Below are 276417 nucleotides of genomic sequence, written 5' to 3'. Positions count from 1 at the left end.
TTCATCATCTCCTCAGCACTGCTCCAGCAGGCAGAGCTCCTGGTGCATGGGCTGTTTGCCTTTACTTTGTCCTTCACAGATGGAGCTTCCACTGTGCTGGCTTCTCTGGATGGATGGTTGTCAAAAGAGCTGCCCAGGGAAAAGCAGAATTAGAGCCAGCAGCCTGCAGAGCCCTAGAGAGAGACATCACTGCTGATCCTTCAGGGGCCTTGGAGAGGTTGGGACTGGAACAGTGCAGCTCCAGGTGCTCGAGGACATGGTGCAGCAGTGGCCCTGGCAGAGCTCAGTTATGGTTGGCCACCACAGAACTGTAGAATCACCATGGCTGGAAAAGACCTCAGAGATCATCAAGTCCAACCATTGGCTAACTCTGCCAGGGCCACTACTGCACCTTTCCTTCAGCACCATATCCAGATGGCCTTTCCAATACATCCAGGGGTGGATGTATTCCCTGGGCAGCCTGTTCCAGTCTTTGAGAGCCCTTTGGGTGTAGACTTTTTTCCATCCCAAGTCCATGATCTTAGAGGTCTTTCCCAACCATGGTGATTCTGTGATAAAAATAAGACCAGCAAGCCACCCAAAACTCCTTCTGGGCTAACACCACTTGAGAGAAAAAGCTCATGGCTGCCACTCAGCCTCCAGCTCAGCCCAGCTTCAACCCCCTGCAGTTACAGTTGGTGCTTGGTTCAGCACCTTGCACTCTCTCTGCAGCACTGCCAACTTGCCAGCAGCCCTTCCCTGGCCAAAGACAGCCATGCCAGCAATCTCTGCTAGGGTGGTTGGCTCTGGGCTCGACCACTTTACAAACACAGTTACAGCTACTTTAGGTCTGAAGAGGAAGTAATGGAGATGAGATGCTTTGTGCAGTCTCCCACACCCCTGCCCAGTGCCTGCCTGTCCCCCATCTTTAACTCAGCTCCAGACATTGATAACCTCCCAGCTGTGCTGATCTGTGCCAGATTCTGTCACGAGACACCCAGCTGCTGGATGGCAGGGATGAAGCAAGGCACACCTTGACTGTGCAGCTCCTCCACTGCCTTCATTGCACATCCTACATTCAGAGAGTCACAGAATGCTTTGAGTTGGAAGGGACCTTCAAGATCATCCAGTTCCAACCCCCCCACCCTGCCATGGGCAGGGACACCTCCCACCAGCCCAGCTTGCTCAAGGCTTCATCCAACCTGGCCTTGAACATCTCCAGGGAGGGGACATCCACAACCTCCCTGGGCAACCTGTTCCAGTGTCTCCCCACCCTCCCTGGAAGGGATCATCTGGACAGAGTTGCCAGAAGTGTCCCCAGGCACACTGGAGCAGCCTGACAAACTGGTGCAGCACTGGAGAGAGACAATCCTACCAGCACCCCATCCTCAGGGCTGCTTCCTGCCTGGGCACCCCTCCAAAACCAGGGAGATGTTGGCTAAGGTGGCTTGCAGCCATCTGAGAGCCCCCAGAGTCCTGCTGGATGTGCTGTGGAGGGCTTTTGTCACTTAAGCCCAGGTAGCTCTAGCAGTGATGTGTCCATCAGGTAATTCATAGATTCAGAGGATGGTTTGGGTTGGAAGGGACTTTGACGGTCATCTGGTTAATGCTGGTCTGTAATGGCAGGGAACTGAGAGGTTGAGTTGCTGCTGAGAGGTTGAGTTGCTGCTGAGAGGCTGAGTTGCTGCTGAGAGGCTGAGTTGCTGCCAGAGAGCATTTTTGGTATGGTCCAGTGTGAAAAGAATGTGGCTTGTCACAGGCCAGCTGAGCCAGCACCTCAAAGGATCTGGGCTCTTCCCAGTGGGTTTACAAGCCAAGAGGACACCTCACGTTGTGAGGGTGCTCCCATGTAGCTTTTCATTCGGATTCTAGACACTGATTAGTGTAGCATTCTGATTGCCAGACTCAGAAGTAGCCTTTAGGGAAGGCTTGTTACAAAAGGTCCACCCTCTGGAGCAGCTGTGAGGGTCCCAGTGGAGGTGGCAGCCTGGTTAGGTGGCATGGGAGCTCCGTCTAGTGGCCTAAGCATGGAACCCAAACAGTGGCCTCAAAGTCGATAGCTCAGGAGGGGAATGGTGACTTTTGAAGTGCCCATGGTCCCCTGTGCACTGGGACCCTTCTCTCTAGCTGCATCTCACAGCAGGGCTGAACACCAGCACCCCTGGATGTAGGAACCCACCATCCAGAGGGGGCTAGCTTTGGGTCTGGTTTAGTGTTTGAAGTTTCTGTAAGATTTTAGGTTGTGGACTCAACTACACACGAGAGGAAGAAGCCAACCCACCACCCAAGCAAACCATCCTGGTGGCCAATGGGATGGCCACGAGCCAGCAATCTGCTCTTGGGGCCAGGAAGGCCAATGGCATCCTGGGGTGCAGCAAGAAGAGAGTGGCCAGCAGGCTAGGGAGGTTCTCCTTCCCCTCTACTCTGCCCTGCTGAGGTCACAGCCAGACTACTGGGTCCAGTTCTGGCCTCCCCAGTGCAAGAAGGGCAGGGACTTGGTGGAGAGGGTGCAGCAAAGAGCTACAAAGATGCTGAGGGGACTGGAACAGCTCTGATGGGGAAAGGCTGAGAGAACTGAGGCTGTTTAGCAGCCTGAAGGGAGATTTTCTCAGTCAGTGCTGATCACTACTTGAAGGCTGGGTGCCAGGAGGATGGGGCCAGGCTTTGTTCAGTGGTGCCCAGAGACAGGACAAGGGCTAAGGGGCTCAAACTTCAATATCAGAAGTTCCATCTGAACATGAGGAGCAACTTCTGTAATGTAAGGGTGCCACAGCCCTGGATCAGGCTGCCCAGGGAGGTGACAGAGTCTCCTCCGGAGACATTCCAAACCCACCTGGATGTGTTCCTGTGTGACCTGCCCTGGGTGACCCTGCCTTGGCAGGGGGTTGGGCTGGATGAGCTCCAGAGGGCCCTTCCAACCCCTACCACTGTGTGATTCTGTCATCTGGTGGGCTTCATTGTCACTGGTTTTTGTCCCTCCTCCCTGGTGCATCTGCACTTGGGCATGGTTTTCAACTCAGTAACAACATCCAAACCTGGGACCTTAATGTAACAGACTGCAGGAAGCTTCACGTCCCTGGGCCCTGCCAGCTCCCTTTGAGGCAAACTGCAAGGTGCTAAAGAAATTACCCAACTGGTGCACGCTGCTGGGACAGAGAAGCAGCTGAAGGAATGAAAAAGGATCTCAATGAACATTGAAGCCAAGCTCTGCCCCCACACTTCAGCAGAAACAAACCAGCCACCTCTCAGGAGCTTAGGTTTGAAAGGAACCTGGCCAAGTCAGGTTATTGATTTTTATTGCACTCAAACTCCTCACTGTCAGCTCCTTCTGCACTCCACCCAGCAGGGCTTTCCAAACAGCTCTGACCAATGCAGCACTGTTAGGCTTTTCCAGTCACAAAGTCCCACCACAATCACCACTGCTTGGAATTCTGCTTGAAGCTGCCTTCCTGATCCAGGTGCCTGCACATCTTGGGATGTGGTTAAAGCTCAGCCTGTGGGTTAGGCTTTGGTTTTAGTACAATGTTTAGGCAGAGGCAATAAAATCTGCTCCCTCCACTGACTCCAGTGCTGATGCCAGTTCACAGCTTGAAGCTTGTTTCACCTCTTCCCATTAGGATCTTCCCTGCTATTTGCTTTAAGCAGCAACATCAGCTCAGGCATGAGTTTTTATGGTCTTTTAAGCAATAATAAGGGTCAGACTCAGCTACAAACCAGACTGGAAATGAGTTGGCTTTTTCAACCCCAGGAGCAGGAATGTTTTACACTGTTTGTGCAGAACTGATGCCACTGGAGGGGGCAGTTTCAGGTGGCAGGAACAGATCACTGTGTACAGACTTATGATCAGACTTATTGTGGGGCACAAACCTCAGAGGTACCTTGCCTGGTGACAGTCCTGCACAGCCACTTCAGCCTGATCCACATCTCTGCTTCTCTCCACATGAGCACTGGCTGCTTGATCTATTATCCAGTTGCTGGAGGCTGCAGAGTCTTTCAGAATCCATGGGTTTGGGCACAAGCAATATAAACTGTGCTGCAGTGTCAGTGTTCTTGTGACAGATCATTCATTTCTAAGCATTTAACCTGGCAGGCTGATAAAAAAGATGGGGGAGGGTTTGGGGGTTTAAGCTGCAGAAACAATCAAAGAAAAGTCAAACTCCTCACAGAGCTCTCAGGATCTCAGCACAGATCAACAGCCAGGTGACAGCTCCACAGGGCAGCTGCAGTGTCACCTCTCCCCCCAGGGTGCACCCTCCACCTGAACAGGAGGTGTGAGGGTGCTGGAGGCCTGGAGCAGGCTGCCCAGAGAGGTTGTGGAGTCTCCTCCTGTGGAGAGATTCAACTCCCCTGGCCACTGTGCTGCTGGGCAAGCTGCTGGGGGTGCCCTGCTGGAGCAGAGGGCTTGGACTGGGTGATCTCCAGAGGTCCCTTCCCACCCCCACCACGCTGGGATTCTCTGTAATAATGTCTCTTTAGTGATTTTAGTTTAACAAAGCAATCTCTTTTTGCCAATCTTTGCCCTTCTTCATCCCCCCCCTTAGCACACCAACATCTGGAACACCTGGAGAACATTCTCCCCACGGCCTCATTGTTATATCCAAGCATCCCAAACCCATGTGCAGCTGCAGGAAACACAGCAAAAACCCAGCAGTGACCATAACCACGAGGTGAGAAACAAAGAAACCTGGGGAAACCTCAACCATGGTACTTAGAGGTTTCTGCACCTCTTCTAATTTGTCTCTAAGAGACTATCTGCAAGACAGCCAAATGTAAATATGCCACCACATCTTAGCTGTAGCACAGGTAAGGTGGCAGTGCTCTGCCATGCTCCATGTACAGGATGTAACCCTTCTCTCTTCACTGTGTAGTGGGTGTGTCAAGAATAACTCTGTTAATGCAGTTGCAAACCCTGTGTTGTTGTCTGTTAGAAGTGTAAACTGCTGAAAACTTGGCCTTGCTGACATGAATAAAGTGATTCAAATCCCTGTCTTTACAGAGGGAGCAGAGTTTGTTGTCTTTAAGGAGTCCAAGAGCTCAGAATTTCTGCCTTGTCTCATGTGAACGTTTGAAGGAAGGAAACAGTTTCAGGAATAAAGTCATGATATAAATGGATCCTTTTGAATCTTCTCAGTTCAAGAGAGACAGGGAACTGCTGGAGAGAGCCCAGGGGGGGCTGCAAAGCTGCTGAGGGGCCTGGAGCAGCTCTGGGAGGAGCAAAGGCTGAGAGCCCTGGGGCTGAGAGCCTGCAGAAGAGCAGCCCCAGAGGGCAGCTGAGCAATGCTCAGCAAGAGACAAAGGAGCTGTGGGGGGCAAGAGGCTGGGGCCAGGCTCTGCTCAGTGGTGCCCAGGGACAGGCCAAGGGGCAGAGGGCACAAAGTGGAGCCCAGGAGGTTCCATGTGAAGAGGAGGAGAAAGCTGTTTGGTGTGAGGCTGCTGGAGGCCTGGAGCAGGCTGCCCAGAGAGGTTGTGGAGTCTCCTGGTGTGGAGAGCTTCCAACCCCCCCTGGGCATTGTGCTGCTGGGCAAGCTGCTGGGGGTGCCCTGCTGGAGCAGGGGGGTTGGACTGGATGATCTGCAGAGGTCCCTTCCAGCCCTCACCATGCTGGGATGCTGTGATTCCCTGCTTGGTCCCAGAGCTTTGGAGACTCTTCAGTATGCACAGGCATGTGTGTACATGCCTGGGTTTTGATTATCCTGATGTGTAAGAGATGTCTCATGACTGAACTGCACTGATGTATCCCTCTGGCAGTCTGTGAACATGAGTGTGAGCAAAGCCACCCCAGCAATTCTGGTTTATGTTATGTATGTTATGTTATGTCAATATAAACATGTACACACACACACAGAGAAATTGCATCACTCATTCAGAACTTCCCACAGCTTCTGCTCTCCCTCCAAGAGCCACAGGTTTGTAGCACTCAGGAGTGCTGATGGAGGTGATGAGTTTACATAAGAAGGTGTAACAGGCTCAGAGGTGAACCTGATAGAAAAGTCATTGGGATGGTTATGCCAGGCACAGAACAAATACTTGAGCGTGGCCAAGGACGATGCAGTTGTAAAGAAACAATCAAAAACCCAATCCAGGTGGGAATGTGGGAAGCATCAACATAATTCCTCACTGACAGGCAGAAGATCCAGGTGGAAGTCCTGTGGTTCCACCAGACCACATGGACAAGTGTCAGAGAAGCCAGGCCAGTGCATTTCCAAGTATCCTGCATGTGTAGGGTACAGACATGGAAAAATGCTGTGTGATTTCCTGGGGTTCTTATCTAAGGACATCAGAACATCCCAGAGACATGCTGTGGTGGCAGTTCTGCCCCAGCAGCACAGCCCTCCTTCAGCTGAAGGAGCTCTGGTTCTTTTGTTTGTAGCAGTTTGGGCCGGGTGCCCCCTGCTATGTGGGAAGCTTCCTGTGTCCCTAAGGAGTCCAGCCCAGTGGGTGGGCACAGGAAGCCAGGTATTTCATCCCATAATGCCCTGCTCCCCTATCAGATCTCAGTGGGGGTCCTGGCACTTGCTCTATTCTTCCCTCACAGCCACCTGGTAACTGGGGGGAGGTGTCTCCCTGCCTTGGGCCTGGCTAGGCCTGGTGGAAGGGCAACCTCAGACCTGGCCAGTTGAGATTAGCCTAACTGTGGAGGAGGGGTGGAGGGAAGAAAGAGCCCTGGGGGGGTTGGGTGTACCCTCAGGTGGGGATGGGATGTTTCTGGGTGTGCCTTGGGACCTCTTTTGTCAGTGCTTCTGGCTCTCTGTAAACATCCACTGCTCTCCATTTAAACCTTCCACCACTTTGGCAATCCGTTTGTCTGAGTCTCATTTTGGCCCGTGGTGGGGAGGGGGTCGGCCTCAGCCCATCACATTTGTGTTGCCCTGGACTTTAAACATTTTTACCCCAATCAGGCTGAAGCTTCTACATAAAGACAGAGTCAAAGGCAGGCGACTGCAGCCTGCGAGGACAAACCGTGCCAGAAGCGGATCATTTCCCTGGCCGTAACGCCGTGCACTGCGATCAGCTGCCTGTACCTGCAGGTATCAAACCTGATCCCATGAAGAAAGAACTGGCTCTCTCCTGGAACACTGACATTCACCTTCAGCAGATTTAAGCAGATTCCAACATCCTCATCCTCAAATTTAATGGGCTTGACGTGACTCATCAGCTCGTAAGCCCTGAGAGCCAGCCTGCCCTCCAGGATGTAACCCATGCCGCTGCAGTAGGGAGGGTACAGCCTGAAGGGGTACTCACGGTAGGAGATGTGTCTCCTCCTGTAAAAGCCTCTGTAGGCCAAGTTGTCGAGGAGAGGATAGCCAGTAAAAACATCCTCTGAGGAGTTCAGCCTCAGGAGGAACTTCACCAGGTTGGGGGTGTTGATGGAGACGTCGTCGTCGGTCTTCACGAGGAAGCTGGCGCCGGAGCAGAACTCGGTGAGCCACTGGAAGGCCAAGGTGAGGTTGTCGCAGGTGTCCACGAAGTCCTGGCGGATGATGTCGCCGTACAGGATGCTCTCATCTTCCACCGACAGCGCCGCCGCCCCCTCAGCGTCCTCCCCTAGTAAGAAGAGGGTTAGAATCCGCTGCCCCCAGCAGAAGCGCTGAGACCCCCAGGTTATCCTGATGGCCTGCCTCGACTCCACGGCCCGAGGCCTGGAAGCCACCAGGATGACGAGGAAGGGATGGATGTCTTTGCGCTGGGGGCGCTCCCGCGGCGTGAAGAGGTAGCGCTGCCTGTGAAGCGGCTCGTAGTCGTAGAAGTACAGCAGGTTGAGCTGCTCACTCCCAGCATCAGAAGGGCAGATGACATACCAGAGAGCCAGCACAGAGAAGGCAAGGAGAAACAGAAAAATCCACTGCAGCCTTCTCACATGCATGACATTCACTGCTGCAGGGCAGTAACTCCTCCGCAGAAGTGTGTCGGGGACCTTCAACATCAGTAAATTTGCAGATGGCACCAAGCTGGGGGCAGGAGTTGATCTGCTGGAGGGCAGAGAGGCTCTGCAGAGGAACCTGGACAGGCTGGGCAGATGGGCAGAGGCCAAGGGCAGGAGATTGAACACATCCAAGTGCCAGGTTCTGCACATTGGCCACAGCAACCCCAGGCAGTGCTACAGGCTGGGGACAGAGCGGCTGGAGAGCGGCCAGGTAGAAAGGGACCTGGGGGTACTGGTCGATGGTAGGCTGAACATGAGCCTGCAGTGTGCCCAGGCAGCCAGGAGGGCCAATGGCATCCTGGCCTGCATCAGGAACAGTGTGGCCAGCAGGAGCAGGGAGGTCATTCTGCCCCTGGACACTGCACTGGTTAGGCCACACCTCGAGTACTGTGTCCAGTTCTGGGCCCCTCAGTTTAGGAAGGAGGTTGAGCTGCTGGAAGGTGTCCAGAGAAGGGCAACAAAGTTGGTGACAGGTTTGGAACACAGCCCTGTGAGGAGAGACCAAGGGAGCTGTGGTTGCTTAGCCTGGAGAGGAGGAGGCTCAGGGGAGACCTTGCTCTCTACAACTACCTGAAGGGAGGTTGTAGACAGGCAGAGGTTGGTCTCTTCTCCCAGGCAGCCAGCACCAGAACAAGAGGACACAGTCTCAGGCTGCACCAGGGGAAGGTTTAGGCTGGATGTTAGGAGGAAGTTCTACACAGAGAGAGCGATTGCCCATTGGGATGTGCTGCCTGGGGAGGTGGTGGAGTCACCATCCCTGGAGGTGTTCAGGAGGAGACTTGATGGGGTGCTTGGTGCCGTGGGTTAGTTGTTTAGGTGGTGTTGGATTGGTTGATGGGTTGGATGCGATGATCCTGAAGGTCTCTTCCAACCTGGTTTATTCTATTCTAACATCCATAGCACAGACCCTGAAGCATGTTCCTTGCTGAAAAAGAAGTGAAAAAGTCATTTCCAGCATGCTGTTACTCAAACATCTGCCTGTCTTCTGTTGTCACCTGCAAGCGTGCCGCCACAGAACAAAGACAAACCCGCAGTCACCGTTCCAGCTGTTACGCACACAGCCAATCAGCTGCGTCCCAGACAGGAGCACTGAGGAACTCTCACACCTTTCACCTGGGAGATTTCCCCTCCACAAACCTCACCCCTGCAAAAAGAAATAGAAGAAAATAAAGCCCCCAAGATCTTCAGCCAGACATCTTTGACACCATTAAATCTTGAGGAATCATCTAATGGGTGCCAGGTTGGACCTGATGATCTCTGAGGTCTCTTCCAACCTTATTGATTCTATGACTCCTCACCCACTGCTACAGGTTGGGAATTCCTGAGTGCAGACAGGATAAGAGGTGGCCAATTCCCCTGTTCATCCAAGCAACTACAATAACCAATGGATAGTCCCATTTAAAATCCAAAGAGGTTTATAATGTCAGAAATGGAAACTTTCACAGAAAACCAGAAAAATGAATCCCCTTTTTTAACCTGCCAGTAGAAATAATTTGGCAATAGATCTGTTACTGTGCCTGGCTGCTCCTTTTCTTCAGACAGACTCACAGAACCCTAGAATTGTTTTAAGTTGGGAAAGATCTTCAAGACCTTAAGGTTTAAACCTGAAGGCCACGGTGGTGTTGGGTTGATGGTTGGACTCAGTGAGCTTAGAAGGCTTTTCCAACCCGAACAGTTCTGGGGAAGACCTTGAGTCCTGTGGCTTACAACCAGGAGGAACCAAAGGAGTTTTTGCAAGCTCCTGAGCTAAGCTGATCTAATGGAACACCACTTTAAAAGTCATTTAAAATAACCCTTAACAACGACTTGCTCTCGCTTCAGATTGCCCTAGCAACCCTAATGCTCCCTTGTAGGCAACTTTTCGCAGCGCCGGGGTGCAGAGAGAGGTGACAGCTGGGAGGTGAGAATTGGGAGGCAACTTTTCGCAGCGCCTGGATGACTGAAAGGTGACAGCTCAGAGGTAAGGGCTCGTTAGGAGGAAATGTGCCGCCCTCTGCTGAAACAGCGGCAAACGCGAAGCCATTTCCCTGGCTTCGATGCAAAGGCAGGCTGCCAGCAGCGCGTCCCGCACCGGGCTCTCCCCTCAAGCAGCCTCCAGCGCTCTCCCTCACCCGCCCACCCGCAACCGCTGCCCGCTTCCTCCGGCCCCACCGCCTCAGCGCAGCCGCTGGGCGGGGGCCACGGTGTCCAATGCCGGCCCCGTGGCGCCGCGATGTGCCCCCCTCCAGCCACCCTTCCCTTCCGTTACCGTTGCCGGGCAGGGCAGGGCAGAGCGTCCCGCCCCGTCCCGTTCCGCTTCCCACGCGTAGCGGTCGGTGCCCCACGGGGCTCGGGAAGGGAAGCGGGCTCCGGCTGGCCGCGGCGGGCACCGGGAGATGCCCGCCTCCTGCCCGGGCGGCTGGCCGCGGCGGGCACCGGGAAATGCCCGCCTCCTGCCCGGGCGGCTGGCCGCGGCGGGCACCGGGAGATGCCCGCCTCCTGCCCGGGCGGCCGGCCGCGGCGGGCACCGGGAAATGCCCGCCTCCTGCCCGGGCGGCTGGCTGCGGCGGGCACCGGGAGATGCCCGCCTCCTGCCCGGGCGGCTGGCCGCGGCGGGCACCGGGAGATGCCCGCCTCCTGCCCGGGCGGCTGGCTGCGGCGGGCACCGGGAGATGCCCGCCTCCTGCCCGGGCGGCCGGCCGCGGCGGGCACCGGGAGATGCCCGCCTCCTGCCCGGGCGGCTGGCCGCGGCGGGCACCGGGAAATGCCCGCCTCCTGCCCGGGCGGCTGGCTGCGGCGGGCACCGGGAGATGCCCGCCTCCTGCCCGGGCGGCTGGCCGCGGCGGGCACCGGGAGATGCCCGCCTCCTGCCCGGGCGGCTGGCTGCGGCGGGCACCGGGAAATGCCCGCCTCCTGCCCGGGCGGCTGTCCGCGGCGGGCACCGGGAGATGCCCGCCTCCTGCCCGGGCAACTGGCCGCGGCGGGCACCGGGAGATGCCCGCCTCCTGCCCGGGCGGCTGGCTGCGGCGGGCACCGGGAGATGCCCGCCTCCTGCCCGGGCGGCCGGCCGCGGCGGGCACCGGGAGATGCCCGCCTCCTGCCCGGGCGGCCGGCCGCGGCGGGCACCGGGAGATGCCCGCCTCCTGCCCGGGCGGCTGGCCGCGGCGGGCACCGGGAGATGCCCGCCTCCTGCCCGGGCGGCTGGCCGCGGCGGGCACCGGCAAGGCCTCAGGCGGGGCCTGGCACAGGCCCTGCAGCGCCAGCCAGTGGCGGCGGCGGGCCGCGGGCCTTCCGCTGCAGCACGGCTCCGGGCCTGCCGCTCCCCTGACCGCTCCAGCTGGTCCCCGCTTCAGAAATCGTGGTTTGGTGTGGGGTTGTAGGTTATGGATTCCAGGGAAGGGAATCACAGAATGCCAGGGGCTGGAAGGGACCGAGAGAAGCCCCCCCGCCAAAGCAGCATCGCCTATACCAGCTCACACAGGAACTCAGCCAGGCAGGTCTTGAATATCTCCAGGGATGGAGACTCCACAGCCCCTCTGAGCAGACTGTTCCAGCGTTCTGTCACCCTCACAGTGAAATAATTCTTCCTAAGGCAGGAAGTAAAGGCAGGAAGTAAAGGCAGGGGCTTTCAAACTGTGTAGCTACTGCAGCTGATGGTGGTGAGGACTTGAAAGCCTGTGGTGGAATATCCATCTCTGACATCTTAGGAACCTGCATAGTTTAGGTAAACCTACACAGGTGATGAAAGGTTTGTTGTGCAAAGTTTGAGTTGGGGTTAACTGATGGTAAATCAGCTGCCAATCAGCACAGGTTTATTACTCCCGAGGCTTTAAAATTGACCATATAGGTGAACCCTACACAAGTAAGATAGCCTCACCCCAGCAAAGCAAACACACCTTTGGACGACCAAAAGGTAGATTTCTCGCTCCTTCAAACACTCATCTCTCAGGGCAAATGGAGCTTTAGAACCCGCAAGCAGGAGGCTGCATCACATCGTGTCCTGTGCCACAGACTCCAGCTCGGTTTTGGTCTCACGTGGGAACATAAACGCCAAAGTAATGTGGAGAAATCATCTCTGGAAGTGGCCCTGCAAAAGAAAACCTTATGCTGAACCAAACTCATATTTGGTCTGGGTGTAATTAAACACCGCAAAGCCATGGGGACTTCAGAAGCTGGCTGGAAATGAATGGAATTAGCTTGTAAAAAGCCAGACATTGCTTAATCCCTTCTTTAAACTGATAAGTCTGATGTAATAAAACAACAGTGGAGATCATAAACATCAAATAGGGTCGGAGCAAGCACACAGAGCAGAGAACTGTGAGTAATGTTGACATCACAGCACTGCCCAGTACCCAGAGCATCCAGCCAGCCATCCGTCCGTCCGTCCTGTCGTGGCTCGCACGGAGGGCAGGTTTTGCCCTTGGATCCAGAGAACCATATTTCAAGGGATGGCAGGCTGTGTTGCAGGGAATTATGATTCATTGGACTGGGCTTTGCACAGTTTCCTGCCTCCCCATCTTCCAGTTTGTTTCCCTGCATTACTTGGAAAGAAATGCAAGCAATCTGACTTAATACATCGTGACCTGCTGCTGAAAAACCCCCAACCCTGAACTTAATCTGTGTTATTAAGTATGAAAAGCCTACAACAGTGAGTATGTCACTGCCACCTTGTGTTGCCCCCAATTAATTCTGCTACAACCCTTTTAGCTCTGAGGGAAACCAGATTAGGACCTGTCTGTCAAGGCTGAGGTTTGTTTTATGCCATGTGTGTAATATCTGAGCAGCTAGTGCCATAATTATCAGACTGATTAACCTATCAGTCAGCAGCTCACTGCCCAGGGGACCTTTATGTGCTTTTGCTGATGAGGGACTTTCTGAAGCAAAGACAAGTGGAGATAAGTAATCCTCGAGCATGGGGGTGCAAGGGCGAGTGAGTGTTGTGATGCTGGGTATGAGCGGGGTCTGCTCATCAACCCAGTCAGCATAAGTCTGCTAACTGACCACAGAATGGAGCCTCAATATGCATTAAATCACATGAGAATACATTTTCTACCCTCCCTTCCCCCCTCTCTCCTCCCCCCCCCAAAAAAAGACTCAGTTGCTTTACCTCTTTTCATTCCTTTCCTGAAGGAAATCTTGACCGTACATCAGCTGGCATCAGGAGTACGGAGTCTGGAGAAGGCTCCGTGGAGACCTTAGAGCTGCATTTCAATATCTGAAGGGGTCCTACAGGAAGGCTGGGCAGGGACAGTTTAGAAGGGCTTGTGGGGATAGGACAAGGGGCAATGGTTTAGAACTGGAGCAGGGGAGATTTAGGTTGGACATCAGGAGGAAGTTCTGCACAATGAGGGTAGTAAAATACTGGAACCGGCTGCCCAGAGGTGTGGTTGAGACCCATCCCTGGAGACATTCAAGATCAGACTTGCTGTGGCCCTGGCCAGCCTGATCTAGTTGGAGGTGTCCTTGCTGACTGCAGGGGTTGGACCAGATGACCTTTGAGGGTCCCTTCCAACCTGATGCATCCTGTGAGTAATGACGCTAGCAGGAATTGTCACTGTCAGGTGGCTGAATCCCAGCAATAACCTTATTTAGTCTCCACTAGGCAGAGTGCATTAAACTTGTTCATACACTCACTAAATTTATAACCCAAACCAGCCAAGTCCATGTGTGAGCAGGCAGGAGGAGTCCCTGAGGGAGTCTGCTTAGAGCAGGGCACGTTTTAACGTGGACCTCTGTGAGCTGGTGGAGTCCAGGTGCCCATGTAGACTCACATTAGAAACCCCTCGAGGTCAGCTCATGGCTGGAAGATGAGCTGCACCAACAAATCAGGTACCTTGTCATTTTCTGGACAAACCTCATAGCTTCCTCTCCCCCCTGGCTGTGTTTGTGTCTCATTCCTTTTCCAAAGGGAGGTGGTGGTGAAGGGATTCACCTCTGGAGCAGGGCAGGCAGCTAGTGGTTCCCAGGACCAGGGGATTAGGGAGAATAACCCTGCTGCTGGTTTGGTACACACCATTTACTACAGAAAGGGTTCTGGAAGTGAGATTCACCGTTGAGACACGTTGGAGGACTGTAACCTTTGTGCCTGTGACCAATTGGCAGGTTACTCACAGCTGTTCCACCCACGGGCTTGGCACTCAGCACTGCACCTTCATTCTGTTTGCGTGTTATCACGTTGATAAAAGGCAGCGTGTGTTTGGACAGAGCTGTTACTTACTTTCCATAGCACCAAGCTGCTTCTTCCCCTTCCTTTTCTTTGCTCTCTGTGCTTCACTTCAAGTGGGAAGCCAAGAATTGGCTTCAGGGGAGACAGAGAATTCCAGCTGTCCTCGGGAACACCACGGCATCGATGGGCCTCCAGAACACCAAGCACTCCAAAGTCAAGCAAGCCAATATAGTGATGTTAGGACTGGATTCTGCAGGGAAATCAACGCTGTTGTACAAGTTCAGGTACAACGACCTTTTCCTGACGAGTCCAACGATTGGCTTTAACGTGGATATGATTGAAACCCAGAAGGATTTCACCCTGACCTTCTGGGACGTTGGAGGACAACAGAAAATGAGGCAGTCGTGGTGCAGCTTCCTGGAGACGGCCGACGGACTGCTCTACGTGGTGGACAGCGCTGATAAGCAACGCCTGGAGGAATCAAAGAAAGAGTTTGAAGGCATTTTAAAGACCGAATCGCTCAAAGGCATCCCCGTGGTGGTGCTGGCGAACAAGCAGGACTTGCCAGGGGCTTGGAACGCCGAGGAGGTAACGAGGAGGCTCAACATGAAGAAGTACTGCAGCGACAGGAACTGGTACGTGCAGCCCTGCTGCGCTATCACAGGAGAAGGCTTGTCGGAAGCTCTCCGAATCCTGACTGCTTTCACAAGGCAGTACAGCAGATCAAAGGAGACTTCCACCATCTTTAAGGAGATCAAGACACTTTAGGCGTTGCCGCCGTTGAGCTCTGGTGAACGTTAATCGGCTCGTTTTGTCGGGCAGCCCTACGCCTGCCAGTGCTGGATGCTGGAGAACCCTTATCAATATTTATAAAGGACTTGCAGGCTGTGAAGTTGTGCCTGCAGGTGCTTGTGAGACACTGCTCTGCAAGGTTTCATTAGTGATAGTGCACTTGGGGATGTTCGGCTCAGCAGCTGGAAAAGTGGAGCTGAGCCGCTGAGTTTGAGCAGGTGGAGATGGAAATAGGTGAGAGGCGCTTAAAATACTTAAGTCACTGTGGTGAGATGTAAATGAGAGGAGTTGTTTGTGCAGCAAGGAAAGGGGGGAGAGAAACTGTTGGTTAGCAATAAATGCCCCCTGGGTGTATTTATTGTGAAATTATGGTCACTTTAGAGCCTAACCTCTTAGTTCTCTAGCAGAGAACCTATGAACCTGAAATACCTGTTGGGTATTTCTGCATTCTAGAAATGATTGCTCCATACAGATTCTAACAGAGGGGATCTGCTCCTCACCCAGCCACAGGCAGAGTGGAGATGCAGTGCTGTGTGTGAGGTGGAGGGCTGGTGTCTCCTCATTACAGTTCATGTACTGGTTTTGTGGTTTCTGCACTCTTGGATTGCAGAGGAAGCCAGCAGGGGATCAGTCCTACCAAGTGCTGAGCCCTGTTGGTTTGGGGATGGGGGATAAAGGGGGAGGAAGGAGGGGATCTGCTCCTTGGTCAGCCTTTTATAGATCTTGGTGGATCCTTTCCTGCTTGTACTGAAGCCACACCTGAAATTTTGTTACTGATCAGTTTAGATATGATTAAATTTTACAGAAAAGGCACAAAATTGCTCATCCCATTACTACAGTTTCACAGGATCCCACAATCCCAGCATGGTGGGGGCTGGAAGGGACCTCTGGAAATCACCCAGTCCAACCCCTTCCTAAAGCAGGGCACCCACAGCAGCTTGCCCAGCAGCACAATGCCCAGGGGGGGGTTGGAAGCTCTCCACACCAGGAGACTCCACAACCTCTCTGGGCAGCCTGCTCCAGGCCTCCAGCACCCTCACACCAAACAACTTTCTCTTCCTGTTCAGATATAACCTGGGTTCCAGTTTGTGCCCATTGCCCCTTGTCCTGTCCCTGGGCAGTCTGGCCCCATCCTCTTGCCCTCTTGCCACAGGTCCTTTATATCTTGCTGAGCATTGCTCAGCTCCCCTCTGGGGCTGCCCTTCTCCAGGCTCAACAGCCCCAGGGCTCTCAGCCTTTGCTCCTCACAGAGCTGCTCCAGGCCCTTCAGCATCTTTGCAGCTTCCACTGGACTCTCCCCAGTGGTTCTGTGTCTCTCTTGAGCTGGGGAGCCCTGAACTGGACCCAGTCCTCCAGCTGTGACCTCACTAGGGCAGAGCAGGGGGGCAATCTGTAGGAAAAAAATGCCAAGTGACTTTTCTGTTCCCATTCTCTGGGTGATAAAGGAATGAATCAGGATTCTGAATGCCACTGAAGCAATGAGGGGGTGATAAGCAGCAACTGATTCAGCCATGAAAGCACTGAGGCTGAGAAGCTTCCCAGGGCCTGTGCCCTGCAAAAGAGACCAATAACTTTTGGTTATACACTCAGAGCAAATCCAGCCCAATTATTGCTGCCTTCTTGAGCAGTGTCTGCAGAGGAGGATGCTGCAGTGGGGAGGATGCTTGCTTGGATAGCTTGATTTGTATTTTTTTTCTCTGTGTCTATGACAGCCTCTGACCATGGGCAAGACATCCAAGCACCCAGTGCCTCAGCAAACCCTTGGCAAAAGGAATTTGCTCAGACAAAGTCATGCTGAGTCCTCCTGTGACAAAAGAACGACACCAAGTAGTTCACATGAGAAATAGCCAGAGAGTTCTTGCTAATAAACAGGCAGGAAATTCAAGTTATAAAAGGGTGAAGGAGCAAGAAAAGCTCCCAGACTGTTGTCTCATGCATAGATTATTCAAACACATACATACACACACACACAAAGATCATCATCATCATCATCAGGTGAATTTGCTGAAACAGTAAAGGGATGTTTCTCAAGAGCAGCTGTTGTTAATACTGACAGCAGCTCCTGTGGGTGAAATTCTGACTCATGTTGAGACTACATTGCTGAAAGGAGGCTATTTAGACTTGCTAGGGCCTGGGCTAGGGATTTAAGCTCATGAGAAAACATCTTCTCCCCCCTCCCTCCCCCCCAAACCAAAACAAAAGATTGTGAAGTCTGCAACATGAATTTTCTAAACCAAACGACTGGCTGTTTTCCAATGGCCTATTTCAGATCAATACATTCAGCAGCAGGGACGTGTGGAGGTTCATACTGAATTCTTCCACTAGCTTCAGCTACTACAAACCTGAAGCTGCTTCACTGGCCTCAGGACTTCCTCAGAGAGACCTAGTGAGAGTGGACCAGGGTCTGTAATCAGGCAAGAAGGAAGTTCTGAAGGGAGAAACAGTGGAAGAGAGCAGCTCATAAAGCTACAAAGGTTATTAGGCTTTCAGGCACATGGGCCCTTCCTCCCACATTCCTCCCACTGGCCCAAGTTGTTCAGGGCCTCATCTAAACTGGCCTTAAACACCTCCAGGGAGGGGGTATCCACAACTGCCCTGGGCAGCCTGTTCCAGTGTCTCACCACCCTCACTGCAAAGAATTTCTTCCTCATCTCCAGTCTCAGTCTCCCCTCTTCCAGCTCAAAGCCATTGTGCCTCATCCTGGCACTCCCAGCCCTTGTCAAATATCCCTTCCCCCTTCAGGTACTGGAAGGCTGCTCTAAGGGCTCCCTGGAGCTGCCTTTTCTCCAGGCTGAACAGCCCCAACTCTCCCAGCCTGTCCCCACAGGGGAGGTTCTCCAGCTCTCTGGTCCTCTTGGTGGCCTCCTTTGGACCCTCTCCAGCAGCTTCAGGTCTTTCCTGGAGGCAGATGGGCCCTTCTCCAAGTTACCCTCATCATAAAATCACAGAGTGCTTTGGGTTGGAAGGGACCTTAAAGATCACCCAGTTCCAATGCCCCTGCCATGGACAGGGTCACCTCCTACCAGATCAGCTTGTTCAAGGCCTCATCCGGCCTGGCTTGGAACATTTCCAGCCTTGAAGCCTCCACAGCTTCTCTGGGCAACCTGTTCCAGTGCCTCACCACCCTGATGGGGAAGAATTTCTTCTTAAGGACCAATTTAAATCCAGCTTCTTCCAGTTTGAAGCCATCACCCCATCCCTTTGTCAAAAGTCCCACCCCAGCTCTCCTGTAGCCCACTTCAGACCCTGGCAGGCTGTTCCAAGGTCTCCCTGGAGCCTTCTCTTCTGCAGGTGGTTTCTGAGCAGAGCAGAATCCCCTCCCTGTGCTTCTGCTCTCCCTGCTTTGGCTGCAGCCCAGCACACAGCTTCAGTGGGAGGTGTCCTTGCCTACAGCAGGGGGATTTGAGCTGGATGATCCTTAAGGTCCCTTCCAACTCACACCATTCTATGAATCTATGATCACTCAGCATGGCATCTACACCTTCTGCCCTCAGGCAGGGGACTATCTGGTCCCTGCTAGGAATTGCCTTGTATCCCATCCCATCCCATCAGGTGCTGTGTGGTGAAATCAAGAGCAAGGAAGTTGCAGAGGCATTTTTACAGCTTCATCCTGCTGTAAACAGAGATCTTGTGACCGCTTGGCTGAGCGATGCAATGAGCAGAAATTGTGTTTCAGAGCACAGCAGAGCGGAATTCTGCCTGGGCTAAAAAATACAACCCAGAGAATTGTGAGCAGAAGTTCTTCCTGCACAAGTTTTGTTTTATTATTGAGAATTCATGTAGCTTACACACTACAAAGAGGGTAATGGGTTTTGAAGGGTCCGGAGTGCTGTGAGAAGGCTTGCTGTGCCTGTTCGAGGCTGCAGATGGTTCCATCCAACCATGAAGGACTAAAGGCTGCACATCTGAGATGGTGAAACACAAAGGGGAGTGATTGTGTTCAGTTCTGGGTTCCCCATTTCCAGAGAGACAGGGAACTGCTGGGGAGAGTCCAGGGGAGGCTGCAAAGCTGCTGAGGGGCCTGGAGCAGCTCTGTGAGGAGCAAAGGCTGAGAGCCCTGGGGCTGAGAGCCTGCAGAAGAGCAGCCCCAGAGGGCAGCTGAGCAATGCTCAGCAAGAGACAAAGGAGCTGTGGGGGGCAAGAGGCTGGGGCCAGGCTCTGCTCAGTGGTGCCCAGGGACAGGCCAAGGGGACCCTAGGAGGTTCCATGTGAAGTGGAGGAGAAAGTTATTTGGTGTGAGGGTGCTGGAGGCCTGGAGCAGGCTGCCCAGAGAGGTTGTGGAGTCTCCTTGTGTGGAGAGCTTCCAGACCTCCTTGGCTATTGTGCTGCTGGGCAAGCTGCTGTGGGTGCCCTGCTTTGGCAGGGGGTTGGACTGGGTGAGCTCCAGAGGTCCCTTCCAGCCCCTACCATGCTGGGACTCTGAAATAACTGATTAGTAGGTAAGCATTCACAGAGTCACAGATTGCACTGGGCTGGAAGGGACCCTCCAAGGTCACCTTGTCCAACCTCCCTGCTGATGGCAGGGACACCTCCAACTAGATCAGGCTGCACAGGGCTACAGCAAGTCTGATCTTGAATGTCTCCAGGAACTTGGCTTCAACCACCTCCCTGGGCAGCCTGTTCCAGTATTTTACTACTCTCATCGTGCAGAACTTCTCCTGATATCCAACCTAAATCTCCCCTGCTCCAGTTTTAAACCATTGCCCCTTGTCCTATCCCCACAAGCCCTTCTAAACTGTCCCTGCCCAGCCTTCCTGTAGGTCCCCTTCAGATACTGAAATGCAGCTCTAAGGTCTCCCCAGAGCCTTCTCTACTCCATTCATCTTGTGAACATAGATACACATTCTAGATACATTGAACCTTAAACATAAATCCTCAGCAAAGGCAAAGCCACAGGAATCTAGTCCAAAGTCATCTCTGGGGGTGGGGGGGGGAGATACATGAAATGGCAGCACCTCCAGCACTGGAGGCCTGGCAGAGACCCAGCCAGGGAGGAGATTGTTGATCATTTATCAGCTTGTAATTAAGCTGTTCCCAGAACACCTTTCCATTCTGTTCTGCATCCTAATGATAGGAGAGATTTTCTCCTGTATCTGTGACAGTTCTAAAATAACTCAGAACTTTTTGGATCTAAGAATCAGTTGAGGGAGGGCTGAGAGACCAGAATTCTTCAGTGATTAATGTGCACACTCTAGATAAAGCCACTGAAAATTATTGATTAGAGCACGGTTATCCTTTAACAGCCAAGGACAGTTGTAAGGGAGATTAGCCTTGGGATCAATGAGGTTGTTCCTGCAGTTCTCAGCTCTGTGTGCTGAAAAGGAAGAATAGAACAGGCATGGCTCAGGTTTCAGAGCTTTGCTTTAGTTAAACTCCCCAAGTCACTTCTTTGAGCAGGTATTCCACCAAATTCTGCCTATGGCTAGCAGTAGTATAAGGTCCAGAAACTCTTCTCATCAACCAGGCAGTACAAAGACAGGAGAAACAGACAATGTTTGCACCAGGGAAAGCACATGCTAAGGCTAAAAGGGAAGAGAGGAGCAAATATGGGGAGAACAAGGAAACAGTAAAAGAAAACTCACCAAGAGATGTGGGCTGGGGCCTGGTTGTAAAACCTGAACGACACCCAGTCGGGATTTGCGTGCTTGAGGGAAAGGAAAGCCTGAAGGAAGGATCTGGAAGCCAACACTTCCAGGGCTCTGCAAGTGTGTGTTTAGGTAATTCCAAGTGTAAGGAGCAGTGTGGGAGCAAGCACAAACCACTCAGGGAAGAGAGAACCAAAAGTGGCTTCACCATTTTGGTAAGTGGTGAAGGACAGGGAGAGAAAACTCTGCTGTGCAAACACCTCTAAGCATGTGGCTGAGGAGGGGGTACAGAGGGGGAAGAGGCCGAGGGGAGCTGTCTCTGGGTGTCTTCTGCTGGGCAGAGAGACCTCTAATGAAATTCAACAAGGACAAGTGTGAAGTCCTGCATCTGGGGAAGAACAACCCCGTGGATTGCTACAGCTTGGGGGCTGATCTGTTGGAGAGGAGCTCTGGGGAAAAGGACCTGGGAGTGCTGGTGGGCAACGGGATGGCCATGAGCCAGCAATGTGCCCTTGTGGCCAAGAAGGCCAATGGCATCCTGGGGTGCAGCGAGAAGAGGGTGGCTAGCAGGAGGAGGGGGGTTCTTTTCTCCCTCTACTCTGCCCTGCTGAGGCTGTATCTGGAGTACAGGGTTCAGTTGTGAGCTCCCCAGTTCAAGAAGGGCAGGGACTTGGTGGAGAGGGTGCAGCAAAGAGCAAAGAGATGCTGAGGGGACTGGAACAGCTCTGATGGGGAAAGGCTGAGAGAACTGAGGCTGTTTAGCCTGGAGAAGAGCAGCCTGAAGGGAGATTTTCTCAGTCAGTGCTGATCAATACTTGAAGGGTGGGTGCCAGGAGGATGGGGCCAGGCTTTGTTCAGTGGTGCCCAGAGACAGGACAAGGGGTAAGGGGCTCAAACTTCAACATCAGAAGTTCCATCTGAACACCAGGAGCAACTTCTGTAATGTAAGGGTGTGTAGCAGTTTGGGCTGGATGCCCTCTGCTATGTCCACATGAGGGACGCTTCCTGTGTCCCAAAGGAGTCCAGCCCAGTGGGTGGGCACAGGAAGCCAGGTATTTCATCCCATAATGCCCTGCTCCCCTATCAGATCTCAGTTGGGGTCCTGGCACTTGCTCTTTTCTTCCCTCTCTGCCACCCAGTAACTGGGGGGAGGTTTCCCCCAGCCTTTTGGGCCTGCTTAGGCCCAAGGCCAGGGGGATGGGCAGTCTCAGATCTGGCCAGCTGAGACTAGCCTAGCAGTGGAGGGGGGGGGAAGAAAGAGCCCTGGGGGGGTTGGGTGTACCCTCGGGTGGGTATGTTTCTGGGTGTGCCTTGGGACCTCTTTTGTCACTGCTTCTGGCTCTCTGTAAACATCCACTGCTTTCCATTTAAACTTTCCACCACTTTGGCAATCCGTTCGTCTGAGTCTCATTTTTGCCCGTGGTGGGGAGGGGGTCTGCCTCAGCCCATCACAGGGTGCCACAGCTCTGAAGCAGGCTGCCCAGGGAGGTGGTGGAGTCATCTTCCCTGGAGACATGCCAGGCCCACCTGGATGTGTTCCTGGGTGACCTGCCCTGGGTGACCCTGCCTTGGCAGGGAGGTTGGGCTGGATGATCTCCAGAGGTCCCTGCCAAGCTCTAACATTCCGCCTTGCTGTGACCGCGTCACCCAGCGTGGTGCTGGATGTGGGTGAATGGGAAAGGCACAAGAGCACTGATCACAGCTCAAGGACCAGACTATTGTGGAAGCTCAAGCAGAAGCTGAGGCACAATTGGTTCACATCACACACCTCTGAAGGGGTGTGTTGGGCCCTGTTGCTGCTTCATTCATGAACATTTGCAAATTGTCCCTGCAGGATGGTGTGAGCTTCGGGAGTGGGGCCTCCACCCAACAGAGTTTACATCCTAAATTAGAGACCTGTGTGATCTGATACAACCAGAACCCTTCTGCCTCTGCTGAGGAGGAATACTTGAGCTAATTATAAATGGAAGAAGGCTAATTGGAGCAGCACAGAACTCAGCTTGGGTCATTTGCTTTGGGAAGAAAGCCTGCTTTAAGCAGTTTAATGTGCAGCCAGCACTTCAAAGTATTGTCTCCCTTTGGAGCAGGCTTAGAGCTTGTTTGATATATGAAAGCCTCTCCTTTGGTTGTTTCAGTTGACTCCTCAGAAATGAGGAGGAGGTGGCCACTGAGACACTCTGAGTGCCTCACCCAGCCCTGCATTAACTGATCCTGGAAGAGCCTTGTCCTGCCTCCCCCAGACCCTGCCCTGCCCTCCGACTCTGCAGAGGATTCATTTGTATCCCAGGCAAAGGAGGGAGTGCTACTGTCCAAACCTGCAAGGGTTCCTCCTGCTGCCCCACACCTTCCCTTCCCAAGCATTTCATCCCTCAGGAGCTGTGTTCAATGAGCACCATGATGGCTGCTGCAGAACTCAGAAGTTCATCCTGAATTTACTGCCCAGTCACTGCCCAGTGGATGGCCAGAAGGACAGCTCCCCGGGCCCAGGCTTTGTCAGCTTACAAACTGTCACATCCAGACCTCCTGGTGGAGAATCTCTTTGAGGGGAAACAGGATACAGCATGCCTCAGGTTTGCCAGATCAGAGAGGCTCAGAATCCCAGCATGATGAGGGTTAGAAGGAACCTCAGCAGATCATCCAGTCCAAGCCCCTGCTCCAGCAGGGCACCCCCAGCAGCTTGCCCAGCAGCACAGTGCCCAGGGGGGGTTGGAAGCTCTCCACATAAGGAGACTCCACAACCTCTCTGGGCAGCCTGCTCCAGGCCTCCAGCAGCCTCACACCAAACAACTTTCTCCTCCTCTTCAGATGGAACCTCCTAGGCTCCAGTTTGTGCCCACTGCCCCTTGTCCTGTCACTCCTTGAACTTTTCTCATACACTTCTAAACCCCTCCTATTGAAGGAGTTCAGGAAAACCCAAGCCAAATAGTAGGAAATCTTCACTGAAATTGTTTAATAGTCTAAAAGAACTGGTTCGAAGCTTAGCATTTCCTCACTGGGACATCTTGTGGTGTAGAGGACACACTGCAGGGCACAGGAAAGGGAACTACCTGCTGAAACACCAGCTGGAGAACTCCCTGTTCTGAGAGGTTTAACCCACACAGCTGAAAATCAAACCCTGGCTAATTACAACATTGATGGGACTCAGTTTCAAACAGTAAGTATTTATAAACCTGATTTGTGTGTTAAATGAAAACTTCTGTACTTGAGGGAATGTTGTTCCATAGTAAGGTGGGAATTGTGTCCAGTTCTGGGATTTCCAGTTCCAGAGAGTCAGGGAACTGCTGGAGAGAGTCCAGGGGAGGCTGCAAAGCTGCTGAGGGGCCTGGAGCAGCTCTGGGAGGAGCAAAGGCTGAGAGCCCTGGGGCTGAGAGCCTGCAGAAGAGCAGCCCCAGAGGGCAGCTGAGCAAGAGCTAAAAAGGGAAAAGAGGCTGGGGCCAGGCTCAGCTCAGTGGTGCCCAAGGGGCAGTGGGCACAAAGTGGAGCCCAGGAGGTTCCATGTGAAGAGAAGGAGAAAGTTGTTTGGTGTGAGGGTGCTGGAGGCCTGGAGCAGGCTGCCCAGAGAGGTTGTGGAGTCTCCTGGTGTGGAGAGCTTCCAACCCCCCCCGGGCATTGTGCTGCTGGGCAAGCTGCTGTGGGTGCCCTGCTGGAGCAGGGGGCTGGACTGGATGATCCCCAGATGTGCCTTCCAGCCCCCACCACGCTGGGATTCTGTGGGAATAATGCTGCAGGTGTGAAGAAGTGAGCAGGGCAGGGATGGACCTGGAAGGCAGGTGAATGTTGCAGTCCCTACCATAGCCTCCACTGGGCTCTCTCCAGTAGTTCCCCCTCTCTTGAACTGGGCAGCCCAGAACCAGACCAAATAGTCCAGATGTGGCCTCACCAGGGCAGCATGGATGATGAGGAGAACCTCCTTTGACCTGCTGGCCACACTCTTCCTGCTGCATGTGCAGGGACACCACAAAATCCCATTGCATCTGCCTCCCAGGCCCAGCCCATCACAACGGGCAAAGGACAAAAGCTCTTCTGGGGTTTATATACATTATAATGATGTGTTCCTAAACTGGATTTGCCATTAATGGCATTTATTTTTGCACCTGAATTTGTAGAGATTTCTAAGAGCCCTGAGTACTGGTGAACTGAAAGGAGATTTTGAATACCAAAAGAAGCAATGACCCTCACAAGATAGGCTTGGTGTAGGTGAGCTGGCAGAGGCAGAGGCAGAGGCTTCCTGAAGCTACTATACCACCAGGGTAAATGTGGTGGGTTGAAATTTCCCCTCCCAACATTAACTTTGCCAGACCATAGAATCAATAAGGCTGGAAAAGACCTCAGAGGTCATCAAGTCCAACCTGTCACCCAACACCTCATGACTAACTAAACCATGGCACCAAGTTCCACATGCAATCCCCTCTTGAACACCTCCAGGGATGGGGACTCCACCACCTCCCTGGGCAGCACATCCCAATGACGAACGACTCTCTCAGTGAAGAACCTTCTTCTCACCTTGAGTCTAAACCTCTCCTGGCACAGCTTGAGACTGTGTCCCCTTGTTCTGGTGCTGGCTGCCTGGGAGAAGAGACCAACCCCCACCTGGCTACAACCTCCTTTCAGGTAGTTGTAGAGAGCAATGAGGTCACCCCTGAGCCTCCTCTTCTCCAGGCTAAGCAACCCCAGCTCCCTCAGCCTCTCCTCACAGGGCTGTGCTCCAGACCCCTCCCCAGCTTTCTTGCCCTTCTCTGGACACATTCAAGTGTCTCAATGTCCTTCCTAAACTGAGGGCCCCAGAACTGGACACAGGACTCAAGGTGTGGCCTCAGCAGTGCTGAGCACAAGGCACAATGACTTCCCTGCTCCTGCTGGCCACACTCTTCCTGATGCAGACCAGGATGCTGTTGGCCCTCTTGACCCCCTGGGCACACTGCTGGCTCATGTTCAGCCAGCTGTCAATCAGCACCCCCAGGTCCCTCTCTGTTTGGCAGCTCTCAGCCACTCTGACCCCAGCCTGCAGCTCTGCATGGGGTACCCTCGAGCTCTGAGGGGCGCGCAGCTCCTGCACACCCGTGAGCGATGAACGGTACCGTCTCTATCGGGGAAGGTCGTCCTCCTGGGCCGAGCGCGCAGCTTCGGGAGGCACGCAGATGGAGCGGTGAGGGAGGAAGGGGACACCTGCCTAGCCAGCCAGATCAGCCCAATCAACCCTGGTGATCAATGGGGGGACAGATGTCGCAGCCAGATCGCCCTCACATTGGCACAGGCAGTCTTATGGCAGATCTCTCTCCCATGGAGTTGTTCGGAGTCATCTTTATTTCCCTTTGCACACCCAACAGTGATTTATTTACACTTTCCTACTCTTTTGCTCGAAACCTGAAACAAAATTTTGAAGGCCTGGCCTAAAAGCACCACAGCCAGGTATTACAGGAAAATTACATGGCCCTGCTTCCTGCTGGAAAGAAAAGCTGGAAGAGAACTATTGCCCTTTATCAGCCATCCCAAAACGCAGGCGTGCTCAATCAGAAGCGGGGAGGAGAATGGGCCTGGTTAGTGCCGCTGCTCAGAGGCACTCATCTCCTTCACCGCAGCCTGACAAAGAGATCTGCACACTTAGGGTATTTTCACTTCTCAATATCCAGCCTCCAGCCTTTGGCAATTCTTTATTCCATCTTGTATTCTAGTCTCCTTGCAAAGCCAGCCCTGACAATAGCAATCTGCAGCTGGACATTTACATTTCTTTTGTGGTGGAAAAGCTGCGTCTTGGATTTGATGCCATTTTATGGACTAAACTCTGCTCCCTGGCAGCCTCAACAGCCAGAAAGAAGAGAGCTTCGATTTTAGGGGCTCCCTGAGTGTCTCTGCCTTTGTGACCCTGTCAGTGTTTCTGTGCACAGTGGCAAACACCTATTACCTGACTCTCCATACTGGAGTTCAGTTATCTAAGCACATTGAAATTCTCCCCCAGGAAGGTGGACAGGGACTGGCACAGATTGCCCAAAGAGGTTGTGGAGGCTCCAAGGCTGGAATTGTTCTAAGCCAGGTTGCATGAGGCCTTGAGCAGCTGAGAGGTCTCCCTGCCCTTGGCAGGGGGAGGCTGGAACTAGATGATCTTTAAGGTCCTTTCCAAACCATTTATGGTTCTTGATTGTATATATTCACCTTTAAAATCATAGAATCATAGAATCAATAAGGTTGGAAAAGACCTCAGAGATCATCAAGTCCTACCTGTCACCCAACACCTCATGACTACTAAACCATGGCACCTAATGCCACGTCCCATCCCCTCTTGAACGCCTCCAGAGATGGTGACTCCACCACCTCCCCGGGCAGCACATCCCAATGGCCAACAACTCTCTCTGGGAAGAACTTTCTCCTCACCTCCAACCTAAACCTCCCCTGGCACAGCTTGAGACTGTGCCCTCTTATTCTGGTGCTGAGTGCCTGGGAGAAGAAACCAACTCCCTCCTGGCTACAACCTCCCTTCAGGGAGCTGGAGAGAGCAAGAAGGTCTCCCCTGAGCCTCCTCTTCTGCAGGCTAAGCAACCCCAGCTCCCTCAGCCTCTCCTCACAGGGCTGTGCTCCAGACCCTCCCCAGCTTTGTTGCCCTTCTCTGGACACCTTCCAGCAGCTCAACCTCTTTCCTAACCTGAGGAGCCCAGAACTGGACACAGGACTCAAGGTGTCTAGGTCCCTCTGCAGAGCCCTTCTTCCCTCTAACTGACCAACATCTGCTCCCAGCTTGGTGTCATCTGCACATTTGCTGATGATCACTCCAAGGATGACATGGAAGTGCTGGAGATGATCCAGACAAGGGTAATGAAGCTGGTGAAGGGGCTGGAGAACAGAGCTGGTGAGGAGCAGATGGGGCTGTTTAATCTGGAGAACAGGAGGCTGAGGGGAGACCTTCTGGCTCTCTACAAGTCCCTGAAAGGAGGTTGGAGCCAGGTGGGGGTTGGTCTCTTGTCCCAAGGAACAAGTGACAGGACAAGAGGAAATGGCCTCAAGTTACACCAGGAGAAGTTTAGGTTGTATATTAAAAACAACTTCTTCCCTGAAAGTATTCTCAAACACTGGCCTAGCTTGCCCAAGGAGGTGGTTGAATGCCAATCCCTAGAGACGTTTCAAAGAGGCAGAGATGCAGTGCTGAGGGCCATGGCTTAGCACCAGGCTTGGCAGAGTTAAGAGAATGGTTGGACTGGATGAGCTTCAAGGGCTTTCCCAACAAAAACAACTCTATGAGTCTGTGCTGGAGTTTGTGATCAAACCCAGCTGCAGCCCCAAGAAACAGTTTTGGCAGTGGTCATTTCATGACGTACCAATGTGTCTGTAAGAGGCCTGATCCAATCTGATTTTCGATGCCCAAATCAAAGGTTATATCACATTAAAAAGTGACATTAAAGCAGAATGGGTGAGAGGAGCAGTAGGCTGCTGTACTATTTCAGAGACAGCTTTGAAGCTCTGATCATGAATGTGCAGAGGACTGCCTCCTGCTTAGTGTCTGCAGGCATGTGGGAGCCCTCAGTTCATGTTCCAATGCAGCAGCAGATGTTCAGCCAACGTGAATCAGCAAAGGGCCACTGAAGCCAGAGGAACTACCTTTAATTTGCACCATCTGGGGATCTGGTTTGCAGCCTCTCCTTTGGCAGAAAGGGAATATAGTGCATTATCTCCTAGCTAATCACATGGTAGCCTCCAACAAATGGAAAGAGAAAAGGATCTGCAGCTCTTTAACCAGAAAGCAGGGAAGAAAAAGGGCTCATTATGTGGTGTTTCAGATGGAGACAGGCCATGTGGGAGGACATCTTCAAGGCATCTGTGATACTGAGGCTGTAAATAAGGGCAGGAAGACAAAGCTGGTGCTAAATGAGTGAGAGCACTGAAACTAAATTGGCCTGGTGACATCACCAGGCCTTTGGCTTCATTAACATCTGACAGGGGCACTGACACCAAGAGGCAGAAGATCTCTCAGTAATTTTAGTGGCTTGTACAACATGATGGATGTGCTACAAATGGAAAGGCATTGACTCCTACCAGGTTTGGTACATTTTAGGCTCTTTCAGGCTGATTTGCTTTTCCAGTTCTGGGCAGTTCACTGCTCTAAGAAACTGTGATGCTAGACAAGGAGTTTCCAAATGCCACTGCAGCCCAAGGCTTCCCCCCTGCCCCGAGGGTAAATACATAATTTGTTTTCTACATGCACAGCATAAATAAGTCAAAACACAGGGCAACCAATGGCTGCAAATGGGCACAGGAAAACAAAAGGCAGACAGGCACACAACTCTGCAGGTTTTGAGTGCAACAGAAGCATCCTGCTGCAAAGAAAATGACCCCTGAGTGAGAGTGAACAAAGCCAAAAGATAGCAACGCTCTGCAAGCATTTCTGAGGCAAACCTCTTTTTTTTTTCCCCCTGCTGGCATCCAAAGGCCTTCAGCCAATTTCCATCAGAAAACAACTTTAAGCCAGTCAGTTAGGATAACAGTCTGGAAAACAAGTTGAAAAATTAGCTGAACTGAGTAAAAAGCTGTTTTGTTTTGTTTTTTTTCCCCCTTTTATATATATATTTTTTTTCCAAGTGAGGAGGGAAGCAGGGCAGAAAGCTGGCTGTAACTGAAGAGTTCAGAATGCATCCAAGCACAGAGCAGCGTGAACAGGTCCAGTTCTGGGACCCTCAATTTAAGAAGGACATTGAGATGCTGGAAGGTGTCCAGAGAAGGGCAACAAGGCTGGGGAGGGGTCTGGAGCACAGCCCTGTGAGGAGAGGCTGAGGGAGCTGGGGTTGCTTAGCCTGCAGAAGAGGAGGCTCAGGGGAGACCTTCTTGCTCTCTCCAACTCCCTGAAGGGAGGTTGTAGCCAGGTGGGGGTTGGTCTCTTCTCCCAGGCACCCAGCACCAGAACAAGAGGACACAGTCTCAAGCTGTGCCAGGGGAGGTTTGGGCTGGAGGTGAGGAGAAAGTTCTTCCCAGAAAGAGTAATTTGCCATTGGAATGTGCTGCCCAGGGAGGTGGTGGAGTCCCCATCCCTGGAGGTGTTCAAGAGGAGATTGGATGTGGCACTTGGTGTCATGGTTTAGTCATGAGGTCTGTGGTGACAGGTTGGACTTGATGATCTTTGAGGTCTCTTCCAACCTTTTTGATTCTATGATTCCTAACTCATAAGAGATTCATAGAAGGGTTTAGGTTGGAAAGGACCTTCAAGATCATCCAGTTCCAACCCCCCTGCCATGAGCAGGGACCCCTCTCAGTAGAGCAGGTTGCTCAAGGCCTGCTGATGTGCATCCATGTCAGGTGTATCATCAGGGCATGGTCCATCATGCTGCTGTTTGCAGATGCCTCTAGACAACAGAGTAAAGGATATGTCAGCAGACAGTCGGCGTCCAGCCTCTAATACAAAGTGGCATATTGCTGGGGCAAAGCATATCTCAGGCAGTAATTAAGGCTCAGGTAGGAAAGCCTTTGTTCAGGAAGGAATTTCAACTTTGGATGATCATTTTCTGAGGCAGAAGAGAAATACCAAGGCTCGAGGAGCTCACATGGGCAAAACAAGCAAGCAACAGAAGCAAATACAGAGGCTGAAGGAAAATCAAGCACTGCACTAAAAGGCAACCTCCTGGAGGTTGCAGCTCCTTCATGGTTTTGTCTGGTTTGGGTTTGGTTACTTTTTGGTTGGGTTTTTTTGTTGGTTTGGTTTGGGCTTTGTGGTTGGTTGGTTTGTGCTTTTTTGGGGTTTGCTTTCACTTGTGTGTATTTAGACACCAGCAACAGATGAGGCTGGCAATCTTCAAAACAAATAACCTGCACCCCCACCCCCCCAAACCCTGCCTCCATCCCCCTGTTTACTCCTAGAAAAGGGTTGGGCCTTAAATGTGTCTTTCAAATACTTTTGGATTTGCAGTATTAAATCACTGCACACCCAGAGAACTTGGGGTGTCCCAGGTGCTCTTCTGCAACAGGGTGTCTTTGAGCTCCCTCCCTCCACACAGCCTCTGCTGACTGTTCCTTCAGTGGGCAGGTCTGAGAGTCAGAGGATGGTTTGGGTTGGAAAAGGATCTTAAATATCATTCAGTTCCAACCCCCTGCCATGGGCAGGGACACCTCCCACCAGCCCAGGTTGCTCAAGGCCTCAACCAGCCTAGCCTTGAACACCTCCAGGGAGGGGGCAGCCACGACCTCTTTGGGCAGCCTGTTCCAGTGTCTCACCACCCTCACTGAGGCAAGTGTGGCACCTGCTGCTCATGACCTGTTGCATCATGGTGGGGTTTGCAATAGCTCCTGCTCAGGGGTCTGCACTGCTTTGTCTCTGGGATCATTTTGCCTCCACCTGCCTGCCCCCTCTCCCAGCATCTCCAGCTCGAGAAGGCTGTTCATGGGCAGGAGCTACAGCAGAGCACTGCAGGGGGAAGTAAAAAGGGATCCAAAAGAACTTGAGTTGCTTAATGGAGCCCAAGAACACCCTGGTGCTTTACTTGGATTGGTCTTGTTCAGTCTTCTGGAGGTTACTTTTGGCAATAACATCTCTTTGAAGATCAAGTCCCTGTTCTGTGAAGCTCAGTTTTGTATCTTTACTATTTGTGTGTGACTTCTTCATGTCCTTTTCACCTGGTGCAGTATTCAGAGCAGACCCCAGTCCAACTTTAAGTATTACTGGTTGTCCAGCAAATGCAGTTGGATTCCTGTCCTGGTTTTGCTGGGACAGAATCCCAGGCCAGCCATGGGCTGCAGGCCATGAGCAGTTTGGAGTCAGCCAGGACAGCTGACTGGAGTTGGCTACAGGTGTATCCTAGAGCAGAAATATTATCCTCAGTATAAAAGGGAAGGTTGCCGAGGAGAACAGAGCTTCCTGCTGCCTCTGCTTCTGCCTGGGTTCCTGCTGACCCCACTCCTCTTCCCTTTCCTGCTCTGCTCTTGCCTGGGTTCCTCCTGACCCTGCTCCTCTTCCTTCTCCTGACCCTGCTCCTCTTCCTTCTCCTGACCCTGCTCCTCTTCCTTCTCCTGACCCTGCTCCTCTTCCTTCTGCTCTTCAGGGCTGCCTTCCTGTTTAGTGGCTGCTGTCCCTTGGCTGGGTTGAATTTTACCTCATTTACCTCCCACTGGCATTGGTGTCAGTTTTGTTGTTTTCTCCTTTCCCCAATCCCCTTCTCTGCTGGAGAAGGGCCATCAGGTGATAAGAGCAGCTGCTGGAGTTGAGCCCTAACATGGAGACAATTCCAGACTTGGAGATGCTCTAAGATGGACATGAGAGCTGTGTCTGCACACAAAATACCCTGCCAGCAGTCCAGCAGCCTGCTGCTTGTTGTTGTTGTTGGGTTTTTTTGTTAATACCAGCTATTCCATTTTGATAAAGCCCAGGATTAATGAGAGTTTTGCTATGTGCAACACAAATCTTCTCAGCTTTACATCATGTTTTGTGTCTTACAGAATTTCAGCACTGGGGGGAGAGGTTTGCTGGCTCTGAAAAGCCACTTCCAGTAACTCATTTTGCCTAAATGTGTGTTTAGCTGAGTGAAAAAATCTCAGCTCAATCTACATTACTCCTTCAAGGGGATTTTTGAGCTAACTTGATCATGACAACATTTTCTAATTTCATAATTGAGTGGAAAGTTGCCTAATATAAGCAAGTCCCATGGCTGTAAATGAACTGTAACCCTGGAGCAGGCTGCCCAGAGAGGTTGTGGAGTCTTACACCCCACCCTGGCCACTGCGCTGCTGGGCAAGCTGCTGTGGGTGCCCTGCTTTAGCAGGGGGGGTTGGAATGGATGATCTCCAGAGGTCCCTTCCACCCCCCACCATGCTGGGGTGCTGTGGATGGTGGCTAACAGCCATTTCAAACACACACCTTCTGCCTTTTTTCCCCCCAAGATCCAAATGATCTCTGAGGCCAGAATGGCCTCTGTGGCACAGCTGCATGGCAAGCTGAAGTTTTTGTGAGCCTGAGCACGATGCCCATGCAGCAGAACCCTTGAAAAGTGACAAAATCTGCCCTTTACATCCACTGGAAGCTTGTCATCTGGAGGAAGAAAATCCTTCTTGCCAAATAACATCTCCTGTCTACCATCTGCACGCCACCAGGCAGCTCTCATCCTACCCAAGGTGTAACCACCTCAAGCTACTCCAATTTATATTCAGGTGCCAGGAGCAAGCAGTTTAGAGCCACTTGTTAATGAGAGGTTAAGGCAGCTGTTGGTATCTTTCCTGTTGTTGCTTGAAGGATTGGATGGTGAGTAGGACCTAATCCACATCCTTATATTTGTTTTACTATTATTTTCCACTCTGATAAGTATGCAAAGGTATAAAAGGCTTTGTACTGTGATAGCTTGAACACTGTCTGCCAAGAGAGTCTGTATGAGGTGTGTAATTTCTTGTGTTGTAAGCACCTACATTGAGCCAAAATATGCCCTCCTAGGAGAGACTACCTTAGACAAACCTGGTGGCCTTCTCTGAGCAGGTGACAACATCAATAGCTGAGGGGAGAGCAGCTGCTGTCATTTGCCTGGCCCTGAGCAAAGCCTTCAACGCTGCCCCACACCACATCCTGGGCTCCAGGCTGGTGCCACATGGGTGTGATGGGTGACCACTAGATGGATACAGAACTGGCTTGATGGCTGCACCCACAGAGTGGCTGTCCATGAGTCCATGGCCCAGGGGAGGCCAGGAACAAGCAGAGTCCCTCAGGGATCAGTCCTGGGCCCAGGCTTGTTCAACATCTCTGTGGGTGCCAGGGACAGTGGCACTGAGTGCACCCTCAGCAGGGTTGCTGATGACACCAAGCTGTGTGGGGCAGCAGACAGCTGGAGGGAAGGATCCATCCAGAGGGACCTGGACAGGCTGCAGAGCTGGGCACAAGCCAACCTCAGGAGGTTCAACAGGACCAAAGGCAGGGTCCCGCAGCTGGGTGGAGGCAATCCCAGGCACAAATGCAGGCTGGGCAGGGACTGGCTGGAAAGCAGCCCTGAGGAGAGAGCCTTGGGGGTGCTGGGGGAGGAGAAGCTCAGCAGGAGCTCTCAGTGTGCACTTGCAGCCCAGAGAGCCAAGCAGAGCCTGGGCTGCAGCAAGAGAAGTGTGGCCAGCAGGGCCAGGGAGGGGATTCTCCCCCTCTGCTCAGCTCTGCGGAGACCCCACCTGGAGCACTGCCTCCAGCTCTGGAGCCCCTATTGCAAGAGGGATCTGGAGGTGCTGGGAGGTGTCCAGAGCAGGGCCAGGAGGATGAGCAGAGGGCTGGAGCTGCTCTGCTGTGAGGACAGACTGAAGGAGTTGGGGCTGTTCAGTCTGGAGAAGAGAAGGCTCTGAGGTGACCTCATTGTGGCCTTCCAGGATCTGCAGGGGGCTCCAAGAAGGCTGGGGAGGGACTGCTCAGGATCTCAGGGAGTGATAGGACTGGGGGGAATGGAATGAAGCTGGAGGTGGGGAGATTCAGGCTGGAGGGGAGGAGGAAGTTCTTCCCCATGAGAGTGGTGAAGCCCTGGAATGGGTTGTGCAGGGAGGGAGTTGGGGCCCCATCCCTGGAGGTGTTTAAGCCCAGGCTGGATGAGGCTCTGGGCAGCCTGATCTAGTGTGGGGTGTCCCTGCCCATGGCAGGGGGGTTGGAACTGGATGATCCTTGTGGTCCCTTCCAGCCCTCACTGATTCTATGATAGACTCAAGTGATCTGCTTGGGTTTTCTCTAAGACAGCCCAGTGCCACAAGGTCAGCAGTTCAGAGGGGAACTGGTCTATTGGTCTTCCAAACCTTGGGGGATTTGCACTGCAGATCTGAGCTGAAATCAAGCCAGGCTGAAGGCAACCTGCTAATGGTTCCTCTGAGAGCTAACCAGATGAATCAGACCACAGTAAAACAAAATGCACTTAATTAATCTCTGGTTATGTCTTGACTGAAGTCACACTATGAATTATTCTTCAGATGATACCAGATCAGAACTACTGATCAAAGACTCTTGCAGGACAGTCTTCCTCCAAGCATACATAATTTAGTCACAGTGAAGACGTTCTGACGTTTCATGTGGCGGTACACAGTAGGGAAATGATGCACACCAGAAGGGTCTGATAGATCTGGTGAATCAGAGAATCACAATCATAGCATCTTAGAATGGCTCAGCTTGGAAGGGACCTCAGAGATCATCTGCTCCAACCTCCCTGCCATGGGCAGGGACACCTCTCGACTGGATTTGGCTGCTCAAGGCCTCATCCAACCTGGCCTTGAACACCTCCAGGGAGGAGGCGGCCACAGCCACCCTGGGCAACCTGTTCCACTTCTTCCTCAGCTCCACACTAACCCTGCTCTGCCTCAGCTTCAAACCATTCCCCCTTGTCCTGTCTCCAGACACCCTCAGGAAAAGTCCCTCTGCAACCTTTCTGGAGGATCCCTTCATCTACTGGAAAGCAGCTCTAAGGTCCCCCCAGAGTCTTCTCTTCTCCAGGCTCAACACCCCAGCTCCCTCAGCCTGTGCCCACAGCAGAGGTGCTCCAGCAATGAGCTTTGAAGACAGCTCCAAAGTGATTCTCAGCTATTTTCAAGTGATTACTCATAAAAGGACACAATTATTGCTCAGTCCCTTGGCTCTGTCAATCTTTTTCCAAGACAGGGGGAAGGTCATGAAAATGTCATTGTTACTAGTTAAGGGGTTGAGTCACTTGTGGTTGCTGGAGAATGTGCTGTCCTTCCCAGAGCACATGGGATGTGATCAGTCAGAGCTCTGTGTGGTGACAGAAGCAGGTGGTGGAGGTGGGATGAGCATGTGTGTGTTGGCTTAGCAAGGCATGGAAAAGATACCTATGGAAGGAACAGGGATGGAGCAGAATGGGCTCTCATTCCTGTCATAAACTTCTGGGTTGGATCTTGGACACTGTGTGCTTTTTACTTTCATAAAGGCTGATTAAAATCTCACCATTAAAATATCAAGATTTAAGGTATCAAGACTTGGAACTGATTAAAAGCTAAAGGGCATAGTGAGGAATGCAACAACCTCAAGTCCAGTTAGAATAGAATAGAATTAACCAGGTTGGAAAAGAGACCTTTGAGATCATCAACTCCAACCTATCATCCAACACCATCTGATCAACTAAACCATAGCACCAAGCACTCCATCAAGTCTCCTCCTAATCATTTCCAGGGATGGGGACTCCACCACCTCCCTGGGCAGCACATCCCAAGGGCCAATCTCTCTTTCTGGGAAGAATTTCTTCCTAACATCCAGCCTAAACCTCCCCTGGCACAGCCTGAGACTGTGTCCTCTTGTTCTGCTGCTGGTTGCCTGGGAGAAGAGACCAACCCCCACCTGACTACAACCTCCCTTCAGGGAGTTGCAGAGAGCAAGAAGGTCTCCCCTGAGCCTCCTCTTCTGCAGGCTAAGCAACCCCAGCTCCCTCAGCCTCTCCTCACAGGGCTGTGCTCCAGACCCCTCCCCAGCTTTGTTGCCCTTCTCTGGACACCTTCCAGCAGCTCAACCTCTTTCCTGACCTGAGGAGCCCAGAACTGGACACAGGACTCCAGGTGTGGCCTCACAGTGCTGAGCACAGGGCACAAGGACTTCCCTGCTCCTGCTGGCCACACTCTTCCTGATGCAGGCCAGGATGCCCTTGGCCTTCTTGGCCCCTGGGCACACTGCTGGCTCATGTTCAGCTGCTGTCCACCACTACCCCCAGGTCCCTCTCTGCCTGGCTGCTCTCAGCCACTCTGACCCCACCCTGTAGCACTGCCTGGGGTTGCTGTGGCCAATGTGCAGCACCTGGCACTTGGATGTGTTCAATCTCCTGCCCTTGGGCTCTGTCCATCTGTCCAGCCTGGCAAGGTCCCTCTGCAGAGCTCTCCTGCCCTCTAACAGATCAACTCCTGCCCTCAGCTTGGTGTCATCTGCAAACTCACTGATGGTGGATTCAATCCCCTCCTCCAGATCATCAGTCAAGATATTGAACAGGCTGGGGCCCAGCACTGATCCCTGGGGCACACCACTGGTGCCTGGCTGCCAGCTGGCTGTGGCACCATTCACCACCACTCCCTGGGCTCAGCCTCCAGCCAGTTCCTAACCCAGCTCAGAGTGCTGCTGTGCAAGTTGTCCTTCATGAGGCTGATTCACAAAGAAACCTTCTTGGGGTCACGAAATCTTAAAGCATTCTGCAAAAATGTTTCTCAAAGATACAAAAATCCTTCCTCTTCTCCAGGCTGAATAGCCCAAACTCTTTCATTTGCCTTCATAGGAGAGGTGCTCCAGGCCTCTGATCCTTTTTGTGGCCCTCCTCTGGACCTACTCCATCTCTTGTGTTGGGGGCCCCAGAGCTGGACACAGCACACCAGGTGATGTCTCCCCAGAGCAGAGCAGAGGGGCAGGATCCCCTCTCTCCATCTCTGGCAATGGGAACTGGCAGCCCAGAAGGCCAATGGCAGCCTGGGGCTGCCATTGGCCTTCTGGGCTGCCAGTGCCCATTGCTGGCTCCTGTCCCAGCTTCTCCCCCACCAGCACCCCCAAGTCCTTCTCTGCAAGGCTGCTCTCAATCTCCTCAGCCCCCAGCCTGCACTGGTATTGAGGATGGCCCCTCAGTATCATAGCCTTGATACATACTGGTACACAAGCAGCTATGTCTATAGGGAAAGCCATCAGGACTAATTGACTCTGACTAATTTACCCTGCCTGACACCACTGTAACATTGACAGAGATCACTGTGGTTACTCAAACTTCTGCCACTTTCACTCCTGATGTGGACTCATTCAATCTAGAATGGAGCCTCACTCTCTGAGAAATCTCCTGGAGATAAAACACATCAACAGGTACATCATTACCCATCCTACTACATGCAGCTCTGCAACAAGCCCTCAGGTACTGCCAGGCCACTGTTAGGTTCTTTACCATGAGGGTGGTGGAACCCTGCAACAGGTTGCCCAGGGAGGTGGTTGGGGCCTCATCCCTGGAGATATCCAAAGGAAGGCTCAACAGGGCTGTGGGCAACCTGATCTAGCTGGGGATGTCCCTGCTGACTGCAGAGGGGATTGGACTGGATGAGCTTTGGAGGTCCCTTCCAAGTCAAACCATTCTCTGATTCATTCTCAGCCAGAGGCTCAGCTGTGAGTGCTTGTTTGTAGTTTGTCTCCAAAGCATTTTCCCTTTTAATCTGTAGATTTGGAACATTTGGTTGTAACTGGGTAAGAATGGGAGTCGTGGAGTGTCCTAAGGTGAGACTGTCCTGTGTTACCTGCAGGAATTTCAGCTCTGTGTGCTCCAACTGGTTTACTACTTGATGGTATTTAAGCTGGACTAGTGTATGAAAGATCATCACCCTCCTATTTTCACAAAGACCTAAATCAACTTCTCCCTTTCCATAAGTCTCTTGAGTAGTCACTGGCTTGGTTTACACACTTGGGAGGCCGTGTCTCTCAGTACAGCTTTGACTTCTCTCAAGGAGTGCCATGGAACATCACACTGCTGCTGCTGCAAACAGCTCTATCAACATGCAGGACTCAACAGAGGGGAATCCCCACAACCTCTGCCTTGGTTTTCCAGTCATTAAGAGGCCAAATGACATGCAAGATCAGGGCAGTGTGTATTCCAGTGTGTGCTCTGAGTTATGTGCAGAGGCACTATTTTGTGGATCAAATGATAGAAGCAGGAATAAATGTCACAACCCTTCTGCTCTGCCTGGCTGTTTCTGTCCATAGCCTTTATCTCATTTCAGTCAAAATTAACCAAGTTGTTTGGAACAGTTTGGATAACAAATTTCCCCCCCCAATAATATTCTGGCAGACTGGGAGGAGCAGGTACTACTCTGAGCATCTTTTCCTCACAAATTAAGTTCCAAATGTCACAGTGAGCTTTGAGAAGAAAAAGAAAACAGCCAACCAACCAACCTAAATATTTGGTAAACAAACTACTTTGTTTTCCTGGCAATGTTTGACCTCTCCACCTTCTCTGCTCTGATTACCTGCAGCCCAGAAAAGCTGTAGAAGTGGGAGATTTCTTTTGCATTCCTGAAAAACCACCTGCAAGAGGCAATGATTTAGCTATCAGGGGGTGAGTTCCTGATAAAGAACGTTTTAGAGTTAGGACTTACCTGAATGTAGGCAGTGAGATGTTGTCCTGCTGAGGACGTGTGCCCAGCGTGTGATCCTCTAGCCAGTGAATCAGACAGGGTGAGGAACAAAACAACAACATCCCTAAGGAAAACATTCCTGCAGGAGCCAGCTTTCTTACATCCTGGCTCATTTCATTGAGGAATGCATTTAGTTTATGTATCTGGCAGAGTTTTATTTCTCCTTACATGCTGGCACCCTTTGATTGGAACATGCTTTAGTTTATACACCCAGTTAGACTCTGTTGGTTAATTGATGGATAAGAAAGAGAATGTAAGCAGCTACTTGAGGCAATACTGGAGATTGGGGGGTTAAGGATATACTGCTAGGGCTTCTGTAGGGACTTTTGTTAGCCACTTTGTCACACACAGGATGTTAGGGGTTGGAAGGGACCTCCAGAGGTCTTCCAGTCCAACCCCCCTGCCAGAGCAGGAGCAGAGAATCCAGCACAGGTCACACAGGAACACATCCAGACAGGGCTGCAAAGGCTCCAGAGAAGGAGACTCCACAACTTCTCTGGGCAGCCTGCTCCAGGCCTCTGGGACCCTCACAGGGAAGAAGTTCCTCCTTGTGTTGAGGTAGAACCTCCTGTGCTGGAGTTTCCATCCATTGCTCCTTGTCCTATCCCAGGGTGCAACTGAGCAGAGCCCTGTCCCTGTCCCCTCCCTCCTGACCCCCAGCCCACAGCTATTGATAGCCATTGATCAGATCCCTCTCAGTCTTCTCCTCTCCAGACTGAACAGCCCCAGGGCTCTCAGCCTCTCTTCCCCAGGCAGGGCTGCAGTCCCTTCAGCATCCTTGCAGCCCTCCCTTGGACTCTCTCCAGCAGATCCCTGTCCCTCCTGACCTGGGCAGCCCAGAGCTGGATGCAGTATTGCAGGTGAGGTCTCAGCAGGGCAGAGTAGAGGGGGAGGAGAACCTCTCTCAATCTGCTGGACATGGTCCTCTGAACGCACCTTGGCCTTCTTGGCCCCCATTGCTGTCCCATGCAGAACTTGTTGTCCACCAGCACTCCCAGGTGCTTCTCCTTGGGGCTGCTCTCCAGCAGATCACCTCCCAGCCTGTGCTGCTGCAGTTTATTATTATTCATCTGTTAAGGGCTTCCAGGACTACTTCTGTTAAGGACACTCTGAGACTCTGTAATGCAGGGAATTCTACAACGTGGTAATAAAGGACTTCTGAGAGGACTTCTGAGATTGTCTGCCCTCTGCATTTCTGGCATTCCCTTGCTGGAGCAGTAGTGGAGTTCGTCCATTCCTCGCCCGATGGCACCTCGTTATCAGGGTTACTACTCCTACAGCAGCACCCCGAGCCCTGGAGCCGCAGGGACACACTCTGCTAGGCACAGCAGTTGGGCTGAGCAAGATGCCCCAGTTTATGCTCAAAGAAAGCCCACCTCTGGGATCCTCATGGCATCACTCCCTTTGCTGGCGAGTTCAATGCAAATTCAGGAATGGCTTTGTGCAGCTCCACACAGTTTGCATAACACACAGGCGATGCTGCTCGTTATATAGCAGCCTGGAAGCAAGTTGTTAAGTCCCAGCAGGGAGTTTACAGACATTAACACTGATGACTATACTCAGACATGAGAAGCCTATGTGGTGAAAGCTGGTAATTAGTTTGGCAACAGCGTCCACCTGCATCACCTGACAATGAATTACAGCAGTTATTGCTGGCCAGAATCCACCCTCATCATCAAACTGGGAAAAAGTTCTGCGATAGCAGAGTCCCAGAGGGGACAGCAACCTATTTGAGCTCTTCGAGGAGGGCTGAGCCACGTCCGCCGAGAGGCTGCCCAGCAACACCTGCCGCCGCGCCCTATGCCCTGCTCCACGTGCTCCCCCAATTCACTGCTATCTAGGGCCAAAGTCAGGTAAAGGAAAGCGCCTTGGATTGAAGCCTGGGCCGTGCCAAACGCGGCAGCTGCGGTGGCTCCTTTTGCTCAGCCTTTACCGCGCACTTCAGTGAAACTTGGCAGCCGTGACACCGCTGCCCCTCTCCTCTCCTCTCCCCTCAGGCGTCTCGGCCAGCGGGGAACGGCCGACCCGCGCTGCCCTGCGCCAGCCCGGGGACCCGCTTCTGGACGTGCCGAGGACAACACTGGACAGATTTTAGAGGGGGAGGGAGGGGAAAAGTTAATTAAACTGCCATTAAAGCGGCGTCATTATAGGGCGAAGCAAGGTCTCCAGCGTCCTGAGGGGAGCGAACGCAAAGGCGAGCGGGACAAGGCACAGGCGGTTGGGGACTTTCGGCTGGGAAATACGTGTGTCGGCGAAAACGGCGCGTTTTGGGCTGGGAAAACAGCGGACCCAGGCGAGCACGGACGTCGAGGAGGGCGGGGAGGACACGGCGGCTCCCTGCTCCTCCTCTCCGCCCGGCAAAACCCACCACCCAAAATGGCGGCGGCGGCTGAGGGGAAGCGGCCCAAAGAACCCGAAGCCGCCGCTCCCCTCCCCTGCCCGCGCTACGTCACAATGCGCGTCACGGACCCGCGCAGCCTCTCCCCTCCCCCCCTCTTCCTCCCCTATCTTCTATTGGCCGCCGGACTTGGGCTGCGCAGCCAATCGGCGGGCGCGGCCGGCCGGCCCAGAGCGAGGCTGCCCCTCTTTCCCCCTCCCATCCCCCGCTCGCGCCGTCCCTCGCTACCGGCACGTTCGGGCGCCGGCAGCCGGGGCCCAGCGGGCACCGACCGCTCCTCTCAGCGGCTTTTCGGCTCGGCGACGTGGGCCGCAGCCCGAGGGCCTTAAGGCGGCGGCGGGTTCGGCGGCCGGCAGCAGAGCCGGGAAGGGGGAGGGGGGGGGGGGATCCCGGCGGGCTCGGGCAGGGGCACGGGCCTGGGAGGAGGCGGAGGAGCCGCGCTCTCTTCCACCTTTCCCTCCCGTCTCCCCCTCCCACCATGGCCGACAACGAGAAACTGGACAACCAGCGGCTGAAGAACTTCAAGAACAAAGGCCGCGACCTGGAGGTAAGCGGCGCGGCGCCTGGCGGGAGGGGCCGGCCGGCCATGGCGGCGGGAGGGGGGCCGCCGCCACCGCCGTGTGGCGTCTTTCCTAATCCGCCGGCGAGGGGCCCGCGGCGGGGCCGCGGCCTGCACTGCCCGCCCCGCCGAGAGGCGGGAGAGCCGCTCCCCGCCGCCCAGCGAGGCAAGGGAAGCCAGGAAGGAGAAGAAGAAGGGGGAGGCCGCGCTGTGGGGCCGGGCGCGGCCGGGCCGGGCCGTTGGGCGCCGCGCGGAGGCGGGAGCGCCGCCGCTGAAGGGGGGCGAGGGCCTCCGCTGCTCGCCCGGCCCCCCAGCGCCGCCCCGGGGGTTCCCCAGGCCCTCTCCGCCGGGCAAGGAGCGGCCCGTGGCGGCTTCCCCGCGGGGCAGGCCGGCACCGGCCTCGCGTTCCGGGTGCAGCACCGGCGGGCTTCGGTGCAGTCGCTCGCTGGTGGAGGTGTTGCCCCGGTGCCTTACCGGCTAGGCCGGCAGTCGCGGTTTTGTGCGGCGCTGCCTTCATTTCTTGCACTTTAATGATCACCCTGAGTAGCCCCTAAAAGCCTGAGTCAAGGATTAGGGCCCAGCTGCGTGTGCTGCCTTGTGTCTCTCCAAAGATGCTCAAGTGAATAAAGGAATTACTGCTTGCGCTTTATAGCAGACGTAATTATGTTAAAGCCAAACGCTTTTCTTTAATGTTGCTATTTCAGTGCCCGGTGTGGTGGGTGTTGAAACAATTGCCGCTTGAAGTCTAGAGCCTTTAAACTTTCTGGTGGCCGCATTGCTTGCATGCATTTATTTGCGCCGCGAAGGTGCCGAAAACGCAGCAGAGAGGATAATTAGCTTAGTAAATATTCGAACTGCAGGATGAGGTATCAGTCTTCAGCAGTACCAGTCGGCAGTGCTGCCCGGGGAATCCCGTGCATCATAATGCTGTCAGTGCAGGATTCTCATCCAGAATTGAGCTCTGGCCTTCTCATTTCCCTTTTGCACCAGCCTCAATACATACCCCTGCGTTTAGCATAATATTCCAAGCGTTGACGTTAAGACAGTTGTGCAGTATTTCTTCCCTTTAAAGTAAAAGATGTCTTCTGCTGGCACTCATTAACACATCTGCCAAGTTTCCCATTTGGGTAATTCAGAAGTCATTAACACCTCGATTTTTTTTTCAAGTCTTTATGGTTGTTTTTTTCCAACATGCCTAAATATCTCGATAAAACAATTCATTACTTGCTTATCCACGGAGTCTGATGATGCCAAACACGTTGGAAGTGGGAATAATTACTGCAGGGATGGCTCTGTTTGCTAACAGGGCTGTTAGCTTTGTTAGTAGCTGCTTGCCTTAAATGTTAAGTTGGGTTTGTGCAGCTTTATTGTCACTGAAGAGAGAGAGCTGCACAAGCCAGGCATCTTTAGGAAAGTTCACAATAAAGGGTGTGGTATTGTAGCAAAAAAATAAATAGGACAATCCAGCTTGGAATTCTTTTGTTTCCTCTCTCCTTTGGTGCCTCCATACTGAGTTTTAAGGTAAGTCAGCTGAAGTAGGGAAGGTTCAAGATGAACACGTGTGTGTGTGTGTGGCTGGAAGCAGGTAATCTCTTCAGTGTGTGTCTGCTGAATTTGCTGCTGCACTTAAATGGCCTCCTGCATGGTGAAAACCCATGGCTGGGCCCTGTTAAACTGGCAGATACTGACATTTATCCAGCAAATCCTGGGGCATATGCTTGGTACCTAAAATAACTCCAGTGGATGGCAACTTTTCATACATCAGCTCAGGCTTATGGCCATAATCCTGCTTATTAACATTTTTCCTTGGGGTGAGAGGTGTTGGTCATGTCCACTTCTAGCCAAGGGTCCTGTGGGAGCAACAGTTGCTAGTCTTTGGGTTAGTTCATAACTGCTACTTCGCAGAGGAAGCCAACTTCTGATCTTTATCTCCTTTCCTCCTCCCCCTTTTTATCTGGGCTGAAACTACGCATTTAACTGTTGGGTCCTTCGACAAAACCGTGCTCTTTCGCTCTTCCCCAGGACACTTTACCTCCAGACAAACAAGAAATCACTCCAGTGTGGGTGAAGCCCAAATTAACAGCTGCTTCAGAGGCTGTGGAGGGTTGTTAACCTGCATGATTTTCCCCGTTGCTTCGATCAGTCCATTGACAGTTACCCTGCTGGCAGGTGCTGTCACCTTACACTTCCCATCCTCACTGAAGGTTGTTATGTGTCTTTAAAAAGACAATTGCAGTTTCTCTTCAGTGCTGAGCAGGTGTTTAGCTTTTTGGATACTTAATGGGTTCTAGGTAGAACTTTTTAATTGCCCAGCTTCTAGCAACCTGCCTCTAAAAATGCAAATTCTGGCCTTGAAACAGAGGTGGGGGTGGGAAAAAGGATCAAAAAAAAAAGGGGGGGAGGGGAAAAAACCAACCCAAAACCAACTGCACACACAGAGCTGTTTTACATAAGATGCTTAGTAGAATTCCTTCATATGCTTAACTCTTGGCTAAAGATACATGCATGGACATGTTGTGATGTAAACAGCTACAGCCATGTGTTTCAAGATGACAGATTGGTGACGATGCTGGGAACAGAGGGAGTCACTGTGACTAAAAAGACAAAACACTTTCTTGGCCTTTTCTTTTTTGTTCTCATGCAGCACTGCTCAAAGAAATGCTCAGTATAATAAACTTAATATCAGCAGAGCTTGTGCTGGGAGAGCAGTGATCTGGAGCTGATACTGCTCAGAATGCTGCTTTTGGTAGCGCTGAAGATTCTTAGTCCAGGCTGCACAGCGCATTCTCTTAAGGTCTTCCAAGGTTTAAGAGCTGTTAGAGCTGTGAGGGGAGAAGAGACAGCATTGGTAGAGCACAAAAAGGAGCTAAGCTTACAGAGCTGCAGAAATCACATCATTTTAACATCCAACCCCAGAATCTGCCTCAAAAAATTGCTTACCTGGAGTGTTACACAGAATTAGGCAAGTGTTAACCTGGCTTTCCTAGTGGATAACTTCTATCATCTTGTGTGTTCAGCGAGGAACAGGTTTCATTTGGGCTTTTATCTTCCTGAAGTAGAAGGGATGAGCTGGGTTGGGGTTTTTTTCCACCCCTCTCTTTATTGTGAATATGCCAGTGATGAGCCCTGATTTTTCTTTCTGTTTTACACCACACAGAATATGGAATTTCCCCCCAGACTGAGCAAATAACCAAGCTTGCTCAGGATTTGGAAGCTAAATGAAAACAATGCTTACAAAAGTAGATTAAATACAAAAGTAAATGAAATATTAATGGTAATCAGCATATGCATATACATACATAGAACCCAGCAAAGCCCAGACCCTCCTGGACAAAGCCCAGAGGGCTGTGCCAGCTAACAAGTTCTCTCTCATCCCCACTGCTGGTCTTACCATAACCCAAACAGGAGTGAGCAAGCCAAGCAAGGCCAGAAGGAGAGAAAGGAGTGAGGGTGTGGGGGAAAGGAGCAAGAAGAAGAAAGAACAAGCTGTGCTTCAGATTGTGTGGAAATATTGCAGACCAATGGAATGGGATGAAGAGATCTCTTCTGTTCTGCTCAGCCCCTTGGGGATCATCCATCCTTGTGGGCTCTCTTGAATTCTCTGGAAAACTTCTATTTGCAGCTAGGACACTGGGGCACTAGCCTTCAAACCTGTGACACCTTCCAACAGTTATTTTACATTGCAGCACCTTGCAGACCTTGGAACCAAAAACTAGATCTTTACTGTAAAAAGGCCAAGACAAGTGTAAATTGCTCACAGTGCCATCAGTAGATGCTTTCATGAGCTGTTTGGTTTTGAGTGAAGCCTTGCTGCAGGGAAGGTTTGAGGTGGGGATTGCTGTTTCCCTCACTTTGTTTTACCAAGTGGTGGAATGCTTTACTTTCTGTTGGTGATTGTTGGCCTGCTGCACCACTCAAATTTGACTGGTTTTAGGGGTTTTGACTTGAAATGAAATTCCATGCATGTTAGCTTTCCAGCTCTGACCAACTGATGAATTTCTGTTGGCCTTTTCTTCTCTGACTTGCCTGTTTTGCTGGGTGAGAGATAAAGAACTGCTTTAGTAGTGCCAGCAGAGGAGAATTTTCAGAGAGGTATTCCTGCTGTCTAATTGAGACACACATGATGGGGAATGATGATCATACTGTCATGCAGAGTACTTCAAAACTGATTTTGGAGTAGCTATTGAACCTGGATGTTTTAGACTCAGGGATATCAGAGTTGCCAGCAGCATTCAGAATACAGAATTAATCAGGTTGGAGAAGACCTTTGAGATCAAGTCCAACTTCTTCCCTTCATCTCTGATGCTGACAGTGTGCCTGTGAGCACCAAAGAAGCTCCAGGAGGTTGAAGGCGTGCTCTCAGACATTCTGGATAATATCCCAGGTAGTTAGAAGCTTTCCAGCTTTTTCTGTATCCCCCACAAAACAGTTTGTGTGGGGTTTGAGTATGGAGGGACAGGGAGAGAGCAGGAATTTCCCTCACTGACTTCAGTTAAAACTAGGTACCTGTGAGCTCACTTGTAGTTCCATGGTGAAACAGACATTTTGTCATGCTGAGATATTAGTTTGTAAAAGGGATTTTATTTGGCAGGCACAGCTTCTCCAGGAGAAACTACCCTGACAGCATGGGCAGTGTCATATTGATTTGTATGTATTTGTTTGTAACTCAGAGGCCCCTTGTAATTCTGAAGGAGGAATAGTGGCTGAGATCTGTTTTCTGGTGCTATCTTGTTGACATTGTGTTGGCTTTGAAAACCCTTTAGTGTGTTTATCACAGTGGTCTTGAGAGTGGGCTTCAATGCTCTGGGTTGTGAGTGAGTTAGGATTAGCATAGAGGGGAAATAATGCATAGGGAAGGGCCTAAATCATGTAGAATCATTAAGGTTGGAAAAGGCTTCAAGGTGGAATGCATCTATTAACCCCACAGTGCCAGCTCACCACTAAACCATGTCCTTCACCATCACATCTCCAGGGATGGGGACTCCACCACTGCCCTGGGCAGCCTGGGCCAGGCCTTGACAACCCTTTTGGGGAGGAAATTGTTCCTCATGTCTAACCTAAGCCTCCACTGGTGCAACTTGAGGCTGTTTCTTCTTGTCCTGTCACTCGTTCCTTGGGAGAAGAGACCAACTCCAACCTCCTTTCAAGGGGTTGTAGAGAACCAGAACATCTCCCCTCAGCCTCCAGGCTGAACACCCCCAGCTCCCTCAGCTGCTCCTCCTCATCCCTGTTCTCCAGACCCTTCCCCAGCTTTGTTGCCCTTCTCTGGGCATGCTGATTAAGCTGGAGGTGAAGCACATGGATTTGTACTACATCCAAGTATGATTTTGCATGTGTCTCTGCAGGCTCTTCCCCTGTTTTGTAGTTCAGTGCCTTCTACACCTGTGAGGGATGAGTCAAAATTTCTTTGCTGTTGCTGTGGGCACTGCACTGGATGCTCTGGGTCATAGGCCAGTCTTCTCCAGCTGTGGTCTGCAGCTGGAGAAGTGAGTAAGCAGCTGTGTGCAGGGCCATAGTATGTGGTGTTCTAACAAGAAGAGAGTTTCAAAGGTTTGGAGCTAAATAGTCTGTCTCTCACTCACCCTTGCTACCTTTTGGTTTCTATTTGGAGTTACAGACCCAGGGTTGGTGTGAAGTCGCAAGGAAGGAAGGAAAGGTGGTTCAAGCAGCTCAGCTATAAAGTAACCATTGCATTTCCACCACAGAAGCAAGGTGCCTTCAGAAACCAAGCTCCACTGTTGGTTGCCAGACCTTCCCTTTGCAGGTGCACATACAGGGCTGCTTGAGTGGAGTGTTTGATCCCCCACAGAGCAGCAAGGACAGGCCATGTGCTCCTGAGTTTGAGGAGCAATGTTCAGAGGAAGGAATGGAAGAGGGCTGAGGCTGCATCAGCTGAGCACAGCCTCCAGGTATTATGTGAGTGTGCTCAGAAAGGGTGACTGGGTCTGAGCTGTTCTGAGTGCTGAGCTTAGAACGTGGCTTTTGTTTCTGGCCTGCTGAGGAAGCCTAGAGTATATCAGGATCCTGCAGGCATCAGCTAACACAAGATTTTCATGATAAGCTGAAGGGCTCAGTAATGACTAATGGTCAGAAAATAGCCCTTCTGCTAAAACTTAAGCTAAATATAATTGGGAAAAGGGGGATGGAGGGGTAGCAATCACAGGCTGACAGAAATAGACTTAATCATTTGATTTTCAGTGTAGCAAAGGGAGAGGAAGATCCAGTGACTGCAAGCCATGTGAGTTCATACTGAAGCACTGCATGCTTTAGAACTGCAGCACTTCCCAAGGACCTGAGTTCTGGTTCTAGAAACTTGCCTTGAGATGGCTCTCCTGCTCACAGTTGTGTTGGGGCAAGCTGAGAAGTCAAACAGTCCAGTCAGATCTTACACAGAACAGAAGGGAAGCTCCAGCTTCACAGCCTCAGCTTCTGCCCTTTGAGCTGTTCTCCAAAAGGCAACACAAGCTGATCTTGAGGCTGCTTTCATGTGAGTTTCTCCAGGCTGCTCTCTTTCTAGGCTGAGGTGAATCTGCTGTGAAGCTCCTTGGCAGAGCTAACTCCAGTTCTTGTTTGTTGTGCTTTTTTCTCTTCCTAGGAGGAAAAGCAGTGACAGGTTAGCCAGTAATGAGTAGTTTGTTCAACCAACTACTTGTTTACACAGAGAATTAGTCTAGTGGAGCCCTATTTTGGTGAATTTGCCTTCAGAGTGGCTTCATGGGTTGCTTGTCAATCATGTGAAGGCTTTTGTGAGCCCAGAGTATGCAGGCCCCATTCAGAAGCCAAACTGAAGGGCTGTCACTTTATGTCTGGAGGGAGAACATTAATCTTGTTCTGGCAGAGAGGTGATGTGCTGGCAGGTTGGTTTTTTTGCCCCCAAGTCTGCTCAACTGCAGAGAAGATTCTGTTGTTTGAGAAACTTCTTGACATGTTAGAGGCTGCTTTTTTCCCCTGGCTGATTTGTTTTGGTCCCACCCCCTCCCTGGATCTGTCAAACACATGCAGATGTGCTTGTCCTGGAGGGGTGTGTTAGCACCTGAGCTGGAATACATTTCCTTTTGGGCTCACTGGTGACTGGAACTATTGCTTCTTAATATCCTTTACATCTTGATGTCTTCTTCTGGTTAGTGGTAAGGTGTAAAGGGTATTTTATAGTTGGTGTTGTAGCAGTCCAGCCTTCTGCTCCATGAACATGCACGTTGGGTCTTGCCCTTGGTTAGCAACAGCTTTTCTGTGACCAGCAGAGTCATCACTGAAGTCTGGTGAGAAGAATGCCCCTTGCAGTGCACCTTCTCCACAGGTGTGCTTATTTCCTTAGCTTGCAGTAACAGTTGATTAAGGCTAGTGAGACCATCAGGGGCTTGGTACAGTTCTGCAGTCTTCTTACCAGGCATTTGCCTCTCTTTCTGGATTTTTCAGCCAGGTATTATATTAGTTCAGGGAATACCTAATGGGCCAGAGAAGGACTAATACAAATTTACTGCATCCAGGTCTGGAGCCTCTGTGCCAGGAAGGATCTGGAGGGGCTGGAGTGTGTCTAGAGAAAGGCCATGAGGAGGAGCAGAGGGCTGGAGCTGCTCTGCTCTGGAGACAGCCTGAGAGAGTTGGGGCTGTGCAGGCTGGAGAGGAGAAGGCTCCCAGGAGACCTTCTGGTGGCCTTCCAGGATCTGCAGGGGGCTGCAAGAAAGCTGGGGAGGGACTTTTGAGGGTGTCAGGGAGGGATAGGACAGGGGGGGATGGAGCAAAACTAGAAATGGGGAGATTCAGCTTGGCTGTGAGGAAGAAGTTGTTGCCCATGAGGGTGGTGAGAGCCTGGCACAGGTTGCCCAGGGAGGTGGTGGAAGCCTCCTGCCTGGAGGTGTTTGCAGCCAGGCTGGAGGTGGCTGTGAGCAACCTGCTGTAGTGTGAGGTGTCCCTGCCCATGGCAGGGGGTTGGAACTGGCTGAGCCTTGAGGTCCCTTCCAAGCCTGGCAATTCTGTGATCTATTGTTAGGATATTGATTTCCTCACTTCCCCCACCCCCCTGCCTTAAGAGACAACAACCTTTGGTATCAGAGAATCAGTTTGGTTGGAAGAGACCTTTAAGGCCATCAAGTCCAACCATTAACCCAACACTGCCAGGTCACCACTAAACCATGTCCCTCAGCACCACCTCTCCATGGCTTTTAAACAGATTCCCATTATCATTTAGGGACTTCTGAATGTGTTTGGAAAGCTCACCTAGCTTTAGAGAGCAAATCCCTAGCCCTGGAATGAAGCTTATCTGCAATACTGTGGGAACTGTTGAAGTCACATAGCAGACATGACTTGTCCTAGCTTTAAAAGTGAAAAAGCTCAGAATTTAAGCTGTGGTAGTCTCAGCTATTTCAGTTTTGATTGACCAATTAAATGGATATTCTTGAAAGGTTCAGGTACTTCCTGAAAACTCTGATGCTTTACATGGGCCCCAGTTTGTACTTAGGATGGCTCTTACCTGGCCATTCCAGGTGCTGCATCTGCATTAGGCATCCATAGCATTAGTGCAGCCAGCAGGGCCAGGGAGGGGATTTTCCCCCTCTGCTCCACTCTGCTGAGACCACAGCTGGAGCTCTGGGTCCAGCTCTGGAGCCTCTGTGCCAGGAAGGCTCTGGAGGGGCTGGAAGGTGTCCAGAGAAGGGCCATGAGGAGGAGCAGAGGGCTGGAGCTGCTCTGCTCGGGAGACAGCCTGAGAGAGTTGGGGTTGTGCAGGCTGGAGAGGAGAAGGCTCCCAGGAGACCTTCTGGTGGCCTTCCAGGATCTGCAGGGGGCTCCAAGAAAGCTGGGGAGGGACTTTGGAGGGTGTCAGGGAGGGATAGGACTGGGGGGGATGGAGCAAAACTAGAAGTGGAGAGGTTCAGTTTGGATGTGAGGAAGAAGTTGTTGCCCATGAGGGTGGTGGCTCTCAGGCTGCCCAGGGAGGTGGTGGAAGCCTCCTGCCTGGAGGTGTTTGCAGCCAGGCTGGAGGTGGCTGTGAGCAACCTGCTGTGGTGTGAGGTGTCCCTGCCCATGGCAGGGGGCTTGGAGCTGGCTGAGCCTTGAGGTCCCTTCCAACCCTGACACTACTATGATTCTGTGCTAGGCCAGCTATTGTGTGGGTGTGTTGGGTTTTTCCCTCCTCTGTGTTCCTCATGATGAGCTTCCTTTCGGTGCTCAAGCAGTGGAAAGTTCTGCCTTGCAGAGCAGTGGGGAAGCCTTTCTTTTCCTCTCTCAGCCTTTTCTGTCCTTTTTTTTTCTATGCTTTTCCTTGTACCTCCTCCTGAGAATTTCACTGTCTCACTCAGAGCTGGGAATGTGATGCTGAGGAAATGCACATTTCCTTTTGATAAAAATAATTATGCTCCTGACAGTCAAGCTTTTAATCCTTCTCTTCAGAGCTGCTTCTTACTGCTTCTCAGAAGCTCTTGGAGCTGTTCATTTTCCTTGTATTCTCTGCTGGGCCATTATGCTGCAGGATTTTGCTGGGCTTGTGAGTGGTTCAATCCCAAGGAAAAGGCAATTCCTTTTCACTTTGCTCTTCTCACTCCCTGCAAAGTCCAGCTGGCCTGTAGTGATTTTTATTCCAGGCATTGATTTCTCCTTTTCTCCTGCGCTCCCTTTGCACTGTAATGCCACAAGCAGTAGTAAACCTATTTCTGTGTATTTCCAAGTGGTTTCTTTTCCATGAATCGTTTCAATGCAGAGAAAAGGAAACCCCCACCCCAAAAAAAAACCCCCACCCCTCCCCTGTTATGGAAGTGCCAAGAGGTTCCTGTGGCTTTCACGTGGAAATTACATTTTGGTAGCAGCTTTGGCTCACCAGGTCTCTTGCATTTGAGCTTTATAAGGTCATTCAACAGGGCACAGAGCTGGTGCTGTTTCATGAAGGAGCAGGAATGTGTGAAGTATGGGAGTTCACTTTAGTGCCTGGGAGAGGCAGGCAGAAGGTTGGAGGTTTGGGTGAGGGAGAGCTCCTGCAGCACTTCCCCACCTTTTCTGTCGGCAGGGGCACGCTGTTGGTGCTGCACTTGGCCGAGGAACCTGGCAGGAACAGTATAACTAACTAAGTATAACTAAGGTTGGAAGAGACCCCAAGGATCATTGAGTCCAGCCTGTCCCAACAGACCTCACGACTAGACCATGGCACCAAGTGCCACATCCAATCTCCTCTTGAACACCTCCAGGGATGGGGACTCCACCACCTCCCTGGGCAGCACATCCCAATGACAAACGACTCGCTCGGTGAAGAACTTTCTCCTCACTTCAAGTCTAAACCTCCCCTGGCACAGCTTGAGACTGTGTCCTCTTGTTCTGCTGCTGGTTGCCTGGGAGAAGAGACCAACCCCTTCCTGGCTACAACCACCTTTCAGGTAGTTGTAGAGGGCAATGAGGTCTGCCCTGATCCTTCTCTTCTCCAGGCTAAACAACCCCAGCTCCCTCAGCCTCTCCTCACAGGGCTGTGCTCAAGGCCTCTCCCCAGCCTTGTTGCCCTTCTCTGGACACCTTCAAGTGTTTCAATGACCTTAAACTGAGGGGCCCAGAACTGGACACAGGACTCAAGGTGTGGCCTAACCAATGCAGAGCACAGGGGCACAATGCCCTCCCTGCCCCTGCTGGCCACACTATTCCTAATACAGGCCAGGATGCCATTGGCCCTCTTGGCCCCCTGGGCACACTGTTGGCTCATGTTTAGGTGGCTGTCAATCAGCACCCCCAGGTCCCTCTCTGCCTGGCAGCTCTCAGCCACTCTGACCCCAGCCTGCAGCTCTGCATGGGGTTGCTGTGGCCAAAGTGCAGCCCCTGGCACTTGGACTTGTTAAATGCCATCCCATTGGCCTCTGCCCATCTGGTCCAGTCAGAACCATTCAGCTCAGGGCCTGGTGGTGTTCAGATCTGTTTATTCTGAAAAGAAGTCAGCATTGCAAGGCTTTGTGCTGTAGCAGTTGTGCTCTGCAGCCTCTGTTTCTCACCATAGCTGCGTGGTGATGGTTACCTCTTAGCGACGTGGCTGGCAGCCCAGTGTCTGTGCCTGGGGAGTCACCTCCTTCCCCCCCCTGCTCTGGGCAAGGAAGAGGTGCAAGTTGCTAATGAAAGTCCTTGAATCAAGACAAGGTTGGGAGTGTTGGGGCAAACTTAGTATGCTGCTGGCTTGCTGTGGTGCTTACAAAGCTCTTGGTGCTGCTTTATGCACAGCTCCTTTCGGCCTCGTTAGAAAAGGTTTCTTCATTGCTGGAGTGCTGTGTCAGCTCTGGAGCCCTCAGCATAACAAGGGCAGGAGCAGCTCCAGAGGTGCTCACAAAAGCCATTCAAGGGCTGTGAGGCCAGGCTGAGAGAGTTGGGGTTGTTCAGCCTGGAGAGGAGAAGGCTCCAGGGAGACCTTCTGGTGGCCTTGCATTGATTTAAAGGAGCTGATCAGAAAGCTGGGGACAGGCTTCTGAGCAGGGCCTGTTGTGACAGGGCAATGGGTGATGATTTGAACTGAAAGAGGGAGACTCAGACTGGAGAGAAGGAAGAAATTTATGACACTGAGGGTGGTGAGCCACTGTCTGAGGTTGCCCAGAGAGGTGGTAGAAGCTCCATCTCTGGAACCATTCCAGGTCAGGCTGTCTGGGGCTCTTGAGTAACCTGCTCTAGTTGCTGCTGTCCCTGCTGACTGCAGGGGGGTTGGTCTGGCTGAGCTTTAGAGATTTCTTCACCCCCCACCATGCTCTGATTCCATATAGCCATTTTCTCTTCAACATGAAGCCCTAGGAAACTCTTAGTGCAACAATCCAGGCAGAAGCAATCCAGTTATCTCCATTTCCTATTGGATTCCTACTTTTATAATGAAAATGAAATCCTGTTTGTGCAAAGTGCTGTTTAAAGTGCAGGAACTTCAAATTAGTCATGCAAGAACTTCTTGAAGGACTTGGTCTTGATTCAGAACCTAATGTGCTTTGATCTGGCTTCTTTTCAGACTATGAGAAGACAGAGAAATGAAGTTGTTGTGGAGCTGAGAAAGGTGAGAGAACCTCAGCACTGTTCTTACCAAACAGGATTTGACTGTGTTGGTATGTCAGTAAAATGGAAGAAGGTTTGCTGAAGGGAGTAAAGAAATACTGCAGCAGTGTTGTGTAGTCCACCAAGATCATCACTGTTGGAACTATTTGTTATCAAGTCCATCAGGAGACTCTGGTTCAGAAGGAAGTTCTAAAGGTACCATACTTGGTGCTAAAAAACTGCCCTGATTTTTGTCTTGGAGAACCAGCATTTTCCTTGCAGCTGAAGGGACTCAGTCTTGCTCCTGCAGCTGGGTTTGGAACTGCAAGAGCTTCCAAAAAGCATGGGATTGGCTTGGAAAAACCAGGTGTTCTTGCTGAGCTGTAGAGCAAAAGCTCTTTCCTTCCTGAAAGCAGCCCTTCAGCACCCAAGCAAGAGTGTGCTTGAGGAGAACACTGTTTAGAGCTGCTGGAAAAGTAGCTCTTGAGAGCTAGGAGAGTAATCACACCTTGAGTTATGTTCCTTCTGGGATGGAGAGTAAAGGGGCCTCTGGGAGTCGCCTTGTCTCCTTCTAAACGATGACAGATGGGTTGTGGCATCAGTGGTGATGGATGTGTGCACATGAAACCAGCAGCAACGTCAGCTGCTGCTGTGGAGAAGTGCTTCTGGGAAGGGGTGGTTTCCAGAACGTGCTGCTCTGAGCAGCCATTCCCAGCTTCTTCCAGGCTGGAAATGTGAACAGCAGCAACGAGAGCAAAGAAAGCTTCAAACACGAGCTCCTGCTCCTTGCTTAACACCCCCCACCCCTGCAAAACCAGGGCTTTCAAAGTGTGAAATCCTCCTCTTGCAGAACAAGAGAGATGAGCATCTTCTAAAGAGGAGAAATGTTCCCCATGAAGATATCTGTGAAGATTCTGACATCGATGGGGACTTCAGAGTGGTAAGAGCTAACTCTCTCCAGCAGATCCTTTTCACCTCCCTTTTGCTTCTGATTTCTGACTGCTTTTGTCTTCTTTTTTTTTTTTCCCCTCTAGCAAAACACTTCTTTGGAGGCAATAGTACAGGTAAAAGAAAAAAAACCCAAAGGAATCATTGAATTGCTTGAACAGTCTTTGTTGTGGGGGCAAACATGTGCAAAGCCCTAAATTCTCTTCTGTTTCAGAATGCTTCAAGTGACAACCAGGGTGTGCAGTTGGGTGCTGTGCAGGCAGCAAGGTAAGAGCACACTTTGCTCAGCTAGACCTCTTGTGTTCTTTGCAGTGCTCTTCAAGTCAGAATTGTGTTCTGGCATAAACTAGAAAGTGATCTCACTGACTGTTTCTTTTTTAACCCAGACCATTTGATAGCTAGAGCTTTAGATCCAACTTTGAAGTAGAATAGAATAGAATGAACCAGGTTGGAAAAGACCTTTGAGATCAAGTCCAGCCTGTCACCCAGCACCATCTGATCAACTCAACCATGGCACCAAGCACCCCATCCAGGCTCTTCCTAAACACCTCCAGGGATGGTGACTCCACCACCTCCCTGGGCAGCACATCCCAGTGGTCAATCTCTCTGTCTGGGAAGAATTTGTTCCTAACATCAGCCTAAACCTCCTTGGCACAGCTTGAGACTGTGTCCCCTTGTTCTGGTGCTGGCTGCCTGGGAGAAGAGACCAACCCCCACCTGGCTACAACCTCCCTTCAGGCAGTTGGAGAGAGCAATGAGGTCTCCCCTGAGCCTCCTCTTCTGCAGGCTAAGCAACCCCAGCTCCCTCAGCCTCTCCTCACAGGGCTGTGCTCCAGACCCCTCCCCAGCTTTGTTGCCCTTCTCTGGACCCCTTCCAGCAGCTCAACCTCTTTCCTGAACTGAGGAGCCCAGAACTGGGATTTAGTCAGGATTTATCTTAGTGCAATGCTTGATGCTGCTCACCAGGAAAAGATACAGGACTATAGAGCCTTCAGCTTTTAAGTACAGAGAGAACTGGCATAATCCTCCTCCTAGTCTGGCCATGGATTGGGCCAACAGAACCTTTTTTCTTCAAGAGGAATTCCCTAGTTGTGTATATTTGAGAAGAGATCCTAAATGTGTGCATGAATGGAGTGTTTTCCTGCTCTTTCATCAGCTACCTGGGAGGCTTGTGGTTGTAGCAGAAAGCTTCAACTCTCTTACCCTCTGTGGTAGAGGGAGGTTGATTCAAGTGCAAGGGAAGACTTTCAGATCAGAATCCAGATGAGCTGGAAGCAGCTTGGGCTTTGGGGAGTTCATGTGTTTGCAAATGATAATGGCAGGAGCAGTTTGTGTGCCCCCTTCTATAGGACAAGCTGCCTTCAGTGGCAACTTCAGCTCAGGGTAGCCACACTACTACAGCTGATCTGAAGCAGCTTAGACTAAAGCACACTGAATGAAGCCTGGTTTAAAATGAAGTGGGGATTTCTTACCTTTGCAATTCATTTTTCATTTCAGCTTGGAAATGAATGTGAAGTTAAAGCAGTGCAGCTGATGTTGCTGGAAAGGCAGTAAAGGGTATTTTAGAGAGTGAAATATAATGGGGTTTGGTCTGGGCTGAATCTGTACCATCCTTTGAGCTGAAGCTGCAGCTCAGGAAGGAAAAAGCTTGCCCATGTCTAACCCCCAAAACATTCAACTGGAATATTAGGAGCAGGAAAACTGCTCAGAAGTGCTGAAGGAGAAGCAGACCCTAAAGCACAGCCACAAAACTCAATACTTGAAGGGTTTGGGGTTCTTGTAGTAGAGTTCTCCACCTGTTTGAGCAGTTGGTGTGTGGCTAGAGTGCACTGTGATTGGTTTCTCCCTGAACTCAAAGCACTATAAAGATTCTGTGAGCACACTTGAATTCTATGAGCTTGCAGATACATTTTGTCTTCACTTCTCTCAGGACTCTGCTGAATTGGAAGCTGAAAATTCACTTCTGATCATTACAAGTCCACACATAGTGTGGGTTCAGATCTTCCCCCATTGCTTAGTTGCCTGAGATTTTGTTTTGCAGCTCTGGCTTTTCATCTCCTTCCTGTTGTTGTCCCTTTAAAACACACCAGTGACATCTCTCAGGGCAAAGCAGCAGTGGGAAGTTGATTGCTAGTTGAGTTCTGCCCAGCTTTTCATGTGTGTGAATAGGCTGGTCTGTGAGGAGGGGACTGGAGAGAATACCTCTAGGCTGGTCTGTGAGGAGGGGACTGGAGACAATACCTCTAGGCTGGTCTGTGAGGAGGGGACTGGAGAGAATACCTCTAGGCTGGTCTGTGAGGAGGGGACTGGAGAGAATACCTCTAGGCTGGTATGTGAGGAGGGGACTATAGAGAATACCTCTAGGCTGGTCTGTGAGGAGGGGACTATAGAGAATACCCTAGGCTGGTCTGTGAGGAGGGGACTATAGAGAATACCTCTAGGCTGGTCTGTGAGGAGGGGACTATAGAGAATACCTCTAGGCTGGTCTGTGAGGAGGGGACTGGAGAGAATACCTCTAGGCTGGTCTGTGAGGAGGGGACTGGAGACAATACCTCTAGGCTGGTCTGTGAGGAGGGGACTGGAGACAATACCTCTAGGCTGGTCTGTGAGGAGGGGACTGGAGACAATACCTCTAGGCTGGTCTGTGAGGAGGGGACTGGAGACAATACCTCTAGGCTGGTCTGTGAGGAGGGGACTGGAGACAATACCTCTAGGCTGGTCTGTGAGGAGGGGACTGGAGAGAATACCTCTAGGCTGGTCTGTGAGGAGGGGACTGGAGAGAATACCTCTAGGCTGGTCTGTGAGGAGGGGACTGGAGAGAATACCTCTAGGCTGGTCTGTGAGGAGGGGACTGGAGACAATACCTCTAGGCTGGTCTGTGAGGAGGGGACTGGAGAGAATACCTCTAGGCTGGTCTGTGAGGAGGGGACTGGAGACAATACCTCTAGGCTGGTCTGTGAGGAGGGGACAATCATATCCTGGGCTGTATCAAGAGAAGTGTGGCCAGCAGGGTGAGGGAGGTGATTCTCCCCCTCTCCCCCACTCTGCTGGGACCCCACCTGGAGGTACTGGAATCTGTCCAGGGAAGGGCCACGAGGAGGAGCAGAGAGTTGGAGCTGTTCAGTCTGGAGAAGAGAAGGCTCTGAGGAGACCTCCTTGTGGCCTTCCAGGATCTGCAGGGGGCTCCAAGAAAGCTGGGGAGGGACTTTTGAGGGTGTCAGGGAGGGATAGGACTGGGGGGGATGGAGCAAAACTAGAAGTGGGGAGATTCAGCTTGGATGTGAGGTAGAAGTTGTTGCCCATGAGGGTGGTGAGAGCCTGGCACAGGTTGCCCAGGGAGGTGGTGGAAGCCTCCTGCCTGGAGGTGTTTGCAGCCAGGCTGGAGGTGGCTGTGAGCAACCCTGCTGTGGTGTGAGGTGTCCCTGCCCATGGCAGGGGGCTTGGAACTGGCTGAGCCTTGAGGTCCCTTCCAAGCCTGACAGTTCTGTGATTCTGTATAGAATACCCCTTCCTACTGCTAGTAAAAGTTTGTTGCAGCAGCCCAAGGTGTCCCCTGCAAGAAGCTTCATGAATTCCTTCACTGCAGGAAAGGGAAGCTAAAGGGATCAAATTGGTGGAGTTGTGGTCTTTGCAGTTGCCCTTTGTGAATCCTTCTCTGACACAGTCAAGAGAAAACGTCTCTGCCTTTCCCGTCAGAGCAGCTGGGATCTGTTTATCTCTCGTTGGGTGGAGGTGGAGGAAGCTGCAGGAGGGTGTAACTGAGGAGCTCTGATCTTCATTTTACTGACTGCTGATAAACTCCAGAAGCAGGCAGAGAAAGTGTGGCAGCTGCAAAGGGCAGCGCACGGCACGGCCTGGGCTGCGCTCCTGCGGGCACTTCGGCTCGGGGCGTTAGCCCTCTGCAGCTGAAGCAGAAAGAACCATTCCTGCTTGGTCTTGGAAGCTGAGGCACACACTGGGGGAAGACTTTCCCCCTCCCCCTTCCCCACTTCCCCTCCTGTGCTTTGTTTTGCTGACTGCTGTGTTTTCTCCTCTCCCCCCCCCAGAAAGCTGCTTTCCAGCGATCGCAATCCGCCCATCGACGACCTCATCAAATCAGGAATATTACCTATTCTAGTGCACTGTCTTGAAAGAGATGACAAGTGAGTGTTCCCAAAGCTCAGAGTGCTTCCATGTTGGCAAGGGGCCTTGGCATTCTGCTGGTGGGTCCATGGCATCTGATGTGGCAGTCGGTCTGGACGCGAGACCGGACTCCGTGTGGCCCTGGGCGGCCTGCTCTCCTTGGAGGTATCCCTGCTGCCTGCAGGGGGGGTGTTGGACAAGATGGCCTTTAGGGGGTCCCTTCTGACCCAGTGCCATCTCTCAAGTGGTGTGGGTTGGATTTGCACCCCAGCAGGTTGGACATTTATCCCCCCAGGGTGAGCTCACCACACTAACTTGGAAGGAAAAAGCAAGTCTCTTTGCAAAGGCAGACTAAATCTCAAAGCACAAAGGGCAATGAGCATAGGCCAGGTATATGTATCCATACTTGAGTCCAGCAGCACCACAATACCCTCTTGTGCAACACTTCAGCTCTCTCCCCCCACCCTCTGGCCATAAGCCCAGGGAGGCTGTACACAGCCAGCCTGTCTCTATGCCCCCCGTACCTCCCCTGTCAAAAGATCAGCCAAGCAGCGTGCAAGGTCAAAGGAGATGGAGCAGCCCAAAAGTGAAGCAGGAGCAGCCCCAGGGAAGATGAGAGAGAAAACACTCTGTGTTCCTAAACTAAATAGACATCTGCAGAACCAATGCAATGAAATAAACCTACCTCTGTTAGTTACCTGCTCAGCCTCTCCAGCCCCCGGACTGAGCTCTCTGGAAATACCCAGTTCTTCTTAACAATGAAGCATGTCCTTTACAGCTGTACCAGGCAACCTTACCATCTCTTTTTCCTTCTTTTTCCTTTGCAGTCCTTCTTTACAGTTTGAAGCTGCCTGGGCTTTGACAAACATTGCCTCTGGAACCTCTGAACAAACACAGGCCGTAGTTCAATCCAGTAAGTGCCTCGGTGTCTGGTCATTGATAAAGCACTCGGTGTAGCTTCCACCTGAGCAAGACCCATCTGAAGGATGCTGTAAAGGGCATCCACACTCCTGCTCCTCTGTCTGCAGCATGCTCACCGGTTCACACATCTCAGGGTTGGTCCTCTCCTGCGGCAGCCAGCTTGAAATTGAGTTGTCAGTCCCAGGCTCGTCGCCCAAGGGACCCGCCCATGGAGTCTCCTGCCACATGTGCTACCTCTCCTCTGGCAAGCAGCATCAGCTGAAGAGCACACCCTGCTCTCCTCCTTCATTTGCTCTGATTTTTAAATTCAGTTGGGTTTCCTCCTGGTGAGTAATCTCTTCTGGAAACTCAGCCTGTTGGAGCAGAGTTGATACCTGCTGCTTTCCAGCTCTCAAACTCCAACCCGACCAAACCAAACCCGAACAGCAGCAGAGACTCGAAACCAAACCAAACAAAACCCTAGAAGCACCTCCCGTGGAGGGGTTTCCTGTTTGTGGTGGAGAGTGAGGAAAAGATGTGGGCTGAGTCCAGAGGGTGCCTGACATCAAGCTCTCTTCTGAAATCCAGCTGAAGAAGACTCTGTCCATCGTGTCTTGAGGGATCTGAAGCAAGAAGTTGTTGTTGCACTTGGAATCCATGCTGTCAAGCACAGCAGACTTTCTGCTGAGCTCTGTCCCAGGCTGCAGTGGTACCTCAGCTGATAAAGCATAACCCAGGGGAACTGGCTGCAGGCTTTTTGAATTGAGTGATAGAACAGCAGAGCTGCTTGAGCAGCCATGGAGGAATCAGTCAGACAGGAAAACAGCTTGTTTGCCTGAAGTTCAAGTAAAATCCTTCCCCCCAACCTTAGATTACTTGAGGTACCAGGAGCTTCAATGGCTGAGCTCAAGGCTGGGTTGCACTGCATGCTGTTGATACCACTGAGGGTGGTAAGACAGAACTTGGAGCCTCTTTTGTGTGTTTCCTCCACCACAACCATCACACATTGACCCCTTGGAGCTGCTTGCAGCTTCGATTCGATGCAGCGAGTGCAGGTTCCGAGCTGTGGCAGTGTCCACCTGTTGCAGTCTCAGTGTTTATTACATGGATCATACAGATGTGTTTGTTTGCTTACTACCAAAAGGTCACTGAGGGGCTGGAGCAGGTCCAGACAAGGGCAACAAAACTGGTGAGGGGTCTGGAGAACAGGGCTGGGGAGGAGCAGCTGAGGGAGCTGGGGGTGTTTAGCCTGGTGAAAAGGGGGCTGAGGGGCTTGCTCTCTACAGGACCCTGAGAGGAAGCTGGGGCCAGGTGGGTTTGGTCTCTTCTCCCATTTAAGAAGCAACAGGGCAAGAGGAAATGGCCTCAAGTTGTGCCAGAGAAGGGTTAGCTTGGACATGAGGAACAATTTCTCCCCTGAAAGGGTTGTCCAAGCCTGGACCAAGCTGCCCAGGGCAGTGGGGGAGCCTCCATCCCTGGAGGGGTGTCACAGCTGTGTAGCTGAGGACCATGCTTTGGTGGTGCCCTGGCAGTGCTGGGTGAAAGGTTGGACTGGGTGATCCTAAAGATCCCTTCCAGCCAGAATGGTTCTGTGACTGTGTAAGCAAGCACCTTAGTGCTGGGTATGTGATGCTAAAGGTCAGTTACCTGATTGTGGTGTCTGCTGAATGTGTTTGCAACACTGGCTTAGCTTTGGGTCTAAATCTTGGGAGCATCCTTCTGTCTCACACCAGCACAGGGGGGAAGAGTTGCTGCCTCCCTAAGAGCTGTGGAGTTTGGGTTGTCTTTTGAGCCCCTGTCTTACAGCTCCCTCAGCTGGCTGCTGCTTTACCCCCACACAGTGGGAGCAGCATTTGAAACAATCTCCTCTGCAGCAATCAGGTTGTGGTGTGGTAGCTTTTGGGTCTCAAACTGAGCACAGTCAAAGCTTCATGTTGTAAAAAGTTGGTATCAGAGGTCTGGCTCCTACCCTGTGGTTGCTTCTGGTGGGGAACTCAGCAAGGAATCTCCAGTTTCAGTAGGTGTGAACTGGATGTGGAGCTCCTGCCAAGCTGCAGTAAACTTGTGAGGCTTCAATTACCTGTCAGAGATGCTTTCATCATCTGGGCTCTGTAAGAAGGTGTGATGGAGGAGGAATGGTTGCAGTGTGGCTTGATTTCAGTGTCACCTGGCCACTCAGGTTCTGCCCAATACTGAGGCAGGAGAGAAATTCCTCCTGCAGGGATGGAATTCTCCTTCAAAGCTCTGTGTGAACTCCTCCTCTTGAGCAATGTTTTCCTTACCATGGCCTTTCCTTTGTGTCTTTCAGATGCTGTGCCACTTTTTCTGAGACTGCTGCATTCACCTCATCAAAATGTTTGTGAGCAAGCTGTGTGGGCCTTAGGAAATATCATAGGTTTGTGTTGCTCCTGCCACTAACAGCTGCTGACTTCCTGGGTGGAAAGTGGGTAGGATCTTGTGTGTGAGGAGATGGGAGGTGCTGGCACAGCAGCCACAAAGCAGGTGCTCACCTGGCAGCTGCCCTGTGGTTAGCTTGCTCCTGTTTGTCTGTGCTGCATTGACAGTGTGCACCCAAACACATCCCTGCACACTTTGTTTCCAGGCAAAGCTAAAGCAATTACTGAACAAGCAGAGAGTTCAAACTCTTCTGCATTGAGTCTTCAGCTGCTGCCTGAGCTCACACACCAACTGAATCCTAGACCAGCTGTGATCATGCAGGCTTGCATCTGATTGTACTCTGATTTGTAACCTCTTGTGCAAGCAGAGGTGGTTCACAGCCCTGACTCTGGAGTGCTAGAGGCCTCCACTGTCTGCTCTGACAGGCTGGGATCTCTGCAGTCTGGTGTTTTGGAAGTGCCTGGTCCTTCCTGAGGAGCAAACCAACCTAATGCACACTGTTGTGGCTGCCTCAGACTGGTAGTGATGCATGTGCAGTACAGCTCAGATGCTGCCTTCAAGGAAGCAGTGATGAAGCCCAGATATGAAGATGACTGTGTCAGTTCTCAGGCAATTTAGAACCCTTTGGGATGATTTAGTATTGATGATAAACTTTGTGGTGGCATCTTGCATAAGGACAAAGTTAAGGAACAGGAGGAGAAAGTTGTTTGGTGTGAGGGTGCTGGAGGCCTGGAGCAGGCTGCCCAGAGAGGTTGTGGAGTCTCCTGGTGTGGAGAGCTTCCAACCCCCCCTGGGCATTGTGCTGCTGGGCAAGCTGCTAGGGGTGCCCTGCTTTAGCAGGGGGCTGGACCTGATAATCTCCAGAGGAACCTTCCAACCACCACCAGCCTGTGATCTTCAGGAATACCTTGGGCTATGAACAGTTTGGGGGGTTGGCATTGCCTACCTCCCTTTTCCCCTCACCCATCACCCCCCCAGCCTGTACATCTTCTATAAGCCATGGGACACTTCTCTGTGGAAGGTGTCCCTGCCCATGGCAGAGGGGTTGGAAGGAAATGATCTGTAAGGTCCCTTTCAACCCAAACCAGTCTGTGAGTCTATGAATTTAGCTGCTATTCATGAGTAGTTCCCAGTGAGAGAATGAGGCAGCCACAGGTGCTATTAAAGCTTTGTAGAAGCCAGCAGTCTGCCCAGGGGGACAAGAAGGCCAAGGGCATCCTGGCCTGCAGCAGGAAGAGTGTGGCCAGCAGGAGCAGGGAAGTCCTTGTGCCCTGTGCTCAGCACTGCTGAGGCCACACCTGGAGTCCTGTGTCCAGTTCTGGGCTCCTCAGGTTAGGAAAGAGGTTGAGCTGCTGGAAGGTGTCCAGAGAAGGGCAACAAAGCTGGGGAGGGGTCTGGAGCACAGCCCTGTGAGGAGAGGCTGAGGGAGCTGGGGTTGCTTAGCCTGCAGAAGAGGAGGCTCAGGGGAGACCTTCTTGCTCTCTCCAACTCCCTAAAGGGAGGCTGTAACCAGGTGGGGGTTGGTCTCTTCTCCCAGCCACCCAGAACAAGAGGACACAGTCTCAAGCTGTGCCAGGGGAGCTTTAGGCTGGAGGTTACGAAGTTCTTCCCAGCCAGAGAGATTGGCCCTTGGGATGTGCTGCCCACGGAGGTGGTGGAGTCCCCATCCCTGGAGGTGTTCAAGACAGGCTTGGATGTGGCACTTGGAGCCATGTTTTAGTTGGTTAGATGGTGCTGGGTGCTAGGTTGCACTTGATGCTCTCTGAGGTCTTTTCCAGCCTTGATTCTAAGTGTTGGTGCTAGGTGGCTCTGTATCAGTGGCTCTGTATTGATGTATCCAAGGCCTTTCACCCTCTGGTTGAAATAAGTGAAGCCTGAAGTGTGCAGAAATGCAACCTTTGGTGACTGGCACAGGCTGGTCTTTGTCATCTTCATTCTTTCTCTCAAACAGGTGATGGACCCCAGTGTAGAGATTATGTTATTAGCCTTGGGGTAGTGAAGCCACTGCTGTCCTTCATCAGCCCATCTATTCCCATAACCTTCCTAAGGAACGTTACCTGGGTCATGGTCAACTTGTGCCGTCACAAAGACCCTCCTCCACCCATGGAAACCATCCAGGAGGTGACTGAATTCCTCCCTCCTCCTTCAGCCTGAGCTGAACTTGAGTGTCTGCCTTAAAAATAACCCTCAGGTGTTTCTCTTCTCCTCCTTAGATCCTTCCAGCCCTCTGTGTTCTCATTCACCACACAGATGTAAATGTAAGTACCACCACTCAGAGCCACCTCTGGCTTCTGAGAGAGGTTTTGGATGAAATGGGAAGTGTGGCCTGGTTGACTTACTGAAACATAATGCTTATCTTCATTAACTTAAAATCTGCTCTTCTCCCTCATTAAGGCAGAATTAGATCTTGTAACTGCTTTATTTTATTAAGTATCCCAGGCACAGCTCCAGGCTGGGTGCAGAGTGGGTTGAGAGCAGCCCTGAAGAAAGAGCCTTGGGGGTGTTGGTTGCTGAGCAGCTCCCCAGGAGCCAGCAGTGCCCTCCTGCAGCCCAGCAGGCAGCTGTGTGCTGGGCTGCAGCCAGAGCAGTGTGGGCAGCAGGGCAGCAGAGGGGATTCTGCCCCTGGGCTCTGCTCAGACCTCACTTCCAATCCTGCCTCCAGCTCTGGGGTCCCCAGCAGAAGGACACAGAGCTGCTGGAGAGAGGCCAGAGGAGGCCACAAAGATGCTCCAAGGGCTGGAGCAGCTCTGCTGGGAGCACAGGCTGAGGGAGCTGGGGCTGTGCAGCCTGCAGAGGAGAAGGCTCCAGGGGCACCTCAGAGCTGCTGCCAGGACCTGAAGGCATCCTGCAGGAAGGCTGCAGAGAGACTTTTGCTGAGGGGGTCTGGAGCCAGGCCAAGGGGGAATGGTTTGAAGCTGAGGCAGAGCAGGGTTAGAGTGGAGCTGAGGCAGTTGTTGCTTGGGAGGGTGGTGAGAGTGTGGCCCAGGCTGGCCAGGGAGGTGCTGGAGTCCCCATCCCTGGAGGTGGCCATGGCACTGTGGGACAGGGTTTAGTGGCCAGGGAGGTGTTGGGTTGATGGTTGGACTTGACAAGCAAGCTGCTCTTGTAGGAGGTGTCCCTGTCCATGGCAGGGGGGGTTGGAACTGAATGATCTTTAAGGTCCCTTGCAACCCAAAGCAGTGTGTGATCCTGTGGCATCCTGCAGAGCTCCAGGTGAGGTTAGCAGGGGAACCTCTGTGCCGGCTTTGGGGCTGGGTGAAACGGCAGCTCCGTTGTCGGCTCCTGCACGGTGCACTGTAGGAAGGTGGTAAAACCAAGGGGGGTGGTTCTGTATTGCATCACTTCTGGCCTCACAGTCAGAGCTGTTGGGTGTTTCAACTGACTTCTGAGCCCTGTGGCACTTGTGTGCTAATGCCAGATGCCTTTGCTCCTAGATATTGGTAGATACAGTCTGGGCGCTCTCGTACCTAACGGATGCTGGCAATGAACAGATCCAGATGGTGATAGACTCCGGGATAGTTCCCCATTTGGTTCCACTGCTCAGCCATCAAGAGGTTAAAGTGCAAGTAAGTTTGGGTAACTTGACACAAGTGCTGCTCAAAATGTGACCCTGCAGAGATTTTTATGGTTCAATGCTTTTCATGGGGAATACAGCACTACAAGAAGGGTAGAGAGGTGCTGGAGGGGGGCCCACAGAAGGGCAAGCAAGCTGGGGAAGGGTCTGGAGAACAGGGCTGGGGAGGAGCAGCTGAGGGAGCTGGGGGTGTTCAGCCTGGAGAAAAAGAGGCTGAGGGGGAGACCTTCTGGCTCTCTACAACTCTCTGAAAGGAGGTTGCAGTGAGGTGTCTCTGGGATGGGGACTCCACCACCTCCCTGGGCAGCACATCCCAATGGCTAACAGCTCTCTCTGAGAAGAACTTTCTCCTCACCTCCAGCCTAAACTTGCCCTGGCACAGCTTGAGACTGTGTCCTCTTGTTCTGCTGCTGGCTGCCTGGGAGAAGAGACCAACCCCCACCTGGCTACAACCTGCCTTCAGGAGGCTGAGGGGAGACCTCACTCTGCAGCTCCCTGCAAGGAGATGGCAATGAGGTGGGATTGGTCTCATCCCCCAAGGAACATTTGACAGGACAAGGGAAAACAGCCACAAGTGTTGCCAGGGGAGGTTTAGGTTGGGTATTAAAAGAACCTTCTTCCCTGAAAGGGTTCTCAAAGCCAGGCCCAGGCTGCCCAGGGAGGTGGTTGAATCCCCATCCCCGGAGGGGTTTCAAAGGCGCAGAGATGTGGTGCAGAGGGACGTGGTTTAGCCCCAGCCTTGCTTTGCCCTAATGATCTTAAAGGTCTTCTCCAACCAAAAGGGTTCTGGTTTGCATAAAAGCTGCTTGACAGTGTGTGCTGAAGTGGGAGCCCTCTGAAGCCTCCTCTCCAAGGCCCATGTTCTATTGCAGACCGCCGCCCTGCGAGCCGTGGGAAACATCGTCACTGGCACCGATGAGCAGACACAGGTAGTGCTGAACTGTGAGGCCCTCTCTCATTTTCCAGCACTCCTGACACATCCCAAGGAAAAAATTAATAAGGTAAGTGCAGAGCTGGCAGCTGCTTGATGTTTGACTTAGCTGCTTTGGGTTCCAGCTGGTGTGGTGCAGGATCAGAGCAGCTGCCTGCTGAACCCGCCCCAGGTTATGGTGAGAGCAGGCAGGGTGCTGGAATTGTTCTTGGAGGCTGACACCTGGAAAAACCTTTCAGGGAGCTGCAAACCTCCCCTGGACCAGAATGTGGTTTGCTGGGTCTGCTGATTGGATTTTTATGAAGGGAAAGCTTTCTCTTGCCCTTCTGGCTGTCGGCTCCAAAGCTCAAGCTCTTGCTGTGTGCCACGTGGCTTTAATGAAACTGAGTCTCTTGGAAGTGATGACATAGAGATCATTGGATGTGCCTTTGAATGGGGGGGTGTGTGGTAACTGGGGTTTAAACCCAGCTGGGCTGGGGGGTGGGGGATGTGTGTGTGGTGTGTGGGTGTGGGAAAGGCTTTGACTGGGGGCACTGATGGTGCAGTGCTGCTTTCCGGAGTGCATCTGAGGCGTGTTGCGAAGCTCCGGGGTGCTCCTGGCAACACTGCCGATGATTAAACCCCACACAAGCCCACCAGGAGGAGCCTGGGCATCCTGCTTCTCTGACAGCTTCACTGAGGCCAGTGAAGCTGTGTGCTGATCCAAGAGACTCAGTTGAATGGCGTGTCACAATTCCTGACTTGAGAAGATGCAGCCAGTTCTGGAGCCTCTGTGCCAGGAAGGATCTGGAGGGGCTGGAAGGCGTCCAGAGAAGGGCCACGAGGAGGAGCAGAGGGCTGGAGCTGCTCTGCTCTGCAGACAGCCTCAGAGAGTTGGGGTTGTGCAGGCTGGAGAGGAGAAGGCTCCCAGGAGACCTTCCTGTGGCCTTCCAGGATCTGCAGGGGGCTCCAAGAGAGCTGGGGAGGGACTTCTGAGGGTGTCAGGGAGGGATAGGACTGGCGGGGATGGAGCAGAACTGGAAGTGGGGAGATTGAGCTTGGATGTGAGGAAGAAGTTGTTGCCCATGAGGTTGGTGAGAGCCTGGCACAGGTTGCCCAGGGAGGTGGTGGAAGCCTCCTGCCTGGAGGTGTTTGCAGCCAGGCTGGAGGTGGCTGTGAGCAACCTGCTGCAGTGTGAGGTGTCCCTGGCCATGGCAGGGGGCTTGGAGCTGGCTGAGCCTTGAGGTCCCTTCCAGCCCTGTGATTCTGTGTACCAGATGAGGGCAATTGAGGAGTGGTGGAGGGCTTCAGGAGGGGAGGGGTTTGTCAGCTGTGGTATAAAATGAGGGGATGCTCAGAATAATGGCTGGCTGAGGTTTCTTGGCTAATTCTTCCTTCCAGAGGGTGATGGTGGTGTCTCAGTCCTTTTTAACAGAAGAAGCTAGATACAATCTTTGGGCTTAGTGCACAGTTTCAACTGTCCAGGACTTGGCTGGTTCTACTGGGGGGAAGACCTCTCCTTGCACACTTCCCTGGGCTCCTGCTGTTGGTTATTGCTGGGAGGAGAGAGAGCCCTAATGGACAGGATGATCATGTAACATTGCCATGGTCACCCTGGGTGCTGTGGCTTTCCGTCATTCCTGAGCTGGTGTTGAAGCACCAGCTGTTGCGTTTTCCTGATGGACAGCAAGAGGAGAAACCTTGTGGAGCAGGTTCTGAAGAAAAGGTTTTCTTCTCCCATTCACACCTGGGAAACATGATGCTGTTTGAGCCTCACCTGACCAACAGCCTAGAACCACTGTGGCAAGGAGAAGGCTCTGGGGAGACCTAACAGCAGCCTTCCAGGGGCTACAAGGAGGCTGCAGAGGGACTCTTTGCAAAGGCCTGCAGTGATAGGACCAGGGGCAGTGGTTTGAAATGAGAGAAGATCACATTTGGATTGGATGTGAGGAGCAAGTTCTGCACCAGGAGGGTTCTGGAACAGGTTGCCCAGGGAGGTGGTTGAGGCCCCATCCCTGGAGATACTCAAAGTGAGGCTGGGCAGGGCTCTGGGCAACCTGATCTGGTTGGGGCTGTCCCTGCTGAGTCCTGGATGAGCTTTGGAGCTCCCTTCCAGCCCAGTTCATTCTCTGATTCACTCTCAGCAAGAGGCTCAGCTGTGAGTGCCTGTTTGTAGCCTTGAGACTTTGTCTCCAAAGAATTTTCCCTTTCAGTCTGTAGGTTTGGAGTCTGTGTTGGTAACCTGGTAAGGATGGGAGTTGTGGAGTCTCCTGAGGTGAGGCTGTCCTCACCTGCAGGAATTTCAGCTCTGTGTGATCCAGCTTGATGGTGTTTAAGCTGGCCTGGGGTATGAGTTGCAGATCTCAAAGCAGCCATGTGTGAAGCCCTGCTGGAGTGGAAATCAAATGTGATAGAGCAAACTGCTCAGAAGCAATAATAAGTTCTCCTCTTTTTCTTTTGCAGGAAGCAGTGTGGTTCCTATCTAACATCACTGCAGGAAACCAGCAGCAAGTTCAGGCAGTAATAGATGCAAACCTTGTTCCAATGATAATACATCTGCTAGATAAGGTTAGATAACAAGGCTTCAACAGGTTGTTCCTTTAATTGGAGGAGCTGACATTGAATTCTTTGCTTCATGTTTTACATCATCCTCTAAATGGTGGGGGGGGGAGGGGTGAACTTAATCCTTGAGTGGCTTTTCTGTGTTGGAGGACAGAATACTGGCACTGGAGCTGTTCTGTCAAGTGCTACCAGGTGGATTGGGGTGGGGAAGCAAAGCAGGAGAAGCTCATTTAAATTCTTTCCTCACTCTGTAAAGAAAAGGGGAGAGATCTCTTCATTCAGAAGGGGTGTGGAGAGAACAGCACTGAGGTCCTCCCCAGAATTTTGCCAAAGCTGTTTCCTGCACTGTCAAGAAACAGTGAGGGTGGGGAGACACTGGCACAGGTTGCCCAGGAAGGTCATGGATGCCCTCTCCCTGGAGGCTGGATGAGGCCCTGAGCACCCTGGGCTGGTGAGAGGTGTCCCTGCCCAGGGCAGGGGGTTGGAACTGGATGGTCTTGAAGGTCCCTTCCAACCCAAACCATTGAATGAATCTTTGAGCATAAGTGCTCAACAGTGACAGGTATTAGATGCTTTAAGGAGTGCCCAGTTAAGGATGCCAAACTATGCCACTCTTTGTATAAGGCTTATCAACCTGTTGCTGTTACTGCATTTATCCAGAGTGATCCAAGCCATGACCCTGTGACACTGGAGTGTGGCCTGGGGTTGTCTCATCCATTGCTTTTGAAGAAGTAAAAACTACGTGGAGGAAACAGAGGTGGCCATAGAAAAGAGGGAAGAGATTTTGGGTGTGGAGGGTTTTCCATAGCACAGCAGCAGGCTGGCTGCATGGATGGGTGGATGCTGCTTCTCAGGAGCAAATGAAGCTCCTTTTGGATGAAACAGTGAAGGAGCTGCTGACAAACCCTTCTGAATGCTTTTCTCCTGCTTACTCCTTGCTCTTTGAGCACTGGAGCTGGAATGCTAATGGCTCATTATTCGGGACTTCAAGTAGCTGCCTTCCTTTTCACTGCCTGGCTGCTCCTGGCTTTTACAACGGTTTCCCAAGCAGCTGTGCTCTTGGTGGGAAAGGAGGGCAGCTGAAAGCAGCCTTTCAAGCCAGAGCAGCACGTTCCTGCTTTCAGACTCTTCCTACTACTTGTTTGCTTCTTCCCTGAAGTGCAGAAGGAAGGCAGAAATCCCAACCTTGGGATGTGTTCAGGCAGGACAGAGATGCAGTATCTGAAGGCAGCCTTGGACTTTTCCCCCCAAAGTAACCTCTCAGACGGTTCTGGGAACTGCCAATGCATTGATCACTGAGGGAGGAGCTGGAGAGCTTTCTCCTGCAGGGGAGGAAGCAGCCTGGAGCTGCTTCACAGGCAGCTTTATCAAAAGTGACACTTCCTGCTTATCTCTGCCTCTACTACATGACAGGTGCTGATAAGGGGCAGGAGAGAGTGGAGTTATTTGATGCAAACCAATTTCCTTTCCTCTGGAAGATGGATTTAACACCATGGGTGCAGGGAGGGAATCAACACTCTTGAGTAGCCTCAAACATCATCTGCAGGACTTGATAGCTGTAGTGAAAACTGATACTGTGCAGAGTGGACTGGAACAGACACAAGCTTTGACTGGAATGCTCCGAAACATAAACCCTGGAGTGATTCTTTCCTGTTTCTTCTTGCAATTTCAGGGTGACTTTGGCACTCAGAAAGAAGCTGCCTGGGCAATAAGCAACTTAACCATCAGTGGAAGAAAAGACCAAGTGAGTCAGACCTTAAGAGAAGGTTCATTATCTGCCTGGGTGCATTTGAGAGGGTCTAAACCAGCTGCTGGTGCCAGGAGTCTGAATGCCTGGATTCCTCCTCTGCTCAGTAGCTCTCTTGCTTTTCCACAAGGGATGTGAAGAGTGAACTTGGGTTGTTTCTGGAATGACCTGAGATTAGGAGTGTCAGTGGGGATTTGGATGGAAGTTCTCCTGGCAGGATGACCTAGTGGCTGTGAATGACTGCATTCAGGTCATTCAACATCTCATATTCCCCCCTGCAGACAAGGATGTGATAATGAGGATGCTGAAGGGACTGCAGCACTGCCCTGTGAGGAGAGGCTGGGAGCCCTGGGGCTGTTTAGTCTGGAGAGGAGAAGACTGAGAGGGATCTGATCAATGTCTATCAATAGCTGAGGGCTGGGGGTCGGGAAGGAAGGGACAGGGCCAGGCTCTGCTCAGTTGCACCCTGGGATAGGACAAGGGGCAATGGGTGAAAACTCCAGCACAGGAGGTTCCACATCAGTATGGGAGGAACTTCTTCCCTGTGAGGGTCCCAGAGGCCTGGAGCAGGCTGCCCAGAGAGGTTGTGGAGTCTCCTTCTCTGGAGCCTTTCCAGCCCTGTCTGGATGTGTTCCTGTGTGACCTGTGCTGGGTTCTCTGCTCCTGCTCTGGCAGGGGGCTTGGACTGGAAGATCTCCAGAGGTTCTTTCCAACCCCTGACATCCAGTGAGCCTGTAAACTACAAGGATAGTAGCCACTGAGCAGGAGGAGAGTGGCAGGATTGGGGGGGTGGTGTCACTCCTTGTCTGATACTGAAAACTTGAGCAGTTGCTACTTGTGTGCTCTAGGCCTGAAATACCTTTCCAACAGTACAAAAAGGTTACCTTTTGATGCTTCAAAGCCACAATCTTCCCAGTGACTGCAGCAGAATTCTCTCCCCTTGAGTGACTGAGTCCTTTGCCTTCATTAAACCTGTGTTTGGTGCACTCCCTGCATCTGCCACGCTCCTGCCCTAACTCTTTGCTGTTCTTTTCCCCCCCCTCAGGTGGCATACCTAATTCAACAAAATGTAATCCCTCCCTTTTGCAATTTGCTGACAGTAAAAGATGCACAAGTTGTGCAAGTGGTTCTGGATGGACTAAGTAATATATTAAAAATGGCTGAAGATGAAGCAGAAACCATAGCCAATCTTATAGAAGAGTGTGGAGGTATGGATCAGCCCTTGGGATTGGGGGGGGTTGGCTTCCTGCCATCTGGATTTGCTCTTGGCTCTGGGTGTTGGCACAGTGTTTTTAGGCAGAGCTTTTTGAAGTGACCTTTTGCTGCTCCTCCCTGCCCACTCTGCTCTGCACTTGTGAGACCACATCTAGGCTACTGGGTCCAGTTCTAGGCTCCCCAGTTCAAGAGAGACAGGGAACTCCTGGAGCCCAGTGGAAGCCACAAAGCTGCTCAGGGGCCTGGAGCAGCTCTGGGAGGAACAAAGGCTGAGAGCCTGGAGAAGAGCAGCCCCAGAGGGCAGCTGAGCAATGCTCAGCAAGAGACAAAGGAGCTGTGGGGGGCAAGAGGCTGGGGCCAGGCTCTGCTCAGTGGTGCCCAGGGACAGCACAAGGGGCAGTGGGCACAACGTGGAGCCCAGGAGGTTCCATGTGAAGAGGAGGAGAAAGTTGTTTGGGGTGAGGCTGCTGGAGGCCTGGAGCAGGCTGCCCAGAGAGGCTGTGGAGTCTCCTGGTGTGGAGAGCTTCCAACCCCCCCTAGGCATTGTGCTGCTGGGCAAGCTGCTGTGGGTGCCCTGCTGGAGCAGGGGGTTGGACTGGGTGATCTCCAGAGGTCCCTTCCAGCCCCCTCCATGCTGGGATTCTGTGAATGAGAAAGTAAAATGGGGCTGAGTTTGAGAGGAAATGTTATTAGCTGCCAGTTTGCTGCTGTTGTGGTGTGGCTGCCAAAGCAGCTTCTGTCAGCTTGGGGCTTTGGTTTTGTTGTGTGCTGAGGCCTTGAGGAGAGGGAGGCTGTTTTGCATGAACTCAGGGGTGTAACTCTCTTTGTGTTCCTGCATTTGTTATTGCAGGTCTGGAGAAAATTGAACAGCTACAGAATCATGAAAATGAAGACATCTACAAACTGGCTTATGAGATCATTGATCAGTTCTTCTCCTCAGATGATGTAAGTGTGCAGTACCTCTGCATTCTGCTTATCCTTGTGCTGCAAGAGAGGCTCTGACCCCTGCCCTCTGACATCTGCTTAGCTTTCCAGTGAGGAATGAGCCTTTATTTCAACCTGTTGCCTATCTCCCTGCTGAAATACTTAGAGATCTGGTGCCTAATTTAAGCCTCATCTCCAGGGATTGAAATCCTGGGCTTTGAGTAGCTGATAGCTTCTGGCTAAGATCAGCATTTCACCTTTGATAAGCTCCCTGCTGACTTGAGCACTGAGTCTGAGATTTTGCTGCTTAAGAAGCAAACAGTTTGAAGTAGTTTGGAGATTTCAGGGTTGGATGTGCTGGTCAGGAGTGTTCATTTTGGTTTCAACATGGAAGAGAAGGAGGAAGCTTGGGGTGCACTGCACAACACAGAAGTGAATTGCATGGCAGAGACTCTGATGTCAGCATGCCCTGGTTCATTCTGTAGGATTAACTGTGCATGCAGGGAGAGCTTTCTCCTTCTGGGAGCAGAGCACTGTCAGAATGGTAGGGCAGAGTTGCTTTTGTGCCTCGCTGTCCCCAGTGGGTGTTAGTGTCTCTGTGTGTGAACAGCAAGGCTCAAGCCTCGTTTAGCAGCTCAGCTCTTGCACGTGCAGCAGTGCTTGGAGTTCAGTGGCAGCTTGGTGACCTGTGTGCTGCCTCCTCCCACTGCAGCTTCATCCTTAGTTCTTTAAATGGTATTGTGATGGTTGATAAGCTGTCAGCAGGGCTGGTGTGTGAGTGAGGGAATACTTTCTTTCCAGGAGTGAGAAGTGCATGAAGAGGAGACCTGGGGGCTGTGGAGCCTATAGGCAAAACATTTCATCCTAGATCACTTTGTTATCGCAGTGCTTGAAGTTGAGAGAGGAGAATGGCAGGGCTTAAGGAGGCAGATTAGGTGGAGAGGGCTCTTGAGGAGAGCAGGTGGAAAAGATGCTCCTGAGGAGGAGGTGGATTAGGTGGAGAGAGGGAGAGACACTCTGGAGGGGGATCGGGGGGGGAGAGAGAGAGAGGGAGAGAGGCGCTCAGGAGGGGGATTGGGGGGAGAGAGAGAGGGAGAGAGGCTCTGGAGGGGGATCGGGGTGGGAGAGAGAGGGAGAGGCACTCTGAAGGGGGATTGGGGCGGGAGAGAGAGAGGGAGAGGCACTCTGGAGGGGGATCGGGATGGGAGAGAGAGAGACGCTCTGGAGGGGGATCGGGATGGGAGAGAGAGAGGGAGAGGTGCTCTGGAGGGGGATCAGGGCAGGAGAGAGAGGGAGAGATGCTCTGGAGGGGGATTAGGGCAGGAGAGAGAGGGAGAGACACTCTGGAAGGGGATCAGGGCAGGAGAGAGAGGGAGAGAGGCGCTCTGGAGGGGGATCGGGGCGGGAGAGAGAGGGAGAGGTGCTCTGGAGGGGGATCAGGGCAGGAGAGAGAGGGGGAGAGACGCTCTGGAGGGGGATCAGGGTGGGAGAGAGAGGGAGAGAGGTGCTCTGGAGGGGGATCAGGATGGGAGAGAGAGAGGGAGAGGCACTCTGGAGGGGGATCAGGGTGGGAGAGAGAGGGAGAGACACTCTGGAAGGGGATCAGGGCAGGAGAGAGAGGGAGAGACGCTCTGGAGGGGGATCAGGGTGGGAGAGAGAGGGAGAGAGGTGCTCTGGAGGGGGATCAGGATGGGAGAGAGAGAGGGAGAGAGACACTCTGGAGGGGGATCAGGATGGGAGAGAGAGAGGGAGAGAGGCGCTCTGGGGGAAGGAGGTAGGTTGGAAGCAGAAATGGGTGTCGTTTGGCTCCGTCCATCTCTCCCTCGCTGTCCCTGCTGACGGCATCCCCTTGCGTTGCAGATTGACGAAGATCCAAGCCTGGTTCCGGAAGCCATCCAGGGCGGAACGTTTGGTTTCAATTCGTCTGCCAACGTACCAGCAGAAGGGTTCCAGTTTTAGAGCGGTATTTTGGGAAGCTAGGTACAATGCAGCACTGAATAAAAACAAACAAAACAAAGGTTTGATCCATCAATCTTGGCTCATGGGATCCGCTGCTGCATTAAATGGGGAAAGCAAACGTGAAGATTTCATTTGGAGTCCCAGCCAAAAGCCCAAATGAAGTCGAGCTGGCGAGTGGGTGCGAGTGAGAGTGAGTGGCAAAATGTAACGACAAAACTTCACACTGAATGCTTATTTAGATTGTTCAAAGAAAAACACAAAAGGGCTACAGGTTGAAAGATCTTCGGTGCCTGAGGAGGAGCAACGACTTCCTAGAGCAATCGGGGGGGAAATGCAGTGCTCTCATCATCCAGCCTTGTAAGCATAAGAGAATAGGATGCCCATACAAGTCCGAGGAGAACGAGCCCAGGCCTTGCTACGAAGCACCGTGTGAATGGACACCGCTGAGTGAATGTCCGGGCTGGCTGCCGTGGAGCCTGGCTGCCGTGGAGCCCGGCTCCCGTTTCGCTCCGCAGGGCCCCGCGGCCCTGCCGGCAGGCTCCCGGCGCTGGCTGTGTGTGGAGTGTGGGTGTGACGCTGTCTGTGAGCGCATGCGAGCTTGAGCCGCCTTCAGGGGGCTGGCAACAACCTAGGACATCATCCACCTGAGTTCTGGAGGGGAACTTGACACTGGACACAGAGACCCGTTTAGCAGCAGACTCTGGTTTACTCCTGCAGCCTGTCTTTAGTTTGCTTTGGTTTTGTGGTTGGTGTTTTGTTGGTTTTTTTTTTTCTTTCCCCTTTTATAACTTTTGTGTTGGTTTTTCTCCTTTTCATCCTTTATTGGTGGGTTTTTTTTTCCTTTGCTGTATGGCTTGCTGTTTGTCAAGGCAGAACTTCCAGGAAGGCTTCCCTGGGCTTCTTTAGGCCCTGTTTGTCAAGGCAGAACATCAGGAAGGCTTCCTGGGCTTCTTTAAGCCCTGTTTGTCAAGGCAGAACATCAGGAAGGCTTCCTGGGCTTCTTTAGGCCCTGTTTGTCAAGGCAGAACATCAGGAAGGCTTCCCTGGGCTTCTTTAAGCCCTGTTTGTCAAGGCAGAACATCAGGAAGGCTTCCCTGGGCTTCTTTAAGCCCTGTTTGTCAAGGCAGAACATCAGGAAGGCTTCCTGGGCTTCTTTAGGCCCTGTTTGTCAAGGCAGAACTTCCAGGAAGGCTTCCCTGGGCTTCTTTAAGCCCTGTTTGTCAAGGCAGAACATCAGGAAGGCTTCCCTGGGCTTCTTTAGGCCCTGTTTGTCAAGGCAGAACATCAGGAAGGCTTCCTGGGCTTCTTTAAGCCCTCTTTGTCAAGGCAGAACATCAGGAAGGCTTCCCTGGGCTTCTTTAGGCCCTGTTTGTCAAGGCAGAACATCAGGAAGGCTTCCTGGGCTTTTTTAAGGCCTGTTTGTCAAGGCAGAACATCAGGAAGGCTTCCTGGGCTTCTTTAGCCCTGTTGGTCAAGGTAGAACATCAGGAAGGCTTCCCTGGGCTTCTTTAGCCCTGTTTGTCAAGGTAGAACATCAGGAAGGCTTCCCTGGGCTTCTTTAAGCCCTGTTTGTCAAGGCAGAACATCAGGAAGGCTTCCCTGGGCTTCTTTAAGCCCTGTTTGTCAAGGCAGAACATCAGGAAGGCTTCCCTGGGCTTCTTTAAGCCCTGTTTGTCAAGGCAGAACATCAGGAAGGCTTCCCTGGGCTTCTTTAGCCATGTTTGTCAAGGCAGAACATCAGGAAGGCTTCCTGGGCTTCTTTAGCCATGTTTGTCAAGGCAGAACATCAGGAAGGCTTCCTGGGCTTTTTTTAAGCCCTGTTTGTCAAGGCAGAACATCAGGAAGGCTTCCCTGGGCTTCTTTAGGCCCTGTTTGTCAAGGCAGAACATCAGGAAGGCTTCCCTGGGCTTCTTTAAGCCCTGTTTGTCAAGGCAGAACATCAGGAAGGCTTCCTGGGCTTCTTTAGCCCTGTTTGTCAAGGCAGAACATCAGGAAGGCTTCCCTGGGCTTCTTTAAGCCCTGTTTGTCAAGGCAGAACATCAGGAAGGCTTCCCTGGGCTTCTTTAAGCCCTGTTTGTCAAGGCAGAACATCAGGAAGGCTTCCCTGGGCTTCTTTAAGCCCTGTTTGTCAAGGCAGAACATCAGGAAGGCTTCCCTGGGCTTCTTTAAGCCCTGTTTGTCAAGGCAGAACATCAGGAAGGCTTCCTGGGCTTCTTTAGCCCTGTTTGTCAAGGCAGAACATCAGGAAGGCTTCCCTGGGCTTCTTTAAGCCCTGTTTGTCAAGGCAGAACATCAGGAAGGCTTCCCTGGGCTTCTTTAAGCCCTGTTTGTCAAGGCAGAACTTCCAGGAAGGCTTCCCCGTGCGTTTGCACCCGATGAATGTTTGATGTTCTGAAAAGCTTTCCATATCATCATCATCATCATCCCCCCCCTCCCCCGACCCCCCTCCACTTCTGTAGGTTTGATTTCCTTTTTGCATGAAAAGCAGCAAGCAAGCCTCCCTTTCCCTTCCACGCCTGTGTTGCGGTACACAAGTTGCCATCTACTGTAGAAAGCAGCAAAAGAAAAGTGGTGATGGAAACAAAAAGACCTTGGAGAAGGAAAAAAACCTAATGCTGACAAAAGCAACCCCAGCCTCACTGAACTCTCCTCCTTTTCATTTAGTCAGAACCTGGAAGACCTTTGCATGTGGTTTAACCTCCAGCAGAGCTCAGCTTTCTTTTTTTCCCCCCCTCCTCTCTTTCTTTGTTTTCCTTAGGTTCTGTTGAGTCCTGTGAGCAGCTGTGGTAGGAGATTCCCCAACCCCCAACCCTGTGCTGTGGTTTTGTTTGTTTTGATTTTCTGGTCTTAATTTTTGGGTTTTTTTTGTTGGTTTGTTTCCCGCTGTTAACTGTTTTGGAGACTTTGTTTTCTATGAAAATGCTAATGGAAACTTCTGCACACAACACCAGAAAACGAGAGAGACACCATGGATTCAAAGGAAAACAGCAACGATGTTGGTGCATCTGTACTGCAGAGTGCCGAGAGAGCAAATAAAAGAGGTGTGAATAGATGTACAAATCAAGTGATGGTTTGAACACCTTTACTATCGCCTAAGCTGATTGTTTTAGACTCTTTTTTTAGATGTAGGCAGCCATGAACAATCTATTTTGAGCCACTTTAGAGAGAAAGCAAACCAACAAACGATGGGGGGAAAAAAAAACCCCAGCCAACCCCACTCAGAATCGGATCAGCCAAACGATTTGGGATCAGCCAAACGATTTGGGATCAGCCAAACGATTCAAGCCACCAACCGCTTCGCAATCAACCTCAACCCCCCCCCAACCGATTTGGAATCAACCTGACCACCCCCCTGCCCCCAATTCAGAGTCAAGACCCCCCCCCCCCACACACACACACACACACACTGATTCGGAGTCAAACCAGCAACCGATTTGGAATCAATCAGACGATTTGGAATCAACCAAACGATTCAGAGTCAAGCCACCAACCGCTTCGCAATCAACCTCAACCCTCCCCCAACCGATTTGGAATCAACCTGACCACCCCCCTGCCCCCAATTCAGAGTCAAGACCCCCCCCCCCCACACACACACACACACTGATTCGGAGTCAAACCAGCAACCGATTTGGAATCAATCAGACGATGTGGAATCAACCAAACGATTCAGAGTCAAGCCACCAACCGCTTCGCAATCAACCCAAACCCTCCCCAAACGATTCAGAATCAACCTCAACCCCCCCCCAACCGATTTGGAATCAACCTGACCACCCCCCTGCCCCCAATTCGGAGTCAAGACCCCCCCCACACACACACACACTGATTCGGAGTCAAACCAGCAACTGATTTGGAATCAATCAGACGATTTGGAATCAACCAAACGATTCAGAGTCAAGCCACCAACCGCTTCGCAATCAACCTCAACCCCCCCCCAACCGATTTGGAATCAACCTGACCACCCCCCTGCCCCCAATTCAGAGTCAAGACCCCACACACACACTGATTCGGAGTCAAACCAGCAACCGATTTGGAATCAATCAGCCGATTTGGAATCAACCAAACGATTCAGAGTCAAGCCACCAACCGCTTCGCAATCAACCTGAACCCCCCCCAAAGGATTCAGAATCAACCTCAAACCCCCCCCCAACCGATTTGGAATCAACCTGACCACCCCCCTGCCCCCAATTCAGAGTCAAGACCACACACACACACTGATTCGGAGTCAAACCAGCAACCGATTTGGAATCAATCAGACGATTTGGAATCAACCAAACGATTCAGAGTCAAGCCACCAACCGCTTCGCAATCAACCTGAACCCCCCAACAGATTTGCAATCAACCTGACACCCCCACCCCCCCCAACTGATTCAGAATTAAACCTCCAACTGATTCAGAATCTAACCCCCCCCAGCCACTTTGGAATCAACCCCCCAACCGAATTGGAATTGAACCCCCCCCCCCAACTGATTCAGAGTCGAGCCCCCCAACCAATTCAGAATCAGACCACCAAACAGTTCAGAATCAAACCAACCAATTATTCAGGAGTCAAACCAACCGACTCGGAGTCAAACCTGCTGACTCCGAATCAAACCATCCAACTCTCAGTCAAACCAACCAACTCCGAATCAAACCGACTCCGAATCAAACCAACCAACTCTGAATCAAACCGACTCTGAATCAAACCGACTGACTCTGAATCAAACCGACTCTGAATCAAACCGACTCCGAATCAAACCGACTGACTCTGAATCAAACCGACTCTGAATCAAACCGACTCCGAATCAAACCGACCAACTCCGAATCAAACCAACCAACTCTGAATCAAACCGACTCCGAATCAAACCGACTGACTCTGAATCAAACCGACTCCGAATCAAACCGACCAACTCCGAATCAAACCAACCAACTCTGAATCAAACTGACTCCGAATCAAACCGACCGACTCCGAATCAAACTGACTCTGAATCAAACCGACCGACTCCGAATCAAACCAACCAACTCCAAATCAAACCGACTCCGAATCAAACCAACCGACTCCAAATCAAACCGACTCCGAATCAAACCGACTGACTCTGAATCAAACCAACTGACTCCGAATCAAACCGACTCTGAATCAAACCGACCAACTCCGAATCAAACCAACCAACTCTGAATCAAACCGACTCCGAATCAAACCGACTGACTCTGAATCAAACCGACTCTGAATCAAACCGACCGACTCCGAATCAAACCGACCGACTCTGAATCAAACTGACTCTGAATCAAACTGACTCTGAATCAAACCGACTGACTCTGAATCAAACCAACCAACTCCGAATCAAACTGACTCCGAATCAAACCCACCCAATTCAACCGAAGAATAATGAAAAAGACCAATCCAAACCCAACTCCAACTTCGCATCTTTGCAGGCTTGCACTTCAAAAGTGCCACCAACAAACCCCAAGCCAGCCAAAGCGGCTTGGCGCTGGTTCGGTGTTTGGCTCTTTCGGCATACACAGGACTGGGGTTTCAGAAGCCTGAGGGTTTTGGAGGCCCTGCAGGGGAAACGTGTGGCAGGTTTGAGCTGGAAGCAATCGGGTCTCCCGACGCAGAGTCTCGCTAAGGTGGCTCACTGTAGGAAACTGCTGTGCCTTCCCCTTCTTTTCTGAGCACAAACCAAGAAGTGTTGCATGAACAACCAGTTTGCTATAATAAAACCATACCAGATTTAGCCACCATTTAGCATCTCCTATCTACCTTTGGGGAGGGGAGGGGGGGGTTGGGGGTTTTTGGGGGGGGGGAGGGAGGGAGGGTGGTGGTGGTTTTGTTGGGTTTTGTTGTTTACTTTTTGGTTTTCTGACTTGGTAATTCTTGGAACACTGTAGAATGGCTATAAAAAGGAAAACAAAAAAAGATTATTTTGTGATCATAACTTCTTTGTTGGACTCTAGAGTATTTTTGCAGCATTCCTTTTGTCATCAGCAAGCGACGTGGTTACGGAGTTGGAAAGGCCAAACAAAGTAGAAGCAGCAGAAACTAGCTTGTGACTGTTGATCACCCGAGTAGAGTGCAGGCTAGGGGCTGTCTTGGGGAAATAAACAATGAGAACTTGCAATGCTGCTGGCTCCTCTTGTGTCTTTGTGTGTCCAGCTCCCAGGCCGGGGCAGTAGCGAGGATCTGGAGGAGGGGATGGAGTCCATCAGCAGTACGTTTGCAGATGACACCAAGCTGGGGGCAGGAGTTGAGCTGTTAGAGGGTTGGAGAGCTCTGCAGAGGGACCTTGCCAGGCTGGGCAGATGGGCAGAGGCCAACAGGATGGCATTCAACAAGTCCAAGTGCCAGGTGCTGCACTTTGGCCACAGCAACCCCAGGCAGAGCTACAGGCTGGGGTCAGAGTGGCTGAGAGCAGCCAGGCAGAGAGGGACCTGGGGGTGCTGGTTGATAATAGGCTGAACAGGAGCCTGCAGTGTGCCCAGGAGGCCAAGGGCATCCTGGACTGCAGCAGGAACAGTGTGGCCAGCAGGAGCAGGGAAGTCCTTGTGCCCTGTGCTCAGCACTGCTCAGGCCACACCTGGAGTCCTGTGTCCAGTTCTGGGCTCCTCAGGTCAGGAAAGAGGTTGAGCTGCTGGAAGGTGTCCAGAGAAGGGCAACAAAGCTGGGGAGGGGTCTGGAGCACAGCCCTGTGAGGAGAGGCTGAGGGAGCTGGGGTTGCTTAGCCTGGAGAAGAGGAGGCTCAGGGGAGACCTTCTTGCTGGCTACAGCTCCCTGAAGGGAGGTTGGAGCCAGGTGGGGGTTGGTCTCTTCTCCCAGGCACCCAGCAGCAGAACAAGAGGACACAGTCTCAAGCTGTGCCAGGGGAGACTTAGGATGGATGTTAGGAAGAAATTCTTCATAGAAAGAGAGATTGGCCACTGGGATGTGCTGCCCAGGGAGGTGGTGGAGTCCCCATCCCTGGAGGTGTTTAAGAAGAGCCTGGATGAGGCCCTTGGTGCCATGGTTTAGTGGATTAGATGGTGCTGGGTGATAGGTTGGACTTGATGATCTCAAAGGTCTTTTCCAACCTGGTTCATTCTGTATTCTGTTCTGTACTGTGGTGGGAAGAGCCACAGTGACCTAGCTGGGTGGTAACAGCCAGGCTGAGCAACTGTGCAGGGGGTGGGGTGGTAAGGCTGAAGAATCACAGACTCAATAAGGTTGGAAAAGACCTCAGAGATCATCAAGTCCAACCTGTCACCCAACACCTCCTGACTAACTAAACCATGGCTCCAAGTGCCACATCCAAGCCTTCCCTGAGCACCTCCAAGAGATGGTGACTCCAGCCACAGGGAGCTGGGGAGACTGCAGAGGTGGCTGAGGACAACCTCAGGAGGTTCAACAAGGCCAAGTGCAAGGTCCTGCACCTAGCTAAGGGCAATCCTTGATACCAGTCCAGGCTGGGGGCTGAGGAGATAGAGAACAGCCCTGCAGAGAAGGACTTGGGGGTGCTGGTGGGGGAGAAGCTGGACAGGAGGCAGCAATGGGCACTGGCAGCCCAGAAGGCCAAGGGCAGCCCCAGGCTGCCCTTGGCCTTCTGGGCTGCCAGTGCCCATTGCCAGAGCTGGAGAGAGGGCATCCTGCCCCTCTGCTCTGCTGAGACTTCACCTGCACAGCTGTGTCCAGCTCTGGGAAACCAAACACAAGGACATGGAGCTGCTGGAGAGGGTCCAGAGGAGGCCCTGAAGACGATCAGAGGGCTGGAGAACCTCTGCTCTGGGTCAGGCTGAGAGAGTTGGAGCTGTTCAGCCTGGAGAAGAGAAGGCTCCAAGGAGACCTTAGAGCTGCATTTCAACATCAGCCTGGGCAGGGCTGTTTAGCAGGGCTCCCCTCTTTAACTCTGGGTGTCCCCTCAGCTCTGCCTGTCACCAAATCAGTGGCAGGAGCCTTGGTCCCAAGGCTGGAAGCAATTAGAGCAGGCCTGCATCTGGATCAGATAGACTGCATGAAAAGGGAGCTTGGTAGCAGAAAATGTGTGAAGTTTACAAACCCTTCCCAGCAGTCAAGTTTTAGCTCCTGCCAGAGTGGAACCCAGAAGGCAGAGAGAATTCATGGAGAGAGTTGGTAGTGCTTCAGTGCCCTCTGAAAAGGGGCTGCAAGCCTCAGTTCCATCAAGTTCCCCTTTCTTTTCCCCCCTTCCAAACCCCTTGGATTGGAGGTGCTGTGTTTGGTCTGCTGGCCTGGTGTGCTCCAGAGCTGAGGAGGATTTTCCCTCGAGCCACCATCAAAACTGGCCTCCATCTGGCTTGCTTTGCAGCAGCTACACAACACCACTGAAAGCTGCCTCTGCTGCTGGAAAACAGCTGTGGGAAACTTGAAATGCTGCTTGTTGGTAAATGCATCTCGGGAGCCTCTTGAGATGCATCTGTCAGGCTTGAGCTGGCCAGCAGCTGAGTGCCAGAGGCTCTGCAGGAACCCCTCTGCCTTCCCTAAGGGAAGAGAAAGGGAAGCAGGGAGAGAGGCTGATGGGCTGGGGAAGAAACTAAGCCAGCTGGGGTGGGAAGAAGAACAATGCCATGGGATAGAGACACAGAGACACAAAGCAAGATGGAAGCCAAGCCCTGAGGGCAAGGATGGCACCACTGGCACCACTGATGCTGGGGACAGGCCCTGGGCAAGTCCCAGCCTGGGCTCAGCAGCAGATGGGAAGCGGATTGAGGAGCTGGATGCTGGAGCTGGATTGAGGAAGACAGGGATGGGGCTGGAAGGCAGAAGGGAGAGAGTCCTGCTGGGACAGCAGCCAGGGAAGGAGAGGCTTGAGCCTGGGCATCCCTCAGCTTGCTGCTGAAGATGCCATCCAGGGGCTGCAATGCCTTGGGGGGCACTTGAGGCTCCCCTGAGCTGTCTGCTCCTGCCCACAGCTGCCCCCTCTGCCTTCCTGCCCCCCAAGGTGGGGCAGAGCTGTGGCAGTGCCCTTGGTGTGCAGAGCAGCAAGGCTGAGGCAGAGGCTTTGTGCCCCCCAGGCCTTGGCAGGAGCTCTGCCCCTCAGCTTCTCCCTGCTAGCAGCAGCCCCTGGCTGTGCCAAGCTGCCCTGAGCTTCAGCAAGTGCCTGAGTGAGCAGAGCCTGAGCTGGGCACTGCCAGCCTGAGCAGAGCTGCTGCTGGGCCAGCTCAGAGCAGGCCAATGAGCAACAGGAGTTCTGTGGCAGCTGGGCAGCGGTCAGACATCCTGCTGGCACCAGCAGGTCGTGATCTGAGGCAGGTAACTTACTGCTGCAGCTTGAAGTCCCAATTCATTCCCAGTCCAGTGTGAGCACATGAAGCCAGCCTGGGTCTGAAGCCTGTGCTTCCTCCATGGATGTTACTGATATGGTAAGTTGGTGTTGAAGCCCCCTTGGTTCTGCCTCTGCACTGCTGTGTTCAGGGGGTAGCAGAGGGGAGGGGATTTGAACAACTTTTAGTTCAGAAACAAAACTCCTCCCTGGTTCCTCTGCACTCTCTGGTTTCCTCAGGAGGTCTTCCCTGATGTTGCAGTGTGCTTAGTACAGATCCTGGGCTGGAGTAGCAACACAGCTCCATCCCCCACCCCAAAACTTAGAGCCTGCTGAGCTCGTGAAACACCTTCCAAGAAACACCAAACAGATTTTGATCTTCCATGAGGTTGGGGTAGGGGAGAGAAGGGAGTGCCTGACACCATGGACAGCTACAGCCTCCTGAGCTGGAAGATCAGCACCACAGAATGGTGAGGATGGAAATGGACTTCTGGAGCTCACCCAGTCCAAGCCCCTGCTCCAGCAGGGCACCCCCAGCAGCTTGCCCAGCAGCACAATGCCCAGGGGGGGTTGGAAGCTCTCCACACCAGGAGACTCCACAACCTCTCTGGGCAGCCTGCTCCAGGCCTCCAGCACCCTCACACCAAACAGCTTTCTCCTCCTCTTCACATGGAACCTCCTGGGCTCCACTTTGTGCCCACTGCCCCTTGTGCTGTCCCTGGGCACCACTGAGCAGAGCCTGGCCCCAGCCTCTTGCCCCCCACAGCTCCTTTGTCTCTTGCTGAGCATTGCTCAGCTGCCCTCTGGGGCTGCTCTTCTGCAGGCTCTCAGCCCCAGGGCTCTCAGCCTTTGCTCCTCACAGAGCTGCTCCAGGCCCCTCAGCAGCTTTGCAGCCTCCCCTGGACTCTCTCCAGCAGTTCCCTGTCTCTCTGGAACTGGGCAGCCCAGCACTGGACCAAGGACTCCAGCTGTGGCCTCACTAGGAGAGAGTAGAGAGTGTGGAGAACCTCCTTTGACTTGCTGGCCACACTCTTCTTCGTGCAGCTCAGGACACCATTGGCCTTTTTGGCCACAAGGGCACACTGCTGGCCTGTGCTGAACTCATCCACCCGGACCCAGCTTAAATTCCATTTGATTCACAGCTTGCACTGGGTTGGAAGAAACCCTCCAAGGTCATCTTGTCCATCCTCCTTGCAGTCAGCAGGGACCTCCAATAGTTCAGGCTGCCCAGGGCCACAGCAAGTCTGATTTTGAATGTCTGCAGGGATGAGGCCTCAACCCTGTCCAAAGATGTGTGAGGAGGTGGTTGCTGCAGCAGGCCCTGCAGCACAGGCAGGAGGGGCTGAGGTGACATTGCCAGCGTGGTGCTGGCCGTGGTGCACTGCAGGCTGTCAGCTGTGCAGGATGAGCACCAGCTGCTTGTCCTCTCCACTGTAAATCCTGACAGGTGCAGAGTGACCTGGCTGTGCTGGTTTGTGCATCTGGCTTCAGATGGCTTCTGCTTGTTCAGGTGAATAGAATGTGTGGGGTGAGATCTCCTGCAGCTGGGGCAGGGCGATCCCAGGCACTGATCCAGGCTGGGCAGGGACTGGCTGGAGAGCAGCCCTCAAGAAAAGGCCTTGGGGGTGCTGGGGGAGGAGAAGCTCAAGAGGAGCCAGCAGTCAGCACTTGCAGCCCAGAGAGCCAAGCAGAGCCTGGGCTGCAGCAAGAGAAGTGTGGCCAGCAGGGCAGGGAGGGGATTCTGCCCCTCTGCTCCACTCTGCTGAGACCACAGCTGCAGCTCTGGGGCCAGCTCTGGAGCCTCTGTGCCAGGAAGGCTCTGGAGGGGCTGGAAGGTGTCCAGAGAAGGGCCACGAGGAGGAGCAGAGGGCTGGAGCTGCTCTGCTCTGGAGACAGCCTGAGAGAGTTGGGGCTGTGCAGGCTGGAGAGGAGAAGGCTCCCAGGAGACCTAATTGTGGCCTTCCAGGATCTGAAGGGGGCTCCAAGAAAGCTGGGGAGGGACTTGTGAGGGTGTCAGGGAGGGATAGGACTGGGGGGGATGGAGCAAAACTAGAAGTGGGGAGATTGAGATTGGATGTGAGGAAGAAGTTGTTGCCCATGAGGGTGGTGAGAGCCTGGCACAGGTTGCCCAGGGAGGTGGTGGAAGCCTCCTGCCTGGAGGTGTTTGCAGCCAGGCTGGAGGTGGCTGTGAGCAACCTGCTGTGGTGTGAGGTGTCCCTGCCCATGGCAGGGGGTTGGAGCTGGCTGAGCCTTGAGGTCCCAACCCTGACCATTCTGTGATCTCTGTACAAGAAGGTGGTTTCCTGAGCTGTCAGTGAGGGCACACATCCTGTTCCCCCCTGACTTTGTGAGTTGTGCTCTCTTCCCTTTGGCATACCAGCAGCAGGTGGCTTAGCAATGCCCCATCTGCTACCCTGACCCAGCATGTGGCATGGTCCTGCAGCCAGCATGTCCCTTCTCTGAAGCACAAGTGATGTTCTGGGCTAGTTTGCAGCTGCTTCTGGGGTGGGCCTGTGTGGCTGCTGCAGCACAAGGGAGGGGGGTGAGGACACCAGCCTGGCCTAAGCTTGGTAGTGGAGGCAGAGGGATAGGAAGGGAATTCACAAACCAACCACCCTGCAGAAACAAGCGCAGGTAGGGCTCTGCTCACCTGTAGTGAAGGGTAAGGTCTTGATTTCCATCCTTGGAATGCCACCAGCAGCCTGGCCTGGCTCAGCAATGGTGTGGCCAGCAGGAGCAGGGCAGGGATTGTGCCCCCGGACTGGGCAGGCTGCACCTTGAATCCTGGTTCAGCTCTGGGCCCCTCTACACCAGAAGGGCACTGAGGGGCTGGAGCAGGGCCAGAGAAGGGCAACAAAGCTGGGGCAGGGTCTGCAGAACAGGGCTGGGGAGGAGCAGCTGAAGGAGCTGGGGGTGTTGAGCCTGGAGGAGGCTGAGGGGAGACCTTCTTGGTCTGTCCAACTCCCCGAAAGGAGGTTGGAGCTAGGCGGGGCTTGGTCTCTTCTCCCAAGGGCAGGAGGGAACAATCTCAAGTCGTGCCAGGGGAGGCTCAGGTGGCACCTGAGGAACAACCTCTTCCCCGGAAGGGCTGTCAGTGCGTGGCCCAGGCTGCCCAGCTGCGGAGGGGCATCAACGCCGTGCGGCTGAGGGTCAGGGCCGGGCTGCGAGCGGGCAGCGCGGGTCAGGGCCGGGCTGCGAGCGGGCAGCGCGGGTCAGGGTCAGGGCCGGGCTGCGAGCGGGCAGCGCGGGTCAGGGTCGGGCTGCGAGCGGGCAGCGCGGGTCAGGGTCGGGCTGCGAGCGGGCAGCGCGGGTCAGGGTCGGGCTGCGAGCGGGCAGCGCGGGTCAGGGTCGGGCTGCGAGCGGGCAGCGCGGGTCAGGGTCGGGCTGCGAGCGGGCAGCGCGGGTCAGGGTCAGGGCCGGGCTGCGAGCGGGCAGCGCGGGTCAGGGTCGGGCTGTGAGCGGGCAGCGCGGGTCAGGGTCGGGCTGCGAGCGGGCAGCGCGGGTCAGGGTCGGGCTGCGAGCGGGCAGCGCGGGTCAGGGTCGGGCTGCGAGCGGGCAGCGCGGGTCAGGGTCGGGCTGCGAGCGGGCAGCGCGGGTCAGGGTCAGGGCCGGGCCGCGAGCGGGCAGCGCGGGTCAGGGTCGGGCTGCGAGCGGGCAGCGCGGGTCAGGGCCGGGCTGCGAGCGGGCAGCGCGGGTCAGGGCCGGGCTGCGAGCGGGCAGCGCGGGTCAGGGTCAGGGCCGGGCTGCGAGCGGGCAGCGCGGGTCACGGTCGGGGTCGGGGTCGGGCTGCGAGCGGGCAGCGCGGGTCAGGGTCAGGGTCGGGCTGCGAGCGGGCAGCGCGGGTCAGGGTCAGGGTCGGGCTGCGAGCGGGCAGCGCGGGTCAGGGTCAGGGTCGGGCTGCGAGCGGGCAGCGCGGGTCAGGGTCGGGGTCGGGCTGCGAGCGGGCAGCGCGGGTCAGGGTCGGGGCCGGGCTGCGAGCGGGCAGCGCGGGTCAGGGCCGGGGTCGGGCTGCGAGCGGGCAGCGCGGGTCAGGGTCAGGGTCGGGCTGCGAGCGGGCAGCGCGGGTCAGGGTCGGGGCCGGGCTGCGAGCGGGCAGCGCGGGTCAGGGTCGGGGCCGGGCTGCGAGCGGGCAGCGCGGGTCAGGGTCAGGGTCGGGGTCGGGCTGCGAGCGGGCAGCGCGGGTCAGGGTCGGGGCCGGGCTGCGAGCGGGCAGCGCGGGTCAGGGTCAGGGTCGGGCTGCGAGCGGACAGCGCGGGTCAGGGTCAGGGTCAGGGCCGAGCTGCGAGCGGGCAGCGCGGGTCAGGGTCGGGGCCGGACTGCGAGCGGGCAGCGCGGGTCAGGGTCAGGGCGGGACTGCGAGCGGGCAGCGCGGGTCAGGGTCAGTGTCAGGGCCGGGCTGCGAGCGGGCAGCGCGGGTCAGGGTCAGGGCCGGGCTGCGAGCGGGCAGCGCGGGTCAGGGTCAGGGCCGGGCTGCGAGCGGGCAGCGCGGGTCAGGGTCGGGGCCGGACTGCGAGCGGGCAGCGCGGGTCAGGGTCGGGCTGCGAGCGGGCAGCGCGGGTCGGGGTCGGGCTGCGAGCGGGCAGCGCGGGTCAGGGTGGGACTGCGAGCGGGCAGCGCGGGTCAGGGTCAGGGCCGAGCTGCGAGCGGGCAGCGCGGGTCAGGGTCGGGGCGGGACTGCCGCGGCCGCCCCTCTGCCGGGCACGCCCCTGGGCGCGGACTCGTTTGAAGGCGGCGGCAGCGGCGGCCGTTGGCTGCCGGCGCATGCGCGGAGCGGGACGCGGGCCCGGCCGGTTTGAAGAGGGCGGCGGCGGCGCGGCCGCGTGGTTCTCATCGCTTCCAGGCCGCGGCAGCGGCCACCGGGGACAAGCCGCAGCGACAAGCCGCAGCGGGCGGCAGGCCCAGCGCGCAGGTAGGCTGGGGGGGGAGCGCGGCCGCCGCCGTGCCCCGGGCTGGGCCGGGGGTCTGCTGGGGCATCAACCGCGCGGAGCCCGCAGCGCGGAGCCCGCAGCGCGGAGCCCGCAGCGCGGAGCCCGCAGCGCGGAGCCCGCAGCGCGGAGCCCGCAGCGCGGAGCCCGCAGCGCGGAGCCCGCAGCGCGGAGCCCGCAGCGCGGAGCCCGCAGCGCCGAGCCCGCAGCGCCGAGCCCGCAGCGCCGAGCCCGCAGCGCCGAGCCCGCAGCGCCGAGCCCGCAGCCGGCGCTCTTCTGCTGCTTCCAGACACTCTTGGCGGCTGGGGAGAGCTGCGGCTGCCGGGACCCCGCCCCGGCGCGGCCGGGACCCTTCCGTCGCCTTTAGGGCGTTTCTGCCTTGTGAACTTAGCAAGCCGGCGCTGGTCGCTTTGTCCAGGTGTCAGTGCAGGCAGGGGTCCCATCGCTGCGGGCTTTGTGGATGCTGATCGATAGCTAAAGGTAGGGAGGCAAGGGGCTGAGGCCAGGCTCTGCTCAGTGGTGCCCAGGGACAGCACAAGGGGCAGTGGGCACAAAGTGGAAGCCAGGAGGCTCCATCTGAAGAGAAGGAGAAAGTTGTTTGGTGGGAGGCTGCTGGAGGCCTGGAGCAGGCTGCCCAGAGAGGTTGTGGAGTCTCCTTGTGTGGAGAGCTTCCAACCTGCCCTCCCCGCCCCGGCCATTGTGCTGCTGGGCAAGCTGTTGTGGATGCTCCTAAAGCATTAGCAGGGGGGTTGGAGTGGATGATCTCCAGCGGTCCCTTCCAACCCCACCGTGCAGGGATTCAGGTATTGCTCAGTGCCACCGACTTGCCAGTGGGAGCTGGCAGAGGGTCTGCAGCGTGCAGGGGCTGCGCAGCAGACAGGTGAAGGTGTTCTCCTCCTCTGTCAGCTGCTGAGTTCTAAGAGGCAAATGAATGCTCAAGACCTGAGGCTTTGATGAAGTTCAGGAGATGAGGGAGGGAGGAAGTCTGAGCAGTGGAAGATGGGCATGGGGAGGACAGAGTGGTGTGTTTGGGCTTTTGGAACGTGGCAGCTCTTGTGGAAGTTTGTTGTAGTAGCAAACAAGAATGCAGTGGGTGGATGGACAGAAGGGAGAGGGTAGCTTGATGGGGAAACAAGAGAGACTTCTCAGCTCTGCTCATCTCCTTTGAGGCTGTGAAACAAGCCAGTCCAACCATTGTCTAACTCTACCAAGGCTGGTGTGAAACCATGGCCCTCAGCACCACACCTCTGCTTTAAACCCCTTCAGGGATGGGGATTCAGCCACCTCCCTGTGCAGCCTGTGCCAGTCTGAGGACCCTTTCAGTGAAGGAATTTCTTCTACTGTCCAAACTGAACCTCCCCAGGTGTAACTTCACACCATCTCCGCTCATCCTGTCATTTCTTACTACAGAGAGACCAACCCCCAACTCCATTCAGGTAGTTGTGGTCTCCCCAGCCTCCTTTTTTCCCAAGCCAAACCACCCCCTGATGATTCTGTGCTGCTGGTTCCTGCTGCCTGGCCTGTTCAGAGCAGGAAACCTGGCAGCTGCCTCCTACAGGCTCCATCCCTTCTGATGTGCTGACAAACACCAGAGCTGCACCTTGGCCTTCTGGGCTTTTTAAACAGTTGTGTCAGCCGTTCCCAGGAGGGTGACCTTTATAGAAGACTGCCCAGAGCACCACTAAACATTGTTTCTGCACAGCAGAGCCTTGAGCTGCTGTGTTTGTGCTGCAGGGGGGCTTCACCTCCTGCTGTGGCAAGGGGAGGTGGCATTTCTGCTGTGTGTTTAGCAGGGTGTTGGTGTCCTTCAGACAGCAGATGTTGTTTCCCTCCCTGAAGGTCATCATACGATCATAGGATGCTAGGGGTTGGAAGGGACCTTCGAAGATCGTCGAGTCCAAGCCCCCTGCCAGAGCAGGAGCAGAGAACCCAGCACAGGTCACACAGGAACACATCCAGACAGGGCTGGAAAGGCTCCAGAGAAGGAGACTCCACAACCTCTCTGGGCAGCCTGCTCCAGGCCTCTGGGACCCTCACAGGGAAGAAGTTCCTCCTTGTGTTGAGGTAGAACCTCCTGTGCTGGAGTTTCCATCCATTGCTCCTTGTCCTATCCCAGGGTGCAGCTGAGCAGAGGCTGTCCCCTCCCTCTGAGCCCCAGCCCTCAGGTATTGATAGACATTGATTAAATCCCCTCTCTGACTAAACAGCCCCAGGGCTCTCAGCCTCTCCTCACAGGGCATATGCTCCCAGACCCTTCATCATCCTGGTAGCTCTCTGTTGGGACTCTCTCCAGCAGATCCTTGCCCCTCTTGAACTGGGGAGCCCCAAACTGGGCGCCTGGCAGCGCAGAGTCCTTAGGAAGCTCTTCTCTGTGCCCCTTGGAACTCTTGGCATGGGCCACTGCAGCCATCACCCAAGGCCAAATTCACCTTTGCAGCCCCTCCAGCAGCTTTGGCAGCTGAGGTGTCAGACAGGTGTGCTGTACTTCACAGCTTCCCCTTGCTGTGACCGTTTGAGGCTGTGCCTTTAAGAGAGACAGTGTCGGGAACGCTCTGGCTGAATGTTTTGGTACCAGAACGAAAACACTCTTGATACTCCAAAGGAATTTCAGTGGTGGAGGGGCAAAATGCAACTTTAAATCGTAGGGCAGGTGGACTTTTTCCCTCAGTTTGGGTTTCAGCCTGTTCTGCCTGCCTGCTTCTCAGCAAACTAGCTGGAGCTGACCTTGAGATAAGCAAAACTAACCCTGCCCGTGCTTTTGGAGCTTTAGAACAATTCTTTGCCTTAATAACTTGCCTTTTTCTCTCTCTCTCTAGCCCCTTTTTGGGGAAAAAAAGGAGGTAGTGGGGGGAGAGAGGGGGAGGGAATCTTGTGTTATTTTCCTTTGCTGTATGTTTCTGTATATATATAGTAAATACCTGTGTATATTTGTGTTATATATAATCTGCTTCCTATATATGCTTGTAAATAGAGTCTGCTTCTCCCACTGAGTTTAGCCCTGGTTTCTTACTCTGTGGGGGAGGGAGAGCTAGGCCCTCTCTCAACCTACCACACTTGCCTGCAGTGCCACTGATGTCAAAGAGGATAAAAGCACTGCCCCTTTTGCTGCTGGAAGGGTTCTGAAGCTTGTCCCCTTGCTGGCACAGTCATGCTCTTGAGTTTTTATAATGCCCCTTGGGGTGCAATTTGCCTGTGCTGGGTGACTCTGGGGACAGACCTGTGTTTGCTACCACTGCTTAGCAGGTGTAAGGCTAAGTATCTGCCCCAGGCAGGGAAGCACTTACCAGCTTCCTGCTGCTTTGTTTACCTGGGAAACTTCTTTATTCCTTTGTTGAGCTCTGTGGTGTTGGCTCTTCTCCATCGGTGCTCCCAGGCTCTCTGATAGCCAGCCCGTGACTTACTCCCACTGCTCTGGAAGTGCTTTGTTCCTTTCCTCATGCAGGGTAAAACTGAACCTGGGGACTTCTGCTCTGCTTCTTGCCTCCTGGTACAGCTCTGGGTGCCAGGCTGCCTGGAGCAAACAGCATCATCAACAGTTCAGTTCCTTTTATCACACTGTGTAACCATGGAATGGCTTGGGTTGGAAGGGACCTCCAAAGGTTACCCAGTCAGCAGGGACATCCCCAGCTGGATCAGGTTGCCCAGAGCCCTGTCCAGCCTAACCTTGAACATCTTCAGGGATGAGGCCTCAACCACCTCCCTGGGCAGCCTGTTGCAGTGTTCCACCACCCTCCTGGTGCAGAACTTGTTCCTCACATCCAATCTCAATCTGCTCTGCTCTACTTTGAAGCCATTGCCCCTGCTCCTGTCCCTGCAGGCCTTTGTAAACAGTCTCTCTATCCTTCCTGCAGCCCCCTTCAGGTCCTGGCAGGCTGCTCTGAGGTCTCCCTGGAGCCTTCTCCTCTCCAGGCTGAACACCCCCAGCTCCCTCAGCCTGTGCTCACAGCAGAGCTGCTCCAAGCCCCTGAGCATTTTTGTGTCCCTCCTCTGGAGCCTCTCCATCAGGTCCAGGTCCTTCCTGTGCTGAGGGCTCCAGAGCTGCACTCAGCACTGCAGGGGAGGTCTCAGCAGAGCAGAGCCAAGTGTCAGAATCACCTCTCTGGATCTCTGGCAATGCTGCTTTGGATGCAGCCCAGGCTGCTCCTGGCCTTCTGTGCTGCAAGCTCACACTGCCTGCTCCTCTCCAGCTGGGATTGTTTAGCCTGGAGAAGAGAAGGCTCAGGGGTGACCTCATTGCCCTCTACAACTACCTGAAAGGTGGTTGTAGACAGGAAGGGGTTGGTCTCTTCTCCCAGGCAACCAGCACCAGAACAAGGGGACACAGTCTCAAGCTGTGCCAGGGGAGGTTTAGACTCGAAGTGAGGAAAAAGTTCTTCACCGAGTGAGTCGTTCGTCATTGGAATGTGCTGCCCAGGGAGGTGGTGGAGTCCCCATCCCTGGAGGTGTTCAAGAGGGGATTGGATGTGGCACTTGGTGCCATGGTCTAGTTGTGAGGTCTGTGGTGACAGGTTGGACTCGATGATCCTCGAGGTCCCTTCCAACCTTGGTGATACTGTGATAAAAGGCTCTCTAAATGTTAAAATCCTCATTCTTATGCACATTCCATAAACTCAAGCACTGTCAGGCTACAGGGCACTATGCAGGATTACTCAAGACAGGCTTGTGCCATAGAAAGGTATTTCAGCACAGGGTTTGAAAGAACAGTGGAGAATCCTGTTTCACTCGTCCATGTTTGCTCACTTTTTGGCTTTCTGAGATCTCTGTCACCTGTTAGTGGCTTAATTTAGGCTCAAGGTGAGGAGAAAGTTCTTCCCAGAAAGAGTAATTTGGAATTGGGATGTGCTGCCCAGGGAGGTGGTGGAGTCACCATCCCTGGAGGTGTTCAGAAAAGAATTGGATGAGGCCCTTGGAGCCATGGTTTAGCTGTGAGGAGGTATTAGGTAATAGGATGGACTAGATGATCTCTGAGGTCTTTTCCAACCTGCTTGATTCTCTGATTATGATTCTAGGTCAGAGCTGGGCTGGCCACCAGATGAGTGCCAGAGGCTCTGCGTGAACCTCTCAGCTTCCCAACGGGAAGAGAGAAACTGATGGGGTGGGAAAGAAACTAACCCAGCTGGGATTGAAAGAAGAATGTTGAGGTGCTTAGGAGGTTGGACTGGTTGTAAAGACCTGTGACAGCTTCCAGTGTGTGTGTTTCCCTTCGGCAGGACATGCATCCCTTTGAGGAGGAGCTGACCTGTTCCATCTGCTACAGCCTCTTTGAAGATCCTCGCGTCCTCGTCTGTTCCCACACCTTTTGCAGGAGCTGTCTGGAAGGCGTCGTCCGGGCATCAAACAGCTTTTCCATTTGGAGAATCCCTCTGAAGTGTCCAAACTGCAGGAGAGTCTCCGAAATCCCTGCTGCCGGCGTCGAGTCGCTGCCCATCAACATCGCCGTGAAAGCCATCATCGAGAAGTCGCGGCGGGAGGCGGCCGCCTGCAGCGCCACCTGTCGGCAGCACAGCAGCCAGCCCCTCAACATCTACTGCCTGCTGGACCGGAAGCTGGTCTGCGGCCACTGCCTCACCATCGGCGAGCACAGCGGGCACCCCATCGATGACCTCCACGCCGCCTACCAGAAAGAGAAGAGGACTGCCGGCGAGCTGCTCCAGCAGCTGACCGACAAGCACTGGAGCGACGTGTGCTTGCTGCTGGAGAAGCTGAAGGAGCAGAAGGCCCAGTGCGAGAGCGTGGTGAGGGGGGATCAGGTGGCAGTGGTGCAGTACTTCAGGAAGCTCAGCGACACCTTGGAGGACAAGAAGCAGGCTCTGCTGACGGCGCTGGAAGAAGCCAAGGCCCACGTGGTGGTGAAGTACGACCCCCTCATCCAGCACCTGGAGAAAATTCGGGAGGAGCAGCTGGAGCTGATGTCCCTCAACACGGCTGTGCAAAAGGAGGAGTCCCCACTCGTCTTCCTGGAGAAGATGGGGGACATGCAGCAGCGTGTCAAAGCCTTGAGGGAGAAGAAGCTGCCCCACGTGGAGCCTGTGGAGGTTCATCCCAGAATTGGGCTCCTGCTGAAGGATGTGTGGTCAAAACTTGAGCTGGGGCAGATCAACAAGATCCTGGCTCCGAAAGTCAAGGTGGTCCTGAAGAGGAAACTGCGCAGCAGAGGCGGTGGCCGGGGGGGAGGCAGAGAAGCGAAGGAGCACCTGCAGGCTGTGAATCGTTTGGTGCAGCTGCTCCTTGTGATCACAGCTGTGGTGGGGCTCTCCTTTTGCCCACCTGTGTCCTCGCTGCTGTTTGAAGCTGCTCCCCTGTACCTGTCGGAGGTCCTGATGCCTGCCTGTCAGGGTCTCCACTCCCACTGGCAGGCTGTGGCTGTGGAGCTGTGTGACAGATTTAACTTGCTGATGGAGTTTGTGGGGGGAGTTGTTTCCCTTCAGCTCTTCCAGTGAGGAGATGAAAACCTTAGGGGAGGGACTGTCAGGGTGGTATTGTAGCTCTAATTTTTACCTGAACAGCTGAATTGTCCAAGTTCTGCCTTCCCTTCCTGTTTCCATCTCCTCCTTTTACTGTGTTGTGTGGAATTTTTCTCTTGGCTCTTACCTCCTCCTCCTCCCACAGAGCTTGGTAGGAGTCAGTTTAAACAAGACACTGGTCAGAAGCACTCTGCCAAAGATGCAGCAGCTCCCAGGTTGTCATCTGGAGCCTTGGCTGCAAAACCTCCTCACACATCCCTTGGGGAACGTGATTTTAAAGTGGGGTTTGCGTGTGTGTGTTTGGGGGTGGGTTTAGGTTGAGGTTTGGTTTGGTTTTAAATTCTTTTAATCAAAGCACAACCTTGAGCCTGGGAGGGATCACTGGAGCTCTGCTTTAGCTGAAACCCACATTTGGTGTTTTCCTGGCTCCAAATTTCTGGTGATGTGATCTCATCATATCATGTCATGAAAATGGACAGGTTCTGAGGCAGGCAGCAAAACTGGAGCCAGTGCTGAATGGATCCAGCTGTTGTCAAACAGGTTTAAGAGCTGTTGACAAAGAAGGGAAGAGTATCTTCAGCTTCTCAGCACAAGGAACAGGGGCCTTGAAGCAGATGAAACACAACAGCATTTATCCTGCAATCCATCAGTCACCAGCACGCTTCCAGGACTCCAGTCTGAGCAGTGCTCGAGAGAAGAATCCCCTACAGGAGCCATTTTGGACCTTGAGTGCTGAGCAGGCTGATCCTAGTGAGTGCTGGGCCAGCCTGGGAGGGCTGCAGAGCACAGGTAGAGCTGATCCTCACTGAAAGCTCCCCAAAACAAGCCCATGGTGAAACCAGCAGCACACTGCAGCGTGGCAGTGCTGCTGGCTGGTTGTAAATAGCAGCACTTGTTGAAGGGAGTGGTTGGATTCTGGGGGTTTTAAGGCCTTGTGAACACCAAAGCCTGCCTGGTGCTACCAGCTGGTGCTTACTGGAGCCCTGCAAAATGCCTCTTGCTGCCAGCCTGAGAACTGAGGGCCAGGTCAGTGCTGGGATAGGATGCTGACAAGGCCCTTCAGCCTGGCTGACTCTCCTGGCAGCAATCCTGAGAGCACAGGGTTGCTGCCTTCAGCCACCTCCCCTCTGGCAGCTCAGAGGTTGGGGTGCTCAGGGCTGGCTGAGGTAGGAGTCAGCAGAGCTCCAGAGGAGCAGGCTGGAGAGAAGCACCGCGCAGGATTTCCATTTGTCATCTTGGAGAGTTCCAGGAGCAGATGCCACTGATGCTGAAGTGGGGTTTAGGTGGATCCTGGGCCCAGGTGAATGCTGTCACATGGAGTTTCCAGCCAAGTTGGTAATTTGCTAGAAGGTTGTCACCTGGCACATGTGCCTCAAGCCTGGGTGCTGTTTGTCTGTCCACTGCCCCTCAAGCCTGTCTGACCTGCCTGCCTTCTGTTTTCCTGCCTTTTCAAGACTCAGTTTCTAAGAGTTATTTTTTGAGGCTACAGAGGTTTCCACAATGGAAAAATTTGCTACTTGCACTGCTCTCTTTTAATAAATTTGTGTACAAATAAAAGCTATTCTTCCAGCAGGCCTGCCTGATGCCCTGGCTTCCTCACAGCCCTGTGAGCAGGGGAGGGGAGAAGTAGCAGGAGTCTCCCCAAGGCAGGACTGTGGCTGTTCCACTGGGCTCTCCCTGCTTCCCATTCCTCACACTGCCTCACTTTCTTGCAGTGACTTTAGGAGGGTTCTCTGCAATGTGCTGCTGGCCAAGCTGCTGTGGGTGCCCTGCTTGAGCAGGGGGGTTGGACTGGATGATCTGCAGGGGTCCCTTCCAATCTCACCGTGCTGGGATTGTGTGAGGGATCTGCACCCTCCAGACCCAGGGTGGGGGCTTCTTCCTCATCTTAACAGCTGTCCTCTTCTGAACCCATGTGTCAGCACTGCAAGCATTCTTTCTAGATTTTTCTCTTTCCAGAGGGGAAGTCTGTCTGAAAAGGAGCTTGTTGAGGCCCAGGAGGGAAAAAGATGAAGCTCTGAGGTGGCCAAGATGCTTAGGTTACAGATCACTGTCAGGAATAGCTCCTGCAGGTGAAAAGGAAATGGTTTGCCTTCCTCAGTTCATTATTCCCAAGGGGTTATCCTGCCCTGCAGCTGCTCCTGCACTGCTGCAAAAAGCCCAGGAGCCAGCCTTGGTGCAAGCTCAGAAGTGTCACCTACACTGCTGCGGTGTCCTCTGCCTCTCCAGCTGAGTGGTGGTTGTCCCTCTCCTGTACAGCTCCTCCTTGTCCTTGGCTGATGGAGCCTGGACATCTATCCTGAAGATTTTTCTAGCTTCACCTCGGGGTGGGAAAACCAAACCTGTGTTAATCTGCAGCAGGAGAGTTTTGCTGCCTGTTTCTTCTCATCCAGGCTCCTCCTTGTGCCTGTTGCTGGGCTGAGGTTGCTGCAAACAGTCTATATATAACAGTACCACCCTGACAGTGAGGCACTGCACACACAGCACCCCAGGCCATGCACACTGATTTGCACTGATCTGCATTTGATATACACTGAAGGTTTAACACCTCACTCTGTCCTTACAGCCCACTCAGCCACATTTCCTCATCATCTCCACTTTGCTGGCTGTGCCCTAAGCCAGGGTGAGGCTCTGGCTGGGTTGGGGCCAGGGCTGAGCTGGATGTGTAACTTGACCGCCTCAGGGTGGCAACGAGAGCTGGAGAAGCCACCCCAGGCTTTGTTTAGAGTTGTTGGTATGAAAAGAACCAGAGAGGGAATGAAGGGCTGAGAGCACAAAGCAGGGTGAGCCAGCAGGGCTGGCCTCAGCTGTCCTAACCCTGGCTGCCTTAGCAGCAGGGCAGCAATGGAGCTTTTTGGGGTGGTGAGGTTTTCCCCCTGAGGAGGAGTACAAGGAGGCTGTGCTGCTGCACTGGTGCAAGTGTGCCTGGTCGTGCCTGGGCTTGAAAGTACAAACCCCCCTCAGCTTCAAAGCAGACCTGAGTGACAGGCACAGGGTAGAGGGCACTGACCTGAAAGTCTGTCCTGGGAGCAGGTTTAGCCCTTTGAGATGATGGCAGGAGCCAGCTGATGATTGTTGTGTTAATAAGCCTCAAGGGCAGCTGGGGGCTGCAGTCTGAGAGGAGGAGGAGCTGTCCTCTGTGGGAAGAGGGAAATGACTGAAAAGCAGCTTCCTAAACCAACCCAACTCATCACAAAATGGTGACAAGCATCTGATGGCCAGGCCCTGCAGCATTACAACAGCCTTACACTACACATGGGGATGCTGTGTGTGCAGACTGCTTACTGGAAAGGGGAGTGTGACAGGACATTCTGAGGGCATTTGCAAGCAATTTGCTGGCTTGGGCACAGAGGGTAAAAAGCAGGCACTGCAGGCTGAATGCAGAACCCAAAGGCTGGCAGAAAGGCTGCTCAGGGAAGGGCACAGAGGCAGAGGAAGAGCTTGCTTTAGCTCAGTTCACAGAATTAAAATGGATGCAGCCTGTAAAGAAAATCTTTATTAACAGAGCTGTATGAGCAAGCTCCCCTCCAACTCAAAGAGAAGACTGCAGTACTAAAATATATACATGACCACCCCCAGCAGCAAGGGGGAAGGGAGGTGACTTCACCCTATTCCAGGCAGAGCTCCGGAGCAGCAGGTTGCAGCAGCCTTTTGGCTCCGATAACCTTGGGGTTGGTGGCCACGTTCTTGGTGGTGTTGTGGGTCTTGTAGATGCCAATGAGCCTGTCTGCCATCTCAAACATGTTGTTGCGCAGCGAGATGATGATGAACTGGGCGTTCTTGGTCTGCTCCTGCAACACAAGGTGGTTGTGTCAGCCCACGGTGCTGCCGAGAGCTCTGCTCTGGCGTGGCCTTGGGGGTCCCTGTCCCTGCAGAGGGACTTCTGCTGAGGGGGTCTAGAGCCAGGCCAAGGGGGAATGGTTTGGAGCTGAGGCAGAGCAGGGTTAGAGTGGAGCTGAGGCAGAAGTTGTTGATTGTGAGGGTGGTGAGAGTCTGGCACAGGGTCTACCCAGGGAGGCTGTTCAACACCTCCCTCAGGGTGTTGAAGGCCAGGCTGGATGAGCCTTGAGCAGCTTGCGCTAGTGGGAGGTGTCCCTGGCCCATGGCAGGGGGGTTGGAGTGGATGATCTCCAGGGTCCCCTCCAACCCAAGCCATTCTATGATTGCATAAGGAAACAGATCAAAACCAGCCAGAAAGCAACACTCTGAGCACCCTTCTGGCACTCTGCTTAGTAAATGGCCTCCATCTCTTCCTCCATCATTCCAGCCTGTTAAATCTGGTCATCACTGTGACTGGATGAGAGGAAATGGCCTCAAACCAGGGGAGTTTTAGGTTGGAGATGAGGAAAAATTTCTTTGCTGCAAGAGTGGTCAGGAATTGGCACAGACTGCCCAGGGAGGTGGTGGTGTGCCCATCCCTGGAGGTGTCCAGGAAAAGTGTGGCCATGGCACTTGGCGACACGGTTTAATGGCCATGGTGGTGTTGGGTGGACAAACTTAGAGGTCTTTTCCTCACCCCTTTGGTATTTCTGGCAGAGAAGAAAATAACAAACAAATCTACAAAGCTAGCACTCAGTACTTACATAGATGTAAAATGCTACAATGGAGACATTTTTGAAGTCAAGGGCTGCATCAATCTCGTCCATGAAATACAGTGGTGTTGGCTTGTAGTGATGAAGAGCAAAGACCAAAGCCAGGGAGCTCAGAGTCTTCTCTCCTCCCGACAGGTTAAAGATCTTCTTCCAGCTTTTCTTGGGAGGCCGAACACTGAAAGAACCAAGAGTCTGTCACTTCTGGCTGGCATGGAAATGGGACTTGCTTTTCACCATGACATAAAAATCCAGGAGGGAATTCATGGGCTGAGCTGCCTGCTGCACTTAGTCCTCCCCAGAGGAAAGACTTCAACAGATTTCTGGTCACCAAGGAGCCCCCTAGGTCCACACACAGCTCCATGGCCAGCTGGTGCCTGCCTCAAGTCAAGCTAGCCCTGGGCTGTTCTCTGCAGGAACCACCCCACCTCACAGCTGCTCTTTCATTATCTGTCAGACATGCTACTCTACTCTTCAGTGATTATTTGCTCTTAGGATCAGTTGTGACAGGACAATCTCCAGTTCACAATGTGACACAATTCCCTATGCAGAATGAAATGATTTGGGAATGAAGAAACCTCTGAGAAAGGACTTTAAAGTTACTCATTGTTCCAGGAGAAATCAGTCTTGATGCTAAACATCTGTGGCTTCTGTCAGCATCATGCCAATACCTGCAATCTACTGCTGTAGATGCAACAAGTTTGATAACTTCTGTTTGAATCATAGACTGGTTGGGTTGGAAGGAACCTTAAAGATCATCTAGTTCCAACCCCCTGCCATGGGCAGGGTCACCTCCTGCTAGACCAGGTTGTTCAAGGTGAGGTCAGATGAGGCCTTGAACACCTCCAGGCTTGGAGCCTCCACAGCTTCTGTGGGCAACCTGTTCCAGTGCCTCACTGCCCTCATGGGGAAGAATTTCTTCCTCTAACAGTTCCTTATCTCAGCTTTGCTGAGGACTCCAAAGCTGCCCCAGAACTGCGGGGGGGTGGTGGGGGTGGGTGGGTCTCAAGCAGAGCAGATGGGCAGAATCCCCTCCCTGCCCCTGCTGCCCACACTGCTAATGTCCAACTCTGTACCCCCTAGCACCCCCAAGTCCTTCTCCATGGGGCTGATCTTCATATAAACTCCACTCAGCCTGGATTTGTGATTGGGATTGCCCCAACCTAGGTGCAAGACCTTGTCCTTGGCTTTGTGGAACATCATGAGGTTGGCAATGGCCCACATCTCCATCCTGTCCCAGCCCCTCTGGATGTATCCCTTCCCTCCAGCTCATAAAACTGCACCATACAGCTTGGTGTCATCAGCAAGCCTGCTGGGGGTGCCTCCATCCCACTTGTTCATGTCACCAACAACAATGTTAGACAGCACTGGTCCCAGTTCCCACCTCTGAGGAATAGCTCTCGTCCCCACTCAGACATCCAGCCATTGACCACCACTCTCTGAGTGCCATCATAAAGCTACTTGTCCAATTCTGGAGCCTCTATTACAGGAAGGATCTGAAGGGGCTGGATGGTGTCCAGAGATGGGCCACAAGGCTGAGCAGAGGGTTGGAGCTGCTCTGCTCTGGAGACAGACTGAGAGAGTTGGGGCTGTTCAGTTTGGAGAAAGCTCCCAGGAGACCTAATTGTGTCCTTCCAGGATCTGCAGGGGGCTCCAAGAAAGCTGGGGAGGGACTTTGGAGGGTGTCAGGGAGGGATAGGACTGGGGGGGATGGAGCAAAACTAGAAGTGGGGAGATTCAGCTTGGATGTTAGGAAGAAGCTGTTGCCCATGAGGGTGGTGAGAGCCTGGCACAGGTTGCCCAGGGAGGTGGTGGAAGCCTCCTGCCTGGAGGTGTTTGCAGCCAGGCTGGAGGTGGCTGTGAGCAACCTGCTGCGGTGTGAGGTGTCCCTGGCCATGGCAGGGGGCTTGAGACTGGCTGAGCCTTGAGGTCCCTTCCAACCCTAACAATTCTATGATACTTGCCCAGAGGGAACTGTCCTGGTTAGCTGCAGACTTAAGTAAGCTTAAAAGCAGGCTGCAGAGAGCACAACAACTGGGGATTGCACAATACCACAAAGTCTCCAGACAAACCTGAATATGACTCCCTCAGAGAAGGGATCCAGACTGTCCACAAGCTCCAGCTCAGCATCTCCTCCCAACGTGAGCATCTGGTAGTTCTCCTTCAGCTTGTTGGTGATGACGTTAAACCCTGCCATGAATTCGTTCAGCCTTTGTTTCCGGAGGTCTTCAAAAGCCTGTCTGAACTTGTCTCTCTCGGTGGTGATGTCGTCCAGCTCAGCCACACGTTTCAAGTACAGCTCTTCCTGTAGAACAAACCCACAAAAGTACAGTTGGAGCAGCTGTTTCCATTTGACTCCCCAGATTTTAAACCATTTCTCCCCACCAGCTGAAAAAGTCATTTTTCCCAGGATGGTTGACAGCCCTGAAACAAAAGAACAAACCCAAACCATCTCTTTTATCTCATCTCCACGCTGCTGATGGAAACCCTGTGTGAAAATAAAACCAGATTTCATCTCTTGAATGGTCCAAGATGAGCATTGTGAGGAGACCAAAAAAAAAAGCCCTCAACTTATTGTCTATCTGTCTAGACTGTCAGGAGTAGCTGGCTAAAGAAACCAGCCCTCAGAGGAGAAAGTTGTCTTCACCTACCATGGATGGTATCAGATAAAGGTGTACCTGAGCTCCTAGATACAACCTTCACACCTGGCTAAGGAGCAGGTAGCAACTATTCAGGATCTAGCAACAGCAGAGCCTACAGAGGAGAGAGGGGAAGCTGAAAGGTTCTGTTTCAGCTTCCAGCTCAGCTTCCAGCAGAAAGGAACTGAAGAAGAACAGGACCACTTCATCCTGGTGTGCCCAGAGAGATGTTTCTTTTGTCTCCCCATACAATGCTCCAGGCTTGGGACAGTGGCTGAAAACTGCCTGGTGGAAAAGGATCCAGGAGTGTTAGTCAACAGTGGCTTAAGATGAGCCAGTGTCTCTAGGTGGCTAAGAAGGCCACCAGCATCCTGGCTTGGATCAGCAATGGTGTGGCCAGCAGGAGGAGGGCAGGGATTGTGCCCCTGGACGGTGCACTGGGGAGGCTACAGCTTGAATCCTGGGTTCAATGTTGGGTCCCACATGCCAAGAAGGACACTGAGGGCTGGAGCAGGTTCAGAGGAGGGCAATGAAGGGTCTTTAGAACAGGGCTTGTGAGGAGCAGCTGAGGGAACTGGAGTTGTTCAGTCTGGAGGAGGCTGAGGGGAGACCTTGGTCTCTCCAACTTCCTGAAAGGAGGTTGGAGCCAGGTGGGGGTTGGTCTCTCCCCAAAAAGAACAAGTGACAGGATGAGAAAACAGCCTCAAGTTGCACCAGGAGAGGTTTAGGTTGAACATGAGGAACAATTTCTTTCCCCAAAGGGTTGTCAAGCCCTGGCCCAGGCTACCCAAGGCAGTGGTAGAGCCCCCCATCCATGGAGGGGTTTCAAAGCTGTGCTGAGTGGCACAGTTTAGTGGTGAGCTGGCAGTGCTGGGTTAATGGCTGGACTTGACAACCTCTCTTCCAGCCTAAAGGATTCAGTGGGTCTACAAAGAAATAATTTCTCCTGCACTTCAAGTGCAGGATCTAGTTGAGCAGTCAGCTGAAGCAAAAGGCCCATCTGGAAGGTGAGCTGCATGCTGCAGCAGCAGTGCCATGAACCCTGTGCAGATGGAAGCAGTGGAGAACAAGCATGCTGTCCACCTAATGATGAGCAGGAAGAAGATGAAGCCTTGCAGCAGCACAGGGCAGGAACTAAGCTTACCTTCTTCCTGAATTCTTCAATAGCACCCAGGTTGGGTTTCATTTGTTCACACTGGGCTTCCAGCAGAGCTATCTGATTAATGATGACTTTGGGGTCCGTGATAGCCTCCAGCTCTTCTTGACTCAGCACTGGGAGTTCTTCTGCTGGTTTATCTTCTATGGAGTGCAGTGATAAACTGGAGATCTAAAATTCAAACCCAGTTACTGAACATCTTGAGAGATCACAGGAAGGTGCTTCTAAAATCAGCACTTCTGTATTAGCAAGAAACTTCCATCTGTTAACTCCCTTTAACAGGATGTGGCATACAACAAGCATCCCTTCATCCTATTATCCTGTTGCTGAAAACTTGGGGTTTTCTAGCATAAACACCAACCTGTGAGCTGAACCCCAGTCTCCCCCCAAATTACCCATTTTCTAGCTCTACTTTAAGGTATTGGCAGTCTGAGATCTTAAACTGAAGCTGCAGGAGCTCACCAAGACCCTCACCTCTGTCTGCCAGTACTTCAGCTTTGACTGGTGCGCGGAGATGTTGCTGTCCACTTTTTCGACCTTCATCTTGATATTAAGAGCTTCTGCCTGAAGTGCATGTTCACCATTCTGAATGACTCTGATGTCCTGGAGCAGGCCCTCATGTTCCTCCTTGATCTCTGGCAACGCTTCCTGAGCAGGAACAGCAAACAACCAGGTCATTAACCAGCTGACTGAGACTTTGCTCATCTTGGGGGTTTGTTTTCATTCCGTTATTTCACTCCTTTATTCCTCCTCCCTGGAAGCGTTTCAGACCAGGCTGGATGAGCAACCTGGTCTTGTGGGAAGTGTCCCTGCCCATGGCAGGAGGTGGGAAGCAGGTGATCTTTAGCCTGAACAAGGCTGAGAAGAAACCTTATTACTCTCTATAGTTGCCTGAAGGGAGGTTGGAGTGAGGCTGGTGTTGGCCTCCCCTCCCAAGTAACTAATTACAGGACAAGAAGAAATGGCCTCAAGCTGCACCAGGTTGGAGATGAGGAAAAGTTTCTTTGCTACAAGAGTGGTCAGGCATGGGAGCAGGGTGACCAGGGAGGTGGTGGAGTCACCATCCCTGGAGGTGTTTAAATAAAATGGGTAGATGTGGCACTTTAGGACACGGTTTAATGGTCATGGAGGTGTTTGGTAGAAAGCTGGACTTGATCTCAGAGGTCTGTTCCAACCTTAATGATTCTATCATTTCATGATCTTTAAGGTCCCTTCCAACTGAAGCCATTCTACAATTCACAGAGCTTCATCTCCTCAACCCCACACATTGATGCCAACACATACTGGTGCATTTGTATGAACTGGCTCCCTGACATCTAGAATGACTGCAATATGCTGCAGTTGATATTTTCACTCCAGAGCTGGATCAAACCAGTCCTACACAGGGATGGTTTTAGCTCAGAGGCAGTTGTAGAGAAAAAGTCTCAGTCAAACAGCTTTGTTTTGGAAGAATTTCAGCTGTCCTGGTTGTTTTCTCTCTCTCTCTCTCTCCTACAAAAATCCAGATGGGACACTGAAGCAGCACACAAGTGGAAAAACAGATCTGTTTTCATGCATGTTTTAAGCCAATAAAAGATAAGCTCCAATAATGCTAGAACTTATCATCCCAGCTCTCCCTGAAGACCAGAATGCTTATTAGGACTGGTTTAGTCTGATTCTTTTCCCCCAGCATCTGTATTTAAGGTCAACTTTGATTCACAGAATTCCAGCATAGTGGAGGTGAGAAGGGACCTCTGGAGATCATCTAAAGCAGGGGCACCCAGAAGAGGCTGCCCAGGATCACAATGTCCAGGCAGGTCTGGAATGTCTCTGGAGCAGGAGAGTGGCACAAGAAGTATAATGTAAGCTTGCAGGTTTCTTTCACAGCCCACAAGCTTGCTGAGGACCAGAGGGAACTGCCAGGACACTCACTTCAGCTTGCTTGCGCGCGCTCAGAACCTCAGCGGCTTTGTCTTCTAGCGTAGCCAACTCTTCGGTCAGCCTCTTAACCTCTTCTGCGTTCTCTTCAATCTTCTTCTGCATGTGAAGAATGGATTCTTCAGCTCTTTTCAGGTTTCTGCAGGGGGGCCAAAACCACAGAATCCTTTAAGCTGCAGAAGACCTCCAGGGTCATCGAGTCCCATCCATTAACCCAACACTACCAAGGCTGGTGTTGAACCATGTCCCATCCACATGGCTATGAAACCCCTCCAGGGATGGAGATTCAACCACCTCCCAGGGCAGTCTGTTCCAGTCTTTGAGAACCCTTTCAGGGGAGAAGTTTCTTCTAATGTCCAACCTAAGGCCTCCCTGGAGCAACTTGAGGCCACTTCCTCTCATCCTGTCATAGAATGGTTTTGGTTGTAAGGGATGCTTTAAAGATCATCTAGTCCAAAGCTCTGCAGTGAGAAAGGCCAGCTTCAGCTACAGCAGGTTGCTCAGAGCACTCACACAGTCATGGAATCACAGAATGCTAGGGGGAGCAAGGGACCTCAAAGCCCCTGTCACTAGGGAGAAGAGACCAACCCCCACCTGGCTCCAGTCTCCTTTCAGGGAGTTGCAGAGAGCCAGCAGCTCTCCCCTCAGTCTCCGTTTCTCCAGGCTGAACAACCCCAGCTCCCATGCTCCTGAGATTAGAGCAGAACAACATTGCCTTCCTCAGGCACAGGGCAGCCAGGCCTCACTGAACAAACTCACCTGTTCTTTCAGACAGTTTTTACCTTGTTCTGAGTACTCAGTCTGCATTGTGAAGCTAACATACAAAACCACATCCCCTTTTATTTCCTGACATGCCTTGTATTTAAATTAGCCTCTTCAGATGTGAACTGCTCCACTGCCTGGCAGCTAAGTGCTACCTTGAGTCTTTACCCTGCATTACTGCAATTTAGTGAGAGCAGCAAAATGAAATGTGACTTTTAACCTGCTCACTGGAAACCAACCCCATTTTATTTCCCTTCACCTCCTGACACACACAGAGCATGCAGCTGAAAATTAGGATGTTGTGGTCAGGGGGTTTTCAGCTATGGAGGCCACTCAAGACAAGATGTCCTGCAGGCATTCATGCCAGCAGATCCAGCTGTCTGACAGCTCAACTGCCTCCCCTTGTTCAGCTTTCACTCAGGTCTCTGCTCGTGTAAGTGCACTAATTAGAACCATAGAATGGTTTGGGTTGGATGGGACCTTAAGGACCACCCAGTTCTAACCCCCTGCCATGGGCAGGGACACCTCCCGCCAGCCCAGCTTGCTCAAGGCCTCATCCAGCCTGGCCTTGAACACCTCCAGAGAGGGGTCATCCACAGCCTCCCTGGGCAACCTCTGCCAGTGTCTCACCTGGAGACAAAGCTTATGGTTCTTAATTAAGAACTAGTTTCAGTTAAATCAGTTTAGAGATGATGATCTCCTTCACCCTCTGAGATTTGCTCTAGCCCTGAAGAGCTGAAAACCATCTCCTCTGGCTGGACAAATCCCAACTCATGGAAGGGTCCAGCAGTTCCCAAACCCCCATCTCATGAACATACAATGACAGCCCCAAGTGTCACCACAGAGAAGATGATGTCTGCTGTACCTGTCTGCACTCTTGATTGCCACCTGGGCTTTAGTGACAGCCAAACTGCATCCATCTATTTCTTTGTTGACCTTGTCCAGTTTGTCCTGCTGTGCCTTCAGCTTGGAATTATTGATATCCATGATGAGGTTCTGTAACCGTTTGACTTCGTGCTCCACTTCCCCAGCTTTCTCAGCAAGGCAATCATAGTCTGTCCAGGAACAAAATGCAGGTAAGGTCATAGTATCACAGTCTCACAGTATAACTAAGGTTGGAAGAGACCCCAAGGATCATCGAGTCCAGCCTGTCACCACAGACCTCCCAACTAGACCATGGCATCAAGTGCCACATCCAATCCCCTCTTGAACACCTCCAGGGATGGGGACTCCACCACCTCCCTGGGCAGCACATCCCAATGACGAACGACTCGCTCGGTGAAGAACTTTCTCCTCACTTCAAGTCTAAACCTCCCCTGGCACAGCTTGAGACTGTGTCCTCTTGTTCTGGTGCTGGTTGCCTGGGAGAAGAGACCAACCCCCACCTGGCTACAACCACCTTTCAGGTAGTTGTAGAGGGCAATGAGGTCTCCCCTGAGCCTCCTCTTCTCCAGGCTAAGCAACCCCAGCTCCCTCAGCCTCTCCTCACAGGGCTGTGCTCCAGACCCCTCCCCAGCCTCGCTGCCCTTCTCTGGACACCTTCAAGTGTCTCGATGTCCTTCTTAAATTGAGTGGCCCAGAACTGGACACAGGACTCAAGGTGTGGCCTAACCAATGCAGAGCACAGGGCACAATGAGCTCCCTGCTCCTGCTCGCCACACTATTCCTAATACAGGCCAGGATGCCATTGGCCCTCTTGGCCCCCTGGGCACACTGCTGGCTCATGTTTAGGCAGCTGTCAATCAGCACCCCCAGGTCCCTCTCTGTTTGGCAGCTCTCAGCCACCCTGACCCCAGCCTGTAGCTCTGCATGGGGTTGCTGTGGCCAAAGTGCAGCCCCTGGCACTTGGACTTGTTAAATGCCATGCCATTAGACTCTGCCCATCTGTCCAGTCGATCGAGGTCCCTCTGCAGAGCCTTTCCACCCTCTAACTGACCAACATCTGCTCCCAACTTGGTGACAGTATCACAGTATAACTAAGGTTGGATGCTGTCCCCACAGCTCTGGGCTGCTGCAGTACACCAAGGTTCCAGAGACCCAAAGCTCTGCTGTACCACTATGCTGAGAAGTGTACAAAACATCCTTCTTAAGAGTGAGAAAAATGTGCAGGCTTTTTTCACACCCACATCTCCCTGATGCTGTCTCATCACCAAACCACCAATTTTAATTGGATTGCTTAATGTATAGAGAGTAAGGAGGTAGGACAGCAGGAGGTCTTTCTTTGCACTTATTTAATGAGAACATGCTCAAAGGGGTTAAATTGTGAATATCTGAAGGCCAAGAGGCTGGGGCCAGACTCTTGTCAGTAGTGCCCAGGGACAGGACAAGAAGCAATGGGCACAAAGGGGAACCCAGAAGGTTCCACATGAACAGGAGGAGAAAATACTCTGCTGTGAGGGTGCTGGAGGCCTGGAGCAGGCTGGCCAGAGAGCTTGTGGAGTCTCCTTGTCTGAGAGATTCCAGCCTCTCCTGGGCAAGCTGCTGTGGGTGCCCTGCTTTTGGAGGGGACTGAACTGGATGATCTCCAGTGGTCCATTCCAGCCTCACCATGCTGGAAGTTGTGATTTCCCCGAAGAAATGGACTGCTCCTTTGCATTTCTTGCCCAGAACAGAGGGTGCTCATTTGATGGGCAGAGCACAGCAAAAGCCTTCACTTGACTTCAGTACCCTGACCTCCACATAAATAATTTTCACCCCTAATTAACCCAAGTTTCCCTATGAATCTGTGAGTGATACAGCCATAAAAATCTCACCACATGAGCAAAAAAACCCTCAAAGGAATGTTCAAGTGGACTGAAACATGAACTTGTGCAATTGCAGAGGAAGGGGTTTCACTCTCTAGAAGCACCTTTCAACTCCCTCACAGACAAAAAAGTGTCCCAGACTAAGACTCAAGCTGCACTGCAGTGGCCATCCCAAAGAACAAAGCTCTAACCATCCACTCCTCTGTTGGTAAAAGAACATGCAGCATTTTTAGCCAGCATCCCCTCTCCACAGAAAGTACCTTTTTTGTAAGTAGCATGTTTTTTTTCCAGTTCCTTCTGTTTGTTTTGGTCTGGAACAGCAGCAGCCACTTCAGCCTCAAGTTCCACCATGTGGGCTTTCAGAAGAACTTCTTGTTTCGATAAATTCTACAGAAAACACCAACCCTGTTAGAATGCTGCACTTCACAAAGATCCTGGGCTCTAACAAGAGCTGTGTTGAGTCCTCAAGTCATCCCCCACCCTGCACACCCATGGGGAAGCCAGAGATTGCCTCAGTCCCACCCTTGCTCACCGGGATACTTGCTGTGTACTTCTCCCAAGTGTTCTTCATGTCCCGAACTTCTTGCTGCAGTTTATTTATAGCTTCTTCCAATTGCAATTTTTTTTGTTCCATCTGTGCTACTCTTTCAGATGCCTTCTGTAGCTCAGACTCCATTTTTTTGACCTACACAAAAATGAGAGACAATCACTTGCCGTCTGTCACCAGCACAAAACCAAGCAAGATCTCAGTCCTGTCCTTTACAGCCTGTGATCTCTTACAACACAGGAGGAAAGTAGAGTAAAAACTCCACTTCCCTGCTGTAGGAGGATAGAGCAGAGCTGAGAACATCTGTTAGAATAGTGAAAAATGAGGAGCAAGTGGTAAGAAAAAGGATGGTGAAGAATCCCCATCAAAGCAGCTCATAATGGAGAACTGGTTTAAGGAACTAAAACTAGGTGAAGCTTGAAATGCTCAACTCAGACCATGAAGGCAGAAGCCAAAAAAAACCCACTAGAAGCATTTTTCAGTACAGTTAAGAAGAGGACTTTGTTACAGGCATGTGAGAGCTGGGCTGTGAACAAGTGCACCTGAGGGCAGTGTAAGCTCTGCTGACCTTGTGAACTTTAAATCATCATTTGTGTGTCTTGCACCACAGGTTAGCTACTCCTGCTGAGTTAAAAGGACAGAGCACACGTGTGTATGAACTGCCCAAACATAAGGAACTTGGATGAAATCCCAGGTTTAATTAAGCAGGTGTACTAACCTCCTCTTCTGAAACATCCACGACGACTGAGGAACCAATTCTGCCCTTCATTACTTTATCTCCACCGCCAGTCATTGTCCCTAGGGCAAAAGGAGATCACAGGATCAACAATGTTGGAAAAGACCTCAGAGATCATCAAGTCCAACCTACCACCCCACACCTCCTGACAACTAAACCATGGCTCCAAGTGCCACATCCAGTCCCCTCTTGAACACCTCCAGGGATGGGAACTCCACCACCTCCCTGGGCAGCACATTCCAATGGCCAATTACTCATTCTGGGAAGAACTTTCTCCTCACCTTGAGCCTAAACTTCCCCTGGCACAGCTTGAGACTGTGTCCTCTTGTTCTGCTGCTGGCTGCCTGGGAGAAGAGACCAACCCCTTCCTGACTACAACCTCCCTTCAGGGAGTTGGAGAGAGCAAGAAGGTCTCCCCTGAGCCTCCTCTTCTCCAGGCTAAACACCCCCAGCTCCCTCAGCCTCTCCTCCCAGGGCTGTGCTCCAGACCTCTCACCAACCTCACTGGCCTTCTCTGGACACATTCAAGTGTCTCAATATCCTTAACTTCAGGGGCCCAGAACTCATCAAGTCAGTGAGACAACTGTGCCTCGAGATCACCCCCACAGTGCTCAAAATCTACCTGCAAGTGTGTGCTGCAGTACCTGACTGTTCAATGACTTGTCCTTCCAGTGTCACCACCCTCCATCTCTTCTTTGTTTGGAATGCCACTCTGGTAGCTTGATCCAGGTCCACAGCTACCAGAGTGTCCTGCAGGGCGAAGTAAAAAGCCAGGCGGACCCTGGCGTCCTTCACTTGCACCAGGTCAAAGAGCCGAGGGATGTTCTCAGGAGTGGAGATGGCCTGAGTACTTTTTCCCCACACATCCATCTACATCAAAAACCCAAAATAATCATTCAGTAAAGGAGTGATTCCTCAGGATAAATGATGTGCTTTCATCACTCTAAGGCTTTGCAGAACAACTGCATTTGCTTTAATTAAGTGCTCTTGGGGATCTCTGCTCCCAGTCTCACTGCATGCTTACATACTTTAAGATTACTTGGGATTATTAAGATGGGTCATTTGTTAAAAAGCCCCTAGATATAAAAACATGAAAGCTGTGACAAGCTTGTGTTGTGCAGGCATAGGTTGCTAAAAAGCTTTCTAATTCTCTGTGGATAAATAGTATGGACATGGGCTTGTTAGAGCCGGGACGGAGCAGGCCATGAAGGTGATCCAAGGACTGGAGCACCTCTCCTGTGGAGACAGGCTGAGAGTTGATGTTGTCCAGCTTGGACAAGAGAAGGCTCCAAGGACACCTTAGAGCAGCCTTCCAGGATTTGAAGAGGAGAGCTGAAGAGGTACTTTAGACAAGTGACAGGGGTGATGGCTTCAAATTGCAAGAAGCTGGGTTTAGATTACAAATTAAGAGGAAATTCTTCCCCATCAGAGTGGTGAGAAACTGGAACAGGTTTGTCCAGAGAAGTTATAGAGGCTCCAAGCCTGGAAGTGTTGAAAGCCAGGTTGGATGCAGCCTTGAGCAAGCTGGTCTGGTAAGAGGTGTTCCTACCCGTGGCAGGGGGCTTGGAAATGGAAGACCTTTGAGGTCACTTCTAACCCAAAGCAGTCTGGAATTCCATGATTATTGAACCCCATGTAAGCTACCAGAATGATTCTTCTGGGAGAACACTCTAAGGTACCAACAGACTATTAAAAAGCTCTGCAGTTTAGTTCTACCCTTAATGAAAACATATACAATACAATAGATTCCTAAGTAACAAAGCCATATCTATGCATGTTCACACAGATACAGCATTAACACTGTGCACATCATGTTTTGCTAAGGGCAAGGAACCAACTTTGTCCAGGGCAATAAAGGTGGCAACTCCAATCCCTTTGTCCTTTAGGAAAGTCACACAGTCCTGTGCAGTGTTGATTGTATCAACCACGATGTGGTCCAGGGCACCGCAGCAGGAGGAGATGGCAACATCATACTTCTCATTGATGGCTCCCAGGTCTCCCTGATTAAGTGTTGAGAGGGAAGCAGAAGTGCAGAGATCAGCTCAGCGTCCATGCTTTCACAGAATCCTAGCATGGAGGGGTTGGAAGAGACCTCTAGAGATCATCCAGTCCAAACCTCCTGCTCCAGCAGGGCACCCACAGCAGCTTGCCCAGCAGCACAATGCCCAGGGAGGGTTGGAAGCTCTCCACACCAGGAGACTCCACAACCTCTCTGGGCAGCCTGCTCCAGGCCTCCAGCAGCCTCACACCAAACAGCTTTCTCCTCCTCTTCACATGGAACCTCCTGGGTTCCACTTTGTACCCACTTCCCCATGCCCTGTCCCTGGGCACCACTGACAAGAGTCAGGCCCCATCCTCTGGCCCCCCCACCCTTTAGCTCTTGCTGAGCACTGATCAGATCTCCTCTCAGGCTGCTTTTCTCCAGGATAAATGGCCCCAGGTCTCTCAGCCTCTCCTCTCAAGAGAGATACTTCAGACCCCAATCACCTTCTTAGCCCTGTGCTGCACTCTCTTGTTTTGTCTTGGCATTAGAACAAAAAGGACAAAAACTGCCTGTAAAGTGTATGAGAAGTGTGGGGTTCTACCATCAGCCAGCTGGGCAGGACCCAGGGAGTCAGCCCCTCCTGCCTGCTGTCCTGAGCTGAGACATGGGTATTCATCTCTGAAACATTCTGCTGCATCTGCAGATAAAAGCAGCCCACAACAAGCTGTCCAAGAACAGATTAACCTCACACTCCTCTCTGTGCAAGTGATAACAGAGTGTGAGACAAAATAGACAGCAGCTGTACTAGGCAGTGGTTGGCTGCTGGCTGAACTTGATCCCTGTTTAATAAATCTATATGCTAAATGCAGTGGTCTCCCTGAAGCTGAGCTACTTGGACAAGCAGGTGGGGAAAACAAACCAAACCAAACAGGTAGAATTGCAGGCTACTGAAATAGCACTTTCCTGTGATATTCATGTCAGTGTATGAATGCACTGTCTGGTGGCAGTGGGGAAAAAAAAAAGCAGTGAAGAACTCTACCTCAGCTGCAAACTTTTGGAACATGAAATCAGGGCTGCTTGGAAAGAGCTGCTAAGAGTGTTTGGCTAAGAGACAGCTGTCCATGCTCTTCTGAAGCAACAATAGGGCTCCTCTTGGTTTGACAGGGATGTAAGTAAAATGAGAGGACACAGAAAGAGATGACTAAATACTATAGATTTTGAAGCAGTTAAAAAAAACACCCAAAAAACACTGCAGCTCTGATCTCCAAATTCCTAGCAGCTGAGAAATGAGGAATTGTACCTCTCAGTTACAGCCACACCAGCCTGTTCCCAGGCAGTTCAAGACTGCAAGTTTCAGAGCCTTTTAAAATTTACCAGTCTTCCATAGATTCCAGGTAATTTCCCAGCTCTCTTCTGCTGAAGCAGAGCCTCCAGCACCTTCCCTCGAGTCTGACTTTGTGCAAAAGAAGATTTGGACTCCTCCACTTTTTCATGCAGCTCTTGAAGAAGAGTCCTGGCTTCTGAAGCTTCTGTGCTCAGCTTCTCAAGCTCCTTCTCTTTCTAGTAGTCAGAAAAGAGACATTAGCTTAGCCTCAGAAGTTTCAGATTCATGACTGGCCAGGCAACAAAACCAGGCACTGACAGGTGGGAGCAGCAAACCTTCAAGAGAAGAATGGTGTTGGGATACACTTGGGCTGTTAGTGCTGCTTTCATACAAGAGTGGCAGCTTATGAATGCATCAACCAGGCTTAGGAGCAGGGAAAGGGATTTTTCTCTTTTGGGTTATTCAAATACAACAGAATTAAACCAGGTTGGAAAAGACCTTCAAGATCATCAAATCCAAGCTGTCACCCAACATTATCTAATCAACTAAACCATGGCACTAAGGGCCTCATCCAGGCTCTTTTTAAACATTTCTGGGGTGATGACTCCACCACCTCCCTGGGCAGCACATTCCAATGGCCAATCTTTCATGCTGGGAAGAATTTCTTCCTAAGATCCAGCCGGAACCTCCCCTGGTGCAGCTTGAGACTGCATCCTCTTGTTCTGCTGCTGGCTGCCTGGGAGAAGAGACCAACCCCCACCTGGCTACAACTTCCCTTCAGGGAGTTGGAGAGAGCAGGAAGGTCTCCCCTGAGCCTCCTCTTCTGCAGGCTAAGCAACCCCAGCTCCCTCAGCCTCTCCTCACAGGGCTGTGTTCCAAGCCCCTCACCAACTTTGTGGCCCTTCTCTGGACACGTTCCAACAAGTCAACCTCCTTCCTAAAGTGAGGGGCCCAGAACTGGACACAGGACTCAAGGTGTGGCCTAGCCAGTGCAGTGTACAGGGGCAGAATGACCTCCCTGCTCCTGCTGGCCTCACTGTTCCTGATGCAGGCCAGGATGCCATTGGCCCTCCTGGCTGCCTGGGCACACTGCAGGCTCATGTTCAGTACTCTCTCACCTTCTTCAATTCCTGTTCAGCTGGGGGTATTCTATTATTGAAATCTTCGATAGCAGCTCTCCTCTTCTCCAGGGTCTCTGAAGTGGTGGCCAGAGCCTCCTTTGCCTCGTTGAGGTTAGACACAGCAGTGTTGTAATGGCTGAGGTAGATATCGAGCTCTGACTGGGCAACGTCCATGTTTGCTCGTGCTTCGTTCACTGCTTTGCTGAGCTCCATCAGCTCTTCCTCTTTGCCCTGCAAGATGCACAATGTTCCAACTCGAAGCAGACAGCTGTGGCATTTGTTACATCAGTCACACTGCAGGGCAGGGATGGAGGAAATGGACTTATTCCTTTAGTGGCTCTCCTGTCAGTAGAAGACACTTCCCTTCAAGAACAAGTGCTGCTCAATCTATGAACACATTCTGTATAGAAATGAACCCAGGCTTTACTCACAATCAAAGAGCATCAGGGCATTATCCCCAGACATTTCACTGAGTCCTGGCATGGTGGGGTTGGAAAGTACCTCTGGAGCTCACCCAGTCCAAGCCCCTGCTCCAGCAGGGCACCCACAGCAGCTTGCCCAGCAGCACAATGCCCAGGGAGGGTTTGGAAGCTCTCCACACAAGGAGACTCCACAACCTCTCTGGGCAGCCTGCTCCAGGCCTCCAGAACCCTCAGACCAAAGGAATGTCTCCTCCTCTTCAGGTGGAACCTCCTGGGTTCCACTTTGTGCCCATTGGCTCTTGTCCTGTCACTGGGTACCACTGACAAGAGTCTGGCCCCAGCCTCTTCCCCCCTACCCATTAGATATGGATCAGCATTGCTAAGATAATCCATGCAAGCTTTGAACTGCTTTATCAGCTTAGAGTTGAGAGGAGCCCTACTTAGAGATCAGATGGAGAATTCACATCTTCAAGCTCAGAAAAGAATGCCCCAAATGCACAGGATAAATTTCCAGTCTCCATGTGTTTAGTGACTGAATAGCTAACACTAACCAGGTGTCATTAGGGTAGCTATCCAGGAATCCCAAGCCAGATCACAGCTGTGTGAAGGCCTCAAAAGATAGATTTTGAGAATCTGTTCATTTATTTAAGCAATACCCTGGCTTAAATATTTTGATGGGGGGGAAAAATAAAACTCCAATTAATAGGAGTGTAGATTTATGTAACACACAGATGAATGATAGGCTGATGGCACTATTAAGAGCAGGCAACTTACTGAGATTGATTTAGCTCTGGTGATAAATTCAGAATCAATTTCCCACTGAACCAACACAGGAAACTGTGCCTGTCAGATAAAATATCACAGCTCTCCTGTGATGGTTTCATTCCCAAGTGCATCAGTTGTACAACAGTTAATACAGTACATGTGCTAAGGCAGAACAGTCCAAACCTCTTTTTCCTTCTGAATCCCTCGTGTTTCTTCCTTAAGGTTACTAAAAATCTGCTTCAGCTTTTCTTCTTCTTTCTCTTTGTTCTTCTCAAGCAGCTCTTTCTTAGAGTTTGCTTCGCTGATGGCTTTTTCACTAACAGAAGTCACAGTTTTCAGTTCTTCTACCTACACAAGGAAAAGGTTTAACTTCCTCTCTCACTAAACCAAACCGGTTTTGCCTTATTTTCAACCCTGCATTTCAAGGCAAAGGAAACCTAAGCTGATGTGGGTTTGTATGACAAGATCCACTGTGGCTCTAGCAGGAGCTAAGTGCAAGGCTTGTTTGGTTCTACACCCACCCAGAGGGAAGCAGGACACAGCAGTAACAAATACAGCTCTATGCCTAAGACAAATCTTTAAATGACAATAAGACTTAATTCTTAAACACCTACTTCCAGAAGGCCAAAGAGCGATTGAAGATCTAGAACAGCTGGTAACAACCCACTTGGTCAAATGTATCCCTTGAATTAGCTAAATTAACTAAGGAAATGGAAAAACCAGAATGTTTTTAAAAGGTAGCAGCTGTGAGAACACTCAGCACTCTTGTGATCTCCACAGACACCAGAGAAAGATGCTTCCCAAGCCATGAGAGCTCTCAGCAGAGCTGGAAAGCAACAGGAAAGCTTCTGGCTTTGCCTTCAGGCAGAAAACAGCCTGGTACTGCTGGCCACAGTCTCCCATAACAAGATGAGAGAGAAAAATGCCCTGCTTCAACAAGTGATTTGCAAACAATCCCCAGCTCATTTCAATGGCATCAAATATCTGCTTTACAAAAAAACAACAAAAAAAAAAATCCAAACATATTTTTTTTTGCCTCCTCTTTGTTGCACAAAGTACAATTTGTGCCCTCTGCAATTTTATCCCAGCTGCAAGGAGATGTTCTCATCTAGACCACCCAATTCCACTTCAGCTGCAGTCAACACTACCTTTTCTTTGTCCTTTTGTTGTTGCTTCTCCAGTTTCTTAGCTTTGGTTTTGGCATGCTTTAGATTTTCCCTTACTTCAACATCCTGTAAATCCAGCTGAGTGAATTTTTCTTTAGTTTCTTCTATAAAATGTTGAATTTTTTTCATTTTCCTAAAAGGGAAAGGGGGGAAAAAAAAAAAAAAGAGACAAATTTATTCCACACCCTATAAAAAGCAGTCAGCAGAGCTTCGTCTCATAAGCAAACACAGAGAATTTAAACCAACACTTCTTAGTTGTGGTGGAAAAATAACATTCAATGCTTACTGTACTCACAGTATTTCCCCCAGAAAAGTGATGCAGCATCAGAAGAAGATCAACTGACAAAGCAACACTAAAGATACTTCCAGAAATGGCTTGGTTTTCCTTTGGTCGAAGCTCTTGCAGCCCAGAATGCAAATCGTATCCTAGGCTGCAGCCAGAGGAGTGTGGGCAGCAGGGCAGCAGAGGGGATTCCGCCCCTTGGCTCCGCTCAGACCTCACCTCCAGTACTGCCTCCAGTTCTGGTGTCCTCAGCAGCAGAAGGACACAGAGCTGCTGGGGAGAGTCCAGAGGAGGCCACAAAGACAGACTAGAATAGAATAGAATAGAATAAGAATAGAACAGAATGGAACGGAATAGAATGGAACGGAATAGAACGGAACGGAATGGAATAGAATGGAACGGAATAGAATGGAACGGAATAGAATGGAATAGAACGGAATGGAATAGAACAGAATAGAATGGAATAGAACGGAATGGAATAGAACAGAATAGAATGGAATAGAACGGAACGGAATAGAATGGAATGGAATAGAATGGAATAGAACGGAACGGAATAGAATGGAATGGAATAGAATGGAATAGAACGGAATGGAATAGAATGGAATAGAACGGAATGGAATAGAATGGAATGGAATAGAATGGAATAGAACAGAATAGAACGGAACGGAATAGAATGGAATAGAACGGAATGGAATAGAACGGAATGGAATAGAACAGAATAGAATGGAATAGAACGGAACGGAATAGAATGGAATGGAATAGAACGGAATGGAATAGAACAGAATAGAATGGAATAGAACGGAACGGAATAGAATGGAATGGAATAGAATGGAATAGAACGGAATGGAATAGAACAGAATAGAATGGAATAGAACGGAATGGACTAGAATGGAACGGAATAGAATGGAATAGAACGGAACGGAATAGAACGGAACGGAATGGAATAGAACGGAACGGAATAGAATGGAATAGAACGGAATGGAATAGAATGGAATAGAATGGAACGGAATAGAATAGAATAGAATGGAACGGAATAGAACGGAACGGACTAGAATGGAACGGAATAGAATGGAATAGAACGGAACAGAATAGAATGGAAAGGAATAGAACGGAACGGACTAGAATGGAATAGAAAGGAACGGAATACAACGGAACGGAATGGAACGGAACAGAACGGAACAGAATAGAATAGAACAGAATAGAATAGAACAGACCAGACCAGGTTGGAAGAGACCTTCAAGATCATTGCCAAAGACGATCCAAGGGCTGAAGCAGCTCTGCTGTGAGCACAGGCTGAGGGACTTGTGGGTGGTCAGTCTGGAGAAGACTAAGGGGGTACCTTAGAGCTGTCTTCCAATGCCTATAGGGATCCTACAGGAGAGTCCAAAGAGTGAGGGTCAGTGGTTCCAAGTCCAGCTGGAGAGCTGAAACTAGTTGAGTGCCCCAGGGATCAGTGCTGGGTCCTGTTCAACATCTTCCTCAATGAGACAGAGTCTGCTCAGCAGGTTTGCTGAGGACACCAAACTGGGAGGCTTGGCTGAGACACCTGAAGACTGTGAGGCCATTCAGAGACTTGGGCAGGCTGAGAGCTGGGCACAGAGGAACCTCATGAGGGTCAAGAAGGATGAGAGCAGAGTCCTGCAGCTGGGAAGGAAGAATAAACTGCAGCAGCACAGCTGGGAGGGGATCTGCTGGAGAGCAGCCCCAAGGAGAAGCACCTGGGAGTGCTGGTGGGCAACAAGTTCTACACGGGACAGCAATGGGGGCCAAGGCGGCCAAGGGGGTCCTGGGCTGCATTCAGAGGAGAGTGTCCAGCAGAGCCAGGGAGGTTCTCCTCCCTCTCTACTCTGCCCTGCTGAGACCTCAACTGCAATACTGCATCCAGCTCTGGGCTGCCCAGGTCAGGAGGGACAGGGATCTGCTGGAGAGAGTCCAAGGGAGGGCTGCAAGGATGCTGAAGGGACTGCAGCACTGCCTGGGGAGGAGAGGCTGAGAGCCCTGGGGCTGTTCAGTCTGCAGAGGAGAAGGCTGAGAGGGATCTGATCAATGGCTATCAGTAGGGCTGGGGGTCAAGAAAGAAGTGACAGGGACAGGCTCTGCTCAACTGCACTGTGATAGGACAAGGGGCAATGGATGGAAACTGCAGCACAGGAGGTTCCAGCTCAACATGAGGAGGAACTTCTTCCCTGTGAGGGTCCCAGAGCCCTGGAATAGGCTGCCCAGAGAGGTTGTGGAGTCTCCTTCTCTGGAGCCTTTCCAGCCCTGTCTGGATGTGTTCCTGTGTGACCTGTGCTGGATTCTCTGCTCCTGCTCTGGCAGGGGGTTGAACTCGAAGATCTTTGGAGGTCCCTTCCAACCACTAACATCCTGCAAGCCTGTGCTGCAGTGGGACTTTTGCTGAGGGTGTCTAGAGCCAGGCCAAGGGGGAATGGTTTGAAGCTGAGGCAGAGCAGGGCTAGAGTGGAACTGAGGAAGAAGTTGTTGATTGTGAGGGTGGTGAGACTCTGGCACAGGCTACCCAAGGAGGCTGTGGAGTCCTCCTCCCTGAGGGTGTTCAAAGCCAGGCTGGATGAGGCCTTGAGCAGCTGAATCTAGTTGAGAGGTGTCCCCAGGTGTTCCTCCTCTCACAAGACCTCTATGCAGCTTTTTCTGAACACCTCATGTGCAGCACCTAACACACAGCACTCAAAGCTCACAACTCCACACAGAAAGTACTTACTTTTCAACATCTTTCAGAGCTTTATTCTTGGCTTTCAATTCATCAGCAAGTTTACTGCCTTTCTCATTCAGATCTTTAGTTTCTTCGTGAATCTTTTCTTTCTCCTTCTCCAGATCTTTTATTTGTTTCTTCAGGTCATACCTAGAATCAAACCAAGCCATAACCCTCCAATCTCCACTTTTTTTTCCCATAAAGCCAGTATCATACTAAATACAGGTTTTGAATCTTAAGTGTAACCAAGTAAGGACAGGCTGAGGGAGCTGGCCTTGTTCAGCCTGGAAGACTCCAGGGGGACCTTAAGAGTTGCCTTCCAATATCTGAAGGGACCCTAGAGGAAGGCTGCAGAGGGACTTTTCCTGAGGGTGCCTAGAGACAGGACAAAGGGGAATGGTTTGAAGCTGAGGCAGAGCAGGGAGCTTAGGCAGAAGTTCTTCAGTATGAGGGCGGTAAGACTCTGCCACGGGCTGCCCAGGGAGGCTGTGGATGTCTCCTCCTTAGGGGTGTTCAAAGCCAGGCTGGATGAGGCCTTGAGCAACTAAGTCTAGTTGAGAGGTGTCCCTGGGCATGGTGGGGAGGTTGGAGCAGAATAGAATAGAATAGAATAGGAATAGAATAGGAATAGAATAGAATAGAATAGGAATAGAATAGAATAGGAATAGAATAGAATAGGAATAGAATAGAATAGGAATAGAATAGAACAGAACAGAACAGAACAGAACTAAACCAGGTTGGTAGAGACCTTCAAGATCATCGTGTCCAACCTATCATCCAACTCCACCTAATCGACTAACCCATAGCACCAAGCACCCCATCAAGTCTCCTCTGAGGTCCCTTCCAACCTAACCAGTTCTATGACAATTTGAAATGAAAATCACTAACAAAAATCAATTAACTTTAAAGGGCCAACAAGGCTGCTAAGAACTGCACAGTGTTTCTAACAGGTCATGGCAGCAGAATTTAACCCAAGCACTCCCACAGTAAGAGGCAACCCAAAGCTCCAGAGAGTTACTCACATGTGGTATTGGCAGATGCGATTCTTCTCCTGGAACAGTTTGTTTTCCACACACAGAAACTCTATAGCATTGTTCTTTTCTCCTTCCAAGGCATCTTTTTCCTTCTCCACCATTTTCACTCTGTTTAACTAGACAAAAATGGGTGGGCTGTTGATGGCTGGACTGTTCAGTGCATAAGGCACTGGCTGGATTGTTGCAACCAGAGGGGAGCGGTCAATGGATCGAAGTCCAAATGGAGATGGGTGACAAGTGGTGTCCCTCAGTGTGGTGTTTAGGCTGGGTGCTGGCCCTGATGCCACTGCACAGGCCACACCTGGGATGTTCCAAAGGCTCCCAGCCCAGTGGGTGGTCACAGGAAGCCAGGTATTTCATTCCCATAATGCCCTGCTCCCCTATAAAACATCAGCACAGGGTCCTCTCTTTCTCTTTCCTCCTTCACCGGTGCCCAGGTAAAATGGCGTGAGCTGCCTCCCTGGGCCTGCCCAGGCCCAAGGCTGGGTTGTGGGGGGAGAAAGAGCCCTGGGGGGGGATTGGGTGTACCCCCAGGTGGGGGATGGGACGTTCTTGGGTATGTTCTGGGCTCTCTCTCTCTCTCTTTGTCACAGTGGTTGTGGTTTTCTGTAAAACTTTGATTGTTTCTTTTCCATTTAGACTTTCCACCATTTTTTGCAATCTATTTTGTCTGAGTCTTTCTTTTGCCTGTGGTGGGAAGACTGGTCTCCCACCCCACTACACTCAGGGATCCAGACTGGCACCTGTGCTCTTTCATATTTTTATCAGTGCTATAGACAGGTGGATCGAGGGCACCATCAGCAGCATGCAGATGACACCAAGCTGAGCCGTGCTGTCAACATGTTAAGAGGGACAGGATGGCATCCAGAGGGACCTAGACAAACTGGAATGGTGGTGCCCAGGTGAACCTCATGAGGTTCAACAAGAGCAAGTGCACCTGAGCCAGAATAATCCTCAGTATCAATACAGACTGGGGGAGGAGGTGACAGAAAGCAGCTCTGAGGAAAAGGATTTGGTGGTGCTGGTGGGGGAGAAGCTGGACAAGAGACAGCAATAGGCACTTGCAGCCCAGAAGGCTTTGTGATGCTTTCACAGCCGTATGAGGAGACTCAAAGCCTTCTGGGCTGCAAGTGCCTATTGCTGTCTCTTGTCCAGCTTCTCCCCCACCAGCACCACCATGCTCTATTTCACTCTTCTGCTCTCCTCAACATAGGACAGGTTTTCCTGCTCCTTCTCAACATTACAGAGCAACAGGAGCAAAAGAAAAACAGTCTCATGTTGCCCTAGAGAAAGTTTAGGTTGGATATGTAGAAGAATTTCTTCCCCAAAAAGGGCTGCCCAGGGCAGTGGCAGAGTCCCCATCCCTGGAGAGATTCCCAAGCTGTGGAGATGTGGTGCTGAGGTCCTTGGTTTAGTGGCGACCTGGCAGCACTGGGTTAAGGGTTGGGCTCAATGACTTTAAAAGTCTCCTCCAACCCAAATGATTCTATGATAGTCCTGTGTGCTGTTCAGCAGCAGGAGTCTGGCAGATAAGACACCCTATCTGGATACATTCAGATAACCATCATCTCTTCCTCTAGCTGCTCCAAGCGGCATTTAACACATGTAGATACGACCAAAGCGTTCAGCAGGTAGAATCCCAGGTTCCAACTCATGCAGTCAAACCTTTGGGAGTGGAAAGTCACCAGCATTCTAAGTGTTTAAAGAAGGGCAACTGAAGCTGACAGCCTGTTTCTTTTAGAAAGAAGAGCAGATGCAACAGAGAACTCCGCAATCCTCTGCACCGCCCCTGCAGGGGAGTGCCAAACATTAACCAAGCCTTGAGCTTGATTGCTTTCCTCAGCAATCCAGTAACAAAACCTTGCAAGCTGATTTGGTTTCTTCATCACTTCAATAACACTTCCCAAGACTCACCTTTTCACCTCTCTTCTCGTTCAGAAGCTCAACCCTGCGACAGAGAGTTTGGATGGGCTCTTTGAGTCGTGCAGATCCTATTATGTCTTCTAAATACTCAAGCATGCCTTCATCGTGTTCGGTCTGGCCTTTGGGTTTCATCATTGAGATCTGTTCCACTTCCCCCTTGGAAAAGAAAAGTTTGATGATTGCTTTCCTTTGCATTTGGTACATTTTTTTTCTTTCCTGGGGGAAAGAGGGGGGATTCTGTAAAGATCCATCCATGGTTGGATTGCAGGTGTGTGAGCAGAGTCCAGTGGTGTAAAAGAACAGAATAATGCACTGCTCAAAAGTGACTTATCAGAGAAAACACAAAGGGGAAAACAAAGAGCAATATGAATACAAATTTCCTTTGAGGAGCATGGGGTTGGTGGTGAGGAGCATGAAAATCAGGGACTATTCTGAAGCCAACATTTAGGGCTAAGCGTTGCCCTGAACTAAAAATGGGTAGATTCAGACTGGATGTTGCTCCTTCTGGTGGTTTGTGTCCAGAGAAGGGCCCTGAGGATGAGCAGAGGGCTGGAGCTGCTCTGCTCTGCAGACAGCCTGAGAGAGTTGGGGTTGTGCAGGCTGCAGAAAAGGCTCCATGGAGACCTAATTGTGGCCTTCCAGTATCTGCAGGGGGCTCCAAGAAAGCTGGGGAGGGGCTTTTGAGGGTGTCAGGGAGTGATAGGACTAGGGGGGATGGAGCAAAACTAGAAGTGGGGAGATTCAGCTTAGATGTGAGGAAGAAGTTATTTCCCATGAGGGTGGTGAGAGCCTGGCACAGGTTGCCCAGGGAGGTGGTGGAAGCCTCCTGCCTGGAGGTGTTTGCAACCAGGCTGGCTGTGGCTGTGAGCAACCTGCTGCAGTGTGAGGTGCCCCTGCCCATGGCAGGGGGCTTGGAACTGGCTGATTCTTGAGGTCCCTTTCAACCATGACAATTCTGTGATTCTATAATTCATGTGGCTGAAGATTCCAAAGTGTGTTTCCCCAACCAGAAAGGAGAAGACAAGCAAGCATGCCCTCCAGGTCAGGGAGCACCCAATGGTCTTAGGATAGCTTGAGGTACCTGAAGAGCACAGAATAGAATTAACCAGGTTGGAAGAGACCCTGGAGATCATCAAGTCCAACCTATCACCCAACACCATCTAATCAACTAAACCATGGCACCAAGCACCCCATCAAGTCTCTTCCTAAATACCTCCAGGGATGGGGACTCCACCATCTCCCTGGCCAGCACATCCCAGTGGCCAATCTCTTTGTCTGGGAAGAACTTTCTCCTCAACTCCAGCCTAAACCTCCCCTGGCACAACTTGAGACTGTGTCTTCTTGTTCTGCTGCTGGCTGCCTGGGAGAAGAGACCAACCCCCACCTGGCTGCAACCTCCCTTCAGGGAGTTGCAGAGAGCAAGAAGGTCTCCCCTGAGCCTCCTCTTCTCCAGGCTACGCAACCCCAGCTCCCTCAGCCTCTCCTCACAGGGCTGTGCTCCAGACCCCTCCCCAGCTTTGTTGCCCTTCTCTGGACACCTTCCAGAGTCCTCTTTAGAAAACAGAATGTCCATAAAATCCTATCTGATGGATGAACTGGATGGGCAATTCACACAACTGAATCTTTCTTGTTGGAGAAATGAAAATTCTTTCAGTATTAGGCTTCCTTAAATTGCCCTTTATGGACAACATGAAATTATTAAGCTGAAGAACAGCAATTAAAAAAAATCAAATCAGCATTAGGAAAGCTTAACCTGAGACAATGCCATGGGCTGTTTATCTTCCTGATGCTATTCACTAGCCAAGAAAACACCTGCTATCACCAGTTTATGTTTAGGGCAGAGCAGGACAATGCTTCCAAACACAGACTGTGTTTTGTAAATGAGGTGGCCATAGAGACATGCAGTAGAACACACACACTAAAATGGGGAGCAGGAACATGTGTGACACAGAGTTGTGCTCGCTGGCAGAGTCTAGTTGGAGGCCTGTATCTAGTGGAGGGCTCAGTACTGTTCAATATATTCATGGATGAGGGCACAGAGGGCACTGCCAGCCAGCATGCTGATGACACCAAACTGGGAGGAGTAGCTAACATACCTGCTGCCATTCAGCCAGACCTGGGCAGGCTGAAGAGTTGAATGGGGTCAAACTGAATGAGATCCAACAAAGACAAGTGTAGAGTCTGGCATATGGGGAAGAACACCCTTACAGACCAGACCACCAGTTGCGTGGGGACTGACCTGTTGGAGAGCAGAGTAGGGAAAGGGGACCTGGGGGTCCTGGTGGACAGAAGGATGCCCCTGAGCTAGAAATGTGCTCTTGTGGCCAAGAAGGCCAAGGGCATCCTGGGAGGGGGGGATTAGAAGAAGGGTGGCAAATAGGTCAAGAACTTCTCCTGCCCCTCAACTCTGCTGTGCTGAGGCCACATCTAGCATATTGTGTCCAGTTCTGGGCTCCTCAGTTCAAGAAGGACCTCAGGGAACTGCTTGAACTGTCCAGCACAGAGCCACCAAGCTGCTGCATGCAGTGGAAGACCTCCCTGTGAGGCCAGGCTGAAGAAGCTGGGGCTTGGAGCAGAGGAGCCTGAGGGCTGCCCTCAGTGCTGGGGATAAAGATGTGCAGGGCTGGAGCCAGGCTCTGCTCACGATGGCCAAGGACAGCACAAGGGGCACTGGGGGCAAGCTGGAGCAGAGGAGGTGCCAGGGGAACAGAAAGGAAAACTTCATCCCTGTGGAAGGTGTGGAACAGGCTGCCCAGAGAGGCTGTGGAGGCTCTTTCTCTGGAAACATTCCAAGCCCATCTGGATGTGTTCCTGTGTGCCCTGCCCTGGGTGAGCCTGCTCTGGCAGGGAGGTTGGACTGGATGATCTTTGGAGGTCCCTTCCAACCCTTAAAATTCTGTGATTCTGTATTTACTCTTCAAAAACCTGGATAACTGGCACATGATGAGACCGCTTCTCTGTAAAACAAATACCCAGCAGTGCAGAGCACAGACTGAAGATCATAAGACTGGTGGTGGTTGGAAGGGACCTCTGCAGCTCACCCAATCCAACCCCCTGCTAAAGCAGGGCACCCACAGCAACTTGCAGCACAAAGCCCAAGGAGGGGTTGGAAGCTCTCCACACAAGGAGAGTCCACAACCTCTCTGGGCAGCCTGCTCCAGGCCTCCAGCAGCCTCACACCAAACAACTTTCTCCTCCTGTTCTTTAACTTTTTCCTTATTCAAGATGACATCACAAAGTTTATAATCAATACTAAATCACCCCAAAGAGCTCTAAATTGCCTGAGAACTGACATAGTCATCTCCATATCAGAGTACCAGGAGTGGCTTTTGGATTGATTTTTAAATACATGGAGCAAACTGTATTAGTTTTTAATTCGGGTTTAGAACTGACAAGATTTAAAACCCACAGGAAAAGACAACTTATGTTCCTATATATGTGAAAAAAGTCTCAGTCAATACCCAGAGTGAAACCAGAGTTAAGAATTTAGTTGGCTGCTTGCTGGGCTTGAGCTGACAGCCGAGTGTGGATGAGGAAGAACTTCCAAGAACATACAAGGAGGGTGATTAATGAGCCTGCTGGAGAACCAGAAAGGACAGTCACAGGAGCCAGGCAAGGGCAGGATTTTGAGTCAAGCACTGCAGCAAACCAGAGCTGAAACCCACTAAGAAACTCGAGGATGAGGGTCTGCAGACTGAAGTCACTGGAGACTTTGCTCCACGTGGTGTACAATGACACCTAGTGGCTCTCTGTTTTCCTTCCACTGAGTAAATACCAATTGGCTGAGCTCTGGGAGAAGGCAAAGTGTTGCAAAATGTGAGCTTTGGGGGGGAAAAAAGTAATGAAAAGAAGTCTTTCTTGCACATAATTCCTTTGTCAGAGTAAAACATGGAGGCAGAGGGGGGTTAAGTACAAACTTTAGATGTTGATTGCATCTAAAGCTTTGATTTTCTGCTAATCACTGTTCATCACTGTTTGATGTTGGTCTCTTCTCCCAGGCAAGCAGTACCAGAACAAGAGGACACAGTCTCAGGCCGCGCCAGGGGAGGTTCAGGCTGGATGTTAGAAAAAAGTTCTATACAGAAAGAGTGATTGCCCATTGGAATGGGCTGCCTGGGGAGGTGGTGGAGTCACCATCACTGGAGGTTTTTAGGAGAAGACTTGACGAGGTGCTTGGTGCCGTGGGTTAGTTGTTTGGGCGGTGTTGGATTGGTTGATGGGTTGGACGCGATGATCTTGAAGGTCTCTTCCAACCTGGTTTATTCTATGTATTCTATGTATTCTAAGAGTGTCATCAGGTTTGACAAGACAGAGAAAAAAAAAACCAACCCAACTCTCTTTGTTTCTTATTCTCACAGAATCACAGAAAACATCTGGTTGGAAGAGACCTCCAAGCTCACCCAGTTCAACCTTCGAACCAGCACCGAAGGGTCAACACCAAACCACAGCCCTAAGCATCGGGTCCACAGGCTGCTTGAACACCTCAAGCCCCTAAACACTGAGTTTCCTAACTGCAATTGTATGACATACAATTCCAATTACACATGTGCCCCCTTGCCACAAAACTATGGTTTCTTCACCACCAAACCCCTCTCAGTCCCTGTTCCTGGGGAGGAAAGCGTGTCACCTCCTACATTTCTGTGGGATTGTCCTAGGCCTAGCTTGTTTCTTCCTGCATTTCCCCTGCTTGCATCCAGGAACAAAAAAACCCACAGAAGACATTTAATTAATGCCCTAGAGGCTGCTGAGCATCAAGTCTAAGAACAGTCTACACTGTGTGTTTCCCCAGGTTAAGTGTTGCTGCCTGGATTTAGGGTTGGAGAATGATCTTAAAGATCTTTTCCAAGCAGAATGAATCTGTTCTGTGATTTACCACAAGGCACAGGAACTATGGAGGGGTGAGGAATACAAGTCAGCTTTTAAAATGACCACCTCTGAGTCACAACCATCTAAAAAGGATGAGGATGCAGCTGTGAGGGTTCTCCATAGCTCACCCAGGTCATGGAATTTAGCTACAATATGTGTAACAGTATAGTAAATAACTACATTTAATCCAGTTGCAGCTAATTCTACAGCCTCCTTAGTTAGGAAACCAGGGCTTGGTTTGTCTACATACATCAATAAATCACCACAGGCAAACAACTTTAGAATGACACATTCTTCATCTCATGTGATGACCACTTAAATGCTTGGATTCCTATCAAGCTTGAAAATGAAAACTCTTAGAAGCAGTAGTTGGGTAATAGGAGGATTAATACTATTTACCAAGCTTAATACATTGAGATACCTGTTTGGCCCACTCCTATAGTTAACATATTAAGAAACCAAAAGGTTTCCAGCTGTTTCAAGGGATGGAGGAGACTGAAAAAAGGCTGAGCCTGCTCTTCTTGCCATTAGACGTGATAATGATTAACAGGGGAAACCCAGAGTTTACAACTCTGCCTCCTGTTGAACCAGGTAACTGAACTGATCTGCTCCCAGCTTTTGAGCTGGGCTTCTTCCCTGACCCATTATTTGAGCTATGCCAAAATAAAACCCAAACAAAACCCATCCTGGCTCTTTTCTTTTTTTGTTTTCCTAGTAAAAGCTCTTCCAAAACACAGCATTTGTGAAAGTGAAACTAAGAGGGCTGCAAGCAGGCATTTGTTGCAAAGGAAACATGCTCAGGCATGCTCAGGACAGACCACCAGGAAAACTTATCAATTTTTTTGCCTCAGTTACTTTCCTCTAGTTCCCAGACATGAATCCATGAGAGTAAGGGCAGCAATGCCCAGCAAACCCACTGTATGCTCTATGTAGCTGAGGAGACAATCAAAATGGATGTCAACCCCAAGATGCTGGTGACACTGGGAGACAGCTAACAAACAAATCCTCAAGCAGTTAAGAAATCAGCCTATGAAAAAGCATCAAATATGCCATAAGGGTTTGGGGAAGGCTCCACAATCCATGGAAGCACTCTGCATGGAATTGTGATCCCACTTTGTCTCTGCACTGCATGTGAAGTCTTCTGCATCAGACAAAGCCATCACTGGGATGCTGGCAGAGGACTGGTAAGTCAACTCAAATGCTGACACTGGAACAGGTTGCCCAGGGAGGCTGTGGCTGTCCCCTCTGAGGAAGTGCTCAAGGCCAGGTTGGATGAGGCCTTGAGCAACCTGGGCTGGTGGGAGGTGTCCCTGCCCATGGCAGAGAGGTTGGAACTGGAGGATCTTGATGGACCTTTCCAACCTAAACCCTTCTGTGACTATCTGAACAATGACCATACACTTAAAGAACAGTTCCTACAGGAAACCTGAGCTTAGTTACAAGCTGATCTGCAGAGAAATTTCTGGGCAATAACAATAGCTGATTGCTGTGGCAAATAATGAGAATCTTTGCTTGACAGCAGGCTACCAAGGCATGAAAAAAGGACAAGAGCCATCTGCCCATCATGACAAGCACAAGGAATCACTTCATGGCATTTGGAAGCTGGAGATTCCACCTTCCTTCGCAAAGCTGAACATTTGAGGTGAACTATTTCAGTGTCATGAAGTTTGAGATACTTTCTACATTGAAATTTCCAGTAAAGAGCAAAATTTTAAAGTAAGAGTTGTAAAAGCCTTCAAAAATTAATGTAAGAATGGCTCACAATGAGAAAATAACCATTTGAAATCATTAACTCATTTGAGGAGGGTCAGGATGGGGTAAAGCAGCAGCACCCAACACACCAACCAGGAGAGCCTGGACTTGCTCTCCCTGCTGTGGTCAAACCTGTGCAGTGCTGAATGTGGATGCCTGGGAAGATGTCTGATGAATCTTAGAATTGTCAGGGTTGGAAGGGACCTCAAGGCTCAGCCAGTTCCAAGCCCCCTGCCATGGGCAGGGACACCTCACACTACAGCAGGTTGCTCACAGCCACAGCCAGCCTGGCTGCAAACACCTCCAGGCAGGAGGCTGCCACCACCTCCCTGGGCAACCTGTGCCAGGCTCTCACCACCCTCATGAGCAACAACTTCTTCCTAACAGCCAAGCTCAATCTCCCCACTTCTAGTTTTGCTCCATCCCCCCCAGTCCTATCACTCCCTGACACTCTCAAAAGTCCCTCCCCAGCTTTCTTGGAGCCCCCTGCAGATCCTGGAAGGCCACCAGAAGGTCTCCTGGGAGCCTTCTTTTCTCCACACTGCACAACCCCAACTCTCTCAGGCTGTCTCCAGAGCAGAGCAGCTCCAGCCCTCTGCTCATCCTGAAGGCCCTTCTGCAGACACGAACCAGCAGAAAGAGCAACACCATTAGCACGCTCAGTTCCTGGTTTGACGCTGCGAGGCTGCCCAGTCAAGGCTCTCTGTGCTTTTCAGTAGAAGTTATACCTGCACCCCAGAGGAATTTTAGGAATGCTGTGCATTTAAAGCACTGAATATAGGCAGAATGCATCAAATGGTAGTCTCTAGATTGCAAACACATTCTTCACGAGACTAAAAATCTCATTAGAGCGTATTTGAGACGGGCAAGAATTTCGCCTCCCGTGTAGCCCTCCAGAGGTGGGAACACAAAATCCCTAAAGTCTCTATCACCTCATTTCTTAGCATTACAGTCTCTAAAAAGCACACATTTATTTGCTGAAACAGCTGATCTTCTCAAAGCAGCAGGCTTTTCATCTGGAGTTTATCCCATGCACCTAGAAGTGCATTTTAAATGAGGTTATCAAACTGCTTGATAAAGGAAAGTTTGGACCTACTCATTAAGCTGCCCTTCTGCAACTCTTACCTAAATCAGGACACTACTTTTCATCTCTACAGGTAACTGCTCTTTCTTGCTCTTGGTAACACATAGTTGCTGTTGCTCAGTAGCATCCTGTCCCAGCTACCTTCCTTTGAGGGAAGATTTAGACTGGAGATTAGGAAGAAACTCTTTCCAGGGAGGGTGGGGAGACACTGGAACAGGCTGCTCAGGGAGGCTGTGGCTGCCCCCTCCCTGGAGGTGTTCAAGGCCAGGCTGGATGAAGCCTTGAGCAGCCAAGTCCAGTTGAAAGGTGTCCCTTCCAACCCACACCATTCTGTGAATCTGTGAGTGGGGTCTGTGGACTGAAACACTAAGAAGTCCGAATGGAGTAACACACCAGACTCAATACAGCCCAACACACCTCAAATGCCAGTAATTTCAGCTGTGCATACCAGTTCAGTCTGGAAGAGGAATTAGGGAGTTTCAGAACAGAGCTGTCAGATTCCTTTGTAAAACTCTGGTATGGAACGAGACAGGGCTAGCAAAAAGCCTGGGACACTGAAACACTGCTGACAGCAACCTTAATGTGATTCATGAGCAAACACTTGGGTTGCGAGCACCTTCCTGCATCACACACAGCTGGTTCTGGAGAACCTACAGAGACCTTTACTTACCAATTACTGCTTCTTCCCACCCCTGCAAATGTGGGGAAAAGGAACTCTTGAAGACAGTGCCCTTCAACAGTTTTGTCAATGGAACCCTTTATACATCTTTTTCTCCAGTGATGCCCAGAGGCAGGACAAGGCCTAACAGGCACAAACTGGAACACTGGAGTTCCATCTGAACCTGAGGAACTTCTTAAAGGGTGGCAGAACACTGGAGCAGGCTGCCCAGAAGAGGCAGTGGAGCCTCCACCTCTAGAGACATTCAAAACCCACCCAGACATGTTCCTGTGTGACCATCTCTACATGACCCTGCCTTGGCAGGGAGGGTTGGACTGGATGATCTCCAGAGGTCCCTTCCAACACCTACCATCCTGTGATCTGCAGATCTACTTTGGTAGTGTTCCACAGAGTAATTATGCCAGCAAGTAGGTAAATTTTCTCCCTAGGATTTGTGGTTGTCACTTAATTTCTAGTGTCTCAACCACAAAGGTTTAAAATAGAATGGGATAGATGAGTGTGATTCTACACACTAACCAACTGGACTAACTTCTGTGTGCTAAAGTCCACCCATTCTGAACACTCTTGAAGCACACTAAAGCATGGGCATGTTCAAACATATTATAACAAGGGAATTTTGTAGCTTGGAATCCAGTAGATGGAAATGTACAGCACACTGGGAGGAGGACTGAGTAGGCTGGGTGGTTTTTGAGGGGAATTTTCTCTTGCAGTTGTTGTGGTAGAGTTTTTGAAGGGGTTTTTGGTAGCAGAGGTTTCCAACACCAGTCAAATTCAGAAGTGGAGCAACGTAACAACTGACTGAATTTCACTTCACATTGAGTTTTGCTCATGAGAAAAAGTAAGTTGCCTAGATGCAATACTCCAACTTTCTTGCAGCACCCTTCAAGTACTGGAAGGCTGCTCTGGAGGCTTCTCTTCTCCAACAGCTGTTAAAGGAATGACATGTAGCCCCTGATACCTAAAGGTCACATAGATGTGGTTATGTACCTACACAAAATGAGAGCCAGAGTTCCTTTGCTGCCAGCATTTGGAGTAATGAAAAGTAAAATGAGCCTAGCTACCACAGTCTGTTCAATTCCTACTTCATGTCTCATAACAGAAGTGTTACTGTACTTGGAGAGAAACTGTCAGCTGGGGTTATGGTCACAACAGGTCATTTTCTTTCAGGGTTAGACTGAACCACCACAGAATTTCAGACATAATTACAGGGGCTGCAATATTTGGCATTTTGAAAGCAATCACAGACTTTTTATTAAATTCAGAACAATATTTTATTAGTTTTGGTGTAATGACATCATGTGTTTGATAACATGCCAGCTTTTAAGGCTTTCTGAAGACTCCTGCAAGGAAGTTTTATCATTGAATCCAAATCCTGATGGGTATCAGCAAGCTGTACTGCAAAACCAAGCTGTAAATCACCTGCTACTGCACACTTGACAGAATGGTCTGTGTTGGAAGGGACCTCCAGTCCAACCCCCTCTGCAGTCAGCAGGGACAACCTCAACTAGGATCAGGTTGCCTAGAGCCCTGTTGAGCCCTGCCTTGAGTATCTCCAGGGATGAGGCCCCTACCAACTCCCTGGGCAACCTGTTCCAGTGTTCCACCACCCTTATGGTGCAAAACTTGTTCCAAACATCCAACCTGAATTTGCTCTTCTCTAGTTTAAAGCTACTGTCCCTCATCCTATCACTGCAGGCCTTTGCAAACAGTCTCTCTCCATCCTTCACGTAGCCCCCTTCAGGTACCGGAAGGCTGCTATTAGATCTTCATACTGTCAATAGGCATATTTAATTTGCTTATTAAATTATTACTTACACTTAGCAACTGTAATTATTTCCCAGTTGCAAACTGCAGAGTTTCTCTTTTAATTTACAGGATTCTGTGGAAGTGATATGCAAATTCACAGTGGCCAGAACATCGTTTCACTTGGTCAAGAAATCGCAAGATGAAGTCTCGTGATGCTTGTGACAGCATTATTATAAACTGGCTTTTTTTGTACACGCTGGACTTGAAAATGGCTTACCCATTAATGTTTGTTCCCCCTCTCCCCCCTAAAGAAGGGCTATTTGAGCTGTTAGTAACATTCCTACCATGCTGAAATTCAAACAATAGGGTTTTCTTCGCATGCAACAGGTGATCAACGGAACTTGTCCTTTAAGCAGTGACCTGAAGCAAACAAGCCAGCTGTAGCCAGCACATCCAAAGTGCTGAGAGCAGCTCTTGCAGTTACAGCAGCCACCTCTGACTCAAAGTTCTGCAGAGGATTACAGTAGCCACAGGCAAATTAATATTTGTCCTATTGAAGAAAACCTTGCTCAATCCAAACCATCACAGAACCGCAGGCTGGCTGGGGTTGGGAGGGACCTTAGAGATCATGCAGTTCTCACATCCCCCTGCTGTGGGCAGGGAGACCTTCCTGTAGACCAGGTGGATCAAGGGCCCATTCATCCTGGCCTTGAACACTTCCAGGCTTGGAGCCTTCACAACATCTCTGGGCAACCTGTTCCAGTGTCTCATCACCCTCCTGGGGAAGAATTCCTTCCTAATGTCTAATCTAAATTCACCTCCTTCCAGCTTGAAGCCACTGCCCCATGCCCTGTCACTATGTGCCCTCCCCCACTTTCCTGTAGCCCCCTTGAAATCCTGGAAGGCTGCTCTAAGGTCTCCCTGGAGCCCTCTCTTTCCCAGGCTGAACAACCCCAAAGGTCTCAGCTTGTCAATTATTGCTATTTCTTATTGCTTGCAGTGCTACTTTATTTCTGCCCTTTACTAGGTGGCAGATACGGAGGGAAGAAAGTATAAAATAATCCCTCCTCTACCTTCCAAGGAAAGTGTTACAAGGTAAGGTGGGAAGTCAAAGTAGTAACAAAATCACATGGACAAATCTACAAGGCCACTACTGACCACAGATGAGGGAAGACTTAGAATGAGGCTGTTATACAACTTGCAGTTGTTTGCACAAAATGACTACTCTGCATTCTGGAAGCAATTTAAAAGTAGCCTTTGTCAAGCTGTTTGCACATCTGTCTAATTTTAGAAGCTTTCTTAAGGACATTGTTGTATTTCATACAAGACTACAAATTGAGTGCAAATCTAGAGCAATTCTGGAATCCCAGTCAGTTATTGTCGAGCTCAACCTACAGTGTTTGACTTCAGATTATTGGTATGGCCTAATTAAACTGTTTAATTGAGCTCTCTCCACTACACACTGCCCTCAGAAATGGGGTTGTCTCCTCTTTCCATATTTCCCTGCAGAAAGTTGAATAAAGACTGGCTCCAATATTGTGCTGCAATTTGCAAACAAAAAAAATTAATTAGATGAGTATCCAATGTTAAGCTGAAGCTCTCTGATAAGGGAAGGGAATTCGTTTTGAAGCTTCACAGACATATAAGCAGATCTACATTCAGCACCAAGTCAGTGAAATAAGGGGAAAATGCCCTACAAATCCAGGAGAGGCTTCTATTTTTAAGCAGATTTTTTTCAAGGAATCCAGTTTTGGTCCTATTATCACACTTTTGAATTCTTCCTATCAGCTCAGCTGACCATGACCCCTCTCAGACAAGCCTCTCTTCACCACCAGTGCTGGCAGCAGGGCCTTTCTGCTCATGCTCTGTGCTCTAGCTCACATGTTGGTGTCCCTCAGTGGGAAAGTAAAGCTCAACAAATCAGGAACTTCAGGCTTGTCTCAAAGCAAGGAGAAAATCTGCTCTCCCTCATTTCCTCTCCAACACACTGGAAAAGCAACTCCTCCATTATTTCCACAAAGCAGCAGGTGAAAAACCTGACTAAACTTCCTTTCTGGCAGCAATCTTGCCACAGGACGGGACTTAGTACCTCACAAAAGGCTGCTCCAGTCAGTTAGAAAAATACATGCATATAAATCACTGTAGCTGTTTATACTTGCTGAAATATTACATGACAAGGTTTTAATTAAGTCTATCAAGCACATTTAAGTGAAATACTACTGTAATTAGTACAAAATTTACTTAAACCTCTTTCAGTTTGAAAGTAGTTCCTGAAGCAAATGGAAATCAACTGACAGCAGCCTGCTCCCATGATACTGTATTTTAGTACAAAAAATCTACCTGAAGTTTTGTGCCCTTCCTTACTGCTTTTACAACACCCACTTGCAAAGCTGTTGAATGGAATTAGCTAGGAAATTCCACTGCCTTTAAAAAGTTTGTCTCTTACCTTGACAGACTGAAAAGCTAGTTTCAGTAGCCATTAATTGTTGCTGTCCACAGCCAGTTTGCTTTGCTCCCCAGGCATCCCACCCTGCCATTCATGTCCAAGACTGACAGTCCTTCAGTGCTCCCCCTTTTCAGTCATTCTTCAGAGGCAAACCAGGCTGAGATTTATTTTTTTTTGCCCTCAAGGTTAAGGTGCTCAGAGGAGTCACTACTGAGCAAACATACTTACCTCTCCCGAGCCTTGCCCTGGCCAGGCAGAGCACTGAACTCACACACGTTCTGTGTATGGGCCTGTGCTTTAGCAGGGGGTTGGGCTGGATGATCTCCAGAGGTTCAGTCCAACTCCCCACCATGCTGGGAGCAGCTACATTGACATCCCAAGCCTCAAAGAACAACTAAGCAGTTTTATTTGTTGCTCTTCACAAGTACACACATTACTGAGGCTGGGGCATTAGGTGTGGAAGAGACAAACAGCAGCAAGATGTTACCACAGCACTCAGCATGCTTTTAAGCACCACAGTGAGTTTTTTCCTACTGATGTGTCAGGCTGTGGCAGTTTGCCTATTCCTAACACACTAAAAACAGAGCAAGTGATTATGAACATAAAATACATAGCATTAGAACTTAAGGATCACTTCTCCTGTTAAAGGTTGGCAACCATTTTTAAACAAGGTCTTTTTCAATCAGCTGGTTCAGGCACAGAGGTTGTAACACTTCTACAGCTACTCATAACACTTGCACATTACTCACTGACATACTCTGTTTCTCCACAGGTGTTTTTTGTAACTCTCCTCACAGAGGTCATGAGTAGCTGGACTTCGGCTTGCAGCATGGCATCAGCACCTGTATCATGCCCTATCCAACTTTTACAGCATCCAGCCTGACCTAAGCTTCCAAATTCTACCCTAAGTGGCTCCCAAAATCTGCTGTGTCAGAAAAAGACTGGAAAATAGAGAGGGGAAAAGAGGGAGATAATGCCAAAAATATAAAACCCTCTTCTAAAAAGCAAATATTTTGCATGGAGCAATGCTAAATATGCTAGCATATAATCAGCTAAATCAAACACCTAATCCAATCTAATCAAGAACCTAAAGGATCTGTTACTGCATGTAAAGCATCTTCTTGCAGCCTTTCTTTACTACTGCCTAATGAATATTCTGTCACACTGTTTGATAATCCTTAATTAACAGGTTTTTTTACTCAAAATCTGTGGTAGAAGGGAAACACCTTAACTACACCCTATGGATACAGTCAACAATCAAAGAGTTTCAGAACCTAGTTTAAATGAGAAAATTAGTTGCTAGGTAGTTACAACTTTGGGGAGCCTGGGTCAGTATAGTTCTAACAACAGAAAAGCTAACCAAGCTTGTTACTAATCTCTCCACTTTAAAATAACTTAATTAGGAAAGAGTAAGGGGAAAAAGGGGGGCAATCCTTGGGATACATCCTTGATGGGAAAAATGTAAGGGGGGGAAAAAAAAAAAAAATAAAAAGGCAGTCCTTGTGATTGTAGTTCACAGCCTGAGCCTTCTGACCTGGCTGCATTTATTTCTAACTGTAATTTTTAGGATTTGGGTTTGTGAAGTTCCACTGTCATTATAGGAGAAGAAAAAAAATATAATTAAAAAATAAAAATTAAAATAAAAATAATTTAAAAAATTGCTGCATTTCCCAACTGGAAAAATCCTCAACTGTGAATCAGCAAATCAGTAGATTTCACTTCAAAAAAAGGCACAAAACCTTCTGTGCAAGGAGAAAGAGTACACAAGGACAGAAAATCTCAGCAGTTTCCTCTGCCCTTCATAATAATCCATTAGCCACGAAGAGTCTGGGAGAAACAAACAAACAAAAATGCAAAAAATGGTGAGAAGCACTGCTTTTAAGCCTGAATTTTGGGTTTACCCCCCTCTTTCTTTTCCACTGCACAGGTGGAGATTCAGGCTTTGAGGAAAAGCCACGCTCTCCTCGCTGATAACTTCATGGGAAATAATTAATGGGAGAAGAAATCAAATCAGACTGGGGGAGGGAAGTAAAATGTAAAAAGCTTAGCAATACTTGCTCCCAAATTTTCCCTTCTCCTCCTCCCAGAGGCAAAAAAAAGTCTCTTAACACTAAGCTTTAGATATCTCTGCAGCATAATTTCTACTTCACTTAATCTTTGACTCTGTATTCTCTCCCTTTTAGAAACGGTGCTAAAATACTTCACAACAGCTGCATAGAAAAAAACAACCCAAGTATTTAGTACAGTTGTGATCTTGCAGGTACCTCTCACTCCATCACAAAACAGAAAATACAGGAAGAAAGTGCTGGAGGGAATAATTAGCTGGCATGGGGAGTTTAGAAGAGACATATCCTCTTTTTGTGGGTGTAACTGTAAAAAAGGGCTGCATGAGAAGGGTGGAGGAAGTGAAGCAAGCCCAGCGACCTAGCTAGAACTTATTATTTTTTTAGAGGGGGAACTGGAAGCTCCTTTGACAGAAACAGGCCTAAAATAAACCTTATTGAAAAATTTCAGGCCTAGGGAGCCTCTTACTGCTCACTAATTTTCTAGGCCGTGATCCTTCAGAGTAAATGTGGGACCTGGTGAAATAATTACAGGGAACTGCAGATAAAGGTACCACAGCTGAATTAAAATTTAAATACTTCCATCAAGTACTTGAATTCAATTTAAACTTTAAGTGTTTGGCACATAGCAAAATTCCTCATTACTATTTAAAAATCGGGGGGGGGGGGGAAAGGGGGGAAATGACATGCTTGTCTTCAGCCAGTCTTTTAAATAGCAAACTTTCTAATTTGAAGGTGAAATGTGAACATAAGTGATATTCTATTGACAAATGTGATGATGATGATGATTATTTCTACAGTATGGGTGGTAAAATGTAGCTTTAAAAAATGTAGCCTGAGTTGTCTAAAAACCTGCCATTCTCCTGAGGGTAAACAGAGTACACTCCATGTGTTTCTTGCACTCCATTTTCATGCAGTTCATTTTTAACTTTTCTTCTCTACATACATACCCCTCCAGTAAAACCATGCCTATACATGAGAGCACAGATAAAGTTAGCTTCCAAGCAGAATCATTACTAGTTTCAGTTACCATTGATGCATTTTTATCTTGGACATGCCAGGCGATGAATCCCTGCCACGCTTAAGCAGCACAATAATATTGGGGTTTAAGGTTGATTTTACTACACCAATATTTACGTGCTGCTAGGGCGGAACAAGTACGACAGCTCTTCTTTCTACTCATCCACATGTGGGGAAGACAGAAAAATTTGTTAGTTCTCTTCAGCTGCTTCTCTTCCTTAAATTTCTAAAGCAGCAAATAATGATTCGCATCTTTACCAGAGCATGCAAACCATGATGTGCTGCTAGAGGACTTTAAGGCCTCAAAACCGGGCCTGAAAAAAAACACCTAGGCAGCATTTCTGATAGCCATAAAAACTGGAAATAAAGCTTGACCTAAAATTGGGTTTATTCATCCACCAACCTGCAAAATTAAGAATCTGTTATGATCCAGATCAATTCCATGGCTTCGAAGGAGAAGACCAACATCTTTGAATGTTGCTTTCTTCCCATTGATGTAGTAGACAGAGGAATTATCTTTATGGGCACTTCTAGATACACAAAATTTGCTGTCAGGAATGACTTCATAATCATCTCCATCCTGTTTGGAGGAAAAATAAAGCCAAAAACCAAATTACTACAGCACAGGTTTACCTCATGTTTCACAATTAAGCATAGGTTTGTAATGTGCATGTTGTAAGTCAACTGCACTCTGGGATCTAATAGGAGGGAAGAAATATCTTAAAACTGCATAATGGGGGAAAAAAAAGAAAACACTAAAAAAAACACCACCTTGACAAATGGGGGAAAAAACAGCCCAAATCATTTAAATTGGATGGCCTTCATATTATGCCTCTCTCACCTCTAATACAAGTGATTGCCTTGCAAATATTTTCATTTGTTCTCTTTACCACTGCGTCAAATCACAAAGGAAAAGACCTCCTGCAAATTTCAAGTGGTTGTGCTATTCCACACTTGAAATTTCAGATTAGGAAGCCCTGACTGCCTTCACTGCTGCTTGCATGCTAAACCTCCTCTTTTAGCACTAAGAAAAAGCATTACTTTTAGCTGAGTGCTTCTAAAGAGAAACTGCAGCAGACAAAAAAGCAAAACATTAAAGATATGATAAAAGTGACCTTCATCAGCTTCAGAGATCTCAAGTTTACCTACGAAGCAGCACCTAAACCAAAGCCGGTGCTATACTTAAAAAAGCTCAAATTGATGCCTGCTTTTTGAAAAGGCTTAAACTGGCCTGCCACTTCCCCAGAATAACTCCCAAGAGCATAAGCAAGCTGGTATCTGGTGTAGGCAGAAGTGGTTTGGATCACACAGTTATCCCCAAGATGTTGTTGAAAAAAAATAATAGAGAAACCAAAGAACACTTTTTTTTTAATCTGCTTATTATAAACACAAGAAAAAAGGTCTATGTATAAAAAAAAATCTGCCTTTTAAAACAGCTCCTCCAAAGGCTATATAAACTGCCACTTTATTAATCCAATTTTTAATTGAATGTACATTTCCCACTGTTTTGACTAGCCCTAAACTCAGCAATTTACACCCTTGCTAGAATGTGTGGACAAAAAGTCAATTTAAGTTAAAAATACATTTCCTTGCAGTGTGGAACCTCACCAAACAACCAACAAAAAGGCCAGATGATTTTATCAAGGCAAAGAGGCAAAAAAAAAAAATGTTCCTTTATTTTTTGCCAACACTTTCTGTTTCATTCAAACAAAATATCAGGTTCAAAAACATTTAGTGGCAGCAGGCAACATCCCGAATTTCAGCTGAAAACCTGGTTTAAAATTGCAGCATGTTTAGAGTCCATAAGGTGTAAACAAGAAAGTTTCAGGTTCATTAGATAATTTTTCTAAACCTAGAGAAGCTAAGATTGTTTCTAACTGGTTTGAAAAGTTTAGCTTAAATAGGTTTTATTTCTTAATATATGTGCTAATAGTATAAACTCCAGCATATATAACAGGTCCAAATAGAGACTTGCACATTTTAGAGGCCTTATTAATTTCAGAAATCAGTTTTATTTCAGTGAGGTAACAGCTCCAAGATGACTGTTGCTTAAAATCATTATTACACACTTCTACAGAGTTTTGAAACAGACAGATCAGGTATAAGTCTTGTAGAAAATAAAACAAGAATCCCCACTAATATTTTAAGAGCTGCACCATTCAATAGAGGAATTTAAGCTAATTAACTCTGAATTGATTTTTTACCTCCTGAAGGTAAACTAATCTTGCTCTGCAGTTTTCCCCAGCTCAAAGTAAAATAAGCAAATATTAAAAGCTTTCAAATCCTAAAATGAAATAAAATGAAATAAAATGAAATAAAATGAAATAAAATGAAATAAAATGAAATAAAATGAAATAAAATGAAATAAAATGAAATAAAATCCTCCCCTGTTGTGACCAGAAGCATACCTACCTTGTCAATGATCTTTTGGAAGTGGATTTCTACAGAGCAACTCGGGATGTCACTATGTTCCTCAGAATTATGGATCAGCACAGAGAGTTTTTTGGATCGGATTTTTTGTGCTCGATACCCAAACACAAAGAGCATCGAATCAATGACATTGGACTTGCCACTGCCATTAGGCCCAATAATACACGTGAAACGCTGCATGACAGAAGGGGGGAACAAAGTTAGGTCCCAATAGAAAGAGATCCTAGGCAGCGTACATCACCCATGCCATTTGTCAGCAGCTTAAACCAGTTAATTCCTAGTGCATGCAACTGCAGACTGATGATAGCTTAGCTTTTACTCTCAAAGGTAAAGCAGTACAAGTTCTTCAGTAAAAAAAGTTAAAAAATAGAGAAGAAAAAAAATATATATATTAAAAAAATAATCACACCTCAGCTGAGCTTTCTAAACTTCAACTGAACTCGAAGCAACACTGTACTGAGCCAGCATGTTCACAAGGAAATTTCATGATTAGCCACCTCAGTCTCTTGTGGGCACTAAAAAAATATTCTCATTCTTCAAACACACACCCCTTAAAGTTCTCCAGTAAACGAAATCAAGAGAAAAGTCTGGGTTTTTAAGGGCTACTGACAAATGACAATTACACAGGATCAGAAAGTTGCACTTCACTACTTTTTTTCCTACGGGGCAATAATGAAAATGTACAATTGCTCTAGAAAAGTAACTCTAAAACATGTATTTTTTCATCCCTTGAGGTGAGCTTACATGAAAATACAGGAAGCAATACTAACACACGGCAAGGTTAAGCACAGCTTTGTTTCAAAAATTAAGGTAAAAGAAATGATACCTTATGAAAAGGTCCCAAAGTTTTCTTCCCTGCATAGGATTTGAAGTTCTGGTTTACAATATGAGTTATCATGAGACGAGGAGCACCAGGTTCGTTGGCCATTGCTGGAGGTGGGGGAGGAGGGATGCTACCCAAAATCTCTTCTAAACTTCGATTATCAAGCACTTCATCTGAGACTGCTAAAAACCATCCAAAATAAACAGAAAGAGGGGGAAAAAAAAAGGCAAACCAAACAAACAACCTATAAGCTCCCAGTGACTAGACACCTTTTAAAGCATTCAATTGGAAAAGCAAACATAATTTCTATAGGAAGCAAACCTATAGTTTTGCCTGTAATTATTTTAATGAGCTGAGTGGAATTAAAAGTCTTTTTACCAAGTGAGTCTTTCAAAAGAGATAGTTAAGATGTCCCACCGATACACTCGTGGGCTCCTTCCTTCATTATGTAATTCTTATTCTAACACACTTTAAGAGGCACTCTGCAATGACAATAGCTACAACCGTCACAATAAAGCCTACAAATCTGAACCAGGCAAAGCCTTTCTCATTAATAAGTGCAAAGCCACATTTCAAGCCTGCTCACAAGTCACTCCGCAAGATTTGGGGAGCGCTGCACAATGCTCTGAAAGCTGTAATGACAGCACAACTGCTTTGCAAAGACAGGAAGTTTGTTACGAAAACAAACTGGCCCCCTGGATATCAGCTAGTTGTGAGCAAAGCAGCTTTTCAACAGTCACTAGCAGCTTTTTGCTTCAAATACACTGAAGCTGTTACCACCAATTTCAACATATTAATCCATTTGTCAAATACCTTGCTTTAATAATTGCCTGACTACCCAAAAAGACACACACTGCTTTTTTCCCCCCAGACACTTTCAGCATAAACTCCAGAAAAAAAAAACACTGCTTCATGAAAGAGAAAGTCAAATCATTTTAAGAGTTAAGTAAATAAACTTGACATTTATTCCATTCCATGAAATCCCACACCACTGGCTCCATATACATCTGAAAAATCCTGCTGCTGTACCACAATCTTTAAGTACAATGTTAAAGATCAGGAATACGAAATAGGCTTAGAAAGGCTACAAATTGCTTTTGCACTTGTACTAAATCACCGCTCCAAACACTTTAACTCTTTGCAAGGCCTCTTTTACCCATCTAAAAGCAGGTCAAACTGGCCAGGAGTCAAGGCTTTCAATATTCCTTTCTAGAAAAGGAAGGAGCAAACCCTGTCTGGCACAGTTGGTAAATTCAGCTGAAGATTGCTGCTAAACAAGCCCTACAAACTCACCCCCCAGCAGAACCCCAATATCCAAACTTACCTTGTGGAGGTGCCTCACTGGGCTGCCTGTTGTCTTCATATTCCATTTCCATGTCATTGATGGAGTTCTCTAAGGGCTTTCTGCCTTCCCGATGGGCTGCTGTGGAGAATTTGGTGCTCTTGCTTGGCATCATCTTTCTTGGCTGTTCCCCTTCCATTCCAAGCAATCAGATTACTGAAGGGATCTACCTCCTTTGCTAGCAAACAAGAAAACGCCGCAATCTAAGCATTGAGCTACAAACCCCCCTAAGGAATAATCCTACATGTTTGCCCAGATGCTTGACTAATTTAGAAACTCAAATATTTTGTGGACGAAAATCCAAAACCCCCTCAAGTTTAGCCTCACAATGACCTGGTTTAAAATACACCTCCCCATCTCCAACAGCGATTAGTCCCTAATCTGTAGAAATAGCACGAATCTACCTACTGAAAACCTCACACAGCCACGTTCTATGCAGTTGTTATGCTCAGAGAAAGCAACCGGGATGATGCTGGGGGAAAAAGAGTTAAAAGACACATTCGCAATAACGAACCGAGTAGCCGTATGTCTATACTCTCCTGAAGTACTCTTTTACATACACGTTTCTGAACTGACACACATTTCAACAGTCCACATTGAATATATACTTTATGTAGGTAGACAAACAAAAAGACCTGCATAATTACAGCAAAGACTTGACTCTTGAACAGTTTAAGTCAACACACTCATTTCGCCAAAATATCACACAGCCACTACTGCCAGCATTCAGCGTTTAACAGAGAAAGCAGAAGAAAATACCTTCGTCTGGTTGTAACGTTAAAGTTAACGGATCAAGAGTGAAACGTTAACAAAAGTCCATCAGCTGGCACTTGAGGCACAGCTCCCAAAACGTATAAATAGAAAGCAAACGAGGAGGAGAGAAAGGCGGCTGCAGGAGCGAAAAAAAAAACCCACCCAACACAAAAAAACTCTTCCAAAGAGTTTAAGTTGCAGCAAGTTTGCAGAAAAAGAGACATGAGAAAGTTTACTTCTCACAAGATAAAAAAAAACTGACGTGGTTAGAAAGTCATCTTACAATTGGTGCCAATCATTTGACGTTTTCAGACCTACCCCCAGCCCACACTCTCATGAGAGTCCTTCATTTGGGACAATGGGGGAGGGGGAGGGGGGGGGGGGGGGAAATAAGAGAAAGAACTCATTTTAAGGCAATTTGAGTCTATGCCCCTGGTAAGAAGTGTTCCGCAATGGCTGTCTCAGACAATTACAGCCTCTCAAAGTCCCAGATTATTATTATATTTTTTTTTTCGTTCGTTTCCAAAACCGCTCCACTCCAACAGAATTGTGCAATATAGACCTATTTACCTTACCAACCCTTCCCCCACCACCGACACTTCCAACAGAATCAACAGGCATAACTACTTGACCTCAGCTTTTAAATCGCGATAAATCAGCTGCCACACGCGCTCGCGGATTTAACAGATTCGTGCCCAGCTCCTCTCCCGGGGCAGCTCGGAGGTGTTTGGTAAAAGCATCCCTCCCCCATCCCCTGCCAAGTGCCCTCTTTTTGTTACGGGGATGGCGGAGAAAAAAAAGAAAAGAGCTAAAAATGGACAGAAAAGGCTTCCTTAAGAACAGCCGACTACATTTCAGATCGACAAACCGTGTCAGTGAAAACTTTCTGAGGTTTTTTTTGGTAGTTTTGGGGTGGTTGTTTTTAAGCCCCATCCGTTACTGTACGGAGCCCAGCTGCACCCGTGTCACGGTCTTTCCAAGTCGGTACGGACCTTCGGAAGATTTCTCTCTCACACGTCAAGCGCAGAAAGAGGCAGAAGTAGAGCGATAGATAGGTCCCTGCTTCGTATGCCCATTAAACTCGGGCCCCTGTGCTGCCGAAACGTACTCCCGGACTTGCCTGTCCTAGGTGGGTCTGATTCACGGTCCCCCGAGGCCCGTAAAGGCACAGCGGGAACCCATGGCCGCCTTCTTGGGCTGCAGAAGACCCTCTCTCATCCCCTCCCCTCCTCAAACCCATCCGCCGCCACCAACCAGAAAGGAGGCTCGGTGCGCTGTGACCCTCCAGCGCGGTGACCGAAAAGCCGTCGGGCAAGCCGGGCCCCTCGGGAGCAGCCCTCAGCGGGGTAGCCCCGCTCGACCGCCCGGGCCCGGAGAGAGGAGCCGCCACCACCTCTCGCTCTCTCAGGACGAGACAAAAAAAACCTCGAAAAACCAGGCGGAGGACGGAGCCCGCCGCCTCCCCATTTTCCCTTTCATCAAGCCCTGCCCAGCGAAGCGCCCCAAGCACATCTCCGCCGCCCCGCTCACAGCGGGGGAAACCCCCAACTCCACCTGCCCTCAGGCAAACTACCACCGCTGCAGCCCAAAACCCTGCCTTAAACTATCCGGCGGCGCCCGCGGAGCTGGTACCTTCAAGGACTCTCAGTGTCCGGCGCTCAGCGAGGCTGCGGGTCGCGGGTAGGAGCAGACGGCTGGGTCTCTGGCTGCGGCTCGGCGGCTTCCACACTCGAAAATGGCGCCCAAACGGCAAACTCGAACCGAAATTCGTTAGAAAAAGGCGCGGGGCATGCTGGGAAGGCAGGGGGCCGGCCTCCCGCGGGTTTGAAAGGGGGGAAAAAAACCGCCCCGCTCAGCGCCATCTTGCTTTCCGTTACTGCGCGGACGGGCAGGGCGGGAGGCGAATGTAAGCGAAATAAACACCTTCGCCGACGGGATTTTTCTTTGCGAGAGGAAGAGAGGGGAGAGACTTGCGGTGGTTGGTGTCCTCACGGCCATACCCACCTGCCCGCCCTGCCTTTAAAGGGATTTATTTTAAGTGTAGAAGTAGGTCAGTGGGCGGCGCTTGGTTACTCCGGTAACTGGGCTGGGAGGTGGCGGGGGGGCCGGAGCGGCGGCCGAAGCGGGTGCTGCTGTTAGTGAAACCTTCCCAAAAATATTAAAATAATAATAATAAAAAAAACCAACAGTGGGGGCACGGCGGTTTTAACGCGGTGTTAATTAACGGGCAGCGTGGTGACGCCAGCGGGCCCCTGTCACCTGGTCGGGGAGGGCCCGTGAGGTGGCGGTGGGATGAGGAGAAGGAGGAGGAGGAATTCTCGCGGGAAGTAGCCATAGAGACGGAGCCGCTTGGCCGCGGGGGGAGCGGGCAGCCGCCGCCTCGGTCCTGCCGTGGGGACGGCGAAGGAAGGCGGGATCAGAGCGGGAGCGCAGCCGGGGACGGGAGCCGGCTGCTAAGGCAGCGGTCCCCGCCGCTCTGCGTTCTCCATCCCGCTGCCGGCGCCAGGTAAAGGCGGGCTGGAGTAGGAGGAGGCGACCGTGAGCCCCCTCCCTTCGCCGTCGGGGCCGGTCTGACTCACTGCCGTGGTGGGCGAAAGGGTCGGGACCGTGACCAGCCCCCCTGGCTCGGCGTGGGAAGAGGGGAAGGAGAACTCCGGGAGACAGCCGGGCGGCGAGGTGAGGGCGGGGGAGTCTCGACCCCCGGCTCGGGACGGCCCTTGCAGGGAGCGGACGCTGGTGCTCGCCTGGGGAAAGGGCAGTGGGAGGAGGGGTATCTGCTGCTTGGGAAACTGGAAACTTAGAGGGGAAAGGGGGTGCTGGCAACGGCCAGAGCGGGGGTTCTGCCGGCAGTGTGGTGCCTGAGGGGTTGGTCGAGTAGGGCTGCGGTTCCCTCACAGCCGTTAGCCAAAGCCGCCTGGGAGACAGCCGTGCTGTGAGGAGCCAGCTCTAGCCGCGCCACCGCCATCTACGCCTCCCCATTCCTTCCTGCCTTCGCTCTCCCTCCGGCTCTTGCTCAATCTCTCGTCTCTGATCCTCGTCTCCTCGTTCAGCGGCTCCGGAGGGGAAGCGGCTGGGGTGACGCGGGGAGAGGGCGAGGGTCCGGCGCTGCCGTGTGAGGCTGGGAGGAAAAGCTAAGGCGAACTTAGCCTACTGTCAGAACAACAACTCGTTACTGCCCCATCTTTTGTCAGCTCCTAGTAGAATGCTTTCAGCTAACCTGCTGTTGGGCTCGTTGCAGAGCTGTATGTAGTAGTAATGATGTACCTGTTGATGACAGCAGAGGAGTTATACGGTGTAACAGTGAGCATTCTGCCTTTTAGGTTGGCATGAAGAGTGTTTAAGACCTTTTCAAAAGTTATTATAAAGCTCTAGTCCTGTCTGAAAGGGGGGGGGGGGGGGAGGGAATCACAACTCTCTGTCGTAGGAGCAGGGGGAGAGTGCAAGCTGGACGCTTGACAGACCAGCAGATGCCTGCTGATACTTGGAGTGAGAAATCAAAGACCTAAAATACTGAAAACTACCGAGCAGCAACTGAAAAGGTGTTTGGCAAGCTCTGGTGTTCACAGTAGATAGGAACAGATAAGATCCACGTGTCCCAACTAAATACTGGGGTATTGTGTTGAGCAGAAGAGGTGCTCGCATTGAACTGGAGGAGGAATCCCTTAATGCTGTTATACTCCGTGCTATTTATTGATTTATTTTTATGGATACAGCTCTTAGAGTTTCTGTTTGGGGGTTTAGTTTTAGGATTTGTGGTGCAGAGCCATGCAATTGAATAGCAGAGCACTTGTTGGCATGTGTTGAAGGGGTGTATGTGCAGGTGCGTTGCCACCGTACAAAAGGCCGTGATGAAAAGGCTGCTCCTAACAAAATCCACTACAAGTTTGCTACAAACTCACACCCCTTTGAAATGCCTTGGTGATGAGACTCCCTGTGCAGTTTTTTTGGATAAGAGGAGGAGAAGGAAATAAGGCATTTGAGTAGGAGAGATTTAGTTACTAAAATAGAAGTAACCTTTGTGTGTTTATCAATTAGAGTTGAAAATAACTTGTTCTTTGGGCACAGCAAATCATGGTTTTGGGCTTCTGTCCTTTTAATGAGTCTTAATTTGGCACACTGCAATTTTTATGATGAAAATTTTCCAGATTGAAAGGCCACACTGTGTATCATCATGGGCTTCTCATAATGCATCTTCAGCTCTCTCCCTCTTGCCCTCAGTTCTTTCCATCTGAATGATGTCCAGGGACAGACAGAGAAAGGCTTTTGTTGTCACAAGAGGGAAGGGGACAACAGGGTGGGACCCCAGTGAACTAAGGGCTTAGGGAATTAGTGTGCTGCAGTGAAGTATTATGAACATTACTGATAGTGGATGAAACACTAAGATCTTGTGTCACAACAGAATTCTTTCTGTAGGATGGCTTTTTCCTCTATTTCATCTCTCAGTAAGCATGAAGTGCCTTGAGAAATTTTGTGATTCCAGGTTTTCCCTTGCTACTTTCAAGGCTTTATTGTCAGCACAAGAAAACTTCAGTGTTTCAACCTCTCATGCTTTATCAATACATTCCTCACTTGTTCTTTAAATTGTCCAGTGTGTTTAGACTTAGTGATCAGGTAAAGTGGAGTTGGGTGCTGTACAACCAGAATTCCCTTGAAACTCAGGTCTGCTTTGATGCTTATTTTTCCACAGCACTATTGTAATATTGCTTCCAACCCTTTTATTTTGCTGTTACTGTCTACCTTTTAAATTTTGGCTACTTACATATGTGTTTGTTTTGTTCTATTACAGTTAAAATGTGCCTACCTCTCTCTTTTTAATGCTCCAGCTGAACAACTGAAATGAGACTGAAGACTTCCCTTCTAAAGGAACCCAAACATATCCTTTCTGTCAAAATTAAGTGGAAAAGCTGAACAGATTCTTTTGATCCTTAGCATGGATGTGACAGTAAAATACTTGTACATTGCAGGTGGCTTTTTACTCCTTTTCACCTTGCCATTCAGTGCAGTCTTTAAGGGCAGCATTTTAAGAGATGTTGAACACTTGGAGAGTAAAAACTTCCTTTCAGAAGCTATCTTTTGATTTTTTTTCTCTCCCTTCTTACCTGTAGTGACAAGCTAAAAGCTTTCTCTGATGGTAAATAGGGATATTGATACATCTACTTGCTTGTAGTGAGACATGCATGGAAGATGTAAGCTAAGTTCTGGTTTTCCTGCTAATAAATTAGAGAAATCATCATATATATCTTGTATATCAATTTATATAAGATGTGGTGTTAATAAATTCAATGCTAGTTGGGTGATTTGCACTTGCATTGTGGACTAAGACCCTTCTAGAAGTGTAACCCAACATTTCAGCTGTGCTTCAATAAAAATACATCACAGGAGTTACATTTTTCACATGACACCTTGCTTTATTTTTGTTGAAGAGTTTCTACCAGCTTCTTTTAACACAAAAGAACAAGCAAGAAAGAATGAGAGAATTGTCAGGCCTGGAAGGCACCTCAAGGCTCAGCCAGTTCCAAGCCCCCTGCCACGGGCAGGGGCACCTCACACTACAGCAGGTTGGTCACAGCCACAGCCAGCCTGGCTGCAAACACCTCCAGGCAGGAGGCTTCCACCACCTCCCTGGGCAACCTGTGCCAGGCTCTCCCCACCCTCATGGGGAACAACTCCTTCCTAACATCCATTCTGAATCCACCCATGAAGACCCAAGGTTTTTTCCTATAAAACATTCCATGGGATCTTACCAAAATAATCCTCCTGTACCTATCCTTTCAGTTTTGCAGAGCACAGCTGAGATAATTTGCAAGCTTTTCTGTACTATTTGAAGTTTTCAGAGTTCCTTAATTTAATTAAACATAAAGAATTAGTTAGCTGCCTGGGCTGGACTACAGCTGACGAGCTCTACTCCTGCAGTGATGATCACCAGATTATGAAATGGAACCTTTTAACCGGCGAGACAACTCGAGTAGTGAAGCTGCCTGATGATATTTATCCCATAGATATGCACTGGCTTCCCAGAAGTATAGGTGGGAAGAAGCAGTCCCAGGCTGACAGCTTTGTTCTTACAAGTTCTGATGGTGAGTCAGTTGAAAATGTTGATAGTTTCATGCAGCTTTCTGCTGATGTCACTCATAATGCATGAGAAATTATTTGTGGTTAAATAATCTGCAGTAAAGCAGCTTTAAATAGTTACTATGTCAGTGGCATTGGTGTAAAGCTAATGATTCCTTCAGATTTCATATGTTGCATCAGTAATTTTCTCCAGTACAATGTTAACAAGTGTGATATAGCATTTTTAGTGTGGGATGGAATCATAGAATTGTCAGGGTTGGAAGGGACATCAAGGATCCTCTAATTCCAGCCCTGCTGCCATGGGCAGGGACAACTCACAGATATGGATGCATCATCTTTTTATAAACCAGGAGTTTTAATTATGTCTGTACTGTGTGCCAACATAAGTCCCAAATCACTTACAGGTGATGACTGAGTTACTGAAATCACACAATCTCAGCATGGTGGGGTTGGAAAAGACTTCTGGAGATCACCCAGTCCAACCCCCTGCTAAAGCAGGGCACCCACAGCAGCTTGTCCAGGATCACAGTGGTTGGAAGCTCTCCACACCAGGAGACTCCACAACCTCTCTGGGCAGCCTGCTCCAGGCCTCCAGCACCCTCACACCAAACAACTTTCTCCTCCTTTTTGGGTGGAGCCTCCTGGGTTCCAGTTCGTGCCCCTTGTCCTGTCCTTGGGCACCACTGAGCAGAGCCTGGCCCCAGCCTCTTGTCCCCAGCACTTAACTAGGTAAAAAATTTATATATCTAAATTGTTGTTAAATCTAAGGAAGAAGCTCTTAACATTGATCAATAGATTCCTCCTGAACATTCTGTTTCTGGCAAGCTGTCCACGAGACACCTTTGCCAAAAATCATAGAGATGTTGCTTTTGTTTTAGGGTTCCAGTGAAATCCAAATACAAACCAGTGCTACCCTAAATTATGAAAGAATAAATGCAGATCACAACTGAATTTCCAAATTTTTGTCTCCTATTGTACCAGCTCTTTAAATATAAACTTACCTAATTAAGATTATTTATTGGTGGACAGCAACTTCTGCATTGGACAGCAGTGTGCCCTGCTGGCCAAGAAGGCCAAGGGGATCCTTGGGTGCCTTTAGAGGAGTGTGTCCAGCAGAGCCAGGGAGGTTCCCCTCCCCCTCTACTCTGTCCTAGTGAGGCCCCACCTGGAATATTGCATCCAGCTCTGGGCTCCCCAGTGCAAGAGGGAGAGAGTCCAAGGGAGGGCTACAAGGATGCTGCAGGGACTGCAGCACTGCCTGGTGAGGAGAGGCTGAGAGCCCTGGGGCTGTTCAGTCTGGAGAGGAGAAGACTGAGAGGGGATCTAATAAATGTCCATAAGTATCTGAGGACTGGGGGTCAGGAAGGGACAGGGACAGCCTCTGCTCACTTGTGCCTTTGATGGGTCAAGGGGCAGTGGATGGAAACTGCAGCACAGGAGGTTCCACCTCAACATGAGGGAGAACTTCTTTACTGTAAGGGTCATAGAGCCCTGGAACAGGCTGCCCAGAGGGGTTGTGGAGTCTCTGGATGCATTCCTGTGTGACCTGTGCTGGATTCTCTGGTCCTGCTCTGGCAGGGAGGTTGGACTGGAAGATTTCCAGAGGTGCCTTCCAACCCCTAACATCCTGTGATTTTGTTTTGCAAAAGGAAGGGAATTCTTGCATTGTACAAAGGAGGAGCTTTGGTGTTTAGTTGCTGTTCTCTTAAACCTTCTCACTGAACACTTTCCTTACCCATCGCTCAGCCTGCCTTACGTGTCAAGCCTGCAGTCTTCCTGCAGCAGCTACTTAATCTCTGTGATAAGGATTCCTGGAAATGTGCTGAATCCAATGGAAAGGGAGTAGAATGTCTTTACAGGCTTGCCTTCATTCCTGGTTGAACTCCAGCTGTTTGTGAAATTAGAGCAAATGTAAATTTAATCCTCTGGGGTTTTCTTCCAAGCTGCATCTCTTGTGGGACATTGTTCTTCTGCTTCCCGCTTCCATTGATCTTTTTGCTGCTTTCATACAAAAGTAAAGGGCATGTCCAGCTTCAAACTGCTTACTCAGCACAAATTACAAATGAGTACAGCTAATCATTCAACTTTTAATGTTACTGATATTTGTATGTTAGCTTTTACAAGTCTGTGACCAGTAATGACCAAAACATACCTGGTTGATACTCTGGATTTGAAGGGGCTGCTAATCTCCTGCTTGACTTTCCTCCAGAACTGCAGAGTCACTTTAAGCCTGAGGACAGCTTCTGCCTTCAGTAGTTCAGAAAAATAAAGGCACAGTGTTTGACAAATCTGAGGCTACTTTGCACATTCAGAGGGTTCTGATGGGTGGAGCAGAATCTAGTTGGCGGCCTGCACCTAGCGATGTTCACTGGATCCAGTCCTGTTCAACAGCAGCCTGGATGAAGGGACAGAGTGCACCCTCAGCCAGTTTGCTGATAATACAGGACTGGGAAGAGTGACTGACAGCCCACCTGGCTGGGCTGCCAGTCACTGAGACTTGGACAGGCTCCAGAGTTGGAGAGGAACTTCATGAAGTTCAGCAAGGGCAAGTGTAGGGTCCTGCACCTGCGAAGGAACAACCCCCTGCACCAGTACAGGTGAGAGAGGACCACCTGAGAAGGACCTGGGAGTGCTAATGGACAAGTTCACTGTGAGCCAGCCATGTGCCCTTGTGGCCAAGAAGGCCGACGGTGTTCTGGGTTGTGTGTAACTAGCAAGTTGAAGGAGGTTCTGTCCCTCTGCTCTGCCCTAGTGAGGCCACAGATGGAGTCCTTGGGCCAGTTCTGGGCTCCCCAGTTCAAGAGAAACAGGGAGCAACTGGAGACAATCCAGTGGAGGCTACAAAGCTGCTGAGGGGCCTGGAGCAGCTCTGTGAGGAGCAAAGGCTGAGAGCCCTGGGGCTGAGAGCCTGCAGAAGAGCAGCCCCAGAGGGCAGCTGAGCAATGCTCAGCAAGAGACAAAGGAGCTGGGGAGGGGAAGAGGCTGGGGCCAGGCTCTGCTCAGTGGTGCCCAGGGACAGGACAAGGGGCAGAGGGTACAGACTGGACCCCAGGAGGTTCCATGTGAAGAGGAGGAGAAAGTTGTTTGGTGTGAGGGTGCTGGAGGCCTGGAGCAGGCTGCCCAGAGAGGTTGTGGAGTCTCCTGGTGTGGAGAGCTTCCAGCTCCCCCTGGGCATTGTGCTGCTGGGCAAGCTGCTGGGGGTGCCCTGCTTTAGCAGGGGGGTGGTACTTGATGATCTCCAGATGCAACTGTCACCATACTGTGATTCTGGAATTCTGTGTAAAGTAAGATTAAGTTGAATTACTTCTACCCACTGCAGGCATACAGCTAAATTTTCCCCTTTCCTAGTTGTGTGGAAGGCAGTGAAGTTCTAATTTGAAAGCCTCAACTTCCTCAGTGTTAAGTTGAAGAGCAGAAGGCAGAGAAATCCATTGAAACCTTGCTTTTGGATCAGCCTCTGTGTGTGAATGCAGTGAAAAAAGCTGTGTCTGATGAGTCAGATATTTGACTGTCATCAGTTGTAAATGCATAGGTTGGAAAAGCAGAGCAGTGGCAGAAGATGATACCCCATGAAAACTTGATTTGGCCCTGTTCTGTCTGAGTATTTTGATAGAGGTTTTTTAAAATGCATGATCAGATCTTTTCCAGATGAATTCTCTCTTAGTTCCTAAGGTGGAATTACAGGCCAGTGAAACTGTGTTCTTTCCTGCTGGGCTCCAATTTGCTGTCTTTTATTCTTTGAAAGATGCCCTGTGAAAGAATTAAGAGCTTATGGAGTGGAGAAGGATGCAAAAGAGTGGTAGAGGAGTTGATTGTTGCCCTGAAAACAGGATTTGCTCCTCTCCTCTGTGTCACAGCCCATTGTTGTACTGACAATGTGCCTAGCCAGTGCATTCAGTCACTTGCCATCTGTCTGTGCTGTAGATTTTCTCTCATGCATAGAGGGGTTTGCTTACAGAAGTCCTCAAGTCTCATGGATGCTGCCTGAATCACTGGAAGCTGTTGTTTCAACAGGCTGCCCAGGGGGGTTGTGGAGTCTCCCCTTCTGGAAATATTTAAGACCTGCTTGGGTGTGTTCTGGTGTGACCTGGTATAGGTGATCCTGCTCTGGCAGGGGGGTTGGACTGGAGGAGCTTTTGAGGTCCCTTCCAGCCCCTGCCATTCTGTGATTAAAAGATGCCATAGAATTCTTCACATCCATAAAAAGTAGTTCTTAATCTTTCCAATTAGATACTCCAAGTTGATGGACACCTTTGGGTTAGAGCTGTGTGTAAGTTTGCTCCTGGTTTACAAAGCTCTATTTTTTGGTTAAGGCAAATCTGTGAAATGAATGGGGAGTCACAACCCCCTGCACCAGTGCCAGGTGAGGGGGGACCTGCTGAGGGCAGCTCCACAGAGAAGGACCTGGGAGTGCCAATGGACAAGTTCTGCGTGATCCAGCAGTGTCCCTTTGGGACTGAGAAGGCAAATGGTGGCTTGGGGTATGAAGAAGAGTGTGGCCAGCAGGTTGAGGGAGGTTCTTTCCACCTTTATTCTGCCCCATTGAGGCCACAGCTGGACTCCTGGGTCCAGTTCTGGGCTCCCCAGTTCAAGAGAAACTGGAGAGAGTCCAGGGGAGGCTACAAAGCTGCTGAGGGGCCTGGAGCAGCTCTGTGAGGAGCAAAGGCTGAGAGCCCTGGGGCTGAGAGCCTGCAGAAGAGCAGCCCCAGAGGGCAGCTGAGCAATGCTTAGCAAGAGACAAAGGAGCTGTGGGGGGCAAGAGGCTGGGGCCAGGCTCTGCTCAGTGACAGGGACAGGCCAAGGGGCAGTGGGCATAAAGTGGCACCCAGGAGGTTCCATGTGAAGAGGAGGAGAAAGTTGTTTGGTGTGAGGGTGCTGGAAGCCTGGAGCAGGCTGCCCAGAGAGGTTGTGGAGTCTCCTGGTGTGGAGAGCTTCCATACCCACCCTGAACATTGTGCTGCTGGGCAAGCTGCTGCGGGTGTCCTGCTTTAGGAGGGGGTTGGAGTGGATGACCTCCAGAGGTCCTTTCCAATTCCACCACTCTGGGGCTCTGTTAAATGTATGGTGTTGGTACTGAAAATTTTATGAAACTAAAAATTACCTGAATGAGGAAGAATTGGTGTTAGTAATTGCTGTGAATTCAGGAAAAGCTGGGATGAACCTGCTGCTTGCAGTGCTCTGGTGGATAGGTTTGAAGTTGGATTTCAGAATCATAGACTGGTTTGGGTTGGAAGGGACTTTTCAACATCATCCAGTCCAACCTCCTGGCAGTCAGCAGGGACATTTGCAACTAGAGCAGATTTCTCAGAGCCCCAGCCAACCTGATCTGGAATTGTCCCAGGTATGGGGCATCTCTGGGCAACCTGGGCTGGTGTTTCACCACCCTTAAGATATTTTCTCCCTTCTCTCCAGCCCAAATCTCCCTCTTTCAGTTCAAGCCCTCAGCCTTTGTCCTGTCCCAACAGGCCCTGCTCAGAAATCTGTCCCCAGCCTTCTGCTCAGCTCCTTTAAGCACTGAAAGAGCACCAGAAGGTCTCCCTGGAGCCTTCTGTTCTCCAGGCTGAACAACCCAGCTCTCTCAGCCTGAGAGGGCTTCCAGCCCTCCCAGCATTGCTGTGGCCTCTTCTGGCCCTGCTCTAACAGGTCCCTGTCTGTGCTGTACTCAGGACTCCAGAAAGGGTGGAAAATTCAAACATGGGAAACCAGATCACAATGAAAGTTGCTTCAAGCTTCTGTCACTGCAGGCCACCCAGGTTTTGCCATCTGAATGTGCATTTAGTGGGGTAGTTTCCTGTTTTGTTAACCTTCTACACAGTTCACAGTTAACTCTGTTCTCACCTGCATACACATATTGGTCTTGACAACATGATCCTTCTCTGAAGCAGTCAGGTCTTTGGTTTCTGGTTGTGACTCACCAGGTATGGCCTGGTTTAGGATTCATATTCCCAATGGGAAATGATCCCATTTTAAGTGATGGAGCATGTGCACACACTTAGTGTGAGGTGTCTGTGTCCTCTTGGCGGGCAGGAGTTCTGCTTGCTCTGGACTCTGCTCATCGTGTTCACTGGCCAGTTAGATCACATAATTTTCAAAGCATTTGGGCTTTAAGGTAGTTAATTTGAATCACTGAACTCTTCTAAGCCTTGTGTTCATTCTGCCACATGTTTCCAAGTCCTTTGTCTGCTCTTTGGTCCAGTTTAAATTTGATCTTCCTGGATTTAAGCAACATCCCTCATTTGGAAAGAAAGACTTCCTCATGCTTCTGTTGAAATCATTAATAGTTTTGTTTTTTGGCTTCTGTGAATTTCCATAACAGCTCCATAATGCAGGCAGGCAGCAAGACTTCCTCAGAGCACTGCACTCACCCATGGTCAGATTGTTGTAGCTTTTCCATTTTCCTTTTTGGTGGCTGAGTGATTTTTCCAGATCTTCCAAAGAAACCCCACGAGGACTCTCCTGGGCTGCAGCCTATACACTTTTGACAATGAAATTACATCAGGCAGTTGTGTCCCCAGAGAGACAGGCAGAGTTCAGAGGGACAGAAGAAAAATGAACAGGCAAAACAAAGATCAGAAATACCAAAAGGGGAGGGGAAAAAACCAAAACCCAAAAGCCAACAACCAAGCCACAAATCCAAACTGCATCTCATTTACAAGCTCTTCTGCAAGAGCTCATTCATTTGGGGTAAGGGCAGCTGTGAACACCCTAATTGCATCTTCTGTTCCTTTGGTTTTTGGCTGTCAGTTTCTTGGTTTGTGCATTTTTTAAGCAGAAGATGCCACCATTGCAGTCCTAAATACTGATTCACAGATGAGATCTCCTGTTCTGTGTCTTTTCTCCAGGGAAGTTCCACTTGATTTCCAAGCTAGGAAGAGTAGAGAAGAGCGTGGAAGCCCACTGTGGAGCTGTACTAGCAGGAAGGTGGAATTATGAAGGAACAGCACTGGTTACAGGTAAGTGTCCTTCAAGTGACCAAGGGAATGGGTTGAAGCTTGAGGAAGGCAGGTTTAGACTGGAGATGAGGAAGAAATTCATTCCAGGGAGGGTGGGGAGGCACTGGAACAGGTTGCCCAGGGAGGTTGTGGATGTCCCCTCCCTGGAGGTGTTGAAGGCCAGGCTGCATGAGGCCTTGATTGACCTGGACTGGTGGGAGGTGGTCCCTGCCCATGGCAGGAGGTTGGAACTGGGTGATCTTTAAAGTCCCTTCCAACCCAAATCATTCTAAGGATCTATGAATTTATTTGATGTATGACCAACCCATGACATTAATTTAATTTAGTCAGGTCTGTGACTATTTGGAGACAGAGCTGAGCAGAAAGGTGTCCCTGCTGCCTGCAGGGGGTTTGGACTAGAGGTCCCTTCCAACCCAAATCATTCTGTGGTTCTATGTTCTGTACTTCATAAAGGAGAATATTTGACAGGTTTTTTTCTTATCTATAACAAAGAAAAGTTCCTGAGTTGATAGATTCATCTCTATACATCTCACATTTGGGTGTTTTTTTAGCCAGCAAAGTTTAATGAGGCCTCCTGAGAATCTTGAATCCTGGTTTTATTGTGCCTCTCTTCCCTTATTATTAGGAGTGGTGTAAATCCAGCTGCAGCCTAACTCTCTTCTCAGTTGAGGCTGGGAGAGTGATCTCCCAGTGGCTGCATCTCTGCATCTCTTTTTGTCTTAAATCTTTTGGTAATTAGTTGCTTTTGGCATTTTTATCACAAACTTCTATCTTGATGTTAAGGGGAAGCTAATTGAATTTCCTCTGATAGACTTCTCCTTTATGGGGTTTCTGTTGGTGTCAGAATTTTCTGCAGCCTCCTGTTGATCTAGCACAGCTGATTTCTTTGGACAAAATCCAACTCAGCCCAGAAGTAGTGAAGATAATGTTGGATCTGCTTGTTTCCAGACTCAGTCTGACTCTAAAATGCTGCTTCAAGGAACTCTGTCTGGCATGTTCCTCTGAAATCCCAGAGGCATGGAAAAATTGTTCTTTTTAAAGACAGATTTTTGCCTCAGGAACTTCTCCAAAGAAAAAGTAAAAATTGCCTTTTCCATCATCTTTTTTTCCTTCTCCTTTTTGAAAGGCCTTATGGGGACTATGGGAATTCATCAACAGTGTCCTCTGAGAAGCTCACAACTCTTATACCATGAGGAAGAGTGAATCATTAAGGATACTGTATCAGTTAACACATTCTGTATGGTTCTAATTGAACACAAATAGGATCACAGCATCAGAGGATGTTAGGGGTTGGAAGGGACCTCTGGAGGTCATCAAGTCCAACCCCCCTGACAGAGCAGGACCCTGGAATCCAGCACAGGTCACACAGGAACACATCCAGACAGGGCTGGAAAGGCTCCAGAGAAGGAGACTCCACAGCCTCTCTGGGCAGCCTGCTCTTGAGCTCTGTGACCTTTACAGTAAAGAAGTTCTTCTTCACGTTGAGGTGGAACTTCCTGTGCTGTAGTTTATATCCATTGCTCCTGGCCCTATCAGAGGGTACAACTGAGCAGAGCCTGGCCCTTTCTTCCAGACCCCCAGCCCTCAGCTATTGATAGACATTGATCAGATCCCCTCTCAGTCTCTCCTCTGCAGACTGAACACCCCCAGGTCTCTCAGCCTCTCCTCCCCAGGCAGTGCTGCAGTCCCTTCAGCATCCTTGGAGCCCTCCCTTGGACTCTCTCCAGCAGATCCCTGTCCCTCCTGAACTAGGGAGGCCAACACTGGATGCAGTTTTACAGGTGGGGCCTCACTAGGGCAGAGTAGGGGGAGAGGATAAGATGTCTTTATATCTTTCTTACACTTTTTAAACACTTTCAAGTTGCATCAACCAGCTAGAAAAAACTCAGATCTGGTAAGGAAATGATCTTTGAATGAAAGAATGGTTTTAATCATCTGGGTGCACCTTTTTCCTCATGAATTTCATCTGAGAGGCCTAAATGAGGAGGCCCAGAGCTCTGCTTTTAAAATATGATAGCAGCCTGGGAAATCTGTGTCCTTAATCCATACTGACCTCTGCTGCATGGTGTAGAAGAACTTTAATGAGCAAGCTGCACTTCTTGGAAACCCCAAGTTATGCTATAAAATTTAAGCCTTCCAAAAGGAGCCTTCAGTTATCTTCAGTTTCACCATTTATCAACTGTGAAGCCTCCAGTTTAATACATAAAATCTGCTCCTACTCTCTTCAGACTCCTCAGAGACTCATTTGTTCAGCCTGCAGGCCATTGAACTGTAGATAGATGAAAAGTACTAGTGATGCTGAATAGAAAATACAGAACTTGTCTAGTGATGGACTTGCTCCTCCCAGGGGCAGCTTCAGATAAGAAGTCTGCAGGGATTTTCAGGAGAGGAAGAGACCTGTTGATAGCAGCAGAATAGCCTTAAATACTTCTTCCTAAATATGATATTTATAGAATCATAAAATCATTTCAGCTGGAAGAGACCTTGTAAGATCATCAAGTTCAACCATTAAGCAACACTACCAAGTCCTCTGTTAAACTGTGTCCCTCAGCACCACATCTGCATGGCTTTTAAGTCCCTTCAGGAATGATGATTACACCACTTCCTCCATGGACTGTTCCAGGACTTGAGAACCCTTTCACTGAAGAAACTGTTCCTAGGGTCCAACCTGAACCTCCCATGGTGCAACTTGAGGCCATTTCCTCTCATTCTGTCACTTGATACTAGAGAGAAGAGACCAAACCCCACCTGGCTCCAAATGACTTTCTATGAGTTGGAGAGAGCCAGAAGATCTCCCCTCAGCCTCCTCTTCTTCAGGCTGAACAACCCCACTTCTCTCAGCTGCTTTTCACTTGCCCTCTTCTCCAGACCCTTCACCATTTGGGGAAGCCCTGGGGAAGCTCACTTGTGACTGATTACCAACTGGATTTAAGTCTGTTTGCCACAACTCTTTGAGCTTGGCCAGCCAGCCAGTTTTTGACTCAGTGATGTTAATGAAACATGTTAGGAAGACCACATAAACAATATTTAGCTGGAAGGAGACCTGGACTTCCTTTAATTGTAGTGTTTCCTACTTAAATACAAGAAGGAACTTAAGCTTATTATGGCATTGAAGTTAATGATTCCTGTGCTCACTTTCCAGTTGGTGAAGATGGTCAAGTGAAAATCTGGTCTAAAAGTGGAATGCTGAGATCCACTTTAGCTCAGCAAGGTAAGTTGATTTTCTTGAAGTCCTGTGAGTACTCTCTGATTTGGGGTATTGCCAAGTGCATTGAAAATAACAGGCAATAAATGTGGCAATCATTTTCTTGTTTCAGGATCTTAAGGTCTTTGTAAGTCCCTCTGGATCCCCCAACACTAGAAGGACATAGAACTGTTGGAGAAGGTCCTGAGGAGAAAACAAAAGTTTTCAGAGTGCTGAAAGACCTCTGCTGTGAGGCCAGGCTGAGGGAGTTGATGTTGTTCAGTCAGGAGGAGAGAAGGCTCCGGGGAGACCTTAGAGCAGCCTGCCAGGATTGAAGAGGAGAGCTGGAGAGGGACTTTTGACAAAGGCATGGAGTGACAGGGTTGAAGGGTGATGGCTTCAAACTGGGAAAAGTTGTATTTACATTGAACCTTAGGAGGAAATTCTTCCCCACGAGGGTGGTGAGGCACTGAAACAGGTTGCCCAGAGAAGCTGTGGAGGCTCCAAGCCTGGAAGTGTTGAAAGCCAGGTTGGATGGGTCCTTGAGCAAGCTCTTGTGGTAGGAGGTGTTCCTCCCCATGGCAGGGGGCTTGAAACTGGGGTTGCTTAGCCTGGAGAAGAGAAGGCTCAGGGGAGACCTTCTTGCTCTCTACAACTCCCTGAAGGGAGGTTGTAGCCAGGTGGGGGTTGATCTTTTCTCCAGCAGCAGAACAAGAGGACACAGTCTCAAGCTGTGCCAGGGGAAGTTTAGGCTGGAGGTGAGGAAGAAGTTCTTCCCAGAAAGAGAGGTTGCCCTTTGGAATGTGCTGCCCAGGGAGGTGGTGGAGTCCCCATCCCTGGAAGTGTTTAAGAAGAGACTGGATGGGGTGCTTGGTGCCATGGTTTAGTTGATTGTATGGTGTTGGGTGATAGGTTGGCCTTGATGATCTCAAAGGTCTTTTCTAACCTGGTTAATTCTCTTCTGTTCTCTTCTGTTCTCTTCTGTTCTCTTCTGTTCTCTTCTGTCCTGTCTTTTAAGATCCCTTCCATCCCAAACCAGTCTGGGATTCTACAACAAACAACAAAAACGAAACCTAAATCATAGCTGAGCACAGGGGGAGGTGGATTTTTAATGAGATGATTGTCTTAAGAAAGAAATCTTCAAATTAGAAGTATGATTGCAGCAGTTTTAGACAGGAGGTTCAATTCTACCCTAAAGGATTCTGCACAGGGTGAAGAATTTAAAAAATTGAAAAAAACTAATGATTTTTTTTTAATACCAAGCCACAGACTCATGTGGTGACATTGGAAAAGAAAAATCCTCTCTAAAAGCATTGCAGTAGTGTTTGAAAGGCACAAAGTGGATATAGGTTAGTTCCTGTGATCTTCAAAACTCCCAAGAGCCCTTGGTTCACCTGTTTGACCCAGTGTCTGGTTTATGGAGTCACAGATTGCTTTAGCAGGGAGTTGGATTAGATGCTCTCCAGAGGTCCCTTCCAACCCCCACCGTGCTGGGGCTCTGTGAAATAACTGATTAGTCAGTAAGCATTCACAGAGTCACAGATTGCATTGGGTTGGAAGGGAGCCTCCAAGGGCATCTTGTCCACCCCCCCCCACAGTCAGCAGGGGCCTTGAGTACTGTGTCCAGTTCTGGGCCTCTCAGTTCAAGAAGGACATTGAGACACTTGAAGGTGTCTAGAGAAGGGCATCAAAGCTGGGGAGAGGCCTTGAGCACAGCCCTGTGAGGAGAGGCTGAGGGAGCTGGGGTTGCTTAGCCTGGAGAGGGGAGGCTCAGGGGAGACCTCATTGCTCTACCTGAAAGGTGGTTGTAGCCAGGAAGGGGTTGGTCTCTTCTCTCTAGCAACCAGCACCAGAACAAGAGGACACAGTCTCAAGCTGCACCAGGGGAGGTTTAGGCTGGAGGTGAGGAGAAAGTTCTTCACTGAGAGAGTCATTGGCCTTTGGAATGTGCTGCCCAGGGAGGTGGTGGAGTCCCCATCCCTGGAGGTGTTCAAGAGGGGATTGGATGTGGCACTTGGTGCCATGGTCTAGTCATGAGATCTGTGGTGACAGGTTGGACTTGATGATCTTTGAGGTATCTTCCAACCTTGGTGATACTGTGATACCTCCAACTAGATCAGGCTGCACAGGGCCACAGCAAGTCTGATTTTGAATGTCTGTGGAATGAGGCCTCAACCACATCCCTGGCCAGCCTGTCCCTGTGTTTGACCACCCTCACTGTGCAGAACTTCCTCTGGCTGTCCAACCTAACTCTGCCCTGCTCCGGTTTCAAACCACTGTCCCTTGTCCTATCCCCACAGCCCCTTCTGAACTGTCCCTCCCCAGGCTTCCTGCTGGTCCTGGCAGGCTGCTCTAAGGTCTCCCTGGAGCCTTCTGTTCTCCAGGCTGAACAGCCCCAGTTGTGTCAGCCTGGCTTCATATCAGAGGTTCTCCATCCCTCTGGTCATCTTGGTGGCCTCCCCTGGACCCCTTCCTTCAGGTCCATGTGGCTCCTTGTGTGGAGGTTCCTGAGCTGGATGCAGTTTGCATCCTATCACTACAAACCCTTCCAAACAGCCCTTCAGCTTCTGCATAATTCAGTCTCTGCAGAACATTCTTCTGAAGGGAAACCATTCCTTCCTTGCTGCCCATGGAGGCCTAACCTTGATCTTGACTTTGTACCTAGTTTTTAGCCATACTGCAGCACCTCAGTTCTTCTAGTCCCCTTGTTTTGAAGTCCAACCTTTAGAGCTCCCTTCCAACCTAAAGCTAGCATTTTAAGGTTCTCTGAGCTACAGGTGGATATTTATATACCCTTGGGGTTTGTTGTTTTTTAAATGGCTCTCTCTTTTCACCACCCTTTCTATCATTTTGGTGCTAGTGCAGTGGAGATCCTGAGCTGGATTTTGTTTTGCAGACTGCAGAGGTGGGAGCTCATGTGACCTTTTGACTTCTTTTCTTTCTTTCTTTCTTCTTTTTTCTCTTTGCAGCAAACCACATGCACCTGGGGTTGGGTTAAATGTCAGACCCTTATCTCTGTCTAAACCCAATTATCTGCATTCTTTCTACCCGTGGAAGGCATTACTTTAACCACAGGAGTGAATGTAACATGTATTTCCATTCTGGTAAGGAAGTTCAGATTCAGATGTAATGGGCTGGCTTTTGGGGGTTGTTTTTTGTGTGCTTCCAGTGTCAAGAGCTAAGCCAGCTGAAGGGTGATTTTGGGATGAAAACCACGGAACTTGCAGCACACACTCTTCCCTGTTTCTCACTTCATGTGTTTCAAGGGGTTTTATGCTTCACTCTGCTGCTTTGTGGTTTCATCAAGCTTATGAAGTAAGGGATGTGTTCTAGTTTCAAAAATGCAGGCTGAATTGTCACTGATTTCTTAGAGTTTCTGGGGCTGTAGACAAGTACAGTTGAGCTGCCATGGCACAGAAACCCAGAATGGCTCAGGGTGGAAGGGACCTCAGTGATGATCTACTCCAACCTCCCCACCATGGGCAGGGACATTTCTCAACTGGACTTGGCTGCTCAAGGCCTCATCCAGCCTGGCTTTGAAGACCTCCAGGGAGGGGACATCCACAGCCTCCCTGGGCAGCCTGTTCCAGAGTCTTACAACCCTCATACTGAATAACTTCTTCCTCAGCTCCACTCTAACCCTACTCTGCCTCAGCTTCAAATCTTTCTCCCTCGTCCTGGAGAAGGAAAAGTCCCTCTGCAGCCTTCCTGCAGGATCCCTTCATCTATTGGAAAGCAGCTCTAAGATCCCCCTGGAGTCTTTTCTTCTCCAGGCTGAATGCCCCCTGCTCCCTCAGCCTGTGCTCACAGCAGAGCTGCTCCAGCCCTTGGATCATCTTTGTGGCCTCCTCTGGACTCAGACAGCTCTGTGTCCATACGCTGGGGACACCAGATGAGGTTAAGTGTCTGTTTGTATTTGTCTTAGATAGCTCCTGTGAGCCTCAGAAAGCTTTTAAATTTAAAGCATCAGATTCCCACAGACTCCTCTGTAAGCTGCTGACATAGCTGGGATCAGGACAGGATCCTGCAGGAGCTATGACATTGTTTGAGAGAGGTATGTCATGGCTGAGCTAATTTTTCACCTCCTTTACCACATCCTTGGGAAATGAAAGGATTCCCAGTGCTAGCATTTTTTCTGCTCTTTGTATTGGAAGTACATTTTGTGGCTCTTACTTTGGATGGTGGTCCACATGGTTATTCTATCTTTGCATTTGGATTCACTGCAGAAACATGAACATGCATTTCCCCCCTTTTTAGTACTGAAAAGTACTTACCAGGAGGTACTCTTGCCACATGTCCTTCACCATTCCCATCCCCATCTATCCTGTCTGTGGGCACCACTGGCAAGAAGCTTTCCCCATCCTCTTGCCACCCACAGACCCTTTAGCTCTTGCTGAGCATTGAGAAGATCCCTCCTGAGGCTGGTCTGATCCAGGCTAAGCAGCCTGTCTAGTTGAGAGGTGTCCCTGCCCATGGCAGGGGGTTTGGAATAGATGATCTCTGAGGTTCCATCCAAGCTAAGCCATTCTATGGTTCTGTGATGTTTATTATGAGGTGGAACTTCTGTTTTAAAAGATAACTACAGTCTCCCAAGGGAGGTGTTGGATTCCCCTCCATTACACAGTTTCAAGGCCCAGCTTGACAGGGTGCTGGGCCAGTTCATTTAAACTGTACTCTTACCCTGATAGGTTGAACTGCATGACCCCTGAGGTCCCTTCCAACCTGGTATCCTATGAATCTACATCTGAAGTGCAGCTCCTGCCACAGAGAGACATAAAAATTGCCTGAAGTCATGTTTCTGCTCCTGTGAATGTAAAAAGTCTCACCCAGACTCACTGCTGTGAGCTACCAAAGCATCTGCTGTGGCTGGAAGTGGCAGAGTGACTTCTCCATCACTCCCACACTCAACCCTAGTCTGGCTCCTTCTCTGCTGCGTGCATTGGCCAGAGGAATGATTCATCGTGAGGCCTTGAGCACAGCCCTGTGAGGAGAGGCTGAGGGAGCTGGGATTGCTTAGCCTGGAGAAGAGGAGGCTCAGGGGTGACCTCATTGCTCTCTACAACTACCTGAAAGGTGGTTGTAGCCAGGAAGGGGCTGGTCTCTTCTCTCTAGCAACCATCACCAGAACAAGAGGACACAGTCTCAAGCTGTGCCAGGGGAGGTTTAGACTCGAGGTGAGGAGAAAGTTCTTCACAGAGTCATTAGCCATTGGAATGTGCTGCCCAGGGAGGTGGTGGAGTCCCCATCCCTGGAGGTGTTCAAGAGGGGATTGGATGTGGCACTTGGTGCCATGGTTTAGTTGTCAGGAGGTGCTGGGTGACAGGCTGGACTCGATGATCTTTGAGGTCTCTTCCAACCTTAGTGATACTGTGAGGCTGTGACCGTGGGGTTAACATCTCCTGCTGGAGCACTGAGCCGTGAAAAGCCCACCCTTGCTTCTTAGAGCTGTGCTTCAGATCTTCTCTCACTCTACCTTTCCACCTCCTTTTTTTCAGAGACCCTTTTCTGCCCTGCCAGCCTTGATCACCAGTGCAGTTCCCTGCAGCTGGTGCTTGCTGCTGAATTCTCCTTTTCCACAGCAGTGCAATGTGTTGGCAGCCTTTTCCCAACCAAGTTCTCGTTAAGTGCAGAAGGAAATGAGTTAACTTAGCTCCTGCTGTTAAGCCCTGGAAATTGTGGTTAAGTAGTCAGCCATCATAAAAAAAAAAATAAAAATAATAAAATAATGAAAAGTTCAACATTTGGTTTAAATATAAAACCCTTTCTGATTGTTAAATCAGCATTAGAGCAGGGCAGAAAAATGGGTTTATTTAGAATGTCTCTGCAGCTGGTGACAGAATTTATGTCATTTTCAACAGGAATTGCTGCCAGGAGGGGAGGAAAAAAAACCCCACTGAGTGCCAGATTTACTTTAATGTATGTTGCATGTTTCTGGGAGTTGTCTCCTCTAATGGCTGATGAGTGGAAGAAAATAATTTACATAATTCTCCCATTTGCAAGTAATGCAAAATAAATTTCCTTCCCCAAAGCAAATGTGGAAGGTACTAAAAGATTCAGGAGCAGTGATGCTGGGTCCCAGGTTAGAGTTTGGCTCTCTGGAAGCTCTAAAGCAAATTGAGTGTGGAGCTGATGGGGCTGCAATTAAATCAGGGGGTTTATTCAGGGAGGAAATTCAGCAGCTTAAGTGGTAAGGTATGAGATGAGTTGGGGACAGTTGAGGTAGCACTTCAGTCACTCAAATGGCTAAATCTCATTCAGACACAACCACAAAAAGCTATTCCTGAGTCAGTTTTTTGAAATGGAGCTAAATGTGTGTGGTACAGAAGTGCTTGGGTTGGAAAAGCCCTCCAAGATCATCCAGTCCAACTATCAGCCCAGCACCACCACTAAACCCTGTCCCCAAGTGCCATGGCCACAGGTTTCTTAAAACTTCCAGGCATGGGGACTCCCCCACCTCCCTGGGCAGCCTGTGCCAATCCCTGACCACTCTAGCAGCAAAGAAATTGTTCCTAATCTCCAGCCTAACCCTCCCTGGCACAGTTGCAGGCCACCTCCTCTTGTTCTGTCACCTGATAGTAGGGAGAGGAGACCAACCCCCACTGCACTTCAACCTCCTCTCAGGGAGCTGCAGAGAGCACTGAGGTCTCCCCTCAGCCTCTTCTCCACACCAAACACCCCCCAGCTCCCTCAGCTGCTCCTCCCCAGCCCTGTTCTCCAGACCCTTCCCCAGGTTTGTTGCCCTTCTCTAGACCTGCTCCAGCCTCTCAATGTCCTTCTTGGAGTGGGGGAAATATGTCCTTGAAAATGTCACCCTGAAAGAGCATTTCATAAGTCGTGTTGGTTGTGTTTTGTTTTATCACCATAAGTTAAATATCTATTAAAAAATTGTTTATTTGCTCAGTGGTAATTAATTTGATCAATCTGATTGTCCTAGAATTCTAGGCTGATTTGGGGTTGGAAGGGACTTTAGAGCTCATCCACTTCCAACCTCCTGCCATGGGCAGGGACACCTCCCACCAGCCCAGGTTGCTTAAGACATCATCCAGCCTGGCCTTCACCCCCTCCAGGGAGGGGACAGCCACAGCCTCCCTGGGCAGCCTGTTCCAGTTATTCCTGCTAATTCCTAATAATATTCCTGAATCTTGGTTACTAAGTGAAATAGGTGCCTAAGGGAAGTCCCTAAAGCATGAGTCCCTGTGAATCACAGAAGCCTTTCAGTTGGGGAAGCCCTTTAAGTTCATCCAGTCCAACCATTCTCTAACCCTGCCAAAGCTGGTGCTAACCCATGGCCCTCAGCACCACGTCTCTGCCTCTTTGAACCACCTCCAGGGGTGGAGATTCAACCAGGCAGCCTGTGCCAGTGTCTGAGAACCCTTTCAGCTGACAAGTTTCTTCTCATGTCCAACCCTAAACCTCCCCTGAGGCAACTTGAGGCCATTTCCTCTTCTCCTAAGTGCATATCTCTGAGAATTTAGGAGACTTTCTTTCCATTTCCCTCTTCAAACACCAACATTCAGATTGTAACAATTGCTCTTCCCAAGGTTTGTTCTTTGTCACACAGGTCTTCTGGGGCACAGTTCAAGTTGTGTTAATGTGGATGGGATATTTTGAGGTGCATTGGGCTGTTCTAGCTCACCTCCAAATCAGTTCCAGAAGGAGGCAGATTTCCTTTATGTCCTGTATTGTACCTCTGACATCCACATGGGCTTCAAGAAGGCTAGGAAGGGACTTCTGTCAATGGCTTGTAATGCTAGGATGAGGGGGAATGGGTTGAAGCTTGAGGAGGGGAGATTGAGACAGGAGTTTGGGAAGAAATTCTTGACAGCAAGTGATGCTGCAACAGGTTGCCCAGGGAGGTTGTGTTGAAAGCCAGGCTGGATGAGGCCTTGAGCAACCTGGTCTAGTGGGAGGTGTCCCTGCCTATGGCAGGGGGGGTTGGAACTGGATGATCTTTTAAGGTCCCTTCCAAGCCAAACCAGTCTGGGGTTCTACAATCTTGGAGTACCCAAAGTGCGTTACATCACTCAGGCAATTCAAAGGCTTGGATGTGGCACTCAGAGCCATGGTTTAGTTGTCAGGAGGTGTTAGGTATTAGGGAATAGTTTGGGCTTGGTGATCTCTGAGGGCTTTTCTAACCTGGTTGATTCTGTGGTTTTGTGATTCTCTGACTCTCCTAGGGGATGCCCTTGGCAGGGCTGAGCCTCCCTGGGGCTCATTGAGGATGGCTTTGCTTTCAAGTGGTCCAAACCAGCTCTGTCCTTCTTATCTCCTTCCCTGGGGGGTGTGCAATGTTCCTGAGTGGGTTGGGAGTAGGCACCTTGCAGGCAGCATGCCTGAGGCTGTGTCCCACCACCCCAACTCTTCTCTTCTGAATCCTCACTTGACTTCATTGAATCAAAAAGTGGTCTGGGTTGGAAGGGGCTGGAAAGAGTGGTGGAGCATTGGAGCAGGCTGCCCAGGGAGGTGGTGGAATCCCCATCCCTGGAGGTGTTGAAAAAGGGCTTGGATGTGGCACTTGGAGCCATGGTTTAGTTGTCAGGAGGTGTTAGGTCATAGGTTGGACTTGATGATCTCTGAGGTCTTTTCCCACCTGGTTGATTCTGTGATTTAAACCTCGTGCCCTCAGAGTCCTCATTGCTACTGCTGACAATATGAAGCCTGTCTGAGAAAGCCAGGGGCCTGAACCAAGCCTTCTCCTTCCCTTCTCTGCAGATAAGGCAGCAAGCTTTACAAAGAGCAAAGGAAAGAGCCTGACAGGGACTTAACTGCAGAGCCTCCCTCCCTCCCTGCACTCTGCAGAGCTGAGGCCATGCTGAAACTTTGCTGCCCATCGTTGCAGAGCTGATTGTTTGGCCACTCTCTTTGCTGAGCCTTCTGAACTTCATTTGCAAGGCATCAAGTAGCATTAAGACTTTGATTCTTCTTCTTCAGGGGAGACTTAATCCTGTCAAGTGCTATGGAAAATATTTGGAGAGTTGGCAAGTCTGATTTTCCTTTTTTTTTCCTGGATGCTCCTTCCATGCAATTTTTAACTTTCTTCTGTTTTCAAGGAAAGCAGTTTGGAAACTGCACTAGAACATGGGTTTAAAAGGGAACAGGCAGCTTTAGTGGAGGGGTAGCCTGCAGTTCTCAGTCTGCCACAGAGCAGTGAATTGGGGGGGGCAAAAAAATATCTCTGAAGTCTGTGGGCTGCTCTTTCTACTTTTATTTGTTCTCATGTGGGTTTTAAGATACTTGTGGAGGGGATTTGGGGTTTTTTAATAGGTGCAGCAAAGCAGGTCTCTTGTTAGAGGCTTCATTGTAGGAGTCTAAACCTCTTAAAAAAAAAGAATCCTTCAGGTGCAGGAATAATTTATCTGCAGTAATCATTTAGGTGCAAGATTGATTAAGGCTGGCCCAGATGATCCTTGGGGGGGCCCTTCCAACCTGGCATTCAGTGATTCTGTGATTGTGCAATACAAAGGTGTTTTTCTGCCCACACTTGTGTCCACTTGTAGAATCATAGGCTCTTTTTGATTGCAAAAGGCCTTTAAGATCATCAGGTCCAACCAAGTTTTCCCTCCTGTGCAGATGGAACTTTCTGGGGTCTAGTTTGTGCCCATTGCCAGTGGTGACTGGGCACCAGTGACAAAAGTCTGGCTCCAGCCTCTTGACCCCCACTTTAGATACTGAGAAGGTCTCAGACTGAGACTCAACAGCCCCAGGGCTCTCCACTTTTCTGCCTCACACAGGTACTCTAGGCCCTCAGCACCCTCATAGGCTTTGTTGGACTCTCTCCAGTAGTTCCCTGTCTCTCTTGAACTGCTGAGCCCAGGACTGGACAGGGTACTCCAGATGTGACCTCCCTCGGGTCAGAGCAAGGTGGAAGGAGAACCTTCCTCAGCCTGCTGGCCACACTCTTCTCAATGCACCCCAGGACACCATTGGCCTTGGCCATGAGGGCACACTGCTGGCTCAGGATGAACTTGTCCCCCAGCACTCCCAGGTCCTTCTCCACAGAGCTGCTTTCATCTCCCCTCACCCATCCTGGTGCAGGGGCTTGCTTCTCCCCAGGTGCAGACCTTACACCTGCCCTTGTTGACCTTACAGTGCAGTTTCTGCATGGTTTGCTCAGAGAAGCCCTAAGAAATAGAAGAGAATAGAATAGAATAGACCAGACCAGGTTGGAAGAGACCTTCAAGATCATCATGTCCAACCTATCATCCAACCCCACCTATAAACTAAACCATGTTCTCTCTCTTCCTGCCCACAGGAACTCCAGTGTACTCAGTAGCCTGGGGACCTGATTCTGAAAAAGTTCTCTACACTTCAGGGAAGCAGCTGATTATTAAACCTCTTCAGCCAAATGCCAGAGGTTTGCAGGTATCATTTATGGTTGTCTCATGCTTCCAGGAGGAAACCTTTTCTGCCCTATCTGCACTTCTGTCAAAGAGAAGATGTTTGTGCTGGAATTTTCCATGCAATTCATCTCCCACTCATTTCTGCCTTCTCCCTTTTTTCTTGCTTTTCTGTGGTTGCTCATTTCTTTAACCTGAAAAAAAAAACCCAGTTTTATTCTGGATGTTCTTGAGGCAAGTGAATTAAGCATTTACCCACACAAAGAAAAAGCAAAAAGACACAGGAAGCTTTCCCTTCTGCTGCAAAAAGGCTGAAAGATGGAGGTGCAATCATTCAGGAGATGCTTTTAGTGCAGGGTGTTCATGTTTGCATTCTGCCTTCTTCAGGCTGCATTTTGCTCCAGAAGAGAAAATGTCTCTGCATTGGTACTGTTGGAAACTCAGATCTGTGCTGCAGGGGTAGTAAGTGATGGATAATAGGAAATGGGGTGGAGAATGGGTGGAGAGCAGCCTTGAGGAGAAGGACTTGGAGGGGCTGAGGGGTGTAAAGCTGGACAAGAGCCAGCACTGAGCACTGCCAGCCCAGCCCCAGCCTGTCCTGGGCTGGGGCTGATCCCTAACAGTGTGGGCAGCAGGGGCAGGGAGGGGATTCTGCCCCTCTGCTGTGCTCTGCTGAGACCTCCCCTGCAGTGCTGGGGCAGCTCTGGAGTCCTCAGCACAGACAGGGACCTGCTGGAGCAGAGCTAGAGGAGGCCACAGTAATGCTGGGAGGGCTGGAAGCCTCTGCTGTGAGGCCAGGCTGAGAGAGTTGGGGTTGTGGAGAAGAGAAGGCTCCAGGGAGACCTTAGAGCAGCCTGCCAGGGTGTGAAGGGGGCTACAGGAGAGCTGGGGAGGGACTTCTGACTAAGGCATGGAGTGACAGGACGAGTGGAGATGGCTTCAAACTGGAAGAAGCTGGATTTAGATGAGACATGAGGAAGAAATTCTTTACAGTGTGGGTAGTGAAGCACCAGAGAAGCTGTGGAGGCTGCAAGACTGGAATTGTTGAAAGCCTTGAGCCTGAAGCCTTGAGCCAACCTGATCTAGTGAGAAGTGTCCTTGCCCACGGCAGGGGGTGGAAGTGGATGATCTTCAAGGTCCCTTCCAACCCAGACCATGCTGTGATCCCTCATTTCTGATGCCTGAGAACTGCATTTTGTGATCTCCTCATGAGATGTGCTTGCCATCTCTTAGTGTTTTCTGAGGGAAGAAGCTAAATAAGGGACATTGTTCTTCTGGCTCCTTTTTTACAGTAAGCTGGTTATTATTATCTACTTTTTGCTTCTCATGGTTAATAACTGCATTTTCTGATGGCTTTGTGAGAGATGCCTTGAGCAGTCTGGTCCACTGGTGAGGCCACACCTTGAGTCCTGTGTCCAGTTCTGAGCTCCTCAGGTTAGGAAAGAGGTTGAGCTGCTGGAAGGTGTCCAGAGAAGGGCAACAAAGCTGGGGAGGGGTCTGGAGCACAGCCCTGTGAGGAGAGGCTGAGGGAGCTGGGGTTGCTTAGCCTGGAGAAAAGGAGGCTCAGGGGAGACCTTCTTGCTCTCTGCAACTCCCTGAAAGGAGGTTGTAGGCAGGTGGGGGTTGGTCTCTTCTCCCAGGCACCCAGCAGCAGAACAAGAGGACACAGTCTCAAGTTGTGCCAGGGGAGGTTTAGGCTGGAGGTGAGGAGAAAATTCTTCCCAGAGAGAGTTGTTAGCCATTGGAATGTGCTGTCCAGGGAGGTGGTGGAGTCCCCATCCCTGGAGGCATTCAAGAGGGGACTGGATGTGGCACTTGGAGCCATGGTTTAGTAGTCAGGAGGTGTTGGATGACAGGCTGAACGTGATGATATCTGAGGCCTCTTCCAACCTTATTGATTCTATGATTCTATGGCAGGGGATTTGGAACTAGATGATCTTTAAGGTCCCTTCCAGCCCAAACCATTGCCTGATTTCATGCTGGCTGTGAAAAGCAGCAGCTGTCAGCCTTGCTGCATCTACATTTACCTTACCTTTCTTTCCCATTTCAGTGGAGAGCCCATGATGGATTCATTCTGAAAACTGACTGGAACTCAGTTAATGACCTTATCCTTTCTGCAGGGGAGGACTGTAAATACAAGGTGAGCATTAGTTGACTTCTTAGTTGGAAACTAAATCACTAGAGGAGACATTCCACATTCTGCTCTTTTCTCCTTTGAATAATACTTGCCTGGCACATTAGAGGAGATAAAGCTGCTCTGGTCTGCTACAGGAGCCTTAGATAACCCCTTGGGAATTTTTTGTTTGTGTTGAGGCTATCCAATATCCAAAATAGAAAGCCCATGGTTCTTCCCTGAAGCAGGAACTTGCTTTTACTTCTATCAGCTCTTGGTTCTGTCCTTCTCCTAAGTGGCTGTGATAAAAATGTCCTTAATTGAGACATTAAAAAAAGAATATTATCCAAGTGTTGCAATCAAATGACTCCAATCTGTGACTGAGAATCTGCTCAATGCTTAGCAGTGTCTAAAGGGTCAGGAGGTGAGGAGAAAGTTCTTCCCAGAAAGAGGAATTGGCCACTGGAATGTGCTGCCCAGGGAGGTGGTGGAGTCCCCATCCCTGGAGGTGTCCAAAAAGGGATTGGATGTGGCACTTGGAGCCATGAGTAATGAGGTGTTGGGTGACAGGTTGGACTTGATGATCTCTGAGGTCATTTTCAACCTTATTGATTCTATGATTCTAATCTTAGAGGATGAGGCCAGCAGGTTGAGGGAGGTTCTCCTTCTCTACTCTGCCCCAGTGAGGCCACAGCTGCAGTATTTTGTCCAGGTCTGGGCTCCCCAGTTCCAGAGAGACAGGGAACTGCTGGGGAGAGCCCAGGGGATGCTGCAAAGCTGCTGAGGGGCCTGGAGCAGCTCTGTCAGGAGCTAAGGCTGAGAGCCCTGGGGCTGAGAGCCTGCAGAAGAGCAGCCCCAGAGGGCAGCTGAGCAATGCTCAGCAAGAGACAAAGGAGCTGTGGGGGGCAAGAGGCTGGGGCCAGGCTCTGCTCAGTGGTGCCCAGGGACAGGACAAGGGGCAGTGGGCACAAAGTAGCACCCAGGAGGCTCCATGTGAAGAGGAGGAGAAAGTTGTTTGGTGTGAGGCTGCTGGAGGCCTGGAGCAGGCTGCCCAGAGAGGTTGTGGAGTCTCCTGGTGTGGAGAGCTTCCAGCCCCACCTGGATGTGTTCCTGTGTGGCCTGCTGTAGGTGATGCTGCTGTGGCAGGGGGTTTGGACTGGATGCTCTCTGGAGGTCCATTCCAACCCCTGACATTCTGTGATTCTGTGACTTTCCTGTGACACAAAAGACACCGAAATAATGAAGAGAGTTTATTGCTGTGATCATCAGCTGTAGGATAAGGAGGAGAGGCTGAGGGAGCTGGGATTGTTTAGCCTGGAGAAGAGGAGGCTCAGGGGTGACCTCATTGCCCTCTACAACTACATGAAAGGTGGTTGTAGCCAGGTGGGGGTTGGTCTCTTCTCCCAGGCACCTAGCAGCAGAACAAGAGGACACAGTCTCAAGCTGTGCCAGGGGACGTTTAGGCTGGAGGTGAGGAAAAAATTCTTCACAGAGAGAGTCATTGGCCATTGGAATGTGCTGCCCAGGGAGGTGGTGGAGTCCCCATCCCTGGAAGTGTTCAAGAGGGAATTGTATGTGGCACTTTGTGCCATGGTCTAGCCATGAGGTCTGTGGAGACAGGTTGGACTTGATGATCCTCGAGGTCTCTTCCAACCTTGGTGATACTGTGATAAGGAAAGGCAGACTCAAGCCATGTTCACACAGATCTATCTTTCATTTCTTTTGAAGGTTTGGGACAGTTTTGGACGTCTCCTCTACAGCTCCCAGCCCCATGAATATCCTATAACATCAATTGCCTGGGCTGCAGATGGAGAGCTGTTTGCTGTGGGATCGTTTCATACTTTGCGTCTCTGCGACAAAACTGGGGTAAGGAACAGCCCTGAGACACAGCAGATGTGGAATGGGACACATTGGTTAGCATCATAGTGTCAGTCAGGGTTGGAAGGGACCACAAGGATCATCTAGTTCCACCCCCTGCCATGGGCAAGGTCTCCTAACAGACCAGGTTGCTCAATCATAAAATCAATAAGGTTGGAAAAGACCTCAGAGATCATCAAGTCCAACCTGTCACCCAACACCTCCTGACAACTAAACCATGGCTCCAAGTGCCACATCCAAGCCCTTTTTCAACACCTCCAGGGATGGGGACTCCACCACCTCCCTGGGCAGCACATTCCAAAGGGCAATCTCTCTCTCTCTGGGAGGAACTTTCTCCTCACCTCCAGCCTAAACCTCCCCTGGCACAGCTTGAGACTGTGTCCTCTTGTTCTGCTGCTGGGGGCCTGGGAGACTACAACCTCTCTTCAGGGAGTTGCAGAGAGCAAGAAGGTCTCCCCTGAGCCTCCTCTTCTCCAGGCTAAGCAACCCCAGCTCCCTCAGCCTCTCCTCCCAGGGCTGTGCTCCAGACCCCTCCCCAGCTTTGTTGCCCTTCTCTGGACACCTTCCAGCAGCTCAACCTCTTTCCTAACCTGAGGAGCCCAGAACTGGACACAGGACTCCAGGTGTGGCCTCAGCAGTGCTGAGCACAGGGCACAATGACTTCCCTGCCCCTGCTGGCCACACTCTTCCTGCTGCAGGCCAGGATGCCCTTGGCCTTCTTGGCCCCCTGGGCACACTGCTGGCTCATCTTCAGCTGTTATTCACCACTACCCCCAGGTCCCTCTCTGCCTGGCTGCTCTCAGCCACTCTGACCCCAGTCTGTAGCACTGCCTGGGGTTGCTGTGGCCAATGTGCAGCACCTGGCACTTGGACTTGTTCAGTGCCATCCTGTTGGACTCTGCCCATCTGCCCAGCCTGGCAAGGTCCCTCTGCAGAGCTCTCCAACCCTCTAACAGATCAACTCCTGCCCCCAGCTTGGTGTCCTCTGCAAACTTACTGATGCTGGACTCAATCCCCTCCTCCAGATCATCAATAAAGATATTGAACAGGCTGGGGCCCAGCACTGATCCCTGGGGCACACCACTGGTGCCTGGCTGCCAGCTGGCTGTGGCACCATTCACCACCACTCTCTGGGCTCAGCCTCAGTTCCTAACCCAGTGCAGAGTGCTGCTGTCTCAAGTCTCCATCCAGCCTGGCTTTCAACAATTCCAGTCTTGCAGCCTCCACAGCTTCTCTGGGCAACCTGTTCCAGTGCTTCACTGCCCACACTGTAAAGAATTTCTTCCTCATGTCTCATCTAAATCCAGCTTCTTCCAGTTTGAAGCCATCTCCACTCGTCCTGTCACTCTATGCCTTAGTCAGAAGTCCCTCCCCAGCTCTCCTGTAGCCCCCTTCAGACCCTGGCAGGCTGCTCTAAGGTTTCCCTGGAGCCTTCTCCTCTCTATGCTGCACAACCCCAACTCTCTCAGCCTGGCCTCACAGCAGAGGGCTTCCAGCCCTCTGTGGCCTCCTCTAGCCCTGCTCCAGCAGGTCCCTGTCTGTGCTGAGGCCTCCAGAGCTGCCCCAGCACTGCAGGGGAGGTCTCAGCAGAGCACAGCAGAGGGGCAGAATCCCCTCCCTGCCCCTGCTGCCCACACTGTTAGGGATCAGCCCAGGACAGGCTGGGGCTGGGCTGGCAGTGCTCAGTGCTGGCTCTTGTCCAGCTTTGCACCCCTCAGCCCCTCCAAGTCCTTCTCCACCCATTCTCCACCCCATTTCCTATCCATCCAGCCTGGATGGGGAACACCTCAGCCTGGATCAGGGGTACTGGGCTCGCTGATCCCCACCGGCAAGTGATCAGCTGAAACAACTAGGCTGAATCAAAGCCAAAGGGAAAGAAGTGTGCAGCTGTGTGGGTGAGAGCAGCAATCCAAGCTGCACTCTGCACCCAGGCCAGATTGCTGCTGAAATGTGGCAAAGGCTGATGCAGCAGGAAAGGGAGGAAGACAAATGGGGGCTTTCTGTTTTCTGCTGTCATGTTTGGTGTTTGCTAGCATATAGCTTTTGTTTCTGCTTCCCCAGGGCCTTGCTGTTTTTCTTGCTGGTTATTCTGTAATGTAATTTGCTGTCAGTGTGGTTCCAGCTGCTGCTAGCTGAAACCCAGTCATTTTTAGTTAATCAGCCTTTAATGGTGAACAGGCTTGTGGGGTTTTGTTTGCAATGTAAGTGCAGAGAGTTTTGGGGTGGGTTTCCCCCCTCCCCTCTGCCCCCCCCCCCCCCATCAAATTAAGGGTTCTCTGACCTGCTGTATTGCTCCACTCTTCAAGAAACAAAGAGATGTACAGTGGCCAGTGCCAGATGCTTTGGGTCTGTTTAGCAGCTAGCAAGGGGAATTTATTATCTTCCAAATCATCATTATGCTGTTTGGGTATTTTTTTGTTTCCTTTCTTTTCTTCATGAAAGTTTCTTTCCTGACATTGAATATAAATAGTTACTAAAGAAGTAGCTCTGCTGGTACTGGGGGGGTGGAAAGGAAGAATGATTCACATACCACCAGAGTGATGGAGTTTGAAGAGAACCAGACCTGGCTTTTACTGGTCAACACAGACATTTTTATGATGTCTGATGTAATGGAGCTGTATTGGCAAATTGCTCCTCAGGGAGCCATCAGGCGAGATAGAGATCATTAACTCTTCTCTAGCAGGCATGGTCACTTGGGGGGCAGAATTCAACCCCATTCCCTCTCTGCTCTTCTTCTTTCTGCAGTGGATACTTTGTTCTAGAAACCTTATGGCAAAAAATACACCCCACCAACCAACCAACAAACCAAACCTCCAAATCTAGAATAGAATGGAATGGAATGGAACAAACCAGGTTGGAAGAGACCTTCAAGATCACCGAGTCCAACCTGTCATCCAACACCACCTAATCAGCTGAACCATGGCACCAAGCACCCCATCAAGTCTCCTCCTGAACACCTCCAGTGATGGTGACTCCACCACCTCCCCAGGCAGCACATTCCAATGGGCAATCACTCTCTCTGTGTAGAATTTCTTCCTAACATCCAGTCTGAACCTCCCCTGGCACAGCTTGAGACTATGTCCTCTTGTTCTGCTGCTGGGTGCCTGGGAGAAGAGACCAACCCTCACCTGGCTACAACCTCCCTTCAGGGAGTTGCAGAGAGCAAGAAGGTCTCCCCTGAACCTCCTCTTCTCCAGGCTAAGCAACCCCAGCTCCCTCAGCCTCTCCTCCCAGGGCTGTGCTCCAGACCCCTCCCCAGCTTTGTTGCCCTTCTCTGGACACCTTCCAGCAGCTCAACCTCTTTCCTAACCTGAGGAGCCCAGAACTGGACACAGGACTATAGGTGTGGCCTAACCAGTGCAGTGTACAGGGGCAGAATGACCTCCCTGCTCCTGCTGGCCACACTCTTCCTGCTGCAGGCCAGGATGCCCTTGGCCTTCTTGGCCCCCTGGGCACACTGCAGGCTCATGTTCAGCCTACTATCAACCACTACCCCCAGGTCCCTTTCTGCCTGGCTGCTCTCAGCCACTCTGACCCCAGCCTGTAGCCCTGCCTGGGGTTGCTGTGGCCAATGTGCAGAACCTGGCACTTGGATGTGTTCAATCTCCTGCCCTTGGGCTCTGCCCCTCTGTCTAATTTGGAAGTTTGATTCCTTGATTTAAAAAACTCCCTGGAGCTGTGTGGGAAACAAATTGCTATGGAAATGTGGTGGTGTCTGATTGGAGGCCTGTGGCCAGTGGTGTTCCCCAGGGATCAGTACTGGATCTAGTCGTCTTAGAATCATAGAATTGTCAGGGCTGGAAGGGGCCTCAAGGCTCAGCCAGCTCCAAGCCCCCTGCCATGGCCAGGGACACCTCACACTGCAGCAGGTTGCTCACAGCCACCTCCAGCCTGGCTGCAAACACCTCCAGGCAGGAGGCTTTCACCACCTCCCTGGATAACCTCTTCCAGTGTCTCCCCACCCTCATGGGGAATTCTTCATGATTCTCCATGATTCTTTGGTAGCTTCTTCAATGACCTGGCTGAGGAGATAGAGTGGACCCTCAGCAAGTTTGCTGGTGGCAGGAGTGGCTGGCACTGCATCAGGCTAGGCTGCCAGGCAACAAGATTTGGACAGGCTGAGAGCTGAGGGCAGGGGAACCTCATGAAGTTCAGAGTGCTGCACCTGGGGAGGAACAGCTCTAGGCAGCAGGACAGACTTGGGGTCATCCTGATGGAAAGCAGCTCTCTGGAGAAAGATCTTGGAGTCCTGCTGGACAGCAAGTTCTGCATGGGACAGCAATGTGTCCTTGTGGCCAGGAGGGCCAATGGCATCCTGGGGTGCATTGGGAAGAGTGTGGTCAGCAGGTTGAGGAAGGTTCTTCTCCTGCTCAGACCACACCTGGAATACTGTGTCTAGTTTTGTGCTCCCCAGTTCAAGAGAGACAGGGATCTGCTGGAGAGAGTCCAACAGAGGCTGTGAGGATGACTGGGGGACTGGAACATCTCTGCTGTGAAGAGAGCCTAGGAGCCCTGGGGCTGTTTAGTCTGGAGAAGAGAAGGCTGAGAGGGAATCCTACCAATGTCTATAAATATCTGAGGGGTGGGTGTCAAGTGGAGGGTCCAGGCTCTTTTTGGTGGTGCCCAATGACATGACAAGGGCCAGCAGGCACAAGCTAGGACCCAGGAGGTTCCACCTCAACATGAGGCAACAATTCTTTGTGGTGAGGGTGACAGAGCCCTGGAGCAGGCTGCCCAGAGAGGTTGTGGAGTCTCTTTCTGTGGACACTTTCCAACCCCACCTGGATGCATTGCTGTGCAGGCTGCCCTGGGTGATGCTGCTCTGGCAGGGGGCTTGGGCTGGATGCTCTCTGGAGGTCCCTGCCAACCCCTCCCATTCTGTGATTCTCTAAAAGAAATTATTATCCTACAGAACACCAAACCAAATCTATTTAATGTTGGATTTTGTTGGCCTGGTCATGCTCAGGGTCCTGCAGAGAGCACTAAGATTGAGTTTAAGGTGTGTGTATATATGTGTGTGTGTATGTGTGTGAAGCTGGATGTGTTGATGGGTAGATTTTAGCCTTCCTGATGTTCACAGCTTTCCAGGATCTCATCAGTGGGATGCAAGGCAGTGCTTAAAAAGTTCATTTATGTGAGCTATTTCCTGTGGCTCTGCATGCTTCCCTTGACATTACTGATCAGGTCAAAATATTTACACAGCAAGAGATGGCAGGAGTGACTAAAATTCACTGATTCCCTCCTTCCCCACTCCACTCCCACATAAAAGTCTTAGAAAATGGCCCATACCCATCTGCTCCAAAGACAGGTTGCTTTCCCAATGCCTTGGACAGCCTGGAAGCGTGTGGTGAAGTGTTTCTGTTCATGAGCTTGAACACATCCAAGTGCCAGGTTGTACACTTTGGCCACAGCAACCCCAGGCAGTGCTACAGGCTGGGGGCAGAGTGGCTGAGAGAGCCAGGCACAGAGGGACCTGGGGGTGCTGGTGGACAGCAGCTGAACACGAGTCAGCAGTGTGCCCAGGGGGCCAAGAAGGCCAAGGGCATCCTGGCCTGCAGCAGGAAGAGTGTGGCCAGCAGGAGCAGGGAAGTCCTTGTGCCCTGTGCTCAGCACTGCTGAGGCCACACCTGGAGTCCTGTGTCCAGTTCTGAGCTCCTCAGGTTAGGAAAGAGGTTGAGCTGCTGGAAGGTGTCCAGAGAAGGGCAACAAAGCTGGGGAGGGGTCTGGGGCACAGCCCTGTGAGGAGAGGCTGAGGGAGCTGGGGTTGCTTAGCCTGGAGAAGAGGAGGCTCAGGGGAGACCTTCTTGCTCTCTGCAACTCCCTGCAGGGAGGTTGTAGTCAGGAAGGGGTTGGTTGCTTCTTCCAGGCCCCCAGCAGCAGAACAAGAGGGCACAGTCTCAAGCTGTGCCAGGGGAGGTTTAGGCTGGAGGTGAGGAAGAAGTTCTTCCCAGAGAGAGAGATTGCCCTTTGGAATGTGCTGCCCAGGGAGGTGGTGGAGTCCCCATCCCTGGAGGTGTTCCAGAGGGGATTGGATGTGGCACTTGGTGCCATGGTCTAGCCATGAGGTCTGTGGTGCCAGGTTGGACTCGATGATCCTCGAGGCCCCTTCCAGCCTTGGTGATACTGTGAGACTGTGATAAACCTCGCTGCAACCTCCTTTCAGGGAGCTGTAGAGAGCAATGAGGCCTCCCCTCAGCCTCCTTTTCTCCAGGCTGAATCCACCCAGCTCTCTCAGCTGCTCTTCCCCAGCTCTATTCTCCAGACCCTTCCCCAGCTTTGTTGCCCTTCTCTAGTCCTGCTCCAGCCTCTCAATGTCCTTCTTGGAGTGAGGGAAATAAGTCCTTGAAAATTTTACCCTGTAAAAGCATTTCTTAAGCCTCTTGGGGTGTTTTTCATTACCATAAATGAGATCTAAAAAAAAATGTTTATTTGACCAGTTGTAATTAATTTGATCAACATGATTCTCACAGAATTCTAGGCCAGTTTGGGTTGAAAGAGACCATAAAGCTCATCCACTTCCAACCTCACTGCCATGGGCAGGGACCCCTCCCACCAGCCCAGCTTGCTCAAGGCCTCATCCAGCCTGGCCTTCAACACCTCCAGGCAGGAGGCAGCCACAGCCTCCCTGGGCAACCTGTGCCAGTGTCTCCCTACCCTCACTGTCAAGAATTTCTTCCTCATCTCCAGTCTCAGTGTCCCCTCTTCCAACTCAAAGTTGTTGCCCTTTATCCTGTCCTTACAAGCCCGTGGCTAGCACTGTAAAATGGTTGTGTTTGTCCTTGTTGCATTGATTTTTAATTGGTAAGAAGGTGGTGGGGGGAAGCATCTAATGATTTCTAAAGTGCAAGGAGCCTCTTATCTGTGGAGCAGCTTTGACAAGAGTTAAAAGTGTTCAGGTTAAGTTTATTAGATCATTAAAGTTGATTTTCATTCAGGACAGTAAATTCTGTGAGTGTTGGAGCATTAATGGAATTCAGCCCTTAGATTAAGATTAGGTAGGAGACAAATACAAAAGAAACAGCAAGATACTGAGTCCACTTCTGGTGTCCCCAGCAGAAGAGGGACATGGAGCTGTTGGTGAGTCCAGAAGAGGCCACAAAGATGCTCCAAGGGCTAGAGCAGTTCTGCTGGGAGCACAGGCTGAGGGAGCTGGGGGTGTTCAGAAGGCTCCAGGGACCTCAGAGCTGCCTGCCAGGACCTGAAGGCATCCTACAGGAAGGCTGCAGAGAGACTTTTGCTCAAGGGGTCTGGAGCCAGGCCAAGGGGGAATGGTTGGAAGCTGAGGCAGAGCAGGGTCAGAGTGGAGCTGAGGCAGAAGTTGTTGCTTGGGAGGGTGGTGAGAGTGTGGCCCAGGCTGGCCAGGGAGGCTGTGGCTGCCTCCTTGCTGGGGGTGTTGAAGGCCAGCAGCTGTCTGAGGCCTTGAGCAGCTGAGTGGAGCTGAGAGGTGTCCCTGGGCATGGTGAGGAGGTTGCAGCAGATGATCTCTGAGCCCTCTTCCAACCTGAGCCATTCTAGGAGTCTATGATTTCCATATTATTCTGGTAGTGCTGAGTTGTGCTGCAGCAAAGCCCTCACAACCCCCAATCTGTTTCCCATAGAGTTACACTTTGATCCCATTACATTTCATTTTAGTCTCTCTTCAGAGATATGCATTTGGCAGGGTAACAAAAGCCTAAGGTTGGGGGTTGTGGGGTTTTTTTCTGCCCTGTCTCTATTTCATCTACCTTTATTAACAGGCATGAGGCTGAATTCTTTGAGGCTCAATAAAAAGGGGGGGGGCAGGGGGGGGAAGAATACAGTTATTCCAGCTCTGTTTCCCATGGAGTTCTGTTGTTGAGCACTTCTTTCCAAGCTGGCATGTTTGAATGTATTGGAATTGGCTAATGTGACTTCTGGAAGGCAATGAAAGCATGTGGATCATCTATGGAAGCAATAACCTATTTAAAGAGCTCCATCAGTGTTTCATTCCCAAAGGTTAAGAATTTATCTGGGACAGTTTGTCATCCTATTTTTAGCCCTTGCATCGAGTAATTGGGAGAATGTGCTTGGATTTCAGGAGGAATTCAGCTGTCCTCTGTTTGTTCTTCTAATGCACAGCTTAATAACCTCACCTGGAGGTCATGCCTCAGTTGTTGGTAACTTGCATTACTTACTGGGGTCAAGTCCAACAAGTCCAAGCTGGGGAAGGGTCAGGAGTGCAGGCTGGGGAGGAGCAGCTGAGGGAGCTGGGGGTGTTTAGTGTGGAGAAGAGGAGGCTGAGGGGGGACCTCTGGCTCTCTACACCTCCCTGAAATGAGGCTGGAGCCAGGTGGAGGTTGGTTTCTTCTCCCAAGGAAGGAGTGATAGGACAAGAGGAAATGGCCTCAAGTTGCCCTGGGGGAGGTTTGGCTTGGACATAAGGAACAATTTCTTCACTGAAAGAGTGGCTAAGCTCTGGCCCAGGCTGCTGGAGGAACTGATGAGGTCACCATCCCTGGAAGTGTTCAGTAGACATAGTCCTGAAAGACATGAACTGAAAGAGGGAGATTTAGACTGGAGAGAAGGAAGGATTTTGCTACCCTGAGGGTGATGAGACCCTGTCCCAGGTTGCCCAGAGAGGTGGGAGATCACAATCTCACAGTCTCACAGTATAACTAAGGTTGGAAGAGACCCCAAGGATCATCAAGTCCAGCCTGTCTCCACAGACCTCACAACTAGACCATGGCACCAAGTGCCACATCCAATCCCCTCTTGAACACCTCCAGGGACGGTGACTCCACCACCTCCCTGGGCAGCACATCCCAATGACGAACGACTCGCTCGGTGAAGAACTTTCTCCTCACCTCGAGTCTAAACCTCCCCTGGCACAGCTTGAGACTGTGTCCCCTTGTTCTCGTGCTGGTTGCCTGGGAGAAGAGACCAACCCCCTCCTGTCTCCTTTCAGGTAGTTGTAGAGGGCAATGAGGTCACCCCTGATCCTTCTCTTCTGCAGGCTAAGCAACCCCAGCTCCCTCAGCCTCTCCTCACAGGGCTGTGCTCAAGGCCTCTCCCCAGCCTTGTTGCCCTTCTCTGGACACGCTCAAGTCTCTCAATGTCCTTCTTAAACTGAGGGGCCCAGAACTGGACACAGTACTCAAGATGCCCCATGGCTGGAACCATTGCAGGTCAGGTTGTTTGGGGCACTAGCTGTGTATCACAGTATCACAGTAACTAAGGTTGGAAGAGACCCCAAGGATCATCAAGTCCAACCTGTTCCAACAGACCTCACAACTAGATCATAGCACCAAGTGCCACGTCTGATGCCCTGGATTTCACAGTATCACAGTATCACAGTAACTAAGGTTGGAAGAGAACCCAAGGATATGTGGATATCCCTGCTGACTGCAGGGGGTTGGATGAGCTTGAAAGGTCCCTTCCAACCCAAAGCATTCAGTGAGTCCGATTCACACAGTCACATCCATACCCCTTGGAACTCAGTGTGTGTAGGAAATACATTCCAACCATTTCAGGGGTTGAAAATGATTCCTACATTAAACATGGCAAAGCTGAATTCTGTCTCTGCTAACATTTCTGCACATGACAAATGCAGGAGGCATCTGCAGTGAGCTCCTTCCTCTCCGAACCTCTCCTCTCCAAACCGCTCCAAAACTCTCCCCTCCTCTCCGAATCTCTCCTCTCCGAACCTCTCCTCTCCGAACCTCTCTGAACCTCTCCTCTCCGAAACTCTCCGAACCTCTCCTCTCCGAACCTCTCCAAAGCTCTCCGAAACTCTCCCCTCCTCTCTGAACCTCTCCTCTCTGAACCTCTCCTCTCTGAACCTCTCCTCTCCGAACCTCTCCTCTCCGAACCTCTCCAAACCTCTCCTCTCCAAACCTCTCCTCTCCGAACCTCTCCTCTCCTCTCTGAACCTCACCTCTCCTCTCCTCTCCGAACCTCTCTGAACCTCTCCGAACCTCTCCTCTCCGAACCTCTCCTCTCCGAACCGAACCTCTCCGAACCTCTCCTCTCCTCTCTGAACCTCTCCGAACCTCTCCGAACCTCTCCGAACCTCTCCGAACCTCTCCTCTCTGAACCTCTCCTCTCCGAACCTCTCCTCTCCAAACCTCTCCGAACCTCTCCTCTCCGAACCTCTCCGAACCTCTCCTCTCCGAACTTCTCCGAACCTCTCCTCCCTCTCCCCCCTCTCCCCCCTCCTCTCCTCCCTCTCCCTCCTTCCCTCCCTCTCCCTCCACACTTCTGAATACTCAATCTGTGTATTGGTTTAAAAGCTGGTTTAACATCTTCCTAAGCGTCTGTGAAGTTCAACAAGGGGCCTGCAGCTGGGCAGGAGCAGCCTCCTGCAGCAGTGCAGCTGAGGGGAGACTGCTGGAGAGCTTTCCAAAAGACCTGGAAAATGAAAACTTTGTGATTGCTTGATGTAGGTTTCTTGAAAACACAGCAAGAGGAGAGGTTGTAACCTGGCGCTCCTGGACCCTTTCAGCTAGCTCCATGCTAACCAAAAAAGGCTTCTGGGCTGGGAAAACAAAAAGCAGTGTTGGCTGTGTGTCCATTTTAGAGCTCAGTGTCTCTGCTTTGCATGAACCAACCCCACCCCCCCCAAAAACAAGTAGCTCCAAAGCACATTCTTCAAGCTCCTTACATTTCATCTCAGTTGATGGCTTGATGCCCCTTGCTTATTCATTCTGCCTGATGGGGAGCTTCTTGATCTCAGGGAAATGACCTTAGAAACAGCCTTGTCTGCTTGGGAGGATCCCAAGCCTGGCTTTTGAAATCCTCTTGCTTCCTCAGGCTCTTTCCAGATAGCTCACATCTGGCCAGCTGTGACAAACATGTCTCAAGATTCAGAACCTTGAGAGCATTTTCTGACTGTGCTCCTGCAGCCTCAAGTGCTTGCAAGCTCCATGCAAGGCTGTCAGGCAGTTGAATATTGTGCTCTCAATTACTGGAGAGTGCTTCATGCAGAATTCATCCACCTAGAAGACAAGAGCAGGTTCTAGGCTTCTCCCCCAGACCCTGCCCTTCCCTTGCCCAGCTCCTGCAGGCAGTGAATGGGCTGGCTGTCAGCCAAGGGGCATGGAAGCTGAGCCCTGGAGTTGGAGTGCTGGGGAGAGGAAATCCAAGCAGTCCTGGCACCCTGCTCACCCTGCTGCCTACACAGGAGAAGAGCCTGAACTCAGCAGGGCAGCTTGCACAGCACAACTGGGAGCTTCCATTTCCATCCCCTTCTGTTTCCTTCCTATCAACAGTTTGGAGTCTGACACCTTTATCTTACTGTGATTTGGGGTGATTATGAAGACTCTGGGTGAAGGATTTGGTGCTTTTGGGGGGTGCCTTCTATGTGCTGCAAAAGAAATCAGGGTGTGCAGTGTGTTAGGTTAGGTGACTCTTCCCTCATGTATCCAAACCTCAGGAGAATCCAAGGTCTACATGGAACTTCAGTCACATGAGTCTTAGGGTTTCAGATGTGTTTGGATATTCAGATAGATCTTCAAATGATAAATGGCTTCTAAAATTCCCCTCTCCTCCCTCTCCTCCCTCTCCTCCCTCTCCTCCCTCTCCTCCCTCTCCTCCCTCTCCTCCCTCTCCTCCCTCTCCTCCCTCTCCTCCCTCTCCTCCCTCTCCTCCCTCTCCTCCCTCTCCTCCCTCTCCTCCCTCTCCTCCCTCTCCTCCCTCTCCTCCCTCTCCTCCCTCTCCTCCACACTTCTGAAGACTCAATCTGGGTATTGGTTTAAAAGCTGGTTTAACATCTTCCTAAGTGTCTGTGAAGTTCAACAAGGGGCCTGCAGCTGGGCAGGAGCAGCCTCCTGCAGCAGTGCAGCTGAGGGGAGACTGCTGGAGAGCAGCTCCACAGAGAAGGACCTGGGAGTGCTGGGGGAGCAAGAAGCTCACCATCAGCCAGCAAGGTGCCCTCAGGGCAACAAGGCCAGTGGGGTCCTGGAATGCATGAAGAAGAGAGTGGCCAGCAGGTTGAGGGAGGTTCTCCTTCTCTGCTCTGCCCCAGTGAGGCCACAGCTGGAGTATTTTGGCTCAGTTGGTAGCACATAAGACCCTTAATGGGAACGTTGTGAGTTCAAGCCTGCAGTGGGCAGTAGTGTCTTCCCTACTCTAGTCATGAGGTCTGTGGTGACAGGTTGGACTCGATGATCTTTGAGGTCTCTTCCAACCTTAGTGATACTGAAAGAGATTACTGAAAGGGCTTCAAGATGTTCTTCTTGAAAAAGCAGACTTCTAATTGATACTGAAAGAGATTTTGTCCAGGTCTGTGCTCTCCAGTTCAAGAGAGACAGGGAACTGCTGGGGAGAGTCCAGGGGAGGCTGCAAAGCTGCTGAGGGGCCTGGAGCAGCTCTGTGAGGAGCAAAGGCTGAGAGCCCTGGGGCTGAGAGCCTGCAGAAGAGCAGCCCCAGAGGGCAGCTGAGCAATGCTCAGCAAGAGCTAAAGGAGCTGTGGAGGCAAGAAGCTGGGGCCAGGCTCTGCTCAGTGGTGCCCAGGGACAGGCCAAGGGGCAGTGGGCACAGACTGGAGCCCAGGGGGTTGCATCTGAAGAGGAGGAGAAAGTTGTTTGTTGTGAGGGTGCTGGAGGCCTGGAGCAGGCTGCCCAGAGAGGTTGTGGAGTCTCCTGGTGTGGAGAGCTTCCAACCCCCCCTGGGCACTGTGCTGCTGGGCAAGCTGCTGGGGGTGCCCTGCTGGAGCAGAGAGGGTTGGACTGGGTGAGCTGCAGAGGTCCCTTCCAAGTCTCACCCTGCTGTGTCTCTCAGAACAGCATCCCTACCAATCCTGGTATTACAGTGAGGGCTTTTCCAAGAGTACCCCAAACCCCCCATAATAAAGTCTCCTTTTCTCTTTTTCTCCCAAGTGGTCTTATGCTTTGGAGAAGCCCAACACTGGCAGCATCTTTAACATCTCCTGGTCTGTGGATGGCACTCAGCTGGCTGGAGCCTGTGGCAACGGCCACGTCATCTTTGCCCACGTCGTGGAGCAGCGCTGGGACTGGAAGGGCTTTGAAATAACCTTAGTGAAGAGGAGAACCATGCAGGTAAGGTGCACAGGGCAGAGCTCTGCAGTCTCACTGCTGCCTTTCCAAGGCCTTTTTTGAAAGAGAAAATGGGAATTTGTAGTCCTTGACAAAAGATTTTCCTTGGGTTTGTTCCCTGATGTATGTGACTAAATCTGAGTCAGGGCAATCCCAGGCACTGATACAGGCTGGGCAGGGACTGGCAGGAGAGCAGCCCTCAAGAAAAGGCCTTGGGGGTGCTGGGGGAGGAGAAGCTCAAGAGGAGCCAGCAGTCAGCACTTGCAGCCCAGAGAGCCAAGCAGAGCCTGGGCTGCAGCAAGAGAAGTGTGGCCAGCAGGGCAGGGAGGGGATTCTGCCCCTCTGCTCCACTCTGCTGAGACCACAGCTGCAGCTCTGGGGCCAGTGCTGGAGCCTCTGTGCCAGGAAGGCTCTGGAGGGGCTGGAAGGTGTCCAGAGAAGGGCCACGAGGAGGAGCAGAGGGCTGGAGCTGCTCTGCTCTGCAGACAGCCTGAGAGAGTTGGGGTTGTGCAGGCTGGAGAGGAGAAGGCTCCCAGGAGACCTTCTGGTGGCCTTCCAGGATCTGCAGGGGGCTCCAAGAAAGCTGGGGAGGGACTTTGAGGGTGTCAGGGAGGGATAGGACTGGGGGGGATGGAGCAAAACTAGAAGTGGGGAGATTGAGCTTGGATGTGAGGAAGAAGTTGTTCCCCATGAGGGTGGTATTGGAAGCCTTATGCCTGGAGGTGTTTGCAGCCAGGCTGGAGGTGGCTGTGAGCAACCTGCTGTAGTGTGAGGTGTCCCTGCCCATGGCAAGAGGTTTGGAACTAGCTGATGCTTGAGGTCCCTTCCAGCTGCAGGACCTTGCACTGGGCCTTGTTGAAGTTCATGAGGTTGGCTTGGGCTCAGCTCTGCAGCCTGTCCAGGTCTTCCAGCCTGTCAGCCAGGCCACACAGCTTGATGTCACCCCCAGACATACTGAGGGTGCCTCAATCCCACTGCCCATGTTGCTGACAAAGATGTTAACAGCTCTGGCCCCATTACTGACCCCTGAGGAGCACTGCTGGTCTCTGGTTTCTGAGCTGTTGACCCCAACTCTGAGAGCAGCCAATGTCTTATCAAACCAGTGGCCACCACTCAAGTCCGTGCTTTTCCAGTCTGGCAACCAGGATGTCTTGTGGGACAGTGTCAAATGCTTTACACAAGCCCAGGCAGATGCCATCAGCTGCTCTTCCCTATCCACTGATGCTGGAACTCATCATAGAAAGCCATTATGTTGGCCAGGCAGGATTTGCCCTTGGTGAAGCCCTGCTGGTTGCCATCAACCACAGCCTCTTCATAGAATCTTAGAATCAATGAGGTTGGAGAAGACCTCAAAGATCATCAAGTCCAACCTGTCACCCCAGAAGTCATGACTACTAAACCATGGCACCAAGTGCCACATCCAGTCCCCTCTTGAACACCTCCAGGGATGGGGACTCCACCACCTCCCTGGGCAGCACATCCCAATGGCTAACAACTCTCTCTGGGAAGAACTTTCTCCTCACCTCCAGCCTAAACCTGCCCTGGCACAGCTTGAGACTGTGTCCTCTTATTTTGGTTCTGGGTGCCTGGGAGAAGAGTCCAACCCCCATGTGCTTTAGCAAGGCCTTCAGGAGGATCTTATTTAAGAAGGTCATTTAGATACTTGAATTTAAGAAGGACATTGAGACACTTGAACATGTCCAGAGAAGGGCAGCAAGGCTGGGGAGGGGTCTGGAGCACAGCCCTGGGAGGAGAGGCTGAGGGAGCTGGGGTTCCTTAGCCTGGAGAAGAGGAGGCTCAGGGGAGACCTTCTTGCTGTCTACAACTCCCTGAAGGGAGGTTGTAGCCAGGTGGGGGTTGGTCCCAGGCACCCAGCAGCAGAACAAGAGGACACAGTCTCAAGCTGTGCCAGGGGAGGATTAGGCTGGAGGTTAGGAAGAAATTCTTCATAAAAAGAGAGATTGGTCACTGGGATGTGCTGCCCAGGGAGGTGGTGGAGTCACCATCCCTGGAGGTGTTTAGGAAGAGCCTGGTTGAGGCCCTTGGTGCCATGGTTGAGTTGATTGGATGTTGCTGGGTGATAGGTTGGCCTTGATGATCTCTGAGGTCTTTTCCAACCTGATTAGTTCTGTGTTGTGTCCCTTCTGACCCAAAGCAGTCCATGAATCCATGACTCAGGCACCTGCATGGTGCTGCCAGGGGAGTGCTGAGCAGCAGGCTCTGACCTCAGTGGGGGCTGCCAAGTCTCAGCCCTGCTGGACAGGACTCAGGCCCCTCCGTGTGGTTTCTGGGGCTTAAGCTTGGGAGCCTTCTTCTTGAAAACTCTTGGCTTGAATCCACCTTTAGGTTACCAAAGAGCTGGGAATTAATACAAAAATATGAATTGGTTGGACTTTCTCATTTGTCCTCTGTGTTCCCAGACACTGACTCACAACATTCACTCTCTGGGCACTGGGGTAAGAGGTGGTTTCCATTCTTCCACATTTTCCAAGTCACACCAAGCCAATCTTCCCAGTGTCAAACTCAACTTCCTAAATTCCTAATTAGCCCTCTAAGGATTCCCCCCCCACCCTCCCCCCCTTTTCTTTTCTTTTCTTTTGTTCTCAATTCTTTCTTATGCTGAATATGTAATTAGGAAAAGTTGTAGCAACAGAAAATGCCCTGGTGGGTGGGATAAGATGAGTCAGTGTCTGGGAACACAGGAGGCAAAGGAGCAGGTAGAAATGCAGAGTGCTTCTTTCATTCCCAGACATCGACTCGTAACAGATGGAGCTCTGGGAATCATCTCCAGAGCAGCACTGTCAGGGTTGGAAGGCACCTCAGGGACCCTCCAGTTCCAAGCCCCCTGCCATGGGCAGGGACACCTCACACCACAGCAGGTTGCTCACAGCCACCTCCAGCCTGGCTGCAAACAACTCCAGGCAGGAGGTTTCCACCACCTCCCTGGGCAACCTGTGCCAGGCTCTCACCACCCTCATGGGCAACAACTTCTTCCTAATATCCAATCTCAATCTCCCCACTTCTAGTTTTGCTCCATCCCCCCCTAGTCCTATCACTCCCTGACACCCTACAAAGTCCCTCCCCAGCTTTCTTGCAGTCCCCTGCAGACCCTGGAAGGCCACCAGAAGCTCTCCTGGGAGCCTTCTCCTCTCCAGCCTGCACAACCCCAACTCTCTCAGGCTGTCTCCAGAGCAGAGCAGCTCCAGCCCTCTGCTCCTCCTCCTGGCCCTTCTCTGGACACCTTCCAGCCCCTCCAGAGCCTTCCTGGCACAGAGGCTCCAGAACTGGCCCCAGAGCTGCAGCTGTGGTCTCAGCAGAGTGGAGCAGAGGGGCAGAATCCCCTCCCTGCCCTGCTGGCCACACTTCTCTTGCTGCAGCCCAGGCTCTGCTTGGCTCTCTGGGCTGCAAGTGCTCCCTGCTGGCTCCTGTTGAGCTTCTCCTCCCCCAGCACCCCAAGGCCTTTTCTTGAGGGCTGCTCTCCTGCCAGTCCCTGCCCAGCCTGTATCAGTGCCTGGGATTGCCCTGCCCCAGCTGCAGGACTCTGCTCTTGGTCTTGTTGAACCTCCTGAGGTTGGCTTGTGCCCAGCTCTGCAGCCTGTCCAGGTCCCTCTGGATGGATCCTTCCCTCCAGCTGTCTGCTGCCCCACACAGCTTGGTGTCATCAGCAACCCTGCTGAGGGTGCACTCAGTGCCACTGTCCATGGCACCCACAGAGATGTTCAACAAGCCTGGGCCCAGGACTGATCCCTGAGGGACTGCACTTGTCCCTGGCCTCCAGCTGGCCATGGACCCATTGCCAGCCACCCTTTGGGTGCAGGCCTCAAGCCAGCTCTGTATGCACTGAATGCTCCACCCATGGACCCCCTCCTGCCCCAGCCTGGAGCCCAGGCTGTGGTGTGGGACAGTGCCCAAGGCTTTGCTCAGCTCCAGCTCAGTGACCTCAGTTGCTCAGCCTTCATCTCTTGATGTTGTGACCTTGTCCCAGAAGGCCACCAGGTTTGTCAGGCAGGGCTTGCCCTTGGTGGAGCTGTAGGTGCAGCCTCAGCTCCTGTTGCTTCATTCAGCCTGCATTTGCTTCTGCTCAGGTGCACAACGTCCTGAACAACGCAGTGGATGTGCTGGAATTCCGAGACAGGGTCATTAAGGCCTCCTTGAACTATGGCCATTTGGTTGTCTCCACTGCTCTTCAGTGTTATGTCTTCTCGTGAGTAACACAGGCTCCTGCAGCTCCCCATGCTCACCTGCATCTTCTGAGAAGCAGGAACTGGACTGGCAGAGTTCAGATTTCCATTGACTAAGTGCCACAGGCACCAGGATTCAGCACCCTATTTTTGGGCCAGTCACACCAAAAAGGGCATCAAGGGGCTGGAGCAGGTCCAGAGAAGGGCAATGAAGATGGGGAAGGGTCTGCAGAGCAGGGCTGGTGAGGAGTAGCTGAGGGAGCTGGGGGTGTTTTAGTCTGGAGAAAAGGAGGGGAGACCTTCTGGCTCTCTCTGACCCCCTGAGAGAAGGTGGGAGCTGGGATGGGGTTTATCTCTTCTCCCAAGGTACAAGGGACAGGACAAGAGGAAATGGCCTCAATCAGTACCAGGGGAGGTTCAGGCTGGCCACAAGGAGCAATCTGTTCATGGAAAGGGTTATCAATGCCTTGGCCAGGCTGCTCAGGGCAGTGGTGGAGGCAGCATCACTGGAAGTGTTCACAAAGCATGTAGATGTGATGCTGACATGGTGGGAATCATTTGATCTGGCAAGAATTGGATCTTGGAGATCTTCTCCAACCTCTCTGATTCCCTGCAGAGGGACTGTTTGCAAAGGCCTGCAGGGACAGGACCAAGGGCAGTGGTTTGAAGTTAGGGAAGAGCAGATTGAGATGGGATGTGAGGAAGAAGTTCTGCACCATGAGGGTGGTGGAACACTGGAACAGGTTGCCCAGGGAGGTAGTTGAGGCCCCATCCCTGGTCATACTCAATGTCAGGCACTTTGAATATTGGGTTAGATGACTAAGATTGGACAGTAACACAGCCTGTAAGAGGACACACAGGACAGAGACTTAACCCAGGTGAAGAGCTGGAGGCCAGCTCATTTCTTAGTGATTTCAGCCTCCTGTGTGTGAAGATTAAATGGTTTTAATGAATGATTGTGGGTTTTCTTTTCAGTACAAAGAACTGGAACACACCACTGATCTTTGACCTGAAGGAAGGGACAGTGAGTTTGATTCTACAAGCAGAAAGGTAACTCACTTCTTGGAGTGTTCTCCAGGAGATATGAACATGCACTTCCTAAAACTTCATTGCAGTACCTGAATGGGGGCCTGCAAGAAGGCTGCAGGGGGACTGTTCCCATAGGCCTGCAGTGACAGCACCAGGGGCAATGGTTTGAAATGAGAGGAGAGCAGATTGGATGTGAGGAACAAGTTCTGCACCAGGAGGCTGCTGGAACACTTCAATAGGTTGCCCAGGAAGGTGGTTGAGGCCCCATCCCTGGAGATACTCAAGGTGAGGCTTGACAGGACCCTGAGCAGCCTGAACTAGTGGAGGACGTCCCTGATGACTGCAGGTGTTTGGACTGGGTGACCTTTGGAGGTCCCTTCCAACCAAAACAGTTCTTAAGAGCTGCATGTCCAGCAGATCTAGGAAGGTTCTCCTCCCCCTCTGCTCTGCCTTGGTGAGGGCACATCTGGGATACTGTGTCCAGTTCTGGGCTCCCCAGTTCAAGAGAGACAGAGACCTGCTGGGGAGAGTCCAGTAGAGGCTACAAGGATGAGTGAGGGACTGGAACGTCTCTGGTGTGAAGAGAAACTGAGAGCCCTGGAGCTGTTTAGTCTGGAGAGGAGAAGGCTGAGAGGGATCTGATCAGTGTCTATCAATAGCTGAGGGCTGGGGGTCAGGATGAAGGTGCCAGGCTCTTTGTGTTGGTGCCCAGAGATAGGACAAGGAACAGTGGGGACAAGCTGGAACCCAGGAGGTGCCACCTCAACATGAGGAGACACTTCTGTATGGTGAGGGTGCCAGAGCCCTGGAGCAGGCTGCCCAGAGGGGTTGTGGAGTCTCCTTCTGTGGGGAGATTCCAAACCCACCTGGATTCATTGCTGTGTGCCCTGCCCTGGGTCATGCTGCTGTGGCAGGGGGCTTGGGCTGGATGATCTCTGGAGGGCCCTTCCAACCCCTACCATTCTGTGATTCTGTGATACTGAAGTAGGCAAAAAGTCACTGCTCTTGCTAAGGTGTGTGTGACAGTTCAGCTGCTCCATCTGCCATGTGATGCTGGTGATGGCTCTTTCCATGTACTGTATATATTTATCCCCTTATTCATGGAAGAAAGGAGATCTTCTGACATCAGCATCTGGTGGGTTGGATGTTTTATGTTGCTTTCTTGAACCAGACTCTTCCCTTTTAGTCTCCCAGTTTTTTATTAGCAGCATTGCCAGGTATGGAGCTAAAAAGAAACAGTTTCATTTTGCTTACATATTTCTGCTTCTGCTTGCAAGAAATTACTAGTTTTTTCCCCTCAGTTCAGTGATTTACCTTCTTGGTGTTTGCTTTTGGGGGTTTTTTTTAATAGGCATTTTCTTCTGGTGGATGGTGGTGGACTTTATTTATATTCCTATGAAGGAAGATTAATTTCCTCTCCAAAATTTCCTGGGATGAGAGCAGATGTTTTAAATGCCCAGACAGTATCTCTGAGTAATGATACTTTAGCAGTAAGAGACAAAGCTGATGAAAAGGGTAAGTTCTGCATCTCAGAAGTTCCATCTTTGCTAACAATTCACTGTTGTTATTATTCCATCATTAATCATTCTCACTACAACCCAGAGTGCAAGATCCTGCATCTGGACCGGGCCAACCCCAGGCACAGCTCCAGGCTGGGTGCAGAGTGGGTTGAGAGCAGCCCTGAAGAAAGAGCCTTGGGGGTGTTGGTTGCTGAGCAGCTCCCCAGGAGCCAGCAGTGCCCTCCTGCAGCCCAGCAGGCAGCTGGGTGCTGGGCTGCAGCCAGAGCAGTGTGGGCAGCAGGGCAAAAGAAGGGATTCTGCCTCCAGGTCTGGTGTCCCCAGCAGAAGGAGGACACAGAGCTGCTGGAGAGAGGCCAGAGGAGGCCACAAAGATGCTCCCAGGGCTGGAGCAGCTCTGCTGTGAGCACAGGCTGAGGGAGCTGGGGCTGTGCAGCCTGCAGAGGAGAAGGGTCCAGGGGGACCTCAGAGCTGCCTTCCAATAGCTGAAGGGATCCTGCAGGAAGGCTGCAGAGGGACTTTTCCTGAGGGTGTCTGGAGACAGCACCAGAGGTTACACCAGAACTGCAGGCAGGATTGGAGGTGAGGTCTGAGCAGAGCAGAGCCCAGGGGCAGAATCCCCTCTCCTGCCCTGCTGCCCACACTGCTCTGGCTGCAGCCCAGCAAACAGCTGCCTGCTGGGCTGCAGGAGGGCACTGCTGGCTCCTGGGGAGCTGCTCATCAATCAGCATGCCCAAGTCTCTTTCTTCAGAGCTGCTCTCAACCCAAAATCTGGGCAAGCTGCTGTGGGTGCCCCTGCTTTAGCAGAAGAGCTGGACTGGATGATCTCCAAGAGATCCCTTCCAAACCTCCCCATGCTGCCATTCTGCAATCCCTTGGCGTCACTGAGGTGACACCAATATGCCTCACCTTCCCAAGCAAGGGGGTGGATGCTCTTTCCCTGCCCACATGGGTTGGATTCTTTGTGTTACAAGGCAAACACAGTCACTGTGCCCTTCCTCTGGATGTTCAAAGGGAGAGAATGGCCTCTGTTCCTGTTGTTAAGTCATACATATTGAAGAGAGAGAGTGGAGGTTCTAAATGCCTGTAAATGAGTAAAAAGAGGAATTTGTCCAAGCAGGGAGAAGAAAAGCCCAACCCACAAACCCAAGTACCCTAAACCTGCAGAGTTAACCAATTTTACTTGTAAATTAAGTGCAGTGATTTGCTTTAGACCTCTCCTCATCTCACTTCCTAAAGCTAGCAGAGCAGCAGGAAAATGGCCTTGTAGAGCTAGACCAAAATACATTTCATGCCTAGGAGTGAGAAACCCAGCATGTCTCAGGAGCAGCTCCTGACTTTTGTAGGCTTACCCAGCTGCCAAGAGCAAGCTTTGTGCAAGCCCCTCTCTTTCCCTCCCTTGCAAACTCAAGCAGTGCTTTCTGAACACCTGCTCTTACAGGGGCTGGGTGTTGAGTTCTGTCTGTGTGAGCACTGACCTCAAACCCAACATCCTGTCTCCAGAGGAGGGCAATGAGGCTGAGGAGAGGTCTCGAGCACAAACCCCATGAGGAGAGGCTGAGGGAGCTGGTGTTGCTTAGCCTGGAGAAGAGGAGGCTCAGGGGAGACCTCATTGCTCTCTACAACAAGGGAGGTTGTAGCCAGGTGGGGGTTGGTCTCTTCTCCCAAGCAACCAGCACCAGAACAAGAGGACACAGTCTCAAGCTGTGCCAGGAGAGGTTTAGGCTGGAGGTGAGGAGAAAGTTCTTCCCAGCAAGAGGAATTGGCCACTGGGATGTGCTGCCCAGGGAGGTGGTGGAGTCACTGTCCCTGAAGGTGTTCAAAAAAGGCTTGGATGTGGCACTTCGAGTCATGGTTCAGTTGTCAGGAGGTGTTAGGTGACAGGTTGGACTTGATGATCTCTGAGGTCTTGTCCAGCCTGGTTGATTCTGTGATTGTGTTCTATGATTCTAAGGAAAGCAAAGCACAGCAGCATAAACACCTTAACACTGCCATCCTTTGGAGCCAGCCTGGATGTTCATCTGAGGTTGTGTGTCATGCACTCTCAATAGAATAGAAATGGAATGGAATGGAATGGAATAGAATAGAAATGGAATGGAATGGAATGGAATAGAATTAACCAGGTTGGAAGAGACCTTTGAGATCATCAAGTCCAACCTGTCATCCAACACCATCTAATCAACTAAACCATGGCACCAAGCACCCCATCCAGGCTCTTCCTAAACACCTCCAGTGATGATGACTCCTGGGCAGCACATCCCAGTGGTCAATCACCTTTCTATGAAGAATTTCTTCCTAGCATCCAGCCTAAACCTCCCCTGGCACAGCTTGAGACTGTGTCCTCTTGTTCTGAGGAGCAGCATGGAATTGCTTTGCTCAGATAACAACCTGTGAGGGTGCACTGAGACCACAGAATCCAGCTGGATGGTCTTCCAACCCAAACCCACTTGTGATAGTTTCCCAAGTGTAAAATTAGTTCTCTTTTCCAGAGTGAAACTGTTACAGGCTCACAGGATGTCAGGGGTTGGAAGGGACCTCTGGAGATCTTCCAGTCCAAGCCCCCTGCCAGAGCAGGAGCAGAGAATCCAGCACAGGTCACACAGGAACACATCCAGGGAGGGCTGGGAAGGCTCCAGAGAAGGAGACTCCACAACCTCTCTGGGCAGCCTGCTTCAGGGCTCTGGGACCCTCACAGGGAAGAAGCTCCTCCTCGTGTTGAGGTGGAACCTCCTGTGCTGGAGTTTATTTCCATTGGCCCTTGTCCTATCCCAGGGAGCAAGTGTGCAGAGCCTGTCCCCTCCCTCCTGACCCCCAGCCCTCAGATATTTATAAACATGTATTAAAACCCTTCTCAGTTTTCTCTTCTCCAGACTAAAAAGCCCTTGGGCTCTCAGCCTCTCCTCACAGGGCAGTGCTGCAGTCCCTCATTGATGAGTCTAGCTTAATGGAACTTAATGGAACTGATTGAAAAGTCTCTAAACCAGATCATTTTGACTTTTTTTCTTCTCCAGTTATCTACATATTTGAAGCTTTATCTGGAAAGCCCCTGGGTGATGGAAAGCCCCTAACCCATAAGGTAAGGCAAAGGAGGTAATGTCTCTTTATGATAACACTGAGCTCAGGAATCAATTACAGGCTTGCTCCATAATGGGTTTAATAACTCATTAAAGGTTTGCAGTCTCAGTAGAGAGGAGCTTGACAGCTCTGCCTGTCTCTTATAAAATTACCAAACCCAGGTTCTTTATGCAGTGTTGATGTACAAAGGGATATGCTCTAGGTTGATCTCAAGGGTCTGGGCAGGGCTGGGCACCAGAGGAGTGCCAGAGGCTCTCCAGGAACCCCTCTGCCTTCCCTAAGGGAGAGAGGCTGATGGGCTGGGGAAGAAACTAACCCAGCTGGGATGGGAAGAAGAACAATGCCATGGGATAGAGACACAGAGACACAAACCAAGGTGGAAGCCAAGCCCTGAGGGCAAGGATGGCACCACTGGCACCACTGATGCTGGGGGCAGGCCCTGGGCAAGTCCCAGCCTGGGCTCAGCAGCAGATGGGAAGCAGATTGAGGAGCTGGATGCTGGAGCTGGATTGAGGAAGACAGGGATGGGGCTGGAAGGCAGAAGGGAGAGAGTCCTGCTGGGACAGCAGCCAGGGAAGGAGAGGCTTGAGCCTGGGCATCCCTCAGCTTGCTGCTGAAGATGCCATCCAGGGGCTGCAATGCCTTGGGGGGCACTTGAGGCTCCCCTCTGCTGTCTGCTCCTGCCCACAGCTGCCCCCTCTGCCTTCCTGCCCCCCAAGGTGGGGCAGAGCTGTGGCAGTGCCCTTGGTGTGCAGAGCAGCAAGGCTGAGGCAGAGGCTTTGTGCCCCCCAGGCCTTGGCAGGAGCTCTGCCCCTCAGCTTCTCCCTGCTAGCAGCAGCCCCTGGCTGTGCCAAGCTGCCCTGAGCTTCAGCCAGTGCCTGAGTGAGCAGAGCCTGAGCTGGGCACTGCCAGCCTGAGCAGAGCTGCTGCTGGGCCAGCTCAGAGCAGGACAGTGGTGGTCAGTTCCTGGTTTGTTTTGCCTGCATGTAAGAGCTTGAAACTCTACTTAAATAATTTTGTGGTGCAGTAAAACTAATCAGCTTTTATTGATCAGTTATCAATGCCAACCTCTTAGCACTGAAGAAAAGAACATCAGGGAAAAATTGTCTCTGTTCAGCCTGAGCTTTGACTGGTTTCACTGCAAAAACCATTGCCTGATCTGCAGTTTACTTCTCTTCACCCTTCTGGTGCACACCAAAGGCAAAATGAGGCAGCTGCTTTGGAGGGAGGAGTAAACAGTCAGCTTTAAAGCAGCTTTTGCTTTGGGGCAGCCACTGCATTTCTGTGGTTGACTCCTGAACTGGCTGACACATCTCTGTTGCCATTTCAGTTCTGTCTGCATGAAACTCAGCTCATGGAATGCATCATCACACACAGTGTCTTTGACCATCCAGTTTTCAAGGGCTTTGTGCCTTGCTTTTCAGGAAGCATTCACTTGGCTGAGCCTCACCTTTGCTGTGCTAGGAATCCCCCAGAGCAAAAAGCAGCTCTTGTCTCTTGGTTTTTCTTTACCTTTGCAGACAGAGATTGTGGAAATTGCTTTGGACCAGAGAGGGCTTACAAGTGAAAGAAAAATAGCTTTGATTGATAAGAACAGAGATCTTTACATCACTTCAGTCAAGAGGTTTGGGAAAGAGCAGAAGATTGTCAAAATAGGTAAGGAAAAACAAATCACAATGAAGTTTAACTGGGTGGTGAGAAACAGACTGTGTCACTTGGTCTCTGTACAAGAGACAACATTTGCTTTTGATTTGATAGTGAAATAGAACTAGAAATGTACTGTCCCTGGGCACCACTGAGCAGAGCCTGGCCCCAGCCTCTTGCCTCCACAGCTCCTTTAGCTCTTGCTGAGCATTGCTTAGCTGCCCTCTGGGGCTGCTCTTCTGCAGGCTCTCAGCCCCAGGGCTCTCAGCCTTTGCTCCTCACAGAGCTGCTCCAGGCCCCTCAGCAGCTTTGCAGCCTCCCCTGGACTCTCCCCAGCAGTTCCCTGTCTCTCTTGAACTGGAGAGCACAGACCTGGACAAAATACTCCAGCTGTGGCCTCACTGGGGCAGAGCAGAGAAGGAGAACCTCCCTCAACCTGCTGGCCACTCTCTTCTTCATGCATTCCAGGACCCCACTGGCCTTGTTGCCCTGAGGGCACCTTGCTGGCTGATGGTGAGCTTCTTGCTCCCCCAGCACTCCCAGGTCCTTCTCTGTGGAGCTGCTCTCCAGCAGTCTCCCCTCAGCTGCACTGCTGCAGGAGGCTGTTCCTGCCCAGCTGCAGGCCCCTTGTTGAACTTCACAGACACTTAGGAAGATGTTAAACCAGCTTTTAAACCAATACCCAGATCTGAAGTGTGTCTTCAGAAGTGTGTAACAGAGTATGGGTCAGGGGAGGGGAAGTTTAGAAGGATCAGTTGAGGATCTACCTGAATATCCAAATACATCTGAAACCTTAAAATCACAGCATCACCAAGGTTGGAAGAGACCTTGAGGATCATTGAGTCCAAGCTGTCACCACAGACCTCATGACTAGACCATGGCACCAAGTGCCACATCCAATCCCCTCTTGAACCCCTCCAGGGATTGTGACTCCACCACCTCCCTGGGCAGAATCTTAAGACTCTCTCAGCCTTTTCTCCTCACAGAGATGCTTCAGGCCCCTCAGCATCTTTGGAGCCTCTGCCTAACTCTCTTCAGTACTTCCCTGTCTCTCTTGAAGTGTGGAGGCCAGAACTGGACCCAGTCCTTACAAGCCAGGTTTACCCAGGCCTCCTGAAAGGAACTGAGAGTGTCTGATAGTTACCCATTCCCTGCAGGCAGAGAAATGTTCCTTGTTCCTGAGGTTCCCTGTGCAAATGCATGTTCTTCTCTTCATGGCAAGGTACAATGGTTCAAACTTTGGCCTGGAATGACACATCTAACATCCTCTGTGGCATTCAAGATGCTCATTTCACAGTCTGGTACTACCCCAACACAGTCTATGTGGATAAAGACCTTCTGCCAAAGACTCTGTATGAAAAAGATGGAAGGTAAATGGTTCCAAATGGTATGGTGAGGGATTTGAACCACTTCACTCCTTCCTGCAAGGATGATGCTGAGTTGGGCACTGGAAGCCAACTTCTAGAGTTGGGTTTAGGTTACTCTTTCTTGACTGGTTAAGGAGGAATCCTAGAATGGCTTGGGTTGGAAGGGACCTTAAAAGATCATCCAGGAAAGAGTGGTTTATGTTACATGAGAAAATCTGGCCTTGAAATAATGAGATGCAGTTTAAAAAGGAGAGCAATATCTTGATGCAAACAAAAGGGGGGGAAAAAGTTGTTGTAATCATAGCTTTTGAAATGGTGTCTGAGTTGTTTGTAAACAATAAAGGATGGACCAGGGGTGACCTTCACCTTCACCTTTTGGACATTAGGAAGAAACTCTTTACAATGAGAGGGGTAAAATACTGGAACAGGCTGCCCAGGCATGTGGTTGGGACCCCCAAGAGACTTGCTGTGGCCCTGGGCAGCCTGGATCTAGCAGGAGGTGTCCCTGCAGGGTGCAGTGGGCTTGGACAAGGTCCCTTTTGAGGGTCCCTTCCAGCCCTGTGCAGTCTGTAAACCTGTGAATATTTCTAGCCTCACACATTTAATTCCATTCCACACTTTGTAGCATGGAATTATTCATAAACAATGCCCAGACTGATTATTGCATTCTAAGAGTTATGGGATCCCAAATATTTTATAGTGAAACATGTATTTGAGCATCATACAGTCACAGATAGCACTGGCTTGGAAGGGAGCCTCCAAGGGCATCTTGTCCAACCCCTGCACTCAGCAGGGACACCTCCAACTAGATCAAGCTGCCCAGGCCCACAGCAAGTCTGACCTTGAATGTCCAAAGGGATGGGGCCACAACCACACCTCTGGGCAGCCTGCTCCAGTGTCTCACCACCCTCACTGTGCAGAACTTCCTCCTGCTGTCCAACCTGACTCTGCCCTGCTTCAGTTTCAAACCGTTGTCCCTCGTCCTATCCCCACAGCCCCTTCTGAACTGTCCCTCCCCAGCCTGCTTGGAGTTCCCCTTCAGATACTGAAGTGCAGCTCTAAGGCCTCCCTGGTGCCTTCTCTTCAGCCCCAACTCTCTCAGCCTGTCCCCATAGCAGAGGATCTCCAGCCCCTCTGGTCATCTTGGTGGCCTCCTCTGGACCTTCTCCACCAGGTCCATGTCTCTCCTTGTGTTGGGGGTTTCTGAGCTGGGGACAGGTTGCATTTATTTGCCTTCCAGGCAGTGAATGTGCATAACTGTGATTTTATTCTTAGAGAAGAAGAGGAGAAGGCTCTCAGGGGACCTTGTGGCCTTCCAGTATCTGAAGGGGGCTCCAAGAAAGCTGGGGAGGGACTTTGGAGGGTGTCAGGGAGGGATAGGACTGGGGGGGATGGAACGAAACCAGCAGTGGGGAGATTCAGCTTGGATGTGAGGAAGAAGTTGCTGCCCATGAGGGTGGTGAGAGCCTGGCACAGGTTGCCCAGGGAGGTGGTGGAAGCTTCCTGCCTGGAGGTGTTTGCAGCCAGGCTGGAGGTGGCTGTGAGCAACCTGCTGTGGTGTGAGGTGTCCCTGCCCATGGCAGGGGGCTTGGAGCTGGCTGAGCCTTGAGGTCCCTTCCAGCCCTGACAATTCTATGATTCTAACACTACCTGCTGGCTGTAAGTGCTGAATAATGAGGTGCTTAGCTCTTTATATCCTCTGAAACCAGCTTCAATCACATTGCAGCTCAAAGCAAGCTGTGTTTCTCTTCCTAATACTCTTTTGTTCACTGAGCAAGGAAGATTAACTTTCTTTTGTCTCTCCCCCCCAGTGAATTTAGCAGGAATCCCCAGATTGTGCATTTTGTGGGCAATCTCATCACAATCAGAAGAGCAGATGGTGCCCTTGTTCACCTCAGTGTTTCACCTTACCCTGCCATCCTCCACGAGTATGTCTCTGGTTCCAAGTGGGAAGATGCTGTCAGGTTGTGTCGCTTCATCAAGGTAACTGCTAATGACTGGGAGCATTCAGACACCCTTGCCCTCTAGTTAGTTCCTATTCTCAAGTGTGACACTAGTAGTGGTAGTTGCAAATCCCTTGTTGCATCTCCACAACACCCACCTGCATTATTGCTGATTGTTTTGGGGCTACATTTTTTGGTAACTGCACTGAATTTCAGCATTTTGCTTCCACCTGGTTCATAGAATCACAGAATGGGTTGGGTTGGAAGGGACCTTGAAGATCATCCAGTTCCAAACCCCCTGCCATGGCTAGGGACACCTCCCACTAGCCCAGGTTGCTCAAGGCCTTCATCCAACCTGGCCTTGAACACCTTTAGGGAGGAGGCATCCAGGACCTCCCTAGGCAACCTGTGCCAGTGTCTCACCACCCTCACTGCAAAGAGTTTCTTCCTCATCTCCAGTCTCAGTCTCCCCTCTCCCAGCTCATTGTCCCTCATCCTGTCACTCCAAGCCCTTGTCAAAAGTCCCTCCCCAGCTCTCCTGGAACCCCTTCAGGTGCTGGAAGGTTGCTTTAAGGTCTCCCTGGAGCCTTCTCTTCTCCACGCTAAATAGTCCCAACTCTCCCAGCCTGTCCCCACAGGGGAGCTTCTCCAGCCCTCTGATCATCCTCATGGCCTCCTCTGGCCCCTCTCCAGCAGCTCCAGGTCCTTCTTGTGCTGGGGGCCCCAGAGCTGGAGGCAGTGCTGCAGGTGGGGGCTGAGCAGAGCAGAGCAGAGGGGCAGAATCCCCTCCCTGTGCTGCTGCTCTCCCTGCTCTGGCTGCAGCTCAGCACACAGCTGGCTCTGGGCTGCCAGGGACCACTGCTGGCTCCTGGGGAGTTTGTCACCACCTGACACCCCCAAAGCCTTCTCCTCCTCTCCAGCCACTCCTCACCCAGCCTGGATTTGTGCTTGGGATTGCCCTGACCCAGGTGCAGGACCTTGCCCTGGGCCTTGTTGAACTTCATGAGGTTGGCTTGGGCTCACCTCTGCAGCCTGCCCAAGTGCTTCTGGATGGATCCCTTCCTTCCAGTGTGTCAACCACATCACACAGCTTGGTGTCTTCTCAAACTTGCTGAGGGTGCTTCCATCCCACTGTCCAGACAGCTGACAGAGAAGTTAAACAGCACTGACCCCAATACTTGTCACTGCTCTCCACTTGGCCATTGAGCTGTTGACCACAACTCCAAAGCCCAGAGGGATTTAACCTAGGTCCTCCCAGCACTTAGGAATAAGCCTATTTTTTTAGGACTAGACTAAAAATGATTTGCATCTCCAATAGTTGCTTAGATATTTTTTTCCTCCATGTTTTATTTCATTTGGTTTTGGTTTTCCCCCCTTTGCTTTCATTTGTTTTGTATTTAGGCAACAGCACCAGATGAGGTGAGTCTGGTAGTCTTGAAAAGAAACAAACAAAAATCCCTCTCCCCAAACTCTGCTTCCTTTCCCCTGTTAACTCCTAGAAAATCATTAGAATCAAATAGACTAGACTGGCCTAGAGTAGAATAGAACTAACTAGGTTGGAAAAGACCTTCAGGATCACCAAGTCCAACCTGTCATCCAACACCACCTCATCAACTCAACCATGGCACCAAGGGCCTCATCCAGGCTCTTCTTAAACAGTGATGGTGACTCCACCACCTCCCTGGGCAGCACATTCCAATGGCTAATCTCCTTCTGTGAAGAACTTCTTCCTAACATCAACCTCCCCTGGCACAGCTTGAGACTGTGCCCTCTTGTTCTGCTGCTGGGTGCCTGGGAGAAGAGACCAACCTCTGCCTGGCTACAGCCTCCCTTCAGGGAGTTGCAGAGAGCAAGAAGGTCTCCCCTGAGCCTCCTCTTCTCCAGGCTAAGCAACCCCAGCTCCCTCAGCCTCTCCTCCCAGGGCTGTGCTCCAGACCCCTCCCCAGCTTTGTTGCCCTTCTCTGGACACCTTCCAGCAGCTCAACCTCTTTCCTAACCTGAGGAGCCCAGAACTGGACACAGGACTCCAGGTGTGGCCTCAGCAGTGCTGAGCACAGGGCACAAGGACTTCCCTGCTCCTGCTGGCCACACTCTTCCTGCTGCAGGCCAGGCTGCCCTTGGCCTTCTTGGCCCCCTGGGCACACTGCAGGCTCATGTTCAGCCTACTATCGACCACTACCCCCAGGTCCCTCTCTGCCTGGCTGCTCTCAGCCACTCTGCCCCCAGCCTGTAGCACTGCCTGGGGTTGTTGTGGCCAAAGTGTAGAACCTGGCACGTGGATGTGTTCAGTCTCCTGCCCTTGGACTCTGCCCACCTGCCCAGCCTGTCCAGGTCCCTCTGCAGAGCTCTCCTGCCCTCTAACAGATCAACTCCTGCCCCCAGCTTGGTGTCAAACTTACTGCTGATGGACTCCATCCCCTCCTTCAGATCATCAGTAAAGATATTGAACAGGATGGGGCCCAGCAGAGTTCTGCACTTTCCTATCATGACCTTGGATGTGTCTTTCAAATACTTTGGGGTTTGCACTGTTAAATCACTGCACCCTCAGAGGACCAGGGCTGTCTGCTGCTTTGCAGTGTGTTAGTTATGCCTTCTACAGTAGCCTTTGCTTCCTGTGTCTGGCAGTGGGAACTGGGGTTTTGGACCTCAGATCCAATCTTACATTAGCTTGAGTCACCTCAGTGCATCACCTCACACCATCTGTACTGGGTGGGGATGTTCATTCTATCACTTCTTTCTGAGCAGTATGAAGGTGTTCAAGGATTTTGGGGGGGGGGTCAAACTTCTCATTCATTCTCATTCTTAGGAGCAGAGTCACCCCAAAGGACTTCAGTGCTGCTTCTAAGGCGGAGCGCTGGGCATTGCTGGGGGCTTCTCTGGGGAAATGCTGATGTGTTTGACATGGTTCTTCACTCTCCTTTTTCTCTCATGAGCTCTTCCTCATCTCTTAACAAGCAGGGGAGGTTTGTCTCTCAAGAAAACAACAACTGTGCAAGAGTGTTTTCAGAGTGAGGAACATTCACATCATCTGAGTTTAAGCATCCAGCTTTGGTAACTTAGGTGTTCAAGGCCAGGTTGGATGAGGCCTTGAGCAGCCTGAGCCAGTGAGAATCAGAGAATCAATAAGGTTGGAAAAGACCTCAGAGATCATCAAGTCCAACCTGTCACCCAACACCTCCTGACTGCTAAACCATGGCTCCAAGTGCCACAACCAATCCTCTCTTGAACACCTCCAGGGATGGGGACTCCACCACCTCCCTGGGCAGCACATTCCAATGGCTAACAACTCTGGGAAGAACTTTCTCCTCACCTCCAGCCTAAACTTCCCCTGGCACAGCTTGAGACTGTGTCCTCTTGTTCTGGTGCTGGCTGCCTGGGAGAAGAGACCAACCCCCACCTGGCTACAACCTCCCTTCAGGGAGTTGTAGACAGCAAGAAGGTCTCCCCTGAGCCTCCTCTTCTGCAGGCTAAGCAACCCCAGCTCCCTCAGCCTCTCCTCACAGGGCTGTGCTCAAGGCCTCTCCCCAGCCTCGTTGCCCTTGCCTGGATATGTTCAAGAGGTGTCCCTGCTCATGGCAGAGGGTTGGAACTGGCTGATCTTCAAGGCCCCTTCCAACCCAGTCCATTCTATGAATCTATGAATCTCAGTCTTTGAAGACTTCTCCTCCTCCTCTCATCACAAAACACAATTTTGTGAGGACTTCTTTGAAGACTTCTCCACTGATGGCAAACCAAAGCTTTTATCTAAACCATCCCAAATTAGAATAGAACAGAATTAACCAGGTTGGAAAAGACCTTTGAGATCATTGAGTCCAACCTATCACCCAGCACCATCCAATCAACTCAGCCATGGCACCAAGGGCCTCAGCCAGGCTCTTCCTAAACACCTTCAGTGTTGGTGACTCCACCACCTCCCTGGGCAGCCCATTGAGTATCCTTTCTTTTTCACCATTTCTGATGCTTGGGTTGAGGGGTGCCCTGGAATCCCCTTACATCAGGGTAAACAGAGAGCCAGCACAGCAAGTCTTGCCTTGAGCACTTTGTCTTTCATGACTGAAAGAGTTCTCAAGGGCTCGCAAAGGATGCCCAGGGAGCTGGTTGAATCCCCATCCCTGGAGGTGTTCAGAGGCACAGAGATGTGGTGCTGAGGGACATGGCTTAGCAGCAGCTTTGGCAGGGTTAGAGAATGGTTGGAATGAGAATGAGGCTGTTCAGTCTGGAGAAGAGAAGACTGAGAGGGATCTGATCAATGTCTATCAATAGCTGAGGGCTGGGGTCAGGAAGGAAGGGACAGGGACAGGCTCTGCTCAGTTGTGCCCTGGGATAGGACAAGGAGCAATGGATGGAAACTACAGCACAGGAAGTTCTACCTCAACATGAGGAAGAACTTCTTTACTGTCCCTCAGCCTTTCTTCATAAGAGAGCTGTTTCAGTCCTCTAATCACCTTGGTAGCCCTTTGCTCTACCCTCTCCAGCAAATCCCTTACACAAGGGCAGAGTAGAGGGGGGCGCTGGTCACAGGCTCACAGGATGTTAGGGGTTGGAAGGGACCTTTGAAGATCATCAAATCCAATCCTCCTGCCAGAGCAGGGCCAGAGAACCCAGCACAGGTCCCACAGGAACACATCCAGGCAGGGCTGGAAAGGCTCCAGAGAAGGAGACTCCACAACCTCTCTGGGCAGCCTGCTCCAGGGCTCTGGGAGCCTCCCAGTGCAGAAGTTCCTCCTCATGTTGAGCTGGAACCTCCTGTGCTGCAGTTTCCATCCATTGCTCCTTGTCCTTAGTCATAAGGTGATGCCTTGGCAAGAGTTCATCACTGGCTGAGCTGCTGATCCTCAGCTGATCACATCATCCTCTTTATGAGGGGCTCTGAGAAAGAATCAATTAGTGACATCCTAATAAGAGACCTTGAGCACAGTGCCACAAGTGGCACACTGAGAAGCACAGTGGTGTTCTGCATCATTTTCAGGGCCTGTGTGCTGCCTTTGAGCAGTCATTTTTAGCATGCTAGTAAATAGCTGAAGGTTCAGGAACTGCCTTTGGTTTCATTTGCAGGATCAAACTCTGTGGGCATGCTTGGCTGCTATGGCAGTTGCCAACAAGGACATGGCTACAGCAGAGATTGCCTATGCAGCCATTGGGGAGGTAAGGAAGTGCTGTCACTGCCCATCAAATCCTTGCAGTACTCATTTCACTGATTGGTTCCCCCTTAATTGAACTGTTTTACATCTCATCAACAGATTGACAAAGTTCAGTACATCAACTTCATCAAAGACCTTCCATCAAAAGAGTCCAGGATGGCTCACATACTGCTCTTCAGTGGAAACACCCAGGAAGCTGAAACCCTCCTGCTTCAAGCTGGCCTCATCTACCAAGCTATTCAAGTCAACATTACCCTTTACAACTGGGATAGGTAGCACTTCTGCCAACACACCATGGACTCATACAATGGGTTGGGTTGCAGGGGAGACCTCAAAGACCTAATTCCAACCCCCCTGCCATGAGCAGGGACACTTCCCACTAGCCCAGGTGGCTCAAGGCCTCACCCAACCTGGCCATGGACAAGTCCAGGGATGGGGCATCCACAACCTCCCTGGGCAACCTGTTGCATGCTTATAAAGACTTAAGCTCTAAGTTACTTAGTTCAGTTCATACAATAGATTGATAGAATGGTTTGGGTGGGATGGGCCCTTAAAGATCATCTCATTCCAACCCCCTTGCCATGGGCAGGGACACCACTTGGCTTGTTGAAGAGGCTGAGATGACTAATTTCCTGTCTGTGATTTACCAAAGATGAAGTAAATCACAGCCTAGAGCAACCTTGGAACCCAAGGCCTGAGGGCAAGGATGGCACCACTGGCACCACTGCTGCTGGGGGCAGGCCCTGGGCAAGTCCCAGCCTGGGCTCAGCAGCAGATGGGAAGCGGATTGAGGAGCTGGATGCTGGAGCTGGATTGAGGAAGACAGGGATGGGGCTGGAAGGCAGAAGGGAGAGAGTCCTGCTGGGACAGCAGCCAGGGAAGGAGAGGCTTGAGCCTGGGCATCCCTCAGCTTGCTGCTGAAGATGCCATCCATGGGCTGCCATCCCTTGGGGGGCACTTGAGGCTCCCCTGTGCTGACCAGAGGGGGCCACAAAGATGATCCAAAGACTGGAGCAGCTCTGCTGGGAGCACAGGCTGAGGGAGCTGGGGCTGTGCAGCCTGCAGAGGAGAAGGCTCCAGGGGCACCTCCGAGCTGCCTGCCAGGACCTGAAGGCATCCTGCAGGAAGGCTGCAGAGAGACTTTTGCTGAGGGGGGCTGGAGCCAGGCCAAGGGGGAATGGTTGGAAGCTGAGGCAGAGCAGGGTCAGAGTGGAGCTGAGGCAGAAGTTGTTGCTTGGGAGGGTGGTGAGAGTGTGGCCCAGGCTGGCCAGGGAGGCTGTGGCTGCCTCCTTGCTGGGGGTGTTGAAGGCCAGGCTGGCTGAGGCCTTGAGCAGCTGAGTGGAGCTGAGAGGTGTCCCTGGGCATGGTGGGGAGCTTGGAGCAGAGGAGCTCTGAGCTCCCTTCCAACCATCCAGTGAATAACCAGAGGAGTAACCTTTTATTTCCTGCCCTGTTGAGAAGACAGAAATATCCTGTGACCAAAGTGCAAAGCATGCTTGGAAGCATTTTGAAATAACATTCTGCTTTTTCATCCCCAGTGAAGCCCTTGGTGATCCCTCAAACTGTGGGTGACCCTCAAAGAATCAAAGCTGTTTTGCAATGGCTTGTTGCTAAAAATAGAGAGCTGGCAATTCAGGCTCCCAGCCCTGTGTAGGTGGCTGAAGCATGAATGAGGCCTGAGAAAACAAAGGAGGAATTTCTCCTTCTAAACAAACCCCCACGTTTTCTAGCAGAAGCTGGCAGGCTCTTGAGCAGTCATTTCCCACTTACAGCACTGGGGGCAAGTTGGTGGTGTGCCATCTCCCCCCCCCCAGATCTCTGGAGGGGTTGTTATGTTGCCTCAGATGTGTCAGCTGAAAGCAGCAGCTATGAAGTGCTCACAGAATGGGTTGGGTTGGAAGGGACCTTCAAGATCATCTAATTCCTACAGCCCTGCCATGGGCAGGGACACCTCCCACCAGCCCAGGTTGCTCAAGGGCCTCATCCAGCCTGACCTTGAGCACCTCCAGGGAGGAGACATCCACAGCCTCCCTGGGCAGCCTGTGCCAGTGTCTCCCCACTCTCCCACTGTCAACAATTTCTTCCTAGTCTCCCCTCTTCCAGCTCAAAGCCATTGCCCCTTGTGCTATCACTGCAAGCCCTTGTGAGAGTCATTCATCATTGGGATGTGCTGCCTAGGGAGGTGGTGGAGTCGCCATCCCTGGAGGTGTTCAAGAGGGGATTGGATGTGGCACTTGGTGCCATGGTCTGGTCATGAGGTCTGTGGAGACAGGTTGGACTGGCTGATCTTTGAGGTCTCTTCCAGCCTTGGTGATACTGTGAGACTGTGGCAAGTCCCTTCCCAGCCCTCCTGTAGCCCTCTTGTGCCATGAGAAGAAAACAGATGAGAAAGAAAACCTATGGGAAGAGAACAGATGTGGGAGTCATCAGTTATAAAACCCACTGGCTAATCATTCCCACCTAGAGAATATTGACACATGCTGTGCAGCACACACTGGGAGTGTTTAGTAGATGATAATATAAAGTATTACATCAATGGTTATTCTGCCACTGCACTCTGCTCTGCTGAGACCTCACCTGCAGTGTTGTGACCAGCTCTAGAGCCCTCAGCATGGGAAGGACATGGACCAGATGGAGTGGCTCCAGGGAAGGCCACAAAAATTATCAGGGGGTTGTAAAACCTCTGCTGAGGCACCTGGGGCTGTTCAGCCTGGAGAAGAGAAGGCTCCAGGGAGACCTAATAGCAGCCTGCCAGTACCTGAAGGGGGCCACAAGAAGGCTGAAGAGGAACTTCCCATAGGCCTGCAGTGACAGGACCAGGGGCAATGGTTTGAAATGAGAGGAGAGCAGATTGAGACTGGATGTGAGGAACAAGCTCTGCACCAGGAGGGTGGTGGAACACTGCAATAGGTTGCCCAGGAAGGTGGTTGAGGCCTCATCCATGGAGATACTCAAGGTGAGGCTCACAGGGCTCTGGGCAACCTGAGCTAGTGTGAAGTGTCCCTGCCCATGGCAGGGGGGTTGGAACTAGATAATCCTTGTGGATCATTAGAGGATGACTAGGGGGCTGGAGCTCCTCTCCTATGAGGATAGACTGAGGGAGTTTGGGCTCTTCAGTCTGGAGAAGAGAAGGCTCCCAGGAGACCTTCTTGTGGCCTTCCAGGATCTGAAAAGGGCTCCAAGAAAGCTGGGGAGGGACTTTGGAGGGTGTCAGGGAGGGATAGGACTGGGGGGGATGGAGCAAAACTAGAAGTGGGGAGATTCAGCTTGGATGTTAGGAAGAAGTTTTTGCCCATGAGGGTGGTGAGAGCCTGGCACAGGTTGAAGCCTCCTGCCTGGAGGTGTTTGCAGCCAGGCTGGCTGTGGCTGTGAGCAACCTGCTGTGGTGTGAGGTGTCCCTGCCCATGGCAGGGGGCTTGGAACTGGCTGAGCCTTGAGATCCCTTCCAGCCCTGACAGTTCTGTGATGCTATGATCTAGTTGGGGATGTCCCTGCTGACTGCAAGGGGGATGGACTGGTTGACTTTGGGAGGTCCCTTCCAACCCAGACCATTCTATGATTCTGGCACTGTCCAGAAGTGATTTCTTACTGTAACAAAGTTATTAAAAGTTCTTTTTACCCCTTGATCCTGAGAGTGCCAAGCCATTCTCTTGTATTCTACTGCTGGCTGCCTGGGAGAAGAGACCAACCCCCACCTGGCTACAACCTCCCTTCAGGGAGTTGCAGAGAGCAAGAAGGTCTCCCCTGAGCCTCCTCTTCTGCAGGCTAAGCAACCCCAGCTCCCTCAGCCTCTCCTCCCAGGGCTGTGCTCCAGACCCCTCCCCAGCTTTGTTGCCCTTCTCTGGACACCTTCCAGCAGCTCAACCTCTTTCCTAACCTGAGGGGCCCAGAACTGGACACAGGACTCCAGGTGTGGCCTCAGCAGTGCTGAGCACAGGGCACAAGGACTTCCCTGCTCCTGCTGGCCACACTCTTCCTGCTGCAGGCCAGGATGCCCTTGGCCTTCTTGGCTACCTGGACTTGATGATCTCAAAGGTCTTTTCCAACCTGGTGAATTCTAGTCTAGTCTATTTCTATTTCTATTCTATTCTATTCTATTCTATTCTATTCTATTCTATTCTATTCTATTCTATTCTATTCTATTCTATCCTATCCTATCCTATCCTATCCTATCCTATCCTATCCTATCCTATCCTATCCTATCCTATCCTATCCCTTATCCTATCCCTTATCCTATCCCCTATCCTATCCCCTATCCTGTCCCCTATCCTATCCCCTATCCTATCCTATCCTATCCTATCCTATCCTATCCTATCCTATCCTATCCTATCCTATCCCCTTGAACTAAGCAGTCTCCTCCTGTCAGACTGCAGCCATGTGATGAGGCTGTCAGTGCCTGGGTGTTTCAGAGCACACATCCTCAAGGAGACAGTCTCCTCTGCTGGCTACTTTTAACCCCCTGTGACTGATACTACTTGGCACCATAGGGTAGGGATCTTTGCCTGCAGCCCAAACACTGCTCAGCATGTCGTTTGGCAAAGCCATGGTGACTGAAGTTGTGCCAGAGCACTTCCAGAGCCTGACAAACCCTTTTGTGTTGTGTTGCAGGGCTCTGGAGCTAGCAGTGAAGCACAGGACACATGTTGACACGGTGCTGGCTTACCGACAGAAGTTCCTACAGGACTTTGGGAAAACAGAAACCAACAGAAGGTTTTTGCAGTATGCAGAAGGTGTAAGTACTCCTCCCAGGTATTCCTGCAGCTTTAGGTCAGCTTCATCCAACCTGATCTCTTTCTATGCCCAGGTGGCTGCCTGGTGGATGTGGGGCAAGCTGTGGATGGAGTCTGCCTGGACTTCAGCAAGGCCTTTGACACCGTCCCCCACAGCAAACTGCTGGCCAAGCTGTCAGCCTCTGGCTTGGACAACAGCTATGCCCTCTGCTCAGCACTGGTTAGGTCACACCTTGAGTCCTGTGTCCAGTGCTGGGGCTCCTCAGGTTAGGAAAGAGGTTGAGCTGCTGGAAGGTGTCCAGAGAAGGGCAACAAAGCTGGGGAGGGGTCTGGAGCACAGCCCTGGGAGGAGAGGCTGAGGGAGCTGGGGTTGCTTAGCCTGGAGAAGAGGAGGCTCAGGGGAGACCTTCTTGCTCTCTGCAACCCCCTGCAGGGAGGTTGTAGCCAGGTGGGGGTTGGTCTCTTCTCCCAGGCACCCAGCAGCAGAACAAGAGGACACAGTCTCAAGCTGTGCCAGGGGAGGTTTAGGCTGGAGGTGAGGAGAAAGTTCTTCCCAGCAAGAGAGATTGGCCACTGGGATGTGCTGCCCAGGGAGGTGGTGGAGTCCCCATCCCTGGAGGTGTTCAGAAAAGGCTTGGATGTGGCACTTGGAGCCATGGTTTAGTTGTCAGCAGGTGTTAGGGATGGGGTTGGACTGGATGATCTCTAAGGTTGATTCTGAGTTTTTCTCTGGTGTGGTTAGCATCTGTGTGACATCTGGGAGAGCAAACACATTCTTGCTGGGAGCTCCATAAAGCTTGCAGGCATCAGATGCAAAGCACCTGGGGCCAGTAAATGCATCCTGAAGTGAAGGATTAACCTCTTCCCATGAGAAGGTTGGGCTTGCAGTCACACCTCCCCTCAGAGAGGATCTGCTCTGCTATTTCATGACTTAGTTAACAGAGCAACAGCTACTCTGAAAATTCCCTCTGCAGCACTTGAGATTCTTTTCCCATCCCATTACTGTCAGGCTGAATTCTTCAGCAGTGAAGCTCCACTTCCCCACTGTACTTTTGCCCAGGTTTCTGACATGTTTTTCTAGTCATCAAGTGCACCATGAGCCAGTGTCAAGCATTGCTGGAAGGAAAGACAAGTGGGGGACCCTGCTCTACCCCCACAGACTGGGTTGGGTTGAAAAGGACCTTTCAGGCTCAGCCAGTCCAATCCCCCTGCAACCAGCAGGGACATCCCCACCCAGAGCAGGTTGCTCACAGCCCCAGACAACCTGACCTGCAATGATTCCAGGCATGGGGCAGCTCCCACCTCTCTGAGCACCTGGGACAGGCTCTCACCTTCTTCAGTGTAAAAAATTCCTCCTTTCCCTCTAGCCTGCATCTCCCTCTTTCAGTTCAAGCCATCCCCCCTGGTCCTGTCCCAACAGGCCCTGCTCAGAAGTCTGTCCCCAGGTTTCTGCTCAGCTCCTTTCAGCACTGCAAGGCCACCAGAAGGTCTCCAGGAGCCTTCTCTTCTCCAGGCTGCCCAACCCCAACTCTCTCAGCCTGGCCTCACAGCAGAGGGCTTCCAGCCCTGCCAGCATTGCTGTGGCCTCCTCTGGCCCTGCTCCACCTACTGTGATGCAGCCCAGGACAAGGTTGGCTCTGTGCTGGCAGCTCTCAGTGCCAGCTCATGGCCAGCTTTGCACCCCCCAGAACTCCCAAGTCCTTCTCCACAGTGCTGCTCTCCAGCCCTTCCCCCCCCAGCCTGTGTTGATACCAGGGATGTAGTCCCTACTCTGAACACTCTGAATGCTTCATTGCTGTGAGGTAAAGCCTTCCAGAAACAAACCCAAACCCCCTCCAAGTTGTCTGGAATGTCACCCAAATCACATAGAGCCAGAAGCTGATGAGTCTCTGTAGCTGGAGAACTGCCAGGGTAAAGCTCAAACATGTATTGATGGAGAAGACACATGTCCAGCAGCAATCTGATTTCTGTCAGAGCAGATAACTACTGTAGTATACTGTCAGGTTACTTGGGGGGCCTTCAGGTGCAGAGAGCAGACATCACTGCATGTGTTACTGAGAAGGAGCTACATTCTCAGTGATCAGGTGTCCTTGCATTTAAATTGGATGCAACTTACAGAATCAGAGAGTGGCAGGGGCTGGAAGGGGCCTCTGGAGATCACCCAGTCCCAGCCCTGCCTGCTAAAGCACAGCAGCTTGCCCAGCAGCACAATGCCCAGCGGGGGTTGGAAGCTCTCCACACCAGGAGACTCCACAACCTCTCTGGGCAGCCTGCTCCAGGCCTCCAGGACCCTCACACCAAACAACTTTCTCCTCCTCTTCAGATGGAACCTCCTGGGCGCCACTTTGTGCCCACTGCCCCTTGGCCTGTCCCTGGGCACCACTGAGCAGAGCCTGGCCCCAGCCTCTTGCCCCTCACAGCTCCTTTGTCTCTTGCTGAGCATTGCTCAGCTGCCCTCTGGGGCTGCTCTTCTGCAGGCTCTCAGCCCCAGGGCTCTCAGCCTTTGCTCCTCACAGAGCTGCTCCAGGGCTCTCAGCAGCTTTGCAGCTTCCTCTGGACTCTCTCCAGCAGTTCCCTGTCTCTCGAGCTGCAGAGCCCAGACCTGGACCCAGTACCCCAGATGTGAACTCATTAGGGCAGAGAAGTGTGGGAGGAGAACCTCCCTTGACCTGCTGGCCACACTCTTGTTAGTAAATGTGTGAAGGTGAGGCACAATCTGTGTCCTGCCCACCAGGCACAAAGAGATGGATCCATGTTTGTTCAAACATCCCAATCTCATTATGTTTTCAAGGTGGGAAGCTGAGCCTGGCAGACCTCAGCTGTGCCTTTGTGCATCCTGAGGTCACTGAGCTGGAGCTGAGCAAAGCCTTGGGCACTGTCCCACACCACAGCCTGGGCTCCAGGCTGGGGCAAGAGGGGGTCCATGGGTGGAGCATTCAGTGCATACAGAGCTGGCTTGAGGCCTGCACCCAAAGGGTGGCTGGCAATGGGTCCATGGCCAGCTGGAGGCCAGGGACAAGTGCAGTCCCTCAGGGATCAGTCCTGGGCCCAGGCTTGTTCAACATCTCTGTGGGTGCCATGGACAGTGGCACTGAGTGCACCCTCAGCAGGGTTGCTGATGACACCAAGCTGTGTGGGGCAGCAGACAGCTGGAGGGAAGGATCCATCCAGAGGGACCTGGAGAGGCTGCAGAGCTGGGCACAAGCCAACCTCAGGAGGTTCAACAAGACCAAGGGCAAGGTCCTGCAGCTAGGGCAGGGCAATCCCAGGCACTGATACAGGCTGGGAAGGGACTGGCAGGAGAGCAGCCCTCAAGAAAAGGCCTTGGGGTGCTGGGGGAGGAGAAGCTCAACAGGAGCCAGCAGGGAGCACTTGCAGCCCAGAGAGCCAAGCAGAGCCTGGGCTGCAGCAAGAGAAGTGTGGCCAGCAGGGCCAGGGAGGGGATTCTGCCCCTCTGCTCCACTCTGCTGAGACCACAGCTGCAGCTCTGGGGCCAGGTCTGGAGCCTCTGTGCCAGGAAGGATCTGGAGGGGCTGGAAGGTGTCCAGAGCAGGGCCAGGAGGAGGAGCAGAGGGCTGGAGCTGCTCTGCTCTGGAGACAGCCTGAGAGAGTTGGGGTTGTGCAGGCTGGAGAGGAGAAGGCTCCCAGGAGACCTTCTGGTGGCCTTCCAGGGTCTGCAGGGGGCTGCAAGAAAGCTGGGGAGGGACTTTGGAGGGTGTCAGGGAGGGATAGGACTCAGGGGGATGGAGCAGAACTAGAAGTGGGGAGATTGAGCTTGGATGTTAGGAAGAAGTTGTTGCCCATGAGGGTGGTGAGAGCCTGGCACAGGCTGCCCAGGGAGGTGGTGGCAGCCTCCTGCCTGGAGGTGTTTGCAGCCAGGCTGGAGGTGGCTGTGAGCAACCTGCTGTGGTGTGAGGTGTCCCTGCCCATGGCAGGGGGCTTGGAGCTGGCTGAGCCTTGAGGTCCCTTCCAGCCCTGCCAGCTCTGTGATGCTATGATTCCATCAGTACAAGCTGTCACTCATGTGAGGGAGAGAATGGTTGCTATGGGCACTTTGCATCTTCCAGTTACCCTCTGAGTCTGACCTCTCTGCACTCACTTTTGTCTCGTTGCAGCTGGAGGTGGACTGGACTAAAATCCAAGCCAAGATAGAGATGGAAATTGCTAAGGAGAGGGAAGGAGCAGCGGCTGGGGCCGCGGGGAGAGCCAGCGTCACCGTCCAGCAGTGACTGTGCCCCTGGGCACCACCTCCAGCGCTGCTTCTGCCATCCTCTGTGCTCATCTGACAGATGTCAATGAAACCCCCCCAGCAAGCAGCCTCTATGCAGCAGGAGAGAGCTGCAGTGGTTCAGGCAGAGTGATTTGCTGACTAGTCTTGTTCTGAGCTCTGCTTCTCTGCTGATGCCTTTCTCCAGTTCGTAGCTGCCTTGTAGTCCACAAAACAAGGCAAAAACCGACAGGGAAATTCACTTTGCTCTTCCCATTAGTGGCTTTCAAATGTGCTTGCCATTAAGATGATTCAACCTTGGTTGCCTCTTAAGTACCAATTTGCCACATGGAAGCACCTGGTTAAGTAGTTTGGCTTTTCCTGCAGCCTCCAAGACCTCAGCAAAGCTTTGTTTAAATGGCCCTGTGACAAACTCGGCCACCTCTGAGTGCTGAAGGCTTCAGAAGGGGCTTGCACCTGGAGGCTTTCACTCCCAGTTACAGTAACACACATTTCTCCTGATACTTCTGTCCTTGCAAGTTCCTCACTAGATTATTTTACATGACTTCAGCAGCTTGGGGTTTCATCATACAATCATCATGGAACCACAGAGTGGCTTAGATTGGAAGGGAGCTCAGAGCTCCTCTGCTCCAAGCTCCCCACCATGCCCAGGGACACCTCTCAGCTCCACTCAGCTGCTCAAGGCCTCAGCCAGCCTGGCCTTCAACACCCCCAGCAAGGAGGCAGCCACAGCCTCCCTGGCCAGCCTGGGCCACACTCTCACCACCCTCCCAAGCAACAACTTCTGCCTCAGCTCCACTCTGACCCTGCTCTGCCTCAGCTTCCAACCATTCCCCCCTGGCCTGGCTCCAGCCCCCCTCAGCAAAAGTCTCTCTGCAGCCTTCCTGCAGGATGCCTTCAGGTCCTGGCAGGCAGCTCTGAGGTGCCCCTGGAGCCTTCTCCTCTGCAGGCTGCACAGCCCCAGCTCCCTCAGCCTGTGCTCCCAGCAGAGCTGCTCCAGCCCTTGGAGCATCTTTGTGGCCCCCTCTGGTCAGCACAGGTGACCCTCAAGTGGCCCCCAAGGGATTGCAGCCCATGGATGGGCTGCAATCCCTTGGGGGGCACTTGAGGCTCCCCTGTGCTGTGTGCTCCTCCCCACAGCTGCCCTGCACTCTGGGCCATGCTTCCCACATGGTATTCTCTTTCTAAGGATGTTCCCCCTGGCCAGAATATGTTGGCAGAGACAAAGGAGGTGGAGAGAAGCTGTTGATGTCTCTAATCAAAATGACTTCTCCAAGTTGCTTGCTTAGCTGAACCTGCCCAAAGTACAGCCTGGCAGTGGATGCCCCTCAGAACACATCCACTGCTCCCAGGCTTCTGCAGCATGAGGAGCAGCACTCTTGCACCTCAGATGACTTACCAGCCTTGCCTGCAAGAGGAGTTGGGAGCTCTTTAGCTGCCCCCTCCTCCCCAAGTGAGGTAGCTGAGTTTTGGAGGGTTTGTGGGCAGGAGACCTGGCAGTGGTCAGCACGGTGCTGCTGGCTTGTGCCATTCATGGCCCTTAGGGAAGTGATCCCAGCTCACCTCAGTGGAACACAAAGCACAGGCCCAGGGGGTGCTCATATTTTATTAGCAAGCCTTGGAGGTTCTCCTTTGGCCTTGCTGGCAGAGACAAGGCCTGACACAACCACAGCAGGGTGCCAAAGGGCAAACCTCAGCCTGCTTTCCACCACCCACCTACCCCTGCCACCCACGGGTGCGGGAGGTGGGAGGATTGTGCCAGCAGGCCAGCTCCGTGCCGTGGTGCCCGTGGTGCCCTGCTGCTCCCACAGGCAAGCACACCCCACCTTCCCAGGGCACACCAGGCCACAGCACGTGCCCAGCTGAGAGGAGCTGGGCAGCTGCAAGCAGGCCTTTCACCCCCACACCAAGAGCACATCACCGTGCTGGAGGGGGTGTCCCCGAGTCAGCTTCCTCCTGCAAGATGGATTCCTCTTCTCAGCCAGCCCCCACTGGGGCTTGGGAGCTGAGCAGTAGGCTCTGCCCACCATGCTGCCCAGCCCATGCCCCCAGGCTGGAGGGCAGGAGGAGCTCCCCCAGACTCGTGGTCCCACCAGGACTGCGGTGTTGTCCTTCTAAGGAGCTCTGGTGCCCTGTGGGCTGTTCTGCTGGGGAGCAGCAGCCTCTGATCGATTCCCAGGCACTGTGGCACATTCCCCCGTGGGCCCTGGCATCCTGCAGGCCACATCCTCTTGGAATGCTGCACAACCCTTCTTGCAGAGCCTGGTGTCCAACAAAGTATCCTGCTGTGGATCTTGGTGTGCAGCCTCCTCTGGGACAGTTAGAATCATAGAATCCATTTGATGGGAAAAGACCTTTGAGATCATCAAGTCCAACCACTCTCATCTCCACCAAGCCTGGTGCTAAGACATGTCCCTCAGCACCACATCTGCAGGGCTTTTCAACACCTCCAGGCATGGCCACAATGTCCATCCAGGGAAGGCTGTTGTGTCCCTCCCAGAGACCTCCACACCCAGCGTCCTGTCCCTCCTGACGACCACCACCTGTGCGTCCCATCCGATGGCCACCGCCGTGTCCCTCCGTCCCAGCAGCGCATCCCGCGGGCCCTGGTCCGCAGCGGGCCGGGGGCTCAACCGCAGACTCCTCGGTGCCCATCACAGTGCCCGGAGAGGTGCCGGGGGTCCTGCTGCGCTTCCTCATAGCTGGGCAGATGCTTCACCTCCTCGTAGCGGGGCAGCGGCGGCAGCTCCAGCCCCGGTCCCTGCTCGGTGGCAGCGGCAGGACCCCCGGCCTCCAGCAGCGCGGTGGGACCGGGGTCGGGGCCGGGCGGGGTCGGGCGGCAGGCGGGCGGGGGCCGGCGGCGGCGGGGAGCGGAGCAGGCTCGGCGGCGGAGCACGCAACCGGCAGCCACCAGCACCAGCAGGACCAGCAGCGCTGCCAGCCTCCGAGCCAGCCACCGCGCCCGCGGAAGCCAGGAGCGATCCGCGGCAGCCCCCCAAGCCCCGACCCCTGTCCCGACCCCCGCCCCGCCGCAGCCGTCCCGGCCGCACGGTGCCGGTCGCCGCCCGCCCGCCATCCCCCGGCTCCGCTCCGTGCGCGCACCTTCCGCGGAGGCGCTGGAGCTGCTCGGCATCACCCACCCCCCTCCCTCCCCCTCCGTGCCCCTCCCGGTTTTATCCGCTCCCGGTGGTTTTCTCCCGATGAAAAATTGATGGGGCCATTTGGCGGCGGCTCAGGGGATAATGGGGCCGTGCGGGACCGGGCTACGGGCCAGGCTCCACCGAGGGGACGCGGGGTGACCGGCAGCCACACAGCCCAGCCCGGCCTCCCCAGCCGGAGTGGGGCGTCCCCAGCACCCGGGCGGCATGATACATGCGGCCCAAAAATGCACTGCTGAGCCGGAAGGTAGCTTCTGGGTGGGGGAGGGCAAGTCCTTCACCAGGGGTGTTCTGAGCTCAAGGACATGGAGATGTGGCACCCAAGGATGTGAGAATGAACCTGAGGACTCAGGGATCAACCTGAAGATATGGGGGCTTGGTCTCCAAGGATGTGGGGATGAACCTGAGGATCTGGCATCCAAGGATGCAGGGATGAGCAGTACCTAAGGATGCAGGGATGAACCTGAGGCTATGGGATGAGTGGTACCCAAGGATGCAGGGATGAGCAGTATCTAAGGATGCAGGGATGAGCCTGAGGCTATGGGATGAGTGGTACCCAAGAATGCAGGGATGAGCAGTATCTAAGGATGCAGGGATGAACCTGAGGCTATGGGATGAGTGGTACCCAAGAATGCAGGGATGAGCGGTACCTAAGGATGCAGGGATGAGCCTGAGGCTATGGGATGAGTGGTACCCAAGGATTCAGGGATGAGCAGTACCTAAGGATGCAGGGATGAGCCTGAGGCTATGGGATGAGTGGTACCCAAGGATTCAGGGATGAGCAGCACCTAAGGATGCAGGGATGAGCCTGAGGCTATGGGATGAGTGGTACCCAAGGATTCAGGGATGAGCAGCACCTAAGGATGCAGGGATGAGCCTGAGGCTATGGGATGAGTGGTACCCAAGGATGCAGGGATGAGCAGCACCTAAGGATGCAGGGATGAGCCTGAGGCTATGGGATGAGTGGTACCCAAGGATGCAGGGATGAGAAGTACCCAAGGATGCAGGGATGAGCAGTACCCAAGGATTCAGGGATGAGCAGCACCTAAGGATGCAGGGATGAGCCTGAGGCTATGGGATGAGTGGTACCCAAGGATGCAGGGATGAGCAGTACCCAAGGATTCAGGGATGAGCAGTACCTAAGGATGCAGGGATGAACCTGAGTGTGCAGGGATGAGCCATGCCTGAGGATGTAGGGATAAACCTGGGGATGGGGGAAGAACCTGAGAACGTGGGGAGGATGCAGGGATGAGCAGTAGCTGAGGACACAGGGATGAGTGGTACCCAGTGGCATGGTGATGAGCTGTACCCAAGGACATGAGGAGAGGTGACACCTGAGTCCTGAGTGACTCAGGAGGGGAAATGCAAGGTGCTGAGCCCCACCACTGGTCCTGCTGCTTCAAAAGGACAACTGAGTGTTGGAGCAGGCAGCGACAGGCTGGGTGCCAGTGCCTGTGCAAGGCCCAGATGAAAGTGAGCCCTTCAGGCTTCCATTTGGTTGGGTTTTAGTCCTACCATTAAGGTTTCACAGCTTTTCTCCTGCTGGTAAGGCCAGGGGGTCCCCATCCCACCCAGCAGTGACCATTGCCCACACTTCTGGAGACCAAATCCATCATTTTCTTCATTCCCACTGCTGTAGCTCCTTGGCTGCATCGTTTGCTGGTTACCCTGAGGTCAACTGCAGAACTCAGGAGTTCAGGCTGGACAAGGCCCTGTTTCAGTGGAAGGTGTCCCTGGCCATGGCAGGGCGAGTGGAACTGAATGATGAGGGGAAGGGAGGAGAGGCTTGGAGAGGTTCGGAGAGGAGAGGAGAAAGAGCAGGCTCTAACCTAGTCATGGAAACACTTACTAAGATGGAACATGGCAAGAACTAAGTAGTGCTGTTCTGCTTGGTTTGCTCTTAGATGGCCAGGCCAAATCTGATAGACAGCAGCACAGCCACCTACGTGGCCATCCCATGTAATGTGCTTGTTTCCTTTGTCCTGTTTACTCGACCTGAGATGGTTTGGTTGCTGATGTCTGTAAGCCATGCCCCTGCTGTCATCCCTGCCTTCTGGGTAACTCATAGCCTGTCCTAGCTGCTCCAGATTCTGTGGTGGTCAGAGTCAAAGGTGGGAAGAAAAGGTCCCAGGCAGTGATGCAGCACTGGGCAGAGCTTGCATAAAAACAATGGGAAGGGAAGGAGGCAGCCTCTGGAGCTGGGCTGCTGGCAGGCAGTGAGAAACCACCATCCCCTTCGGTATCTTCTTTGCTCTGCACCTTGCCTCACTTTATGGACACTTCTCCTTGCAGAAGGCTGCTGGGGAGCCCAGGAAAGATGCCTGCAGACATGGAGCCAAGGCAAGAAGGTGGCAGAAGTGCAGCACAGCTCTGGCCTCAGCTGCTTTAGGATGGACTGACTTGACCAGGCAGTGCTAAGGGGGTGGGGGCCCTGGCCCTGGCCCTGAGGATCACATCCCAGCCCATGGCCAGCAGGATCAGCAGTGTCAAGCACCAGCTCTAGCAGCAGGTCTGTGCTGTGCCTGGGGCTGCATTTGTCCCAGACTTAAAATCATAGAAGCATTGTGGTTGGAAGAGGCCTTTAAGCTCCTCCAGTCCAGCCATGAACCCAGCACTGCCAGGACACCTCCAAACCATGGCCCTCAGCACCACATCTCCACAGCTCTGAAACCCCTCCAGGGATGGGGACTCCACCACTGCCCTGGGCAGCCTGGGCCAGGCCTTGGCAACCCTCTGGGGGAAGAAATTGGTTCCTCATGTCCAACTGCTGTAACTTGAGGCTGTTTCCTCTCCTCCTGTCACTTGTTACTGGGGAAAAGAGACCAACCCCCACATGGCTCCAGGCTCTTTTCAGGGAGCTGTTGAGAGCCTCCTCCTCTCCAGGCTGAACCACCTCAGGTCCCTCAGCTGAAGACTTTTGCTCCAGACCCTTCCCCAGTTTTGTTGCCCTACTCTGGACCCACTCCAGCCCCTCAATGTCCTTCGTGGAGTGAGAGGCCCCAGTCTGAACCCAGGATTCACGATGGGACCTCCCCAGTGTGCTGTGCAGAGGGGCAAAAGACAAACCCAGTGGTGAGCCACCAGCAGGCACCAGCTGAGCTGATGGAGCCATTAATAAAGCTCTGCATTTAACAGCATTTCTGATCAGCTGGAGCTCCTCAGTCAGGGCTCTATGAAATATTAAAGCCTGTTGATAGCTGATGGAGGCTGCCATCTGGGCTGGCCCTCCAGGGTGTGCCGTGGCCTGGGTGTTGGTGCTCAGCCTGGAGAAGTGGAAAAGGCCTTGGGGGTGCTGGGGGAGGAGAAGCTCCACAGGAGCCAGCAGTCAGCACTTGAAGCCCAGAGAGCCAAGCAGAGCCTGGGCTGCAGCAAGAGAAGTGTGGCCAGCAGGGCCAGGGAGGGGATTCTGCCCCTCTGCTCCACTCTGCTGAGACCACAGCTGCAGCTCTGGGGCCAGCTCTGGAGCCTCTGTGCCAGGAAGGCTCTGGAGGGGCTGGAAGGTGTCCAGAGAAGGGCCACGAGGAGGAGCAGAGGGCTGGAGCTGCTCTGCTCTGCAGACAGCCTGAGAGAGTTGGGGTTGTGCAGGCTGCAGAGGAGAAGGCTCCCAGGAGACCTTCTGGTGGCCTTCCAGGATCTGCAGGGGGCTCCAAGAAAGCTGGGGAGGGACTTTGGAGGGTGTCAGGGAGGGACAGGGCTGGGGGGGATGGAGCAAAACTAGAAGAGGGGAGATTGAGATTGGATGTGAGGAAGAAGTTGTTCCCCATGAGGGTGGTGAGAGCCTGGCACAGGTTGCCCAGGGAGGTGGTGGAAGCCTCCTGCCTGGAGGTGTTTGCAGCCAGGCTGGAGGTGGCTGTGAGCAACCTGCTGTGGTGTGAGGTGTCCCTGCCCATGGCAGGGGGCTTGGAACTGGCTGAGCCTTGAGGTCCCTTCCAGGCCTGACAGTTCTGTGATTCTAAGTGGCTGAGGCCCAGCTCTGTGCCCCATCAGATGGGGAAAGCTGTGGGTGGAGGGGAAAGGGAATCTGCTTCCTCCAAGCTGTGGGACCCCTCTGTGCTGCTGCCCAGAGTAGAGGCCAGGGCTGCCGAGTGGCTTCTGAGAAGGAGCTGGAGGAGCTGCTCTTCTCCAGGTTTATGAGGGATGGACAACTATTGATCCAGCAAATGACCCCTGGAGCAATACATCGATCCTTCTGGAGCAGAGGATCATTAAAGAGTCAACTTCCAGACCTTTCAAATGGTGCCAAAGAGCTGAGCTGGCAAAAGAACTATTTGAGAGGGCATGGAAGTGTCCCTGCACCGTTTGTGGAGCTCTGAACCCACCTTTGTGGCAGCCTGTGACCTAAGATGCTCTTTGAGCAGTGATGCTTCACATCTGCACTTGCCTTTCTCTCCCATGGCTCCCCCCCAGATATGGCAAAACAGAAACTCCTGGAGAGGAGGCTTCTCTCTTTGGGGCAAGGCACTGAAACCTTCACACACAAACTCCAGATGGCTTGATGGAGGGCAGAGCAGCTTTCAGTGATGCTAGACCAAGGTGTAGGTGAAAATGATCCTCCCTCAGAGCTTCAAGTGAGATCAGGAAACCCCCAGAGGAGCCAAACCTTGGGAGAGTTGAGGCTCTCATGGGAATGATGGAGCAAATGGCTGCTGTGCTGGAGGATGAGCAGGCACTTCATGGACACATGGAATCATTTGGGTTGGGAGAGACCTTTAAGATCATTGAATCCAGCCCTTAACCCAGCACTGCCAGCACACCATGGCCCTCAGCACCACATCTCCACAGCTCTGAAACCCCTCCAGTCATGGGGACTCCACCACTGCCCTGGGCAGCCCGAGCCAGGGCTTGACAACTCAAAGGAGGAAGAAATTGTTCCTCATGTCCAACCCAAACCTCCTCTGGGTCAGCTTGAGGCCATTTTCTTTTGTTCTATCTCTTGTCTCTTGAGAGAAGAGACCAACCTCCACCTGGCTCCAATCTCCCTTCAGGGAGCTGAAAAGATCCAGAAGGTCTCCGCTCAGCCTCCTCTTCTCCACACCAAACACCCCCAGCTCCCTCAGCTGCTCCTCCCCAGCCCTGCACTCCTGACCCTTCCCCAGCTTTGTTGCCCTCCTCTGGACACCCTCCAGCCCCTCAGGGTCCTTCTGGGAGTGAGGGACCCAAAAGTGAACCTGGGATTCAAGCTGTGGCCTCCCCAGTGCCCAGCCCAGGGGCACAATCCCTGCCCTGCTCCTGCTGGCCACACCATTGCTGAGCCAGGCCAGGCTGCTGGTGGCCTCCTTGCTGGCTCATCTTCAGCTGGCTGTGGAGCAGCACCCCCAGGTCCTTTTGTTCCCTGGTGAGGCAGGTGCTGCACCAGCAGCCCTCATGCCCTCCATGCAGCCATCCTCACAACCTGAACTTCTCCTCAGCTGCTCAAGAAGCTCTCCAGAAAGCCCAGGGGCAGTCAGCTTTGGAGCCCTGCCGACGGAGAGCCCTGCCGAGGGGGAGAGAGAGCCCTGCCGAGGGGAGAGAGAGCCCTGCCGAGGGGGGGAGAGAGCCCTGCCGAGGGGGGGAGAGAGAGCCCTGCCGAGGGGGGAGAGAGAGCCCTGCCGAGGGGGAGAGAGAGCCCTGCCGAGGGGGGAGAGAGAGCCCTGCCGAGGGGGGAGAGAGAGCCCTGCCGAGGGGGAGAGAGAGCCCTGCCGAGGGGAGGAGAGAGCCCTGCCGAGGGGGGGAGAGAGCCCTGCCGAGGGGGGGAGAGAGAGCCCTGCCGAGGGGGGGAGAGAGAGCCCTGCCGAGGGGGGAGAGAGAGCCCTGCCGAGGGGAGGAGAGAGCCCTGCCGAGGGGGAGAGAGAGCCCTGCCGAGGGGAGAGAGAGAGAGCCCTGCCGAGGGGAGAGAGAGAGCCCTGCCGAGGGGGGGAGAGAGAGCCCTGCCGAGGGGAGAGAGAGCCCTGCCGAGGGGGGGAGAGAGCCCTGCCGAGGGGGGGAGAGAGAGAGCCCTGCCGAGGGGAGAGAGAGAGCCCTGCCGAGGGGAGAGAGAGCCCTGCCGAGGGGAGAGAGAGAGAGCCCTGCCGAGGGGAGAGAGAGAGCCCTGCCGAGGGGGGGAGAGAGAGCCCTGCCGAGGGGGAGAGAGCCCTGCCGAGGGGGGAGAGAGAGCCCTGCCGAGGGGGAGAGAGAGCCCTGCCGAGGGGGGGAGAGAGCCCTGCCGAGGGGGAGCTCTGCTTGAATCCAGCACACCAGGCTGAGCTCTATTGCTTCCCATTTCCCCAGCACATCTGTATGTGCAGTAAGGCTGAGGAGAGGAGAAGATGACTCTGCACATGTAAGGGGAAAGAAAAAAACCAGAAAGCGAGGAGCCATTACCTCACAGCTCAGAAATCTCTGCTGCCAGCAAATATTTGCTGTTAGACTCAGAAAAATGAGAAAGGAAGAGAGAGAGGGAGGCTGAGAGACTCCTGAGTGACTCTGATTCCTTCCCAGGTTAGGTCACTCCTCCTCTTTCCAAGCTGGGAGGTCCTCCAGGCAGCAGCTCTTTTTTCTCCAAGTAAATAAAAGGTGGCAACATCACAGGGCAGGGGCATGGGTGTCAAGGGTGCTCTCAGGTTCCCAGACTCCAGGTCTCAGCTCATGTGTCCTGTTTCACAGAGTAACAGCATGGAGGGGTTGGAAGGGACCTCTGGGGATCACCCAGCCCAAGCCCCCTGCTCCAGCAGGGCACCCACAGCAGCTTGCCCAGCAGCACAATGCCCAGGGGGGGTTGGAAGCTCTCCACACCAGGAGACTCCACAACCTCAGAGCTCATCTATTCCAACCAGGATGGAAGGGAGCTCAGAGCTCATCTACCCCAACCAGGATGGAAGGGAACTCAGAGCTCATCTACTCCAACCAGGATGGAAGGGAGCTCAGAGCTCATCTACTCCAACCAGGCTGGAAAGGATCTTAGAGCTCATCTACTCCAACCAGGATGGAAGGGAGCTCAGAGCTCATCTACTCCAACCAGGATGGAAGGGAACTCAGAGCTCATCTACCCCAACCAGGCTGGAAGGGAGCTCAGAGCTCATCTACTCCAACCAGGGTGGAAGGGAGCTCAGAGCTCATCTACTCCAACCAGGATGGAAGGGAACTCAGAGCTCATCTACTCCAACCAGGGTGGAAGGGAGCTCAGAGCTCATCTACTCCAACCAGGCTGGAAGGGAGCTCAGAGCTCATCTACTCCAACCAGGCTGGAAGGGAGCTCAGAGCTCATCTACTCCAACCAGGCTGGAAGGGAGCTCAGAGCTCATCTACTCCAACCAGGCTGGAAGGGAACTCAGAGCTCATCTACTCCAACCAGGCTGGAAAGGATCTTAGAGCTCATCTACTCCAACCAGGCTGGAAGGGAGCTCAGAGCTCATCTACTCCAACCAGGCTGGAAGGGAGCTCAGAGCTCATCTACTCCAACCAGGCTGGAAGGGAGCTCAGAGCTCATCTACTCCAACCAGGCTGGAAGGGAGCTCAGAGCTCATCTACTCCAACCAGGCTGGAAGGGAGCTCAGAGCTCAGGTACTCCAAGCTCCCCATCATACCCAGGGACACCTCTCAGCCACACTCAGCTGCTCAAGGCCTCAGCCAGCCTGGCCTTCCACACCCCCAGGGAGGATCCTTGAGCCAAACCCCATCCTTAATCACATGTTGAATTTCAAGCCCCATCACCTAGATGCCAGTGAGACTCTGAGGGAGGCTGGTTGGTGGAAGAGATTGGATGCCCAAGATGCCATGGAAGGATGGATGAACAGCTGAGCTCCTCCTGGGAAGGGCTGAACCACAGCAGCCCCCCAAAGGAGAGCTCTGGCTGCTGGCAGGCTCCCTGCAGTGGCCTGGGATAACCATGAATCCCTCTTTTTTTCACAGGGGTTTTGGTTTTGGGGGGGGGGTTGTTCACTGGGGCCAAGATTCTTGCAAGCCATGGTGCTGGTTAGTCATGCCATTTCTCCAGAGGCTGCCATGATCCAGTCAGGAATTTCTGGGATGATTTCATCTCACTGTTATTTACAATGTGAGCCCAAAGAGCTCAGCCTCTTCCTATTATTTGTGGTTAAATATAGCAACAGATTCTTTCCCACTCCTCCTTCTCTCCCAGGGCTCTTTCTGCCACCCACACGACTCACATGAGTCAGAAGGCACAGGCAGGAGCCCTTCCCAGCTGCCTCTGTGCCTCACCACTTGCCTTTGAGCATCCTGAGCAAACCCCAAGAGAGCACCAGGAGGTGAAATAATGTCTGGCTGCTGACAAGAGGGGGTTCAGCCAGGAGGGGCTCATCCCCCACCCTGGGGATAGAGATAGAGAATAAACCAGGTTGGAAGAGACCTTCAAGATCACCGAGTCCAACCTATCATCCAACACCATCTAATCAGCTAACCCATGGCACCAAGGGCCTCATCCAGTCTCCTCCTGAACAGCTCCAGTGATGGTGACTCCACCACCTCCCTGGGCAGCACATCCCAGTGGCCAATCTCTCTGGCTGGGAAGAATTTCTTCCTAACCTCCTGCCTAAACCTCCCCTGGCACAGCTTGAGGCTGTGTCCTCTTGTTCTGGTGCTGGGTGCCTGGGAGAAGAGACCAACCCCCACCTGGCTCCAGCCTCCCTTCAGAGAGCTGGAGAGAGCAAGAAGGTCTCCCCTGAGCCTCCTCCTCTCCAGGCTAAATGAGGCTAGGTGATGATCTCAACCACCCGCTGCTCCTACCCAAATCAACAGGAGCCTCAGAAGTGCAGAGTAATGATCACAGAATGCCTGGGGGTGGAAGAGACCTCAAAGGTCATCTTGCCCAACGCCCCTGAAGGGAGCAGGGGCACCTCCAGCTAGAGCAGGCTGCTCAGGGCCCCATCAAGTTTGCTGTTGAATGATAACCTGGCCTGGCTCTTGGGGCAGCCCAGGGCAGCTCCAGGTAGAGACCCCCACGCTGACAGCAGCAAGGTCTCAGTGCTGGGGGGGAGTACACCTCGGCAGCCTGCAGGTGATGGCATTTCCTGGCTGTACCTTCTGCTTTGCTCGGGTTTGCACTCCCTCTTTGCTCTGGAATCACCTCCTTGCCTTTCTGAGGGCCGCTGTTGGATGAGTCTGGTGCTGATTTGGGGGGGGTGCTGCTGACTCCTAACCCCTTGCAGCCTGGTGGTGTTCCGGAGTGCCTCAGGAGTCTGCACAAGCTGAGAGGCACTCAGCTCAGCACTGCCTGGGGAGCTGCCCAGGGATCTAATTCCTCAGGGATCAAATTGCTCAAAGTGATCACTGAGCAATTTGATCAGTGATCTAACTGCCAAGGATCAAACTGCTCAGTGACCAAACTGCTCAGTGACCACATTGCTCAGGGATCAAATTGCTCCATGGCCTGCCAATGATCAAAGTGCTCAGGGATCAAGCTGCTCAGGGATCAAGCTGCTCAGGGATCTAACTGCTCAGTGATCATATTGCTCAGTGATCAAATTGTTCAGTGATCAAGCTGCTCAGTGATCAAATTGCTCAGTGATCAAGCTGCTCAGAGATCTAACTGCTCAGTGATCAAATCGTTCAGTGATCAAGCTGCTCAGTGATCAAGCTGCTCAGTGATCAAAGTGCTCTGTGATCAAAGTGCTCAGTGATCAAAGTGCTCAGGGGTCTGACTGCTCAGTGATCAAGCTGCTCAGCAATCAAATTGCTCAGTGATCAAAGTGCTCAGGGATCAAGCTGCTCAGTGATCAAGCTGCTCAGGGATGTAACTGCTCAGTGATCATATTGCTCAGTGATCAAATTGTTCAGTGATCAAGCTGTTCAGTGATCAAATTGCTCAGTGATCAAGCTGCTCAGAGATCTAACTGCTCAGTGATCATATTGTTCAGTGATCAAGCTGCTCAGTGATCAAAGTGCTCTGTGATCAAAGTGCTCTGTGATCAAAGTGCTCAGGGATCAAAGTGCTCAGGGGTCTGACTGCTCAGTGATCAAGCTGCTCAGTGATCAAATTGCTCAGAGATCAAAGTGCTCAGGGATCTAACTGCTCAGAGATCAACATGCTCAGAGATCAAAGTGCTCAGAGATCAAAGTGCTCAAGGATCTGACTGCTCAGGGATCTAATTGCTCAGGGATCAAATTGCTCAGTGATCAAATTGCTCAGTGATCAAATTGCTCAGAGATCAAAGTGCTCAGGGATCAAACTGCTCAGGGATTGAACTGATCAGTGATCAAAGCACACACTGATCAAACTTCTCAGTGATCAAGCTGCTCAGTGATCAAATTGCTCAAAGTGCTCAGGGATCAAACTGCTCAGGGATTGAACTGATCAGTGATCAAAGCACACACTGATCAAACTTCTCAGTGATCAAGCTGCTCAGTGATCAAATTGCTCAGAGATCAAATTGCTCAGGAATCTAACTGCTCAGGGATCAAATTGTTCAGGGATCCAACTGCTCAGGGATCAAATGGCTCAGAGATCAAAGTGCTCAGAGATTTAACTGCTCAGGGATCAAATTGCTCAGGGATCAAAGTGCTCAGGGGTCTGACTGCTCAGTGATCAAGCTGCTCAGTGATCAAAGTGCTCAGAGATCAAAGTGCTCAGAGATCAAAGTGCTCAGGGATCTAATTGCTCAGAGACCAAATTGTTCAGGGATCCAACTGCTCGGGGATCTAACTGCTCAGGGATCAAACTGCTCAGAGATCAAATTGCTCAGGGATCAAACTGATTCAGGATCTGACTGCTCAGTAATCAACTGGCTCGGTGATCAAATTGTTCAGTGATCAACTGCTCAGGGATCTAACTGCTCAGTGATCAAAGTGCTCAGGGATCAAAGTGCTCAGGGGTCTGACTGCTCAGTGATCAAGCTGCTCAGTGATCAAATTGCTCAGAGATCAAAGTGCTCAGAGATCAAATTGCTCAGGAATCTAACTGCTCAGGGATCAAATTGTTCAGGGATCCAACTGCTCAGGGATCAAATTGCTCAGGGATCAAATTGCTCAGGGATCAAAGTGCTCAGGGGTCTGACTGCTCAGTGATCAAATTGCTCAGTGATCAAATTGCTCAGAGATCAAAGTGCTCAGGGATCTAACTGCTCAGAGATCAACATGCTCAGAGATCAAAGTGCTCAGACATCAAAGTGCTCAAGGATCTGACTGCTCAGGGATCAAATTGCTCAGGGATCATACTGCTCAGTGATCAAATTGCTCAGTGATCAAATTGCTCAGAGATCAAAGTGCTCAGGGATCAAACTGCTCAGGGATTGAACTGATCAGTGATCAAAGCACACACTGATCAAACTTCTCAGTGATCAAATTGCTCAGAGATCAAATTGCTCAGGAATCTAACTGCTCAGAGATCAATTTTTTCAGGGATCCAACTGCTCAGGGATCAAAGTGCTCAGAGATCAAATTGCTCAGGGATCAAAGTGCTCAGGGGTCTGACTGCTCAGTGATCAAGCTGCTCAGTGATCAAATTGCTCAGAGATCAAAGTGCTCAGGGATCTAATTCTCAGAGACCAAATTGTTCAGGGATCCAACTGCTCGGGGATCTAACTGCTCAGGGATCAAACTGCTCAGAGATCAAATTGCTCAGGGATCTAACTGATTCAGGATCTGACTGCTCAGTGATCAAGCTGCTCAGTGATCAAATTGCTCAGAGATCAAAGTGCTCAGGGATCTAATTGCTCAGAGACCAAATTGCTCAGGGATCATACTGCTCAGTGGTCAAATTGCTCAGAGATCAAAGTGCTCAAGGATCTGACTGCTCAGGGATCTAACTGCTCAAGAATCAAATTGCTCAGGGATCATACTGCTCAGTGATCAACTGCTCAGTGATCTTAAAAGTCTTTTCCAAGTGAAATAATTCCATGGTTCCTGGTGTGCTGAGCAGCCAGCAAGCTGAAGTGCCTGAGCTGCTAGGGGCATCTCCAAGGGCTTCCTGAGCTGCTTCTGCTCTGGGTTGTGGTACTCCTCATAACCATTTTACAGAGCTGGCTAAAGCTCTTTTCTCTCTCTCCATTTTCATAGAGTCATCAAATCATCAATGCTGGAGAAGATCTCTAAGATCACCCAGTCCACCCATCAGCCCCACACCACCATGGCCACTAAACCATGGCTCAGAGAGCCATGCCTACCCATTTGTGAACCCCTCCAGGAATGGTGACTCCACCACCTCCCTGGGCAGCCTCTTCCAATCCCTGACCACTCTTCCAGTAATTGTTCCTAATATCCAACCTAAAGCTCCCCTGGGGCACCTTGAGGCCATTTCCTCTCGTCCTATCACTTGTTGCTTGGGAGAAGACACCAACTCCCACCTCACTCCAGCCTCCTTTCAGGGAGTGGTAGAAAGTGAGAAGGTTTGCCCTCCTTTCCTCCAGATTAAACCTCAGCTGCTCCTCACCAGCCTTGCTCTCTAGGCCCTGCTGGTGTCCCACATTTGCCCAGTGACCTTCTTTCCTGCAGTGCTTCCTGTCACAGCCAGCCAGAGGCTTTTCCTGTCCTTTCCACCACATCCAGCAATTCCCTCTGGTTTCCTTCCTGTCTTTCCTGGCTCAGACTCCTGCTCTCTCCTTATTTGCTCTTTCACTGCAAGGAGCAATAGTCCCTGCCTTTTAGGTAGGAATTAACATCCCTGTGAGCAATGACTTGTGGGCAAGCTCAGGAGGTGTGGGACAGAAGAGCAGGCAGTGAGAGGCATCAGGAACTGGTGACACAATGGAGTGCAAAGAGTGGGGGTCAGTGGTGCCAGGTGCAGCTGGAGAGCTGTGACCAGTGGAGTCCCCCAGGGATCAGTGCTGGGTCCTGTCCTGTCCAACATCCTCATCAATGACACTGATGAGGGGACAGACAGACAGACAGACAGAGTCTGCTCAGCAGGTTTGCTGAGGACACCAAACTGGGAGGCTTGGCTGAGACCCCTGAAGGCTGGGAGGCCATCCAGAGACTTGGGCAGGCTGAGGGCTGGGCACAGAGGAACCTCATGAGGGTCAAGAAAGATGAGAGCAGAGTCCTGCAGCTGGGCAGGAAGAATAAACTGCAGCAGCACAGCTGGGAGGGGATCTGCTGGAGAGCAGCCCCAAGGAGAAGCACCTGGGAGTGCTGGTGGGCAGCAAGTTCTGCATGGGACAGCAATGGGGGCCAAGAAGGCCAAGGGGGTCCTGGGCTGCATTCAGAGGAGTGTGGCCAGCAGAGCCAGGGAGGTTCTCCTCCCCCTCTGCTCTGCCCTGCTGAGACCTCCCCTGCAATATTGCAGCCAGCTCTGGGCTGCCCAGCTCAGGAGGGACAGGGATCTGCTGGAGAGAGGCCAAGGGAGGGCTGCAAGGATGCTGAAGGGACTGCAGCACTGCCTGGGGAGGAGAGGCTGAGAGCCCTGGGGCTGTTCAGTCTGCAGAGGAGAAGGCTGAGAGGGATCTGATCAATGGCTATCAATAGCTGAGGGCTGGGGGTCAAGAGGAACAGGGACAGGCTCTGCTCAGTTGTGCCCTGGGATAGGACAAGGGGCAGTGGGTGGAAACTGCAGCACAGGAGGTTCCAGCTCACCATGAGGAGGAACTTCTTCCCTGTGAGGGTCCCAGAGGCCTGGAGCAGGCTGCCCAGAGAGGTTGTGGAGTCTCCTTCTCTGGAGCCTTTCCAACCCTGTCTGGCTGTGTTCCTGTGTGACCTGTGCTGGGTTCTCTGCTTCTGCTCTGGCAGGGGGCTTGGACTGGCAGATCTCCAGAGGTCCCTTCCTGACATCCTCTGAGCCTGTGAAAAACCCAAACCCCTCACACCTATAAAAGCCTCTTGGTGCACCAAGTGGGAACACCAAGCCAGCATGGAGAGCCTGCTCTGGAAGTGCTGGAGTGACAGAGCTTTTGGAGCCAGGTCACCAAGAACTGGGGCTGTAAACTGAGACAGGTTTAAAGTTCATAGAATCACAGAGTCACAGCAGGGGCTGGGTTGGGAGTGACCTTCCACTTCCAACCCCTTGCCATGGGCAGGGACACCTCCCACCAGCCCAGGCTGCTCAAAGCCTCATCCAGCCTGGCCTTGGACACCTCCAGGGAGGGGGTTAACAAAAAGAAACCCCAAGCTTCCCAAAGGTCAGGAAAAGTGAGTGTGAGGTTGGATTATCACACACTGCAGCATTCATGGGGCTGTGCCTGGGTGGTTCCTGCACCCTGGCTGGACAATCCAGTGCAAGAGGGAAGGGAAGTGTCAGGAACTGAACAGAAACTGGAGCTGCAGACCTGAAGAGATTTCTGCTCTGCAGTATAAAAACTGGGGAAAATAGGCTGATAGGATTGAAGCTGCCTGAGTCATGCAGAAGGAGCTCAAAGGGCTTTCTGATGAGCCCCATCAGACACTTAGGATGGGATTGTAGCCAGGTTGGAGTTGATCTCTTCTCTCAGGCAACAGACAGCAGAACAAGAGGACAGAGTCTCAAGCTGTGCCAGGGGAGGTTTAGGCTGGAGGTGAGGAAGAAGTTCTTCATAGAAAGAGTAATTGGCCACGGGGATGTGCTGCCCAGGGAGGTGGTGGAGTCCCCATGCCTGGAGGTGCTTAGGAAGAGACTGGATGGGGTGCTTGGTGCCATGGTTTAGTTGATTAGATGGTGCTGGGTGGTAGGTTGGACTTGATGATCTCCAAGGTCTCTTCCAACCTGGTTAATTCAATTCAATTCAAGTCTAGTCTAGTCTAGTCTCTTCTATTCCATTCTATTCTATTAGAGAGGCATAGCCAGCAGGGCCAGGGAGGGGATTCTGCCCCTCTGCTCCACTCTGCTGAGACCACAGCTGCAGCTCTGGGGCCAGGTCTGGAGCCTCTGTGCCAGGAAGGCTCTGGAGGGGCTGGAAGGTGTCCAGAGAAGGGCCACGAGGAGGAGCAGAGGGCTGGAGCTGCTCTGCTCTGGAGACAGCCTGAGAGAGTTGGGGTTGTGCAGGCTGGAGAGGAGAAGGCTCCCAGGAGACCTTCTGGTGGCCTTCCAGGATCTGCAGGGGGCTCCAAGAAAGCTGGGGAGGGACTTTGGAGGGTGTCAGGGAGGGATAGGACTGGGGGGGATGCAGCAGAACTAGAAATGGGGAGATTGAGATTGGATGTTAGGAAGTTGTTGCCCATGAGGGTGGTGAGAGCCTGGCACAGGCTGCCCAGGGAGGTGGTGGAAGCCTCCTGCCTGGAGGTGTTTGCAGCCAGGCTGGAGGTGGCTGTGAGCAACCTGCTGTGGTGTGAGGTGTCCCTGCCCATGGCAGGGGGGTTGGAACTGGCTGAGCCTTGAGGTCCCTTCCAGCCCTGACCATGCTGTGATTCGATGATGAAACAGCCTCACACACCCAAGTGAGAGGCAATCAGGCACTGACTCCTCTGTAACCTCACTGCCCTGGCAGCAAGCCCTGATTTATTTGTTTTCCCCAGGAAATGAGCTTTTTTTCCCCACAAACGAGACAGGCTGGGGAGCTGTTGCCATCTGCAGGCAGCTTTGACTTGGTGCTGGTCAGGAAAATTGAAGTGCAGCCAGAAAGATGCTGGTGGAGGCTGTGGGACAAGTGAAAGGGTTTGGAGGCAGCAACTCCCAGCCCGGGGGAACCCCCCAGCCCTGGGGAGCCCCCATCTCAAACCAGCTGCCTGCCTTCCCAAAGCCTTCTCTGCCTTCTCTGCTGATAATTAATTAATCCATCCTGATAACCTGCTCAGCAGCAGGGCTGCAGCTGCCTCCTCTTCATAGAAGTGTTTGGGATGGAAAGGACCTTTCAAGGTATCACAGTATAACTAAGGTTGGAAGGGACCCCAAGGATCATCAAGTCCAACCTGGTCACCCAGCCCAACCCCCCTGCAGCCAGCAGGGACACCTGCAACCAGAGCAGGGTGCTCAGAGCTACAAGCAGCCTGACCTGGGATGCTTCCAGCCTTGAGGCACCTTTCTGTGCAACCTGGGGCAGGCTCTCACCACCCTCAGGGTGAACAATTTCTTCCCTCTGTCCATCCTGAGTCTCCTTCTTTCAGTTCACACCATCACCCCTTGCCCTGGCACATCAGGCCCTGCTCCAAAGTCTGTCCCCAGCTTTCCTTGAGCACTGAGAAGCCACCAGAAGCTCTCCCTGGAGCCTTCTCCTCTCCAGGCTGCACAACCCCAACTCTCTCAGCCTGGCCTCACAGCAGAGAGGTTCTCCAGCCCTGCCAGCATTGCTGTAGCCTCCTCCAACAGGTCCCTGGCTGTGCTGTGCTGTGCTGTGCTGAGGACTCCAGAGCTGCCCCAGCACTGCAGGGGGGGCTTAGCAGAGGGGTAGAATCCTCTCCCCCCACCTGCTGCTCTTCCTTCATCAGCTCCCCCTTCCTTGGTGCTGCTTTCCATGTTTCTGTGCCTGTGTAGCAGGTCTGGGGGCTGGCCAGCAGCTCCTGAGGTGGAAGGAAGTTGGTGGGAGAGCCTGAGCCATGAGAGCCTGGGGACCTGGAGAGCACCAGGACTTGGCTTATCTATTGTTTATTGCAGACCTGGCCCAGGCTGCCAGGGGCAGTGGTGGAGTCCTCATCCCTGGAGGGCTTGCAAAGCCTTGGAGATGTGGTGCTGAGGGCCATGGCTGAGGGGGTGAGCTGGCAGGGCTGGGCTCATGGTTGGGCTGGGTGAGCTTCCAACCCAGACAACTCTGTGGTTCAGTGGTGTGTAAAGGAATGGAGGAGGAAGCTTAGCAATGGGAAACTTAATGTTATGAAAATTGATCCTTCCCTTTCCAAGGGGAGGACTTCATCCTGCTGCCATCAATAAGTAATGGCCCTGCAGCTGCAGGAAGAGCTTGTTTAACTTGAGGATGGAGCAAGGGCTGCAGAGGAACAATCTAATCTCATCATAATGAATAAGGAGCTGGCCTGTGCTCAGCAGAAGCTGGTGGTGGGGTTCCAAGAGGAGCTCTTTAGCAGGGGCACGAGGGACACCTATGAATAAGGCAAAGGCTCTGGGAGGCTGAGCAGATCCTGCTGCTGCAGCTTGAACCCAGCTCATTAATTAAGCTAATTGCAAAGGGATGGCAGGCAAAGGATGTGGCTCCTTTGTGCTTTGAATGCAAAGATCTGGGTTCCCTGACAAAGGGGATTGAAGGGCACAATGTCCCCTTGTAGGGTGTCCCAAGCCAACAATTGCAGCCCACAGCCAAGCCTGGCACAGGGCAGCCTCCCAGCCTCCCCCACCAGTGTGTGAATAGCAATTCTTTGAGTACAGCCAGGCAAATGCTCTCCCTTTGCATACATTTTAATCATCCCAGACAGGGCTGGAACACACACACACACACTGTTGTACAGGGATGGGGCAGTGCCAGCAGAAACAAGCCACTACCCCTGGACTCTGATGGAGCTTGTCCTAAAGAGCTGGAGGCCACTGAGCACTGAAGCTCCTGTGTGGCCATGGCTGGGGTGGTGGGTTTGAAATCACCACCTCCCCCCCACCTCACACACGAATAGGCTTGCCAGATCAGCTCAGCTGGAAGCAAATGAAGCTGTGTTTGCAAGCAAAACCCACAATCTGAGGTATGATATGCAGTGAATATGTACAAAGTGCACAGTAGTTACAGCCAGTTACCATTTATAACCAATGCAAGACCCCTCACCCCCAGCCAAAGCCAGGGGGCTACCCACAGCTTCCCCCTCCCTGCTCACTTCCCCCACCCTACCCAAGGTAAAAGAGAGAGGGGAGCAGAGAGCAGCTGTTAGCACTTCACACAGTCACAGAATTCCAGGGGCTGGAAGGGGCCTCCAAAGCTCAGCCAGTCCAACCACCCCCTGCCAGAGCTGCATCACCCAGAGCAGGGCACACAGCAACACATCCAGGCTGGTTTTGAATCTCTCCACAGGGGGAGACTCCACAACCCCCCTGGGCAGCCTGCTTCAGGCCTCTGTCAGCCTCACAGGGAAGAAATTCTTCCTCCTGTTCCCATGGCACTTCCTCTGCCTCAGCTTCCACCACTGCCCCTTGTGCTGGCATTGGGCATCCCCCAGCAGAGCCTGGCTCCAGCCTCTGGGCATCACCCTGCACAGCTTTAGCAACAGCAAGGAGCTCACCCTCAGGCTCCTCCTCTCCCAGCTCCAGAGCCCTCAGCTCCCTCAGGCTCTCCTCATGGGGAAGATCTTCCACTGCCTGCAGCACCTTTGTGGCTCTGTGCTGGACTCTCTCAAGCTCTCAGCTCTCTGTCTTTCTTGACCTGAGGGGCCCAGAACTGGACACAATATTCCAAATGTGGCCTCAGCAGGGCAGAGTAGAGAGGGAGGAGAACCTCTCTCAACCTACTGGTCACAGCTCTTCTAAACCACCCCAGGATGCCCTTGGCCTCCCTGGCCACCAGAGCACATTGCTGGCTCATGGTCATCCTCCCACCCACCAGGACCCCCAGGTCCCTTTCCCCTTCTCTGCTCTCCAGCAGGTCTATCCCCAACCTATCCTGGTGCATGGAGTTGTTCTTTCCCAGGTGCCAGACTCTCCCCTTGCCCTGGTTGAACTTCATCAAATTTCTCCCTGCCCAGCTCTCAGCCTGTCCAGGTCTGGCTGGCTGGCAGCACAGCCCTCCTGTGGCAGCCACTCCACCCAGCTTGGTGCCATCAGCAAACCTGCTGGCAGTGCCCTCTGTGCCCTCATCCAGGACATTGATGACTACATTGAACAGCTCTGCTCCCAGTACTGACCCCTGAGGGACTCCAGTAGCCACAAGAAGAACACAGCCAAGGTCAGCAAGCAACCAGCTGCTATCAGCTAGACTGAAGAAGCTGAAAAGAGAAAGAGTTAGTTTATACAACTAAGTTCATGCTACCAAGCAGCCCAATAGGATTAGTTAGACCTCAGCATTGTTTTCCCTTTTCCATCCAATGGCAATTTGTTTACATTCTACCACTTTTCTACTCAATCTGTGGGAAATTCTAGGCCCAGCCTAAAATGCCACAGCTGGCCTGGGTGGAAAAAGGTCTGGAGGCACTAAGTGGATCATTTAAGGGCATTCACATCAGTTTCCTTGATGTCTCTCTCCTTTTCTGGAGGCATTCTGGACATACATGAGCTGCCCAGACAGCAGCCAAAGGGGAGATGTGCAGAGGGTGCTAAGCAGTGGTCATAAGGAAAATGATAGCAATGAGCAGGATAAGGCTAACATTAAAGAGAGTGAGGAGAAGGGAATGAGAAAGGAGGAGGAATGTGACAAGAGAAAGATGAGAAAGAAGAGAAAGAAGAAATACAAAAGAGAAAGAAGGAATACAAAGAGAAGAGAAAGAAGAAAAATAATGGGGGGGAAAAAGAACAAAGAAAAAAAAGGGGAGAGAAAGAAGAGGAAATATTAAATGAAGAGAAAGAGGAGACTGAAGAAGAAGTGGAAAAAGAGATGAAAAGAAGGGAAAAAAAGAGAAGAAAAATAAGAGAAAGAAGAAATATTAAGAAGAAGAGAAAGAAGAGAATGAAGAAGTAGAAGTAGAAGAAGAGAAGAAAAGAAGAAAATGAGAACAAAAATAAGAGAAAGAAGAAATCTAAACAAGAGAAAGAAGAGAATGAAGAAGCAGAAGAGAAGAAGAAAAAAGAGAATAAAAATAAGAGAAAGAAGAAATCTAAACAAGAGAAAGAAGAGAATGAAGCAGAAGAAGAGAAGAAGAAAAAAGAGAATAAAAATAAGAGAAAGAAGAAATCTAAACAAGAGAAAGAAGAGAATGAAGAAGCAGAAGAAGAGAAGAAGAAAAAAGAGAATAAAAATAAGAGAAGAAATATTACAAAGAAGAGAAAGAAGAAGTAGAAGAAGAGAAGAAAAGAAGAAGAAAGAGAAGAAAAATAAGAGGAAGAAGTAATATTAAAAGAGAAAGAAGAAGAAGAAAGATCAGGAGAAAAGAAGAAAAAAGAAGGGTAAAAAGAAGAAGAACTATAAAAAGAAGAGAAAGAGGAGAATGAAGAAGAAAAATGAAGAGAAAGGGAGAAAGAAAAAGAAGGAGGAGAAGAAGCAAAAGAAAATTTAAAAGAAGGAGAAAAAAGAGGGAAAAAGAAGAAGAAAAAGAGGCAAGGGAAGAAGAAAAATATGGAGAGAAGTGGGAAAATATGAAAGGAAAAAAAAGAAAAGGAAGGAGAAAAAGATGATGAAAAAGAAAGGAGGAGAAGGAGAAGTCCAGCAGGGCTGGGGAGGTTCTGCTCCCCCTCTGCTCTGCCCCCCCTCTGCTCTGCCCTGCTCAGACCACAGCTGCAATCCTGTGGCCAGCTCTGGGCTCCCCAGTTCCAGAGAGACAGAGACCTGCTGGGGAGAGTCCAAGGGAGAGCCAGGAGGATGCTTAGGGGACTGCAGCATCTCCCCTGTGAAGAGAGACTGAGAGCCCTGGGGCTGTTTAGTGTGGAGAGGAGAAGGCTGAGAGGGATCTGATCAATGTCTCTCAATAGCTGAGGGCTGGGGGTCAGGTGGAGGGGGCCAAGCTCTTTTGGGTGGTGCACAGGAATAAGCAAGGACCAATGGAGACAAGCTTGAACAGAGAAGGTTTCAGCTCCACAGGAGGAGAAACTTCTTTGGTGTGAGGGTGCCAGAGCCCTGGAGCAGGCTGCCCAGAGAGGTTGTGGAGCCTCCTGCTCTGGAGCCTTTCCAACCCCACCTGGATGCATTGCTGTGCAGCCTGCCCTGGGTGATGCTGCTCTGGCAGGGGGGTTGGACTGGATGCTCTCTGGAGGTCCCTTCTGACCTCTAATGTAGTGTGAGACTGTGAAATGATCAGCTTTTGTGCTGAAAATCCAGCTCTTGAAACCTCTGGTGAAGCCTGCCAAGGGAGAAAGCAGAGCTGGTTCTGCTCCTTGCCTCAGGCTGCTGCCCTCCACGGCTGGTGCAGGAGCTGTGCTTGGACCCCAGGTGGAAAACTGGGAAGTGCCAGCCCAGGGCAGTGCTGGGGTCCCCAGCCCTGGAGAGGTTCCAAAGCTGTGGAGATGTGGTGCTGAGGGATGTGGCTCAGTGCTGACCTGACAGTGCTGGGCTAAGGGGTGGACTTGGTGATCTTGCAGGTCTCTTCCAGCCCAAATGACTCTGTGCTCCTATGATTCTGCTCTGTGCCCTGAATCCTCTGTGCAGCCTCAGGTGGCTGCCCACAGTGCTTTACCCCAGAAGACCTCAGAGATGGGAACTCAGAGAGGAGAAGCAGGAAAACCCTCTGGTGCTGCCTGCAAGAACTTATTTTGGAGACAGAGCTGAACAGAATACAGAATTCACCAGGTTGGAAAAGACCTCAGAGATCACTGAGTCCAACCTATCACCCAGCACCATCCAATCAACTCAACCATGGCACCAAGGGCCTCAGCCAGGCTCTTTTAAAACACTTCCAGGGATGGGGACTCCACCACCTCCCTGGGCAGCCCATTCCAAAGGGCATTCTCTGTGAAGCAATCAGCAGCTCAACTTTCTCTTCCATTTCTCCTTTTTAAGGACAAGCTCATCAAGTGTCACTAAAGCCATCCGTAACCTGATAGCAGTTCTGCCCCAGCCCTACACAGAGACACAGTTTATGCTTCAGGAAACTGAATTTGAGCCTTGTTTCACCACTGCATGGCTCAGAATCCCAGCATGGTGAGGTGGGAAGGGACTTCTGGGGATCATTCTGCTCCAGCAGGGCACCCCCAGCAGCTTGCCCAGCAGCACAGTGCCCAGGGGGGGTTGGAAGCTCTCCACACCAGGAGACTCCACAACCTCTCTGGGCAGCCTGCTCCAGGCCTCCAGCACCCTCACACCAAACAACTTTCTCCTCCTCTTCACATGGAGCCTCCTGGGCTCCACTTTGTGCCCACTGCCCCTTGTCCTGTCCCTGGGCACCACTGAGCAGAGCCTGGCCCCAGCCTCTTGCCCCCCACAGCTCCTTTGTCTCTTGCTGAGCATTGCTCAGCTGCCCTCTGGGGCTGCTCTTCTGCAGGCTCTCAGCCCCAGGGCTCTCAGCCTTTGCTCCTCACAGAGCTGCTCCAGGCCCCTCAGCATCTCTTCAGCCTCCCCTGGACTCTGTCTCTCTGGAACTGGGGAGCCCAGACCTGGGCCCAGTCCTTCAGCTGTGGCCTCACTGGGCAGCAAGGCCCAAGGGACAGAGCTGTTTTGCAGCAGGTTGGCTCTGCCTTGGGATAATTGATGGTCACTTTGTTGTGGCACCACTCTCAGGACATTTACCCCATGGATTTACTTCTTCACCTCAGTGTGAGGATGTCTGGAGTAAGTCAGGAAACCCATGGTTTGGGACAAGAGCCCTGAGCCAGCTGTGAGCAGCAGCAGCAGCAAGGGCTGGGGCTGGGACAGGCAACCCCCCAGGCAGATCCCATAGAAACACAGAATGGTTTTGGGTAGACAAGGTTTCTAAGATCATTGAGTCCAGCCAGCAATCCAACAGCTCTATGTCCCAAAGTGCCATGGCCACAGGTTTCTTGAGTTCCTGCAGGGATGGTGACTCCACCAGCTCCCTGGGCAGCCTGTTCCAGTGCCTGACTGCTCTCAGGAAAGCTGTTTTTCCTCATCTCCATCTGGATGATCAAATCATAGAATCATAGAACTGTCAGGGCTGGAAGGGACCTCAAGGCTCAGCCAGCTCCAACCCCCCTGCCATGGCCAGGGACACCTCACACCACAGCAGGTTGCTCACAGCCACCTCCAGCCTGGCTGCAAACACCTCCAGGCAGGAGGCTTCCACCACCTCCCTGGGCAACCTGTGCCAGGCTCTCACCACCCTCATGGGTAACAACTTCTTCCTCACATCCAGTCTCAATCTCCCCACTTCTAGTTTTGCTCCATCCCCCCAGTCCTATCCCTCCCTGACACCCTCAGAAGTCCCTCCCCAGCGTTCTCGGAGCCCCCTTCAGATCCATCTTCTGCTTCTCATTTTCCTCCTGCTTATTTTTCCCTTGTTTACTCTCCACCATGGGCACATTCCCCCCCTCCCCCCTCCCTTCCAAGCTGTTGCCATTGTTCCATGAACTCTTTCCTCCTCCTCTGGCTTGCTGCAGGCTGGACTCGGTCCAGCTGCAGGGTGTTGCTTGCGAGGGGATTTCCTTCAGCAAGGCTGCTCAGCTTTTCATCTCTGCCTGCCCTGACCCTTCGTGGCCCTTGCCTGGTGTCTCCTGTTCAAGAGCTTTGTTTGCCTTTTTCATTTGGTTGGGTTGCAGTCACAGCTTTACAACCAGCAGCATCATCTGTTCCCACCAGCTCTGTGGCTGTGCTCTCCTGGAGCCATGGAGGAGCTGGGAGCTGAGCACTTCAAAGGCAACACCTGGGACAACGTTTGGAGACTGTGTTTGCTTTCACCCTTAGGTTTGTTTGCAGACCTTATCTTTTTGTTTCCCCCCCTTTTTCCCCCCCTGCTGTATGCCCTGGGCAGGCACTCAGATGGTGACCCCATAGCCAGTCTGCTTTGAGTTTGGCACAAGGGGAGGATCAGGATCATAGAATGGTAGTGGTTAGAAGAGACCTCTGGAGTCTAATCCCCCTGCTGGCACAGGAACACCTCCAGATCAGGTTGCACAGGAATGCATCCAGGTGGGTTCCAAAGGTCTACAGAGAAGGAGACACTGGCACAGGCTGCCCAGGGAGGTGGTGGAAGCCTCCTGCCTGGAGGTGTTTGCAGCCAGGCTGGAGGTGGCTGTGAGCAACCTGCTGCAGTGTGAGGTGTCCCTGCCCATGGCAGGGGGCTTGGAACTGGCTGAGCCTTGAGGTCCCTTCCAACCCTGACAATTGATGCTGTGTTCTTTTTTAGCCTTGTAAACTCAAGCCACAAGAGCCAGTACAAACCCTGTCATATGGTGATTGAAAAGAGTTCTAATGAACTGTACTCATGAGATTTAAACTCCCACTGGAGGTGGTGAATTCCTCTACCAGCTCCTGGTCAAGGCCCAGCTTGAGAGGGTGCTGGGCCACCTCATTTAAACTCTATTCTTACCCTGAAAGCTTGGACTAGATGAGCCTTGAGGTCCCTTCCAACCTGGAATTCTCTGAATCTATGAGACTCCACAGCCTCCCTGGGCAGCCTGCTCCAGGGCTCCAGCACCCTTGAATTAAAGACATTTCTCCTTGAGATGTTGATGCTGAGGTCTGGGTTGAGGCAGATGAATCTTTGGCATGAAAGGAATAGCTTTAAAATATCCAAGGAATAGCTTTAAAATATCCAAGTCCAAAGAACTTTGCCTAGCTGGCACAATCCAAGATGCCTTTGGTGTGCTTGGCTGGAGAGGTAGTGGGGCAGTGAGGGTGTGAAAGCTTGGTCAAAGGTTTATAAAGTCATAGAATTGTCAGGCCTGGAAGGGACCTCAAGGCTCAGCCAGTCCTAAGCCCCCTGCCATGGGCAGGGACACCTCACACCGCAGCAGGTTGCTCACAGCCACCTCCAGCCTGGCTGCAAACACCTCCAGGCAGGAGGCTTCCAGCACCTCCCTGGGCAACCTGTGCCAGGCTCTCACCACCCTCCTGGGGAACAACTTCTTCCTCACAGCCAATCTGAATCTACCCATTCCTAGAATCCCTGGAAGCCTGGATACCCCCAAGCAGCCCTCCCCCAGGGTGGATGGGCTCTGGCAGGGATGTTTCAGTGCCCTGCAGAGGTGGCTGCCACCAGCTGACACTCCCAGGGCAGAGGAGGAGGAGTTTGCTGCGCTGCTCAGGGCAGCTGTGATGCTCCAGGAGCACTACAGTACCAAAATGCTTCTGGTGGAGAAGCGTAGATTCCCTTTTTACAGCACCCAAACCTGACTTGCATGCTGCTGCAGGTTTGGGCTGGTTTTTCCCTCTCTTTTTTAGCTTCTTATTTATTTTTTTTCCCCCAATCAGCTCTGTGATCAGCTCAGGGCAGATCTCAACGTGCCAGCCGTGAGGGCAGCAGCTGGATTTTCCTGTTCCCAACTCTCCAGCGGTGCTTGGAGCTGCCCAACGTGCTTCCCACTGGCAGGGGATGGTGGCTGATGCTGAGGTAGAATGGAATGGAATGGAATGGAATGGAATGGAATGGAATAGAATAGAATGGAATAGAATGGAATAGAATAGAATAGAATAGAATGGAATGGAATAGAATGGAATGGAATGGAATGGAATGGAATGGAATGGAATGGAATGGAATGGAATGGAATAGAATGGAATGGAATGGAATGGAATAGAATAGAATGGAATAGAATGGAATAGAATAGAATGGAATGGAATGGAATGGAATAGAATAGAATAGAATGGAATGGAATGGAATGGAATGGAATGGAATGGAATAGAATAGAATGGAATGGAATGGAATGGAATGGAATGGAATGGAATGGAATGGAATAGAATGGAATGGAATGGAATGGAATGGAATGGAATGGAATAGAATAGAATAGAACAGAACAGAATAGAATAGAATAGAATAGAATAGAATAGAATAAACCAGGTTGGAAGAGACCTTCAAGATCACTGAGTCCAACCTATCATCCAACACCATCTAATCAACTAACCCATGGCACCAAGCACCCCATCAAGTCTCCTCCTGAACAGCTCCAATGATGGTGACTCCACCACCTCCCTGGGCAGCACATTCCCATGGGCAATAACTCTCTCGGTGTAGAGCCTCTTCCTAACCTCCAACCTAAACCTCCCCTGGCACAGCTTGAGACTCTGTGCTCTTATTCTGGTGCTGGGTGCCTGGGAGAAGAGACCAACCCCCACCTGGCTACAACCTCCCTTCAGGGAGTTGCAGAGAGCAAGAAGGTCTCCCCTGAGCCTCCTCTTCTCCAGGCTAAGCAACCCCAGCTCCCTCAGCCTCTCCTCCCAGGGCTGTGCTCCAGACCCCTCCCCAGCTTTGTTGCCCTTCTCTGGACACCTTCCAGCAGCTCAACCTCTTTCCTAACCTGAGGAGCCCAGAACTGGACCCAGGACTCCAGGTGTGGCCTCAGCAGTGCTGAGCACAGGGCACAAGGACTTCCCTGCTCCTGCTGGCCACACTCTTCCTGCTGCAGGCCAGGATGCCCTTGGCCTTCTTGGCCCCCTGGGCACACTGCAGGTTCATGTTCAGCCTACCATTGACCACTACCCCCAGGTCCCTCGACCCTGGGTGAATACAGAATACAGAGTTAACCAGGTTGGAAAAGAGCTTTGAGATCACCAAGTCCAACCTCTCCCGCAACACCATCCAATCAACTAAACCATGGCACCCAGGGCCTGACCCAGTCTCTTTTTGAACACCTCCAGGGATGGTGACTCCACCACCTCCCTGGGCAGCACATCCCAATGGCCAATCACTCTCTCTGTGTAGAACTTCTTCCTCACCTCCAGTCTAAGCCTCCCCTGGGTGCTGGCACTCCTCCTCCCTGCCTGCCCACAGACTGGCCAAGGGGGCAGGGGAGTGGCATAGGCATTGTGAGGAAAAGGGCAGCTCTTTCCTGCCCAGTGTTCAGTGCCTGGGTTCCTGGATGGAAACCGGTGGCGGTGCCAGCCTTTGTGCCAGCGTGCCCAAGTTGGGGCACAACCTGCTGTCCCCTGGCAGTGTAGACCTCATCTTTGCCACTGCTGGGGTCTTGCAGCCTTTATGCCCAGGCTGGCAGGTTGGGTGTGTGCAGAGGTGAGGTATTACAGTTAACAGCAGCTCCTGGCCAGTCACCAGTGGTGTTCCCCAGGGCTCAGCATTGGGTCCTGTGCTCTTTAACACCTTCATCAGTGACCTGGGTGAGGGGATCCAGCAACCCTCAGTAAGTCTGCAGATGGCACTAATTAGGCATAAGTATTGATCTGGTTGAGGCTCTACTGAGGGAGCTGGCCAGGCTGGATGGGTGGGACAAGGTCAGTGGGATGAGGTTCAACGAGGCCAAGGGCTGGGTCCTGCACTTGGGTCACAACAGCCCCAGGAATGCTCCAAGCTTGGGGTAGAAAGGCTGAAAACTGCCCAGTGGAAAAGACCTGCAGGTGCTGGGGACTGACAGCAGCTGAACATGAGCCTGGGTGTGCCCAGGTGGCCAAGACAGCCACCAGCATCCTGGCCTGGATCAGCAATGGTTTGGCCAGCAGGACCAGGGCAATAATTGTCCCCTGCTCAGGTGAGGCCACACCTTTAATCCTGGGAGCAGTTTTAGGCCTCACTCCAAGAAGGACATTGAGGGGCTGGAGCAGGTCCAGAGAAGGACAACGAAGCTGGGGAAGGATCTGGAGGACAGGGCTGGGGAGGAGCAGCTGAGGGAGCTGGGGGTGTTCAGCCTGGAGGGGACTGAGGGGGAGACCTCATTGCTCTCTACAAGTCCCTGAAGGGAGGTTGGAGCCAGGTGGGGGTTGCTCTCTTCTCCCAAGGAACCAATGGTAAAATGAGAGGAAGTGGCTTCAAGATGCCCCAGGGGAGGTTTAGGTTGGACATGAGGAACAACTGCTTCCTCCTGAGGGCTGTCCAGCCTCGGCCCAGGCTGCCCAGGGCAGCGGTGAAGTCGCCATGCCTGGAGGGGTCTTCAAAGCTCTGTAGATGTGATGTTGAGGGCCATGGTTTGGTGGTGTCCTGGCAGTGCTGGGGTCATGGATGGGCTTGGTCTTAAAGATCCCTTCCAAGCAAAACCATTCTGTGATTCCATTTTACTGTGCACAAGGACAGCTGCCTGTAGACATTGTGTATCAGGTAGGGATACATACAGCACCTTCTAATCTAGCCTGGCCATTCCATTCCATTCCATTCCTACCCTATTTCTATTCTATTTCTTTTCTATTCTATTTCTTTTCCATCCCACTCCATTCCATTCTGTCCCATTCCTTTTCTATCCTATTTCTATTCTATTTCTTTTCTATTCTATTTCTTTTCCATCCCACTCCATTCCATTCTGTCCCATTCCTTTTCTATCCCATTCCCTTTCTACCCTATTTCTTTTCCATTCCATTCCTTTTGTACCCTATTTCTGTTCTATTTCTTTCCTCTCTATTTCTTTTCCATTCCGTGTAGTGAGGGGGGTTTTGGTCTCTTCTCCCTAGTCTCAGGTGATAGGAGAGGAAAGGGCCTGGGATTGTGGCAGGGAAGGGTTAGGCTGGAGATGGGGAGCGATTTCTCTGCCGCAGGGGTGGTCAGGCACCGGCAGGGGCTGCCCGGGGGGGTGGCGGAGTCCCCGTACCCGGAGGCGCTGAGGAGCCGTGCGGCGGGACACGGTCCGGCGAGCAGGGCGATGTTTTGTTGAGGGTCGGCCTCCGAGGCTCCGGAGTGGCCTCTGCCGTGGGCGTGCCCTGCTCCGGGGGCGTGCCCTGCTCCGGGGGCGTGCCCTGCTCCGGGGGCGTGCCCTGCTCCGGGGGCGTGCCCTGCTCCGGGGGCGTGCCCTGCTCCGGGGGCGTGCCCTGCTCCGGGGGCGTGCCCTGCTCCGGGGGCGTGCCCTGCTCCGGGGGCGTGCCCTGCTCCGGGGGCGTGCCCTGCTCCGGGGGCGTGCCCTGCTCCGGGGGCGTGCCCTGCTCCGGGGGCGTGCTCCGCCCGGCCCCGCCCGCGCTCGGTGCTTTCCCCGCGGCTGCCGCCGCTCCCGCCTCCCGCCTCCCGCCGCGATGGCCCTGAACGGCCAGGAGCCCGACAGGTGAGCGGGGGGGAAGGGTGCAGGCGGGGAATCGGGGGTCCTGCCTGCCTCCTGGGGCTCTCCCCAGCATCATCGGGACCCCCCTCGCTTCCCCAGCCCTGCTCGGCATCCCCCCGACTCTTCTGCGCCCTTCCCCGCATCCTCCCGCCATCCTTGCGCTGCCTCCCTGCAACTCCCCCCTCCCCCCGCATGGCTCCCTGCACCCCCAGCTCCTCCTGCTCCTTTGCCCCCCTAGCTTCTCTCGATGCTCCCCCACCCTCCCGACGCCCCCCCCACGGCATCCTCCCCATCCCCCCAGCATCCTTCCCCACCCTCCCACTCCCAAGCTAGCACCTGCATCCCCCTGCATCCTTCTGTTTCCTCCATCTTCCCTTTCCCACTCGCCTCCTGCATTGCTTCCAGACCCCCTCATCTCTCGCACCTTACTGGATCCCAATGAAGGATCCCTGCCTCCTTCCTTCTGCCCCCTCCTCCCTCCAAAAAGGAACTCCCCCACAGCTCAGTTTTGGGGCAAAGAGCTCAGCCTTGCACCTGCACCGGGGGCTCCCAAAGCCTTCCCTCCCCCCCGCTCTGCTCGGCATCCTCCGGCAGACAAAAGCGCCGAGCGAGCCAGCGACGTTCCCGCCCCTGCCCCGACTCCGCTCCACCCCCGGGCTCCGTTCCCCAGGTCCCGCTCCGCCCCTCTCCCGGGGCTTCCCGTTCCCCCGGCCCCCAGCTCCGCCGGCCTCGCTCCCCACCCCCCACAGGGGTCCCCGTTATTCCCCTCCCGCGGGGGTCCCCGTTCCCCTAGCCCCGCTGCACCCCCAGGGGTCCCGGTTGCAGCAGCCCCGCTGCTCTGCTCCGCTCCGCTCCCCCGGCGGTCCGCATTGCCCCGGCCCCGCTGCTCCCCGCGTGGGTTCTGGTTCCCCCAGCCCTTTTGCGTCCCCGGGACTCGCCTCGGGGGTGTTCCCTCAACAACCGGCAGCTGGGACCGTTTAAGATCGAGCCCGGGGGCTGGGCAACCACATCCTGACCCTGCAGCTCTTGCAGGGCTGTAGGGCTAAAGCTGGGGAGATGCCCTCTCGCCCTCTTCTCGTTAGTGGTGCAAAATAGTTCCTAACACTGAGTATTTTCGGGGCAGTCTTTTTTCCTTCCTGCTCCTCTGGTTTTAGCTCTGGAGGAGAGCAATGCAAGGGGTGGTGGAAGGCTTCCACAAACAGCTCTTGGCTCAGGTCCTATCCCTGGGGTATATGCAGCCTTGCTCCAGATCCTGCAGCTACTAGGTCATTATTTATCTGTTTTGAAGATACAGTTTGGAAGGCACAACCCCTCTTGTGTAACCTCCCATTTGTTTTTTAAGATACAGTTTGGGAGCACCAATGCTGTTATGTAACCTCCTGCTTGTGTCCATGGTGGGAAACCTTTGCCCAGTTTCTCTGGTGTGGCTAGCTGGCCACAGCATTGTTTTCCCTGCTCTTGCTCCTCACCCAACACCCTTCTTGCTCTCATCTTTACATCCAGGACTTCTCTCTGCTTCCATCCTGTCATCCAGGAGCCCCCCTGCTTCCATCCTGTCATCCAGGAGCCCCCCTGCTTCCATCCTGCCATCCAGGAGCCCCCCTGCTTCCATCCTGCCATCCAGGAGCCCCCCTGCTTCCATCCTGCCATCCAGGAGCTTTCCCTGCTTCCATCCTGTCATCCAGGAGCCCTCCTGCTTCCATCCTGTCATCCAGGAGCTTTCCCTGCTTCCATCCTGTCATCCAGGAGCTTTCCCTGCTTCCATCCTGTCATCCAGGAGGCCCCCTGCTTCCATCCTTTCATCCAGGAGCCTTCCCTGCTTCCATCCTGTCATCCAGGAGGCCCCCTGCTTCCATCCTGTCATCCAGGAGCCCCCCTGCTTCCATCCTGTCATCCAGGAGCTTTCCCTGCTTCCATCCTGTCATCCAGGAGCCCCCCTGCTTCCATCCTGTCATCCAGGAGCTTTCCCTGCTTCCATCCTTTCATCCAGGAGCTTTCCCTGCTTCCATCCTTTCATCCAGGAGCTTTCCCTGCTTCCATCCTGTCATCCAGGAGCCCTCCTGCTTCCATCCTTTCATCCAGGAGCCCTCCTGCTTCCATCCTTTCATCCAGGAGCCCTCCTGCTTCCATCCTGTCATCCAGGAGCTTTCCCTGCTTCCATCCTGTCATCCAGGAGGCCCCCTGCTTCCATGCTGTCATCCAGGAGCTTTCTCTGCTTCCATCCTTTCATCCAGGAGCCCTCCTGCTTCCATCCTTTCATCCAGGAGCCCTCCTGCTTCCATCCTGTCATCCAGGAGCCCTCCTGCTTCCATCCTTTCATCCAGGAGCTTTCCCTGCTTCCATCCTGTCATCCAGGAGCCCTCCTGCTTCCATCCTTTCATCCAGGAGCCCTCCTGCTTCCATCCTGTCATCCAGGAGCCCTCCTGCTTCCATCCTGTCATCCAGGAGCCCTCCTGCTTCCATCCTTTCATCCAGGAGCCCTCCTGCTTCCATCCTTTCATCCAGGAGCCCTCCTGCTTCCATCCTGTCATCCAGGAGCCCTCCTGCTTCCATCCTGTCATCCAGGAGCTTTCCCTGCTTCCATCCTTTCATCCAGGAGCTTTCCCTGCTTCCATCCTTTCATCCAGGAGCTTTCCCTGCTTCCATCCCTTCATCTAGAACCCCTTTGCTTCAGGAGTTCAAGGAAGGTTCTCCTCCCCCTCTACTCTGCCCTGGTGGGGCTGCATGTAGAGTCTTGTGTCTAGTTCTGGGCTCTCCATTCCAAGACAGAGAGGGAACTGCTGGAGAGGGTCCAACAGAGAGCTATGAGGATGCTGAAGGGCCTGGAGTATCTCTGTGAGAAGCAAAGGCTGAGAGCCCTGGGGCTCTTGAGCCTGGAGGAGAGCAGCCCCAGAGGAGATCTTCTCAAGGATGAGGCCCAGAGGCTGGGGCCAGACTCTTGTCATTGGTGGCCAGTGACAGGACCGGGGGGCAGCAGGCACACCCTGGAGCTTCCACCTGAGCAGGAGGAGAAGCTTCTTTGTTGTGAGGGTGCTGGAGGCCTGGAGCAGGCTGCCCAGAGAGGTTGTGGAGTCTCCTTGTGTGGAGAGCTTCCAACCCTCCCTGGGCATTGTGCTGCTGGGCAAGCAGCTGTGGGTGTCCTGCTGGAGCAGGGAGGTTGGACTGGGTGATGTCCAGAGGTCCCTTCCAACCTCCACCTTGCTGGGATTCTCTAATCCCTTGGAGTCACTGAGGTGGCTCCAGGATCCTTCAGCTTCCTCAAGCAAGGGTATGGATGCTCTTTGCCTGCCCCCATGGCATACTGTTGCCATTCCAGCTGGGCACTGGCCTGGCAGATGGGCTGAGCTATTTGCTCGTGCCACCAAAGCAAAGGAGAGTTGGATGTCACCTGCTGGGCTGTGGTAACTGCTGCAATCCCCTTCCTCAGCAGCAGCTTTTATGGTGCTCATTCAGTGGTGCTGCAAGAAGGACATTGTGGGGCTCTGTAGACCTCCCTGGGAAGGTTTCCAGGGCAGATCTTTACCCATGAATGGCAGAACCCCAGCACGTTTCTTCTTCTCAAGAGAAGGAAGCTTGCTCTGGTTTTGCCACAGGCCATGAATGTGTGATGGGGTCTGTTGGAGCCTCATCTGCATGTCTAAGCCACGGTGTTTATCTGGGCTTTGTGTGCTGCTGAAGACCATTGGCTGGATGGCTCCCAAAACCAGCGGGTGCTTGGCACACACCCCCTGGGCACTTGGCAAAAGGGCCCGGGGCTGAGGACTTGTGCCAGTGGGAAATGTGCAGCAGAGCCAGATGTCCTTGGCATGACAAGAGTGAGAGCCAGGGTGACGTTGGAGACAATTCATTACCAAGCCTCCCCCACTCCCAACCTGCCTTGCAGCCTCTGGTTCCCTGCCAGAGGTTGGGACTGATGCCAGCGGGTAGGGACAGGGCAATGCCGCCAGCAGGGCAAGGGAGGATCTCCTCCCACTCTGCTCTGCACTAGAGAGGCCACAGCTGGAATATTGTGGCCAGGTCTGAGCTCCCCAGTTCCAGAGAGTCAGGGAACTGCTGGAGAGAGCCCAGGGGAGGCTGCAAAGCTGCTGAGGGGCCAGGAGCAGCTCTGTGAGGAGCAAAGGCTGAGAGCCCTGGGGCTGAGAGCCTGCAGAAGAGCAGCCCCAGAGGGCAGCTGAGCAATGCTCAGCAAGAGACAAAGGAGCTGTGGGGGGCAAGAGGCTGGGGCCAGGCTCTGCTCAGTGGTGCCCAGGGACAGCACAAGGGGCAGTGGGCACAAAGTGGAGCCCAGGAGGCTCCATGTGAAGAGGAGGAGAAAGTTGTTTGGTGTGAGGGTGCTGGAGGCCTGGAGCAGAGAGGTTGTGGAGTCTCCTGGTGTGGAGAGCTTCCAACCCCCCCTGGGCATTGTGCTGCTGGGCAAGCTGCTGGGGGTGCCCTGCTGGAGCAGGGGCTTGGACTGGGTGGTCTCCAGAGGTCTCTTCAGGCCTCCACCCTGCTGGGAGTCTGTGTGATGCCTCCTGGTGTGCAGCTGGATCTGCTGATGTGTTTCCTGTCTTGTCTTCCAGCGGAGCCGAGTCCCTCTCCTCGGATGAAAAAGGTATGGGAATTTTGTCAGGTATGGTTTTTTTCCCCTGGGGAATGTCCATCCTGTGGCACTGAAATGACAGTTTAACAACTGCTGCCTTTAAGAGTTGCATCTCTTTCAAGCTTCTCTCACAGAACCATAGAATTATTAGGGTTGGAAGCATCATCCAGGTCCAACCCCTCACACTACAGCAGGTTGCTCACAGCCACAGCCAGCCTGGCTGCGAACACCTCCAGGCAGGAGGCTTCCACCACCTCCCTGAGCAACCTGTGCCAGGCTCTCACCACCCTCATGGGGAACAACTTCTTCCTCACATCCAAGCTGAATCTCCCCACTTCCAGCTTTGTATCCCCCAACTGCTTTTCTCTTTACAGAAGTGGTGGCCAGCAGCACGGAGAGAGATGGCTCAGCGGAGGAGCAGCCAGCAGGTGAGCACCCAAGTGGCTGAGGCCTTTCCCTGCACATGGGAAAGCCACTGGTTCCCCACAGCATGTTAAAACCACCAGGGAGGCACTGCTGCAACTCCTCAACCCAATGGCTTTGCCATACTGGTGCCTCTTCAACTCAGTTGGACAGAGTGAGTCATTAAAAGCTGTGTGTGACCCATCCCCATGAGTCACATCCCTGGTGGGGTGTCAGGTCCCATCAGTGCTATTCCCACCTCATGGGCATGCCACCAAAAGCTGTAAGAGGGTGAGCTGGGATGTGCCATGGATGAAGCTCCAAAATAGCCCCAGATTGTGTGAAACATTAAAACAGAGCACCTTGAACATCTCATGGATCCTTCAGGAGGGCCTGGGTCACCCCTCTGGGCCTCCTCTGTGTCTGGGATGTGATGCTCTGGTGCTCCTTCCTGTCTCAGGGTGCCTCAGTGATTTAATCCTCTAATTTGCTGACCAAGCTGATGTGTCTAAACTCCTAGATGTTCCCCATCAGTAACCTGTGGCCTTGCTTTATTTCATTCTGCCTTTGCCTGATGGGATTTCATTTCATTAAGGAGAGGACAGTTCGGAAAGCAGCTCCAGCAGCAGCTCAGAAGATGAGGCAGGTGAGCATTGCCTTCTGAGGTCTGCTTTTCCTGCCTGTTGGAGGTGTGCCTTCAGCTCAAACCAGCTGCTCTCCATGGGGCTGGTCTCAGGGTTATGGGATCAGACTGGTGATTCAGTGGTTGTGTGCTGATGGCGTGCTCCAGGCTTGGGGAAGGGTGGTGGAAAAGGACCTGGGGGCTGTTGGTCCACACCCAGCTGAAGATGAGCCTCGTGCCCAGGTGGCACCCAAGAAGGCCACCAGCCACTTGGCCTGGATCAGCAATAGTGTGTGACCAGCAGGAGCAGGGCAGTGATTGTCCTGGGCACTGGGGAGGCCACACCTCAAATCCTGGGTTCAGTTTTGGGCTCCTCACTCCAAGGACACTGAGGGGCTGGAGCAGGGCCAGAGAAGGGCATCGAAGGGATCTGGAGAACAGGGCTGGTGAGGAGCCCCTGAGGGAGCTGGGGGTGTTTTGCCAGGAGAAGAGGCTGAGGGGAGACCTTCTGGGAGGAGGTTGGAGCCAGGTCTCCCAGGTAACAAGTGAGAGGAACTGGCCTCAAGTTGTATCAGGGAAGGTTTAGGTTGGACGTGAAAAGCAATTTCTTCCCCTTGAGGGTTGTCAAGGCCTGGCCCATGCTGCCCAGGGCAGTGGTGGAGTCTCCATCCTTGGAGGGCTTTCAAAGCTGTGTAGATGAGGACCATGGCTCAGTGGTGAGCTGGCAGTGCTGAGTTGAGAGTTGAACTCAATGACCTTAAAGGTCTCTTCCAACTCAAACCGTGCCATGGGGAGCAGAACAATGGTTTTGTGAGCTGCTGAGTTTTGAGCTGAGGGCAGCAGCTGATGCTGACACCATACCTAAACACCATACAGGCAGCTGGTTGTACACCACAGGACTTGTCCAAACCCCAGGAGGCCATAAATCTGCTTCAAAGCTGGCTGCTGAAGTGGCAAAACAGGATGGACAGGAAAAGAGTGAGAGGAAATGCTTGCAGTTGATGAGGGGCTGCTGGGTTTGTGCTGACAGTGGTTACACCACTGGTGGTTTATTCTGGTTTCAGGCAACATTAATGGGCTGTGGGTAACTAATTGCAAAGCTTTTCCTCATCAGATGTGGAGGGGAGGAGGTCAGGTGAGTGTGCTTTGTTCCATCCATCTCCCTTGGGAGGCATGAGGAAGCCAGCATGGGCAAAGGATGCTCCAGGCTGGTGGTACAGGATGGCAGGAGAGGGATTGACAGCTGGGCCAGGTGTCAGCTCTGTGTCTTTGGGCAAAACAGAGCTGCAGATTGCATTGGGTTGGAAGGGAGCCTCCAAGGTCACAAGGATGAGCAGAGGGCTGGAGCTGCTCTGCTCAGGAGACAGCCTGAGAGAGTTGGGGCTGTGCAGGCTGGAGAAGAGGAGACTCTGAGGAGACCTTCCTGTGGCCTTCCAGGATCTGCAGGGGGCTCCAAGAAAGCTGGGGAGGGACTTTTGAGGGTGTCAGGGAGGGATAGGACTGGGGGAGATGGAGCAAAACTAGAAGTGGGGAGATTGAGATTGGATGTTAGGAAGAAGTTGTTGCCCATGAGGGTGGTGAGAGCCTGGCACAGGTTGCCCAGGGAGGTGGTGGAAGCCTCCTGGCTGGAGGTGTTTGCAGCCAGGCTGGCTGTGGCTGTGAGCAACCTGCTGTGGTGTGAGGTGTCCCTGGCCATGGCAGGGGGCTTGGAACTGGCTGAGCCTTGAGGTCCCTTCCAACCCTGACAGTTCTGTGATTCTAACCCCCCTGGGGTCAGCAGGACACCTGCAGCTAGATCAGGCTGTCCAGGGCCACAGCAAGCCTGACTTGGTGGGCAGCAAGAAGTGGGGGTGCAAGGCTACACACCTGGCCTAGGGCCTGTCTTGGTTTGCAGGTGGAGCCCAGCATGGGGAGATGCTGGTTGGAGATGCCCCATGGCATGGGGGCTGCCACCCTGCAGCAGCTTGGGCACCAGCATGGCCATGGGAGGGAAGCTGAGGCTCGGGGGTGCTGCCTGCCTGATGTTTTCCAGGCAGGACAAGTTTTGCCTCCCACTCAGCTGCTTGCTAAGAGGCTGTTGATTGCCCAAGGTGACTTTGGGATGGATAGCTTGGCTTTCATCCCTGCTCACAGGAAGGGTGTTGCTGGGATGAGGAGCAGGAGCTGGCACCCAGCCCACCACCTTGGCACCTCAGCTCTGCTGCAGAATCCACCCCTGGGGCTAGAAGTTTGGGCCTGGTGTGTTGTCAGCTTTGCTCCCTTGGGTGTTAGCAGGAGGGTTTGGCCACCCTTAAATCATTCTGGGGATGCATCCATAGAATCATAGAATCACCCAGGTTGGAAAAGACCTCAAAGATCATCAAGTCCAACCTGTCACCCAACACCTCCTGACTCCTAAACCATGGCTCCAAGTGCCACATCCCATCCTTTTCTGAACACCTCCAGGGATGGGGACTCCACCACCTCCCTGGGCAGCACATCCCAGTGGCTCAGTAAAGAACTTTCTCCTCACCTCCAGCCTAAACTACCTCTGGCACAGCTTGAGACTGTGTCTTCTTGTTCGGGTGCTGGCTGCCTGGGAGAAGAGACCAACCCCCACCTGGCTACTACCTCCTTTCAGGGAGTTGCAGAGAGCAAGAAGGTCTCCCCTGAGCCTCCTCTTCTGCAGGCTAAGCAACCCCAGCTCCCTCAGCCTCTCCTCACAGGGCTGTGCTCCAGACCCCTCCCCAGCTTTGTTGCCCTTCTCTGGACACCTTCCAGCAGCTCAACCTCTTTCCTGACCTGAGGAGCCCAGAACTGGACACAGGACTCAAGGTGTGGCCTCAGCAGTGCTGAGCACAGGGCACAAGGACTTCCCTGCTCCTGCTGGCCACACTCTTCCTGCTGCAGGCCAGGATGCCCTTGGCCTTCTTGGCCCCCTGGGCACACTGCTGGCTCCTGTTCAGCTGCTGTCCACCAGTACCCCCAGCTCCCTTTCTGCCTGCAAACAGGCTGCTTACCTGCTTGCTGGTCCAGCTCCCACACCAGGTGGTTGAACTCTGCCCTTGGCATGATAAGAGTCACCCTGGACATGGCTGTTTTGTAACACTGTGAACATTTCCTGTGGTTTGTGCAAGCTGGGAGCTTCTGGCAGAAGCTGCATCCTGGTGTTCAGCTCCATCCCCACGCTGCACAGGAAGGTGTGTGCAGACACTTAGTCTTAGCAGTGTTCTCCATGGCTACTTATAGGATCCATACAATCATTAAGCTTGGAAAAGACCTCTAGGATCAAGTCTAACCATCAACCCAACACCACCATGGCTGTTAAACCATCTCCTGAAGTGCCATGGCTATACCTCCAGGGATGGGGACTCCACCACCTCCCTTGAGAGCCTGTGCCAGTGCCTGGCCACTCCTGCACTGTTCTTAGTGTCCAAATGTTGTGGTGCAACCCAAAGGAGGTTTCCAGGGAGCACCATTTCGTGTTTGTTGGGGTTTTGTGTTGCTTTTGGAGGGGAAAGCCTGCTGTGGGATTGTATAAAATACTCATGTTCAGTTATGATCACCACTGGGAAGGGTTTGTGAGTCCAGCTCTGGAGTGCTCAGCACAGACAGGGACCTGGTGGAGCAGGGCCAGAGGAGCAAAGAAATTGTTCCTGATAGCCAACCTAAACCTCCCCTGGTGCAACTTGGGACTGTCCTCAGGTTGCTGGGGGTCCCTCCTGTCAGCACAGTGGTAGTTACTTGAAGGTTCTGAAGGTTGAGTGCCCTGTGAGCAGAGGCTGAGAGCCCTGGGGCTGTTTAGTTTGGAGAGGAGAAGGCTGAGAGGGATCTGATCAATGTCTATCAATAGCTGAGGGCTGGGGGTCAAGAGGGAGGGGACAGGGACAGGCTCTGCTCAGCTGCACCCTGAGATAGGACAAGGGGCATTGGATATAAACTACAGCACAGGAGGTTCCAACTCAACATGAGGAGGAACTTCCCTGTGTGGGTCCCAGAGGCCTGGAGCAGGCTGCCCAGAGAGGTTGTGGAGTCTCCTTCTCTGGAGCCTTCCCAGCCCTGTCTGGATGTGTTCCTGTGTGACCTGTGCTGGATTCTCTGCTCCTGCTCTGGCAGGGGGCTTGGACTGGCAGATCTCCAGAGGTCCCTTCCAAGCCCTGACATCCTGTGAGCCTGTGAATGTGTGAGCAGAAACCCACTGGAGGCTGAGACACTTTCTTCCAACTCATTTTTGTAGCTGAAGAGCAGGAGGAGGAGGAGGAAGAGGAGGAGGAATTGCCACCACGCTGCGATGAATCAGGTAGCGACAGATCTCTCGAGGTGATGCCTTAGGTCTGGGCTTTCTTTTTCCTCAGAGTATTTTGATTCTTTGCTTTTACTGTGCTGATTTCCCTGTTTCCTCCCCAGGAGTGAGCTGCCTGCCAGCCTGCCACCACTGCAGGAAGGAAAATGTAGGTTCTTAACAACCCAGCCCCCGGTTTTGTTTTCCCCACGAGACTTCTCTGCAAGCCATCCTTCTGCTCTGTCATCTCCTCTTTAAATGTGCTTGTTTGCAGGAGCAGAAGGAGCAAGTGACCCCCAGGATGCTGTCTGGAGGACAACATGTGTATGGATTTGTTTCTAGTGCAATGGGTCTATGTCTGCACTGTTCCCCTCAAGATGCTTCCCTCTTGGGTTTAAGTGGCAGTGAACCCAACTCGCCGCACAAAGACCTTTGGAGTCCTACCAGAAGATGTCCCCAAACCCTTCCAAGTGAAGAGCTGAGCAGCTGCCTGGGCTGCCTCCAGAGCCTGGGCCAAGAAAGCTCTTTGGATGGCTTCCTGCCTGCCTTGTCTTGCTGCAGCAATTACCATCAGGCACATTTTTTAGTGCTTATTTTGGTCTGGAGATGCATGAAGGGTCTTGCCCTGCTTCTCAGGAGCACTCATCCTCCTGGTTTGCATTGGCCTTGTGTGGAGGATCCCCAGAGAGGTCCAGGCTGCCCAGAGAGGTTGTGGAGTCTCCTTCTCTGGACACTTTCAGGACCCATCTGGATGCATTTGTGTGTGACCTGCACTATATTCTCTGCTCCTGCTCTGGCAGGGGGGTTGGGCTCGAGGATCTCTGAAGGTCCCTTCCAACCCCTAACATCCTGTGAACATCCTGGGAGCCTCTTTTTCTCTGCCTTCCAACTCTGGGCTTCCTTTCTATGGTTTGGCAGTTGTCATCAGGGAGGGGTGCTGGTGTTCTCCATCTAGGATGTTGGTACTGTCAGCATGTGGTGTTCAGAGAACCCCAGGCTGGTTTGGGTTGGAAGGGATCTCAAAGATCATAGAATCAGTAAGGTTGGAAAAGACCTCAGAGATCATCAGGTCCAACCTATAATCATCCTGTTCCAAACCTCTGCCACAGGCAGGGACACCTCCCACCAGCCCAGGTGGCTCAAGGCCTCATCCAACCTGACCTTGAACACCTCCAGGGACAGCCCTGGACAACCTCTTCCAGTGTCTCCCCACCCTCATGTTGTTCCTGTGTGATGCTTTCCATGTGTCTGTGTGTGAGGTTGGTGTTGCTGTTGTTACCTTTTCCTGCAGCTGCTGTAGTTTGGTGTCCATGCAGGTTGTTGCTCTTGTCTGTGTTTGCTTCTCCATGCAGGATGTTGCTGCTGTCTGTGTTTGCTTCTCCATGCAGGATGTTGCTGCTGTCTGTGTTTGCTTCTCCATGCAGGATGTTGCTGCTGTCTGTGTTTCTGTTGACCTTACTCCATGCAGGTTGTTGCTGCTGTCTGTGTTTGCTCCTCCATGCAGGTTGTTGCTGCTGTCTCTTTGCTGTTGACCTTTCTCCATGCAGGATGTTGCTGCTGTCTGTGTTTGCTGTTGACCCTTCTCCATGCAGGATGTTGCTGCTGTCTGTGTTTGCTTCTCCATGCAGGTTGTTGCTGCTGTCTGTGTTTCTGTTGACCTTTCTCCATGCAGGTTGTTGCTGCTGTCTGTGTTTGCTCCTCCATGCAGGTTGTTGCTGCTGTCTCTTTGCTGTTGACCTTTCTCCATGCAGGATGTTGCTGCTGTCTGTGTTTGCTGTTGACCCTTCTCCATGCAGGATGTTGCTGCTGTCTGTGTTTGCTTCTCCATGCAGGTTGTTGCTGCTGTCTGTGTTTGCTTCTCCATGCAGGATGTTGCTGCTGTCTGTGTTTGCTTCTCCATGCAGGATGTTGCTGCTGTCTGTGTTTCTGTTGACCTTTCTCCATGCAGGTTGTTGCTGCTGTCTGTGTTTGCTCCTCCATGCAGGTTGTTGCTGCTGTCTCTTTGCTGTTGACCTTTCTCCATGCAGGTTGTTGCTGCTGTCTGTGTTTGCTTCTCCATGCAGGTTGTTGCTGCTGTCTGTGTTTGCTTCTCCATGCAGGTTGTTGCTGCTGTCTGTGTTTGCTTCTCCATGCAGGTTGTTGCTGCTGTCTGTGTTTGCTTCTCCATGCAGGTTGTTGCTGTTGTCTGTGTTTGCTTCTCCATGCAGGATGTTGCTGCTGTCTGTGTTTGCTTCTCCATGCAGGTTGTTGCTGCTGTCTGTGTTTGCTGTTGACCTTTCTCCATGCAGGTTGTTGCTGCTGTCTGTGTTTGCTTCTCCATGCAGGATGTTGCTGTTGTCTGTGTTTGCTTCTCCATGCAGGATGTTGCTGCTGTCTGTGTTTGCTGTTGACCTTTCTCCATGCAGGATGTTGCTGCTGTCTGTGTTTGCTTCTCCATGCAGGTTGTTGCTGTTGTCTGTGTTTGCTTCTCCATGCAGGATGTTGCTGCTGTCTGTGTTTGCTTCTCCATGCAGGTTGTTGCTGCTGTCTGTGTTTGCTTCTCCATGCAGGATGTTGCTGCTGTCTGTGTTTGCTTCTCCATGCAGGATGTTGCTGCTGTCTGTGTTTGCTTCTCCATGCAGGATGTTGCTGCTGTCTGTGTTTGCTTCTCCATGCAGGATGTTGCTGCTGTCTGTGTTTCTGTTGACCTTTCTCCATGCAGGTTGTTGCTGCTGTCTGTGTTTGCTTCTCCATGCAGGATGTTGCTGCTGTCTGTGTTTGCTTCTCCATGCAGGTTGTTGCTGCTGTCTGTGTTTGCTTCTCCATGCAGGTTGTTGCTGTTGTCTGTGTTTGCTGTTGACCTTCTCCACGTGTGATGTTCCTCTTGCCCATGTGTGACACTGACCTTGCCCATGCATGCTGTTGGCTCTGAGCTCAGTGGGAGGCAGGCTGAGCCCTTCATGTCAGGGCAGCTGCTTTGTTTGCAGGAAGTGCTCTGCACAGCAGTTCAGTGCAGTTACTTTGCATGTGCTGGCTGCATGTCCTCCTGGCCGGCTTTCAAGACTCCAGGGATGGTTTAAGCCTAGCAATTGGAGGGGAAAAAAACAACCTCCTTGGTTTGGCTTCTGTGCTATTCAGATGAAGTTCCCTCTGCCTGCTGGGGTGGGAGGTTTATCTGCTGTCCCCTGCTAGCCACATTGTTCAGATGGGATTTACTAAGTGGTGGAAACTAACCTAACTGGGTCCCCCTTACCCCTGACAGGCTGCAGCTGGATGGAGAAGGCACATACCAGTGCAGCCTCACTGGGCTGATCTTTGAGGTGACAGGGGCTGTCAAAATCACATACTGCCTCTTGTCCTGGAGCAAATATGCCAGCCTGGTGAAGCAGCCCTGGATCGTGGGTGGCCCTCTCTTCGACGTGCGCTGCGACTTGGCTTCCGCGCTCTCCTCCATCCAGTTTCCCCACTCCCTCTGCCTGGCAGGTGAGTGCTGCCTGCTGGCCCAGAGGGGCTGGGAGGTTGGAAGGGGCCCCTGAGGTGGCTCCCCCAGCGCTGAGATGACCCCCCCTGTCCCCGCAGATCATGCTGCTGGCATGGCCTTCAAGGTTCTGCACATCAAAGGGCAAGAGGCAGCCATAGAGCCCACGGCTGAGTACTCGGCGTCACACGTGAAGTGGGTGGTGAGCTCTCTGTCACCAGTGGGACCTCTCCTCCAGAGCCAGGAGCCAGTGCAGTACCATGGTGCTGTCATCCTCTACAAAGTGGTTGACCCCCACCCCTCCCTGTCCTTCCGGGTCTACGTGGCTACCAACAACGACTCCTTTATAAAGGTAGGGCTGCCGTGGGCTGCTGTGGCCCAGCAGTGCTGGCAGGGCTGCTTGGAGGAGCTGCCTCCTGCAGCATGGGCTGGGAGGGAGGGATGCTCTTCTCACCCCACTCTTTGCATGCAGTAATAATAAGTATTATGTCTATGATCTGGAGCAGGCTGCCCAGAGAGGTTGTGGAGTCTCCTCCTCTGGAGCCTTCCCAGCCCTGTCTGGATGTGTTCCTGTGTGACCTGTGCTGGGTTCTCTGCTCCTGCTCTGGCAGGGGGCTTGGACTCAGAATACAGAATCAACCAGGTTGGAAGAGACCTTTGAGATCATCAAGTCCAACCTATCACTCAACACCATCTGATCAACTAAACCATGGCACCAAGGGCCTCATCCAGTCCCTTCTTAAAGACTTCCAGTGACAGTGACTCCACCACCTCCCTGGGCAGCCCATTCCAGTGGCCAGTCTCACTGACTTGATGACCTTCAGAGGTCCCTTCCAACCCCTGTGATCCTGTGATGTTCCATCCCCCAAAGCTCTGCCAAGTTAGGATATAACATTGAAGTCATTAGAGTGGCCAGTGTGGTCACTGCCAAGCTGCTATGGAAAAGCAATGCAGCAGAAGCCTGTTTTCCACCAAAATCCATGGAGCTCAGGATTTATGGCTGGCAGAGCTGCTTCTCCTCTTATCAATTCCCTGCTGCAGGGTATAGGCAAACACTAGGAGAGTCCCCATCCCTGGAGGGGTTTCAAAGACGTGGAGCTGTGGTGCTGAGGGCCATGGTTTAGTGGTGAGCTGGCAGTGCTGGGCTAAGGGTTGGAGTCAGTGACCCTAAAGACCTCTTCCAGCCACAAATGACTCTGGCAGTAGTGAGCAGCTTGCCTTCTTAGTCAGGTTGCAGACCTCTTCTAATTTCACCTGTGGTGCCTGCAGAAGAGGAGGCTCAGGGGAGACCTTCTTGCTCTCTGCAACTCCCTGAAGGGAGGTGGCCAGGTGGGGGTTGGGCTCTTCTCCCAGGCAGCCAGCAGCAGAACAAGAGGACACAGTCTCAAGCTGTGCCAGGGGAGATTTAGGCTGGAGGTGAGGAGAAAGTTCTTCCCAGAAAGAGGAATTTGCCACTGGGATGTGCTGCCCAGGGAGGTGGTGGAGTCCCCATCCCTGGAGGTGTTCAAGAAAGGCTTGGCTGTGGCACTTGGAGCCAGGGTTTAGCTGTCAGGAGGTGTTGGGTGACAGGTTGGACTTGATGATCTTTGAGGTCTTCTCCAACCTTATTGATTCTATGAACACAGAATGTTGGGGGCTGGAAGGGACCTCCAGAGATCATTCAGTCCAATCTCCCTGCCAAAGCAGCATCACCCAGGAACACATCCAGGTGGGTTTGGAAAGGCTCCAGAGAAGGAGACTCCACAGCCTCTCTGGGCAGCCTGCTCCAGGCCTCTGTCAGCAGCTGGAGAAGTTTATTTGGTGGGGGGTTGAGGCTGATGGGCCAGAGAAATGCCCCCCAGGAGCCCCATCAAGGCTTTCAATGTGAATTCCTTGCTGAAGCAAGGAGCCTTTTACACCCTTGTTTTTACACTTCAGGACATCTCAAGAGCTGTGAAACATTCCAACAAGAAATTCATTAAAATTGACAAGCCACCTGTGTGCCAAAAGTTACTTCAGAATGGAAAGAGATACAGATTGGTGTGTGAGCCAGAAGCTGAGGTCACTCCAGAGGTAAGTCCCTCACAGCATGCTCCTCCTGGGCACTGCAGCTTCAGCAGAGGCATGGTACAGAGGTTTGGACACTTTTAAGGTTCAGCTGGACAGGATTCATCTTCTTTAGGCCATGCTTTTCTCCAGGAGTCTTCAGAAAGACTTCTCTTGGAGTCCCTTCTCACCTGGGATTCTGAGATGGTTTAGCCTGGAGTAAAGGAGGCTGGGGGGAGACCTTCTGGCTCTCTGCAGCTCCATGGGAGGAGGTTGGAGCCAGGTGGGGGGGGTTGGGCTCTTCTCCCAAGGAACAAGCAATAGGGCAAGAGGAAATCATAGAATGATAGAATGGTTTGGGTTGGAAGGGACTTCCAAAGGTCATCCAACCCAACTCCCCTGCAGTGAACATCCTCCATTAGATCAGGCTGCCCAGAGCCTTCTTAAGCCTGGTCTTGAATATCTCTAAGGATGGGACCTCAACTACTTCCCTGGGCAACCTGTTCCAGTGTTCCACCACCCTCATGGCAAAGAACTTCCTCCTAAAGTCTCAGCCTGAATCTGCTCTGCTCTGATTGCCTGAAGTTGCACCAGGGGAAGTTGAGGTTGGACATGAGGAACAATTTCCTCTCCCTGAGGGTTGTCAAGGCCTGAGCCAGGCTGCCCAGGGCAGTTTGTGGAGTCCCCATCCCTGGTGGGGTTTCAAACAGTGTGAACATAGCACTTCAGGGTGTGGATTAGTGGGCATGGTGGTGTTGGGTTGGTGGTTGGACTTGGTGACTTGAGAGGTCTTGATGCTTTGAAGATGGCTTTTCCTGTATGTTCCTGCACTGCATTAGGGGCATCTTCCACATGCTGCAGAAGGCATTTGCCTCCTGGTGCCCTAAAACCTGGGGGTGGGGTCCTCCAGGAGGTGGGGTCCTCCAGGAGGTGGGGTCCTCCAGGAGGTGGGGTATTGATGCTAAAGTCAACGACAGCAGAGCTCTGGGGAGGTTGGAGCTGGGCTCTGTGCCCGCAGCCAAGTTCCTCCTCTTTGCCCTCTGGCTGGGATCAATGTTTATTGTTAACACATTTGCACTGCCCAGGAAATTGAGTTTGTTGATGGCTCCCTCTTGAAACTGAAAAGTTACATCGAGGTCTATCTGGAGAAACCTGATGACTTCACCTTGTCCCTGGTGGAGCTGGAGTCGGAGGCGACCGTGTGGAAAGCAAAGCTGCGGGAGAGTGAGTTCAGCCTTGGGTCTTCCAACCTGCTGAGAAGGGGCAGGAGTTTGGGTATCACATGCATAGCATCACAGAATTGTCAGGGTTGGAAGGGACCTCAAGGCTCAGCCAGTTCCAAGCCCCCTGCCATGGACAGGGACACCTCACACCACAGCAGGTTGCTCACAGCCACCTCCAGCCTGGCTGCAAACACCTCCAGCCATGAGGCTTCCACCACCTCCCTGGGCAGCCTGTGCCAGGCTCTCACCACCCTCATGGGCAACAACTTCTTCCTAACATCCAAGCTAAATCTCCCCACTTCCAGCTTTGCTCCATCCCCCCCAGTCCTATCCCTCCCTGACACCCTCAAAAGTCCCTCCCCAGCTTTCTTGGAGCCCCCTGCAGATCCTGGAAGGCCACCAGAAGGTCTCCTGGGAGCCTTCTCCTCTCCAGCCTGCACAACCCCAACTCTCTCAGGCTGTCTGCAGAGCAGAGCAGCTCCAGCCCTCTGCTCCTCCTCCTCGTGGCCCTTCTCTGGACACCTTCCAGCCCCTCCAGATCCTTCCTGGCACAGAGGCTCCAGACCTGGCCCCAGAGCTGCAGCTGTGGTCTCAGCAGAGTGGAGCAGAGGGGCAGAATCCCCTCCCTGGCCCTGCTGGCCACACTTCTCTTGCTGCAGCCCAGGCTCTGCTTGGCTCTCTGGGCTGCAAGTGCTGACTGCTGGCTCCTGTTGAGCTTCTCCTCCCCCAGCACCCCCAAGGCCTTTTCATGACTGCTGCTCTCAAGCCAGTCCCTGCCCAGCCTATATTGGTGCTTGGGATTTCCCTAACCAACCTAAATCGCTGCTGATAAAAGAAATCAGGAGGTTTGGAGCTGGGAAGAACTAAAAACACAAAGAGTAGAGCTCCAGGAGGTTGTGCAGTGCCTGCTGCAATGATCTTATGAGCAGAGAGGAGGAGGTTTTGGGGCTGTGGATGTGTGGGATGATGTTCCACCTTGGTTTTCCTTGCTGGGGCTCTGTTTCTGGTGCATGTTATGGCTGATCTGCTGCAGCACATTGGATTAAAAGGGGGGAAAAAAAAACCACCTCATGATAGGAAATTGTAGCTCAGTATCTGGGATCCACCCAGCAGCTTGGGTTTGTGCCCAAGGGTTGTTGGGGGATGGGTGCCCGCAGTGGGAATTCCTCCTTCACCTTGTGTGTGTCTCCTGCAAACTCCTCACCAGGTGACTGGATCCATTATGACCAGAACAAGAATGAGCAGAAGAGGAGCACAGGCAGTAAGTCTTGGTCCTTACTCTCTGCCCACCTCGCTTGCTGCTGTGGCTCAGGAGATAAGAGTGGACCTGACATCACCTCCTGCTTCCTCCTTAGGTGTCAAGAAAAGGAAGCCCTCTTCAGCAGAGGAGCCCTGTCACAAAAAGCAAAGGACTGGCAATCCTCCAGGTGCTGTCTGCTTTGAAATAACTGGTTCTAGGCTTTGGTTGTTTGGTTTTCTTTGGTGCTTGTAGGCCAGGAACAGTGCTGGGTCTGGTCCTGTTCAACATCTTCATCAATGACACTGATGAGGGGACAGCCAGCCAGAGGCTTTTCCTGTCCTTTCCACCACATCCAGCAATTCCCTCTGGTTTCCTTCCTGTCTTTCCTGGCTCAGACTCCTGCTCTCTCCTTATTTGCTCTTTCACTGCAAGGAGCAATAGTCCCTGCCTTTTAGGTAGGAATTAACATCCCTGTGAGCAATGACTTGTGGGCAAGCTCAGGAGGTGTGGGACAGAAGAGCAGACAGTGAGAGGCATCAGGAACTGGTGACACAATGGAGTGCAAAGAGTGGGGGTCAGTGGTGCCAGGTGCAGCTGGAGAGCTGTGACCAGTGGAGTCCCCCAGGGATCAGTGCTGGGTCCTGTCCTGTCCAACATCCTCATCAATGACACTGATGAGGGGACAGACAGACAGACAGAGTCTGCTCAGCAGGTTTGCTGAGGACACCAAACTGGGAGGCTTGGCTGAGACCCCTGAAGGCTGGGAGGCCATTCAGAGACTTGGGCAGGCTGAGGGCTGGGCACAGAGGAACCTCATGAGGGTCAAGAAGGATGAGAGCAGAGTCCTGCAGCTGGGCAGGAAGAATAAACTGCAGCAGCACAGCTGGGAGGGGATCTGCTGGAGAGCAGCCCCAAGGAGAAGCACCTGGGAGTGCTGCTGGGCAACAAGTTCTGCATGGGACAGCAATGTGCCCTGGGGGCCAAGAAGGCCAAGGGGGTCCTGGGCTGCATTCAGAGGAGTGTGGCCAGCAGAGCCAGGGAGGTTCTCCTCCCCCTCTACTCTGCCCTGCTGAGACCTCACCTGCAATATTGCAGCCAGCTCTGGGCTGCCCAGCTCAGGAGGGACAGGGATCTGCTGGGGAGAGGCCAAGGGAGGGCTGCAAGGATGCTGAAGGGACTGCAGCACTGCCTGGGGAGGAGAGGCTGAGAGCCCTGGGGCTGTTTAGTGTGGAGAGGAGAAGGCTGAGAGGAGATACGAGGAGAGGCTGAGGGAGCTGGGGTTGCTTAGCCTGGAGAAGAGGAGACTCAGGGGTGACCTTATTACTCTCTACAACTACCTGAAGGGAGGTTGTAGACAGACAGATGTTGGTCTCTTCTCCCAGGCAAGCAGTACCAGAACAAGAGGACACAGTCTCAGGCTGCGCCAGGGGAGGTTCAGGCTGGATGTTAGAAAAAAGTTCTATACAGAAAGAGTGATTGCACATTGGAATGGGCTGCCTGGGGAGGTGGTGGAGTCGCCATCACTGGAGGTTTTTAGGAGAAGACTTGACAGGGTGCTTGGTGCTGTGGGTTAGTTGCTTGGGCGGTGTTGGATTGGTGATGGGTTGGACGCGATGATCTTGAAGGTCTCTTCCAACCTGGTTTATTCTATGTATTCTATGTATTCTATTCTATGTATTCTATCTGATCAATGGCTATCAATAGCTGAGGGCTGGGGGTCAGGAAGGAAGTGACAGGGACAGGCTCTGCTCAGCTGCACTCTTGATAGGACAAGGGGCAATGGATGGAAACTGCAGCACAGGAGGTTCCAGCTCACCACAAGGAGGAACTTCCTCACTGTGAGGGTCCCAGAGGCCTGGAGCAGGCTGCCCAGAGAGGTTGTGGAGTCTCCTTCTCTGGAGCCTTCCCAGCCCTGTCTTGGATGCATTCCTATGTGACCTGTGCTGGATTCTATGGCTCTGCTCTGGCAGGGGGCTTGGAATCAATAGTCTCTGGAGCTGCCTTCCAACCCCTAACTCCCTGGGATCCTGTGACCCTGTGACAGACTTCCACCAATCTGAGCATGAAGTGCAGGAGGAGGAAAGGCTGCTTCTGTGGGTGTGCAGCTTGCTCTGCCAGCAGGGGGTGGGCTAAATGATCTCCAGAGGTCCATCCCAAGCCCAATCATGCTGTGATTCTGCCTGGAACTTGCCCCTCCATTTGTGTGTTTGAGTGCAGTGTTTGCCATTCATTGAGTAATGGGGGATAGAGCAGCCAGGAAGTTGCCCCAGCTCAGCTAAAATGGGATTGGCTTCTAAGTCTGGGCACCCCTGGCTGGTTTTGAGGGAGGTTTCAATGAATCACAGGCTGGCTTGGGATGGAAGGGACCTTTCAAGCTCCTCTGGTCCAACCCTCTTGCAGTGAGCAAGGACAACCAGAGCAGGTTGCTCAGAGCACCAAATGGAATAGAATAGAATAGAATAAACCAGGTTGGAAGAGACCTTTGAGATCATTGCATCCAACCTATCACCCAGCACCATCTAATCAACCATGGCACCAAGCACCCCATCCGGTCTCTTCCTAAACACCTCCAGGGATGGTGACTCCACCACATCCCCAACAGCCTGACCTGGAATGCTTCCAGGGATGGGGCTTCTACCACCTCTCTGGGCAACCTGGGCCAGGGTCTCATCATCCTCAGTGTCAAAAATTCCTCCCTTCTCTCTAGCCTGCATCTCCCTCTTTCAGTTCACACCATCCCCCCTTGTCCTGTCACAACAGGCCCCGCTCAAAAGCCTGTCCCCAGCTTTCTGATCAACCCCTTTAGGTAATGAAAGGCCACCAGAAGGTCTCCCTGGTGCCTCCTCTTCTCCAGGCTGAACAGCCCCTGCTCTCTCATCCTGGCCTTGTAGGAGAGATGCTCAGCTTTGTGGCCCTCCTGGATGCTGTCCTCTTCATGAGCTGGGCTTCTTGGTCCTTCAGCTGCTGTTCTCCAGCGCTTGGCTCTGACCTTGCTGCGTAGTCTCAGTGATTCCCCTCTGTAACTCCACGAATCATCTTGATAAAACCTTAATCCCATGTCCCTAGACCACAGACAGAGCTAGCAGTGGAACTGGGTTGGAGGTTTCATGAGAAGAGTGATGTTAGCTCTTTTCTTTCTGCCCTGTGTCTTTTCAGATGGAGCTGAAACGAAGAACCTAACAGACCAGCAGCTGATGGTGATCGCCAAGTTGTTTGGAAGGCAGTGGAGAGAGATTGCCATTGAGTGTCTTCAGATGGAAATGAAAGACATTGAGCAGATTCAGGAAACAGAGGAAGAAGTTAACATGCAGAAATTCCTGGTGTTAAGCAAGTGGAGAGACAGGGAACGAAGCGAGGGGACAGCAGAAGCCCTGTACCGGAGCCTCCGTGACAAAGCGTCCTACGAGATCCTCCAGGCCCTGCAAGGTATCACCTCCAGGCTGCTTGGTTTGGGGACATCAGCATGCTTCAGAGGTAGCCTGAGACTTCAGCTCAGAAAGCTCTCCAGGAACCTGGTGGTTGCATTCCTACACAGGCCAAAGTTAGACCAGACTAGAATAGAATAGAATTAACCAGGTTGGAAAAGACCTTCGAGATCATCGATCCAACCTATCACCCAACACCATCTAATCTACCTCCCTGGGCAGCCTGTTCCAGTGTTCCACCACCCTCATGGTGCAGAACTTGGTCCTGATATCCAATCTCAATCTGTCCTTATCTAGTTTGAAGCCATTGCCCCTGGTCCTGACAGCTTGGAAGGCTGCTTTAAGGTCTGAAGAGAGCCAGCTTTAGTTTAGGAAGGAGGTTGAGCTGCTGGAAGGTGTCCAGAGAAGGGCAACAAAGCTGGGGAGGGGTCTGGAGCACAGCCCTGGGAGGAGAGGCTGAGGGAGCTGGGGTTGCTTAGCCTGCAGAAGAGGAGGCTCAGGGGAGACCTTCTTGCTCTCTCCAACTCCCTGAAGGGAGGCTGTAGCCAGGTGGGGGTTGGTCTCTCCTCCCAGGCAAGCAACACCAGAACAAGAGGACACAGTCTCAAGCTGTGGCAGGGGAGGTTTAGGCTGGAGGTGAGGAGAAAGTTCTTCACAGAAAAAGATATTGGCCATTGGAATGTGCTGCCCAGGGAGGTGGTGGAGTCCCCATCCCTGGAGGTGTTGAAGAGGGGATTGGTTGTGGCACTTGGAGCCATGGTTTAGTTGTCAGGAGGTGCTGGGTGATAGGTTGGACTTGGTGATCTCTGAGGTCTTTTCCAACCTGGTTTATTCTATGATTCTGTGAGTCTATGCCCAGCCAAAGGCTGGAGGGTGATGGGTAAGGGAAGCATCACTGCTCCATGGTCAGATGGAGGGCCAAGGGGGCAGCAGGGCTCCACATCCCTCTGCACTGCAGCACCATCCAGCCTCAGGAAGGTCCTCATGGGAGAGTTTTATTTCTGTTAACATAAACTTTAAATCAAAACTCACAGAGATGATGGAGTTGATCTGCTGGAGAAGCTCTGTGGAGAAGGAGCTGGGAGTGCTGGGGGGCAAGAAGTTCTCCATCAGCCAGAATTGTGCCCTTGGGGCCAAGAAGGCCAATGGGGTCCTGGGCTGAATGAAGAAGAGTGTAGCCAGCAGGCCAAGGGTGGTTCTCCTCACCCTCTGCTCTGCCCTAGTGCAACTCCCTGAAGGGAGGTTGTAGCCGGGGGGGGATTGGTCTCTTCTCCCAGGCAAACAACACCAGAACAAGAGGACACAGTCTCAAGCTGTGCCAGGGGAGGTTTAGGCTGGAGGTGAGGAGAAAGTTCTTCCAAGAAAGAGAGATTGGCCACTGGGATGTGCTGCCCAGGGAGGTGGTGGAGTCCCTATTCCTGGAGGTGTTTAGGAAGAGCCTGGATGATGCCCTTGGTGCCATGGTTTGGTTGATCAGATGGTGCTGGGTGCTAGGTTGGGCTCAATGATCTCAGAGGTCTTTTCCAAGCTGGTTGATTCTGTATCTTCTCTGCCCATAGCCTCAAGCTGTCTCCTTGGTTTTTAATACCTTTATTACCCAAGCTGAACATCACAACACCTTCCAGAGGTCAGGTAACCCCTTCTGTGTTCGTGCCTGTTCCTCTCTGCAGGGTTCTCCGCCGGCTGCTGAGCTGGCCCAGCCGCAGCGGCCGAAGGGCGCTGGGAGCTTCCTCACCCCCGTGCTCTGCTCCAGCTGCTTCCCTGGGATCTCACTGCCCTTCAGGATGCCAGGTGGCAGCCCCCAGCGCTCAGCAGAAGCGTTAGGCAAGAGATGCGCACGCGCTTTGGCGTGGCAATAGCGCAGCCAAGGCTTTCAGGACTCGGGCGGTGGGTGCGCCGCCGTGGCCGGCAGCGCCGCGCGTCAGGCGGCCCCGCGCCCGCTTTGCTCTGCTTTGAGCCCGACCTCCAAGGGCACGACCACTGGAAGAAACCACCCTGCCTGCTTCAGGGACCTGCTGGTTGCCTACAAATGGTTTTATTTGCATCAGGGAAAGAGAGGGTGAGAAGTTCGGTGGAAGCTTTTCACCCCCTTCCAAAGCCAGCCCGCCCCTGCCCGAATCATGAGGTACTTTGTGTTTGGCACAGAGAAGTCAGGGAAGGACAGCCCTCCACGTGCAGGGGAATTCCTTTGTGTGATCACTGTTTATGGACACAATGACTGTACAGACCTTTGGGCCCTTCCCCCCCCCTCGGCGCCCGTGGTCCCTTCCCCCCCCCTCGGCGCCCGTGGTCCCTTTCCCCCTCGGCGCCCCTGGCCCTTTCCCCCCTCCATGCCTGTGGGCCCTTCCCCCCTGTGCCTGTGGTCCTCCCCCTATTCCCCCCCACCTCGCCTGTGGTCCTTTCCTTCCCCCCCCTCCCCCCCTTCCCCTTGCCTGTGGTCCTTTCCTCCCCCCCCCCCCTTGCCTGGGGTCCTTTCCTCCCCCCCCCCCTTGCCTGGGGTCCTTTCCTCCCCCCCTCCCCTTGCCTGGGGTCCTTTCCTCCCCCCCTCCCCTTGCCTGGGGTCCTTTCCTCCCCCCCGACCCTCGCCTGGGGTCCTTTCCTCCCCCCCTCCCCTCGCCTGGGGTCCTTTCCTCCCTCCTGACCCTCGCCTGGGGTCCTTTCCTCCCTCCTGACCCTCGCCTGGGGTCCTTTCCTCCCCACCAACCCTCGCCTGGGGTCCTTTCCTCCCCCCTGACCCTCGCCTGGGGTCCTTTCCTTCCCCCCCCCCCCCCTTGCCTGTGGTGCTTTCCTCCCCCCTCCCCTTGCCTGTGGTCCTTTCCTCCTCCCCCCCTTGCCTGTGGTCCTTTCCTCCTCCCCCCCTCCCCTTGCCTGTGGTCCTTTCCTCCCCCCTCCCCTTGCCTGTGGTCCTTTCCTCCCCCCTGACCCTTGCCTGTGGTCCTTTCCTCCCCCTCCCCCTCGCCTGGGGTCCTTTCCTTCCCCCACCCCTTGCCTGGGGTCCTGTTTCCTACACCCCCCAGGACTGGTTTCCTGGGAGCACCTGCAGGAACTGCAGGCAGCTGGGGACATTCCCTGGGAGTAATTCTTCTTTGCTCTGTTCTGTCTCAATTCTTCTGAGATCATTTTGTTGTGTTGTATAATTTAATATTTTTTTTTTATTACTTTTGGGGTTTTTTTTGGTTTTTTTTTTTTAGCTTTTATATTTTGGTTTGTATTATAAACTTTTGATACCTTTTTACTTGATGGATTTGTTTCTTTTCAGCTGGGCTAGAACCAGCTGCCTACAACTAAAATGGAGCAGCCACAGCCCCTCTCATCTGGCTCTGTACTGCAGAACTGGAAAGGGTTTGGAAAGAATCCCTGAACCCCAGCAGGGTGAGGGCTGGAAGGGACCTCTGGGGGTCACCCAGTCCAACCCCCCCTGCTCCAGCAGGGCACCCCCAGCAGCTTGCCCAGCAGCACAATGCCCAGGGGGGGTTGGAAGCTCTCCACACCAGGAGACTCCACAACCTCTCTGGGCAGCCTGCTCCAGGCCTCCAGCACCCTCACACCGAACAACTTTCTCCTCCTGCTCACCTGGAACCTCCTAGGGTCCACTTTGTGCCCACTGCCCCTTGTGCTGTCCCTGGGCACCACTGAGCAGAGCCTGGCCCCAGCCTCTTGCCCCCCACAGCTCCTTTGTCTCTTGCTGAGCATTGCTCAGATGCCCTCTGGGGCTGCCCTGTCCAGTTCTGAGCCCCTCAGTTTAAGAAGGACATTGAGACACTTGAAGGTGTCCAGAGAAGGGCAACAAGGCTGGGGAGAGGCCTTGAGCACAGCCCTGTGAGTAGAGGCTGAGGGAGCTGGGGTTGCTTAGCCTGGAGAAGAGGAGGCTCAGGGGAGACCTTCTTGCTCTCTGCAACTCCCTGAAGGGAGGTTGTAGCCAGGTGGGGGTTGGTCTCTTCTCTCAAGCAACCAGCACCACAACAAGAGGACACAGTCCCAAGCTGTGCCAGGGGAAGTTTAGGCTGGAGGTGAGGAGAAAGTTCTTCCTAGAGAGAGTTGTTTGCCATTGGGATGTGCTGCCCAGGGAGGTGGTGGAGTCCCCATCCCTGGAGGGGTTCAAGAGGGGATTGGATGTGGCACTTGGTGCCATGGTCTAGCCATGAGGTCTGTGGTGCCAGGTTGGACTTGATGGTCCTCGAGGTCTCTTCCAACCTTGGTGATTCTGTGAGATTGTGAAATGAGGATGAAGCTGAGCAGGTTGCTTTGGGTGCTGAATCTGGGAGAGGAGCCAGGAGAAACATGTCTGAAGTGAGCAGTGAGGTGGACACAGGGTTCTAACATGGGAGACCAGTGCTGGATGTTGCTCTGGAGCACCTCTACATGTCAGCATCTTAAAGGCACCATTGGTATCACATCATTGCATCTCCACAGGTCTGGTGAGGAGCAGCTGAGGTTGTTCAGCCTGGAGAGAAGGAGGCTGAGGGGAGACCTTCTGGCTCTTGATAACTCCCTGAAAGGAGGCTGGGAGCCAGGTGGGGATTGGGCTCTTCTCCCAAGGAACAAGCAGCAGGACAAGAGGAAATGGCCTCAGAGGGAGCTCTCTGGAGGGCTCAGAGGGAGCTCAAATTGCCCCAGGGGAGGTTTAGCTTGGACATGAGGAACAATTTCTTCCCCCTAAGGGCTGTCAAGGCTGCCCAGGGCAGTGGTGGAGTCTCCACCTCTGGAAAGGTTTCAGAGCTGTGGAGATGTGGTGCTGAGGGTTTAGTGGTGAGCTGCCAGTGCTGGGTTAAAGCTTGGACCGGGTGGCCTTAAAGGTATTTTCCTACCCAAACCATTCCATGGTCCCGTGGATCCATTTGATACCTCAAAGAAGAGCCAACAAGTCACCACAATTACAGCTGGGATTGGGGGGGGTTATTTTAATGTAAACTTCCACTTTCTTAGGCAAGAAATAGAATAAATAAGAAATGTCCTCATAAATAAATTCCTTGTTACAAATCAGCTTCCTTTCCTGACAATTGCAGCTGAAGAAAGAAGAGCTTGGAGACCAGTCCCTGGTCTGAGGGGGTGGCTTGAGAACATGGTGGGGGTTTTATCTCCTAGAAGTTCAACCTGAGAGCTCCCAAGGCTGCAACGTCATTTTTAAGGCACTCCATGAAAGAGCAGGTGCTGCATCCATCAAAGCCCCCAGACACCTCACAGGGTTCGGACTCTACTACGGGGTTTTGTTTCTTCTCCACGGGTCAAAGATCGACCCGAGGCTGTAGAGGGCCAGGGGGCTCGGAGGGCGCTCTGCGGGGGGCTGGGAGGGAGCTGTGTCTGGAGGGCTCGGAGGGCGCCATCCGGAGGGCTCGGAGGGAACTGTGTCTGGAGGGCTCGGAGGGAGCTTTCTGGGGGGATCGGAGGGAGCTCTGCGGAGGGCCGGAGGGCGCTCGCCGGGGGGGTCGGGGGGGGGCTCGGAGGGCGCTCTGCGGGGGGCTCGGAGGGCGCTCTCCGGAGGGCTTGGAGGGCACTCTCGGAGGGGCTTGGAGGGCGCCGTCCAGAGGGCTCAGAGGGCGCTCTCGGAGGGGCTCGGAGGGCGCCGTCCAGAGGGCTCGGAGGGCGCTCTCCGGGGGGCTCAGAGGGCGCCGTCTAGAGGGCTCGGAGGGCGCTCTCGGAGGGGCTCGGAGGGCGCTCTCTGGAGGGCTCGGACGGAGCTCTCCGGGGGGCTTGGAGGACACTCTCCGGGGGGCTCGGAGGGCGCCGTCCAGAGGGCTCGGAGGGCGCTCTGCGGGGGGCTCGGAGGGCGCTCTCCGGAGGGCTCGGAGGGAACTGTGTCTGGAGGGCTCGGAGGGCGCCATCCGGAGGGCTCGGAGGGTGCCGTCCAGAGGGCTCGGATGGCGCTCTGCATGGGGCTCGGAGGGCGCTCTCCGGGGGGCTTGGAGGGAGCTGTGTCTGGAGGGCTCGGAGAGAGCTGTGTCTGGAGGGCTCAGAGGGAGCTCTGTGGAGGGCTCAGAGGGCTCGGAGGGCTCTCTCCGGGGGGCTCGGAGGGCGCTCTCCGGGGGGCTCGGAGGGCGCTCTCCGGGGGGCTTGGAGGGAGCTGTGTCTGGAGGGCTTGGAGAGAGCTGTGTCTGGAGGGCTCAGAGGGAGCTCTCCAGGGGGCTCAGAGGGAGCTCTCCAGGGGGCTCGGAGGGAGCTCTGTGGAGGGCTCGTAGGGAGCTCTGTGGAGGGCTCAGAGGGAGCTGTGTCTGGAGGGCTCAGAGGGAGCTGTGTGGAGGGCTCAGAGGGAGCTGTGTCTGGAGGGCTCAGAGGGAGCTCTGTGGAGGGCTCAGAGGGAGCTCTCCAGGGGGCTCGGAGGGAGCTCTGTGGAGGGCTCGTAGGGAGCTCTGTGGAGGGCTCAGAGGGAGCTGTGTCTGGAGGGCTCAGAGGGAGCTCTGTGGAGGGCTCAGAGGGAGCTGTGTCTGGAGGGCTCAGAGGGAGCTCTGTGGAGGGCTCAGAGGGAGCTGTGTCTGGAGGGCTCAGAGGGAGCTGTGTCTGGAGGGCTCAGAGGGAGCTCTGTGGAGGGCTCAGAGGGAGCTGTGTCTGGAGGGCTCACAGGGAGCTCTGTGGAGGGCTCACAGGGAGCTGTGTCTGGAGGGCTCAGAGGGAGCTCTGTGGAGGGCTCAGAGGGAGCTGCGTCTGGAGGGCTCAGAGGGAGCTGTGTCTGGAGGGCTCAGAGGGAGCTCTGTGGAGGGCTCAGAGGGAGCTGTGTCTGGAGGGCTCAGAGGGAGCTGCGTCTGGAGGGCTCAGAGGGAGCTGTGTCTGGAGGGCTCAGAGGGAGCTCTGTGGAGGGCTCAGAGGGAGCTGTGTCTGGAGGGCTCACAGGGAGCTCTGTGGAGGGCTCACAGGGAGCTGTGTCTGGAGGGCTCAGAGGGAGCTCTGTGGAGGGCTCAGAGGGAGCTGTGTCTGGAGGGCTCAGAGGGAGCTGTGTCTGGAGGGCTCAGAGGGAGCTCTGTGGAGGGCTCAGAGGGAGCTGTGTCTGGAGGGTTCGGAGGGAGCTCTGTGGAGGGCTCAGAGGGAGCTGTGTCTGGAGGGTTCGGAGGGAGCTCTGTGGAGGGCTCAGAGGGAGCTGTGTCTGGAGGGTTCGGAGGGAGCTCTGTGGAGGGCTC

The 276417-nt window shown here is 52.0% G+C and overlaps 8 protein-coding genes and 1 non-coding gene across 9 annotated transcripts; 7 read left to right on the top strand and 2 right to left on the bottom strand.

Moving 5' to 3' along the window:
- Positions 1-6904: 6904 nt before the first annotated feature.
- Positions 6905-7843, bottom strand: B3GALNT1 (beta-1,3-N-acetylgalactosaminyltransferase 1 (globoside blood group)). The gene has a single exon (XM_009902076.2). It carries the CDS (start codon positions 7841-7843, stop codon positions 6905-6907), a length of 939 nt encoding a protein of 312 aa, XP_009900378.2.
- Positions 7844-10278: 2435 nt separating this feature from the next.
- On the top strand, positions 10279-11262 carry LOC128898806 (basic salivary proline-rich protein 2-like). The gene has a single exon (XM_054175537.1). It carries the CDS (start codon positions 10279-10281, stop codon positions 11260-11262), a length of 984 nt encoding a protein of 327 aa, XP_054031512.1.
- Positions 11263-14106: 2844 nt separating this feature from the next.
- Positions 14107-14816, top strand: ARL14 (ADP ribosylation factor like GTPase 14). Its single transcript, XM_009902142.2, has one exon. It carries the CDS (start codon positions 14232-14234, stop codon positions 14814-14816), a length of 585 nt encoding a protein of 194 aa, XP_009900444.1. The 5' UTR covers positions 14107-14231.
- Positions 14817-41058: 26242 nt separating this feature from the next.
- On the top strand, positions 41059-75437 carry KPNA4 (karyopherin subunit alpha 4). Its single transcript, XM_054175556.1, has 17 exons — positions 41059-41433; positions 53393-53437; positions 54266-54355; positions 54450-54479; positions 54578-54630; positions 58410-58505; positions 59313-59398; positions 61694-61780; positions 63734-63903; positions 63996-64040; positions 65217-65348; positions 66229-66357; positions 68730-68834; positions 70501-70572; positions 71621-71783; positions 72641-72735; positions 74575-75437. The coding sequence occupies exons 1-17, from the start codon at positions 41365-41367 to the stop codon at positions 74671-74673; spliced, it is 1566 nt and encodes a 521-aa protein (XP_054031531.1). The 5' UTR covers positions 41059-41364; the 3' UTR covers positions 74674-75437.
- LOC128898816 (small Cajal body-specific RNA 7) lies at positions 66681-66993 on the top strand. The gene has a single exon (XR_008462985.1). It is a non-coding gene; the product is annotated as a small Cajal body-specific RNA 7 (non-coding RNA).
- An 18567-nt stretch (positions 75438-94004) lies between the features above and the next one.
- TRIM59 (tripartite motif containing 59) lies at positions 94005-95396 on the top strand. The gene has a single exon (XM_009902131.2). The coding sequence runs from the start codon at positions 94036-94038 to the stop codon at positions 95260-95262; it is 1227 nt and encodes a 408-aa protein (XP_009900433.2). The 5' UTR covers positions 94005-94035; the 3' UTR covers positions 95263-95396.
- A 3470-nt stretch (positions 95397-98866) lies between these two features.
- SMC4 (structural maintenance of chromosomes 4) lies at positions 98867-144228 on the bottom strand. The gene is made up of 24 exons (XM_009902118.2): positions 144119-144228; positions 143342-143537; positions 142021-142199; positions 141177-141368; positions 139168-139344; positions 123100-123264; positions 121174-121301; positions 120161-120301; positions 117141-117291; positions 116176-116340; positions 114803-115036; positions 113735-113920; positions 112215-112376; positions 111021-111246; positions 110359-110438; positions 109626-109778; positions 109354-109480; positions 107215-107404; positions 105582-105726; positions 104145-104318; positions 103659-103841; positions 101948-102180; positions 99870-100053; positions 98867-99077 (listed from the first exon to the last, which is right to left on the bottom strand). Exons 2-24 carry the CDS (start codon positions 143496-143498, stop codon positions 98895-98897), a joined length of 3915 nt encoding a protein of 1304 aa, XP_009900420.2. The 5' UTR covers positions 143499-143537; positions 144119-144228; the 3' UTR covers positions 98867-98894.
- Positions 144229-146377: 2149 nt separating this feature from the next.
- Positions 146378-216717, top strand: IFT80 (intraflagellar transport 80). Its single transcript, XM_054175559.1, has 20 exons — positions 146378-146618; positions 148899-148988; positions 149971-150189; positions 157027-157137; positions 160280-160348; positions 170574-170683; positions 172709-172798; positions 174500-174637; positions 187483-187662; positions 191745-191863; positions 192816-192890; positions 194221-194384; positions 197398-197462; positions 198982-199117; positions 200328-200475; positions 202284-202455; positions 207471-207560; positions 207656-207828; positions 212165-212288; positions 216402-216717. The coding sequence occupies exons 2-20, from the start codon at positions 148949-148951 to the stop codon at positions 216513-216515; spliced, it is 2337 nt and encodes a 778-aa protein (XP_054031534.1). The 5' UTR covers positions 146378-146618; positions 148899-148948; the 3' UTR covers positions 216516-216717.
- Positions 216718-247993: 31276 nt separating this feature from the next.
- On the top strand, positions 247994-270998 carry CARD8 (caspase recruitment domain family member 8). Its single transcript, XM_054175536.1, has 15 exons — positions 247994-248074; positions 252634-252665; positions 253028-253081; positions 253651-253701; positions 257894-257956; positions 258064-258107; positions 258213-258262; positions 261180-261400; positions 261497-261747; positions 263313-263447; positions 264506-264644; positions 265851-265904; positions 265999-266070; positions 269040-269309; positions 270979-270998. The coding sequence occupies exons 1-15, from the start codon at positions 248046-248048 to the stop codon at positions 270996-270998; spliced, it is 1485 nt and encodes a 494-aa protein (XP_054031511.1). The 5' UTR covers positions 247994-248045.
- The last annotated feature ends 5419 nt before the right edge of the window (positions 270999-276417 follow it).

The sequence above is a fragment of the Dryobates pubescens genome, chromosome 32 (assembly GCF_014839835.1).
Source record: "Dryobates pubescens isolate bDryPub1 chromosome 32, bDryPub1.pri, whole genome shotgun sequence".
NCBI lineage: Eukaryota > Metazoa > Chordata > Aves > Piciformes > Picidae > Dryobates > Dryobates pubescens.
The sequence above is the reverse complement of the archived record's forward strand: the minus strand, read 5'-3'. Positions and strand labels throughout refer to the sequence as shown.

Coding starts and splice junctions, on each gene's coding strand:
- B3GALNT1 (XM_009902076.2), bottom strand. CDS start 7,843: ATGCATGTGAGAAGGCTGCAGTGGATTTTTCTGTTTCTCCTTGCCTTC.
- LOC128898806 (XM_054175537.1), top strand. CDS start 10,279: ATGCCCGCCTCCTGCCCGGGCGGCTGGCCGCGGCGGGCACCGGGAAAT.
- ARL14 (XM_009902142.2), top strand. CDS start 14,232: ATGGGCCTCCAGAACACCAAGCACTCCAAAGTCAAGCAAGCCAATATA.
- KPNA4 (XM_054175556.1), top strand. CDS start 41,365: ATGGCCGACAACGAGAAACTGGACAACCAGCGGCTGAAGAACTTCAAG. Junction 41,434..53,392: donor ACAAAGGCCGCGACCTGGAG/GTAAGCGGCGCG, acceptor GCTTCTTTTCAG/ACTATGAGAAGACAGAGAAA. Junction 58,506..59,312: donor TGTCTTGAAAGAGATGACAA/GTGAGTGTTCCC, acceptor TTTCCTTTGCAG/TCCTTCTTTACAGTTTGAAG.
- TRIM59 (XM_009902131.2), top strand. CDS start 94,036: ATGCATCCCTTTGAGGAGGAGCTGACCTGTTCCATCTGCTACAGCCTC.
- SMC4 (XM_009902118.2), bottom strand. CDS start 143,498: ATGGAAGGGGAACAGCCAAGAAAGATGATGCCAAGCAAGAGCACCAAA. Junction 112,377..113,734: donor CTGGAATCTATGGAAGACTG/GTAAATTTTAAA, acceptor ACACTTAATCAG/GGAGACCTGGGAGCCATCAA. Junction 103,842..104,144: donor TGAAGTACTGGCAGACAGAG/GTGAGGGTCTTG, acceptor TTTGAATTTTAG/ATCTCCAGTTTATCACTGCA.
- IFT80 (XM_054175559.1), top strand. CDS start 148,949: ATGAGACTGAAGACTTCCCTTCTAAAGGAACCCAAACATA. Junction 191,864..192,815: donor CTTCAGTGTTATGTCTTCTC/GTGAGTAACACA, acceptor TTTTCTTTTCAG/TACAAAGAACTGGAACACAC. Junction 207,561..207,655: donor CCTATGCAGCCATTGGGGAG/GTAAGGAAGTGC, acceptor TCTCATCAACAG/ATTGACAAAGTTCAGTACAT.
- CARD8 (XM_054175536.1), top strand. CDS start 248,046: ATGGCCCTGAACGGCCAGGAGCCCGACAG. Junction 253,702..257,893: donor CAGCTCAGAAGATGAGGCAG/GTGAGCATTGCC, acceptor TCATTTTTGTAG/CTGAAGAGCAGGAGGAGGAG. Junction 261,401..261,496: donor CCACTCCCTCTGCCTGGCAG/GTGAGTGCTGCC, acceptor CTGTCCCCGCAG/ATCATGCTGCTGGCATGGCC.